The sequence below is a fragment of the Argentina silus genome, assembly GCF_951799395.1.
Source record: "Argentina silus genome assembly, chromosome: 7".
In the NCBI taxonomy this organism is placed as follows: domain Eukaryota; kingdom Metazoa; phylum Chordata; class Actinopteri; order Argentiniformes; family Argentinidae; genus Argentina; species Argentina silus.
Window position 1 is genome coordinate 6,397,276 of NC_139661.1, and position 249,500 is coordinate 6,646,775.

At 40.1% G+C, this 249,500-nt stretch overlaps 3 protein-coding genes across 3 annotated transcripts; 1 reads left to right on the plus strand and 2 right to left on the minus strand.

The window, feature by feature from the left end:
• The first annotated feature begins 5,721 nt into the window (after nucleotides 1-5,721).
• Nucleotides 5,722-88,588, plus strand: adamts3 (ADAM metallopeptidase with thrombospondin type 1 motif, 3). The gene is made up of 22 exons (XM_083673193.1): nucleotides 5,722-5,947; nucleotides 6,568-6,589; nucleotides 8,071-8,516; nucleotides 23,927-24,083; nucleotides 41,401-41,588; nucleotides 48,842-48,925; nucleotides 49,533-49,689; nucleotides 54,469-54,574; nucleotides 57,745-57,888; nucleotides 59,741-59,873; nucleotides 64,422-64,535; nucleotides 64,677-64,822; nucleotides 65,229-65,404; nucleotides 66,026-66,159; nucleotides 66,593-66,716; nucleotides 72,734-72,814; nucleotides 76,604-76,767; nucleotides 80,039-80,195; nucleotides 80,609-80,741; nucleotides 83,071-83,278; nucleotides 84,309-84,426; nucleotides 86,022-88,588. Exons 1-22 carry the CDS (start codon nucleotides 5,882-5,884, stop codon nucleotides 86,522-86,524), a joined length of 3,561 nt encoding a protein of 1,186 aa, XP_083529319.1. The 5' UTR covers nucleotides 5,722-5,881; the 3' UTR covers nucleotides 86,525-88,588.
• Nucleotides 88,589-110,914: 22,326 nt separating this feature from the next.
• On the minus strand, nucleotides 110,915-122,208 carry npffr2a (neuropeptide FF receptor 2a; the record flags this gene model as incomplete). Its single annotated transcript, XM_083672758.1, has 4 exons — nucleotides 110,915-110,932; nucleotides 117,250-118,057; nucleotides 119,785-119,884; nucleotides 121,878-122,208. The coding sequence occupies 4 exons, from the start codon at nucleotides 122,206-122,208 to the stop codon at nucleotides 110,915-110,917; spliced, it is 1,257 nt and encodes a 418-aa protein (XP_083528884.1).
• A 56,375-nt stretch (nucleotides 122,209-178,583) lies between these two features.
• On the minus strand, nucleotides 178,584-241,593 carry slc4a4a (solute carrier family 4 member 4a). Its single transcript, XM_083673665.1, has 27 exons — nucleotides 241,491-241,593; nucleotides 241,128-241,223; nucleotides 235,154-235,227; nucleotides 228,580-228,756; nucleotides 218,125-218,260; nucleotides 215,499-215,659; nucleotides 212,138-212,290; nucleotides 208,093-208,166; nucleotides 202,884-203,041; nucleotides 202,507-202,594; nucleotides 201,963-202,117; nucleotides 200,885-200,998; nucleotides 199,814-199,988; nucleotides 199,028-199,161; nucleotides 198,387-198,661; nucleotides 193,885-193,955; nucleotides 193,062-193,247; nucleotides 192,161-192,274; nucleotides 191,202-191,363; nucleotides 190,703-190,881; nucleotides 189,589-189,661; nucleotides 189,234-189,302; nucleotides 188,717-188,890; nucleotides 186,427-186,591; nucleotides 185,382-185,475; nucleotides 183,858-183,937; nucleotides 178,584-182,867 (listed from the first exon to the last, which is right to left on the minus strand). Exons 2-26 carry the CDS (start codon nucleotides 241,145-241,147, stop codon nucleotides 183,894-183,896), a joined length of 3,225 nt encoding a protein of 1,074 aa, XP_083529791.1. The 5' UTR covers nucleotides 241,148-241,223; nucleotides 241,491-241,593; the 3' UTR covers nucleotides 178,584-182,867; nucleotides 183,858-183,893.
• Nucleotides 241,594-249,500: the final 7,907 nt, after the last annotated feature.

Genomic DNA, 249,500 nt, shown 5'->3' on the forward strand with positions numbered 1-249,500 from the left:
CAATTCAAACCAGCAACATTCGGGTTGCAAGGTGGGCGGTATTGTTAAGGAAAAAACTCAAATACACTAGAAATACTTTTTTATTTTATTTATTGCATTTGCAGCAGAGGTCAAGAACGGACGCGATTCATTGTTCACCTTCTTCAGCGTTTCTGTGGATAGATATAGAACACCTTTATATTTTAGGTTTTACCACTACACCACAACTTCACATCATTCTTTCATTTCAAAGACACTATTACCACTGTTTCTACCAGGCTCCTGGTTAGGACCATGTTGGAAATAAATGCTTTCTTGCATTATCCTCTGGGACCAAACATTTTTGTAGTACTTTTTACCCCATAATATAATCCAATCCAATCCATCCAAGCGAAACTTAATAATAGACACATTATTTATCTCTCACATCATCAGACATTTCTAAAAAAAAATATTGATACATCCAATGAAAGGCTCTTCCCATTTAAATCCCCTCCTTTTCCAGCAATGACTTTGCAGTCATACTGTAACTCACAAAGCAGTAGTGTGTGCTGATGATCGGAAGTTCTGATGATGGGAAATAATGAGAGGTCAACGTCACAACTGAACACTTCACTTCTTCATTCAAGCCCCCTCTTGCCTTCAGAGGTTTTGTTTGACTAGGACCCTGGCTGGTGGAAACAGTGGTAACAGTGACCTATATTTCCTCAAAATGTCAGAATATAAAAATCACAGCCCCCATACAATGTTAGAAGTAGGTCACTTTCCTCTGACTAACCAACTTTGACTTTACGTGTCTCCATGTCTTCTAAATTAGAAGAAAGAAAACTACCACCCAAGCATCACTAATCTCTTTTAATCATTCTGCTGTGCTCTACTTTCACATATAACATTAACACATTTTTAAATTACGTTTTAGGTTGCGTGGCAACTAAAAATAGGACCCTCTTTCTGTAAGAACACTTGGGAAAAGGGAGGGTTGGGGGTTGGGGGGTAGTTCCTGTCCTGATACAGTGCCAGGGAAAGTGTTACTACAATGGTGTTTCTGCCGACTCTGCAGCCAGTGCACAGCCATACCTGACATGTACAAGCAAACTGTACATAAAGCGGCCGCACTTAAAATGAATAACTTATAAAGGTATAAAGCTATGTCTCGTTGGTACAGTTACACATACCTTCCTCTTTCTTAACTCTCTTCACAACCCCTCTAATTGCAGGACCAAAGAACCAAAAATAGAAATGTAGTGTAAAGTTTACAGAACTTCTTACTTTGAAATGAATCATACATCAAAAAGGCTTTAGAGGCCTTTATCAACCATATACTGTATTTAGTCTTACATACATGGTGATACATGATTAACCAAATATCATAAATGATGACATAACAGGTTGTTAAAATTGGATGCTTTTCTTTGAAAACTGTGACATAACAAAATATGTCAAATTCCAAAAATGCTGCGCTTTATACACAGTGACATAACACATGTTATTGTAACTATGATATGTAATGCTAACTGTTACATGTCTTTTCTTGCTCTGCCAATGCTAGGTAGCATATGTAACCGAGTTGAGAAGGTGATAAAACTGACTCCTTACAAGTTGAAATACCCCCACCCACGGCATTGAATGGTGGCGTAACTGGTTTACATCAGGTATTTAGGAGACGGTGGTCACGTGTGTTGGCAATTCAGAGGTTGCAGGTTTGAGACTCTTGTGGAACATCGTGTTATGAGTTGCAAGACCATTTGCAGCAACTTGACGTTGGTCATACATAGCTATGGCTGTTGTGCAAAACACCCTCTGGATATTAGAACCAAAAAATAGTCCAGCTACTTCTATGCTAACTACAGTATAATACATTGACACTCCTTTTGCCCCCTTCTTTATATTTTTTTTCTTTATTTCAAGAGTACCGTGGAGCGACATCACTTCTGGGTCCACTGAAACCAATTAGAGTAATTATTATAAATTCAGTTTTCAATGAATGCTTACAGTTTTCAATGAATGATCACAGATTGTTATTCTAGCCAGTATCTTCAAAATGTGCTGAAAAAAAATCATTAAATAGAACCCATTTCGAACATGGTCTCTTCACCATATTAAAATTCACAATGCTTGCTCTTCAAGAATACGAGTCATTACAAATTATTGATTAATCTCGGAAGTTGTTGAATGGATGGGCTCATGCTAAATTGCCACTCATACAATGCTTATGGAATTTTAAAGTGGACCCAGGAACTACGTCAGCTCCTCTGTACTCTATAAGGCTATTTATGGGCACTCATGCTTGCATAATAGCTGAGGGGAAAAAAATAAAATAAATTGCCACTGCTCAGAGGGAGGGAAAGGGGGCTCCCATTCAGAATATGACATGGATGTTTTAAATTATGTCAAATTGCGCCGTTCCCCCCTGCGCAGGAATGCCTCTCTTTGGACAGAAGAATTTTATTGCCATACCTTCCCCCTGTTTCGGTGACATTCAGGGACAAAACTGCCATTGACCCCAAATAGGGTCTCATCAACTCACCAGTTAGATGCCCATTGTGAATCTGGCATTACTTTAGAGGGACGTCACAGACTATTGTGTTGGAGATGTTTTGTTTCAGGACAAAGATGGACAGACAGAGAAACAAAACACCCAGATGTCTTTCTCAAATGCACAGTCTTGTCCTTTCTAATGCAAGTAGGGTCAGCTTTGTCAGAACTTGGTTGTTAGTTGGCCTTTTAGAAAACCACCTCTTTCAAGCCACATACCTCTGGCTTGTAATTAGGTTAAGGATCCTCCTTTTGGAGATGGTGCAATCCAGCCAGGGGGATCATATTTACAATACATCTAAAAATAAACATCTGTTGGTATTACACAATACAATGGTATTACAATTCTAAAAGCCAGTAGCACCAACTCACCACATAAAAAAGGCTAATGAAAAATTTGAGTTTCAAAGAAATAGACAAATAGTCCACTCAAGATAATTCAGCAAGGTTAACAAGCATCTCTCTTTACAGCCTCATTAGGCTCTTAATAGTTTGAACTTAAATGAAACTCCAAAAGGGGGGGAGGCTGCTTTACAGAATCCGGGCAAAACAGGAAACAAAGGAGGTGCTGACATTGGATTTTACTCCGTTGTAAAACATTTAGGGCACAAGGACCCGAGGAGAGACCTTTTCTCAGGACCTCAGAGTTCCTCCTTAATCAACGATAACAATGCAGCTGGAATTTCATCGTTCCATTTTGACAAGCAGAAGAGTATACACTTTGGAGGGGAGCCAAACTCAAAAGCAATGAGAGGAATAGGGGAACTTCTGCCACTCCTGTGCATATGCATTCCCTGACAAGACACACTAAGACACTTTTGCCAGTGCAAAAGCTACAAACAAAATAAATGAAATCCCCTCTAATCTTATGGATACAATTTCTCTTTTTTTATTATTTCCATGAAAATGCAATTGCACTGTACATGCTTTAGCTAATCTGCCCAAGAGATTCATTGCCAATTACAACAGTGACTTATTTGTCTAGATCCTTGTTAGTGAAACAAGCCAGATGGCTGTCTACTCAACACCAGATGATTGAAGTTTGCTGGACTGTTTTTCTCTGGGATGAGCAGGATGTTGTGTGGCCATAAACCAGCAAACCAACCAACCATAACCAAAGGTCTCTCTCTACTTCTCTCGCTATATATTTCCCTCACTCATTCTCTCTATCTTTCTATCACTCCCTCTCCCCTCCCACCCCCCCCCCCCGCCACCCCTGTATTCCAGCCTCTGATACATGATACTCTAAAATGGTGCTTATTTAAAGCAATCAACAACTTCCACAAAATACAGTAAAACTGTCAAATTTGAGGCATACAGCAGCTTGGTGTTAACACTTGGTGGTTTACCGTACACAGATTAAGACCTGACAAAAGACACAGATTAAGTCCTGGACAAAATCTTACTTTCATTGGAGACTCTCCACTAAGATTTGCAGGCGAACAGAATGTCTTGACTCTGTTATGCTCAATAAAAGTTCTGACGTGTGATCATGTGTCCCACATGTGTAAGGGAGGCCTTGGGCTCACAGAAGTCGTGTTATGTCATGGGAGTGGAGCCTACTGAATGAAGCAACACTATCACAACCATCTGACTCTAGGAGCTAAAATAATCACTTCTGTGTGGGGCAGTGTCTTGCCATTGACTGATTGTGAGCTTGTGCAGAAACACTTTAAAGAAATTTGGGCACAATAAAGTGAATATGATCATATCTGTTTGACTCTGTGTTTGGTGAGAATCTATGTATTTCATCTTGGAAGGCCATTATGATGAAAGTGTACTCTGCATTGAACTGGGTTAAATACCATACTGGGTTAAATACCATACTTTTTCAAAAATTCAAATTCATTTCATCACACATAATTCACTTTTGCTAGGTTAAAGATATATACTGTTGAATATTGAACCTCACTTAATGGGGGGATATAAATGGTTACTTGATTTGACATACTAAATACTACAAAATGAGTCACTAATGCAGTACATTGTCCTCATGCAACTCTTTTATCAAAGCTCATGGTACAGGCACTTTTAATTAAGATAACTATATGTCCAACATACTTGAAAGCCTCATTAATGAATATGATATTATAAAACAATTATACAAAAAACATAATCCGAAATGAAAAGAGAATGACAAAAGGCAGCAGAACATTGTAGAAGTCATAGCATACCCTTTCACTCTTCACTTGATAACCGTTTTTCAATTACAGGGTCATAAAACGAGTCCATTCTTAATATTAGGTACTCATGCGAAATTTACAATGTTATTATATGCGCTACAGTATATCAAGAAAGCCATATCGTTCGATAGATTAAGCCTACTGATCGTGTTTTCATCTCTGTGGGGCGTCTTTTCCACACCTCTTGCCTCGTCAATTCCAGTTAGAGCTCCTCAAAACACTTCTAATCTCCTTAAAAGATGTTTAAGTGTATTTAAATATATTCACGTTTCAATGATATTATTTTTCATCATTTTAGTCCTCCTGTTGCATTTCATACCATCCCTTTACTGATCATGCATTTACTGTTCAGTTAACCATGGTTCAAGGAAAAACAAGATATCATGATTATGTTCTAATGCAATATGAATCAATACTAAACATTTGCATTACAAGAGGTGGTTCCCCACCTTGTACCCAAGCCAAAGTCTCAGTTAACTCATCAGCTGAACTTCAACAACTATCCAATGACAGTAATATATTCGCTTATCTACCACAAACAAGTTAGCAATCAGTATACCTTTGATCCTAAGATACTAAAATAGCCTTTTATCAATTTCAATGTTCAGCTTTCTCATGAGCATCTCTTGATAACCTTGTAATGAGTAAGAATACCTGTTAACGTGCATTAACATCTCGGATAAGAGGCCCAGCATTTCACACCAGTTCACCAAGAGGGAAAGTACTACCATGTGTTTTCTTTCACTGCTGCTCTTTTTTTTCACCATGTGTTTCGATGGGAAAGAGGAGACGGTGACGTCACGGCAGGGTTGGTCTGCCGTTTATTAGCCAGAGCGAAGTGCCAGGTTGCAAGAGCTCAGATACCGCTCTGTCCGGTTAGCAAGGACTCACTCCCAAAAGGTCTGCTAGGGATGTTTTACTAACAAACTTTCTAAAACAGAGTAAACAGAAACATTGACTCAAGTGCTGAAACTCTCTTAACTTAATTACAATTTAATTACTTTAGAAGCAAGTTGCACATTCACTGAAGTTTATGACTTTTGATTTAGCGGGATACAAACCTTTTTTTCCCTTCTTTTTTTCTTTTTTTTTTTACTACATTTTTTCTTTTTGCTTCTTAAAACTCAAAGTTTGGATTAGTTGACATTCTCTTCGTTTTTGCAGTCAAGCAAATTAGACTCGTGATGGTTCTCCTGTCACTAACGTTACTTGTAGTAGGATTTGTAGTGAGTCTGACTTCAGCTGACAAGGTAAGTGTCTGTCTCGCGTTTTGCTATTGTCTAGATGGGAATAATTTGTGTTAGGAAATGGCCCATGTGATACAAAGTTGCTCCGAACTTTTAAGAGTTGTTAAAGAGTGTGCGCCTCTCAAAAACTCATCACAAGTTCATGCTCAGGGACATTCGTTCAAGCTTCGTGCTCCGCCTGAACTGAATACCGTAGATGAGATATTGAACAAATCTCTGCCTAATTAATGGATTGACAATGGTCAGGAAATTGTATACAAATGTTTTTCCACCTCAGAAGCGTTGAATGAGGAGGCAACGAAGTTGAACGTGCGAGTTGAACATTATATTGCCAATATTAGTAAACTATGCATGGTCTAGTCTATAGCCCGAGTACATAGTTTGACCATTTGTTCTGCACAATCATACCAAAGCCTTGTCTAAAAACCCTGTGTTGAGTTTATATACGTTTGGAATTAAACCTTTTTAGCTTATGAAATCGAAAGCAAGCAAGTGAAATCGAAAGTTCAGATGTTGCCATAACTTTATCCAATGGAATTGGACTCCATTCTCAATTCGCTTGTTTAAGGAGTTGATTGATTGATATTGATTGCATTTTAAACCCATTTTGACTTCCTTTACAGGCTGGTGAAGTAGATAAAGAAGGTAAGCCATATTTCCCTTGTAATATAATGCAAGGAACTTTGCCAATAAGCGTTTTTTTTATTCAGCTAAACTATATTATTATATGATCATGTTCTAGGGCTATTCTGTATGTACAACGTGTGTGCAATGAAAGTGGGAGTGTGTATGTGTGGGTATCCCAGTATACTTTCATTACACGACTGATTCACTTTAAAGATTTTATTATACAGGGAAAACTTCAGTACCTAGAATCCTGCACATCTGTTATCCATTCTGAGGTTTAGAGACGAGAGCTGCAACAATGTCCATGCAGGATCCCTTCCCTTCCTACATCCCCCATTATCTGCTCAGTGCCCTAAGCAGTGTTACACAGTGTAGGCCTACAGTATGACTTCTCCTCAGTACATTCTAATGCTAATTCAGACTTGTCAGTGACCCAGGACTTTTTGACTGCATATCCAGTTAAGTATTGGCCTATCTGTTAATTCTAGAGAAAAACAAACCATTATGTGAAGATAAGGCAACACTTTCAAATGTCAAAACTGCACCGATGACATATCTATTTCACACTTATTTAAACTTATTTTCTTATTCTCTCAGAATTCAATTTTAAACACATTGAACAATTTAATTCAATGAGACAACACATTGACCAACACTAGTCATTGACTGGCTTTTGAGAAAGAGTGCCACATTTTCTTGGGAATAGGCCTTGTATAGAACAAGCTTTACACATGTGTGGTATGTTTTGGTTAAACTAGTTATGGCAGGTGGCCAATACACATTTATTATCTGTCTTTGACCACACAGCTAGTTAATTGTGATTTAGCTCTCTGTACTTTGACTCTGTCTCAATATTTTGATGAGTCAACAAAGTTACTCTTAGTATCTAACATCTGTTCTAAAAGTATGCCCTTAGATATAGATTATATTGCGTTGAATGTGCCCAGAGACATACTGTAAATGTTTTCAAAGCATATTATTTCTTCAAATGATTTCTTCTTGTCATTTTTGCATGTGTCAAAGAATGACATCTGTTTTGATGTTTTCAAAATACCGTGTGCAAATTACAAGGTACAGACATTCTGGCTCCAGTATTATTATTTCTTTTCTCTATCTCAGTTTTTTTTTTTTTACCTGTATACCAGCCATCTTTTATGTGTCTAACAGGCAGGCCAAGCATGGGTGGAAATTTGACTTGAAATGAAAGACTGTTTGAGGGCCCATAAACTTCCTTTCACTGCTAAGCTGACCACAAATGAGCGACTGAATGAGGATCTCAGTATAAATCAAACAACATGTCGAGCTCGGAATAATTGCCGTCCAGAAGCTGATACCCTGATTTTTGGTCTGCCGGGAGCTAACTGCATATGTTCAGGGAAGCAACAGAATATTGACTGTATTAGTTCCTTTACCCTGTTCATTTACTAATTTCTCATGGCAACAAGGCGTATAGAGTTTTATCTGTGTTCTCTTTCCTGCCCCTATGTCCTCTTGTACAGACTTGTTGAAGAGCAGACTGAGGGAGTATGGCCTCATCACACCTATCAGCACAGACTCCCAGGGACACTACCTGTCGCATCTCCTCTCGGCTAATCACAAGCAGCGGGTGAAGAGGGAGGTGGTGTCCGACCAATCGGAGCAGGGCAGCGAGAGACTGTTCTTTAACATCACAGCTTTCGGGAAGGAGTTCCATCTGCGCCTGCGCCCCAACGACAGACTGGTGGCCCCTGGTGCCATGGTGGAGTGGCACGACGAGGTCCAGGGCTTTGGCAATGACAGCAGTAGTTTTGGTGGCAGTGTTGGCGGTGTGGACAACAGGAATGAGTCAAGCGTCGGGACAGAGAGGATACTGAAGAGGGAGCTTCTCAAAACCGACTGCACTTTTATCGGAGACATCACAGATGTGCCAGGGGCCTCGGTTGCCATTAACAACTGTGATGGACTGGTAAGTTCTCCGTTCTCACCCATAAACCTCTCCCTGCCCCCGCCCCCCTCCAAAACCCCCTCCCATTCCAAAGCTTCGGTGACCTTATCAACGGATGGTCAGTGATTTTAGGATGGTCATAACTCCTAGGGTTTGCCCCCTCTCACATCAACACCGGCACTTTTGTGCATCAGTTGCTCCTCATTTTGACGGCTGGAGTAGCTTTTGTCGTGACGTTTGTCATGGATGAGCAGTCATCCATTGCTCACTATGAACGTGACGTCTTTCCACCCCGACCACTTCCTCACATAAACCATGAGCGGCCATTGTACTCTGCATACTCAGGATCCTTATCCTCGCCATCACATCCTATAAAACACTTTAACAGTAATTGGCGGGATGACTTTCAGCCAACAGCTCTGGCCAGCTCAATGTCTCTGTGATTAGTAGATTACCATTCAGGAGGAACCCCTCACAACAGTAGTTGGCAGAAGTTGCTGCTGCTAAAGAATAGGAAATGCAATGGGTTGCAATTGGAGAAGTCCATGCTTTGAGTAATGTTATGTTTTTGAATATAGCTTGTTTACACTTTACATTAAAGGGATACTGTACATAACAAGGGGTTGATAAAGCATTTATGATTAGTGTGTACACAGTTATGTTCGTCCCCAGGCCATTGCACACAGCGCATATAAGCCTGGAATAACAACAACTCAAACATGGCCTTTGTGGGAGTGAACTTACTTTAAGTATTTGTCATTATTTGATTTGAGCAAGCGAGGCGTGGCAGAAATTCAGAAACGTGTGGTGTGCAAGCACTGGGGGTAAGCGCTTTGGGCAGGGCTCCAGACTAAACTTCTTCATTTGGTAGCACCAGCACATGATTTGGTCGCGCCAAAATGTTATAGGCTAATCATCTTAGAAATTAACTTGCCATTGCATTCAGAGACAACTTGTGCTTTTTGTGTGCTAACCATTCCTCTTCTCATTTCAATCGTCTTCCTCTTTACAAACGCATACAGAAACACATTACATGCAACATCGCCCATGCTTTGATAATAAAACAAAACAAAAAAACATGGTTGATCATCATTTATCATGACATTGCAATTGCATGCGGGAGAAGGCACTGTCAGGCAGAATGCATAACACAGTTTTGGCTGAGGTAATAATGTTTTGGCTGAGGTCTAGTAAAGAGTTGAATGTATAATTGTATGTGTAGCTTCACTCATATGCTATTAGGTTGCTATTAGAACTAAATGACAACGAGAGGGCGACCAAATGGTCACACTCAGGCCAAATTTGATGTGTTGGTCCACCAAACCGAGCACATTGGGCATATGTGTTTGAGAACAAGATTTATGTTTGATAATCACTTTTTTACCTTACACCATGGAGTGTATGTGTGTGTGTGCGTGAAGTGTTTCTTCCTGAGCGAAGGACCGGGGAGGCCGGGGGGCACTCTGTAGAGTAACTTTGTAGCCCCAGATTAAACCACATCATTGGAGTACTAAAAACTCATAGACGCAGGCCTAATGAAGGTGCTCTTTTGATACTGCAGTGGGGAATGGGAGAACTGTGAACCCGTCTCGATGTCATAGTCTGACAGTCGCCAACGTTGCTGCAGGTGGCAGTTTTACTAACCTGACCTTTGTTTAGCCTGTATAAGATACACACTAGCTGACTTTTCATTACTGCGCCATCTTCCCAGGCAAGCCAGAGAAGTTTGAAAACTGAGAGACTCAACAAGTGATCACTTCCTTTACAGTTTCTGTGGAATTCAACCCAGGTTAGGAGGAAACAACACAGAAAGTGGGATGTGCAGGAGCTCAAAAGAACTGTAGTGGACTATACACAAGGTTAAAAGCCATTAAGAGCTCACACAAGACATCAGGGTCTGTGCTTTGCAAAACCTCTTGAACTGGTGTATTGACCTTGACTGAAGGGTATGAGAAGGTGTATGATGGTACCCCTGGACACTGAGCTAAGGTCAGTTCACCTCTTAAAGTTTGAAGAGGGCAAGCTGATCCTGGACCTGTGCTCAGTGAGTCATTTCTACCCAGAGCGATTCTAGGATTAGCGTCCCTATTCTCTGTTCTCAGAATGTGGTAAACTCCAAAGGTTTCTCTCCAGGTCTGAAACGTCAATAAATTGAAAAGGTTGGTTTAATGAGTTAGACATGAAAATCAACTCAGTCCACACAGATTAATATGAACATGGAAGTAGTGTATCCCAACTATTGTATAGCTGCTTGCTTTGTGCATGTTTAGAACAAACAACCCAATATTATTATCTGTGCCAGACTTTTAGGAGAACTTTCTAGTTGCAGTTTGAGCCCAAGCCCAAGTGTTATCATCTGGTTGTGGTTAATAGAGTGACGAGTGTTGTAGCGGTTTTAAGGTTAGCCCTTGTACGTTACACTGCTTCAGTTGTGGTCGCTAATCGGTTGCAAACCAGCCTGAACATAAAAAGTGCTCCAGTTATGTTCCCTACTGTAACTACTTACTATCTGAGAAATTTGGTCACGGTTAAGTGTTAAGTGTCAAGTGTTATTTTTTCCCTCCAAACTCCGATACTAGAAATACTGAGAAACGTCCTTATGCCATGTATCAAACGTGGAGAAACACAGAGTTCAGAGATAATCGTCTTTGATCTAAAGTGGTGCCCGTAGTCCTCTCTTAGGTGTGTGTTTTACTGTTCTTAATTATAGCCATTCAGGGTCTGGAAGTCTTTACTCCAGCCTTGTTTCTAATGCTTATGAAGCAGATACTTCCTCTGTGCTGGAGAAGCTGTGAGGATGTGTGGTGTTCTGTGCTGCCCTGTGTAAGAGGCAACCTTCATATGACATGTTTTAGGCCTGTGGAAATTCTCTGAGAAACTGAGTAAAGGGGTACTTGATAAAGATGATGAAACATTTTAGCTCTTTTTTGTGTTTGTTTTCCTTTAGCTATGGGGCCCTTTCCGAGAACAAATATGGCTAGTTTGACTTTGGATGTGTTGGATGGGTTTTATGTAGACCTAGAGCTCATGCTTGCTCTTAGTTTATAGTTATTGAAGACTTCACATGGTTCAGTGCTTCAGAGATGAACTGCCCACACCATATGCATAGCCTGTGTAATAGGTTTTGTTTAATTTATGGACTAGTGCCCAGATCTCATCTGCACGTTCAGTGACAATTGACCGACCATGTTTGGACCAGCACTCTCTTGATGGTTCATCTCTTGTCATTGATCATCCGTGCAGATTTTTGTCTTTGCACTTTTCTGGCATGCCTTCACAGAATCCCCCTATTGGCAAACCACCAAAGACCTTATCCCATAGAACCTTTTGTCTGTGGATTTACACTAGTACTGATCACAGGAGTTCCTTCTCCACGGCTTGTGCTGCCAATAGCCCTCACCATGTTCACGTCTCTCAGTCTCTGGGATGCACTCAGACGCTGAAAGGTCTTTGAACTCATGCCGTTTCCCCCTCTAATTCATGCCGAGCATTCCAGTCAAAGTCGAACAAAGAGTATAGTGTTGAAATCAATGTCGCCTCTGAATCCTTGAGTGCAAGTTGGCGGCATTTTCTCTGTGCCTTTTCGACAGAATATGTATCTAGGCATTTTCTTCCGTTTAACTTAACTAATGACAGTGTTTGATCCCCGCACACACCTGGTCTGTATATGGCTCTCTGGAAAAGATGTGAGATTTACATGTACATCATAAAGGAAAGAAAGAGAACTGGGTTCAGGTAGACGTAGAGTATGGTCATCCTTTTTTTACGTAACGTAACTGCAGTAGGCCATAACAAACAGAAAAGAGCAAAGAGCGAAGGAATGCAATTGACCCAAGTTGTTAGAGGTAGCTGTATTATGTAACATAACGCTGTGTTCCTTTCCAGCTCTTTTGTACATGTACTGTATGTTTGAAAATAATTGCTCCCTCAGACCCCCTTCCTCCTTACCCTCCAGTTTCCACTGCACTGCATACTGTAGCAACTCCTGGTTTCTTCACTGTTATATAGCTACACATGATAGGCTTCAGATTCAGTAATTGTATGTACAGTAGTAAGAAATGAGAGAGTTCTCATTTGTAAATAAGATGTATGTATGGGGCTCCGTTGGCTTTGAGTTTTCTTAGACGGTCAGGTCTTGCAGACAGGAAAAAAACTGCCTCCATTTTTGTACTGTGCTGCTCTGTGTTACTCTTCTGCTCTAAACACACAGTAGTACAGTAGTAGTAGTAGTAGGAGTAGTAGTAGTAGTAGTAGTAGTAGTAGTAGTATGAGTACTGTAGTATAGCCAGCACATTTCACTCTCAACACAGCAGTCAGTGTGATTACATATGTATTTAACCTTTAGTTATCGAGGTTTGTCTCATTGAGATGGATGATAAACTTCGTAACTGTTCCTTGGACAGACTTGTTGCCAAGAGCTAACTTGATTACCTGATTGTACACAGATAGAAAGAATAATAGCAATGGTGTACCTGGTGTTTCATTTAATCCTAAATACAGATCAGTGGCAAGACCATAATACGCCTTAAGCCACCATGAAAATGCACTAGTTTCAGTCTTGCGTCGTGAAATATTCCCCAGCTGAAACAAAACTCCAAATCCTGTCTTTCTTGGAAGATTCACATTTTCACTGAACATTGGCAACACATTGAGTGGCTTTCTTTCTACACTTCTGACAGACAGAATGAAGGTGAAGCTTGGCTCACCAGCAACCCTCATGGCCCTGAGTCTAGAACAGAGTAACTGACCTAAATAAAAGGCCTACTGGACGCATGCCAGTGTTGATTTTAACCATCACCTTACCAAAGGCAGGAGAGAAAGGTTTAGCTACTCATTTAAACGTGAGTTATGTATTGTTGCATAATCTCAGCTGCCAACGGGTCACACGTTGCTGTAGAACTATTTACAAATGTAAATAGCCCAAAAAATGTGAAACATTAGATTTGACCCAACACTAGTTCCCGCTGTAAGCTGTGTGTACGTTTAACTTAAACTATTAAGCTCCAAGACATAAAGACACGTTTTCCAGACATCTACCGCTACTGACATATCTGGAACTACTGTGAAAAAGGATGAAAACATCCCCTTTGATGAAAAAATAAAAAAAACAGAGCCAGTTCCCTTTCCCAGTGAACTGTAGTGAGGCACAAGAGTTGTATTCACTAATAGTTATTGATGCTCCTTGTTGATTCAGCCAAGGACTTGCCTGTTGCAGAGGCTTGACCCCAGAGCTGTTTTGGTATATGGTTTGAGGTACAGGAGGGGAGGTGCACCAGGATATGCAGAGGCAGGCTATTTCTTCTTAATTTTCTCTTCAGCAGAGCCCACTGAGTGGTAGTTCAATGTGTGCTGCTGGCCACTTTTATTGATATATTTATATATTTATACATTTTTAATCATGACCTATATAAACTTAAGAGGAGCCCACATTTTCTATTGAGGCCTCTTCACCAGAGCTTGGTTTTATTTTAAGTCAAGCGTTCATTCCTTACCACGTTTGAAAGCAGTAGGTAAATGTTTGCTCTGTTTGGAGGGCAGCACAAAAAGAAATGATTGAGTCAGATTAAATGTTCATGTTATTTTCTCAAATGGAAATGAAAATGAGGTTGGACTCAGTCTGACCCCGCTACCTTCAGTTCAAGTTATACTCCCACACTAACAACGTACTCATTGCCTTTGGAGAGGAGTTCTCACATTTCATTAGGAGTAGTAGGTAGCAGAGTGGAGAGTGCTACCATTTGTTGGGATAATGTGCGGGGACACAGTTGCAAAAACCTTTTAATGTGCTCTCGTGTTCACGTTTAGCAACAGTACAAAAGTGTGACGTCTCTCGTAACACCTTATTCAAATAAATCAGCAAGTTTTATTTTTACATAAATATGTGAGAAAACTCAAAGGCAGTGAGTTTGTGTAGGCGGGGGTCTTTATTATGTTAATTTTCCTAAGTACGCTTGTGAAATATTTTCACTCTGCCTTGTTTATTATTATTTGCCCTCCCAGAAATACAGAGATTCTTCTTTTCCTCCCTGGGACGGATGATTTTCACTTCTCTCTCTCTCTTTTTTTTCCAAATCGAAAGAAATTAGCCGGTGTAATTTTTCCTTAAAGTTCTTTTTTAAAGGGAGGGATGAAAATGGCAGGTAATGATGACGAAGGTTTGCACACATTTCTAAACCAAACACACCTTTAAACAACACGGAGGGTGAAAGGTGGCAGTGTCTCGGGCTGAATCCAGGCCTTTTTGAAAGTGGCAGTACCCTTTTTGAAAAAAATAAAATAAAGCACGTTCATACCGGCTCCTTAAGAAGTTTAGACTGGAAGGGCTGTCTTCGAAAAACTGGACCCCTTCAGCTGAATCCCATATGTTTGTCTTGGCAGAGGAGCGATGTCTGCTTGGCTGGCGCTGATGCTGGGGATATTAACCTGATGGAACACAGAACTCTTGATCCCTTTTAGAGGGCTTTTATTTAGGTAATAGCAGGCTAGGCCTCTGTCAGACACCTGCAATTGTCCTTTCCACAACGCAGGCTCATTATTGGACAATATTGCATGCAGGGTGGCAAGATGTAACCACCAGCAACCATGGTTAGTTCTATCTTGGTAGATAATACACTTCTTACAGTGGCTTTTGCAGGGGTATTTTTGCATGGGTGAATTCATGTGGAATTGATTCCTGGTGGCTCTTAGTCATGGGAACACAAGTAATCTTGGCTTCTTATTAGATGGATATTGCCAGTAACTGTTGATAAACCTGTCAATGGTCAGAACATTTTCCTCACATCAAAGAATGGCCATACAGTATATTTTCCTACAATTTATTTAGTTTATTATGCAGAATTGTTTCGCAGGATTTTCATTTACATTTACATTTATGACATTTAGCAGACACCTTTATCCAAAGCGACTTACAACAATGAATCATCTATCCATCAGTCATCATAAGATAAAGTAATGAATGCTCAGACTAGGGGCCATAGGCAGTCACAATGCTAGAAGAAGGATTTAGTGGGGTTAGGGTAGTGGGGGTGAAGAGGTATTTAAGAGGGACCGTTAAGATGTAGCCTGAAGAGATGGGTCTTCAATCTACGGCGGAAGACTGGTAGTGACTCTGCAGTTATTACAGCAGTGGGAACCTCATTCCACCAGCGGGGCGCCAGGACAGTGAAAAACCGTGACCGAGTAGTGCGGCTGCTGCATCTACGTAGAGGCGGCGGTGCCAGGCGGCCAGCCGAGGTGGAAGAGCGGAGTGATCGGGCAGGGGTTTGGGGGCTAACCATTGCTTGCAAGTAGGGAGGGGCTGTTCCCTTTGCCGCCCGGTAGGCGAGCACCAGGGTCTTGAATCTGATGCGAGCTGCTACTGGGAGCCAGTGAAGGGTGTGGAGGAGGGGAGTGACATGGGAGAATTTGGAGAGATTGAACACCAGATTCTGTGTTCTGGATGAGCTGCAGAGGCCTGATGGTGGAGGCGGGGAGACCGGCCAATAGTGCGTTGCAGTAGTCAAGGCGAGAGAGAGAAGTGTTTGCACCAAAAGTTGTGCTGCTTCTCTGGTGAGGAATGGACGTATCCGTCTGATGTTGTAGAGGAAGAATCTACAGGAGCGTGCTGTCGCTGTGATGTTTGCCATACAGGATAAGTGGTTGTCAAGGATCACCCCAAGGTTCTTGGCTGTATGGGAGGTGTAGATCTCTCGCCTTGTCTACAATAGAGTTCTCTACTGTATGATACACAGCATAATGGAATTGGGCCATACCAAGCACCATGTTTGATATTGTTGCATTACATCCACCCTCTTGGCCTGTTGCTTGGTTTTGGACATACAACAACATCTCCAATGATTTCTCTTATGTCCCTATCTGAACCAAAGTTGTAAACCATCTGAACCAACATAATGTAAAGTCATTTTACCCTTCTTGTCTAAGCTAATTGAAGAATCTATTGCATTCAAATAATAGTTCACACTAGGTATCCAAGATTTGGACTTGTTTGTCAATTTAGCATCAGCATAGCACCCAGTCACCCCCAGCTTCCAATTGGCTTTTTCAATCACCTCACATTTCCACTGCCACAGTTTCCAGGTCATTGTTGCAAATAAATAATGTGTTCTCAATGTGTTCTCAGTCAACTAACTAACTAACTAACTAACTAACTTGTTACCTAAATGTATACAGATAAACAAACAAAATGAATAACCAGTGTGATGAATAGATGAAATTAAGATTCAAGATTCAAGAGATTCAAGATTCTTTTATTTGTCACGTGCATACAAGTATACAGTGAAATGCAAAAGTGACAGTGCCACAGAGTAGTGCAACAATACATCAGCAAGAGCTGGGATGTAGTTCATGTTACAGATCTCCTTGCATGTGTTAAATACTCACAATCAGATTTGTTCTTCAAACAATCTTGCTCTTTCAAAAAATGTATGAGCAAAGACTTTTGAGAGATAATCCACACACTTGGATATCTAAGAGAGCTCATCAATTCTCTATTCAGCACAAATCAATGAAACTGAAATGGAGACAAGCACAATCACTGTGGCTAAAAGAGAGAGGGTAATAAGTGTTGGTATTGTAGCCCTGTGTCCCAGTGGTCTAGCTCTGTCTATCTGTACTGGCTGATGTCAATTTAAGGCCCAATCCATCATTTCAACAGAGCTGCACAGCCACTTAATGTGGTAATTATAAGGACTGGACTTGGGGAATTGTAATGACACTCTCATTCGTAGTCAGAGCTATGGATGACAAGACTAACACATTCACATGATAGTTTTAAATAGCAAATGAATTGGGTGATTTGGCTCCTTTTCATAACCCCCCCCCCCCACCCCACCCCCCCATGCATCCCAGAAAAACAATAAGTGAGGCATGGTTTGTTGAGCAGCAAAAGAACATTAATATTCATTGCACTCGACAAATGAGGATGTCATTGCCTAGAGACTCATCACAAATTTTATTTTGCTGCACTATCATTCATTCCATAAAATCTGTCATCTTGGAGGTTGATTGTGACTTCATTACAGTTGAGGGGCGTTATGCAAAATAATCTGAGTATCAATCAGTCAGAGTATCAAAGCCTTTGACGTTATCTGAAATGCTCTCATACACAATCCACAAAGAATAATTATAATGGGCTGAGCGATTAACCAGGCAATATGTGTCATGGATGTGTCTTGAAAGTCAAACTGCATGTGAGCCAGGCATACAGTTCTTTGGCCCTTGTGGACCAATATTTAAAGGGATAGTTCAGTTGTTTACACCTTCCATGGGCCAGGAGAAACTGTAATCCATTGTTCAAAGTTGTTTAAATTGCCACCACTAACTTCAGCTAACTTTAGCCACTGCTCACAGCATTTTAATGGGTGTGAATTTGATCAAGAGTGAAAGTTCAACATTGCATGGCAAAATCAACTCAAATGAATTTTCTGACTTGGTTGGTTGATACTTTGAGGTGATTTGGCCACAAATGTTGAACTGTGTCCCTTGATCCCATTTACACCCATACATTTTCTGTTATTGGTGGCTGAAGTTGAAGCTGAACTAGTGGCTATTCAAACAACTCTGACTCCAGGTTGCTTGGGACTGTCATTACATGCAGGTGTCATGTGCAACACAGAATGATATAGCTGAATTTAGACTTTAGAAAAAAACATTCTATACTTAGTTTGCATTTAGGTAGTTCACATATTAGGAGCTGACTGTATGTGATTCCAACTCAAGAACACAAAGCAGTGAATGGCCCTGCAAGCTCAGGTATGCAGGATTGCCCTTCCTTATCTTTTAAGAGACACCAGTGCGGAGCCTTAACCTCTCAATACCCATACCACATCACAATCTCCTATGCCTCTGGAGTGTGGAATTGCAAACTGTTAGTCCTTAGCCTCCCCATGGGCCTATTTATGGTGATAAATGCATACGTGGTGTAGAACCAGGCATACTGTACGTTGTCACACAAAATACCTCAACACGCAACTCAAAAAAGTGTTGTCTATGAATTGTCTCTTGTCAAAGATATTCTATTATATCACCACCAACTGTGTAAATCCCTTCCCTCCAGGTTTATCGCTTCAGCGATAGGGCTCCTAAGCTCTGGCAAAGCATAGCAAATTGCTTTTGGGATATCAAACACTGCTTCAGACTCCTCAACTATCTTCTCCGCAGGAGTATTAAACTGAGATGGGCGAGTGTGTGTGGGGGAGAACCGCTGATGTTATGCTGCACAGACAGCAATTCCCTCTCCTCGCCTCTGCTATTTGCTCCTTTGCCCTTTTGTCAGACAGAACAGGATTGGAGAGTCTTTTAGTGCCGGACCCATGTCTGGATCTAATCACAGAGGTAGATCAGCCGGGAGAGTTGTGGAGAGAAGGCAACGTTCCGCCAATCTCTCAATGTGTAAAGGGGCCTTGTGGGGAAGTGTGATGTGACGATTCATTCAGGTTTGATAATCTACCAACCTTGTCGGAGACTTTATTTCATGAGTACATTCTATACGTGGTAGAGAGATGGTTTCTATGCCAACTGCCAAAACACTCCAGCTTTTGCAGAGTGGCAAGTGCAGAGAGTTATAGATAATTCCTAGCATTGTCAGGGACTCGCACATGAGAGTTCCAGTGGGCCAATGAAGCCAAAAATCCCTTTAGCAAATAAGCAGATAAAAATTGGATGGCTTTTAAAAAGATGTCTAGCCTTTTTTATTCCGTATTAGACTGATCTTGAATTAAATAAGGGACTATGTTCAACTTAATCACCAAGAGTTATGATAACTAGGTAGGCATGCAAATTAAATCAATCTCTAGTCATGTAACAGCTGTCCTGCACTTGACTCTCCACTTGAGTGGATAACCAGAATAACCAGAGAAGCAATTTTAGTGCAAAAAAACTGAAATTGAGAGACTTTCAAACTATCTCAAACATATGATTTTAAGGGGGCTAACATGTGTTTTATTGTTGCTAGGATAACTGAACATAGTGAAACTCGTATATCTTTTCTATGTCTTAAAAAAAATAACGTGTTTGAACTTCACAGTAGGTTGTTGTGGTTCTGCTTTTGTGCCATTGGAAGCTTTCCATCTGAATTCTCTGCCCCTATACCAGCATCCTGAATTGTGGAGAGAACTCTGAAGTGATTTGACTGTGAAGTGATGTCAAACTGTAGACTAATGGGTTCTGTGATTCTGCTAGCAGGCTGGTATTCAGTGACAACCAGGGGATGTGTGCAGTCTGTGCATTAATGCCCAATGTTGACATTAAAAGCAATTGCATAAGCAATGTTTGGCAGCCTTTTGGGTCCCTTTCAAAACTAAGAATTCACTGTATTTACACTTACACCATGTATTTGAAACTTACCTTTATACTGTGCCTCATTGCTAGGGTCAAGAAGTTTTCCTGACCACGTGACTTAGAGTTTTTCTTATTCAGGTCACATGTTAAAGAAAAAAACCCAACCCTACATATGGCTTGTAAAATGCAGCCAGATGCAGCCTGTAAATGAATGGCCGTGGCTAGAACTGTATACGTGACTGTATCCAAATTGTCATGGGCTGCTTGTCCAGTTCGACTGTAATGCTATCCCATTATTTCTAACCTTAACCCTTACCCTAAACTCACCCCTAACCTTAACCAATCGTAAACCTACCATAAACTTAACATAAATCAAAACCTTAAACCCTAAACATAACCAATTCCTTACTGCAAGCATGTGTTTTTGCCAACAAATATCTGGGTCGACGAATTCCTTTGACTAGCACTATATCTAACCTCACCCCTGACCCTAACCCTAACCTTAAAGGGATAGTTTGACATTTTGGCAATTCATTTCATTCCACTTACCAGTTGAACAGATCGATACAATGTGCAGTTTGAAGGTAGTTACACAAGTCTACAGGAACTAGCTAGCACCTCACAAAAGCAGAGAAATTCTAACTACTCCAAATGTGGGTGCTTAGCACTTTTAACTCTGACATTTTTTTGCATGTACAGTGCCCTCCATAATAATGGATTTGAAATGTACTCAAATCACAATGAGGTTAGAGAATTAGTAGAGATTCTGATTTAATGGTTTGTGTTTTCAGATTGATTTCACCATTTAGAAATTACAACCCTTTTTATATTGTCCCCTTTTTCAGGGCACCAAAAGTATTGGATAATTGGCTTGCCAGGTGTTTCTGATTAGTCAGGTGTGTCCCATCACATCATTTGTGCAGGCATAAAAGAGCTGTCAATATCTAGTATTGATTCTAAGCTTTACATCTGCCTGGTGGTATTTGCTATTGGTGTCTGTCAATATGAGGACCAAAGAGACGTCAATGAAAGTCAAGGAAGCCATTATGAGGCTGACATATCAGAAAAATCTACCAGAAATGGAGCCAAAACCTTAGACTTACCAAAATCAACAGTTTGTAACATCATTAAAAAAATAAAGAAAGCCCTTGAGAGCTTATCAATTGCAAACGGGCTGGTAGGCCAAGGAAGACTTCTACAGTGGATGACCAAAGAATGCACACCATAATTAAGAAAAACCCCAAAACAACTGGCCCACAGATCAGGAACACTCTCCAGGAGGTAGGCGTCAATATGTCAGAGACTACCATCCGCAGCTTCACTGCAAGGTGCAGTGATGATGATGATCACTAGTCATCATCAAAAATGATGGTAAAGGTTACAGTTAAGTATCTAAAAAGCCTGCAGAGGTCTGGGAAATGGTCGTGTGGACAGATAAGACAAATATTATCATGTACCATAGTGATTGCAAGAGTAAAGTTTGCAGGAAAAACGATTTGCCCAAGATTTACAGCATACCACCTAATCTGTGAAACATGGTGGACGGGGTGTTGTGGTTTGGGCATGTATGGCTGCCTCATGAACTGGCTAACTTGCCTTAATTGATTACTGTATGCAAAATGTATTCTGAACTGTACAGAAACATCTTGTCTGCTCGAGTACAAGCAAATGTGATGTATTCTATCGCATGTCACTGCCCCAAATTAGTATGTAATGACCATTTTTGTCAAAAACCCTTACATGGGCTATTTTGGGATTTTAACAGATTTCACTAGAACAACATGTTTATTATCCATTTCACTTTGTTTTAATGGTGAAATGATAATGTATATATACTTTTCATGCCTTAAATGATAAGGTGGATAGAGCTTTCAGTTCGAGTTGCTAGCTCCTTACAACTGTATCAACTGTAAACTCACTAGCTAGCTAACTGGCTGTCTTGCATTACAGTTCAGCTAAAGTCAAGCTGACAAACTCATTAGCTGAACTGTTACCACAGCCAGCCAGCTAGCTAGATAGCTATGTGATTTGTTTATTGTCAGACAAAAAGTCTGCACTTGAGCCACGGTGTGAGTGTCCATGGTGCCACGAGTGGAATGCAATAGCTGTTATCTCAAAAATAGAGTAAACATCAGGAGTGGATTTCTCCAAATCAGTGTAACTGGCTGTTGAGTGACACATGGTTAGAAAGCTGAGATTCTCAGCTTTTCAACAGTCATCAAACCTCAAAATATGTTTAGGGGCACAAGAGACTGAAAATGATGGAGCAAGTCACAAATGCCTCCACATTCATTGGATGGTGCCTCATCATACAGTAAGGCAGGTTTTCAGGGCCAAAAAGTGGAAAGGTCTTGACTGGCCAAGACAATCTTCAGATTTAAATCCAATTGAACATGCATTTCATTTCCTATCATCAGCAGTACAGGCCTGACAGAGCATCACCAGAAAACAGGGGTCACAGACTTCAGACAGTTATTGCATGCAAAGGATTGTTGACCAAATACTAAACATGAGTACAATATATATATAATTTCTTCCAATACCTTTGGAGCCCTGAAATAGGGGGAGTATGTTTAATGTTATACTTTCTAAATGGTAAACCCAATCTGAAAAAACTGTTGGAGCATAGAGCTAAAATAAGACAAAATTCTTCCTCTTTCCAATACCTATGGAGGATACTGCATATAAACAATTATAATATTTTGATTATAGTTGTTATAGAAGCAGTTATTTTCTCAGAGAAAAAAAGTTAATTGCCAAAATGATGAACTATCCCTTTAACCAACCAAAATCTTGTTGAATAAGCTGATTTGATCCGATGCTGGCCTGCTATAAATACTTAAGAGCAAGCGCTGACTTCAAAAATGTGTCGGTAATAAAGGATGGTCGAATAAGGAAATTGCAATATAGTAACAATCAGCTCGATTATGCTTGCATAGCCACTATGTTAATGCATTGGCTATGGGAGTGGGGAGCCATTATGCAAGCCTTGACTGGAGGCAGCAAATGTGCAGGATCTCTGGAGCACACAGGATGGCAGTGAGGAGGCCAGAGCCAGGTACAGCGATGAGAGCTGAAAAACCTGGGGCTTGAGCACATTCCAATGTGCCTCTGAGAGGCAAGTCTGTGTACATGAGGCCTGTACCAGGTCAGGAGAGGGGCTCAGTCAGGGACTGAGGGGCTTTTTCTATAGACCAGAAGGGAAGCAGGCAAAGCACTGCACACAAACACACAAACACACAAACACGCACGCACGCACGCACGCACGCACGCACGCACAAGCTCACCCCCTAATACACACATATTTTCACTCATACAAACAAACAAACACACACACACACACACACAGACACACACACATTTTCACTCATCTAAAGCTGCTTGCTAGTGGCAAACACACTAGTGGCATACACACTAGTTCCTGCAAAGACACAAACAACAGACTGTATCGCCATGTTGAAATGATGTCTCAGAAATAGGCTGACGCTGATTTATTTGATCATTAAGCAATTAGTTAGTTCTATTTACAGTCATATACACTGACATGGGAACTAAGTCTACCCTGGAAGCCATTTGAATAATAGGAATAATTGCGTTAGCATTAGCGGTTTGACAGCTAAGAAAGCTTCATGTTTCAAGATGTGATGTTGGGCTATCCTGACAGTTTGGGAACAGTGAACAGTAATAATCTTTGACAGGGAAGACAGTGCTGATGCTTGGGGACAAAGACAGAGGGGATTTCTCAAAGTGCAGGATCTGTAGGTGAACACTTGCCAGCATGAACATTTGGTAGTGCAACTGTTTGCAATGTACCCTTTTGAATATTTGATCTAACCCAGAACATGGAGAGAAATGTGGAAGTTGTAACAAAAGAACAGAAGAATCTACCTTGCTGTTTCATGGTTTTGGCTAAACTCCTTAAATAAACTGGAGCATGCAATGTATTACAGTTTCATGACTTTTAAAATGGGATAAGAGACAACACTTTACTCTTGATATCAGTTTTAATATCAATTTTAATATCCTAATGCTGATTCTCATTTACAGTCCCACAGACTTCTCGAACCATCACGCTGGAAGGCATCCATGCCTAGTTTCCTTAATCAGTCCTCTCCAATTGATAGCTGACTGTTGGCTTTGCTCTGTGTCCCCAGGCTGGTATGATTCGCACAAACTCTGATGAGTACTTCATCGAGCCACTGGAGAGGGGCACCCAGGAGCATGAGGACAAAGGGAGGGTCCATGTGGTCTACCGGAGGTCCGCCGTCCTGCAGGCCCCCTCAGACATATCCATGGACTACCAAGTGGAAGGTAGGCACAACACAGCTGGTTTGGGGGAACCACGCTCATGCGATTGGTAACCTTGTACGCTACCTGAACCATTACCTATTGGCCTTTAGGCTTTTGCTCAGCTGGTTAAAACAGCCTTGTGGAATGCAGAAGACCCGTGTTTGAACCCAGTTGGTCACATGCTGTAGGCTCTTACCTGTGATGCTTCTCTTTTTGCCAGGGAACAGCGCGGAAGTGGCTAGCTATTATAACTCACTGTGTATAGGCCCGGACCCTGGTTACCATGTCTCCAGGATATGTCAAAAGGAACTTGTTGGGTTTCATTTAAGGAGACCCCTGTGTGTGTGTGTGTGTGTGTGTGTGTGTGTGTGTGTGTGTGTGTGTGTGTGTGTGTGTGTGTGTGTGTGTAATCTCTCACACTACTTGTCTTGTGTCAGTGAAGGTTCATTAACATAATTATTGCTAATTGATGCCAAGTACATTTTGCTAATTAAATTCTAATGCTGAATATTTTAATTAGGCAATTCAGTTATTGGGCAAGATTTCTGATCTTTATTCCCAATTACACTGTGAGGCTTATGTCAAAACTCTAGAGCTAGAGCTGATTGTATTATGAAAAGTACCAAAATCCAAATGCCATCCAGGTACAACAATAATGATCTAACAGGAACACTCACCCTCAAGCCAACAGCTTCCTCGGTTTGAGCGTATCATATTCTAGTAAATATTAGGGACAGTACAAAATTTTTCGTGCAATAGCTGCCATTGGTTGATTCTAATCAAGTACACAGAAGTGAGCATAAACAAACATATTACTGTCAATCTCTAAAGGGGAACATCAAACACTAAATGGGCATTGTTTTAGAAAAGGGACTGCTGAAACGCCCCTAAGCTATGTGGTCAGTGAAGGTGGCTTACCACATTATAGCTAACTCACTGATCTCACTCAGTCCTTTGCCGATCACCATTAGAAACATCTGTGTGACCCAACTCCCCATTTAGCGACAAACACTCATTCAGACACAACTTTTTTGTTTAAGTAATTTTGTCATTACTTCGGAACAGTGGGAAACTTGGGGCAGCCGGGCTTTTGTCGAGTAGTAGCCGCCCTTTTCAAGATTTTCCCTGATTCACTTTTTTTCTCTAAAGAGACAAGTGCTTGTATGGTTGTTGCGGTTGCCATGACAATTCGGCAGCGTGCCATTGTCCCAGGTGGGAAACACTCTGTACCGGATGATTAGTGAGTTGTTCCTGGTTGCTAGGAAATCTGGGCGTTGAGAAGGGGTGGCCAAGGAAGGGTGACTAGTCCTGCTGGTGGATCCCATGCTCCTAGCCCTCTGCGGTCCTGTCAATGGCTTTGAGAATGCAATGACCATAGGCTGCAACTCCTGACCCCCACCCCCCTTCATGTCACATATTTTGCTCAAGCTAGACAAAACGGTCACTAAGGACATGGTAACACTTTACTTGATACACTTTCCTATGTTACTTTGTGTTACAAGAGTTGCGTTGCATTATAATCATATTCATAGCGCCATATAAATGTAGCATGACAAAACTGTCTCTTTTTCAGTCAAAATCCTTCATACATTACATTATACATCCAATATATTTGCTAATGGAGGGTACAGTCTCTTGCTAATGTCATTAAAACATTGATATCCCCCTGCCTTTGATGTCACTGATACGGATATACAGTATATGACAGTCTCTCTGAAGGTTTGCACTGAGGATGTCAGGGAAAGTGATGCATTGGCCCGTCTGCAGGCCCCTCCCGTTAGCTGTGGCAGGTTAGGTAAGTCAATAGGGCCTTGTGAATGGGCCTCTCAGAGAGAGGGGTGGCGCACATGTTACTGCCCGGCCGACCGCCTCACAGCCCTTCCTAACTCTGTGTTACTTGAAAGACTTCCACGGACCTCAGCACAGTCCTAAAGGGCTCTTGCTTGCCAAGCTGCTGCTTTTTTAATCAACACTTTTCATCTGGGAGAGAGTGGGCAGAGGGAAGAAAAGGGCTCTAGGGGCACTGGGCGAAAGGAGACCTCTGATTGGTCGATATGGCTTTTAACCTATCAGGAAGTTCTTGTGTATTTAGAGTTTTGGTGCGAAATATAAAATACTATGTTGCTCATTATGTTGTAGGTGTTCTATTCAGCAGAGATCATGGAAAATATCTATTATTATTATAATATCTATTTTATATCCATTCTCAGTTTATGTTTGTGGTAATATGCTCAAACTACATTTGGTAAGGTAACCACCCCAGCTGGTCTCTGTGGGAATAGTGCCCCTTGTGGACCACATGCATAATCCCACTGTTTGTGATGGGAAATTTAGAATAAATAATCCATACCGTTTCCCTTAATTTTTGGCTAGGCCTTTCCGCTCATACAAAGAGTGTGATTCTGCTGCCACTCCCACAACTTGGAACATTCCCTGTTATCCCATCAAACGTTCTCTGTGATATTGAACTCTTACTTAAACAAATATAGGCCAAGTGATTACACAAGGAAAAGTGGTAATAATCAGCAGAACATTGTTTCTTTTCACAGCCTAGGCGGATAAACATTTTGCTCGCTGTGAAAGGTTTTGATATTTCTTTAGCAACCTTCATAGTCAATAAAATAGACAGTGTTGTCCTTAAGCCTTGGGGTCGGATGACTGAATCATTCATTTGAATTCTTTTCATTAAAATGGTTGTTGATGTGGAACAACTACAATACTTACACAACATGTAGGCTCTTATTGCATTACATTGGATGGAATGACAATAAATCTCTAATCCTCTAATCAAATTGAACTTCAGATGCAATACAATGTGCTTTACAGAGAGATAAAATAAAAGGACAACAAGATAAAAACTAAATTACAAAGTAATACTTCTTTGGTAGTTCAAAGAGTAAAAACAATCAGGTGCAATGCTGTAAAGAATAGACATGTTTTGTCATTGCAATGACATTTATTCTACAGATAAGATCCCGATATTTTATAGAGTCAGTACACTGTGGACCACTATGGAAACAAGTGCTGCATCATACTTTCATCCTCATGGTCTGACTGCACCCTATCTCTACAAATATTTCCAACCCAAAATAAATAAATAGATCACATCCCAGCTGCTTTCCGTGCAGTAGATCTGAATTACAGCAGCTATCTTGGCTACATCACTCACCTAGAGCTTATTCAATTACTCATTTAATTACAGGCTGGGATGTTTTGGAAAAACCCATGGACCTGAGCCTAGCCAGTAGGCTCACAGGAGTGAAAAGCACTGAAATGTTTATGGACCGCGAGCTGCAGCAGAGCTCCACTGACAAACAAACTGAGAGTATGCCAAGAGTAACAATGAGCCATGGGTGTCCTAGTCCCGCTCTGATAACACATCTCCAAATTGCTAACTCTAACAATCTGGATGCTGACAAATCTCTCTCCCCTGCCCACCCAACTGCGGATAGCGCCTGGGTTATCTTAACATGGGAAGGGGCCCTGGAACACAGATAGCATCAGAGAAATGATGGACACCGTTTATTGTAAATCGCAAACTAGTACTTTGTACTTTGTCTTGCTCCAGCGCAGACCTGTTACAGCTGGGGAGTGACTGTGATTTGTCTTCGGTGGGGTCGCCTAGACCCCCTCCCCCATCCTTCTCCTCCTCCTTCCTATAGATGAGTGTGACTGATAGGAGGGGAAATTACAATTACGGGTTAGCCAGTCCCGGACTCCCTGCGGTGCCCCCGAAATTGGATCTCCTGCCAACTCTGCAACGTTGTGTAAGTGATAGATCTGTCCGCCGCAGCACTTGAATATTAGGTTTTATTTTCACATGACAGTGAAAATAGAGTGAAAACTAGTTAAAGGCCTCACATTGGAAGGAGAGATGACTTTCAGGAATGCCATTCTTTTAGGGGAGGAGGACTTAGGAAAACATGCAGATATACTGGCCTGTGTTTCCACACAGAGCTAGGAGAGGATAGAAGATCCCGAACTGGGGAGAGAAAATGGTGATTTATATTTGTCACACAGCTGTGTTAGGCTGAGCGGGGGCCTGCTGCATGAGGAGGAATTTGGTGAGCTGGCAAGAATGAAAAACATTCAGGGGTAAAAAAGAGGGGGGGAAATGGTCTCTTGTGCATAATCCTTTTAGAATGTGCAAGAAAATCCTGAAAGCCAGGAAAAAGTGTGGTGGTAAAATGAAGATAAAGCCTAATGCAATCAGAGGAAGTCAGTTAGTATGTTCATTGATGGTAAGCTGCTTATCAGTGAAATAATAAAACTCTAAATCGCACAAAATGCAAATGGTATCTTTTGCGGGTCCTGATAAGCCTTCACACTTAGGCTTTGATTTCCATCTTCTTAGCGCTCACACAAAGTATGCAAATAAACTGTATCATTTCAAATAGATGGGATGTGACAATTCATTCAAAACGTTGAGTTAAAGATCAGAATACCAGATGTTGCGACATAGTGCTGCGTGTAGCACATTTTCTCGCTTGTCACTTGAGAAGCGCATAAACAATTGCAAAATGTACAAGAATCCTGTTAATTGTGAGTTTCAAAATATCCTGGTGAAAGTTTATTGAGAACTAAGGTGTTATTGCACACTGGGTGCGCAGATAAATTGTTACCCTTAATGCTGAATGTGGATCATGTCATGTTTTCCATGGATACCTGCTATTTTGGAGACCATCAGAAAACATTTTGAAAAGGGTAAGCTAGGTGTGGGAAGGAAGATGCAGGCCTAATGAACCTTTTCCCCTCAGCTCCATGGTTTGGGTAGACATAGTACCATTACCCTTGGCCAGGCCCAGTGGCCGTACAGACACTCATTTGGGTTTCCAACACTGGCATTATCATTGTCTGGTTGTCTCTTCCTCCTCCCCACCCCCACGCCCCTAACCCTAACCCCCCACTATCTCCCTCTCTCCATATTTCTCACCCTTTCAGCTGTCAGTCTCAACTGTAATCAGTCTGTCTGCCTGCCTGACTGACTTTCTGTCTCTGTAAATGACAAGAGAGCCCCATCACATGTGAGCCCCAAACGATGAGTAATATTATCTAGGAAATGGGGGGGCGTACATTTGGATGATCCCCGCATTGTGTAGCCAGAGCCAGACCAATTTTGGATGAGGAGCTTTGAAAGCTCCTATTCTCATATCTCATATTTTTTCTTTGGAAAGAAAGGGGAGAAAGAGGAGAAAAAGATTAGTATAGGAGTAGGCGATCCCCCCACATGTATAGGCAATGTAGGTAACCAATGGACCAAGTGTCATATGAATTTAGCCTGAACATTTGCTGATCGATGCATGCGTATGTTGCTGTGACACTGGGATGCCCTGCCACCAGTGAATGCTGTCAGAAATATGTTGGAAGCTTGGAATTCTGAGAGTAAGAGTGGAATATCAAATCACTAGATTGTCCACCTAAGAGTACAACACTGTTTGCTGTGTCACTCCCTGAAACAGCACATATCACACATCCGATATAGAGTGAGCATCTCATTATATGATCTACAGTGCCCTCCATAAGAATTGGAAAGAGGAAGCATTCTGTCTGAAAATTGACAGGTGTTTCTGGTTAGTCAGGTGTGTTTTCTCACATAATTTGTGCAGGCATAAGAGAGCTAGGCTTTGGATTTGCCTTTGGAGTCTGCTATTGGTGTCTGTCAACATGAGGACCAAAGAGACGTCAAGGAAGCCATTATGAGGCTGAAATATCAGAAAAATCTATCAGAAACATAGCCAAAACCTTAGATTGACCTAAATCAACTGTTTGTAACATCATGAAAAAAGAAAGAAAGCACTTGTGAGCTCAGCAATCGCAAACAGGCTGGTAGGCCAAGGAAGACTTCTACAGTTGATGACCGAAGAAGGCCATAGTAGGCCGAGTATCAAGACTATTTTAATTGCAATGCTGAACTGAAGTAACGGGAGCGCGTGAAGTAGAGAGGTTAAAAGCATGGGGCATTCTCCCCTCCTTCTTGGCTGCACTGATTAACTGGTGTTGTGTTTGTGGAATACATTACTGTAGATATCTCCCTGGGTTTCAGTCATTAGAACAGGCTACAGTGCCTCCACAGAATACCAAACTCCTGTTTCGCTCCAAATCTCTGTTTCAAAGACTAATAAAACAAGTATTACAGCGTATTACAGTATGTTCTTTGTGTTAGCAGCTATATTGATATATATTGTGATTTGTGAGATCAAGCAGTCCTGTATCCTATGTATACAAAATCTGCAGTTAGTGGCTTTTCAAAAATCGACTATTAATTTACGATCTGCAATGATTAAGTACCTGTCTGTGTTTTTATGGGAGCTATACAAAGTGAGTATCTTGTTGATTTCTGTATTATGTGATGAAATACCAGAATAAGAAGGCATTTTCCACATTGCCTGGTGAAGAAAGGAACTGCAATAGCCATGGCGTGTGATGAATTCTTTCCATTTCTGAACCTGGTGATAATTATGTACTGCGGTCTTCGCCAAGTGACTGGAGTGTGGAAAAGACCTTGAAGTGTTTAATGATATTCTGTATCAAAAATGCTCCAGTGCATTTTGTCCTCACTACAATGAATCACCCCATCACTATGTCATCTGGGGCCCTCAAACAGGAAGTGCTTTATTACCATCCCACAATGCCTTTCTTCTTCCCCAGTCCGCACACGGTCTGCCAGCTTAACACACTGAGCGAAATGCCTTGAATTCTTGGCTCTGGCGATGATGTCACTGCCATGGCATATTTTCTCTTTCCCCAAAACTAGGTTGGGCTTTGAAGAAAAATATATGCAGAGGGTCCGATGAATGTGAGCTGGCCTTTGCAGGTATTACCCTTTTTTAAAGGATCCCCACAATTCACTTGCATTGTGGCCTTCACTACAGTATTAGCGCAGGAGTACCATGACAGCAGTAGTGAGTCTACTGGCCTTTTTCACATGCTTTATCTGAGGTACTGTATTTCACCTGGGCAAAACAGCCACCAGGAAGAATCGTTGAGCAAAATATCTGCATCTCCACTAGCCCCATTTGTGAGCTGATACTAATTTTATATTTGAATTTGTATTATTGTAATACATATTTATTTATTCTGAATTAACCATAATGGCAGCCTGGATGAATTATGTGATGAGTAGCCTATGAGTTGTTTCAATTTGAAAAAAGGACAAATGATGGTCTGGTTGGAGTAATATGAAATTATGTCCTTGGATATGCCTTCAGTTAGAACAAATCATGTCTTCATGGACACTTGATAAAATTATGTCAGACATTGAATATGTGCAGAACCTTTTCAGTGTCATGTAGGTTATAAGCATACCCATGGGAAGTAGGGGTGCTGGATGTGCTGCAGCCCCCTGGTTTAATGGGTGATGAATGGAGCTTGTAGAAATGTTTCTTTGAACATTTCCCATTGATAGTTTTAAATGACCGACAATGATTGTAACAAATACAATTAATTATCAGCAGCCTGTGCCAAATGGTTCAACCTTTGGTGCACTCCCACAATAAACACGTTGGACAGTGGTGACGCATTCCATGTGAGCTGAGACCCTTGAGAACCTTTTATACAGTGGACCAGTGGTTAATAAGTTCACACCTCCATCGCAGCTGTGGTCTGCCTCAATGCCTGAATAAAGAACAAACAGTACATTCTGTATTCATTGATGTTTTTCCCTTAATGGTCATCTCCCCAATGATTCTTGTTAATATTCATGAAGCCCTTATATATCAATATCCATTTCCAAGTCATCTGTAAGTCTAACCGTCATGGCCTTTTGTAGCCTTCTAACCTGTTATGGTGAGTCACTGTAGCTGTGTAGTTGATTGCTATCGAAATATAATTACAGCAGTTTATAAGGTGTTCATCAAAGTTCTCCCTATTGCCCACTGCCAGGATGTGCATTGTGAAATAGCCCTCAGGCTGTGCTTCCCACCTGACCTCCTCTTGATTTATATTTCTGTCATCCATGCAACCAGACCATATCTCTTAGATCCACAGTGATTGAATGTTAACATTTCCTTGTGTGTGGAATTGTTTGATAACACTTCATTTGAAACTACCACCATCAATTCTACACAGATCCTTCTCAGAAGTTGTGAATTGAGTAGAAGGCTCTGGGTCTACACAATATCACATGACAAAGTGTGTCATAATTAGTCTGACTGCTGTTGTCATCTTATGATAACTGACTTGACACTGTCATCATGAATCAAATTGGTCAGGCATAGTGCTGCTTACAGTCCAGCTTACCCACAGAATGGCTCATACTACTGTGTCGTTCCAGTTGTCAAAGACACTGACATAAACTGTTATGACTGTCTATTTGCTATACTCTCACCTAACACTTTATTAGGAACACCTGTACACCTTGTCTTGGTGGAGATGGTGTAATGGTGTGGGGAATGTTTTCTTGGTAGAACGGGAGATTCACAGCTTGAAAGTGCACTTGAAAATTCAGCAGGATTTTCGTGATGCAATCATGTCATCATGGACCAGAATCTCAAAGGAATGTTTCCAACACCTTGTGGAATCAGTGCCACAAAGAATTGAGGCTGTTTTGAGAGCAAAGGGAGGCCCTACCCAGTATTAGTATAGTGTTCCTAATAAAGTTTTCGTCATATGTCATATTTGAAGCAACATGTGACAGAGGGTTTTAGTGCAATGTCACCCTAAGGTGGTACCATCAATGGCACACCTCACTTCCTCTCATTAAAAGTCTCCTATTTTGTCCTTTTTGCCTCTCAGCCATTATCAGTCAGCAAAATTAAGAGGCTGTCCTTAATAGGTGATAGATACCAATGATAAAAAATGAGGTTACTGATTTTTGGATCTCTAAAATTGCCCACTAGTCACTTTTAAGAGGGAACCTCCAGTGGCTATTACCTAGATATTCTCATTAGTTGTAAGGGATAATCAACAACGAGGTGTGTGGTGATAGGAGAGATTAGAATGTTCGTAACGTTCTAGACTGCTGGGTAGAACAACTACTTCCTTTGTACACCGGAAGCCTGTGTGACACAGTAGATCAACATTACGGTGGTAATTTAACAACCATGCTGAAATCATGCTGTGTCTGAGGGTGCAAGGCCACATTCAGGAGAGAAGTGGGGCTAGTTTTTTTTCAGTTTTCTGATAAATGCAAACCACCTCAAAGACATGCATGGATACATTTACGTTTAGTGGAGTACATACAGTAAAAAAGCACATTGACCACCACGGATTAAGGCATGGTAATCTAAAAAAAATCCCAAATGCTGTAGCATCAATCTATTCTTGTTAAGCATCTATTGTTATAGAAACACATCTCTTTGCTTGTGTTGCTAGTTGTCTCCTATAGTGTGGGATTAGTTATTGATTTACCAGTGTTCATTGCCAACTAGACAGTATATTCTTAGGCAATTTATCTAGTGGTTAATATGTGCAATTTGAGATCTGTTTGACCGCTGGTGCAGTATCAGAGATCACCTATACATATAGCTAGATTTATGTCTGGTGGTTTTGGTTGTGCTGTAGCCTAGTTGGCAGATGTGACAGCGTTATCATCATATTTGGTCTACCAACATGCAAATGAAAAAACGATCAGACATCCGATCACGTTGTTTCAACCTAAAATTGACACTGATCTTAAACAAGAAATATTGTCTAGCCACTTTTGGCAATAGCTTATCAAACAGTGCAAGTCAAGGGAACAAGTTCCTCCTCCTCCACCATGGCCACCCTGAAGCTTGAGAACTTCAATGCTGCCACCTACGACATGGTTTGCAGAGCCGCTGCCTAGGCAACATGCTCCATCAGCTCCATAGCCCTCCTCTCTGTCTACTTGGCAGTGTTGTCAAAGGAGAGGTGTGATTCCTGTTCCTAGGGGCTACGGTCGAGCACGAGAAATTGATGGAGCTCCGCCTCCTTGCTGACCACTCGACTAGTACTGAGGCTCTGGCTCAGTACTCTGGCTTGACAAAAGTAAACCGTTGGAGAAGGAGAGGAAATGTATCCTTGATGACCCGTCAACCCCTCAGGACTGTTCAGGCAGGTCATGGTCAACATACAGACCAGGTCGAATCCAGGAAGAGGGGGGCGGAGGCCTTTCACCAACCTTGCATGCGTCGCACTGCACAGATAGTGACTATGTATCTCTGCCTGAGTACTAGTCCAAAACTAGTATATTATATATTCAGAGGAGAAATCTTGCTGACCAAAAGGGTGAACTGTCACTATATTTCTGCTTGAGGAGAGGGCAAGGAGCACCTATGGACATTAAAGGCGGCACATCGTTAATTCATGACAGCTTCAGGTCTTTTCTCGCTGATGCCAAGTTCAAACTTTTACGCCTGGTTTGCTCTGTTACTTTGACATGTGGATGCTGAGCTCCTCATCAATTGTTGGGCAAATTGATTTGCAACAGTGAAGAGGCTATTACTAGGTTATGGCTATATGGTATGTGGCTACCGTTGTAATCCCGCTATGAGAGATTGACTTTGCTTGCCTAACAGGCTGACCGAGTATTTAACAAAGATGTGGTATAATTTGAAATATGAAATAAATACATGTACAAATATATAAAATATTTTCATTATGCACCAAAGAAATAAGATAATTTTCTAATTCTTGATTGGTCTGTTGTCTTTTCTCTCTATTGTAATAAATACACTAACCCAATCCAATTCCATTCCAACGCCATTGTTGAGAGCTGACCAGAGGGTGTGAAAAGGGACTTGAGTGTGTAACCTGCTCAAACGTCTACACATGATGATAGTCTTGTCAGGAACACTCACACACTGTTTTGCCATTCAAAGCAAATTAGTCGCCTATTTGAATCTAATAAATGCATTGTCCCCTAAAGAATCGGAAGCTTGTGGTGTATTCTCTTTGAATGGAAAGCGAATGCTTTCATATATCACGTTGAGTGCTTTTGCTCTGTGTGTAATTAGTTAATTTACAGGAGGGATTTGGATGAGTATACTGTAGACACTGTAAATGAGTACAGCCCCCCAGAAAAGTCTTATAGAAGATTTATGCAGATTGCCATTTCAGTCAAATGTGCAAATTCTTGCCTATGGTTATCAAAGGCTACTCCCTCCAGCTTTCCACCGGCACTGACAGAGCTTATCAATATTGCAGGGTTAGTAATTGCCTGGCATGTGCAGGCCCACTTTATGTGCTCATATGCTGCCTGCTGAATCTTATTACCCTTAAATTGATCCCCACCAGCCTGTTTGTATGTTTTTTCAGCATGGTTGTCCCCCACGATTAAATCGGGGAGGGAACTGTGGATCGTATGTCTGTCTGTTCGTATGTCACATGCGACATCTTAGACACCACTGGGACAATTTTGACGAAACTTGGGTGAATGATGCGTCTTGCCATAGAGATCCTGCACTTACACAATTAAATACCCCCCTCGATTGGCCCAAGGGAGATAATTGTTCACGCAAGGAGGGGCACTACTGTACATCATTCGTGGGGGACAATATGTTTACTGTAGATTTGTTTTTTCAACAGTCATCAAAACGTGCAACTCATTAACATTTTTACAAGAAGCATTTGCTGCATGGTAGAAAAGTTAGCAGCAGAGAGTCGTTATGTACTGTATGACGATGTCATCTTGCTGACTCTACCTGTTTTGGTGTATATGCTTTGGCCAAATAAAGTACTAACAAACATTTCAAGTCAAGAACAGGCCATTTTGGCCCATCTGGGCACTTCATTAACCTATGAACCTACAATATTTTCCGACCATCTGCCATAAAGCCGACTTCATAGTCATTATAAGCTTGACTTGGCAGATGTGAGCAGCACAAGCAACAGATGTCACAGATAAGGGGATGTAGGCCACTCTACATAAATCTGCAAGTGAGCTGTCGCGGACAAGCCAGCCACAGTTAGCCTTCTCACCGCTGCATGCTGTATGACTCTCAATGACATCCATTACTCGATGTTCATGACAGCATGCCAATAACTTTGGCAGTGACTCATTTGATTTGTTGCCCCTCTGATCCTCGGAGCGTGAAATGATGATGATGCTTGACTTTAGAGGGACTCGCAAGTCGTTTGTCAAATCAACTGCTTTCAAGGCAACGTTTGCTAAAAGGGATTGGGGAGAGAACTATGGAATAGGCTTTTTGTTTGTGTACTTTTTTAGGAGGAAGAGAATCGTTTTTTTCTTTCAGTTACCCTGGACTTTATGTAGTGCAGATTCACAAAAGATGGTGTAATAGTCCAACTAACTACTTAAGGTAGACTCAAGGATATGACATTATGATACACAGCTGGGCAACTTTCTTCTTACAGACAGAAACAACAACACAGGCCTTGATTCACGGCCACAACTTGATTGCCCTTTTTAACCACTTTCCCTAATCATACAGTAACCTTCACCCTAACCCTAACCGCAACCAATTCTAATCATACAGTAATCTTCACCCTAACCCCAACCAATTCTAATCATACAGTAACCTTCAATCTAACCCTAACCCCAAGCAATTCTAATCATACAGTAACCTTCACCCTAACCCTAACCTTCACCCTAACCCTAACCCCAACCAATTCTAATCATACAGTAACCTTCAACCTAACCCTAACCTTCACCCTAACCCTAACCCCAACCAATTCTAATCATACAGTAACCTTCAACCTAACCCTAACCTTCACCCTAACCCTAACCCCAACCAATTCTAATCATACAGTAACCTTCAACCTAACCCTAACCTTCACCCTAACCCTAACCCCAACCAATTCTAATCATACAGTAACCTTCAACCTAACCCTAACCTTCACCCTAACCCTAACCCCAACCAATTCTAATCATACAGTAACCTTCAACCTAACCCTAACCTTCACCCTAACCCTAACCCCAACCAATTCTAATCATACAGTAACCTTCAACCTAACCCTAACCTTCACCCTAACCCTAACCCCAACCAATTCTAATCATACAGTAACCTTCAACCTAACCCTAACCTTCACCCTAACCCTAACCCCAACCAATTCTAATCATACAGTAACCTTCAACCTAACCCTAACCTTCACCCTAACCCTAACCCCAACCAATTCTAATCATACAGTAACCTTCAACCTAACCCTAACCTTCACCCTAACCCTAACCTTCAACCAATTCTAATCATACAGTAACCTTCAACCTAACCCTAACCTTCAACCTAACCCTAACCTTCACCCTAACCCTAACCCTAACCCTAACCTTCACCCTAACCCTAACCTTCAACCTAACCCTAACCTTCAACCTAACCCTAACCTTCACCCTAACCCTAACCCCAACCAATTCCTAAGGAGAAAGAGGCTGTTAGCCCACCAGAATCTTATTATGTTGTAGCATTCATTCTTGTCTTAACTCATGACTGCCCTGATTGGCTTTTGCAAACATACTGCTTTCCTTGAGTCATGGCTACTTGGAAGATAATAAGTGCCAATAATGGAAGCCTTGGCAAATACTGGATGAATGATGTTGTTGTTGTTGTTATAAGCAAGAAGTTGTTCTGTTATGCACGATAATGTTATTACTTATCTACCTTTAATAGGATTTCAAATCTCTCTGTCAAACACAATCAGAAGGGTTTGGTTCTTCAAAAGATACATGACAAATGAACATTAGGTTATATGATGAAAACATGGGAAGTTGCTTAATAATTCATAGTTTTGCGATTTGTTTTTACATTTTCCTTTTGATTTAGATCAGATCTATTAATGGTGTAATAACTTCAATGGACCCCCACTGACATGTCATAGGGATTTCTCTTGATGTACTGAGCGATTGTAATCATATTGTTATTAATCAGTTAGTGTTCCTTCCACAAAAAAACACTCCTTCTAGATGTTTGAGTTTGAGTTTGTAGTCAGTGGTTATACAACGTGGAAACAAAGCGCCAGGAGCATTGCAGTTATTAAGGAGATTTGTAGATAGGTCTTGAAAGTGATTATTCTTTCCAAAATCAAAGTTTGTCAGATGTTTTCAGATCTCAAGAATAGTTTTTGATAAGTCCAGATCCCATGTCTTTAGTTGTCAATCAATCAATCAATCAAATGTATTTGTATAGCACTTTTTACATGGACAAATGTTGCAATTTAAGGACCAGGATATAGGGCGGAGTAGACTCAGGCCCTTGGACAGATAAGCAGAAAGAGGACAGTACAAGATTAGAGGCTGTTGTCATGGCCCGGCCCGCCAAATTGTGACACAGTTAAATCTATCTGTAAATCTAACTACTATACCATATATGCCTCAAACCCACATGAATGGAAAATATACAGTAGGTGTCACAAAAAATCAGGAAACTTTTCCACTTGTCACTGACTGATGGCATGGAATGTGGAATCTTGATTCTGTATTCTGTTGTCATTTGCGTGTACGCATGACAAGATTTTGAAGTTTTGAGTCGTAATGCTCATGATATCAACATAAAGCTCATCCCAAAGTTACACAACCAATTTCCAAATCATGTGGTAGCCACTGTCACACCTTTTAAAGGGTGGCACACTAAGTCCACATTCTGTTGAGATGTAGTAGAAGTAGGTAATGTATGTTATGTCACATTTTCCAGTGTCTCCCATCACTATATGTTGTGTTACTCTCCACACAGTATGACAGTGAGTTGCAGAAGTCCTGCCAATGTTTACGCAGTGTCTTTGCTTACTAGCCAACTACCGGCCATGCACACACTCCCTTCTTACTGTGAAATCAAAACACTTTTACCTGTGAGGGGAGTCCATCTATGTAGTACTGGTAGGATTTTACTTTTACAGCAGTCAAAACCAGTCTACGATTTTATTTGAACATGGGGAAAAATGGCTACTGTGTGTAAAATACTGCAGTGCGGGTTTGATTAAATCGAGCCCGTCGACCTAGATTACAGGCCATAAACCCCCATCTGTGCCTGCCTGGCTGTCTGGTACCTACAGTACAGTCTCCCAGAAGCATCAGGTGGTCAGCGTCAGCATATAGCTCACACACTCCTTTACAAGACCAGCCGCCCGTCTACACAAAGCCCCCCCCCCCAACGTGGAAAGAATTTCCTGGGCAAAGCAATGTGAAGTGCCTGGTACAGCATCTTTTCTCCTCTCGGATTTTGCTGTTTGTGATTAGGTCGCTGCCGCTGTTGCTCATTTAACTCAGTCGGGGGGTGAGGGGGCACTCTCAGTCATCAAAGCCAATTTGATTAACCCGAATTCTTATGTGCCAAAGGGCTGAGAAAGCCCTTTGCACTACACAAAATAGATTGCAAAGTGCCAAATCAAATGCAGTTCACAGCACCTTGTTATGTCAAGCTGACACAATAAGAAAATAAGATTAATTTAAGGCTGGTGTGAAATGTTGTCAAACAGAAGGTGCATGTAGGTTATCACATATGCATTGAAACAATAGTCCATGTTGTTTAATGCCCCTTGCTACTAAGTAAGAAAGAAGGCCGTTTGCTGTGTGCAGTATCACTTTGAAAAAGTGAAAAATGTGTACAATGGCTCATTTAACAGTAATAGCAAACAATGTGATGTCTATGTGGTAATTTAGAGAGGTGTATGCACTTACAGTCATGGTAATGTATTGCATTCTACGGACAGGATAATAAAGGAGAAATCACATTTCTATTTAAATTGAGTATTCCTACCCTGCAGTGCACAGTTCCGACTCCTTAATGCAGTACTTGAGCAGAGCATGTTGGGAGAAAGCTTGTCTTCAGATTAATGCACAGTGTGGAAAAGAAGTATGATATTGACTAGAGAGGAACACACACACACCGACACCGACACCGACACCAACACACACACACACACACACACACACACACACACACACACACACACACACACACACACACACACACACACACACACACACACACACACACACAGTAACAGCTTATTTTTCATGAATGAATGTCTTTTTTTGGCACTCGCCTAAAATCATTACATTACATTCCAGCATGTTTATTTAGCACTTTGACCATACATCTGCTCTCATGGGGAATGGGTTAGGGTGGGGGGAAGGAGGTAGAGGAGGAGGAGATTAAAATCAGCATACTGGCACAGTAGATTTCCACTGGAGATGAATGTGAAGGTGCCTGTCGCCTACCCCATGTCATTTTTAGCCGTGGCGGCGGTGCTAAACCACCCCCACCACCACTACCGTGCCACGTGAGGGCTATACCTTCGCCACTGCCGCGCGGATGGCCCCAGGGGAGTGGGCTTGTGGAGCCGCAGCGGGCCGGGCTGGGCCTGGCCGCCCGCCCCGGGACACACTGGGAGTCTTAAGGAGTCTTGAGGGGAAGCCCTGTGCGTTTGAAGTAAGGGACCTCAGAGAGCCTGTTTACTCTTGGGGGAGCCGGGGCGCTGCACAAGAATGCCTGTGTCATGACGAGAGCGGAGGAGAGGAGGAATGCGCTCCACAATCCCCACACTGTAGGGCCCGGGGCACGGCTGAGGTGGTGGCCATTTCTCCCTATTTATTTTAGCCGTCCGCACAGTCAATCAGTGCCAGTGTCTGTAGGCGTTAGCGTCACTGGAACATGAAAAATGCGAAGGGAGTAGGTTCTGCTTTTGACACGGCCCAGGAGGGTCAGTTCCACTCAAATAAGATGTTAAATTGGGACGGTTTGGTGATTTCACAGCAGAGTTCATGAACATTTCACAGCAGGGTTCACTATCTTCATCAACATTTCACAGCAGAGTTCTCTATCTTAATGAACATTTTGTGGTGAATTGGATTATGCTATGTCAGATCTGTGAAATGTTATCTTGAACTCAGGGAGATATCTCTTTTGAAGACTCTCAGATCTCTTCCCTCAATGATGACAAACTCAGCATGACATTGCTACCAAAATAAGTAATTACTACTGTAGATTCCTGTATTTTCCAACACAGTTGGAAAACCTTTTTGAAGGGAATTATGATTATGTAATAATTATATCACAATGCGTTATGGCCATCAATATTATATTACAGACCTGTATTTTTGTTAAGCTTTAATGGCAATGTTATAGCAGTAAAACATTCTAGATTTATAGCTATTGACCTCTGCCTAGAGGTGTAGATCCTAATGGCACAGGTGGTAGTATTCAAGCTCAGATGTCAGCTAATCCCCTCATTCACCACAGCAGCATATTTAGCAGAGGTTGTCCAGTTAAATCCAACCCTCATCATCCGGGAAATTGAAATAACTGTTACCCCAAATCATAATAGCAGATTTGTTATATATACAATTAATGACAGCTACTTCTGTTTTCTGGTGGAAGCATGGTATCAACTCATGGTACAGCTTGGCACAAGCTACTCACTCATACCACTTTTAAAAGTTAGTTGGCCGCAAGCTTATTGTGTCACCCTTGTCCCATTGGTTTTCTCACAGAACCAGAGCTGGACATCCCTGGAGTATTGGAAAATGTGGCAAAGCAGGTCAACCAGACGGTCCGGAGGCGCCGCCACGCCGGGGATGACGACTACAACATAGAAGTGCTCTTGGGAGTGGACGACTCTGTAGTGCGCTTCCACGGCAAGGAGCATGTGCAGAACTACCTGCTAACCCTCATGAACATAGTAAGTCTGTTCCACACCTCTCCTCCCACCATTACTAGCACTCCTCAATCTCTGTCTATGCCTACAGTTAGGCCTCAACATTTCTGTTTGTGAACAGTCCCCACATCTTTTGGTTAGTTTTTTTTTTTTACCACAGAATTCATCTCAGCGACACATTACATTTGCCAGTACCACATATTGTTTTTCATTTTTCAATTTGATACTTTTTGCACTTCATTCGTATTTGATTGAATACTCATAAGCTTCTCATTGAGTTAAGAGATTACCCACAGATTGAAGTGTTGTAATTTGCCATATGCGCCACCATTTTGCCGGGTGCTGTATATTGTCTCTCAGAGCTTCTGTTGAGTCGTCTATTCAGAGCAGAGGATGTCAGAAGGCATTTTCCCAAGCAGCCATATTTGGCATTATGTGTACACTTGCATGGACAAACTTGCATGCTCACACTATAGCCCTTTACTGTGCATTTCAATTGCCTTTGTGTACACTGTTTTTGTACACTGTACACAGTCTGTTCAAATAATCAAAGACTACTGACTACTGGAACACAACACAGGGGAAGAGGGGAAGGGGAGGGGCACATTTAATCAGATGGTGTGGGCCGTAAATGGCCACTGGTCCACATGTTGGTCAGCCCTTGTTGCAAAGGAGAGAAAGAATCAGTAGTGGTCACAACACACCACCCATTTAGGACTGGAAGAGACATGCAACAGAAAAAAGGAAAGGAAAGGAACCTCTTAGAAATTAGGAAACCTGCTGCATGGCTTTTGAGTTCGATTTGGGGGATATACATTTTCGGAAATTGTAAGTTTTCACAGTTAATTGGTGTTCAGTATGCTTTTTTTAGTTAACGTGCATTTTATGATGACACAGATTTGGATGCTGTCGTTTTCATCCATTTATCAATGTAATTTTATGCGAATAATAAAAAATTCACCTACTGTATTCATATTTCCACTGGCAAGATATGTTTCCATCAATATGACTATGTTAGTGAGTGAATAATGATGTCACTTCCTCTGAAAGCACCCATTGCATAACTTTTCTTTTACTGAAACATGTTCTATTACCTTTCTTGTTCAGTTGAGGGAAAAATTGCATTCTGGAAAAATCTGCCTCTGCGAGTTATTCATTACTTCCAGTAGATGTCCCTGCTGGCCTTAGCTAGTGGAGTACATCAGATGCCTGCTCCTGTCAAAATATGCATGATGATTATTATCAGCCACACAACAGCTGCCTCCAACCATCAGCTGCCTCCATCTCTACCCTCTCTCTACCCTCTACCCTCTACCCTCTCCTCTCTCTCTCTCTCACACACACACACTATATATATATATATATATATATATATATATATATATATATATATATATATATATATATATATATATATATATATATATACGTCCCACTATTTCTAAGGTACTACAACCATTACATTCAGTACTGTTATTTCGTATGAGCATGTAATACTATTGATTGGGGCTTATAGGATGTAACATGTAGTCCCCCCCCCCCCCCCCCAAAGAATCCCCAACACACCCCAGAACTCCTCTGTATGTCTAATTAGCAGAACTTCAACTTCCGCACAACTAGCATGCCACGATAAGATAGCATAGCTTCTTTTTTTCTTTTTTAATCTCTCCCTAAAACCCCACCATCCGAGGTGGACAATTTTGTTGTGTAGAATGGACTTTTTCATTAATTGTCTCTCTCGGGCTGACTGCCTTCAGCTGACAGTGGACTGTTAAGGCAATCTATGCTCATATGCCAGTGAGCAATGTAATCATGCGCCTGGTGTCACTCTCTCTCTCTCTCTCTCTCTCTCTCTCTCTCTCTCTCTCTCTCTCTCATGGTGCCAGCTGCAGGAGTTGCTCTTTTCCCTCCTTTGATTGTGTCTTTTTCTCAAAGTTTGCATTGTGCCATTGGTGCTTTATGGAGTCATTCTGCACTTTCTCTAAATGCCATAAGCAATCTCGCCATTGATAATATGTAAAAAGCTGTGAATAGACAAAAATTACTCATTGTGCAGTGCCAAGAGCTCAACTTGTGATGCATTTGTCATGAGTTAAAAAAAAAATCTGTCTGACTCAGCAATAATGTAGTTAATGGACATCTTACAGCAAGCCCTTAGCCCCTATTTTCTATTACAGTGTTGAAAGCCATACAGTTAGCACCGGTCAGCACACCCATTCAGCCATATGACAAAGTTTGAAATTAGATTATTTGAATTGAGTCATGGGGAATTTTGTATCTATCCCATGATAATATTTATATTGGGCTTGTTTTGTCTGTTTCAGCACTTTTGAGAGAAGATATTATGTAAAACATGAATATATATTTTTTTTTTATCTCAATGTTCACATACAGTAGTCGTAGTAGTAGTAGTAGTCTGAAACTAAAAACTGTAGCCTAGATATTTTTTAATAACTGACTCATCTTTTATTTAAGGGTATTTTTGTACAATACTTTTTATATACAGTCCCCCTATTTCAGGGCACCAAAAGTAATGGGACAGATTCATATAATGTCCCAATTAAGCACTCATGTTTAGTATTTGATCGACAATAACTACCTGAAGTCTGTAACCCGTTGACCCCACCAGACGCTGGGTATCTTCTATGGTGATGCTCTGCCAGGCCTGTACTGCAGCCATCTTCAGTTGTTGTTTGTTTTGAAGTATGTTTCCCTAAAATCTTATCATCAGGAAATGAAATGCATGTTCAAATTGATCTAAATCTGAAGATTGACTTGGCCAGTCAAGAACATTCCATGTTTTGGCCCCTGAAAAACTCCCCAGTTGCTATGTTTTGGGTCATTTGGGTCACACTTACTGTGTGATTAATTAATTTGGAGGCATTTGCTTGTACTCGAGTGGACAAGATGTTTCTTCAGAATACATCATCAATTAAGACAAGTTAGCCAGTTTTAGTGGCAGCTATACATACCAAAACCATAACACCCCCTCCACCATGTTTTACAGATGAGGTGGTATGCTATACAGTAAATCTAGGGCAGATTCTTTTTTCTCCAACTTTCCACTTTTAATTACTCTAGTACATTAACATATTCATCTTATCTGTCCATAAGACCTTTTTCCAGTTTCTAATGTACTTTTTAACAAACTGTAACCTGACCGTCCTTTTTGAGTGGTTTACACCTTGCAGTGAAGCCTCTGTAGTTCCCGGATGATAGTCTCTGACACATTCATCCCTACCTCCTGGAGAGTGTCCCTAATTCAAATAAAAGCTGAGAAACTCTACTTTAACCTCATAGTAACTGTTTAATTTAAAATCCAAACTTTTGGAGTATAGAGCCAAAAGAAGAAAAAATGCTTAACTTTCCCATTATGTACGCAGGGCACTGTATATCACAAGAACTGTTTATAATAGTATCCTTTTGTTGATGTCAGAGAGAGAGAGAGAGAGAGAGAGACAGCATATGGTCTGATTTTACCATGCCTGGAAAGACGGACATGGTGGACTTGCAGACTAACTGTAGTATTTACAACAGAACGGAGCTGAACCTAAATCGAGTGCAGATCCGCTGTGTATGTCTATAGTCTCTCTCTTCCTCTCTAGCTCTGAGGTGTAGTACCCATCTGTGACCCATCAGGAGCCCAGTGGGCGCTGGAGCCACTCGCTCACAAGTAATTCAGTAACGATGCAACGGTTAAGGTTTGTTTCATGATTCCTCGTTCCTCTGCTCAGTGTGCATGTCCTGAATTCAACAGGCCAGTGTGTTCTCTGGACAATTAAGCATGAGGATTCACTCTCTTGCCTGAATTGTTTTGCATTTTACCTTCTGTTCCCATGTGTAGAAGACATTTGCGCACTGAGGCAGATGAAGCCTGCAAAAAAACCTTAATGATGGTATTCCAGTGAGCAGTCCCAGTGATTGTCACAGTCTAAATACTCCATGCATCACAAACAAGGTCTTTAATACAGTGTGTTCAACCAGTTGATCTGTTCACTGGTTTGGATACGAGTTAATTCTTTCAATTCTGCAAAAAGAATAATTATTAACATTATTATAGATATGACATCATCATATGCAACGGGGCAAGCTCCTGCGTACAGACATCAACAGTGTCCAAATTTAAATTAGCCAAGACTGCCCTCATTGAATCATCCTTATTTGTATTTTTTTGAGACCCAATCAGAAACTGCAATTTCTTGATCAATGAATTTTATTCTCAATAATAAACTGTTTATTGCCTCACTCCCATGAGTTATCACTCCTGTTTCAGTGCTCTCAATGTAACAAGCTGAATAAGACTTTGTGCACTGTCCACCTACTAACTGTATTTGAGACTTCAGAGAGCGTTGCCAAAATGGCTGACATGCTCCCTTTGAAAAACAATTTACTATATGGTATGCTTTCTACATTTTTACCGAAAACACAAAGGTGTGAGCATGCCTCTGTTAGATTAAAGAATTACCCCCTTGCCACGATATGCTGACTCATCTAAGAGACCAGGTTCAAAGCAATGGAACAAACCAGCATTATGGTCTTTGTGCACAGCTCTCTTTCCATTGGTCCATTAAGATCACAGAATTGTCTTGAGTAATGAAAAGGAGTTCTACTAAATTAGGTAGACTCCCTTCACAGGGCAAAGCTGCTTCCAGTGTTCATAATAAGAAGTGCAGGTGCGTGTGCAAAAGTCTGTTTACAAAGACACTGTGCAAACATTGCTTAAATGAGATAAGATGGTACTTTATTGATCCTGAATGGGGAAATGTGATTACATCAGCTAATACTCCAACACTCAACATCTAGTGCCTGAGGGTGGAGACCAGGCTACTGTATCCCTCTCTCTCCCTCTCTAACCCTAGTTCAGAACTGTCTAAATAGGATGTAATAATATGGAAAAGAGGGTGGATGTCCACAACCCTGTACAAAAGACAATGGACATATAGACAACAACAATAGACAACATAGTATAATTGTTGTGAATACTGTTATGTTATTGGTAAATTGCCTATATCTACTGTATGTACTGTATAGTACATCAAAAAGTTGTCATAGCTATGGCAGGTTCAGTTGAACTTTGGAGTGGAGCCCTCCTACTGTCTGTCAAATATGGGGCAGCGTAGAACCAGGGTCCCACTCGGCACTCATCCTAGTGCTTCTGGCCTCAGGTAGAGTAACAGACTGTAGCGTAGCCTGCTTCTGCCTGACTCACCGCGGCTCCCTGCTCCCTCCTAGGAGGGGAAGAAAAACAGCTGGGCCTTAAAAGGGCCTCACTGTTACTCTCCCAACAGTGGACCCTTTTCATAACTCACCCTGTACATCCATATACCATGCACACCGCCACCGCTACCAGTGGCCGTTATGTGAAAATACCTAGTAAAAGCCTTTTTTTCTCATTGTTACATGTAGAGCTTCTTTTCTCCAAAAGGTGGTGTGGTACTGTCGTAGATTTCTGCTAACATGAGTGGAGGTAGTTAAAGAACACCAGTTGGGTGTCTCATTATCTTCAGTGTGCACAGACATGAGCATGACTGCTGTGCAGTGTCCCACTTCTTGCGCTGTTAGTACCTCTTCTTTGACGCACAAGCATTCAGTGCCTTTGTACATCAGTGTACTTTTTGTTTGATGGTTGGAACAGGTGTGATTAAATAGTACAACACCTGCTCTCACCCATAGGATCGGAAAGAAGCAAATGGCAAAGTGGTTACTCAGTACAATGCTCTCATTCACTGACATTCAACTGTCCATTGAAATAGAGGTGGAAAGTAACTGCCCACAACCATGAAGAAATACTTCAGATCGAATACAAGTTGATAGAATAAGACTGCATAAGAAATATGTTTCTTTGAAAAAGGTTTTTTTATACACTTGCACATCTTCAGCAAAAAGTATAGGATATGTTCAGTCGCCTAGAGTAAATGGGAGGTTTCTGCATATTGAAACATATTGAGACATACCTGTATGTGTGACACCTTATGTATGTACGATGTAGTCTTTTGTATGAACATTGTTGTTTTGTTATGTCAGTACATTAATCTCACTGGTCATGAAATAAAAGTACATGTTGATAGTATTTTCTGAATTAAAAACATAGGCCTACTTATCCAAATGCATGTTCATCAATTAGAATGTGTAATATCAAATATATATTAGGTTTTCTGTTTTATTTTCATATCACAGGATTATCTCAAGCTCATCTTTAATTGGTCGCTATCCTGAAGGTCTGAACTAACTCACACACACCACATCTTTGCATTTCCTTAACTCCATATTCCATAATGGCTTCGTCAAGCTCTATTCCGTCAAATGCCAGTTCTTATGTTTAGGACGAAATGACGGCAATTAAGTCTTCCTTGGCCTACCAGCCCGTTTGCGATTGCTTAGCTCACCAGTACTTTTTTATTTTTAATGATGTTCCAAACTGTTGATTTTAACCAGAATGGCTTCTTTACTTTCATTGACACCTCTTTGGTCCTCATGTTGACAGACACCAATAGCAAACTCCAAAGGCAAATCCAAAGCCTAGAATCAATACTAGACATTGATGGCTCTCTTATGGCTGCACAAATGATGTGATGTAACACACCTGACTTACTAGAAACACCTGTCAAGCCAATTGTCCGATTTCTTTTGGGTACCCTAAAATAGGGGGTCTATGCATAAAGACTGTTGTAATTTCTGAAACCAATATGTACACAAATACCATTAAATAAAACCTGAGAATCTCTACTTTAACCCCATAGTAATGGTTTTAAATCCAAAATGTTGGAGTGTAGAACCAAAAGAAAAAAAAATGCTTCACTCTCCCATTACTTGCGCAGGCCACTGTATGTGTGATAAAGAGATCAAGACTCTGAAAGTAAGTTTTCATTCAGCTTTTGATTCACAAAAATACGCAGTGTATTCGGAAAGTATTCAGACCCCTTCACGTTTTCCACATTTTGTTATGTTACAGCCTTATTCTAAAATTGATTAAATCATTTTTTTCCCTCATCAATCTACACACAATACCCCATAATGACAAAGCCAAAACAGGTTTTTAGAAATGTTTGCTAATTTATTCATTTAACTAACTTATTTACATAAATATTCAGACCCTTTGCTATGACACTCAAAATTGAGCTCAGGTGACTCCTGTTTCCATTCTTGAAATGTTTCTACGACTTGATTGGAGTCCACCTGTGGTAAATTCAATTCAATGACTCATAGACTATGTGAGGAAGGCGTGCTTTATGCTCCATTGTCTGCAGTCATTCTCATGCCTTTAATGTTTCTTTCAGGTGAATGAGATCTACCATGATGACTCGCTGGGCGTCCACATCAACGTGGTCTTGGTGAGGATGATAATGCTCGGATATGCCAAGGTGAGATAAGAGGATCAAAGACAGGGTTGTTTAAGCAGCAGCTTCTGATGCACGATATAGTTTCATCATGACTGTATAAACATTATACATAGTAGAGCCTTATAGATTAGCATTACAGTATAACAGTCTATGATAAAGTGGGCTGGGTTATGTGTATTCACAAAATATCCCAGCTAATTATGCCTCATACATACTCATTCCTCATACAGTGAAGTTTCATAATGCTCTATGAATGCATATTATAAAGGAGATGTATATGTTAACAAGGATCTTATGCTTTATAAGGCAGTGAGTTGATTGTACTGTGAATACTATTAAGCGGTTATGTAGTATATAGTATGTAAGAGTTACGATCCATGTGATCTTATTTGTTTAACCATGTCCTAACATACAACTATGCTATCTGCACAGAGAATAATATTTATTGAAAAGTAACAATACATGCATATATGTCTTTAGACTAGTTGAGGGTACAGTCTCCCGTGTGGCTCTGTAGACATGTTTAGTTCACTTCCAGTTTTTGCCACACACTAATGAGCGTATAAGCAAGCAGGGCCCTAATTGGGTTTACTTGCTCTGCGCTCATGTTGGTATTTTTCCTCGCCAGTCCATCAGTCTCATCGAGCGAGGCAATCCATCACGGAGCCTGGAGAATGTTTGCCGCTGGGCGTTTGTGCAGCAGAAGGCCGACCCTGAACATTCTGAGCACCACGACCATGCCATCTTCCTCACCCGCCAGGACTTCGGCCCCACCGGCATGCAGGGTAAGCATGGCATTAAAGCAACACTCAGTAATCTCACACAGTGACCTCATAAACAACTGCACCCTCCCTTTAAGCATGAAGTCAAATTAAGCTTGAATCAGGTCAGTTCAGAGAGGCAAAAACATATGTCTTGATTGAGGGGGTAACGCCTCAATCACAATGTGGTCCAGTCATGACTTGGGGGCATCTCTACGTGGTGTCTCGTCTCCAGTGGTGTCCTCCCCTTGTCTCCTTTCCCTTATCTGTGAAGGTCCCACAGTTATGACAAGAGGACAGAGCCAATTCAGATTGAAATCCCCCCCAGGTCTGATTGGACCATGTTGTATCAATGTACATTTTTTGTGTTATCAGTGTTTTTGTCCCTCTAAATTGGCCTGATTCACAAACAGGCACACCATTTTTCTGTGGTGTTTGTCATGCTCAAGGGAAAGTGCAGTAGTCTGAAGTCCTTGTTTGAAAGTATTTGTTTGTGTGCTATTTGATGAAAAGCTAGAAAAGAACCCATTTATGTTATTTGAAGAAAGTATGCTTTTTGAGTTTGGAAATGTAATTTGAGAGGTCTCTTGAAGGTGCATGGACAGAAAAAAAGGAACAATATTGTCTAGGGCTGCAGAAGGCGTCCAACATTTCTCAGAAAATGGTTTAGAATTGTGCACAACATTGAAAAGGTCTTCCGCACATTTTCATTGTAATCATTCTTGTGCCAGAGTTGGTGCAATGTTCTAGGGAAATTGATTATCATCTCACATTCTCTTATTCTTCTCATACACAGAATTGATGTTCTGTGTATCATGTTTTGTGATTCTCATTAAGCTATTTTGATTAAAAGCCAGTGATTGTACATGTAATCAGAGGCAGTACACTCTCTCTCTCTCACACACACACACACACACACACACACACACACACACACACACACACACACACACACACGTCCTCTACATTTATAATTGCTGTCTTGTGTGTCAGGAACTCAACAAAGACAATTCCCTTAACACCCGTATTAGGTTTATGAGCTCCCTTTGAAGCTATTGTGATTACCAGGGATGATATGCTTCGTGGCTTCTTACAGCACTTGTACAATCAAAGCCCGAGTTGTTGTGATAGAGTCTTGGTAGAATGATTTTGCCATCACAATTCTGTTGCTGGACCCTAAATTATTGTTTCATTTTCTCCGGTACATTGACCTAACCATGGCAAAGTGACATTAAGTTCTCCTACCGTGGCATGACTTTAAATGTCCTTTTTTTCAGAAAGTAAACAAATGTGCCCTCAGAGAGTGTGGAACATTAACGATGAAAGGACAGGTAAAGTAAAGATTGAGAGGAGGATAAGATCTCCAGGGACAGTCAGTTAAAGGAGCAAATCCGCAATGATCCCTTCAGCAATGTGTGAAGTACAAACACAATCAGCATGAAATAAAACAGAAGAAAGGAAAAAAAAGGAACAGACATATCAAATCAGACTTTCTTTATATAGCGCGTTTCGTGCACAAGGTGCTTAACAATACAATGAAAATACAACAATACAATGAAAATACAACAATACAGTGAAAATAAACGGTAATATAAGAAAATTATAATATAGGAAATACGAGACATGGTAGAACAGAGAGCAGAGTGCAGCACAGTAGAAGAGGGTAGATTCAAATAAGATGGATTCTAATACAGTGTTTACAGATTGTGACGCCCTCAGCTCCTCTTGCAGGCTATTCCAGAGGCGAGGACCATAGACACTAAATGCCGCCTCCCCGTAGTTCTTTGTCCTCACCCAAGGAACAACTAAAAGGCCAGTGCCAGAGGACCTGAGTGATCTTGAGGGAGCATATATCAAAAGCATGTCTGACAAGTATTCAGGCGCTAGTCCATTGAGTGATTTGAACACCAATAAAAGGATCTTATAATCTATCCTAAAACTGACAGGCAACCAATGAAGGGACTTTAGGACAGGTGAGATGTGTGCTCTCCTTATGGTCTTGGTTAGTACATGTGCTGCTGCTTTTTTAGGTAGACCAGAAAGGAGAGCATTGCAGTAATCAAACCTGCGAGTGATAAAAACATGCATAAGTCTCTCAGTATCTGCCTGGGAGAGAAACGGTTGCACTTTAGCAATATTTCTATGATAAAAGGCGGTTTTAGTGAGATTACTGATTCAAAGTGAGATTCAAATCAGGGTCTAGAAGCACGGCAAGATTTTTTTGCTAGGGGTTTTTCGTTTTGTGTCATTTTAATTTTAAGTTAGTGCACAGTATCTCTCTCTGGACCTTTGCTCTGATAATTAAAACCTCTGTCTTATATTTGTTCAATTGCAAGAATTTATGTGGCATCCACAAATTGATATGATCAATGCATTGAACCAGTTTATCAATAGGGCTGATGTCATGAATTTTACTTAAGAAAGGTTTAAAATGGGCCTGAAATTGTTTAGCACTGAAGGATCCAGGTTACTTTTCTTTAGGAGAGGTTTCACAATAGCAGTTTTCATTGCCAGGGGGAAAATACCAGTCAGCAAGGAGTGATTCACAATCACTAGCACTTCATCCTCAAGATAATAAACACAGTCTTAAAAAAAGTGGTGGGGACAGGGTCAAGTGAGCAATTCTTTATCAACAGCAGCAAAATCATTAATAGCAGTCTTAGGCAAAGGGAAAGTGTCCAAAGACAGTGGCTCACGCACATTCAGTATAACATGGTTTAGATCCAACCTGATTTTTGTTATCTTGTCTCTGAAAAATGCTGCAAACTCTTCACATTTTGATGTTGAAGTGATGAAAGAGTGACTTTTTGGAGCTGGATTTATGAGGCTGTCAATAGTTGAGAAAAGCATTCTGGGATTATTATGATTTTAACAAGTCAGCTTGGAGAAATGAGCTTGTCTTGCATTTCTAATTGCTTTATTGAAGATAGTGAGGTGTTCTTTAAAATGTCATAATGGACTTGCAGCTTAGTTTTTCTCAGCTTTTCTACATTTTTTCTTTAAGTTAATAATATTCCCAGTTCTCCATGGTGGTTTCTGTTTAGATTGTGTGGCTGGTGCTATAGTGTCAATGGTAGTCTTCAGCTTATTATTAAAATTATTGACTAAATCATTACAAAAGGAAGGAAGGATCTGTGGGGGTATGTTATTAAGATGATTTATGAAATTTTCAGCCACTTCAGAGGTAAGATAACGTTTCCTAACAACCTGCTCAGTAACAAAGCTAGATGATGGTAAGAATGCAGGGAAAAACAATACAGTAGTGGTCTGAGATTGCCATGTCAATTACATCAGATACATCAATCCTTAGACCACGAGTGACAATTAGATCCAACGTATGGCCGCGGTTGTGAGTCGGCCCGTTAACATGTTGAATAAAATCCATAGAGCTCAACAAATTTAGGAACTCAGCGGCTTTACAGTGGGCCGCCTTATCCACATGTATATTAAAGTCACCTATGACCATAATGTTGTCATAATTGTTACTGACAATCTACAACATTTTGGTGAAGTCATCTAAAAAGATACGACACTGTTTGGGGGGTCTATATATTGTTATAACAAGCACAGGGGGTTGGGATTTTAACAGTGTAGCATGATGTTCAAAGGAGCAAAAATCACCAATAGGGATATTTTTACAGTTTAGGGCGTCAATCTTTTATTCTCTATCTGTAGATAGACACCTGAATCTTGCCTTAAGTGTGGCATTTGTTGCCTGCAAGGCAGATCCTCAATACCATGCAATTTTCCAAAATGTTAAACTTATTATATATACATTTTGACTACTGAGTTTTTAAAATGTCTTTCCCAACAAGTCAATAGACGTGATGCGCTGTGACTCTTTTTGAGGTGTTCGCTTTTTGAAATGTTAAATCATATCGATCTCACACTATCCGTAGAGAGGTTCTCCTTCGCAGCCTGAGGGCCAGTTTTAGGATGACTGAAGGGTACCGTACACCAGAAAGAATTAAAACAAACAACACTTCTTGTCAAATCAGAGTTCGACTCTCAGGGGGTGGAGGAATCAAATCGGACTTTATTTATATAGCGCCTTTAGTGCAAAATTGCAAAATACAAGTTGCAATAGTAAGTCAGTCACTAGTAAGTCGGTCACAAACTCTCTCCCAGCAAGCAAAAAGCCCCCCAAATGAGGTGTCTCAGTACAGTGTCAATCAACTGACTCTTAGAAAAGGTGACGGTCTGCATCCGTAATTCAGCATTTAATTGACTTGCCCAGATTCAATGCCAAGAATGTTTTGGGGGGAGATGAAACCTCCTGCTAACTTTTCCAATCCCTCGCTGTTCACCTCCCTCATTTGTCTGTCCTCCTGCATTACATTTGAATTCATTCCGAGAGGATACTGCTCTGTCAGATAAGTATTAAACGTTTTCGACAGCGGTAACTTTTGGGATTTCATCACCTTTGGAAATGCAGGGGGCCTCTACACGCGGGAGTATTGCTCTTTTCTTTTGTTCGCACCCCATGAACTAAGTGACTCATTAGTTATGATCAAAGAGAAGCATCTTCATGGCTAATTAGACAGGCTTGTTCTGGTACCTGGCGGCCGTCAACATGGCTTAGTGTGAGTTACTGAGCAGCAGAATTCTGGCTGTGGCTGATGGGATGGGATTTCTGGAGAGCACAACCCACTGTCAGAGGGGAGACTAGTGGGGAATGGCAGATACCGCTAGAAAAGGATGAGTAATCCTATGCATCTGTCTCTCTCTCTCTCTTTCTCAATTTCTCTCTCTTGTTTTCCTTCTCATTCACTATTCCTCTGTTGCCCCTCTCTCTCTTCACAGGATATGCTCCTGTGACAGGCATGTGCCATCCAGTACGGAGCTGCACCCTCAACCACGAAGACGGCTTCTCCTCTGCCTTCGTCGTGGCCCACGAGACAGGACACGTGTAGGTTCTTATATGAAAGTGTTTGCGCTTGTCTGTGCTTGTGGGTGTCGGTATGAATGAAAACATTTGGACCGAGAGGGTGTTTATGCGTTGATACTCCCAAGGTTATATGTGTGGGAATGAATGGCATGGCTTTGCCTTCACCTGCACACACAGTGATGCAGCGCCTCACACGTTCCATATTCAGTGTGTATGTCTTCAGGGGACTTTTGAATGATTCCAATGTTGAATAGCATCCACAACCTTTCTTTTCCAAGCAAATGCTCTCATCAACAGTGACGTAGCTTCAATTTGACATAATGTCCTTTTCCCTTTTGCTGATAATGGAAGACAATGATCTCATAGCCTAAGGGCTCAGAAGCAAATTACCATCCATCTACATACAGACACAGAGGCTCAAGGACGCAGGGAAAGGGTCCAAATCTAGATACTTTATTTTAACATTAAATCCTAAAGGTTCACAAATATAAGTCTTCAAACATAGAAATCTGACTTTGCATCAAAACCTAAGATCAATGTGCAAGCTGCTGCCTTCTCATCAGTCCTGCCTCCTACAAATATTGCCATTCCACTCCCTCCCTGAGGAGATAAAGAGGCAGATCAGAACAGGGTAAGAGGAAAGTAGATCGGGTTCACCTGGTCAGGTCGGCAGCAGGGAGGTGCACCATAGGCTTAGGAGTAACTTGTGGGTCTGTGGCCACTGGGGCTCTGGACACACTCTTCAATCATGGCCATTCTCCTCACAGCTCCCACAGTATGACGGGTTTTGGTCTTCACTGTCAACCTAATAGTGACTCCCACACCATTTACACCAGACAACCTAGCCTTCCAGCTTGGAGAGGTCAAGGCCAGGGGAATGATGCTGGCCCTGGGTAGCTGATGGTGTTGTAGGGCCTTATAGCATGGCAGTTACAATACGAAGGGTTGGCAAGGATATTTGTACTGTTAATAGCAAAACAGATCTTAATATTAATAATCTGACTCCCAAGTAATTTAATTAACACTGTGCAAAGAATTGTTTTTGTGTTTGTGTTGATTAGGGCAAGAATGTTATAATAAATCAAATGAGTCTTTAATAATACTGTAAATGTATACAATTATTAAAAGGCAAATACATCATAGAAAAATGTTACATTCTACCCTCATGGTAAAGGAGAAAGAGACAAAGACAGACCCACATTATCTGTTACTGTACTCATAAAACAACAACCGAGACCTCTGACCAGAACACAAAGAAGAGAAAGAATCTGTATTCTATTTATGTTCTTATACATGGCTTCAAACCATAGTATTTAATTTAAAAGCTGTTTGCAAGGAGAACCATCTCATCCTATCAATTATATTCAGATGACACCACAGCATTAACACATTCCAGAGGTCCTGTAAACATCACAGAGAGATCACAGTAATTTGGCCCATTTGAGGAAGAATTTATGAATTCTTCAAGAAGTCAAGAAAGGGGGGCAGAATTGATGTCTCCCTCTTCAGTGTCTTGATTTGGCTTATCTTATAGGGGCCACAGGCTGACCCCTGTCACAGCTTGGAAGAGTGCCTTGAGCAGATCCAGCTTCTTTGTTTCTTTAAGCTTCTTATCTTATTATTTCTGCTTCTTTCTTTGTCATCTTCAGAACTTTAAGCTAGCTTTCTCTAACCCAGCTTAGTCTGGACCAAGGTGGGCCCTGCCTCTTAGGAAGCAATATACCCAAAACCACCAAGCCTCAACCATTTTCAGCTGGGCAGAGTTGACCTGGTCAGGTCTTAAAGGTATAGGGATTACAGGGTATTGCCAGCCTTCCCCTTGTGATGCTACACAGGACAAAAGATAGTGTGTATCTTTTGTCCCCTTTTGCCAATGAGCAAAGCAATGAGGAAATGGAGGCATAAATAAAGCACACAAACATAGAAAAACGTAGTTCCTAATTGATGAGCCAATCAGTACAAAGACCCAACAGAAACAACAAACTACACCTTTAACATCTACCTCAAATTGGAGTCTGTAACGTTTAAAAAAAAAAAATATATGATATATACCCATTGATTCTTAAAGAATATTACTCATAGACACCTCAGGAACTTTATACAACAGTCTTACCCCATCATAACCCACATTATAAGGCTGTTTTAATCCATTGTTTAACAACAGGAATGTAAGCAAAAACTGCATAGCTTCAATTCAAGTTGAATGTTTAACTGCCATGTTGATGATAGACTGTCAGTCCTTGGATCCAGAATGATCTATGAATTTGAGAGTGGTATCATTGTATCAGCGATATATGATAGGCCTGACATTTGCATTAACACTTTTCTGTCTGGCATACAGAACAGAATGAGTGTGCTATTGAGGAGGCATACAGTATACTGAAGGTCAAATGCATATGTGAAATAATTACAGTAAATGCGCTTTATTTACTCACAGTACATACGTGGAACCACTGGAAATGTTCCTAAAAGTGTAAACTCCCAGCTGAATCAAGTTCACCTAAAGCTATTTACAAAGTAGATCAAAATTCAAAGTACTTGACCCAGGTCTAGACTTTTCTCTCCCTCCTTCCCCTTGAATTCACACGCCTAAAAAACCCCTAATTATTTATGGCTTACTGAGAGCAATATTACCTTGAACAGCAGCCTTTTTAGCTGTGAAGCACCTGAGGAGGGAGCAAATTATTTTCTCCAATCTCGCCCCAGTCTGCCCTCAATTTTGGTCTGAGCTCCAACTAAAACCATACCTTTTTCTTCCATTATGTTGCTAGAGAACACAAGGTGAGGCAGTCATTTAAGTGTCTCTTTAGGACAGGACACACTTCTATTCAAGGTAATAGTCAGTCATAGTAGTTTGTAGAGAAGGTAATGGTTATGTTTTGTTTTTTTAATATATTTTTAGGGCATTTCTGCTTTATTGGGATAGAGATAGTAGAGACTGACAGGAAGGATGGGTGAGAGAGAGGAGGGATGACATGCAGGGTATGTCGATGGCCGGAATCGAACCAGGGACCTTGCGATGATATGGTATGCGCCTTAGTGTGCTACGCCACTGAGCGCCCCGGTTATGGTAATGTTAATGTGTTATGTGGCATAGCTGTGTGTTGAGTGGGCTATATAAATAAGCAATGGTGTTTAGTCATTGAACCCCTAGTTGTTATCCAGCAATGACTTCCAACTCTCTCTGACAGACTTGGTATGGAGCACGACGGGCAGGGCAACCGCTGTGGGGACGAGACGGCCATGGGGAGCGTCATGGCGCCCCTGGTGCAGGCTGCCTTCCATCGCTACCACTGGTCTATGTGCAGCGGCCAGGAGCTGAAGCGATACATCAGGTTAGTCCTCTACTTTGGCATTCGCTTTTTGTTCCCTCGAATATGGAATATCCCGTGAGGAAAAGGAAATATTTTTAAATAAACGTGTATTCATAAAGTTTACAGTATATACATATAGAAATTCATACATACAGTATATGTGAACCAGAAGCAAGAAACTTTGGTAACTTTCAACTGGACCCTCTTATGAAGTGTTATACAGCCTTATAAACATTCATCAAACTCTTAGAAAATACACTAAAATGTATTCCGTTCTGACTTTACAGTATAAAACCCCTGTGCATTTTACAGAGGTGTCATAATGTATTAGAAGACTTGCCATAACATTTACAAAGCATGGCATTTTACAACTTACAGTATCTGTGGCGTGCCATATCAAGCTAGTACCCTGTGATCTGAAGAGGAGGGTTACTGAGCTCATAATCGCCCTGATTGGCGACATCTCTCACTGCCTAGTGAAGCATTAAATCATTTTCTGTCTAAAAAAAGAGTACTCTGACAGAATCTAACAGTATGTGGATTAATCTAGTTTCCATGACAATAACAATATACGCAAACATATAGCCTGTTTTTATCAGCCATTGGAAATAGGAAACATTTCTGCATGAGGGTCGGAAGTGCATTAACAGTAGACTCAGCATCCCACTCTCTGGATATTTTGTGTTAAAGGCACACACCAGCCAGTTTTGCTTCCTGGCTTTTTTTTTTTAAATACTCAAAGAACATATGCACCGAGTGGTGACGTTAGTCATTCACTATTTGAGAAAGTGTCGCCAGGTATAGCTAAGAGCAATTCTCAATAAAATGTGTTGAAAGGTTGTTTGACTAAGGATAGCGACGATATTGAATTTTCCACTGGCATGGAAAAAAATCGATCTGTGATTCAGGAGTAAGTGGAACATGCTCATCAATTTGATCGATTTTGTGCCATCATAGATGACAATTTACAATTGATTACATCGAAATGGCTCCAGCTTTGGGGATCCAATATAGAACCGATCTATAATTCTTTGGTTTGGTTAGCTTCACACAGCTGACCATAAAAGCACTTAACTTTCAGCTTCAGAGAGTGTGAGTGAAGCCGCTGAAGTGATAAACAGCTATATAAATCCAACCCTAACCCCTAATCATGAAGCATACAGTAGACTTGGTTATTAGAACTGTGTTCTCCAGTTAAAGGGGCAATCTGACATTCAAACAACAACAAAGTGATCTCCCTACCACCTATTATTGTAAACAGCCAAGGGATGGGACTGGAGAAATGTAACCACCCTCAAATTCATACACTGAGCTATGGATGCAAGGACTAACCATCCATGAGATTAAGATGATACCTTTAACCATGTTTTGAAGCTAAACAGTGTTTACAATTGCATTGTTTACAATCAATGGACCAAGCTTATATTTTGGGTTCTGATGGGTTAAGACAGTTGAACTAAGCTCACGAGTGATTTATAAGTTATATTCTTCAAGAATCAATGGCTGTATATCATTAACTTAAAAGTACAAAAATATTCCTCGTCCCCCAAAATCCCCAAATTGATGTCCCAATCCCAGATTTTTAAGCATTTTACTTTAAACACCTTCTCACAAATAAGATAACAGCTTGTCACTCAAACTTTCAATGAATCAGAGTCACAGAATCGCACTTACTTTCATATTGTTTGGAATCATCAATCGATGCTGATGATGATGATGATGATGATGATGATGACGATGCCGTCTAATATGGGCAGACAGATTGGGAAACAGTGTGCTACAAAACCATCCTACAGTATGCACTTCAATTATTGTTCTCTTCTGGTTGTTTTCTCCTGTCTCACCTGTATTTTCTCTCTTTTGTATCTCCCAGCTCCTATGACTGTCTCCTGGATGACCCTTTCAAACACGACTGGCCCCAGCTCCCCGAACTCCCTGGCATCAACTATTCCATGGATGAGCAATGTCGATTTGACTTTGGAGTAGGCTACAAAATCTGCACATCAGTGAGTGTAGCCATCACTTTCATAACTGACAGGCTAGATAAATGGATTTAGTCCCAGAAGGAAAGAAAAAAATTGTTGAAAGATGCTGAGAAGAGATTCCTAAAGAGATGCATTTTTCCAAAGAGCTGATACTTCAAATGCTTTTTAGGAGCAAAGACATAAGTCATTCTTAAACATGTATTTAGGCAAAAGTGGTATTTAGCTTTGTTTGGAAACGTACAGATTTCAAAGCAATAAATCTGACAACGACCTCATCTTTTGGAGAAAAGAGTTTGGGATAGTAAATATTGACAGATTCCAGCAGCAGAATTAGATGCAGACCCTGAATGTACTTCAAACGGACATCTGGTTGCTAGCAGGGCCACACCTGCTATCTGGCTTCACAGCACGGATGAGCAGATGGCAGAATGATGAACTTTCTGTCAGCGGAGTCATAAACACCCACAAACAAGAGAAGATCTCACTCTCAAACGCACCCACCTTGCACAGTGCCATGTTTGCAACTTGGCCTTTTCTTCAGCAATTTGGTTAATTAATATAATTTTTTTCCCATGATTATTAATCAATAGAGGTCATTTTTGACATGAGTTGTGGCTTAAGATACTGTACATTTCCACTTTTGAGTCCTTTGACACTTGTAAAAGCATTTTGCCTCTAAACAAACTTGGTAGTGGCTGCCGGTCCTCAGAGGAATAGGAACCGAATAATTATTTCCAGCATTCAATTGTTCACTAATGGGTCTGCATCTCAGGGACTATTGTGTTGCTAAAGAGGACTAGTCTTGAAAAACAATGATGTGCCTTAATCTGCCGATTATAGATTCCTGTTTCCTTTTATGATGCAATCCATAAAGCATCTAACAAGAGAGAGGATTACCCAAGGGGAATGAGATCCACCATCTGACAGACTAGACTAGACCTTCCTCCTGCTTACACAACAGATAGTCATCCCTGCCTCTGGCCAAGATGCAGAAGCCTTTAGATCCTCTTTAGTCAAGGGACTGGTGCAGAAGAGAGATTTTCTCTAGGACAGAACAGAACCCGCTTCAGTAAGCATGATACTGCTTTCACACTTTACAGTACCGTATGTGCTAGACCAGTGTCGGGACACCCAAGGCGTGCACATTGTTTGTTCCAGCCCAGCTCTAATACAGCTGATTCAGTTAATCTAAACTAATCATTTAAACCTGATGAGTAGAAAAATGAAAATTGTGCATACCCTGGGTGTCCCTCCACGAAAGGGTCGAGAAACACTGCCTTAAATCTGTGTATTTGGTTGACAATCCTTTGCATGCAATAACTGCCTGAAGTCTGCGACCCATTGACCCCACCAGACGCTGGGTATCTTCTCTGGTGATGCTCTGCCAGGTCTGTACTGCAGCCATATTCAGGCCACTGAAGAACACTGAACTCATTGTCATGTTCATGAAACCAGTTTGAGACGACTTTTGCTTTGTGACATGGTGCATTATCATGCTGGAAGTAGCATTTAGAAAATGGATCAATTGTGGCCATGAAGGGATGCACATGGTCAGCAACAATACTCAAATAGGCTGTGGCATTCAAGCGATGATTGGTTGGTATTAACGGGCCCAAAGTGTGCCAAGAAAACATTCCCCACACCATTACACCACCTCCACCATGAGAAGGTGTACAGGTGCTCCTAATAAAGTGCTCAGTGAGTGTATATAATCATTGGTAAAATCATTAATGAAAAAGGTTGCATAACGGTTTGATACCTTTCCATTTGCAAACATGAATATGACATTTAACCATTATGATAATGATATTCACCTCACCTGAAATATCTATCTGAAGATATTTCATATACTGTAATAACTAATGTGATTACTCAAAAAGAGAAATATTGAAAGGAATACTGCATTTCTAATGAAGGGCATTGTGTGACATGGAAGAAACATGACAGCACGGAGAGAAAAATAGCTTCTGTATACATAACATTATTGCAGCGTCTCTGTCTCGGTGTGGTAGTACCAGTAATCAAGTGGTAAATTAATCTTCATAAAAAAAGTGTCATTCTAGTCACAAGTTTCGACTCTGAGCTTGGCTGTCATCCCGTAATCACCAAAGAATATGCATTGCTGTCAAATGAAGACAGCCTCATTAAGAATTGCTTTTCCAGAGACTTTAGGCATCCACCAGAGGCGTACTCTGCTCAAGTCAAGGGGGAAAAGCAATCACATTTACTTGTGACTATTCCAGCTCAGCCCAATTACTTTGACACCCCCTGTGCAACTGTTCCCACACATCTACATAGCATTTACTCCTTCAACAGACATCGTAATAAGGAGTGACAAACTAGTCAAATGGAGTGCAGTTGCGAGGGATGTTTTCAAAGCATTTTCTGCTGTGCTTCCAATTTAATTTCACTATTTTAAAAAGTATCCAAGGCCAAAGTAGAGCTGCATGAAATTAGATTACTCCAACACTCTTATACCTGCATCGCAACACCAACATTACTGGTATCAATATTCATTCATTCGTTCTATGTCTAAAAGACTTTGTAGGCAAAGTCAAAACCAAATTATAATACGAAGATATCTAAAAATCTAAATAGCATTACTTCTTGGAATTGTCAATTCATTACTTTATAAACCAGTTTTAATTAGGGGAATTGATTTTGGTTTTTTTAATTAGGGGAACATGAGTGAAAGCTGATAATGAAGCGATGGGTATAGCTTAGTCTTATTGACCTGCTAATATCCAGATGGGCAGGCAACCTTTCATCTGGTGCTAGCAGTGAAGGTAATGCATTAGTACTTCAAAATCTGCTTTTGTTGCAAGTGGAGGATAATACATAAATAACTTTGACTGTTATTAAAGTAAAATAACCATAGAGTTGCCTCAACCATATTTTTTTAGCGATTAGGTGCTCTTGTCAATGTTTGATAGGATTCGGGACACAGTTTGAGGCTAGCTTGGTCTGACTGTATATTTAATTGGAGCAACACTTGAGTAAGGGTACAGACTTTGCTGTGCCTCGTTGGACTCCTTTCTCCTTTGTCTCTGTTAAAGCATTTGGTGGCACAGAGACATTGAGCGACGAGGTAGCCGTGAGAGCCAGCTCTGTAACTCAGGTGACTCTCTGAACGTCATGAGGAGATGAAAATTGCCTGGAAGAGATCTGACTGCCTCTGATAATTACTTAGTGGGGTGAAATGACATGCACTAGCATAATTCATATGATCTCACATCATCCTTTTATTCACTCTGAAAATGACAAAGAATCATGTCACAGTCGCTGTAATTGTTGTGGTTTCTCATGTTCAGGTGTGGAGTGCTGAATCAAGGCCATCATAATCAAGCATAATTCAAGGCTCAAGCTTTGCTTTGGCCACAGCCTGTAATAGTAACGTCATTGAATGCCATTGAACACTACAAATACATAATATAAATCAAGTTCTCTTTGCTCAAACATTCTTGTTGGTGGCTCATTTAAAGAGGTGGTTCGGGATTTTTTAACCATATCTACATTTTCTACTTACCAGCAGTGCTGTTGATCGATGGGTAATAATAAAGAGGTGGTAGTCCATCAAATCTAATTACATTTTTACCATCATCGCCATAGCACTATATGAATGACAGCACAGACAGGTTCCAAAACAGTAGCCATTGATCAACAGCACTGCTGGTAAGGAGAATGCGTAAAAATGGTTAAAAAAATCCTGAACCATCCCTTTAATGTAGTTCCAATCAAGTTGACAGAATTTCGCCTCTAGAATGATTCACTCTGGAGGTGTGCTAGCCCCAGCATGGACTTCAACAGGAATGAAAATGAATGTTATATGAAGTCCAATTACCCCAAATAGCTGACATGGTCGATTGCTCTTGTCTGCTCAACCTACGTTCTTCCAATCCCTCATTGCTATACCTTATGGTATAGCCAAATCCACTTTCACACCACTGTCACAGCCATACCTCAGATCTGGCTTGGATTGAACAGGACGGAGTGATGGGAGAATGTGCTTGCAATTTCATTGGATGTTACATTCCAAGAATACATTCCATAAAATGGTTGCTTGTTGTTGCTTGGTGTTATATAAATTATTTTCCAACCTAGGTAGCTATTTGGAGAGAGTTGTTGCCTATGCTAGCTTTGGTTAAATTGAAGATAACCTCCATTTTGAGTTTTTTGAGCTCTGCCCAAGCAAGGTATTTGATTGGTTTCATGTGTCGTGAGGTGTCACTCATTTCAAATGGGTTTCAACCCCTTTGTAACTACTTTCTGCAAAAGATTTGCCAGGCTTTCTGACCTCGGAACCCCTGGTCTCAACAAGGTTAACATTAGTGTAATGGTTTCACCATTCAGAAACACTTTTTAGACATTGTCCCCCTATTTTAGGCCACCAAAAGTGACTGATTTATCAAATGTCCAAATAATGCACTCATGTTTATGCCCAGAGGTGTGCTTGGCAGTAAGGGAGTTGACACTAGATTTGTAAATTGCTAGTGCTGCTGCTTGGGCTGGGTGACATCTCTACCAGCTTTTTGGAAATTACACCTTTTTTGTCTTTCATCCTCTATCTAGTTTCGCACGTTCGACCCGTGCAAGCAGCTGTGGTGCAGTCACCCCGACAACCCTTACTTCTGCAAGACCAAAAAAGGACCCCCCCTGGATGGGACTGAGTGTGCTCCTGGGAAGGTGAGTTTGACTTTGATCGGTCTTCGTGGTCTTTTCTCTATGGAATCCCTTAGTTTTTTCTGGTTTCTGCCTTGCGTCTTTAAGTATATTTTGGCTTGTTTGACTGACTGACTTTCTCTATCCTCCATCCCTCCCACACAGTGGTGCTACAAAGGTCACTGCATGTGGAAAAACGCCAATCAGGTGAAACAGGACGGTGCCTGGGGCACCTGGACCAAGTACGGCTCCTGCTCGCGCTCCTGTGGGACTGGGGTCCGATTCCGAACTCGCCAGTGCAACAACCCCGCGTAAGCCCCAGCCCAGAGCCACATTTCTTTCTTTTCTGATCAATGTTGTTTTATTGATGACAAAAACATGACAAGAATAACAACAGTGAACAAGATGGGAAGTGGTAGCAACAGACATACAGTGCCCTGCGTAAGTAATGGGACAGTCAAGCATTTTTTCTTCTTTTGGCTCTACAGTCCAAAAGTTTGGATTTTAAATCAAACAATGAGTATGAGGTTAAAGTAGAGATTCTCAGCTATTTGATGGTATTTGTGTACATATTGGTTTCACTATTCAGAAATTACACCACTTTTTATGATATTAGTTGGTGTCTTATGCTTTTATGTAAATAACTTTGAGATAATATGTTTGTATATATACGTATATCTGACAAATGAGGATTTTTTCCCGTCCTTTTCTCCATAGGCCTTCTAATGGAGGCCAGGACTGTCCGGGAGTGAACTATGAGTATCAGCTCTGCAACATGGACGACTGCCCCAAGCACTTTGAGGACTTCAGGGCCCAGCAGTGCCAGCTTCGCAACTCACACTTTGAGTTCCAGAACACCAAGCACCACTGGCTGCCCTACGAGCATCCAGACTGTAAGTGTGTGATATTCCACCAAGGGTATTATCTCTCTTCGTTCTCCAGAGGGCCTAGGCCCCCTCTGGTCTCTGAGCAGTGCTGGTGGGGTGGGTTTATGCAGGGGGTCAGGGGGTGCTGATGAAATTATCTGTTGGATGTGTTATTTGACATACCCTTGAGCAGTGCAACCATCGCTGCTGATCTGAATCCCCCCACACTCCACTTTCATTTTTCAGCATGTGTGATTACAGTTCCTTTCACTTATTTTGTTCTTCTTTCAATAGCTTTTGTTCTTTCTTTCCTATCATGGTCCCTGTAGTGGGTGGAGAGGGAGGCCTGTAGTGTGAAGCCATCCAAGCTTGAAACGTGCCGGATGGAGCACCACTGTGCACATGAAAACAGCTGTTTTCCCTCAATCTGTGTCCGTTGTTTACAATAGAGCTTTCGTGTGTACTGCAGGCCCTCCTTATGGATCCCCTAATGCGGGCGCTAGTCTTTGTCATGTTGGTCCGTGTCCAGGCTCAAAACAAATCAACAAAACAAACAAAATAACAAGAGTGTGTTGGAACCACATGCTATACAGCACCAGACCTGGGTTGAGACTGAGCAGTATATAACATGTTATGCTCTTTTTTCAGCAAATAAGAGATGTCACCTATACTGCCAGTCTAAGGAAACAGGAGATGTGGCCTACATGAAGCAGCTGGTGCATGATGGGACTCGGTGTTCATATAAAGATCCATACAGCATCTGTGTGCGCGGAGAATGCGTGGTAAGCCAGTATTGTTTAAGACTATATTCATTCTATGAACTATGAACTATGAATTTTATGAATCTGCAACCATCCTTTTAGCTTTTGACAACTCAAGTTATAACAGCTGAAAGCATGAGGCCGTCCCAAAAGCTCAAGTAAAGAAGTCTTGCAGTCTGAAATGAGGGGCAAAGAAAGCGCCTGTTTCTCTAACGAGAAAGTAATACCATTTCCAACAGAAAAGTGTGTCATGCGTCAACATCTTAAATGTGACCTTTCTTAGAACTCCAGAGGCAGCCTGTGCACTGAATTCTGGGAATTTTCAATTCAGTTGTTAATGGGGCATTTCTTATTCTGTAAATCGTCTGGAGTTGACTGGGGCTGAAAATCTGTCAGTTCTCACAGTCACTACTCAACAGACTTTTATCGTCTTTATCTCTGTTCTCATCTCCAGAAAGTGGGCTGCGACAAAGAAATTGGCTCAAACAAAGTGGAAGATAAGTGCGGAGTTTGCGGCGGCGACAACTCTCACTGCCGCACGGTCAAAGGGAGCTTCACTCGCACACCCAAGAAACCTGGTAGGGAACCAATACTCAGCCTTATCGACAATAGTGTTGTCAACCCATGTGCTGTTGGATCTCTGTCATTGACCTGGCAACAGTCCTCTCACTGTGTTACACATGCGTTTGATAGCCCCTTGCTCTAACACCTATTTATATCCTTTTTGACAACATATTTTTTTAAAGAGCAATCACACATACGGATCAATGCAGTTTGCTAACGCGTCACTCAGAATGCATTGGCAAAACTCGATGAGCATCCATTGTTCCATTCCAATTTGACCACATGCCAGTTGTTACATTACGTTGCACTGTTCATTTATTGTGGTAATAAAGGGCAGTACAAATGGTATGCTCAGTAGGATGCTGAGTATGATGCTGACACAGTCAAATACTCAAAATAATACCTCATAGGTACATTATAGAATTGCTTTCTTATTCTCTTTAAAATGTATTTAGACTGATGCATTTTGTAAAAAAGAACCTTGAGGGAAATACTCTTATCATTTCAATTGCATTGATAACTGATTGCTTCAACTTAAAGAGATGGTTAATTATTTCAACATTTACATTTGCTTTAAAGATACAGTATCTCACATTGTTGATCAATGCAGATGTTTTTTAACAAATCTTGTACTTATGTATTATTAAAATGTAGTTATGTCCAGCCGCCTGCCAGCTCAACTTATCAATATAGTAGGAGAAAACTGGGCAAGTAGCGTCCTACTCTAAAAGCGCAAAATCTCCTTTTGGAAATTCTAAAACTACTAGTGTAGCGACTATATGTCATCTGCAGCAGTTGCACTCAAAAACTCAGATGCTTTCAGACCTCAAAGGTCCCAATCCAAGTCCCATCCTAGAGATTCTGTAGACGCAGCGATTGTCCTCAATTCCCAAATGAGTAAAGAAGATGTACCCCAAATAAAATCTGTAAATTAAATGGTGCACATCCTTCACATTAAAGAATGTACAATTTGATATTATAATTGATATTATAATTGACGTTATAGTACAATATAATATACATAGTGGGGAGCCCATAACTTCTAACCCCACGCTTGAATAAACAATATTGAATTACGAATAAAATACAAAATGCAGGGAGAACCATGAAAACCAACCAAACAGGCAGCGTGAATGACTGCTCAAGCTATAGTGGAACTACATGAACTGTCTCTTATAGCGTGTCCCATGAACATGTGACATGATCAGCAAAGTGAGAACAGCTGTCCGTCCCTAATGGCCAGCTGCGTCCTTCTTGCCGTGCCTTACTGAACCTTACTGAACCTGCGTGATACTTAAATTTAGGCATTATACAGTTGGTCGATCTACGCAACATTTGTTATTGGACTTGGATTCCTGTTGTTTGTAACTTAGAGGTCTAAAAGCACATGACAGACGTTTGGTTATTGAGCCTTATAGGCTGCAACAATTAATCAATTAAGTTGAGTAACTTGAATATGAAAATGTGTTGATTAGTATTTTTGTCCTACGGTTTGTTACAATTTGAAAATGACTGAGACACGCAGCAGCAGTGCAGATCATGTTCTGGATCTCGCAAACAAACAAAGACATCCAAAGTATGGGAGTACTTCTAAAAGAAGCCTAATAATGTGACTACATGCACACTTTACTAGTTGCTGTTTCAAGGTAGCATAACATAAGTTTGTTTAAATTTAGGACATATATAACATACTACTCTCACAATGCAGAGTTGAAGATGCTAGCACTCCAATAAGCTCTTGATGTGACATAACTCTAGATGAGTCATGGCAGAATATTAGCTTGAGAGAGCACTTGATTTTTTTGGTGGCTCAATTGATAGATTGTTCCATGGCCTAGAGCATACGCAATTTTCCCTAGGGAATATCAGGTGTTATATATGCTGTGCAACCCGAAGCTTCCCCTTTGGGTTGCACAAAACGACACAGACAAAAACAGAAAAACACACTGCCACACTCTACTGCTGAGTAAAAACCTGCTTTTAGATATCCTACTTGTTTGTTGAGTTGTTCCTTCTTGCGGAAAGTTGAAATGGAGTCAAAATACTCACCAGAAGAGGTGTTTGATCATTTTTTTCCTGTGGCAGTGGTGTGTTCCGAGTGCGTTTTTTGGGTTTTTTTTTTACTACATTTTTTTTTGTCAATTACTTAATTAATTGAAGTAGAATAATCGATTACCAAAATAATAGTTAGTTGCCGCCCTAGAGTGTAATGTCCCTTTGAATAATAGTGTAGTCACACACGCAATTGTCTGCCTACTATTGGGAGTGATTACATCCGATCCACATTTCATTCTGCCTGAGAACACCACATTTAAGACAGGCAAAGAAAAATGGCAGCATCCAATACTGCACAGGACTACTGACTGACTATTTCCCCCTGCCTGTTGAGAGGGATGCTAGTCTTTATATCTCCTGTTGTTGTTCACTGTGTGTTTCTCCGTGCACCCCAGCTTATTGTTATCTATTCAATAACTTAACCCATAGGGTTTGTTTGACACAGCAACACATGGAGTTCATTTCCCCTTTGTTGTCGATGACGGATGCTATTTTCATATTTGCCATTTTGAAAATGAGATGCATGACAGCATTGAATGTGGAGTGGTCGTAATTACTTCTGGGTAGAGCAGGTAGCACCCTACTTTTACTGATTTGAGAGATCAGATGGATGACTGGATGACATTATCTAGTTGTGGGACCAAAGGATGAAAGGAATATATCAAAATTGTGAACAGTATTGAATTCTATGGTGCATTGTATCATATACAATGGATTTAATGAAATTTCATGCCCCTGAGAACAACCTTGAAATTGGATGTCTCAAAGATAAAGGACTAGGATTACGGTTAGGGTTATTGATGGATGAAAACATACAAATTGTGTTCTACAGTATAAATGGACGCCAATATTTGTTCCGAGTAGCCGGTCCCTATTGCAAGAGGCAAATCAAGGAACACTTTGCCACCAAATAATTTAGCAGGATCCTTTTCATGTCACTCATGAATGTTGCTGGACCTATCATCATAAAACATTTAGAGATCCCAACGATCCAACCTCTGGGAACCCTGAGGGAAAAGTCCTTTAGAGGAACAGCTGGACTGAAAGAGTCATTTGGACCACCTACCATCCGTGGTAATGAGAAATAACAGGAGATCTCTGTAAAAAGAGTCCTTATATCGTAATATCTTATATCTGTCAGAATAGTATACACGATGTACATGTGAATGCAGCGTAGTTACTTTCCTTGGACCCCGCGGTTGTTGACATTTACATCATGCAGTGGAGCAAGGCATTTTTTTGGGCCTTTCCATCACAAACAGGAAGACTTTCTCTCAACCTTTTCCATTTATTGCATTAGTCATGCTTCATGGCTAATTAAGGAGGTGATTGGTGTCAGGGATTCATAGAGGGTGGCACAGGAGGGGGTTAGTGGCTTCATAATAGCCTCCAATAGCTGTCACATTCTCTATACTCACCAGTTCATTTACATTCATACAAATTCTGAGAATCCTTTTTTGGATTGCTTTCCAAAAAATAAGCACATTGACATCTCTGATATCACATCTTTTTCCAGTGAATTATTTTCCTGGAGCAGTTATTTCTTGTATGTTACTTGTGTGGATATTCTAAGGCAAGTGTTTTGGAATTAGGTATTTCGCTATATCCATGGCACAATAAGTTGCCTGGGGGGGGATTAATAATGACACAGGGGCACACGGAAACACAGTTAGCAGGACTGTTGCTCCAATGACAATTGATTTTATGTTATTGCCCAGTGAAAAGCTTGCAAGCACACAGTGAGGTGTCTTACAGCATAATAATGTGAGGGGTGATTTCCTTTTTTGGCAAGTGTGTCTTAACGATAACTCCCAGAATGAATGAGTCAAAGAGAGGTTTGACTGATGGCATGAACGTGTATAAACTATAACGGCTGAGTGAAGTCATCATTAAAACATATTTGAGGCCTGCATAGACATTAATAAATCATCTACTGTATAAGCAGATGTCATTCTATATACAGGGTTATACTATACTGAAGAAAGGACCTGTTATATGCCCCTTGAAATCATATGACATTTGCTCTCACAAATGATTTGTGAAACATCCATGTAGGCCTTATAAACGATTTATGAAGGCTTCATTTAGCCTTTATAAGATATACTTGATTGAAAGTGTAACCCCCCCCCCCCAACAACAAAAAAAACACTACAGAAACCTCTTTCTCTAACTGTCTTTTATAACCTTTATCACTCACTTTTTTAACAGGAAAACAGTTAAGCAAGAGATGTCAAAAAGAAATCCCTTTGTTGGAAAACACAACCTGCAAGTATCCAGTGTTACCTGATCTTACCCCCTTCTCACTCCCTTTGTCATGCTTTCTGTTTCATTGACTTTCATTGATGAATGTTCTCTCTGACCGGGTGAAAATCATCATGATTTTCATAAAGCCAGGCAGACACATCTGCGGACCATTGGAGGGCAATGTTGGATAGTAAGGGTCCTGTCGCTGTGAGGTGACTGATGTGCACACGTACGTGTGTGCGCACAAAAGTAAACACTCTGACACCAGTGTCTAGTCTTACCCAGCTCTTGTTTTAAACATATTCATATCTTACATATTTCAAAACAAATCACATCACTCTTAATCTCTGAGGTCTTATAGAATTAAATAAATAAATGGCCTTGGGAGGAAATTGTCTCTCAACTTTTTGTATCATCCCTGCAAATACAAAATGTGTCATCATAGTTTGTCATCATACTCTGTCATTTTTCTGTCGGCAAGACAGCACCGCAGGTCCTGTGCCCGTGACTTATTTTAGGACAGATCCGCCAAGCGAACAGACAATATATTGGCCATTTTCAAGCTTTTCATTGCTTGCAGAATAGCTGTTGTCTTTGTGATGTACAGCAGCTCGGTATCCATCACACACCTGCGGCTGGTGTCACTCTCCCTCTTTGCTCTAACCTTAGCTGAACCCCGTGCCAACTGCATTAGTGAACCCCTCTCTAGCTTCCATGTCTCCATGGCATTTGTGTCTGCCTGTCATTCTTAATAGCCGGTAATGGTACCATGCTACACACACAGAATCTGAATCAGTGGCAAGTGACACTCAGCTCCACAGCTGCCAATCAGGCTCGCCAACACAATTTAGATGCAAACGATGTGAGACAGAAATCATCATAACCCTGGCGAATAGAGACACAGTTGTGTTTTCTGTCGTAAATACATCTGTTCCCTTCTTTGCAAAGAGAATGAATTATTTATCTAGTTTAGTGAAAAAAATGAGTCAATAAAAAGAAAGCATTGCAAAAATTACTAACTGATTAATTTTATTTCAAGGGAAGACCAGAGGAGCATTCTCCTTGCCTAAAGGAGCTCGAAATGTCTATCTGAACGAAACCGAGGATTCTAGAAATGTACTTGGTGAGTCTCGATGGGTTTGCAGAGGAGTGGACATCCTTGGATAGAAACGAAGGCAGCTTTGCAGCTTTTGTGTGAATATGTTGTGTACTGTACCTCATTGAAATCTGGCTCAAGGTTCTTTCATTCATTATTACTATTCAGTGCCTTTGTGTATCGTCAATATATTAATTGAATGAAGGTAAAACAGAATTGGCTGAATTTTTACCTTCAAGATTGGACTGGAACTGTCCAGTATAAAAAAATATATATACTTTTCTTGCTTTCACAAAGTCGCAGAATTGTACAAAGTAAGATTGTGCTGCTACCACAAGAGTCAGCTGTACTGCAATTACACTGTGATTGTTTGAAATGAATGAAGAACCTTTTTCACCACGTTTCGATATAACTTTCCCCTGAAGGCTTCTTGCAGCCGGGGTAAAAAGCAGCGGTAGAATTATAGACTTTTTTCCTGTATCTGCAGCTTCAGTAGTGCAAAGTCCAAGCCTCTGGAACATGAGGATGTCCACCTCTGCAAACAACTGAATTATTATTGTTCTCGCTCACTAACCTGCCTTTATTATCTTTCCCAACCCCAACTTCTGCTTCTGCTGCTGACAAACATGTGCAAAGGTTACCTTAAGATGTTTCTCATCCCACCTGGGGCTAGACACGTGATCATCCAAGAACATGAGGCTTCACCTCAAATTCTTGGTAAGTGTGATGCCATCATCCGTTGAATATTTCAGGCCCGGCACTGATGCATTGACATGAACGCTGAAATGATGTAAAAATGAGCGTGTGCAATATAGCGGAGTCAAGTGAGTCCAGCATGTCACAGCAGTGGAGGCTGTTGGAGGGAGAAATCTGACACTCTCAAATCTCAAATGTGTTTCATACCATTCCTCATTTTATTCAATGAGCCCGTCCACAGATTTCACCCTCCACCCACCTCTCCACACCACATACACGTCCTGCAATCTTTCAGCACTTTCCTTCATCTTCTTTTTCAGGAATTAAAGTAGGGCATACTCTACTTAGAATTTATTTAAAGCCCTGTCATTACATTGTTAAATTGAGCCGCCATGATCAAAAGGCACCCAGTCTGTGTCTATTGCCAAAGCGCTCGCTTTAGGGCCCCTAGAGCCCTGCATAACAGTAGCCTATGAGAGAGTGAGTCAGCATGGCCGAGACAGCTCTGTTTTTCAACTCGGGACCTTGGGAACCCACCACAGGGCTGCACATTTTTGTCACAGTCCAGCACTAACATTCAACGACTGAACAGTCATCAATAAGTTAATGAGATAATCAGCTGTGTTAGTGTTGGGCTGCAATAAAAATAGTCCAGGACCAGAGTTGAGAAACACTAGCTTGAGAGCACCTACCGAAATTCATTTGCACACTGCAGCCATGTGTGCATTGCATGCACTTTATATTTCATATAATATTTAATTTAATTCAGTTTAATTTCTCCGACATAATTCTATATCAATACTTAATGGCATCATGGAAATGGTTTCAGTCTTAGCAAGGGAAGAGTATTGTCTAAATCGCCATCCACCTGTTATGGGGGTAAAGCTAACTGTGTTTCGCTACTTACTGTGAAGTAGTTAATATGCCTCCAAGGAAGATTTTGTAAGAGTTCTTGATAGTATAGGGAACGGCGTGGTAGAGTAGCTTGCCCAAAGCAAATGCTAACAGGCCTTATATAGGGTCGTTACAGTATATCGTGGAGCGACTCCCTGTTTACAGGCATCAAACCAAAATTTACTATGGTTATCGGCTCTTACCAATGAGTCTGCCTTTAAATGTAATTTCTATTTCAATTAGTTTTATGTCACATAATTTCTCTCTACCGTAATTATATTTGTGAGATTGAATGGGACGCACACCGGTATTACAATTAAAATAGCTGTTCATTTTCCAAAGGTGATAGTAAGGAGTAATGTTTCCCCGAGCTAAGAATATATCTCTGTGCTATTTCTCTCATTTGTACTTTGAATTATGGTCTTGCATTATGCAGGGGGAACTGTATTCCACCTCCCGTAAAACTATTACTCGCCCTCATCACAATGTGTTGATGGAGAAATAACTCCTGATTCCACAGTCTTATCTGTTAGGATAAGGTTATCAGGGTATTTAGAGAAAGCAATTATCACCGGCTGGAGGCAAAATCCATCATGGGGTCTTTGATACCTATGAATTATATAATTAGAACCTGTGGTGGAAGTCTAGGATTTACCACTCTGTACTTTAGCTCTTCGAAGGTAAGAATCACGAAACAAGTCCTGAGTAGCCACAATATATGAGTCCGGTATTTATTGCTTGCAAACAAGAGACAAGAGCGTAACAGCAGCCCAGCGTAGAACTCTCTTCCTGATCAATCAGCGCTTTCGTACTAATTAATCGCCGTTCAACATTTCACACCTATCGGCAGGATGCGCCTGTCCCCCCATTATTGCTCTCTCCCACCACTCCCTCAGAGATCACCGCTGTTCATATGGTAAATCATACAGTGCTTCTCAGAACAATGGCCATAGAACCTTATAGGTGTGGCAAGAGAAAATGTAATCACAGTAGTTACACAAGTGGTATCAGTCATATGAAAGTGTATAACCTGAAAATAGTTCTATGAATGTATTTTCCATAACAAACCACTTTCATTTTCATTTTAAAAAATCAAATGAAAGCGATCCCTTGTCCTCCAATATGATACTGCGTAAAAAGCCCAATTATCAACTGGAAATTCATTGTGGTTGGTGTGAAAATTATGCAGTCTGAAATGCAACATTACAGGGGATGGAGTTGCTGATATTTTCAATACCCCCGACCCCACTTGTGTCTAATTACGATTTGTTAGACAGTAAAGAGATCCTCAAGCTTGACCCTCATGAATGTCAAGCTACTCCAGTGGGGGGAGGGGGGGGCACAGGTTTTATTAGATATGTCACACCACCAACTACTGTTCATTTCACATGTTTGTCACTACTCGTTCATAAACACATCTGTCAAATTATGATAAATAGAGTTTTCACACAGCTCAATGCATTCCACACTTCTCAGGACACACATTGTTTTACATTACCATGGTAAGTGAGCAGACACAGTGGAAAAGACTCCTTAACAAGAACAAATACAAAAGAAACAAAATAAGGTGGCCTTGTATATTGCAGATATTTTTTCTACTGAATTATAGATATTGTATATTTTTTCTACTGAACAGCAGAACTTGGTATGGCCTTATACATCACAGTTACACCTGGCGTCATGCGTTATTTAGTTGTATAAGCCATACTGAGTTCTGCTGCTGTAGATTCTCTGTACAGTGCTTATATACAGTATATAGTTTAGAAATGTATTGTTTCCAATATACAGGCCTCTTCTTTTGTCTCATTTGAGCCATTGCTTGTATTCATGATATATGGATCATTGACCAGTGTTGTGTCAATAGAATAGTACTCTACTTAACAGCTCAAAATGCTGGCATGCATGGCAATTCAACTGCTGTCAGCACCCATGTGGCAAAACCCATCTTTTTTGCCACGCTGTTGTCATAAAGTCTAAAGTCAACACAGCAGTCATATTTCAAAGTATAAATCAGCAAACTTAGCAACAACTAATCATTTGTTTTCAGACAGAATAATTGCATAGTAGGAAACATATAGTATGGACATTAATTGCAACCATTCTGTAGCACTCACATAGACATAAGTTACCCTACTATGGACCCTTGTGGTAAGCCAAAATAACCAGCAATCTTAATTAATATTTGCTTGACAAAGATGTTCTTGCACAGCTTAGAGAGAAATGGTTGCCTTAGTCCAAACGGTGCACATTTCTTTATGCATAGCGCAATAAAACACATTGCATCCATTATAGTGTCTGTCACCAAGTGGCATGTGATGATGGATGACAATGAGGATTTGTCAGACACACTTGCACATTTGCTTGGATAATTGGTTTCCAGTCAAACTGTCCAATCATGTGTCCATGCCGTCTCAATTCCCCACATTAATGTCTCAGTATGTCATGTTACTGTAGAGCTACCCCAGTCAGACTGTACTGTACGTCTATGCATGTATAATATGTGGTCTTCGCCAATAGCTGAAAATTGGTATCAAGTTTGGCAGATTTGTTCTAATTCTAATTTGTAGTGTTAACTGCAACCTGTCAACATAGACAACCTAAAGTATATACTATATATATATACTATATATATACACATGTAAAAGCCATATATACCATACACATGTAAAAGCCATATAGTGAACAAGCTTCTGATCCCTTAGGTACAGTAGTGTTGTGTGTGTGTCACATTTAAGGCCTATTTATTGGAAGAATTTGATCAATTCCCCCCAGTGTGACAAGAAAATATATGTATAATGATTTTAGAAAAGTGCTAGTCATCCAGCAATCCACAATTCCACACATTTAGATTCGTTTTTTACCACAGTAAATCCATACGAGAGTGTGAATGGCTCCCTAACAAATTATTGATTGCAGCTATCAAGAATCAAGCAACAGGGCATTACATCCTGAACGGGAAAGGAGAGGAAGCCAAGTCCAAGACTTTCATTGACCTGGGGGTGGAGTGGGATTACATCATCGAGGACGAAGTGGAGACTCTGCATACGGACGGACCTCTGCACGACGCCGTGGTCGTTCTGGTAAACTGTTATTCTACCCACTTTTAATTTAATGATATATTGATTCTTGTAGAATGTAACTTATAAATGCTTTGTGAGCTTAGACCAACTGTATTACCCCATCAGAACCCAAAATGTAATCTTGTTTTACGCCATTGTTTGTAAACCAACACTGTATAGCTTTAAAACATGGTCAGGACTTGCATCCATACAGTACCTCTTTTTATGTCATTGAGTGTGGTTACATTTCTTCAGCCCTATTTTGTTGTTGTTTGAATTAAAAATTGTACCTTTAATTCCCATAATGATACCTTAACAGGGCAATCTGGGATTCAAACAACAACAAAGTGTTAATTAGTTTTGGTAAACAGCTATATATATATATATATATATATATATATATATATATAATAGATCAAAGCAAACAGAAAAAGAATGATAATGCCTTCATCAATTATTGCTCTTCATAGACCCCCACCCCAATCTGGGTATCAAGTGTGTTTCACTTATAGAGGGGAGTCATCTAAATGTACAGTCCACAGTTTTTTTATTAATTTCATTAACCGTACATCTGAAATCACGCTGCATCCATTTCTGCAGCTGAAGGAACCCTCAACACCTTTGTTTTTGTCTTTCACTCAAGGGCTTTGAATTTGCCCATTTGGCAAAATGGATGTTGCCAAGCAACATCTTTGATTTCTTTGAGCTTCCTGCTACCAAGAGCACTCGGACTCACACACACTTAATTAATTGCATACTAATCGATTGCTTCAAACAGCTTTTCCAGAGACTATTTTGTTCTCTGTTTCAAAGAGAAGTAGTTACTTCTACTAATGGCAGTAACTTCTTCTACTAATGGCAGTAATGGCATGTTAACTTAAACTACTTCCTTACTGTAAGCTCAGTAATTATCTGAGCCAGTCCCAGTGCCTCTCATTTCAATAAAGTTAGAGGCAAGACGGTTAGATAGAATATACTGTACCTGTGCACTCCTTTTTTATCTATCAGACCTGTCCCAGACCATTTTTATTCATATATAGGTGAAGAGTACATTTTAAGTTAGAATGTATGTATGCATGTATATGTATATTCTGTGTGTTGTTGTTAATTGTTAAATCTGTTATTTACTTTGAAGAGTACTGTGTTCTGAAAATCGAGGAACTTGAAGGTGGTGGGGGTAGAGATATGTTAAGGAGATAAAGATGTAAAGTGTAATGGGTCCCCTCAGGATAAAGTATCATAGAAGACAGGGATACAGTAGTTGGACATTATTAGGGCTTGTAAAAATCAGAGTTATGTTTTTTCAAGTGCAGGAAACATTGAAGAGATATGTAATTCTGTTTGAAGGTTAAACCTTTGCTCAGAAGGAAGAATGTTTTCTCATAGCGGGAACAAGACGACAAAGAGAAACAGGAAAATAAATGGATACAGGGTTTGTATTAAAGGCCTATCTGGAGATTCTGGGTGGGCACTCCCATAACAAATCAGGCACCTCTTGTCTGGCTTCAGATCAGTATGTGCTTTAGCCAACTTTTGTGTGATCCCTCAAGAGTCATTTTAGGGCATCCCAATGGGACAACTTGTAATTTGAAACTTGATTGCGAAGAAACTCCATTGTTTCTCATTGTAAGGGGAGAGCGATATCTGTGGGTTGATGTCGGTCATGCTATCTCAGTGAATAGATTGGAATGTTTGCTTTTTCTTAAGGTTAACACTCCTATGAGAACACAGTTTGACACAGTTCACTGCTTGGGGTTGTGAAAGCGTTACCTTGGAAATATAGCATTTGTTTCTCACTAGGTTTCTCAACAAAGGTAAAGACATTTTGCTAAACTTTCTTGAAGTTTGAAATAGGAGAGATTTTAGCCCGGAATACATTGTGTAGTATAGCTTACTGAATGTGGGTTAGACAGTGGAGCTGCTGGTTCTTTGTTGTAAATGTATTTACCACAGAAAGCTTTTAGAAGTAGTGGCGAATAGAAGATTAAAGATTGATCCTAGATTTACTATTTATGGTAGGAGCATAGTTCTCAATTTGCTCAAAAGGTTACTCTTGTTTTCCGGGCTGAAATACAGTATTTCTTGGATGACATGCTATTTTAGTCCCACTTGTTACCCTGCCACCTTGAAATGCAAATACCTCTTCATCATTGGACGATTGGAAGACCATGCCTCTACAAGTCCATTGTAGAGGCATTGAGGCACACACATATAACTCATTATAGGCATATACTATATCTGTCTATAATAAATGATATAGCTCAGGATCATTAGGAGATGATATCAGGTATTATAATGCCAATGTCATTCATGCTTTTAGTCTTATAATGCGCTATCAAGGCATTATTACTTTAAGTGTTACCACATTGTTTTGTTGAGTAAAATAATTCAAACCTTCTTGACTTACTTCGGTGAACCGGTTCTCACATTAGTTTTACTTGGCCAATCTCAGTCATTCTATATCTGAATTATAAATTGAAGAGTTTCATTGCAAAACCATATTTTCACAATTTTCACTACTTTCAGTACTTTACCTTAAAATAATAATAATAAAATGATTGCTATCATGACATAAAAACATGTGTGATACATTTGAAAGGACAGCTATGTTATGTTACTTGCTTAGATTATCATATTCTTCATTATTTAGATTTTTGATGGTAAATGTAGCATGTCCATTGCTAATGGATATACTGTATAGCGTTTTCTAATTAAATTCTTCAGTTGCAGTAAATGTTAAGAATGATACATTTTAACCAGTAACTGACATGATGCTATGAATATGCATCTCACCACAATATTGGTTTGAAAAAGTCTCTCTACAGCTGAACAAAATTGGATTTGCTGTTTTTACATACAGAATTGACATTGCAAATCCTCTTACAAAGATACATAATCCACAGCCCATGAATTTCTATAAAAACCCATGCTTAGAGGTAATTGTATGATGTGTAACACAGTCTCGCTGTATTCTCTAGAAGGCAAGGCAATGTGACAATGAATACTATCATGCTGTACTGGATAATAGTCCTGCAACGCAAATTTGCCAAGATAAGTAGCATTAGTTTTATCATGAGCGATAAGTTGTCCTTGAATTTTTCTCATGGTGAGGTATGTATGACTCATGTGCTGCACCAGTTTTAAATGAGATTAAACAAGCTCTTTCCTAAAATTTCCTAAAAGAAATGCATACATCTGCATATATTTCCCATGCATATTTAAATAAAACCTTTTACCCAACTAAAAATAACACAACTTTCCTTGATTATTCTTTTCCTTCTATGTTTTAAAGATTATACCCCAGGACAATGAGACACGGTCTACACTGATGTACAGATACATCATCCATGAAGACTCTGTGCCGATTAACAACAACAATGTCATCCAGGAGGACACCTATGAATGGGCGCTGAAGAGCTGGTCTCAGTGCTCCAGACCTTGTGCTGGAGGTAATGCATACAGGCATCAGTATCGTACTGTATCTCCCCCTGACACCTCTCCAGTACTGAAAAATAAATATCTAATGCATGAAGCATACAGAGGATTTGGTCATAATGCATTCCAAATATGTTTAATATCTAAAATATATTCTGTTTCAAGTTGGATTGTAATTTGATTATCTCATAATAAAATACATTATATGTATATATAGGAATATGCGTAAGTAATGGGACAGTGAAGCATTTTTTATAGTAATTACTATGAGGTTAAAGTATAAGGTAGATTCCCAGCTCTTATTTGAGGGTATTTGTGTACATATTGGTTTCATCATTTAGAAATTATAACACTTTTTATACATAGTGCCCATATTTCAGTTGTTACTCTGCCTAATCATCTCCCCAACCTGCTATTTTGGATCTAGGGTACCAGTACACAAAGTATGGATGTCGAAAGAAGGGTGACAGCAAGATGGTCCACCGAAGCTACTGCGATGTCAGCAAGAAGCCGAAACCCATCCGCAGAATGTGTAACCTACAGGACTGTACGCAACCACAGTGAGTATCCATTGCTCCGTCAAATGATGCCTCCCCTTCAGAACATGCCACTGAATCTCCTTTACATTTTACACAATCTATTGCACATACAATGTGATTTCTGTTGACATACAATACAGACTTCTCACCACAAACCTGACTGCGAATTTCAAATCAAGTCAACAAACAACCTATCACACAGCCTATCCCTTTGGTGATACACTTAATTAAGCTGCAGGGAGGATGTGAGGCTCAAGTTGCATGATAACCCACACTCCTGAAATCATCACAGCACAAGGTTGTTTGCTCGGGTACATCTTGCCTCTTTCAACAATGTTTGCCTCTCACAGTAGAAAGGCATCAGAAGTAATTAAGTTCTGGCAAAGGTCCTCTCTCCAAATTAGATGAGAACATGTGGGCCTCTGACACGGGAACCCCAGAATAAAAGCCTTTTCTCTGGCTGACTGGTGGGATGAGGGAGAATAGGAGGGGGGCTGGATAGTGACAGAAATATTATTTTGGAACACATCCAGATGGTAGGGCTGGGCGATATGGCCATATTAACATATCTTTCTACATTTTTTACGGTATTATTTGGTGTTTCTTAATAATAAAAGTTATAAATATGTTTTATGAGTATTAATTTCATGACCTGATGCATAGCTCACTTCAAAATGTTACCACTAAAAATAATATATGGAATAAAATGATTTGGACCTCTTTTGAGCTGTCATTGTGATAGTTATACATTTGATATATGATTATATCATAATATGATTATTGCACAATGCAATAGGCCAGGCCTACCAGACATGTGTTCCCTTCAATGAAAAAGTGGAGAGAAATCACCCAGTATGTACTAGTGCATAAGTTCTCAACATTTTTGAGTATGAGTATTTACATTATTCAAGCCCCCATACAGTCTTATTTACCCACTTGTAAGTCGAAATGCCATATGAATGTCTTTAACTTGTTCATGGGAAAGACATTGATGTGTTCAGGGACTTGACAAATAGCTATAGCTATTTCCCGCAATCCTCGCTCAGCTCCACCAATGACTATCGAGAAAACTTGCTCTATTTCCTATGTAGTGTACACCTGTTGTTCCCTACAGTAATGCCCAGGTGGATTTCCTATAGATTAGAATCTCCCTTAAAATGTCTGAATACCCAGTGCAGGGAATAACTGCCTGATTGGAATGCACACACCTTATGACCTAGAATCACCAAATTTGTTTGCTTGCAGCTTTAATTTCTAATTGTAATAATTCCTGAGCATCTAATACAGCCTGCTATATTGGAAAATACCTGCATGTAGTACGTTCATACAAGCCCCCACAAACCTGCAAGTGGCAGGTAAAAAATGGTACCTGTAGCTGTGTAGGTTCAATAAGACCTGCCGACGGGCAGGTTTACAAATGATATCTGGCAGCAGCACATTCCTTCTTGAAGTTTTCAATTATACCGGCAAATAGAAAATGAAGAATGCCACTATGACATGTATCTTTGGCTTTATGAAACACATACAGGAAAGCGGCGAATGGCATAGCTGGCAGTCAGGTGTCAGGACAGCTGGTTCAGACGTATGCAAAACATCACATGTCCAAGGGACAAGGCTTAAAAGCAGCCGAGTTGTAACACTACACCATAGTTAAGCAGTGTGACATGATCACTGGCTATGAGAGTAATATTTGTTGGTCGTCCCACCCACCCTCCCCAGCCTCCACTCGCTCAGTCACTCTGTATTTAGCCTACCTACAGGGCTTTAATAAGTCATGGGCTCCCTGCCATAATGGTATTTGTTTTTATGGTCGTTTAAACTCCAGGCAGGGAGCTATACAGAGCAGGCCCATCCAATTAAGCCAATCTTAGTTATAAGGTTATAAGGTTAAAGTATAGATTCTCAGCTTTTATTTTAATGTACATATTGGTTTCACTATGTATAAAAAGTATTCTCATTTCTAAATGGTGAAACCAATATGTACAGAAAGACCATCAAATAAAAGCTGAGAATATCTACTTTAATCTCATAGTAATTGTTTTATTTTAAATCCAAACTTTTGGAGCAAAGAGCAAAAAGAAGAAAAATGCTTCACTGGCCCAGGGCACTGTATTTGAGAACAATCTAAGCCCTATTCTGATGGGATTGGTTTTACAAGAAGGGTTAGGGTTAATGTAATCATTACCACAGCATCCCAGTCATTTAAGTCCCAATCTTTGGACAATTCATAGGGCATGTCATGTAGGTTGCCGTCCTTTGGATGAGATGTTAAACCACTGTAAAGGCTGACAATATAGGCTTAGCCTGGTTCTCTCCTGGTGTAAATCTATTTTTGTTTGTATTGATCCAGGTGGATCTCTGAAGAATGGGAGCATTGCACTAAAACCTGCAGCAGCCTGGGATTTCAGATCCGAACAGTTCGTTGTGTGCAGTTCCTCCATGAGGGCACCAACCGCTCTGTCCACAGCAAGTACTGCAGTGGAGAGAAGCCAGAAAGCCGGAAGCCCTGCAACAGAGTACCCTGCCCGGCCCAATGGAGAACTGGGGCTTGGTCTGAGGTACACATTGACTCTTACCTCACACATGTTTGCTTGCTGCTCAATAGTTTTGTTGTTGTCCACCCCCCGTGTCATATGCTTATAGAACCTCTCCCACCTAGCTTGGTGCATAAATATACTGTTCGTGAACTGGTTGTGATTGTTACAGGTTTGGCAGTCTCTCAGTGTTAACGTGTAATGTTACCAAAGGTTTGTGAATCTGATCTTGTTGAGGGGAAAGAGAAAGAAAAGGAGTACATGACATCATTATTTTGAGCAGAGAAATTGTATTCAACAAATATCCCAGAGGCACGGATCAACATCTGATGGAATGATTTATGGTTGGGGCTCTCCTTTAAACAGTTGGGTAGCCATAGGAGATTAAAGTCCCACTGAAGTGACTTTGATTTCAATATGAAATCATTTCTGGGTAACATTAGGTTACCTACTTTTAAATGTTTACAATTAAAATGGTCAAAAAGAAACAAGAAGAAACTTTTGTACCGACCACTCAAAGCAGCAGACTGACAGGATTGACTGAGCATAATTACACTGAAATCTCTTCAATCACACCCATTAAAAAATGGAACGTTTGATGGAGACTAGACAGGAGACAGGGCTGGATGTATAGAGTACTGGGAAATGACAGAAAGCTAATTTTTCATATTTGGTTGATGCTTATTTGATCTGGTGAAGCCAAAATTCAAACCAAAATACTGGCAATTATGATTTGTGGGCCTTTAATGATTTGGAGTTTCAGCCCTCACCTCAGCAGAATGGAGTTGTGGTTGCCCTCTGTTCTCCTCTGTGAGCTGGTATTCCAGAGAAAACCTTAGAGTTTAGTCTGATTAGATTGAACCATGACTTGAGGTCGAAATTTCATCTTTTAAGCAGCATGTTTTGTCTGAGCCTGGATGTTTTTTATGAATAATCATTGAGGTTTTATCTGAGGTGTGATGTGTGTTCTGATTAAGGACAGACATTTTGTCTGACTTATGTTAGATGTTTTGCTGTATGTGACTGGTGATGTGTGTTTTGACTGTTCTCCCAGTGCTCCGTGACCTGTGGAGAGGGGGTGGAGAGACGATTGGTGACATGCCGTATAGGAGATCAGTGCAATGGGGATAGACCTGAGGCCCTCAGGCCGTGTAGATCTGGACCTTGCCACGGTAAGCCATTTATGTCTCAATGCCCTGGGAAGTTTGACCAAATAGAATCTAGATATATTCTAGTCTAATACAATACAGTCTAAATCAAAAACATAATTCATATTTAAAAGTTAATTCTGCATCACAAATGCAGGTAGACTTTTATTTAAAGGTCATCAACGAATATGCCTCTTTGAAAGACATTTAAATAGGTCATGTTGTGCTTTAAGCAGTGCACTACATAATTTAGCTTTTCTATTCATAATCTATTGGGTAATATTGTTTTCACGCCTTGTTTTCTCAAATTTGACGACTGAAAGATTGTTTATATTTCCCTTAGCATTTTGAGAGCTTCACCTTTTTAAAATGTAATCAACAGCAGAATACAGAGACTTGCCAAGAGAGTTACTGGTATATTAGAGTTGCCAGAACAATGAACTAATGTAGTGAGTTGCTTCTCTGTTTCAGTTTGGTCTTTTAGAACATTGTTATTCTTCAGAAACCGATCATCTGATCAAATCTCCCATGGGAAATGCCATCTTAACTGTGTGACATTTAAACACTGTCAAAGTATATTCTTATCAGTGTTTTAGTATCAGTGTCTATTTCTCACTCAAGATAATACAACCTTTTTTCGTTGATCTCCTTACATTTCTAGAGATCAGTTTGATTCAATAAATACAGTATGTATGATAACTCCTAACTTTCAAACTAAATGTTTTGGTTGACTTTGTAGACAGTTAGTGAGGAGGGCCAATGCAAACTGTTGTCAACATTCTCATGAGGGCCCTTAGTCTATATGCAGTCAAATAAGAGGATATAAGGAGAGCTTGGAGCTTTTTTCATAACTTTTTTGTTAGTAAAGGTCAAGCTCCCAAGCATGAAGGGAACAAATGGCACTTAAACCCACAAGGATATTGCCTCACTAAAGGATAGGGAGGGTGTATATCTGCGGCTATGTTGAGAAAAAAGATCATAGCTGTTCAGGGGTGAAGATGATGGGCTTTTCAATAACCGAGTCGACTGAAAAAGAACTTCAGGTTAAAGCATGTCTCTGAAGGAGATGAGGGAGACATTTCACCAGATTGCCCCTCTTTTATAGGCTGGACTGATAGGCTTCAAACCGAACCGATGCTATATATTTTGAAATATTGATTTTCCAAAACAATGTAGGCTGACTTCGCAGTCGGACAATGTTGGTGCAACACACCCACACCCATGGACTAAATAATTGAAATTCCTCTTCCATCCATTCTTGATGCCCTATTGCCCTATATGTATATATTGTTGTATATACTATATATAATGTACAAAATGTGTATGTCGTCCCACTGTCAATATGATGCATTTTGCTGATACTATACCGATGAGTGAAATAAACAAAATGTTGTCAATATGATGCTTTTTAGTGTACAATACAGAGCAAATATTGACACTTGAGTATTGTTATGGTTGATCTTCTCAGAGTAAATTATATAACTCATATAGTTCATATCGTACAATATTAAGTGGTTCTGTTTGCACAATAGATGCATGCATTCCTTTTCAAGGTTGTCTTATTTCCCTTTTATAAAGCCTCATGAAGTACAATGAACATGATGTTCTTTTACTTGCAGATGAGCCTTGTAATGGTGATAAATCCATATTTTGCCAAATGGAGGTTCTAGCCCGATACTGCTCCATACCGGGCTACAACAAACTCTGCTGTGAATCCTGCAGCAAGCGCAGCGGGACCCTCTCCCCTCTCCTCTCTGAAGCAGCCGAAATGGAGGAGGAAGTTCGATTTGGGTCAGCTTCACAGCTCCTTGAGACACTCACCGCCTCTGTAGATTCCAACGATACCCGCAGTTTCCCTCTACGAGGCCGGCAAAGCCTCAAAGGATCAGCAACATCAGGCAGCACTGCGAAGCACACCGCCACCGCCCCTCCAAAGAAAAGCTCCTCACAGACCAGTAACACACACAGGCGCATTCCTCCTCACACCAACCCGGGCACCAGGCACCTATCAGCCCACAGTGCCTGGCCTCAGGGACAGGCCAGCGATGCCACAGAGGCTCAAAGGTCGGACAGCTTCAGAGAGAGTAGGTGGCCCACAGCGTTATCTGAGGTGGAAAGATGAAGCTGAACCCCTCCTCCTCTGGACTCCAATGTAGATATATCCAGCTTCATTCCGCATCTTTTACCTCACAACACTGTAGTAAAAGAGAGGGAATGAGAGAGAAAGAGAGAGAGAGTGAGAGTGAGAGTGTAAAGTGCTGGTTCACTTTCGTTTTAGAGACCCCCTCAGCAGCTGTCTGAACTGACATTTGTGTCATTCTTACCGCTGCTTGAGGTAAACGCACCAAAGATCTCAACAAAAGCAGACGGACTGAAGCCGAGAGATGTTACAGCAGTACTCGATAGGAAAATGGTTCTAGTTGTATAGAATTTCAATAACCAGCTATTTTTGTTTACTGGCGCTCTCCTATTTCTTTGACAAATATAGATATTTATAAACGTTTCTGTAAAAACTGTATATGTAACATGTCAGTATTATTTTAAAGAAGGCAAACTGAGGATTTTGTTCAATTACCCTTTTGTTGCCTATAGCTCAACATGCAAATGTCTCCAGAACCATATCCAGACATTAAATTCTATTTGTTTTCTAATGAATAGATGGGGATGTGCATTATCTTATCCCCTATAGTTTTCAGCCACGAGGGCTACTGTTGTAGAACACATACAGTACATTGTATGATCACCCTGCCAGTACAGATTCAAGATAAAACATACTGTAGCTCTCAGTAGTTTGTGGCTAAACAGCCTTATGAATAAAAGCAGAGAGTAGGATTGTCATGAAAGCCTTCAAGACCTGAAGATAGTATTACCATATATTAGAGGGCTCTATTTAAGTTTAGGCCACATCTGCCTTGTTCATTTGATGTGCCTGTGTGAGGCCATTATGGTTATGACTGTCCTCCTTATCCTCTTCATCCTTTTGATACATTTTATACCACCTTGGTATACTGTACTGAATGTCCTTGTAATGAGGTTTAAATGGTGAGGTACATAAAATAGGGGAACTGAATGTTGGAACACATTGTCAAACTATCCTCAAACTATACTATTCTTTAAAAACATGTGAAGCTGGACTTACAAAAGGCCATTATGTGGAACATATTTTTCAAAATGTCTTTGGCTTTGTCTGAGAAAAGGTTTGAGAGAGAAAGCTATTTATTGTAAAAGGATTTTATCACAACCACGATGCATCTGACTGCAATAGCAAAGGAACTGTATATGATGTTTCAGCGGAGTTCAATGTGCAACCATTCATACTCACTCCTGTGTGTCAATGTATAGTACTTGTATATAGGATTGAGAAGGTAAATATTTATTGAGAATTAAAGGTCCTGCTCTGTTTTATGTGCAGCACTGCCTGGTACTTGAGGTGCAGTAGCGATAACAACCAAACTAAAATGAATATCCATTAAGTCCACCTCATTTCCAAGCCAATGCTTTAATTACAAATTAATTGGTACTGTACTTGAAGGACTAAGAAGTGGTAGAAACAGAAATGACATTACATTTTTGCAAACAATTAGATGTAAGTATACATGCTCAATTTTGAGATGTTTAAACTCTGAGAAAGCTGTGTTTTACAGCTGTTTTAGTAGAAAGCCTTAACAATGCTGTATCCATCCAAGCCAAATGTAGAGTGTGTAGATTATACTAGTTCAGTGCTTATTGTGTTTATCGACAGAACATAAATATGAATATGATGTCACCTCTCGTAAATCAAGTCTAGATACAAACTAAGAAAATAGATGGCGAGCATAGTTGTCAGTCTTGTCTAATGATTGTTACAATGATTTTTTTCATGTCATTTTATGTTGTTGACTTGCTGCCTATAAGACATTGCTGCTAATGTTATGCAAAGCTTTTAATGATCAAGAGCATTCTCGTATTTTTTAGATGTTACATTGACAATCCCTGAGCCTCAGACAGATATACTGCATAAGATGTATGATCTATGTATCCACAGTGCTACCCATACATTTAAGCATTGGTGACCTGATGCCTATAAGTCATTCTCATCTCCAATTGCTTGCCTTTTCTACTTATTTCTGTAGATTGAATTTAAGTGTACACTACTGATGCTGTTTGCTGTAATGGGGAGCACATAGTAATAAAAGATATACTAAACAACTTATTTATTTTTCCATGGTCTTACTTGTGACATGAGAATGACATTCAATTCATTGCATTATTGTTTGTGATTTGTGCTGTATGTACTGTATATAGTGTACATTCATTGTGCTAATTCTTTATCTCAAAATGTTGCTTGTATTGAGTGTATGGTTATAATACTCCTATTTAAGCAATAACACACAACAGGGTGTGCCTGTACAGTATCGTGGATATCAGAACGGCTGTGATGTGGTCATAGGCAAGAGGTGCAGCCGAGTGCTGTCGACCATCACAGCCGGTACGATATCCTAGATATCCTACATAGTGTGAGGCCCTTTTTCCCGAGACTGTCTGGAGAACACTGACGGTGAAGCAGTCCAGGAGAGGCCGACGGATCAAGTCTTGGGTATAATTTTACCCACAAGGACTGGGTGCGCATTGCGGAGTTTTAAATAACTTGCCATAGGCTTAGACAGACAGAGCTCACAGAGCTCACACTTAAATATTGGTATAGCTTAACATAGGCATATCAGAAATGGCCAAATCCTCACATAGGCAAAAACTCAAACCTCAGTCAGTCTAAACGCACTTATTTTCCCGGACCGCTTTCCTGTATTTTCCTTATGTTGTCACTCATACAGTAGGTCAGAGTTGAAAAGGTTCATGGTTGTGCAACGTTATTGCTGGGGTACTGCAGTAAACTAGCCTTCTCCAAATATTTTATTTTAGTTCACCTTGACAATACAACTACCAGAGGACATTGTTGAGCAAATCTAATGAGCACAGCATGCTCATAACACAAAGAGCACAGTTTGTGTCATTCATTTTTCACATCCATGTGCAATGACCAGAATAAATCTGACAAGGGTGTCAAGGGATAATGGGAGCAGGCTGGTGGGGCTAAAATGAAGGTCAGCAAGGAAGAGTATATTCTCAATATTTTACATTGAGTGGACAAGAGAAGCCTGAAATGCTGAAAATGTGGATGTTTGCACCCGATTCGCCCCTGTACATCATATCATGTATCATAGTGTCATATCATTGCTGTAGCCTTGGACAGTTCTTGATATGTGTGACAATCATGATCCTAGGCTACACATTTTGCTGCAGCTCCAGTGTGTCCTTGCTTGAGCTCCACTTAGCACAACCTCAAATTGTTTCCCATTAACAAACCAAAGCGGGACAATTTATCCTGCCACTAGACAGTGTTTTAGAGATAACATTAGAATTCCGATTGACATTCTGATTGAATTCCGAGTGACATGCAAACATAGATTTTACTGTAGCCAAAATGTTGCATATTTTAGAGAACTGTTATCACAGCAATTTTACATCACACAAATAATACAATGATTGTGTTTATGCAAATTAGGGGTTTTAGGTTACCCAGCTTGGAAGTGTGGGCTTTAGGAGTACTTTAACCAGTGTGATATCTAGGCAAGTTGCTATCGGTATATTAAGGAGTGAGCTAAGATAGAGGAATTACACTATAGTGGGGGAAGGTGTGAGGGAATGAGTGGGAAAAGGTGAGTGATGTAGGCTGATGTCACAGTCATCTTCTGCTGTCCTATATTGGTTGTTATCATTAAGCATCACAGTAGGCCCTTCGAACGTTGCCCTCCAACTGATAGAAACCCATTTAAAATGCTGTGGTTCTTTTTTGGTTTATATCAAATAAAACCACTGTTATCTGATGTAATATGGTCTAGGGCAGACAGAACCAAGCAAAGCAAACAAAAAAGCTTTCAGCATATAGTGGCTTCTGTAGTTACTGGCTAGTTCCACATAGCCTATAGCCTACACAGTAAATCCATGCACACTTTATTGGAAATCTGACTACTGACTATCTACAATGACATTACCGTATCTAATCAAAGACAAATTAGGCTAAATCAGCTGGAAGTTGTTGTTTTTTGGCTGAAATGTTTGCTAGCTATTGTGGATGACAACAAATCATGGTAAGAGTATAAGCAGAAACTTGTACTTGATAATTGGTTGAATCAAGTTAACAGTGATTCAATTGAGTACTTGAGTACTTGACCCGGTATTACCTGGGAATTACCTGGGTCGGTGGTCTGGTGTGAATGGGGCTTTATCTATCTGAGCTAATTGGGCATAGGAATCAGACACTGAAATTGACAGCATGAAATGCATATTCAGCATGAGATGCATTTGACTAGAGAGGAACATATACTCCAAATAACTTCTGCGCTTATGGTCATGAGACACAACTAGCAGTATGAATCATACCCTCATGCCTAATAAGGGAACTGATTGTAACCTCCTGTTTATATGAATCATTGATTGAATTAGTTGGTTTGTAATGCAGAACAGTTACCTCAGGCTGAAAGTATGACTGTAATGTAGATCAGTAACTAATAAGTGTAACCCTACCCCTAACCCAAAGTATAACTTACTTTTGGTAACTTCATTCATTGATTCATCTGGAGCTTATCTACAGTGTATTCGGAAAGTATTCAGACCCTTTCACTTTTTCCACATTTTGCTGTGTTATAGACTCAATTTAAAATGGATTAAATTAAAAAAAAAAATGCCATCAATCCACACACAATACCTCAGAATGACAAAGCAAAGCCGTTTTTTTAATTTCAGATTGAGTCCATCTTAATGCAAGGATAATAGTTAATGCAATTTTGGAATTAATATCTTTGTTTTTATAGGGTCTCTGATTTGCATAGGAACCAATTACACACTGTGTAGATTAGGATGTCACTACCAAAATTTCATATTTTTCTCTTGATCCTGACAAACTCCCCAGTCCCTACCAGTGACAAACATACCCATAACCTGATGCAGCTACCACTATTCTTCACATGAGAGATGGTGCAGAAACTGCATTGCATGTGCTGGATTTGCACTAAACATAATGCTTTGTAGTAAAACCAAATAAACACATTTCCAGCCACTTTCTTCGCTGTATCTTGAATTCAATGTTTCAAACACAATTATGGGTATGAGATAGATTATTTTCCATTAAGGGATTATTTTTGGTCACTTGGTTATAAACCAATTTTGTAGAGTGACTGAGATGATGTTGTCCCATCGACTGTGCTTTTTCCTCTCCGCCATTCAACTTTTAAGATTTTTGTAAGTCTCCCCAGGCCTCAGGGTAGTATTCCTGAGCAGTTTTGTTCTTCTCCATTTGCTCAGTTTGTAATGGCAACCTGATCCACACAGTGTGTAATTGATTCCTATGCAAATCAGAGACCCTATAAAAACAAAGATATTAATTCCAATATTACATGAACTATTGTCCTTGCATTAAGATGGACTCAATTCAACTTATTGAGTGATTTGTTGAAGACATTTTTGCATTTTAACCAATTTTAAGAGTGTCATACCAAAGAGTCTGAATACTTATGTATATGAGGTATTTCTGTATTTCAATTTTAATAAATGTACTGACATTTCCCAAAACATGTTTTTGCTTTGTCATTCTAGGGTATTGCGTGTGAATTGATGGCAAATTCTTTTAATTTAATCCATTTTAAATTGAGTCTATAACACAACAAATAATGTCTGAATACTTTAGCAACATAGCATGTTGGAAAAAAGATGACAGCCTCTTATCAAAGTAAGATCTTTCCCTCATCAGACAGTGTAGAACATAATGTATGAGACTTATGAGATCAGAATTGTGATACATCAACAGTTTTATGTTTGTCTCTCCTCTGATCAACTGCTCACCAAAACTGAGTTTATTTGACACTCTATACAGGATATTGAAGATTTCAGATAATTCTTGTCAAGGACTGCTTTTTTGCTCTCCAAAAACACCCTCGTAAGTAATAATAATCTGTTGCCAAAGTATTTGACAGGTTCAGAAATCATTTGTTACAGAAGCTGAAATTCAATCTAACTTTTAACTTTATTATTAATATGTGGACAGTCTTTTTTCTCTCTCTCAACCCACTGAGGTATGTATATACACACACTCACACCAAAAGATTAGAAACACAGGGGTAACCACAGTGCCCTGTAGGTAGGCCAAACATAAAGGCCAAACATAATGGCAGTCATCCGTGGTGTTGAATATAAAGGCAGAGGTGAAGGCCAAAAGAGTTCCTCTCAGCCCAAGAGTGTGTCTCAGCCCCTGGAACCCTCCCTCAGAGATTTACCTGGGTAAGAGCGGAGCATGAAGGTGGGATTATTTTAGAGCAGGAAATACACATTTTATCTCTAACAGCCTACAGCTTGTTTTTCAGCAGCTCCCTCTGCAACCTTTTCAGTCAGTGAACTACTGCAAATCATTAGATGCTAAAAGCAAATCAATGCAACAGTGGGGAGTCACTGAGACACATTGATATGCTTATGAATATGCGATTTCCTTCTCTTCAGTTTCCTCAAACTCTGTGTACAGAGCTTTTTGTCAGTGTCTAAAAGAAAGGCAGACGCCCCCCCCATCTGTACCTAGCAATGCCCAGCTAGCCTCCTACAGAGTTTCCCAATGCAAAAGGCCACACACTATAGCAGAGGAATTACTACTCCTTGCTGCTATAGACATGGTCTCTACCATGATAGACGAGGCAAGTGTCCAAAAGCTGAGATCTATCCCCCTGTCCAACAACACAATAGCGAGAGGCATTGGATGGGGCCACTGCAGGTTTAAAATGGGAGGACTGTGTGGGGATTAGCATGGACGGTGCTCAAGCCATGTCAGGGAGACGAGGAAGGCTGCGTGCTCTGATCAAGCGCGTCGCACCATGAGCTGAGTGGACGCACTGTGAGTGGCAATCTCAAAACAACAGCCCTGCTTTGAGAAAATTTGCAAAGGAAAACAAGCACACCTAAGCCACTGAATGTGTACAATAGTAATATGGTGCAGGGAAGACCAAGTTCTGTATAGGCTTTTTTCAATTCATGATTTCCACAAGGAGAATAGGAATGTGTAACATAGGAATATGGCTTTTTTCAATCCATGATTTCAACAAGGATAGGTATGTGTAAGATAGGAATATGGTGTTATTTGTTATGTTACTAGTTATGTTAATTTTCTCTCCACAATGTAACTATTTTTAACTATAAATACAATTCATTTTACCAAGAAAGATGGGGACGGTGTCGTGTAGGCGGGGCCTGAATTATTTTCAATTACCAAAGGGGGGCCTGACTGAAAAAGTTTGGGAACCACTGGCCTAACTTATGTTATGACATGCTAACAGTTTATGTAAGTTGAGAAATTATTTGTGATTAGTTGTGAATTGTCGTCCAACAGCTAAATGTCATATGCAGAGACATAGTGGAGGCTAAACGCACGTAAACACTGTTTACCCAACTATCAGAATGGTATCAGAGCATTTACCTACCTTTTAGGGCTATATTTTAACAGCGTAAAAATATACGCGGGGATTACAGTAGTCAAGGCAATATGGTAATAGTTTAAATTATGTATACAATTATGTATTTGAATTTTGTCTCATTCCTGTTTCTGATTCTATGGGTTGTGGTGACGCTGTTCATCACTGGCATTTAGGCTTTACCCACCTTTTTTTACCACTACATCACTGGTCATCTGTCATGACTGTAACGGTCAGGCTAGTGAACCCAAATGCAGAAAACAGAGAACAAAGGCAGATGATGGTTGAACCCAATAGATGGGTCTGTTTATTGTAGAGGCAAGGGTGTGCTAGGAGGGAGGATGAGGGAGTACAGAGTAGCAGGGTGGAATGGCAAGCAGGGAAGAGGTGGCTGGACAAGTAGGGCATGCAGGCAGAGCGGACAGGGCAGGCAGGGCAGGTAACAGGAGTCAGAGGCAGGAGTCGGGCTGCGGTACTGCAGGAACAGGGAAACAGGTATTAATAAATATATCAGAATACTGGCCGGACAGTATATAGAAAGGCTGGAAGCACGACTTAATAGATAAACTGAAGCTACAATCTGACAGCGTGATGAAGTCTGGACCGGGTCTTTATGGCAGGGCTAATGATGGGAAGATGACAGACAGCTGGTAACCTGACTCCTGCACACCTGACTCCACTTCTGACCATCAGGGAGAGGGTGACAGAGCGAGAGCAGGAGAGGAGGGGTACTGCAGGCTAGATGGAAGTGGAGGGAGTGACAATTCTTGCTCTAATCAACCCAAACTGAACAATTCTTTGCACACATTGTTAATTAAATGACTTGGAGTCAGAAATATATGTTTTATATGTGATATATGTTTTCCATTTCTCTATCCTAACTTCATAATAAATATGCTCCCACTGAAGTTATAATAGTTAGATAATGCAGGGGGAAGTGAGGAAACTGCATAGAGTCAATCTGTCTTCAAAACTGGAATTCACTGCACTTCCAGACAAAGCAAACCAACAGTACAAGAGCTTTTCCCATCCCTTCTTGGTAAAATGAAAATTGTATTCTTTTAGAAATACAAACGTTCTCCATTCATACAGTATACTTGAGCACAAACAACTATGTCTCATAGAATGTATTCAAAAACAAACACACAGTGAATAAAGAACAAACAGTCAGATACAATATTTACAAAGTGTATGCTGTATAAGTGTAACAATGTGACTCCCTCAATATTCTAATCTCAGCTCATTAGAGAAGTCCCCTTGACGACAATGAAGTGCTTGAAGAGAACAAGTCTAATTGGTTTTCAACCTGCAATTCTACTCTCAAAGAAAAAACAAGGAGACGTGGTAAACAATTACTTGATTTGAAATGTCATTCAACTTAGTACTCCCCAAACCTCCAGTCTATACTTCCCCACCTACATACTACCACCCAAGGCTTACAGGGCCACATATAAAGTGAATGAATCCCATGATGATACGCTACCTAAGATTACTTTTTTTTCTGGTTGAAAACTGCTAAATATTTGTACTTGAATGGATTGGCTAGACAGTGTGGATTCTTGACCCTCCTAGCTTAGAGTACTCTCATGATAAACAAACATTAAGCACTTATTATTCCAGACACCAAACTGGGCTCCATGGGGGAACTGCACTGCTCACCTTCCCCAAAACAGACACTGATTCCAACACCATCCAAATATATAATGTATATGATCTTCTGTGTCCAGTATTTTGCCACGTCTACTGAAGAAGTGCTCTCTTTCATCTATTTGAAAGAGTCACCCACATAGTTCTGTTACTTACCTTTTAAAGTTTTGCAGGTGCTGTGATGCTTCATTGTCCTATGCAAGATTGTAAAAACATCCTTAAAGTCTCTCATTCTTGTGTGTGGCACATGAGTATACGTCATGTATATTTGATATGACAGGATAATGCCCCACTTCACAAAAAAACAGTTTTTTGTGAGGCCATGACATGAGATGTACAGTAACTAATTAAACGTAGTAGGAGGTGGAAGGGATCAGTAGGAACGATTATAATTGTTAAATATTCAACAAATCCATAAATAGCTCATCAGTTATTTATTGCTGATGTGGAAATACAGAGGCTCTGTAGAGGGCCCACAGCTGTGGTCAACAATGGGTGGTCGCCACTCAAAGGTCCAGTAAGTTATTTTCACCTGAAAATCGACCCATATTATATATTTGACATGAATTAAATAGAACAACTTTGCTGCAGGAGAAACCGCTGCCGCTTTGCTGCCTGTTGCCCAACTTCCATCAAAAGTCAATAAGCCTTGGTGACTTCCAGGTATAAAGTGCAAGGCTTATGATCCTGTAAGAAGTGCCTTTTGAATTCCATTACTCACATGAAACACCAATGCATGTCCAGTGAAAGACATCAAATAATGTACTGTATGAGGGAAGGTGGATTGATCTTACAGTAAATGACTATGTCCTCCTTCAGTCACTAGTACTTATTGTGATTGATTTTTCTACTCTCACAAAGAAAGTCATTGTGGGAATTATGGGAAAACAAAGGAAGACACTGTAGTGTATATATGTGTATATGTGTATTCAGACCCCTTCACTGTTTCCACATTCCACAAGGGAAAGATGAACGGAGCAATATTGTGTATATTGTGTGCAGATAGATGAGGGGGAAAATCAATTTAATCAATTTTAGAATAAGGCTATAACATAACAAAATGTGGAAAAAGTGAAGGGGTCTGAATACTTTCCGAATGCACTGTGTATATATATATATCACACACAGTGCATTCGGAAAGTATATTGTTTGACAACATTCAAAATTCTGATCAGATCAAAAGGAAAACTTTGGCGATTTATCACAGATAATTGGTGCTCCTGGCGTTCTTTAGTAAAAGTTATAGAGCTTTAGTCTACTTCCCCCTCTTAGCTGTACGAGTTGATGAATGACCCTGAAGCATTGCCTATCATTAAAATAATTTGAAGATCTGAGGTCAGCAATGTGTGCTATAGTGCGGTAATTATCCCAATGACAACACACAAAAGCTCGCTCTCAAAAGTATTTTTAAAGATCTAATGAAACTGTCAGGCAGCCAGGAAGTGAATTTAATTCGGTGTAAAGAATGAAAATATTTTCTCTGACAGTTCATTAGCTAACAAGGACAACGACTGGAACAGAAAGTGACATCTCAGATCTGTGACCTTAAATATTTCGACCTCTGTAGAAGATTTTACATTTTTGCTGCCAAAATGTACATGCAAAGAAGACCCTTACCATTTCTAAGGAGAAACAGGTTCTGAGATGCTTTTATAACACCATAATTTTATAGCACATCATATTCTAAGATGAGTACAGTACAATACCAATGGAACCAATTGTTTGAGATAGACATACGCCTGTTTAAGCAGAATGGGTGATGCTTTGAAAATGTGACTTCTATTCAGCCCAAGTAATGTTTAGTGTTAGTGTCAGTGTCAGTACTGTAGTCTGGTAAGCAACACTTAAGACATCTGGGTCCGGCAGTCTGCCCTGTCATCTGTCTCCCTCTATGTTCCCACTGTCTAAATACAGTGCCTTGTTTAGGTATTGGGACAGTGCTGCATTTTGTATTATTTTTGCTATATACTCTATATACTATTTCATGGTATGTAAGTACATATTGGTTTCATCATTTAGTAATGACAACACTTTTTCTATATAGTCCACCTATTTCAGGGCACCAAAAGTAATGGGACAGATTCATATAATGTCCAAATTATTTGAAAGCTATTTTTCTCTTCAAAATAAGAATACTGCCCAATAAACGGTTTAAATGCTAATCATGCTGAACTGTAACCAGATAACCTGCTGTAACATACAGAGTGACCTGTACATTGTGTCCCAGTGCCAGCCATTAAACCCAAACCTACAGACCTTGACCATCATTGCTTCAGACTATGATTCTTAGCACAGCGTTACCTGTGCATTATGTCTCTTTCATTATACAATTGTACCATTTAGACAACATAGGGCACACATTGGACTATAGATACATTTTATAGAGACATATTATTACAGTATTAGACAATTACCATGAAATATCATTGTTATTGTTAATTAATCAATTTTCTAAATGTTTTCAATTATTATCAAAGTGTACCTAGAGCGGCTTGGAGAACCATTGCTGTTGTCCAATGAGGTCTTGCCATACCAGAAATTAATCAATAAGTGGAGGGTCTCAATTTTGAACATATTTGATGAGGGGAGTCATGGTGGTAATTGTAGAATAGAGGCACAGATAGAGTACATAACACACAATTACACAAATCAGGTGTAAAAACTAGCAAATACAATTTCCCAACTGTGCAACCACTATGCAACAATTGCAAGTAATGTTGCATTATTTCACATCAGGGTTGGTTTTTAAAGCACTTATAAGTGCATTTATAAAGCATTAATAACTGGCATTTATAACTACCAAGCGACTATTGATCATAACAATAATGAACTGGTTATAAGTGATTTATTAACTAATTAGAAACCATATATAAATAGTCTGTGCAGACTGCCTTGTGTCGAGGCACAGATCTGGAATGGTACAAAAACATTTCTGCAGTATTGAAGGTCCCCAAGAACACAGTAGCCTCCATCATTCTTAAATGGCAGACGTTTGGAACCAAGACTCTTCCTAGAGCTGGCCACCCGGCCAAACTGAGCAATAGGGGGAGAAGGGCCATCATCAGGGAGGTGACCCATATTTTACTCCAGAAATGCATGATTATGATAGGGCAATGTTATGCCTAAATTAATATTGAAAGTCACATGATAGGAGGCAGTGCCTTTACTTTCCTGTGATTGAACATCTACTCTGTCAAGAATGGCTAGACCCGGGGCGCTCAGTGACGTAGCACACTAAGGCGCATACCATATCATCACAAGGTCCATATCATCAAAAGGTCTCATCGACATATCCTGCATGTCATCCCCCTCTCTCTCACCCATCCTTCCTGTCAATCTCTACTATCTCTATCCCAATAAAGCAGAAATGCCCTAAAAATATATTTAAAAAACCTCCTCCTACACCCTCCTACTTTAACTTCTATTATAAAAGAAGCAGTGGAGAACCACACGTGTTTGATACAATCTTTCATTCCATTCCATGCATTACAATGACCCTGCCCTCCGAATTCTACCTCCACCAGCCTCCCCTGGAAGGTAGCCATGACCAGCTGTCAATAATGGTTCTCTGTGTGGAACAAATGGTGGCCTCCAGGAGAGATTTATTAGCTTTAAGAATGTTTGGAGAGGACCGTTTCTAACATGGCATATTCATGGATATTAGTAGTAGTAGTTTATTTAAAAGGGACCATGTGCAATTTAAAACATTTTGCACCAGAGTTAGCTAAACATAGCTAATTTGCATCCGCAGTACCTAACTAAACATAACTAAATACATAAACATAGCTCAATACACATACACATCACTCATACAGTAATATAGCAGGATATAACAAATACAGGAAACATACAATACAACAAATAATACAATAAATACAGGACACATCATAATACATAAAACACATTGAGACTTGCCAAAAAGGTATTTTTCTTTTAGGAATGACACAGTCTCCTCTTGTGGAGGACAGGTGACTGCTGTTTTGTTCAGAACTTAAAACACTAATACAGATGCAATTAATTCAAAATATTTTATTCTGATAATGTCTTTTGTATGAAGGAAGAGAGGTAGGTGGGTAGGTAGGTAGATACTGTGTGTGATAGGTAGGGGTGTGTGTGTGTGTCCATTTGTGTGTGTAGATCGGAAGAAAGCTACTGTAGGTAGGTGTACTGTATGTGAAAGGTAAGAGGTATGTATGGTAAGTAAGTGGCTGTGTGTCTGTCTGTCTGTCTGTGTCTGCGTGCGCATGAAGGTGGGTAGCTGGGTAGGAAGGGAGGTAGGTAGTTATGTGTGTGTAGGTTTGGTAATAATTGTGCTTATTTTTTTGGTAAGGCTTAAAAAAGGTAGGTAGGTGGGGTTGGGAAGGAGGTAGATAAGTGTCCATTACTCCAATTTACACAGTAGCCACCAGATAATCCTGTTGTCAGAAATAAACACAGTAGTTACCAACCGAATATAAAGACCTATTACTTCCTTGTTATGCTACCACCCCTATTTACCCTACTCTTTTTGCCTGGTTTCTGAACATCTGTCTCAGTCTCCTCATTGGTTGTTATCTCCTGCTGTTGTTCTCTTCCTTCACTTGTTTTTTCCCTGCCTTCTTTTTATTTTTTTTGAATGACAAGAGGAGAGACAATACAAGCTTTACATAACTGTAACTCTCTGGCTTATTGAGCTGAAAATTACTTGCTTTTCCCTTTACATAATTTCATTGTAAATGCTTTTGACGGGCTGATTCTGTCACCCGTTTGAAGTTGAGATTTCAAACCGTTAAGGTTAGGTAAGTTAAGTTTAGAGTAAGGATCCCACTTAGCATCTACCATAATTTCACTCACCTGTGGGGCCAGTGCCACACCCACGATGGCCCCTCCCGTGAGGAGCTTCCTGCTGCTCTCACTCAGGTTCATGATGAGTGCCAGATGGGGGCTGCTAAATGGAACTAGGTGGTTTGGGCATCATTGCAGCTGTGTCTAGGGCCCTGGGGACATAGGAGACTGGCTAGTCTTGGAGAGCCTGTTGCGAGGCTCATCCTGTCTCCAGCACGCTCGACTCTGTGGTGGTAAAAGACAAAAACAAGTCATACCAGTTTTAAGCTATTATATCTGTCTGTCCTGTCTTTACCCATTTGAAACATATTGTAGTAATTTTTTGTACATCATTTGCATGTCATGCATGTCAATGCCCTTATTAAAAACACACCATCCTTTACATTTATGTATTATCTATCCGCTCTATTCATAATAACTTTTAATTTATAGATTTTACTAAACTTACAAAGCACTGGGCAGCTTTCTCCCTCTCGGCAATCAGGAGTTTGTCCCTGGCCAGTCTAAATTAATTTACCAGCCGTCTCTGGACCCTTGTTTTTGGGCTGCCTCTCACAATCCGTAAGATTCCATGGGCCAGTATGAAGCTGTAAATAGAGCACTCAATGTAATGTGAGGAGATACTGTGTTATATGCATCGTAATATTAAACTATAAATAATCATTTTTAAAGAATATTGCATTTTCTGTAGCTTGTCCTTTTGATACATTTAACATAACCCAATTGCATTCTTCAAATATAAGTTAGTTGAGTAAACACAGAATGACAGAAACATGACAAGCAGATTTACAATGTAAGGGTGAGGTTTCAAAAAGCTTCTGCTTATTTCGGCACCATCAACACGGTCCATTTTTTATTTCTAGGGAGAAACAGCACAGTGGAGACAAATTCCTATGAATGTCTCCTACATTTCCACATCTGTAGATATAGATCTGCTGTATATCTACTATCTCTGTTTTTCATTTGAAGCCCGTCAAATAAAAATGATGTCCCGGTCACTGATTGTGATGTTGTTAATTATGACCCTCTCACCCTAAGAAGTTGTTGTGACCTAAATATTCAATACAATATAAAAACGTTATTTTCTTATTGTGGACAATTTTTATGAAATGTTGGGGAATGATGGGGCGCTTAGTGGCGTAGCTGCAAGGTTCAATTCCAACCCTCGACACGTCTTGCATGTCATCCCTCCTCTCTCTCTCTCATCCTTCCTGTCAATCTCTACTGTCTCTATTCCAATAAAGAAGAAATGCCCTAAAAACATATTTCGAGGTGACACCATAATCTCATAATGGAGGAGAGGGCACCTCAGACAGCACGCACCTTTTGGACAAAAAAAAATAAAATAATAATACTGTCAAATCCTTGCAAATTAATCAAAGAAGCACTAGAAGCATCCAGTAACTTTTCAGCCTACTTCAAATCCATGGACTGCCTTCAAATAAACACAAAGCTGTAAGAAATAAGACTGATAATGAATAAAAATAAGCACTACACCGTCTGGTAACTTTTCAGTCAGGCATCTTCATCATTCATGGGGGACAACATGTTTACTGTACACTTGTTTGACAAACACACAAATCCACACTACATGTCGCCATTACAGCGCCAAGAAAACAATTAACAAACAAGTAGGCCTACCAGAAAGTGGACCAATTGGACTAACTAAAGTATATATAAATTGGCTTTCTAAATAAGGTCTATACATTCACTAAAAGAGATGTCATTTAACGTGAACGAGGACAAGTTTATATTCTCTGCGAAAAGTTTTATTTTATATTAAAACAAATCATTGAAGTCTGCACCCAAATGCAACGTTTTTTTCTTTCTTTCTTTTATTTTTGTAACTTTAATTAGACTATATTTAAATCCTTGAAATTATTTGACGATAAGAATAACCAAATAGTAGGCTATTAGAGCACAATCTGCTGAAAACATGTATTTCATTTAAAATTATGGAACAAAAGGACCTATGGCGTGGTAGACCTATTTCTATTGAAAAGCTTACATTGATTTAGCCATATGTTTTTTTTTTTGTTATAATATATTTTTAGGGCATTTCTGCTTTATTGGGATAGAGATAGTAGAGACTGACAGGAAGGATGGGTGAGAGAGGAGGGATGACATGCAGGATATGTCGATGGCCGGAATTGAACCAGGGACCTTGCGATGATATGGTATGTGCCTTAGTGTGCTACGCCACTGAGCGCCCTGCCATATGGTTTTTAACAACCGCCTTACAAGTAGGCTGTACAATAGAGAGCAACAATACAATCACAATACGGTAGAAAGCAAACATTCACGACAGACAAACAAAAGGTATTTCAAACCAGTACTTTTAGGATAATAGCGGATAATGAATGACAACTTAATTGGACTTCAGTTTTCATAAAGCAGTGGCTGTATAACAATCACGAGGCCTAGATGTGCGGAGTAAAATGTCTTTACAGTCTAATACCCAAAATGCTGATGTTCAATAAACCTATTTGAGTAAGCTTAATTGACGACACCTACATTTCAATTTCTCAAATAAATCATTCAGCATTGGATATGGCAAGGATAATCTACAAAGGCCTATACTCACCGACAGATAAAGCCTACATAAGTTAGCAATATTCCACCATAATTGAGTCAAATAGGGTTTAGCTATTTTCTGAGCCTATGTCCACTCACATGTCCAGATTATAATAACCTCACTCAGCTATTTGGATAATGTTTGGTTATTATGATTATGACAATTGTGACCTGTCATTACGCAATCATGTTGGTCGACTACTCGTGGGACAAGAAAAGATAGGAGTGTAGTGCAGTAGGCTTGAAACTATGTTGTCCTCATCCTAGCCCAGACTCTGGGCACGGAGAGGTGCTCATGGTATGTTTGTTTGGTTCCAGTCAAGTCAAAATAAATAATTTACACCCAATCAACTTGATTAATCTAAATAAATCCTAACTCATGACTGGTGATGCCAACAAAAGCTTGTTTGTCCAGATAAAATGCATTCATTGGTTTCACAAAATTTGAAACTTTCACTCTTAAATACATTTCCTTTCCAAAAACAGGTCTCTGCTAACCTTTAAATATCTGCTTGTTTTTTAATAGCATTTCTTTTTATCTCACCAGAGTTAATTACAGACAAAAATCATTCGAGACTGACATTCAAAGGCCAAATGAAACAACCCTACCTTCCTAATGGCTTCATTTGTCGTGAACAGATTGTCTTGTAATTGAATTAAACACTGTCCTGCAAATTATCTGACTCAACCTAACCTGTAATTCAATTGAGTGACAATATTTATAGGAAGCAGCTGCCTCAATTAATAAAAAGCTAGCGTCCAAGGTTCTGGCTTTTCCCTTGATTTGAACTCTGAAGTCTTTTGATTAGGCTGCTCGCCTCTGAGCCAGGGTCCTTAATCTTGTTCAATTAATTTTTTTTTAGTGGGCTTTCTTATTTCTGCCAGTCAATGTTCCCAGACCTCCTGGGAGATCCCTTGTGCTCTCGCCTGCCTCCTCTCAATGTGTATTTGAGCTACTCTGTTAGTTTGATCTCCACATTTTTGGGGGATAGGAGGACCCCAGCATCACTCATTTGCATAATTGTATAGTCTGGCCTTTGGTTAAGTTGTCCGGTGTTATGCTGCCCAAATATCACCACCTTCCTTCACTTATTGCCAGCAATTTCCCATCAATGAAACTTATACTTGTGTTTTCTTTATACACAGTATAGTACCAATGGAAGAGGTTTAAGTTAACTATTTTTTTCAGAAAGAACTTTTTTTTTTAAAGAAAATTAGATATGATATCCTTAAAAGCACAGTCCCTGTAAGTATTCAGAATAATCCGAGAGTTGACATGGTCACTTGGACAGCTAGCAACAATGTTTATTTTCATGTTGGTACGTTCGATAGCTACAGTTATTTTGAAAATGTATCTCAGTGTTTATTACAAATCCTAAACGTTAGCTGGTTTAGGCGGCCCGCTAGCTGGTCCTTGACCAAGTAGAAATGCATACAGTGGTAAGTAATGGGACAGTGACGCTTTTTTATTTTTTATTTTTTGGCTCTATAATCCAAAAATTTGGATTTTAAATCTAGGCCAGTGAAACATGGTGCCAGCAAAGCCTCAAAGTGTTCATATTGTGCTTGTTTAATAATTTCTAGCTAAATGATAGGGGGAACGCTCCCAATCTTTGATTATTGCAGCAGTCAATGAGGGAGAAAGGCTTGCTCAATTTTGGTCTCTGGGTGTGTTGTCTGCCGGAGTAGCTGTGATATCCGGTGTAATCCATGTCTCTGTGAGAGCAAGGAAGTGGAGAGACATGAAGCAGGCATAGGCTGAGATAGCCTCTGCTTTCCGGACCACTGATTGGCAGTTCCAAAGTCCTCCCGTGACAGTGAGGTCATGGTCAGTTGAGCGTGGTGGGTAGATCAGATTGGAAGGGTTGCGGGTGGAGGTGTAGCGTCGATGTGTCCACCTGATGGATGAAATAACAGGAATGGGGAGAAAGCACATTGTGATTTTTTGCCGGTATAGAGGAAGAGGGTTAGTGGGAAATATAGGATGTAAGTAGGCTCGATACACTCAGGGTAATGAAAAATGATAAAAATAGAAGTATGGCCTTCCTCTCAGAGGTTGACAGCACTTCACAGCAATTGACTTCAAACAGATGGCTTCCAATAGAAACTACAATCAGAGCTTAAGGCAGGATAGCCACAGCAAAACAAACAACTAGAAACAAGATTAAACTAATTTACTCAGACTGGAGAACAGGCTTAAGGCAGGATAGCTACATCAAAACAAACAACTAGAAAAAACTCCAGAGTTTCTAAAGCAGTATGTTTGGGGTCATTGTCTTACTGTATGATGAAGCACCACCCAGTGAATTTAGCCAGTTCCTGTGGCAACTATACATGCCCAAATCATAGCACCCATCCACCATGTTTCACAGATGGGCAGATCGTTTTTTCTCCAAACTTTCCTCTTGCAATCACTCTGGCACATGATAGCATTTGTCTTATCTGTCCACAAGACCATTTTCCAGACCTCTGCAGGCTTTTTAGGTACTCTTTAGCAAACTGTAACCTGACCGTATGTTTCTTAGGATAACTAATGGTTTACACCTTGCAGTGACACCTCTGTAGTTTGGCTGGTGACGTATTCTGTGGATGGTAATCTCTGCCACATCCACACCTACCTCCTAGTGAGTGTCCCTGTTGTTTTGGGGGTTTTCTTAATGCATTCTTCGTTCATCCACTGGATGTCTTCATTGGCCTACCAGCCTGTTTGCGATTACAGAGTTCACCACTGCTTTTCTTTTTTAATGATGTTACAAACTGTTGATTTTGGTAAGTCTAAGGTAAGTCTAAGGTATATATATCATGATTGATTTTTCTGATATTTCAGCCTCATAATGGCTTCCTGGACTTTCATTGACGTCTCTTTGGTCCTCATCTTGACATATCAATAGCAGACTCCAGAGGCAAATGCAAAGCTTAGAGTCTATACTAGACATTGACAGCTCTCTTATGCTTGCACAAATGATGTGACGGAACACACCTGACTAACCAGAAACACCTGTCAAGCCAATTTTCCAATACTTTTGGTGCCCTGAAATAGTGGGAGTATGTATAAAAAGGGTTGTAATTTCAAAATGGTGAAAATAATCTGAAAAAGAAAACATTGAATTTTTGCTGAGAATCTCTACTTTAACCTCATAGTAATTGTTTGATTTCTGTTGGAGTATAGAGCTAAAAGAAGACAATGCCTCCATCAGCCGTGAAGGGAACTGCCGACGCATGACATGAAGTGGATGAAGTGCATCGAGTGTGCCAAATAAGGTGGTTGGCAGAGTGGTGGAGGTAGAAACTGCTCAATTTGCAACCCGAACGTTGCTGGTTCGAATCGCACTTGGGATACTACTTTTGTTAAACCTTTTTTTGGTGCTAATTCTTGTTGCTTATGCTAATATTTAACTTCCCCAGACAATTTACCCTAACCGTAACCACTCAAAGTTAATGCCTAATATTGTAATTCACATGGTCAAGCATACGTAAACATAGGTTGTATTCTGTGGCATGAACAATCGGAACATGCGTCCGTATCGGCATGAGATCAGGTTGGCCATTTATCTGGCACACCCTTTAACAAACATGGCGCCCTGCAGGAGAGACTACAGTTAAACATGTGGTAAAAGTAAGCATGTGACTTGTCAGCCAATATAGGTTTATTTGGCATATTTGAAATAAACACAATGTGTCTTGTCATTACTTGTAGGTTGTAGGTGTATGGTGCAAAGTGAATGTTAATGTGCATAAAGGGAAAAATTATATTTGAATGTGCAGCCCATAGCATGACCGTCAAAGTGATACTGCATTTTAAGACAAAATCCTTACAATCTGAGGGTTATGAGTGATTACATATTGGGGAATGTCCACAGTGTCAGTGTACTAAAAATGACTTATTACCCTTAGCCAACACAATAAAAAGATTACATCAGGACAGTTTCAGCAGGCTCAAACAAAATTGAAGGTTTCTATCTCAGACATCAAAATAAAAGCTTTGATTAAATTCAACTATGAGTTTATAAGCTTGTTCACCCATGTGTCAGTATCTTCCATCAACAAGACAAATGTGAAGAGATATGAGAAATCAATGTTTTCTAGCTGGCAGCCTGTGCTTGAGTATATATTGGCTAATATAAAGTGTGAATTTCAAAATACAGTATGAAACATCCCTACTGTAGTTACAATTTGAATAAAGTAAGTTGTAACCTTACTTGCTTCGGATAACATTTTAAATACTGAGACATTAAGTTGGTAGAATAGAAGCTTTTGCCACAAACAACAATTAATTGAGCAACACCTCCAATGATTCATCACCTGTATGTTGCAAAATAAATTGTTGCCAACAACATGTTAACAGAAGTTTTAGAACTCAATGCCTCAGCAAGCATTGTCGGGTAGGTTTTTGAAAGTAGAGGTAGACATGATTGATTGACATGAAGTTGGCTGGTAAAAATTCAAAACAGTAACACTTTCACTGTTATAATCATGTTTATTCTTTTGGCTGCCATTAAAGTTTAGTCACCTAAATGTAAGTGATAACCACATTAACTTATCAAAACATGCTCACGCACATGCACACTTACACACACTCTCTCTCACACACACTCACATTATGATTTACAGTCATAGCCACAAATATTGGCAGCTTTTTGGTAAAGAACATCATTGTACTGTTTACAGAAAACTAAATGAGGCCTTCAAAGAAAATAACACGGTCCCTATGGTCAAACATGGTGGAGGTTCACAGATGTTTTGGGGTTCCATCAGAGGTCATGGGTCTTCCAGCAGGACAATGAGCCAAAGCATATTTTAAAAAGCACCCAGAAACGTGTTGACAAAGCGCTGGAGAGTTCTGAAGTGACCAGCAATGAGTCCAGATCTAAATCCATAAAAACCTGTGGAGAGATCTCAAAACAGCAGTTGGGAGAAGGCACCCTTCAAAACTGAGAGACCTGGAGCAGTTGGCAAAAGAAGAGTGATCCAAAATTCCAGTAGAGAGGTGTAAGAAACTCATTCATGGTTACAGGAAGTGATTGATTTCAGTTATTTTTTCCAAAGGGTGTGCTACCAAATATTAAGTTTAAGGTATCAATTATTTTGTCCAGTCCATTTTTGGAGTTCTATGTGGAATGATATCAAATTTGGCTGTTTTTCTCTGCTTTTTTGTGTTGTTCTAATGCAAACAAAATAAATAAACATGTGAATACCAAAGCATTTGTAAGCATTTGAGAAGTGGTGCATTATCTGAAAGAAGTGCAGGGGTGCCAATATTTTTGGCCATGACTGTAGCTGTGAAACAAGCTAGCTGTAGCCCCCAAGGACATGGTGTTGGCACCTAGCAATTGGTTGCTAGAAAGGCAGTTTATTCACTCAAACTACATTGCTAATGACCTTACAATACCTTCAGCCTAGGCATCTTTTCAAAGTCCAGCCTGAGCCTAAGACAATCAAATTAGTGGTAGGAGCAACCCTGAGTTAACCCTTTGTGGAAGGGATACAATTACTTGACAATACAAAATTATTGGTAGAGACAATTCAGCGGCCCCCTAACATCTGCCTGGAGACGACCGATGGGCAACCTTGTCGTCATGGGGCTATTAAGAGAACTTATTTAACTTATGCTCTGGCCAAATGTAAAACACAAATGGAGCTGCATTCATATGAACCATCACCAAACCTGTGTTTGTAATTGAGTCATATGCATCAATCATCCACACTGACATGGGCAAAGTTGCCATTACAATATAGGATTCCAAACACAGTACTACTGGCCACCAGAGGCCACTATTGACTATTGTCATTTTCCTTGTTCCTTACCTCATATTGGAGTAATTGGTCATACCTGTGTCTTATTTTCTCCCCAGCATATAAGCCTGGCTCATTCATTACTTAGTGTTCATTCTTGAACTTATGTTATTGTGCTACCCAGTGAATCTAAGTAAAGTCTACGTTTTGATTATTGCAACTCGAGTCCTGGCACCTTCCTGCACCTTCCTTCCACTTGAAACCACTGTTACACATGGAGATGAGAACTGTAGCCTTTAGCTACCAAACCCTTTAGCCAGTAGGCCTACACAGATTACCTTCAAGCATATAACATAACACAACAGGCCATCTACATAATGTTGGTAAATGTTGCCCTTAGAGACTTGAAAATAGTTGCTTTTTTGGACCTGACTGTTCCATTCTTTTTGCTGTATGCTGATATTTTAAGCGAGATGATGATTGTCAGCTTTTTTAAAATTATTATATTGTATTGCTGATTTGTTGATTGTTGTTGTGGAGCGAGGAGCAAGATCCCAAAGCATTTCACTGTCAATTACGGCTGTATGCGATGTACGTGACAAATAAAATGTGATTTGATTTTGATTTGATGCACCCCTGCACCCCTTGTCTCAGTCAGCCCAATTAGTATCAGCTCAATTCAGGTGTGTGATTTGGCAATACAAGCTGTGATGATGTTGTGTTTTCACCAGGATGGCACCAACCTTTATGCCACCACAACGCTATGTTAACAGAGGGTAGTCATTAGGTTATGTTGGCACCAACTTCACCACAACCTCACCACAGCCTAACTTCAAAAAGTTAATGGGCCGGTTTCACAGACAAGGCTTAAGCCTAGTCCTGGACTAATTCACACCTTCAATGACAAATTTCCACTGAGGATGCTTTTTAGTCTAGGACTAGGCTTTGAAACTGGCCCAAAGTGTAAAAAGGCTGGCTTTAGATTAAGGTGGAGGTGTCGAGGGCTTGACCACCTTTTGACTTTTTCTTATACAAAAGCACTCTGTTCATCCTATCATATGCCGATGTAAATTGCCCAAATATTCTCTGTTACCCTGATTTATTACCAATGCTCACTTCCTACTAGTCCAGCTAATCTGCAAAAGCAGAAGTGTAATATTTGTGTATAAGATTTCAAAACAATGCACATTATTCTTTGTAAAATCATGGAAGTGAAGCATGCAGCCCATTTACCCACTCGTCATGTTTGGTCAAATTCACCCACACTTCAGTACCTAATGAAAGAAACATTGTGCTGAGACTCCAACAATTACATAAACTTTAATGAACACATTCCCACAAACATTGTCCTTGAGCAAATGAGCAGCACATTAACTAGCTAACATGGATTTACGAATCATAGTGATATACTCATGTGTTCTTAATGTCAACTATATCACAGAACTGTTCTGCAACATAAATATCACAAAGCTGTTCATTATCATATCACCCTTCCAAAACAATAAACTATTTATGTTTATTTCAAAGCAATGTTTTTTTTCCAATTTGTAGTTTATTTACAGAGAAATAATTGGCACACTAGTTTCACAAGAGAACTGGACAGAATCGACAACACTCTAATCAAGCCATTTTAAAAGAAGGATGGACAGAAATATTTTTTATGTGCACAAACAACACATTGTGAAATCAAATCATTTTGACAATGTTGATTACATTAGTAATAATCATGTATGTAGTCCCTGTCATAAAATAACACCAATGGCATGTAGGCCTATTGTTTGATGTGTTTGAATCGATACACTCAGAAACAGTTGACGCAATATACAGTACTTAATATGTGAAAGCTATTCCACTTGGATTGTTTGGACTTGCAGGCAATACCATGGAATCAAAAATTAAGAATATCTACAAAAGACACTCACACAAAAGAAATATTCATATTCATTCATGTTCTACATGACTCTAATAATTCATTGTTCTGTGGTTATAATCAAACCTCTTGTTATTTCCTACTTGTGTTATCCAAAATTACTGAGCCAGTTTATTTGGCACTATCATTTATTGACTTATTATCTATGAGTCATATAACTCGCCATGAAACAAAAAAAAAGCATCAGAAAAGGCTCTCTTGTTGTTGCTGACTCTCAAGCGTTTGTCTTGAAAAGAGGCACTGCAGTCTTTGACTGTCACCAACCGACCACTCTCAAGGCTTTTCTTCTAAACCCTGAAATCTTGTTTCGTTCTCCTCATAGGTCGTATATAACCTGCCGAGACAGATGGAAAAACAAATCACTCAAATTTGCCTTTTTTATTAGAAAAAGGATTTGTATGTAAATAAAGTACACTTCGTGCTGCTAGTTTCCTGCTGCTGCTGCGGCCTCTTGTCTTATGACTAATCATTACTTCTAATGCCAATTGAGGTTATTAAAATTAGGGCTGTGTAGATTAATAAATTCATTCTAGAGATTAATCAGCTAATGGTTTAGTTGACAACACATTGTTTTTTTAAATGTTTCTCGAATTATATCTGACCAGGGACAAGAAGTTAAATTAGTGACATGTAGCCAAGTAATTAAGATTGTTGTACCAAGGAAGCTTGGTGCAAGCAATTGGCACCATTTTATCCTCAACTATGTGAATGGTAATGGTAATGTTTAAAGTGGAACCTCCATTATCAACAGTAGGTCAGTTATTTGAAACAATCACTTCCTATCAGTCAGATAATTTAGCATGTTTCAGGCCTATAGAATGCTGTCTAATACAAATCAGAGTGGTCATTATTGAATAAATGAACCCTCAAAACTTAACTGTTGACATTTGTTTTTAACAACTGATTTAGTTTCAATTAATATGCTGCCAACCACACTAGGTAATTTTGCTTACTTGTTTTAATGGTTTTACAACAGGTAGATCAAAGCCAGCATTTTGATTGGCTGAGAAGCATTCCTGCCAATCCAATATTCAGGATATCACCACTGCTACCTCATCATATTCACTGCAAAATGTATACATATGGCATAAATACTTCAGGATATTGTAGCTTTTTTAAGTAATAAAAACGTTGCTTGACCAATGGAAAGAATTTGACAATAATGGATCATTCATGGTTATATCGGTCATCCCTATGCTGCTACATTCCTCAAAAACCAAACCATTGCTTGTAGAACTGTTGCTGTCGGTGTAAAACCATTGTATAAAAGCAATAACACACTCAAGGGTGTGCTATATCATGGATGTCGGAATGGCTGTGATGGTATATATTATTGATATTATTTTACTGAATTTATTTGTTCTCATGTTTAAATATGGGTGTTGCTTTGTGTATTGGCCTAAAAGAGCATATACAGTAGTATTATACTGTATATTTCTTAAACCGTATATTTTATTGAATAATAACTTGTGAAGCATGTTAACAAGATTCTCAAATTTGATTATCTGGTTCCTCCTTTCTTCCATTGCTTTGATACCAGTATCCTCTTGAGGCTGTTTTATGCTTTTCAATGTGTCGATCAACATATCGTTCCTCAACAAAAACAAAGTGTCACTTGCCTTGTCATAGACAATCTATGATGGAATCAGAGACATAAGAAAGTTCTGGAGGTGCGTGACACTAGAATGTGCAGACTAGACGTAATTTCTGTAGGTTGACAGTTGTCGGCAGTGTGGATCGACAAAGCATAAATTAACCTTTAAAACCGTATGGTGCTGTTGGGTAAAGTGGTTCTGTGCCTCTGCTCTCTATGTCTTTAAGAACCCCTTTAATGCTTATTAATCATTTCAGATGTTTGGGGTCTTTTGACAGAAAAATATAATCAGAAAACTGCTTTGCTTCACCATCCCAAGCAATAACCTTTCAGGGAGATTTTCTTAATAGTTAAATCAATAAATGAAATGCAAAAAATGTTGATGGACTTTTATCATCTGCCATTTAGAAAATGCATAATTGCATGAATACAATAAAATTGTCAAATGTATTGCATGAATACAATAACATTTATATGTTTGACAAGTAATACTGTATGAAGCTGATATTGTAGTCTACTCCTCTGTCCAGAGAAATGCCTTCCTGAAGTTCTGGGTTCTGTCCCCACCCTTCTCTAAATGGCTGCCTTACCCAGTTATCAACCCCTTTACTGCCTGATCAAAGAGTGGGGAGCGCTCACTTTGGTGATGAACAGCACCAGGCAGGCAGATCCCTCTGGTAGGCGACCACAGTGTTATATTGAACAGTAGTAATTTCCAGTCGAGCAAAAATGTGTTTGCCAGAGGCTTGAAGCTCTGTGCCAAAATCAGATGCCTAAAGCTGCATGTTTGCTGGCCAGGGCTGGTTGAGTCCAAATTCTATACCAGTTGATCAATGTTCACCCATGCTGTTTATTTTGAAATTGATTGCACAAGAATGTTCTGCACATGATCATGACTCAACAGGTCTCCAGTTGTGACCTATCAGAGAGTGTTAAATCTGACATTTAAATTTAAGTGGCGCATAAAATACATGTTTCAGAGATTCAGAGATACTCCCTATCGGTGCTAACCAGCTATGCACTAACACATTGTCTACATGTGAAAAAAGAAATGGTGCAGATATCTTTTACCAATCTTTTGTTAGAGGCTTTTTTCTAAAATGTCCTTGAGTGTCAATTATTAGCAACCCTTTTTTTTATTTCATTGAATAAGTAAAAGAACACTGAAAACACAAGCCATTGAAATATTGTTGAATCAGAATTGACTAAATTAAGGATGTTTATAATTTAAATGGCTAACTTGCCCCACTCCCCTTGAACATTCCCATTTACTGCTCCGCCTTTATTGGTATAAAGTTTATGTTGGTCCGTGACACCAAATTACCAAAATGGTCTTTGCACATGGCTTTGGCGCTGCCCGCCACTGTTTAGCGGAAGGAAATTGGAGCCCGTAATGTCTAATACACATGAGACATTAGAACAAAAGAGCCCTTTGTAATCTTAACACATGGGGGTCTATTTCATTTCCTTGCGTACAGTATGTGCGTGGATCTGTGCTTTATGCGCCAAATGTGCGTGCAGAGCTCCAGCGTGTATTCTAATGTCAGCTCAGTACGCGCCATTGTGCCAACTGCACGTTTGGGGTGGAGAAACTCATATTTGAGGGATGTGTCTCATGAATGTCATACTGTAGACACACGTTAAGTTAAGTCCATAACATTCCATTAAGTCCAGCAACACTATTGGCAGGGATATTTTTCTATCAGTATTTTATGGTTGACGGTTCAACAGTAGGCTAATCAGGTAATGTAACATTACTCATGTCATGGCCATTTGTTGAAGTGACACTGAAAATAATTGAAAAACATATGTAGCAGCATTGAAATAGCAAATAGCACTACAACCCTATTTGTGGTAGACATTTCACTTTTAGTGGTCTCAGCCATTTAGCCTTCCTTGATAGGGTCAGTTGCTATTAAATAGCCTAAATATATATAATTTAAAATATATCGTCATTATTGCCTACCAATTAGAAAGAATGGCCGTGCTGATGGGAGAGAATCCAGTCCAATAACAGAATACATAGAGTTTAAAGTTGTGTCATATTACTGGATTGGGATACAGGAGAGTTTATGACAGTACAATTACATTCTTACTGACTGAATACACCATGACAATTCTGGCAGACTTTGAAGTTGAAGGCTTACTTTGGCAATGTTTCCACCACTGAAGCAACATGGACAGCAGTCATGAATGACTGAAGGATAGCACTAAGGACGAAACATGTGATCCTATGGTTTATTGAAATGATAGAGAGGACACATGTTGCACTGCTTAGAAGATCCCCCTCAAGCACAATTTATCCCCACATTTCATGTTTCAAACTTGGCCATTATTCTCCACAATTTAATTCCACTCCAAATCAGGTGGGCAATGGCAAAAAAACAAACAGGCTATTTAGTTGTTATTTAAAGCCTAATGATAATGAGATTTCAGTTTTTATATTTTACTATGCAGAAGGACTGCCTTCAAAATAAAGGTTTTATAGCCATAGGACAGGAATTCAACTCATAGATGATTTCTCTTGGCCACCAGAAGGGTGTGAATTTCCAAGTGCGTAAAGTCTGGAACACCTATTTGGTGAGATACACTCGCACCTTTTCAAAATGCCAAATATACCAAATCTTGGAAATGCAGAGCCAGCAGTGGGTACAAGGCACAGAGCATAAGGAAATCAGAATAGACCCCATAAGGAAGTTGTGGCTTAGCGGTAAAGCTCTTGGCCATGTACAGTAGGCCAGTGTTTAAAATGTTCATACTGCCATCGCCTCAATGCCGCTGCTGCAGCAGACACTAATTGTGAAGACGTGTGAAGTGCTGCAAAGAGCCGCCACAAGGTGGTAACAAGAAAGATGTTTGAAAAGAACCATCCTTCTGTCATATAAATTACTGACAGTGCTGACATTATTGTGTTCTCTCCAAATAATCACAAAAAAAAAAGAGAGAGCATGGTTTGATTGTAGAGCTTTGCTTAACCCTTAGATACCCGGACCCAGTTTTCCTTGCATGAAAATTCAATTAAGCAGTGATTATGACTGCCCAAGGGGACCCCAAATAATACATTTCTGGAAAAAAAACTACTATATATTATAAATACAGGCAGTTAACATTTATATGTGTGATAACGAGATCCAGACTCTGAATGTAAGTTTTCATTCAGGTTTGAGCCACAAAAAGATTATTTTACATTATTTTACAAAGTTACAGTTGATGTATGTTGATGGGGAAGGGTAATCTTTTTCATTCCAATGAGTGTGAGAGAATGAGAGGTAGAGAGGGAGATACTGCAGAGCGTGTGTCCAAACCAGGGGGACATTTTCTTGTGTGTTGCAATATAAAAATGAATGAAAAAATGTTTGAAACACAAGTTGTTCCCCATTAAATTACCTTTATATTTTAACAATTTCTCTCCTCATCTCACCGTTCTTCATGAGCTGATCTGTTCTAGCCTACTCTCACTGTCCTTTACTCAAGCCCCACCTGCTCACTCTCATTATCCCTTGATGCCCTTCTCAGATGTATTCTTGTCATTGCACATGACATGTAAACTTTTTTGGATAGATTCATGAAAGCTCAATTTTAATCATGTGAATTACATTCAGCATGAAACTGCACTCTTTGAAAATTGTCACAAAGTGCTTAAAAGTTACCAGAACCTGTTGGGTAACCAGAGGCTATTTGACATGTATTGCTAGTGTCTTCATATACGTAGTTCGCTACCTTACAAAAACTGCAGAATGTAAACAAACTGCAGGTCATACTATGGCGCAAGACTAGAAAGCCCAGCTGTGGAAATTCAAACGGGCTTGTTCACTAGGCTTGAAGCACCGTGGCTTGCTTTATTACAAGTACATACTGTAATATGCCAAGCATAATTAAGTAAACGTTGAGTACTGTGGTCTGAAAAAAAGTAAACTGAACAACAAATGTGAATCTGAAACATTCATTACTCTTCATTTTGATTTACCTTTATCTTATAATTCCCTCTCTATGTTAATTCATTTTTTACTTTTTCATTTAATTGTTAACTTTTTGCTGTACATAATGAGGAAATAGAACTTGATGGCATTAAGTGATGTGATACAAAATTCAATAATTATCATAAGTTGTCTAGGTAACATAATGATTTTGTTTTGTGGAATGCAACCCTTGCTAGCCCTAGTCACTCCTTTTCCGTAAGTGGCACATGTCAATTTGAATTAGACAGGCTTTCAACATCTCTTAATGTGTTATTTCAAGTGAATCAGGAATCAATAACAATCATACATTTTTACCAAATGAGCATTTTTTTTTTTTTTTTTTTACAGATTCTTTAAGTAACACAAGCTTATGTTCACAAGTTGTGTAACTGATGCACTACTGACGAAATCAATACATCTGTTTAATAAATATTAAATACTACAACTCAGATAAGTACCTAATCCTCCATCTGAGTGATTTATCCCTCCACAAATCAAGGTAAAGCCAGATACAACAGCTCAGAGGAGACACTACCTTGCCCAGTTTTAAAATGTTGTGATAAAACACAGCGACACAGTTCTGATCACAACGGTAGAAAATAATGGTAACTTCAATTATCTTGATAGCTCGCCAAATTTCCCGCACAGAAAGAACAACAAACATTTGCTAAAATTAGCTAAGTGATCCACCTAGGTAGGTAGCTATTTAAAACAAGAGTCAACAGAATTGCTGTGACAGCTCCATCTTATCTTAAGACTTTTGCTATGATTTGACATGTTGAATCTTGGAGACGCCAATATCTGCCTGGAGACGTTCTAAAACTTGGTATTTCTGATCATGAAAAAACTGCATTCTAAAACCGTAGTCTTCTCAGCTGTTGTATCTGGACCCGGCTTTAGATTTAAGGATCCTATGACCCTATGCCTCATTGGTGAATGTCAAATGAACCACAGCATCTAGTGACCACATGCATTTGAACAAGAATAAGACCACACAACCATATCTGCACCAAACCATATACTACTTTGCCCCCAAGCAGACTTCTAAATCTCTGCTCAGAGAGACACTGCTGTCAGACCACCATCGCTTGGAGATACCTTTTCCAGGTCCTCCATGACCAAGTCTTGCTCGTTGACGTGGTTGGCCCTCCTGGAGCTGTTGTTCTCCAGGCTGTTGAGGGAGATGGGCTCCGTGGAGGCCTGGGGGTTGGCCGGGAGCACAGAGTTCCCTTGGACCCTGTGCGAGTAGGTCTTTCTGCGATGCCCATCGGCTGTGCACAGGCGGAACTTGAACACAGCCTGGAATCCTCGCCGGAAATTCTCGTTGAAGAAGCCGTAGATTATGGGGTTTACACTGCTGTTGAAGAAAGCCAGCCAATGTGCAAAGGGGTATATATAAATGTTAATGACCAAGTATTGGTGCTCAGTCAGGCTGGCGTAGTCACTCAGCATCATAAGGGTCCACAGAGGTAGCCAGGACAGTATGAACAGCAAAGCTACGATCAGCAGCATTTTGATTACCCTTTGTTTCTTCTTTGACACAGTGTGGCGGTTTTCGTGACCGGGCTTGCCCCCTGTTGGGACTGCTGTTTTGAATAGTGTGATGCCAATCCGGGCATACATGATCACAATGAGGGATAGCGGGGCAAGGTAGATATTGGCAAACAGAACAGTGGTGTATATCTTCCGCATCTCCTGATTGGGCCAGTTTTCCCTACACCAGTAAAAAGGACTTGTTTTGTTGCCATCTCCCAAAAATACCCGAATAGTTTGCTCCTTGGTAACTTGCAGCATTACCCCAGAGGGACACATGATTGATATAGCCAGAACCCAGATGATGACTATTATTAGGCTGGCTGTGGATATTGTCAGCTTTTGCTTGAATGGGTAAACGATGCATCTGAATCTGCAAAGGGAAAAAATAGGTATTGTGACAGATTTAATGCAATTCAAGGACAGAGTGTTGGTAAGACTATTTCATGTCAGAGGAAAATGTCCTAGAATCAGTCTTGAGCATAATTTTCTCAATGATCCTTTGAATTGTATAAGAACATACTGTATCTCCTGACAATACAATCAAATATAATTGAATAGTTAATCAGGGCATATGATGAAAGTATAAGACTTGCCAATTCCGTCCTCAGATTTCAGTGCAATTAAGCATACATTTCACTTCACAAAGAACTCAATCAAGAAAGTAAATCTGTCTATTTTATATGCAAATAAAAGTCTAACAAATTAAATCTAGAAACTGATAGTAATCAACCATGTATAATGGCTAATAATATAATAATGAAGTAAAAAGTGTATGGAGATGTGCAGAGAGTGAATAAGAAAACATAGTATTTTAGCCTCATTGAGGTCCGCAGGGGTGATGATGAAAATATGAAGGACAGATAAATAACGCAATAATGATGGTTACAAATGGTGCATTTTGTCAGAATTTAATATGTAGAGGGCAGGTTCACTGACATTAGGAGACAGTTTGACATCTGGGAATAGATTTTTGCTTAGTCTCTCACACACACAGACACATAGGGCTGTATTTTCAGCCGGTGCAAAACAGTTAGAGAGCTGTCTTGTCTGCACATTTAGGTTGGTGTAGTAGCGGTAAAAGAGGCATGTTCACAACAAAGAGCAGGTCAAGATCAGTTGCGCTGAAAAATTCTGGCCTTAAAAATAGCACTAATATTTCAATATTAATATTTTTTTTTAAATAGAGCCCATACTCTCAGACTTAACTTAGATGCACAAACACACACACACACACACACACACACACACACACACACACACACACACACACACACACACACACACACACACACACACACAGATTAACTCCCTCCCTCATTATTGGCCATGGTCCATGCTGGTGTCATCATTGGACTTGAAGCCCCAGAGTCCCTTAAGCAATGTCTTAAACTAACCAAAAGTGATAGGGTGGAGTAGGCTATGCCGGGTGCATGAAAACTGCAAGAACACAGCCCTGTTATATCTACAGGCCACAAGAAGAGATATTTGCTGTCACAACCCCCTTCACCCTCTACAGCTTCTACACAATTGGCCTGCAGGTGTGGACTCACTACCTATATAGCACTAGTGACGGCAACAGACTGGAAGATTACTGACATTTTCACACTGCTGGATTGGACAACCACCCCGATGATTTGTGATGTGAAAAAGCAGGATTATTGTCAAAATTTGGTCTGCATTAAGTCTAATGGCATCTGGGGCTAACTGCAATGAGCTCAATGATATATTTAGATTTATAGCATAAGACTTGGTAGGTTTTACAAGAGTGATTTATTTGTCGTTGGTGAGGCACAGCAAGTGAAATGTTCATCTTTCATTTAGCAATGTTTTGAATGTTTTACTTAAGTCAATGAATAAGAGGTGCATTCTCCCTTTTTTTATATAACTACACCACTAATGAAATCACATTATTCTTCTACATTTCTTATCACATATTGAGTAACAACAGTATCACCCAAATTAAGTCATTGAACCAGGGGTCCATGGAAGATGGGGAATTAGCATTAAATGATAAAGTGGAAAAGTCTAAATGTTGACAACCCATTACAAAGGACTGATACATATAACATACGGAGAACAAAGAAAACATTACTTTACCTGTCAACAGCAATGGCAACCAAAGTAAAGACAGAAGCTGAGACGGAGATACCTTGGACCATCCCGCTCATTTTGCATACCAAGCTTCCGAAAGGCCACCCTGTTGAAAACGTTCACATGCCAAGTTAACACAACACGTTATCTGTCTGAGACTGTCGTGGGATTTTGCCTAATGATGGATTTATTGTCTCGAATTGGAATTACTGCTTTTGTTCAGCTGTTTGTGTCAAATGGGCTGGAGAAGTATTTCAATGTAACAGAGTGTGTAAAGGATACTGCATAGAACCAAAATGGGTTCTTCAAAGGGTTATCCTACAGGCACAACCAAAGAACCCTTTTCTAAGGTCTCTCTTCTAAGAGTGTACAATGCAAATTATTTGGAGAAAATATAATATTGTATTGACTCTACTTGCTGTATTCAACTTTAGAAGTCCCTTAACATAATAACCAATGTTATTTTCTGCTTTAAACTATATCTTAATGATGTTCTTTGGCTAAACAATAATTCAAAATCATCTAATATGAGACTCAGTCTTGAAATACTACACTCACCGAACACTTTATTAGGAACACCTGTGCACCATGGTGGAGTTGGTGTAATTGTTTTGGGAATGTTTTCTTGGCACACTTTGGGCCTGTTAATACCAATCAATCATCGCTTGAATGCCACAGCCTATTTGAGTATTGTTGCTGACCATGTGCATCCCTTCATGGCCACAATTGAGCCATCTTCTAATGGCTACTTCCAGCATGATAAAGCAAAAGTCGTCTCAAACTGGTTTCATGAACATGACAGTGAGTTCAGTGTTCTTCAGTGGCCTTCTCAGTCACCGGATCTGAATCGAATAGAACACCTTTGGGATGTGGTAGAACGGGAGATTCACAGCTTGAAAGTGCACCTGAAAAATCTGCAGGAATTACGCGATGCAATCATGGACCAGAATCTCAAAGGAATATTTCCAACATCTTGTGTAATCAGTGCCACGAATAATTGAGGCTGTTTTGAGAACAAAGGGAGGCCCTACTCAGTATTTGTATAGTGTTCCTAATAAAGTGTTCGGTGAGTATATGTATGTATACCAAATGGCCAAACTTAAAAAGTTGATGACAATGGAAAGTAGGAACACTGAGTGCTGTCTCAACTCTCAAGAAGCACATACTGAAGAGTAACTTATTCATAATATGTGGCAATGGACCGAACTCTGGTACTTTGCAATCTCCGCTGAGGTGAAATATCAAAGAGCTATGTGGGGAGACTGTGGGTATATTCTGAGAATGATTCTTGGCAGCTTCCAGTGCATGTCTTCAGGGTCACCTTCAGGCCCAGTCCATCTGAATGTCTTTGATGTGGTAAGATAAATGGTCGCAAGAGGTGAATCGGGGAGAGCCTGTGGCAATATTGGAAGAGCTGAAGCAGCAGGATCCAGGATCCAAGTTATTACCTCTTAAAATCTTTCAGCCTCTTATGACCAACAGGTCATAACAGATATCTGTAGAGCAACCTTTGCTTTAATTTTGCAGTATAGAGAAGAATTGTTGGCTTCCTTATATTTTATCTCAGGGAGAAAGAGAGCTGCGTTTCCTTGGTTGCTCAAAACATGTTGTGTAGATTTTGAATAAGGGCTCATGTACTTATTGATTCTGATCTTGTTTCGTCTACTCTTGGTGTGGTACAATATTTATTGGCCATGAATGATGAACCTAATGACCCAATTTCTATTAAGACAGACTGACAAGTGAACAAAACACTTCTACACTTCTCACTACAGTATCACTTTACTACAGCCTCACCAACTAAAAAGTGCATTAATGGCATGGCATTCAAGAAGCACTTTGGGTTTAAGTTCAAGGTTTGTCCTGGTCAGGTCACGCAATCAGAAAAACTCTGGCCCTAATTCTGATCATAAACATACATTGCACACTGTAAATAAGAAATAGTTAATGGCTACTCAACTCTGTCATGCAGGTGTGACATCAATACCTTCTCATTTACTGACAGAGCTCACCATGATCTAAAAGGAGATGAATTCATATGATGACTCATGATAACATCATGGTTAAACAGTGTGGTCCAGAGTTCGGTGCTAACTCACCTGTAATTATGTTGTCAAGCAGCGTTGTTGGCATGCAGAAAATCCCAACAAGAAGGTCACTGACTGCAAGGTTGAGAATGAATAGGTTGGTAACTGTCCGCATATTCTTGCTTCTTAGCACGATGAAACACACCACACCGTTCCCCACCATGCATACCAGGAAAATCAATAGGTAGGACACGATGAAGATGGCAGCAATCGACGGCTGGTGAAGGTAAAATCCAACATAGGTGATATTGTGCTGAGGTATAAGGTATTCCTTTGAAGTGTTGGTAAAAGTCCAGTTATAATTGTCCACCAGAGTGAAATTTGTCTCCAGTCTTTCATCCATTTTAGATCTGGAAAAAGGAGGATCTAATTCAAAAAAAAAAAATCAGAGAACCTATAAAAACAAAGATATTAATTCCAAAATTACATGAACTATTATCCTATCCTAACTATTATGCATTAAGATGGAGTCAATTCAACTTATTGAGTGATTTGTCGATGACATTTTTGTGTTTCGTCATTCTGGGGTATTGTGTGTGGATTGATGGCAAATTCTTTTAATTTAATCCATTTTAAATTGAGTCTATAACACAACAAAACGTGGAAAAAGTGAAGGGGTCTCAATACTTTCCGAAGGCACTATATATGGTCATAGCCTACTTTTCGCTTTGCGTGATTGTCAGATACGCATGCACAATTAATCAAAGATGGAAAATGGTTGATCAGCACTCTAATTCTTAGCTCATTAGCACCACTGTGGCTTGTTTGAATGAGAGAGCGAGTTAAATCACAGACAGCTACACTTCTGTTTCAGCAAGAGAGGATAGGGCACGCATCATTGAAAAGAGTCACTTGCCACCGAATTGGCAAATTGATAACGTTTCAAATGTAACAACACGTTATATATCACTAAAAAGCAATAGCTCAACGTTACAGCTTTTAAAGTTTCCCTAGAATAACTTATCTTCTGGAAAAATCAATGCATTCCCTAAAAACGTTTTACTTAAATAACTACATGCACCTGACTCATGCAAAACAACGTACTGCCCATTAATATTCATCTCAGAACCTCCTACAGTGACCTCCTACATCTCAAAATCCAGCTATATGATGAGATGCTGAAAACTGATGCATGCTACCATTAATTTCAACAAGGGCTGTGAATATTTGTTGACACGACATCCTATCATTGACATCCTATCATTGATCTTCATGAACATAATGTTTGAAATTAACTCTGAGTTTAAGTGTTTAGGATTTTACTTCATTCATGTATGAATGCAATAACATTTGTTAAGGTTTCAGGTGAATTATTATAGCCTGTGCTCTAATTTTCATTTAACAACTAAATGTTATAAACAGTATGAAACAACTCTTAAACTAAAATACAGTCTTACCTTGTTTAACTCAAATATGGAAGAGTTGACGATACCTGCACTTAGGTGAAAAGAATAGTAAATCACATAGGAGTGGATAAGGCATGAAGAAGAAAAAAAAGCTGAGTATCAAAATGATGGCAGAAATGTTCCTAAAAATGAGCGTTGCAAAATAATTACTCCGTTGACAAAATCACATGTGCGCAGTTGGTAATCCTTTTTAGTGCTTTACAGGTCCAACCTGCCCAAATTCTGCTCATGGCAACGTTAAAGGCAGTCACTGTCCGCAACTGGGAAAAATTGAAGTATAACGGATGACGATGCTATACCGTCACGGTCAGGGGAGGCACAAAACATCAGTTTAAGTGATGTCCCGCTAAATGCAGGCTTTGCCTCCAGGAATTCTCACAATCACATAATTACATAAGATATGTAGCCGTGGGGAAGTCAAATTAGAAGAGACACCACATAATTCTAAACAGTCTATATGTAGAAAAACAATTTCTGAATGATTTTTTGAAGATATTGCAAATGTAAAACAAATGGCATTTGATGATACAATAGAACTCCACACACTTTAGAAATCGGCAAAAATGTTGGATGAAGCTGGATGTAGTCTGATGTCACTTCGTCTCAATTACAAATACCACTTCAACAGTAGAGGGCAATGTCAACCAAGTTATGAAATAACAACAGGCATCCCTTTTATAGCCACTGTCAGTAATATTTTCAGTATGCATCAAAAACCTAAAACATACCTTATGATGAATATCACTTATAATAAGGGTCCTATAAAGTCTTACTTTATCATTACTAAAACAATGTGAACATACTACATTGTATATGTTTTCGTTGTCATAGAAGACTTGGTGGCCCTGCATGCAGGCAGAAATCAATAACAGTGCTTTCAAGAGGGCAAGGATGATGGTGGTTGACTTTAGCTTAGTAGGCTAACACTTTCAGGCACACAGACATCCTGGAATCAAATACAATGGTGCCTGGATCACATAACCCTAATTTATTATAGCCTACAGAGCAAAGCCAAGCTAAGATTTACTGGGCTGGCCTGGTTACACATCCACTACAGTTGCTGAAACAGTGCTGGAAAGGACAATGTGAAAGGAACATTTCAGAGCCAGCAGAGTGTGGTTTGGGTCAGCCCTGTAGTGTGTAAAGCCACACAGTTTATGACGATCATCTGCTGGGCTTGCTGCGGAGAAGATTAGGTAATCAAGGTGTATTGGCGCTAGTTCAGTGGTTCTCTGTGGCTCAGTTGGTAGAATATGAAGATGTGTGGGTTCAATTCGCACTTATACTGAACAAGTATGCACTCATTGCAATGTAAGTTTCTAAATGGCGTATTATATACAGTATATTATATTTATTCTATGTTAAAGATGAAGCATGACCTTTGAAAGTTGCTGCCCTCTGTTGCGACACCGAGCATTTGAAAACGTGAATATGCTATGTTTTCTAATAGTACGAAATGATGTGCATATCCATGTAAACAAACAAAACGTATTGTAACTAACAGTTGTAAGACCTGTGCCTCGACCTCAACAACTGATTTTATAAAGTGCTTTCTTTTGACTAAATCAGCAATCTCCACGTTCTTTATCATGCCATCTCATTCCTTGATTGCTACCGAATTATCATGACCATTTAGCACTTTCAAGCTCAAATCCACATAGTGGACTGTTAAAAGTGTACTTGCCTGAAGAGACATGGGGTCCTACATGTTTTCTTACATGAGTTCACATGAAAAACACAATAACATACATGAGGACATGAAGAGTAACATTTTTAGCAAAACAGTTAGTCATCAACACAACTCTCCACGTAAGACATAAAAATCAAGTGTTGTACACGAGAAATACCTTGTACCTTGTAAATAAAATGTATATGTAAAAACTGTAAAAACGAATAAAACAAATAAAGTACTTGAGGGGGTTGGTGGCTGGGCTAACAAAAAGAAAGCGTCGCTATAGCCGACTTTCAGATACTTGGGAAGACCCCTTGGGAAGTAGATAGGATGATAACCTTGCAGATGGGGGGTGCCAGGGACTCTTTCCGAGATTTAAGCATAGAAGAGTCCATCCCATATACACTCACCGAGCACTTTATTTGGAACACTATACTAATACTCCCTTTGCTCTCAAAACAGCTTCAGTTCTTCGTGGCCATGATTCCATGATCTGGTCCATGATGACATGATTGCATCACTCACTTCCAGGTGCACTTTCAAGCTGTGAATCTCCCGTTCTACCACATCCCAAAGGTGTTCTATTGGATTCAGATCCGGTGACTGGAAGGCCGCTGAAGAACACATTGTCTTGTCATGTTCATGAAACCAGTTTGAGATGACCTTTGCTTTGTGACATGGTGCATTATGCTGCTGGAAGTAGCCATTAGAAGATGGGTAAATTGTGGCCATGAAGGGATGCACATGGTCAGCAACAATACTCAAATAGGCTGTGGCATTCAAGCGATGATTGATTGGTATTAACGGGCCCAAAGTGTGCCAAGAAAACATTCCTCACACCATTACACCACCTCCACCATGAGAAGGTATACAGGTGTTCCTAATAAAGTTTTCGGTGAGTGTACATCCTTAGCTCTAGAAATCTTGAGTGAGTTAATGATCTTAAGCAGCTTGGATTTCGGGACCTTGTTTATGCTGAAAGTCGTCTCCGTGGCATTCAGCGGTACAGGATCCAGTTGACTATCAGGGAAGATCTGTGCAAGCACAGCAACAGAGTCAATGAAATAGCTGTTAAAGGCCTCTGCTATTTTAGCTGGGTCCTGTGACAGATTTCCATCCAAGTTCACTAACTGCTTTCCTGACTTATGATATTTCCCTCTAAGCTTCTTAAGCTGTTCCCATATCATCTTATGAATGCCTCTAGCCTCACTAATGATATCAATGAAAAAGTTGGCCTAAGCCTTTCTCAGTTCCTTCACTACACTGTTCCTTAACATTAGTGAACTTGAGTATGCATAGTTAATCGGTATACCACTTGATGAGCCCTACTTAATTCTTATCAAATCAGCAAATTTAATTCAATTCACTTTTTGACTTTTGAAAGCATTTCACATTATGAAAAGAGCTACTATGTTCCCATAATTCATAATTCCCCCAAATGAATAATTCCTTCAGCCCAGGGGACAACAAATGCATTAATGACACTGGGGATTTGAAGATTAAACAAAATGTTTGTTATATTGTGGTGAAAAATATACTTTTACTCTTACAGTAATTACCATTAAAACGGTGTAGTATAATACTTTATTAAAATGAGTATACAATCTATACACACGTTTAGTTTATCCACTAAACCATTGTGTTGATCAAAGCACCAGCGGGATTATGAGTAGTCTTTTATGGGTCGAATCCTAACTCTAGATCCATACACGTAACTTGCAATTTGCATAAATCTTGTATTCAGCCAATGGGAAATGTGTGCAATGATTCAATTTAGGATTCTACCCTATGTGAATAATAGGGATAATTATGCTAATCATCCATAATCATTACCAAGATTGGTATTTTCTCTTTTAGATAAAAAAAAATCCTCATAGGACCTGTTAGGATTGGTGGTGAGGTGAACCCAAGTGTGGACGAATACTCAGACAGATAAATAAAGAATGTCTTTAATGAGAGGGTTGGCGCACAGCACAAAAGCATATACTGGAATAAAGGGTAAAATAAAGGTGGAGAAAACCAGGCTCCATCAACAAAGGTACACACTTAATAAGTGGACTAAGCTTTGAACTAAGAAATAATAATAACGGCATAGGGGTAAACAACTGGATGCAGACAGGGTACTCACAGACATACAGAGAGAATCTCTGACAAAGACATAGGGAACACACAGGCTATATATAACAAACACAGGACAGGACAAACAGGTGATAGGAATCCTGGTGATTGGGAGAGCACTGGCATCGGACCCCCAGAGGGGGGCACCAGAGAGCAATCTCAGGCGTGACAGGACCACCATGGGAGAATAATGGAAACATGCTTAAACCAAGTAATCTTGTGAAAGGTGCCACATCACAAACAGTGTGATCTACATATGTTGATAACATGCTACTTTACTGGAGGTGGCATAATAAAACAGCGATTGATAGAAAACCCATGGCTGAAAAATACAATGTTGACTTCTGACCTAGGTTTAAACCTCGCAAGCATGACTTTGGAATGGCTTACACAATAGAAAGCTGCTGATGGCCCAACAAATCATAGAGCACACCATCTCATGAAGGTTGGTGCTAGATCTTTAAAAGTCTTTAACGAATAAAATTACAACTGTAGTACCATAATCACAAAATTATCTGAGGTATTCTGTGTTTGACTAGCTATGCCATGCTATAATTGTTGTACAGTGCTGGAAAGTATAGTGTGAATAAGATAATCTACCACCACTGTAGCTGGGCTAATACACCACCGCTGTAGTTAATGAATGAGTGAATGAGCTAATATACCACTCAAAATATGTGGGATAAACAGTGCTTTATTCTTTGTAGTATGCATGTGTGGATTTGAAATGTTGCTCCTGATTGGAAGGAAAGAATAAACATCAGAAATGTTTTGGCCCTCAAGGAACATTGAATAGCCCTTCTCAAAAATATAACTATGATATTTACACTCAAATTATGGTTTATGATGTATCTATCTACAGTATCTACCATATATTGCACAAATAAAGATGAACATAATGAGAAAATGCATGATACATGTGAAATCTACGACTCTCTGCATCCTATTTTACAGACATATTCACTCAAAATGTCTGTCTTGGATGTCTAGACTGATTGTATTTCCGAAATCCTGGCCAAGCAGTGGGCCTACTGTATGTTGCTCTTTCCTTCCAATATCTGCAGATAAGTAACCTCTTATTTCTAAAATGAGGAGAACCGTTTCTGCTGGCTATTTCAATCTCACCAGGATCACTCTCAAATGTCTGCGTGCCATTTATCCCCAGAAGCCTATTTCTTTTTGACATAGCTTTTGAATTCTTCACTGCTTAGGTATCACTGCTTTTTATCAACACCATCATCAACACTTTTATCCCATTCAGTCTAAAGCTGCCTTTCATAGGAAAACCTCTGAGGAAAATTCAGTGTTCATCATATTTGTCACGATGTGTTATTGAAATAGTTGGCAGTTAAACACGTTTTGTGGTTTTGTATCAAGTTAATAAGCAAGTTAATCTTTCCTTTTGTTTTATCTACGCAGCCGGCAGTTCACATTGAATCCTATCTTTACTGTGCAACAACATTAATCCTAATTTCAAGAGCATGTAATCCATCATATAAATGGTTTGGAGAAAACAATATCAAACCTGTTATTTCATAAGCACAAACTGTTTAGAATTAAAAATGATCCCGCAGACAATAATGATAATCCGTACCACATGGCTTCTGTCAACATCATGACGGGGGAAACTGGGACACTGCAAGGAGGGATTTGGGAATATTGAGGAAGGATTTATGGTGACACTTTCACCTGTCAATGAGATATGATTCAGTATTAACAAACACAAGCCAGATTGCATGTTGCTCAAGTTTAGTGTTGCTCTAAACTCCAATCTTAATAGTTTGAATTCAATTTTGAGTTGCAAGTATTTATGTAACTCAATTTCAGCCTAATCACACAATTCTTATAGCTCAATTTAGAGCACAGAATAATATTTTGGGGACAAATATAGCTATGACAGTAATTTCAGTAAAATCACAGAACACCAGATAGAATCTTTTTACTTAATAGTGGCTGGGTGTGTGGGACAGCTTTGTCTACTAAGTCAGTCTGTTAGTTTTTCTGTCTGTCAGTGTTTATCCTGGGCAGCTTTCTCCCCATTCTATGACCCCTTTTGTAATAGCACTGTGGTTTGGATTATATGATGTAAATGTTGACTTGTATTTGAAACACTAGAGGTGTTTATAAAATGTTGATTTCCATTTCCATTTAAGTCATTTAGCAGATGCTTTTATTCAAAGTAACTTACAATAAGTACATTTGTGTTAAGAACCTGAATCAACTATTTATCCATCATTGTAAGTAAAACCTTTGATGGTCCAGGAGGAAATGATTAGAGAGGTAAGGAAAGGTATAGATGGATTGGGGAAGGGGATGGAATCGAGACTAGAGTCATCTTCAGAGAGGGAGGGAGGGAGGGAGGGGGAGGGGTTAAGTGCCTTGCTCAAGGGCACAATGGCAGTGGTAGGAACCTGGATATGATGCCAGCAACCCTCCAGTCACCAGCTCACATCCAGATCCCTCCTGGAGCGGGGATCGAACCAGCAACCTTCCGATTGCTGGCCGACCTCTTTAACCTCCAGGCTACCTGCCGAAAGGTGGAGGGATCTGTTTCTATATAAATCAACGCTGGTGCAACAACGTGAAAGTGATTTTGTAGACATGTTCTCCTGACATGGAATCATTTTTCATCACCTGCAGACCGTTTTACTCTCCACGTGAATTCACTTATTTTATATTGGCTGGAGTTTACATCCCTCCGCAAACCTGATGTGAAAGTGGCTCAACGTCAACTCGCCACCAAATATTAGGAGTGGAGAGAAGGAGAGAGAACATGTATTCCCTAGTTATTGTCCTTGGGGACTTTAACAAGGGCAACTGAACTCACAAACTCCCTAAATATAAACAGTTAATCAAATGCCCGACCAGGGAGGAGAAGATTTTGGATCATTGTTACAGCACATCAGCAGAGCTTATCACGCAATTCCCCGCGCGGCCCTGGGACTATCTGACCACGCTCTTATTCACGCTCTACCTGATCCCGGCATACAGGCAGAAACTAAAACTTTCTAAACCTGCTGTGCGGAGATCTAAGAACTGGAGCAGCAGAGAAGCAGTGGAGGAGCTGCGTGACTGCCTAGATACCACGACTGGGACATTTTTAAGACTGCTTCCAACAGCCTGGACAAATACACAGAGTCTGTGACATCATACATCAGCTTCTGTGCGGACAGATGTATTCCAACACGCACCAGGGTGAGTTACAACAATGACAAGGCCTGGTTCACAGCAAGACTCAAACAGCTTTGTTTGGAGAAGGAGAGGGCTTTCAGGAGTGGATACAAGGAAAGGTTTAGACTGGCTAAGTACACGTTTGGCAAGGAGATTATGGAGGCCAGGCGACAGTACTCAAAGAAGCTAGAACAACAGTTTGCAGCCAACAACCTGTTTTTTTTTTTTAATTATTTTAAAGCCTATTTTCATGTTTAGGTGAATTAATCTTACCCTGAATTGTCCTCATATACCAGTAGGGAAATGCTCTCCTGTAAGGCGTTTTCTACTTTTTCTACAGTCCTTGCATCCATAGGTCTGTCAATGAATGTGAGAGTGCCCGTGTGTGCACACTCATATCCTGTAAGTGATTGGCCAGACCCAAATCTATACCATCTTAAAGGAGTCTGTTTGATGATTGTTTCAATAAATTCCTAAAATGCTTTGAACTGCTACTTTTCCCCTTTTACCCAGTTTTCCTTGCATTAAAATCAGCTTGATTATGTTTGTCTTCACTGTCCAAGGAGACCCCAAATAACACATTTCCAAATAACACAAACAACTGTCAGCGCTCATATCAATAATTATGCAATGTTGTATTTATTATTTTTTTCTTTACAAATATAGGCAGTTAACACTCATATATAGTGTCTTCGGAAAGTATTTAGATCCCTTCACTTTTTCCACATTTTGTTGCCTTATGGACTCAATTTAAAATGGATTAAATTAAAAGAATTTGCCATCAAACCACGCACAATACCCTAGAATGACAAAGCAAAAACATTTTTTTTGAAATTTCAGTAAATTTATTAAAATTGAAATACAGAAATACCTCATGTACAAAAGTATTCAGAACCTTTGCTATGACACTCTTAAAATTAGCTAAAATGCAAAAATGTAATCAACAAATCACTCAATAAGTTGAATTGAGTCCATCTTAATGCAAGGATAATAGTTCATGTACTTTTGGAATTAATATCTTTGTTTTTATAGGGTCTCTGATTTGCATAGGAATCAATTACACACTGTGTGGATTAGGATGTCATTACAAACTGAGCAAATGGAGAGGAACAAAACTGCTCAGGAATGCGACACTGAGGTCTTGGGAGACTTACAAAAATCTACAAAGTTGAATGGTGGAAAGGAAAAAGCACAGTCGATGGGACATCTCAGTCAGTCTACAAAATTAGTCTATTACTAAGTGGCTAAAAAGAATCCCTTAATGGAAAATAATCTATCTCATATCCATAATTGTGTTTGCAACAATGAATTCAAGTGATACAGCAAAGAAAGTGGCTGGAAATGTGTTTATTTGGTTTTACTACAAAGCATTAGCTTGGTGCAAATCCAGCACATGCAGTTGGTCGTTACATCCTAATCCAAACAGTGAAACATCTCTAAAGTCATCCAAGTTCATCATACCTTTAATTTCCCATTTTCTCAACACCACAAAATAACTTGGTCCTTCATTTCAATTACAATAATACAGGTGTAGAATATTTGAAAGTCAACACAAGATTAAACCAAATGAATTGAATGGGAGTCTGGTTCACGTCAATGATAACTCTTCATTGTAATATAATACTTTGCAAATGGATTCTCTATATCTCACAAATGGTACAGGACAAAGTGAAACACTTATTTGTTACCTGCCAGGTGCCAGACTCTTTCAACAGTGTGCAGCCCTTTTCCCCCTCTGGCACTTTTGGTTCCCCATTTCCCCATTTAGTGAAGGTGAGAGGTTGGCCCTTCATGTCGACTTCAAATTTCCCCTCTTGTTTTCTGTTTTCAACATTGATCCATGCAGTATTGAAACCTTCATCCAGGAACTCGGTGAGAATGGCGTTTTCCACGTCGCTCTTGGGCAAAGCTAGTGCCAAGCCACGGTTGGCACAGAATCTGACAGCCTCATCAAAATCACGTTGCACCTTGTAGGACACATAGTACTTCTTGCCAACTCTTCTGACAAAGTCGTAGCTCATGGCTTGGGCGAAACAAGGTTTCAAATACAACAATGTTACATGAGAAGAAGAAGCTTTTTCTTTTCATATTTATCAAACTTGGTTATCTCACACATATGCCCACATGATAAGATTGACTATGCATTGTTTTGATCATCCAAATTGACCTTTGTCTTCAATGTTTTGGATTATCATGATAAAGATACTTTACTGATGGTGTATACACACAGCATCTTTCTGTATAGGATCCATTTAAAGGGATAGTCCACTGTAAAATCTGATTTCTGTGATTAACCACAGACGTTATCCTGGTTATTTAGCAACTTCCTCTAGTTAGAATAGAAGTGGATGGGGTCCAATTTTCAATACAATGTTGTTCAAACAAAACACTACTGTGCAATTTTATTAATGAATCTCCTTACCCAGATGTAGTTTATCTAAGCTCTCCGTCAGGGCCTGGAATTCTTCCTCCGTTGGCCCTATGAAACCAGTGTAAAACAACGTATCACAATGTTAAAAACGTATGTTTGTGTGCAGTGCAGCTGCCATACCAGGCAGTGATGCAGCTGGACAGGATGCTCTCAATGGTGCACCTGTAAAAGTTTGAATTTGAATATACAGTGCCTATAGAAAGTCATCATACCCCTTTGAAATAGTTACTATATTTGTCGTACAGCCTGAAATCAAAACCCATAAAAAAAAAACTTTTTCCAGCTTTATGTACAAATTTAGCCATACAACATCAAACTAATGAAAAAAAAGGCGACAGTTCTGAAAATGTATTAAAAAAATGAAAAACAAGAATAACAGGGTTAGAAAAGTCATCAGTCCCCTGATTTAATACTTTGTAGAGCCACCTTTTGCTGCAATTACAGCCATCAATCTGCTTGGATATGTCTCTACTAGCTTTGCACACCTAGATTGGAGAATATTTGCCCATTCTTCCTTGCAAAATTGTTCGAGTTTAGTCAAATTCCGTGGTGAGCAGCGATGGACTGCTCTCTTCAAGTCCATCCACAGATTTTCTATCGGATTTAAGTCAGGGCTCTGACTTGGCCACTCAAGGACATTCACCTTTCTATCCTTAAGCCACTGCGTTGTTCTTTTGGCGGTATGTTTAGGATCGTTGTCGTGTTGGAAGGTGAATGACCTGCCCATCTTCAGCTGTCTAGCAGAGGGACGCAGGTTGTCCTCAAGAATTTGTTGTCTGTGAGTATTGTATATAGGCCATGTGGTCTGTTTTCTCTCTCACTCTCTCTCTCACCATGAGTGTAAAATGTAATATTTCTCTATGATGTATTTGCCTTGTAATAGTTGCATATGTTTACGGTGTTTATTAAAGCCTCATTTGATTTATTCTCACTTGACCATTCTTGCTCTAATCAACCCAAACTCAACAATTCTCTGCACATAGGGTACAATTAAATTACTTTGGAAGATTATTAATATTATCTTAATATATTAAGATATGCTTTGTTATTAACAATACTGGACATAGTCAAATGTCCTTCCTAATCCTTCATATTGTAACTGCCAACCTATGAGGCTCGACAATAGCGTTGTTATGATTTCTAAATCACACATGAATGGCTTACCCATTTCAACCGTAATGGTTGTCAAAAACTTAGACAGAAAGACAAGAATAGTTATTTGCATTATCAATTGCGCAATTACATGTGAATAAGCCTGCGCAGAGCCTGACATGTTTTCGACTCAAGCCACAACATAGTTTTGCTCTCAGTCTATTTAAACCTTGTTTTCAATTAGCATTCTTTTGATATTGTTTATTGTACTGCTATAGAAGCAAGATAGTGTAGGTCTATTTATTTTTATTTTTCTCCTCCCGTTTATGTGTATGTCCGTAAAATTCAGTAAAATTATGCAATTGCTGTATTTTGATAAGGACACGAGACCCACGCGCATGGAGACATTCACCCTAATTTCACACATTCTAAATTGCTTGTTTTCAGCCAGGAGACAACATCACTGTTGAGCAATTGTTTTCAACAAAAGCTTTGTGCCGCATATCACAAAATGTGATATTCTAATGATTCTTATGTCCTGACACAACCAGTTCATTATTTGTTTGTGTTGTATTGATGTAATTCGATGATTACACTATTACACTAACGTCAACAAATGGATGTCTTGGGCACTTAGTGGCATAACACACTAACGCGCATACCACATAACCGCAAGGTTCCTGGTTTGATTCCAACCCTTGACATATCTTGTGTGGAAGGCAAATCATCTTGTATAACTATAATTGCATATATTAAAGAACAAAATGCAGAGTAATATGTATGTACAATCATGGTTAGTGTGGGAGACAGTCATGTGTGGTCGGGTGCTGGGGGGAGAGAAGAGAGAAGAAGTACCTTCCAGTTAAGTCATGGGATTGGAATGTTGGGAAACTGGGAGATTGGCCATACTATGGAATGGAATGTATAGGAAGCTTTCTCTCCTATAAGTACTGCGCCCTCTCTGTACCCCCAACTTACTCTGGTTATCTCTTAGAGAGAGACACTATTGGACTCCTGCAAGCTTGTATTAAAACGTATTATTAATCATTGTTATTAAGATTTGTACACGTCTTCATTCACTGAATTTTGGAATTTGATACCCATCCGAATTTATTAGGGAGAAAGGAGAATTTCCTCCACACTTGCATGTCATTCCCTCCTCTCTCTCACCCATCCTTCCTGTCAATCTCTACTGTCTCTATACCAATAAAGCAGAAATGGCCTAAAAACATATTTAAAAAACAAAACACATGGACGTCTCTAGATGTAACTCTGGGTAAGTTGGTTAGTAATGATGGCCCGGGGCTTTTAGTGTTAAGACAACCTAATATGGTTATTTCATAAGAACCATGTAAAATGGTTCTATAACACTTTTAGGGGTGCCTTATATGTATCAAAGAATGGAACCATTTTTGGTTCCATATAGAAGTGTTAGTAGCGCGTTGGGACCTTCTGCTGCTGTCGTGTGGGCATAAGCTCCTTTCCTTGAGGATCGAGAAACTTTATTATCTGTCATATAGTGTTTTGCGTTACTACAGTACCACTCTGAATTGCACGAAGATGCAACCATCCTTGCATTTGTCCATTACTGTTGATTTCACTTCACAAAGGCCTATACCTCATCCATGTCTGTGTGGTTCGTACTTCTGAAAAGACCCAATTTGCAGCACAACAGTAAATAACTTTTTTTTACCAAAAAACTCCCTAGTTGATGTGGCAGTACGTTTGGGGTCATTATTACTACTACGACTACTACTTCAGCAGACAAGATGTTACTTCAGAATTCATTATACAGCAGACACTGTACATCATCAATAAAGACAAGTTAGCCTGTTCCAGTGGCAGCTATACATGCCCAAGCCATATAAAACACCTACGTGTTCGATATAAGTATAGTTTTACCTTGCCCACTCAGGCATTTCAACACGCTGTAAGATTTAGACTGTTAGGAAACAGGCTAATCAGACCAACCATTTGGAACTGGTTTTCACATGCAACAACAGCATGCAACAACAGGGAGGAATGCAATTTACCAAATTCCCTACTTTAATCTTGAAATATAACTGCAACTTTATACTTAAAATGTAATTTTATAAACTTTATTTTCAAAATATTGAAAATATTATTATTATTGACATTTTATTTCAACTTTATTGTCAAAATAATGCAACGATTTTTAAGTATGATCCTGCAACAAAAAAACCTTACTCTAGGTACAACTGCCCCATCACCGTTTTTTCTTTCTTTTCACTTGGCCCTAATACTTTTCTGTAGGTATCATCTTTGTAAAACAACATTATAACCTCAGCAACATTGCCGGGCTGAATAGCGATCTGAGTCTCACAACACCAATGTAACTAAGCTCACCTCTTCCTACTCTTAGTTCAAGGTTTAACCGCAAAACTCATTAACTCTGTTGCTGTTGCTACCATTGCAACTGCTAGCAAACAAAAACCATGGCGGTGGTTTGGGGGGGGGGCAACACCATTCGAGATTCCTTTTGTGTAATGTAACTTGCCTCATGAACAGCCCACAGCAGCTTATTTATAGCTGCTACTGTACATATTGTTATTGGAGAACTAAATATGTAAAAACTACTGAGCATCCAAGGGAAAAAAACAAACACATCCCTGTCATAATGCCCCTACTACCTGAGTTTTATCAGAATGTCGGGTCTGTCTTTATAGTGTACCTGAGGTTCCTTTTGCGCCAGCAGGTCCAGCAGGTCCAGGATGTCCAGCAGGTCCAGAATATCCAGGAAAACCTGTGTAGACATGATTTGTCAAAGTGTCTTTGTAGTATCAAGTATTTGTAGTTTTTTTTGTTTTTACATTTTCTATTCATTTGAAACATGAAACATATGTAATTGATTTCCTTTATATCACTGATATATTAAAATAATGTGATTTCATAATTGCACATTAGTAGGACTGGGTATCGCTGGAAATATTTAGGTTACTGGTTCCGGCTCTTGAATTTGATACCGGTTCCTGAACAGTTATTTTTTCGGATCTTATTGAATAAGATTGCATCTGATCTACTATAACCTACGAAAAATGTATTTAGCTCTCCCTCACTGTGCCTCACTCTAGCCCGCTACCTGCTCTCATTATCCCTTGATGTGTGTGTGTGCATAAAACGTTACACTATTTGATTAATTCTGGTGCATGGCAATGCAAACAAAACTGAAATAAATACACCTTGCTTTTTTGTATAAAATAAACCGTTTCTATATGGATTTGGTCACAATTAGTTTGTGTGTTTGCCGTTTAGTTGTGCCTAATAAGGCACATGATTATTAGCTAGCATAGTCAGTTTGACAGCTTGCACATTTGGAGAGACAGGGCAGAGGCGGTGGACCTAGCCGCATATCCTCTCACTGCAACCAGTCAGCTAGCTACTACACCACTACATCACTGTTTCTCTGCAAGTAGGGCATGGTGCCTTATTACTGCCTTGTATCTGGGTAGTAATATCTCTTGCTCTGGTTAGTGCTATGTGAATCGATTTGTTTACAGTGGCCACAGAAGTATAGTTAGACTGTTGAAGTGTAAAGCATGATGCAGGTGCTGGCTAGTGGTGTGCAAAGAAGATAGTGCCAAGAGTGGAATAGTCAATGAAATGAATTATTCAGACTCTCCTCTGTCTTGTTTTTATTATACTAAAAACGATTTTACTGTGTTATTGTTGATAACGCCACTCTGTGCCGCCATGCAATTTCCTGTAGGTAAAGCGGTACTGGTGCGTTGGTTCACCTTTTCCTACTTATTTTAGTGACGTAGCCTATGGTGTTTGATTTTGGTGATAACCATGAAATAAAAAAATTGCTCTTTAAGGAACCGAACTTCGGTACCTTTTTGTTTTTATCAGTAACATGCACCAACTTTAACATGCTTTAAAAATATTTCTGTTAGACAACACTTTGCAGTCTCCACTTGGGTTACCTGGCGCTCCTCGTGATCCAGTCATACCAGGAATCCCTGTTTCACCCTTCGGCCCAGGGCATTCACAATTCTCTGTCTGTGTCTGACTAGGCAGAAAAACCAGGGAGAGGGCACAGAGCCCCAAGAAGGGAAGTCTGGATAGCTTCATAACACTGAAAGAGCAAAAACACTTGTACCAATTGTACTGACTAGACACAGCTGTCTAGTCAGATGTCTACTCTACTCTAACATTCCAAAATAAAATATTAAAATCACTGGTGTCTTGTATCTCAGATGAATTGTCTTATTTCTTTATTTTGTTAACAAAATCTGACAAGAAAATAATTCCCAGAAGATTTAACCAATGAAAAGGTGGATGAAATGTAATCCATTTCAATACAGCAAAAAACAGGCATTCTTTTTTCCGCTTTCATCTTTGTGTTCCATTTAAATATCTGAAAGTACTGATAAAATCATTTTGTGACAAAAATAGGAGATACAAATTCAAGATATAAGATCAGTTGTGGCATATACAATACCTGAATTTAATTGATCCACTGAGAAAGAAGGTGATGCCTCTGTTTTAGAATAGAGAAACAGTGGTAATGGTTTGAAGCCACAGAAACATTACTTTTATGGAAACATTTGTAAACAAATTACTCATCATTACTGGAAACACTTGGAATGATCCTGTTTGCGCAATTTACTGTAAAAAAGGGGAAGGAGAATAGTCACAGAGCTTGTTTTCTTTTCCAGTCCCTATTGTGTGTAGCTTCATCCCGTTTGAGTTGAAACACATGTCATGACCCAAGATTACACATATGATTGGGGCCTTACTAAACTAAAATGTCTATTAAGTGAAGGTAAAAAATACCTCCATGAAACCAACCGACAATGGCAGACATTATCTAAGAACTGAATAAACACCACAATCTGGGCACAGGGTCAGCCAAGTCAGTGCCCCTGGAGCAATTCGGGGTTAAGTGCCTTGCTCAAGGGCACAACGGCAGTGGTAGGAACCTGGATATGATGCCAGCAACCCTCCAGTCACCAGCTCACACCCAGATCCCTCCTGGAGCGGGGATCGAACCAGCAACCTTCCGATTGCTGGCCGACCTCTTTAACCTCCAGGCTACCTGCCGAAAGGTGGAGGGATCTGTTTCTATATAAATCAACGCTGGTGCAACAACGTGAAAGTGATTTTGTAGACATGTTCTCCTGACATGGAATCATTTTTCATCACCTGCAGACCGTTTTACTCTCCACGTGAATTCACTTATTTTATATTGGCTGGAGTTTACATCCCTCCGCAAACCTGATGTGAAAGTGGCTCAACGTCAACTCGCCGACCAAATATTAGGAGTGGAGAGAAGGAGAGAGAACATGTATTCCCTAGTTATTGTCCTTGGGGACTTTAACAAGGGCAACTGAACTCACAAACTCCCTACATATAAACAGTTAATCAAATGCCCGACCAGGGAGGAGAAGATTTTGGATCATTGTTACAGCACATCAGCAGAGCTTATCACGCAATTCCCCGCGCGGCCCTGGGACTATCTGACCACGCTCTTATTCACGCTCTACCTGATCCCGGCATACAGGCAGAAACTAAAACTTTCTAAACCTGCTGTGCGGAGATCTAAGAACTGGAGCAGCAGAGAAGCAGTGGAGGAGCTGCGTGACTGCCTAGATACCACGACTGGGACATTTTTAAGACTGCTTCCAACAGCCTGGACAAATACACAGAGTCTGTGACATCATACATCAGCTTCTGTGCGGACAGATGTATTCCAACACGCACCAGGGTGAGTTACAACAATGACAAGGCCTGGTTCACAGCAAGACTCAAACAGCTTTGTTTGGAGAAGGAGAGGGCTTTCAGGAGTGGATACAAGGAAAGGTTTAGACTGGCTAAGTACACGTTTGGCAAGGAGATTATGGAGGCCAGGCGACAGTACTCAAAGAAGCTAGAACAACAGTTTGCAGCCAACAACCTATTTTTTTTTAAATTATTTTTAAGCCTATTTTCATGTTTAGGTGAATTAATCTTACCCTGAATTGTCCTCATATACCAGTAGGGAAATGCTCTCCTGTAAGGCGTTTTCTACTTGCTACAGCACAGGAGCACTTACTTGCAGTAGAGGCTAACAGTTTGCAGCACCTTCTCCGATAGACAGGATTACAACAGACCTTAAGTTAGCATTGTTTAAATTATATGCCAAAATCTTCAAAGTTTAGTTGCGAGTTACACCATTGATTTTTGAACAATACTGTATAACTTACCCCAACCAAAAATATAAGCTTGTTTTACTACATTGTTTGTAAAAAATGTAATTGTAAACAAACACTGTATAGCTTCAAAACATGGTTAAAGCTATAATGTTGATGTTGTGGATGGTCAGTCCTTGCATCCATAGGTCTGTCAATGAATGTGAGAGTGCCCGTGTGTGCACACTCATATCCTGTAAGTGATTGGCCAGACCCAAATCTATACCATCTTAAAGGAGTCTGTTTGATGATTGTTTCAATAAATTCCTAAAATGCTTTGAACTGCTACTTTTCCCCTTTTACCCAGTTTTCCTTGCATTAAAATCAGCTTGATTATGTTTGTCTTCACTGCCCAAGGAGGCCTCAAATAACACATTTCCAAATAACACAAACAACTGTCAGCACTCATATCAATAATTATGCAATGTTGTATTTATTATTTTTTTTCTTTACAAATATAGGCAGTTAACACTCATATATAGTGCCTTCGGAAAGTATTTAGATCCCTTCACTTTTTCCACATTTTGTTGCCTTATGGACTCAATTTAAAATGGATTAAATTAAAAGAATTTGCCATCAAACCACGCACAATACCCCAGAATGACAAAGCAAAAACATTTTTTTTGAAATTTCAGTAAATTTATTAAAATTGAAATACAGAAATACCTCATGTACAAAAGTATTCAGAACCTTTGCTATGACACTCTTAAAATTAGCTAAAATGCAAAAATGTAATCAACAAATCACTCAATAAGTTGAATTGAGTCCATCTTAATGCAAGGATAATAGTTCATGTACTTTTGGAATTAATATCTTTGTTTTTATAGGGTCTCTGATTTGCATAGGAATCAATTACACACTGTGTGGATTAGGATGTCATTACAAACTGAGCAAATGGAGAGGAACAAAACTGCTCAGGAATGCGACCCTGAGGTCTTGGGAGACTTACAAAAATCTACAAAGTTGAATGGTGGAAAGGAAAAAGCACAGTCGATGGGACATCTCAGTCAGTCTACAAAATTAGTCTATAACTAAGTGGCTAAAAATAATCCCTTAATGGAAAATAATCTATCTCATATCCATAATTGTGTTTGCAACAATGAATTCAAGTGATACAGCAAAGAAAGTGGCTGGAAATGTGTTTATTTGGTTTTACTACAAAGCATTAGCTTGGTGCAAATCCAGCACATGCAGTTGGTCATTACATCCTAATCCAAACAGTGAAACATCTCTAAAGTCATCCAAGTTCATCATACCTTTAATTTCCCATTTTCTCAACACCACAAAATAACTTGGTCCTTCATTTCAATTACAATAATACAGGTGTAGAATATTTGAAAGTCAACACAAGATTAAACCAAATGAATTGAATGGGAGTCTGGTTCACGTCAATGATAACTCTTCATTGTAATATAATACTTTGCAAATGGATTCTCTATATCTCACAAATGGTACAGGACAAAGTGAAACACTTATTTGTTACCTGCCAGGTGCCAGACTCTTTCAACAGTGTGCAGCCCTTTTCCCCCTCTGGCACTTTTGGTTCCCCATTTCCCCATTTAGTGAAGGTGAGAGGTTGGCCCTTCATGTCGACTTCAAATTTCCCCTCTTGTTTTCTGTTTTCAACATTGATCCATGCAGTATTGAAACCTTCATCCAGGAACTCGGTGAGAATGGCGTTTTCCACGTCGCTCTTGGGCAAAGCTAGTGCCAAGCCACGGTTGGCACAGAATCTGACAGCCTCATCAAAATCACGTTGCACCTTGTAGGACACATAGTACTTCTTGCCAACTCTTCTGACAAAGTCGTAGCTCATGGCTTGGACGAAACAAGGTTTCAAATACAACAATGTTACATGAGAAGAAGAAGCTTTTTCTTATCATATTTATCAAACTTGGTTATCTCACACATATGCCCACATGATAAGATTGACTATGCATTGTTTTGATCATCCAAATTGACCTTTGTCTTCAATGTTTTGGATTATCATGATAAAGATACTTTACTGATGGTGTATACACACAGCATCTTTCTGTATAGGATCCATTTAAAGGGATAGTCCACTGTAAAATCTGATTTCTGTGATTAACCACAGACGTTATCCTGGTTATTTAGCAACTTCCTCTAGTTAGAATAGAAGTGGATGGGGTCCAATTTTCAATACAATGTTGTTCAAACAAAACACTACTGTGCAATTTTATTAATGAATCTCCTTACCCAGATGTAGTTTATCTAAGCTCTCCGTCAGGGCCTGGAATTCTTCCTCCGTTGGCCCTATGAAACCAGTGTAAAACAACGTATCACAATGTTAAAAACGTATGTTTGTGTGCAGTGCAGCTGCCATACCAGGCAGTGATGCAGCTGGACAGGATGCTCTCAATGGTGCACCTGTAAAAGTTTGAATTTGAATATACAGTGCCTATAGAAAGTCATCATACCCCTTTGAAATAGTTACTATATTTGTCGTACAGCCTGAAATCAAAACCCATTAAAAAAAAACTTTTTCCAGCTTTATGTACAAATTTAGCCATACAACATCAAACTAATGAAAAAAAAGGCGACAGTTCTGAAAATGTATTAAAAAAATGAAAAACAAGAATAACAGGGTTAGAAAAGTCATCAGTCCCCTGATTTAATACTTTGTAGAGCCACCTTTTGCTGCAATTACAGCCATCAATCTGCTTGGATATGTCTCTACTAGCTTTGCACACCTAGATTGGAGAATATTTGCCCATTCTTCCTTGCAAAATTGTTCGAGTTTAGTCAAATTCCGTGGTGAGCAGCGATGGACTGCTCTCTTCAAGTCCATCCACAGATTTTCTATCGGATTTAAGTCAGGGCTCTGACTTGGCCACTCAAGGACATTCACCTTTCTATCCTTAAGCCACTGCCTTGTTCTTTTGGCGGTATGTTTAGGATCGTTGTCGTGTTGGAAGGTGAATGACCTGCCCATCTTCAGCTGTCTAGCAGAGGGACGCAGGTTGTCCTCAAGAATTTGTTGTCTGTGAGTATTGTATATAGGCCATGTGGTCTGTTTTCTCTCTCACTCTCTCTCTCACCATGAGTGTAAAATGTAATATTTCTCTATGATGTATTTGCCTTGTAATAGTTGCATATGTTTACGGTGTTTATTAAAGCCTCATTTGATTTATTCTCACTTGACCATTCTTGCTCTAATCAACCCAAACTCAACAATTCTCTGCACATAGGGTACAATTAAATTACTTTGGAAGATTATTAATATTATCTTAATATATTAAGATATGCTTTGTTATTAACAATACTGGACATAGTCAAATGTCCTTCCTAATCCTTCATATTGTAACTGCCAACCTATAAGGCTCTACAATAGCGTTGTTACGATTTCTAAATCACACATGAATGGCTTACCCATTTCAACCGTAATGGTTGTCAAAAACTTAGACAGAAAGACAAGAATAGTTATTTGCATTATCAATTGCGCAATTACATGTGAATAAGCCTGCGCAGAGCCTGACATGTTTTCTACTCAAGCCACAACATAGTTTTGCTCTCAGTCTATTTAAACCTTGTTTTCAATTAGCATTCTTTTGATATTGTTTATTGTACTGCTATAGAAGCAAGATAGTGTAGGTCTATTTATTTTTATTTTTCTCCTCCCGTTTATGTGTATGTCCGTAAAATTCAGTAGAATTATGCAATTGCTGTATTTTGATAAGGACACGAGACCCACGCGCATGGAGACATTCACCCTAATTTCACACATTCTAAATTGCTTGTTATAAGCCAGGAGACAACATCACTGTTGAGCAATTGTTTTCAGCAAAAGCTTTGTGCCGCATATCACAAAATGTGATATTCTAATGATTCTTATGTCCTGACACAACCAGTTCATTATTTGTTTGTGTTGTATTGATGTAATTCGATGATTACACTATTACACTAACGTCAACAAATGGATGTCTTGGGCACTTAGTGGCGTAACACACTAACGCGCATACCACATAACCGCAAGGTTCCTGGTTTGATTCCAACCCTTGACATATCTTGTGTGGAAGGCAAATCATCTTGTATAACTATAATTGCATATATTAAAGAACAAAATGCAGAGTAATATGTATGTACAATCATGGTTAGTGTGGGAGACATTCATGTGTGTTTGGGTGCTGGGGGGAGAGAAGAGAGAAGAAGTACCTTCCAGTTAAGTCATGGGATTGGAATGTTGGGAAACTGGGAGATTGGCCATACTATGGAATGGAATGTATAGGAAGCTTTCTCTCCTATAAGTACTGCGCCCTCTCTGTACCCCCAACTTACTCTGGTTATCTCTTAGAGAGAGACACTATTGGACTCCTGCAAGCTTGTATTAAAACTTATTATTAATCATTGTTATTAAGATTTGTACACGTCTTCATTCACTGAATTTTGGAATTTGATACCCATCCGAATTTATTAGGGAGAAAGGAGAATTTCCTCCACACTTGCATGTCATTCCCTCCTCTCTCTCACCCATCCTTCCTGTCAATCTCTACTGTCTCTATACCAATAAAGCAGAAATGGCCTAAAAACATATTTAAAAAACAAAACACATGGACGTCTCTAGATGTAACTCTGGGTAAGTGTTAAGACAACCTAATATGGTTATTTCATAAGAACCATGTAAAATGGTTCTATTACACTTTTAGGGGTGCCTTATATGTATCAAAGAATGGAACCATTTTTGGTTCCATATAGAAGTGTTAGTAGCGCGTTGGGACCTTCTGCTGCTGTCATGTGGGCATAAGCTCCTTTCCTTGAGGATCGAGAAACTTTATTATCTGTCATATAGTGTTTTGCGTTACTACAGTACCACTCTGAATTGCACGAAGATGCAACCATCCTTGCATTTGTCCATTACTGTTGATTTCACTTCACAAAGGCCTATACCTCATCCATGTCTGTGTGGTTCGTACTTCTGAAAAGACCCAATTTGCAGCACAACAGTAAATAACTTTTTTTTTACCAAAAAACTCCCTAGTTGATGTGGCAGTACGTTTGGGGTCATTATTACTACTACGACTACTACTTCAGCAGACAAGATGTTACTTCAGAATTCATTATACAGCAGACACTGTACATCATCAATAAAGACAAGTTAGCCTGTTCCAGTGGCAGCTATACATGCCCAAGCCATATAAAACACCTACGTGTTTTATATAAGTACAGTTTTACCTTGCCAACTCAGGCATTTCAACACACTGTAAGATTTAGACTGTTAGTAAACAGGCTAATCAGACCAACCATTTGGAACTGGTTTTCACATGCAACAACAGCATGCAACAACAGGGAGGAATGCAATTTACCAAATTCCCTACTTTAATCTTGAAATATAACTGCATCTTTATACTGAAAATTTTTATTTTATAAACTTTATTTTCAAAATATTGAAAATATTATTATTATTGACATTTTATTTCAACTTTATTGTCAAAATAATGCAACGATTTTTAAGTATGATCCTGCAACAAAAAAACCTTACTCTAGGTACAACTGCCCCATCACCGTTTTTTCTTTCTTTTCACTTGGCCCTAATACTTTTTTGTAGGTATCATCTTTGTAAAACAACATTATAACCTCAGCAACATTGCCGGGCTGAATAGCGATCTGAGTCTCACAACACCAATGTAACTAAGCTCACCTCTTCCTACTCTTAGTTCAAGGTTTAACCGCAAAACTCATTAACTCTGTTGCTGTTGCTACCATTGCAACTGCTAGCAAACAAAAACCATGGCGGTGGTTTGGGGGGGGGGCAACACCATTCGAGATTCCTTTTGTGTAATGTAACTTGCCTCATGAACAGCCCACAGCAGCTTATTTATAGCTGCTACTGTACATATTGTTATTGGAGAACTAAATATGTAAAAACTACTGAGCATCCAAGGGAAAAAACCAAACACATCCCTGTCATAATGCCCCTACTACCTGAGTTTTATCAGAATGTCGGGTCTGTCTTTATAGTGTACCTGAGGTTCCTTTTGCGCCCATAGGGCCCCAAGGTCCAGGAGCTCCAGTAGGTCCAGGATATCCAGGAAAACCTGTGTAGACATGATTTGTCAAAGTGTCTTTGTAGTATCAAGTATTTGTAGTTTTTTTTGTTTTTACATTTTCTATTCATTTGAAACATGAAACATATGTAATTGATTTCCTTTATATCACTGATATATTAAAATAATGTGATTTCATAATTGCACATTAGTAGGACTGGGTATCGCTGGAAATATTTAGGTTACTGGTTCCGGCTCTTGAATTTGATACCGGTTCCTGAACAGTTATTTTTTCGGATCTTATTGAATAAGATTGCATCTGATCTACTATAACCTACGAAAAATGTATTTAGCTCTCCCTCACTGTGCCTCACTCTAGCCCGCTACCTGCTCTCATTATCCCTTGATGTGTGTGTGTGCATAAAACGTTACACTATTTGATTAATTCTGGTGCATGGCAATGCAAACAAAACTGAAATAAATACACCTTGCTTTTTTGTATAAAATAAACCGTTTCTATATGGATTTGGTCACAATTAGTTTGTGTGTTTGCCGTTTCGTTGTGCCTAATAAGTTTATGATTATTAGCTAGCATAGTCAGTTTGACAGCTTGCACATTTGGAGAGACAGGGCAGAGGCGGTGGACCTAGCCGCATATCCTCTCACTGCAACCAGTCAGCTAGCTACTACACCACTACATCACTGTTTCTCTGCAAGTAGGGCATGGTGCCTTATTACTGCCTTGTATCTGGGTAGTAATATCTCTTGCTCTGGTTAGTGCTATGTGAATCGATTTGTTTACAGTGGCCACAGAAGTATAGTTAGACTGTTGAAGTGTAAAGCATGATGCAGGTGCTGGCTAGTGGTGTGCAAAGAAGATAGTGCCAAGAGTGGAATAGTCAATGAAATTAATTATTCAGACTCTCCTCTGTCTTGTTTTTATTATACTAAAAACGATTTTACTGTGTTATTGTTGATAACGCCACTCTGTGCCGCCATGCAATTTCCTGTAGGTAAAGCAGTACTGGTGCGTTGGTTCACCTTTTCCTACTTATTTTAGTGACGTAGCCTATGGTGTTTGATTTTGGTGATAACCATGAAATAAAAAAATTGCTCTTTAAGGAACCGAACTTCGGTACCTTTTTGTTTTTATCAGTAACATGCACCAACTTTAACATGCTTTAAAAATATTTCTGTTAGACAACACTTTGCAGTCTCCACTTGGGTTACCTGGCGCTCCTCGTGATCCAGTCATACCAGGAATCCCTGTTTCACCCTTCGGCCCAGGGCATTCACAATTCTCTGTCTGTGTCTGACTAGGCATAAAAACCAGGGAGAGGGCACAGAGCCCCAAGAAGGGAAGTCTGGATAGCTTCATAACACTGAAAGAGCAAAAACACTTGTACCAATTGTACTGACTAGACACAGCTGTCTAGTCAGATGTCTACTCTACTCTAACATTCCAAAATAAAATATAAAAATCACTGGTGTCTTGTATCTCAGATGAATTGTCTTATTTCTTTATTTTGTTAACAAAATCTGACAAGAAAATAATTCCCAGAAGATTTAACCAATGAAAAGGTGGATGAAATGTAATCCATTTCAATACAGCAAAAAACAGGCATTCTTTTTTCCGCTTTCATCTTTGTGTTCCATTTAAATATCTGAAAGTACTGATAAAATCATTTTGTGACAAAAATAGGAGATACAAATTCAAGATATAAGATCAGTTGTGGCGTATACAATACCTGAATTTAATTGATCCACTGAGAAAGAAGGTGATGCCTCTGTTTTAGAATAGAGAAACAGTGGTAATGGTTTGAAGCCACAGAAACATTACTTTTATGGAAACATTTGTAAACAAATTACTCATCATTACTGGAAACACTTGGAATGATCCTGTTTGCGCAATTTACTGTAAAAAAGGGGAAGGGGAATAGTCACAGAGTTTGTTTTCTTTTCCAGTCCCTATTGTGTGTAGCTTCATCCCGTTTGAGTTGAAACACATGTCATGTCCCAAGATTACACATATGATTGGGGCCTTACTAAACTAAAATGTCTATTAAGTGAAGGTAAAAAATACCCCCATGAAACCAACCGACAATGGCAGACATTATCTAAGAACTGAATAAACACCACAATCTGGGCACAGGGTCAGCCAAGTCAGTGCCCCTGGAGCAATTCGGGGTTAAGTGCCTTGCTCAAGGGCACAACGGCAGTGGTAGGAACCTGGATATGATGCCAGCAACCCTCCAGTCACCAGCTCACATCCAGATCCCTCCTGGAGCGGGGATCGAACCAGCAACCTTCCGATTGCTGGCCGACCTCTTTAACCTCCAGGCTACCTGCCGAAAGGTGGAGGGATCTGTTTCTATATAAATCAACGCTGGTGCAACAACGTGAAAGTGATTTTGTAGACATGTTCTCCTGACATGGAATCATTTTTCATCACCTGCAGACCGTTTTACTCTCCACGTGAATTCACTTATTTTATATTGGCTGGAGTTTACATCCCTCCGCAAACCTGATGTGAAAGTGGCTCAACGTCAACTCGCCACCAAATATTAGGAGTGGAGAGAAGGAGAGAGAACATGTATTCCCTAGTTATTGTCCTTGGGGACTTTAACAAGGGCAACTGAACTCACAAACTCCCTAAATATAAACAGTTAATCAAATGCCCGACCAGGGAGGAGAAGATTTTGGATCATTGTTACAGCACATCAGCAGAGCTTATCACGTAATTCCCCGCGCGGCCCTGGGACTATCTGACCACGCTCTTATTCACGCTCTACCTGATCCCGGCATACAGGCAGAAACTAAAACTTTCTAAACCTGCTGTGCGGAGATCTAAGAACTGGAGCAGCAGAGAAGCAGTGGAGGAGCTGCGTGACTGCCTAGATACCACGACTGGGACATTTTTAAGACTGCTTCCAACAGCCTGGACAAATACACAGAGTCTGTGACATCATACATCAGCTTCTGTGCGGACAGATGTATTCCAACACGCACCAGGGTGAGTTACAACAATGACAAGGCCTGGTTCACAGCAAGACTCAAACAGCTTTGTTTGGAGAAGGAGAGGGCTTTCAGGAGTGGATACAAGGAAAGGTTTAGACTGGCTAAGTACACGTTTGGCAAGGAGATTATGGAGGCCAGGCGACAGTACTCAAAGAAGCTAGAACAACAGTTTGCAGCCAACAACCTGTTTTTTTTTTTTAATTATTTTAAAGCCTATTTTCATGTTTAGGTGAATTAATCTTACCCTGAATTGTCCTCATATACCAGTAGGGAAATGCTCTCCTGTAAGGCGTTTTCTACTTTTTCTACAGTCCTTGCATCCATAGGTCTGTCAATGAATGTGAGAGTGCCCGTGTGTGCACACTCATATCCTGTAAGTGATTGGCCAGACCCAAATCTATACCATCTTAAAGGAGTCTGTTTGATGATTGTTTCAATAAATTCCTAAAATGCTTTGAACTGCTACTTTTCCCCTTTTACCCAGTTTTCCTTGCATTAAAATCAGCTTGATTATGTTTGTCTTCACTGTCCAAGGAGACCCCAAATAACAAATTTCCAAATAACACAAACAACTGTCAGCGCTCATATCAATAATTATGCAATGTTGTATTTATTATTTTTTTCTTTACAAATATAGGCAGTTAACACTCATATATAGTGCCTTCGGAAAGTATTTAGATCCCTTCACTTTTTCCACATTTTGTTGCCTTATGGACTCAATTTAAAATGGATTAAATTAAAATAATTTGCCATCAAACCATGCACAATACCCCAGAATGACAAAGCAAAAACATTTTTTTTGAAATTTCAGTAAATTTATTAAAATTGAAATACAGAAATACCTCATGTACAAAAGTATTCAGAACCTTTGCTATGACACTCTTAAAATTAGCTAAAATGCAAAAATGTCATCAACAAATCACTCAATAAGTTGAATTGAGTCCATCTTAATGCAAGGATAATAGTTCATGTACTTTTGGAATTAATATCTTTGTTTTTATAGGGTCTCTGATTTGCATAGGAATCAATTACACACTGTGTGGATTAGGATGTCATTACAAACTGAGCAAATGGAGAGGAACAAAACTGCTCAGGAATGCGACCCTGAGGTCTTGGGAGACTTACAAAAATCTACAAAGTTGAATGGTGGAAAGGAAAAAGCACAGTCGATGGGACATCTCAGTCAGTCTTCAAAATTAGTCTATAACTAAGTGGCTAAAAAGAATCCCTTAATGGAAAATAATCTATCTCATATCCATAATTGTGTTTGCAACAATGAATTCAAGTGATACAGCAAAGAAAGTGGCTGGAAATGTGTTTATTTGGTTTTACTACAAAGCATTAGCTTGGTGCAAATCCAGCACATGCAGTTGGTCGTTACATCCTAAACAGTGAAACATCTCTAAAGTCATCCAAGTTCATCATACCTTTAATTTCCCATTTTCTCATCACCACAAAATAACTTGGTCCTTCATTTCAATTACAATAATACAGGTGTAGAATATTTGAAAGTCAACACAAGATTAAACCAAATGAATTGAATGGGAGTCTGGTTCACGTCAATGATAACTCTTCATTGTAATATAATACTTTGCAAATGGATTCTCTATATCTCACAAATGGTACAGGACAAAGTGAAACACTTATTTGTTACCTGCCAGGTGCCAGACTCTTTCAACAGTGTGCAGCCCTTTTCCCCCTCTGGCACTTTTGGTTCCCCATTTCCCCATTTAGTGAAGGTGAGAGGTTGGCCCTTCATGTCGACTTCAAATTTCCCCTCTTGTTTTCTGTTTTCAACATTGATCCATGCAGTATTGAAACCTTCATCCAGGAACTCGGTGAGAATGGCGTTTTCCACGTCACTCTTGGGCAAAGCTAGTGCCAAGCCACGGTTGGCACAGAATCTGACAGCCTCATCAAAATCACGTTGCACCTTGTAGGACACATAGTACTTCTTGCCAACTCTTCTGACAAAGTCGTAGCTCATGGCTTGGGCGAAACAAGGTTTCAAATACAACAATGTTACATGAGAAGAAGAAGCTTTTTCTTATCATATTTATCAAACTTGGTTATCTCACACATATGCCCACATGATAAGATTGACTATGCATTGTTTTGTTCATCCAAATTGACCTTTGTCTTCAATGTTTTGGATTATCATGATAAAGATACTTTACTTATGGTGTATACACACAGCATCTTTCTGTATAGGATCCATTTAAAGGGATAGTCCACTGTAAAATCTGATTTCTGTGATTAACCACAGATGTTATCCTGGTTATTTAGCAACTTCCTCTAGTTAGAATAGAAGTGGATGGGGTCCAATTTTCAATACAATGTTGTTCAAACAAAACACTACTGTGCAATTTTATTAATGAATCTCCTTACCCAGATGTAGTTTATCTAAGCTCTCCGTCAGGGCCTGAAATTCTTCCTCCGTTGGCCCTATGAAACCAGTGTAAAACAACGTATCACAATGTTAAAAACGTATGTTTGTGTGCAGTGCAGCTGCCATACCAGGCAGTGATGCAGCTGGACAGGATGCTCTCAATGGTGCACCTGTAAAAGTTTGAATTTGAATATACAGTGCCTATAGAAAGTCGTCATACCCCTTTGAAATAGTTACTATTGTAACGAACGGCGGGGTAGAGCAGCTTGCCTTAAGCGGGTATCGAACTCGCAACCTTCCGCTTACAAACCGGCCGCGCTAGCCACAACACCAAGAGAGTTAACTCACTTGGCGGAGCTGCTAACGGGCCTTACACAGGGTCGTTACACTATCCCCTCCGTTCGGGAGAGCGTGCCCTCACGCTTCACTATACAAGTCTCTCACGTGGACACGCCTCTCTGATGGCCTCACGGGCGCCATCCCACTTCTGACACCAATGTAACGAACGGCGGGGTAGAGCAGCTTGCCTTAAGCGGGTATCGAACTCGCAACCTTCCGCTTACAAACCGGCCGCGCTAGCCACAACACCAAGAGAGTTAACTCACTTGGCGGAGCTGCTAACGGGCCTTACACAGGGTCGTTACACTATATTTGTCGTACAGCCTGAAATCAAAACCCATTAAAAAAAAACTTTTTCCAGCTTTATGTACAAATTTAGCCATACAACATCAAACTAATGAGGCGACAAAAGAAAAAAGGCGACAGTTCAGAAAATTTATTAAAAAAATGAAAAACAAGAATAACAGGGTTAGAAAAGTCATCAGTCCCCTGATTTAATACTTTGTAGAGCCACCTTTTGCTGCAATTACAGCCATCAATCTGCTTGGATATGTCTCTACTAGCTTTGCACACCTAGATTGGAGAATATTTGCCCATTCTTCCTTGCAAAATTGTTCGAGTTTAGTCAAATTCCGTGGTGAGCAGCGATGGACTGCTCTCTTCAAGTCCATCCACAGATTTTCTATCGGATTTAAGTCAGGGCTCTGACTTGGCCACTCAAGGACATTCACCTTTCTATCCTTAAGCCACTGCGTTGTTCTTTTGGCGGTATGTTTAGGATCGTTGTCGTGTTGGAAGGTGAATGACCTGCCCATCTTCAGCTGTCTAGCAGAGGGACGCAGGTTGTCCTCAAGAATTTGTTGTCTGTGAGTATTGTATATAGGCCATGTGGTCTGTTTTCTCTCTCACTCTCTCTCTCACCATGAGTGTAAAATGTAATATTTCTCTATGATGTATTTGCCTTGTAATAGTTGCATATGTTTACGGTGTTTATTAAAGCCTCATTTGATTTATTCTCACTTGACCATTCTTGCTCTAATCAACCCAAACTCAACAATTCTCTGCACATAGGGTACAATTAAATTACTTTGGAAGATTATTAATATTATCTTAATATATTAAGATATGCTTTGTTATTAACAATACTGGACATAGTCAAATGTCCTTCCTAATCCTTCATATTGTAACTGCCAACCTATGAGGCTCGACAATAGCGTTGTTATGATTTCTAAATCACACATGAATGGCTTACCCATTTCAACCGTAATGGTTGTCAAAAACTTAGACAGAAAGACAAGAATAGTTATTTGCATTATCAATTGCGCAATTACATGTGAATAAGCCTGCGCAGAGCCTGACGTTTTCTACTCAAGCCACAACATAGTTTTGCTCTCAGTCTATTTAAACCTTGTTTTCAATTAGCATTCTTTTGATATTGTTTATTGTACTGCTATAGAAGCAAGATAGTGTACGTCTATTTATTTTTATTTTTATCCTCCCGTTTATGTGTATGTCCGTAAAATTCAGTAAAATTATGCAATTGCTGTATTTTGATAAGGACACGAGACCCACGCGCATGGAGACATTCACCCTAATTTCACACATTCTAAATTGCTTGTTTTCAGCCAGGAGACAACATCACTGTTGAGCAATTGTTTTCAGCAAAAGCTTTGTGCCGCATATCACAAAATGTGATATTCTAATGATTCTTATGTCCTGACACAACCAGTTCATTATTTGTTTGTGTTGTATTGATGTAATTCGATGATTACACTATTACACTAACGTCAACAAATGGATGTCTTGGGCACTTAGTGGCATAACACACTAACGCGCATACCACATAACCGCAAGGTTCCTGGTTTGATTCCAACCCTTTACATATCTTGTGTGGAAGGCAAATCATCTTGTATAACTATAATTGCATATATTAAAGAACAAAATGCAGAGTAATATGTATGTACAATCATGGTTAGTGTGGGAGACATTCATGTGTGTTTGGGTGCTGGGGGGAGAGAAGAGAGAAGAAGTACCTTCCAGTTAAGTCATGGGATTGGAATGTTGGGAAACTGGGAGATTGGCCATACTATGGAATGGAATGTATAGGAAGCTTTCTCTCCTATAAGTACTGCGCCCTCTCTGTACCCCCAACTTACTCTGGTTATCTCTTAGAGAGAGACACTATTGGACTCCTGCAAGCTTGTATTAAAATGTATTATTAATCATTGTTATTAAGATTTGTACACGTCTTCATTCACTGAATTTTGGAATTTGATACCCATCCGAATTTATTAGGGAGAAAGGAGAATTTCCTCCACACTTGCATGTCATTCCCTCCTCTCTCTCACCCATCCTTCCTGTCAATCTCTACTGTCTCTATACCAATAAAGCAGAAATGGCCTAAAAACATATTTAAAAAACAAAACACATGGACGTCTCTAGATGTAACTCTGGGTAAGTTGGTTAGTAATGATGGCCCGGGGCTTTTAGTGTTAAGACAACCTAATATGGTTATTTCATAAGAACCATGTAAAATGGTTCTATTACACTTTTAGGGGTGCCTTATATGTATCAAAGAATGGAACCATTTTTGGTTCCATATAGAAGTGTTAGTAGCGCGTTGGGACCTTCTGCTGCTGTCGTGTGGACATAAGCTCCTTTCCTTGAGGATCGAGAAACTTTATTATCTGTCATATAGTGTTTTGCGTTACTACAGTACCACTCTGAATTGCACAAAGATGCAACCATCCTTGCATTTGTCCATTACTGTTGATTTCACTTCACAAAGGCCTATACCTCATCCATGTCTGTGTGGTTCGTACTTCTGAAAAGACCCAATTTGCAGCACAACAGTAAATAACTTTTTTTTTACTAAAAAACTCCCTAGTTGATGTGGCAGTACGTTTGTGGTCATTATTACTACTATGACTACTACTTCAGCAAACAAGATATTACTTCAGAATTCATTATACAGCAGACACTGTACATCATCAATAAAGTTAGCCTGTTCCAGTGGCAGCTATACATGCCCAAGCCGTATAAAACACCTACGTGTTCTATATAAGTACAGTTTTACCTTGCCCACTCAGGCATTTCAACACGCTGTAAGATTTAGACTGTTAGTAAACAGGCTAATCAGGCCAACCATTTGGAACTGGTTTTCACATGCAACAACAGCATGCAACAACAGGGAGGAATGCAATTTACCAAATTCCCTACTTTAATCTTGAAATATAACTGCAACTTTATACTCAAAATGTAATTTTATAAACTTCATTTTCAAAATATTGAAAATATTATTATTATTGACATTTTATTTCAACTTTATTGTCAAAATAAAGCAACGATTTTTAAGTATGATCCTGCAACAAAAAAACCTTACTCTAGGTACAACTGCCCCATCACTGTTTTTTCTTTCTTTTCACTTGGCCCTAATACTTTTCTGTAGGTATCATCTTTGTAAAACAACATTATAACCTCAGCAACATTGCCGGGCTGAATAGCGATCTGAGTCTCACAACACCAATGTAACTAAGCTCACCTCTTCCTACTCTTAGTTCAAGGTTTAACCGCAAAACTCATTAACTCTGTTGCTGTTGCTACCATTGCAACTGCTAGCAAACAAAAACCATGGCGGTGGTTTGGGGGGGGGGCAACACCATTCGAGATTCCTTTTGTGTAATGTAACTTGCCTCATGAACAGCCCACAGCAGCTTATTTATAGCTGCTACTGTACATATTGTTATTGGAGAACTAAATATGTAAAAACTACTGAGCATCCAAGGGAAAAAAACAAACACATCCCTGTCATAATGCCCCTACTACCTGAGTTTTATCAGAATGTCGGGTCTGTCTTTATAGTGTACCTGAGGTTCCTTTTGCGCCCTTAGTGCCCCTAGCTCCAGCAGGTCCAGTAGGTCCAGGATATCCAGGAAAACCTGTGTAGACATGATTTGTCAAAGTGTCTTTGTAGTATCAAGTATTTGTAGTTTTTTTTGTTTTTACATTTTCTATTCATTTGAAACATGAAACATATGTAATTGATTTCCTTTATATCACTGATATATTAAAATAATGTGATTTCATAATTGCACATTAGTAGGACTGGGTATCGCTGGAAATATTTAGGTTACTGGTTCCGGCTCTTGAATTTGATACCGGTTCCTGAACAGTTATTTTTTCGGATCTTATTGAATAAGATTGCATCTGATCTACTATAACCTACGAAAAATGTATTTAGCTCTCCCTCACTGTGCCTCACTCTAGCCCGCTACCTGCTCTCATTATCCCTTGATGTGTGTGTGTGCATAAAACGTTACACTATTTGATTAATTCTGGTGCATGGCAATGCAAACAAAACTGAAATAAATACACCTTGCTTTTTTGTATAAAATAAACCGTTTCTATATGGATTTGGTCACAATTAGTTTGTGTGTTTGCCGTTTAGTTGTGCCTAATAAGGCACATGATTATTAGCTAGCATAGTCAGTTTGACAGCTTGCACATTTGGAGAGACAGGGCAGAGGCGGTGGACCTAGCCGCATATCCTCTCACTGCAACCAGTCAGCTAGCTACTACACCACTACATCACTGTTTCTCTGCAAGTAGGGCATGGTGCCTTATTACTGCCTTGTATCTGGGTAGTAATATCTCTTGCTCTGGTTAGTGCTATGTGAATCGATTTGTTTACAGTGGCCACAGAAGTATAGTTAGACTGTTGAAGTGTAAAGCATGATGCAGGTGCTGGCTAGTGGTGTGCAAAGAAGATAGTGCCAAGAGTGGAATAGTCAATGAAATTAATTATTCAGACTCTCCTCTGTCTTGTTTTTATTATACTAAAAACGATTTTACTGTGTTATTGTTGATAACGCCACTCTGTGCCGCCATGCAATTTCCTGTAGGTAAAGCAGTACTGGTGCGTTGGTTCACCTTTTCCTACTTATATTAGTGACGTAGCCTATGGTGTTTGATTTTGGTGATAACCATGAAATAAAAAAATTGCTCTTTAAGGAACCGAACTTCGGTACCTTTTTGTTTTTATCAGCAACATGCACCAACTTTAACATGCTTTAAAAATATTTTTGGTAGACAACGCTTTGCAGTCTCCACTTGGGTTACCTCTCGCTCCATCGAACCCTGGTGATCCAGTCATACCAGGAATCCCTCTTTCACCCATCGGCCCAGGGCATTCACAATTCTCTGTCTGTGTCTGACTAGGCAGAAAAACCAGGGAGAGGGCACAGAGCCCCAAGAAGGGAAGTCTGGATAGCTTCATAACACTGAAAGAGCAAAAACACTTGTACCAATTGTACTGACTAGACACAGCTGTCTAGTCAGATGTCTACTCTACTCTAACATTCCAAAATAAAATATAAAAATCACTGGTGTCTTGTATCTCAGATGAATTGTCTTATTTCTTTATTTTGTTAACAAAATCTGACAAGAAAATAATTCCCAGAAGATTTAACCAATGAAAAGGTGGATGAAATGTAATCCATTTCAATACAGCAAAAAACAGGCATTATTTTTTCCGCTTTCATCTTTGTGTTCCATTTAAATATCTGAAAGTACTGATAAAATCATTTTGTGACAAAAATAGGAGATACAAATTCAAGATATAAGATCAGTTGTGGCATATACAATACCTGAATTTAATTGATCCACTGGGAAAGAAGGTGATGCCTCTGTTTTAGAATAGAGAAACAGTGGTAATGGTTTGAAGCCACAGAAACATTACTTTTATGGAAACATTTGTAAACAAATTACTCATCATTACTGGAAACACTTGGAATGATCCTGTTTGCGCAATTTACTGTAAAAAAGGGGAAGGGGAATAGTCACAGAGTTTGTTTTCTTTTCCAGTCCCTATTGTGTGTAGCTTCATCCCGTTTGAGTTGAAACACTGAGTTGAAACACATGTCATGTCCCAAGATTACACATATGATTGGGGCCTTACTAAACTAAAATGTCTATTAAGTGAAGGTAAAAAATACCCCCATGAAACCAACCGACAATGGCAGACATTACTTAAGAACTGATTAAACACCACAATGCAATAACGGAAGACTTCAAGACTATGTTTACCGCCCTAAGTTCGAAATTTGACATTATCCAGTCTACAGTATTTTCCCAGGGCCAGCTCATCGTTTCACCCAACTGCCTTCTTCTTGCAGTTTTTTGTGGAGGTCCTTGGGGAGGATGTCCTCAAAAAAATCTAATTGAGAGCCAACTACTCACGAATATGTGAAATGAGAAATCTGGTAAAGTGCTAGTTAACCAGTTACGGTCGTCATGGGCAAACAACTAATTGCAGGAGTCCGCGCTATTGATGGGTTTATATCATGTGACCACAGACTTTTATTCTACATTGTATAGCTCTTAGTGAGACACCAGCCATATGGACAAATTATTTGACAGTATAGATATCCCGTCTATAACCCCTAAGTTAAGAGCTGACCTGGAGGAGCCCATATCTCTTGAGGTAGTAGTGGAGGCAATCTCATCCATGCAGTCAGGAAAATCTCCAGGACCCGACAGGTTCCCCTAAGTTCTCTGCTCAAATCTAAGTTTTCTTCAGGCGGAGTTGCTCCCTCTGTGTATAACCATACTTCTTAAATAATATAAAGACCCTGTTCCTCCATGAGCCAAAATCATAGCCAAGATCCTTGCCCGCAGACAAGAAACCATTCTCCCTACACTGTAAAAAAGTAAGTCCAGGGAATCAGTAGAACTGTGATGTATTGGGTTCATTTTGAATATATGTGTTGATATAACACAAATCACTTATTTACACTTTAGCTATTGGGCAGACCAAGAAAAACAGTACTACAGGGTATGGAACCATCTAACATCAAGTTGTAGAAATGTCCTTTAGACTTCCATCCTGCAAGGCAGCGCTGGCCCTAGCCTTTTTGGAGCCCAAGCGAGATCTGTAGCCACACCCCCCCTCAGCACGTGCTGAAGTTCCTTACAAGTTATACACTGCATACTAGAGGCCCCTCTCGCTTGCACCACAAAATTCCTTACGCATACATACCACCCTCCCAAGCACACTGCATACCTAACCACCCAAACTCTGATGCTGCCTCCTCACTATCTCATCAACCCCCCACCCCCTTCCCTCCCATGCACACACAAACATAAAGGGTTGGTTTCACAGACAAGGCTTAAGTCCAGTCCTAGACTAAAAAGCATCCTCAATTTGCCATTGAAAGTGTGAATTAATCCAGGACTAGGCTTAAGCCTTGTCTGTGAAACTGGCCCATTGTATTCTAATCTAATCTAAAAACTATAACAAAAACACAAACCACACTTGTTTTAGAACAACCATTTTCTTTTATTACTTAGTAAAAAATATTATATTTCGCAAATAACCTAATAATTTATTACAGTTTTTCTCAATTGCTTAAACACAAAAACTGATTCCTGTAGCACAAAAACCCATACCCTTACGTCATTCCCAAAAATACACACACATTTCCCATAACCGTAGACACTATTCACCTGTTTCCACACGTTACAATATTCAAAACTCTTTCTGCAAAACCTTACACAAAAGTGGCCAAATAAATCATTCATTGCACTATATGTTCATTCAGCAAACACATGCTCTCAATATAATTAACTCAAGTCATCACAACTTAAACTAAAAGAGCACACCTTGCTCCAGGTGCAAACACTAAGCCTCAAAATTGTTAACACACCAATTAGAATTGTAGGGTCAATAGAGGCATGTCCATGTGCTTTGGAACAATGGATCCTAACAATGCAGAAGTTGCAAGACAACAGAGAGGACGAGGACTACAACAACAATGACAAGTAATCTCAGATTAAATCTGTGCCACCCTAGTTCATCATGTGCTCATACATGGGTTGCATCCATTGTCTGTACTTTCAGAAGGGAAAACAGGTCATTTGCCTTGTTGTTACTGTGATGCATGTAATGTTGTAGTGCATATAGACTGAATCTCCACTTTGTTCTCAGTGTAGTTTTTATCACAATAATGGATGACCATAGGTCAGTAATGGTCAAATTACATTTTTGCAGAACTGAGAGGCGGCCATCTATTGGAGGTAGGTGGAGACTTCTCACAGCGGAGCAGGAGACTGCCCTGGTGAATATGGTGATTGCCAATAATGCCATCTGTTTGAGGGAAATTCAAACCCAAATAGTTGAAGACCAGGTAGTCTTCCAAGGAATTGACAGCATCAGCATTTCCACCATTGACCAGATCATTCAGAAGAACCACATAAGTACAAAGCAGCTGTACCGTGTGCCTTTTGAAAGGAATTTAAACTGTATGTTTTTACAGTATGTAGACCCATCTCCCCAGCATATCAATACAGTACTGTATAGTAATGTATTACAGTAACTGCAGTACACAATGTTGATTTTTGCTCAATAGATATTTATTTTGCTCAGTGTGTAACACACTGAAAGAGAGCATTGGTTATGTCCTTCATTGACAAAGTTGGGCAGAATGTGGTTAATGTTCTGGGTTCTGATTGCATTTATACAATAGTTGTCTGAGATCCATCCACAATGTTCATTTACTCCTGTCATACCACAATACTTGCTCACAGGTCAGCCAATACTTTCAGACCCTATTTCCGCCACTAAGTTGAAACTCCAAGCGCAAATCAAATCCAAAATCAGTGAACTAACCTTGTAAAATAAAGAGATTGTGAGATCTCTTTCTCAATGGAGACCTGGCATGTTACCATGCAACTTAGTAAGTCATGTAGCAGGTCAACTGTCAAGCCAGGAGGCCTCATAGGCTTCTGACTTGTATATAATCATTTAATAATAATAAAAAATCCAAATCAGAAGGTGTCTGTAGTCAATTTACTCCTGTCTTTTGACGAGGACAATGTGTAGATAGAGAACACAACATAATGCATGGTGTAAATGGTGTCATAGTTAGAATAACACTAGCTTGAAAAAGGACTAGAGCGAGACAATGTTCATTCCAACACGTTTTATTGTTGCAACTTAGGGGTTTGAGAAGCTGCACCAAAATAACAAACCTAGCCTGAATCTACTGTAGCATACACTTAAAACAAAAGGGGGCTTTGGTGTGTGTGTGGGGGGGGGGGGGGGGGGTTCCCACAGAGGGTAACTTCAAATGGTTTACTGTAGTAGAGGAAATGATTATGTTCATGTAGAGTGCATCCCGACACCAGTGTGTCTATTGGGAGGATACAGACCAGAGCCAAAGAAATGGACAATGTGTGTAATATAATTTGATTTATATAGTACCCCTACATCTAACTTGGTCCTTTTTTTGAATTACAATACCAAATGAATTGAATTAGAGTCAGGTTTCATGATAAACTCAGCGTCTTTAACATAATACTGAATTCGTTATATCTCACAAATTATATAAGATAAAGTGATACACTCATTTGTTACCTGCCAGGTGCCAGAATTGTTTAACAGTGTGCAGCCTTTTCCCCCCTCAGGCACTTTTGGTTCCCCATTTCCCCATTTAGTGAAGTTGAGAGGTTGGCCCTTCATGTCGACTTCAAATTTCCCCTCATGTTTTCTGTTGTTAACATTGATCCATGCAGTAGTGGAATCGTTATCCAGGAACTCAGTCAGAATGGTGTTTTCCTCCTCGTTCTTGGGCAAAGCTAGTGCCAAGCTACGGCTGTTACAGAATCTGACTGCCTCATCAAAATCATGTAGCACCTTGTAGGACACAAAGTACTTCTCACCAGCTCTTCTGTGAAAGTCATAGTCTATGGCTGAAGAGAAAGAAAATATCAATAGTGTTACTCATTCATGTTAATAATTGTTTTCAACAGTGGAGCTTCAGTGCTCTCTTGCAAAGAGAGAGGAAGCTGGCAGAGAGAAAAGTTGAACACAAAAAATCACTTGTATAAAGACGAATGGAGAGAAAATTATTTTGAAACCCAAATGCCAATTTACAAGGAATTCAGCATAATATCCTCATAATACAAAGATGAGATAAAAAGACAAAACAAAGTTCAGCATACAGATATGATCCCTGAAAGCATTATCATCAGTGCTCAAGTAGCTGAGTTTGGAATAATACAGTTTTTCAGGGCCAAAATGTGGAAAGTTGCTGACTGGCCAAGTCAATCTCCAGATGTGAAATAGTTTGGAATAATACAAACAGCCATTTCATAGGCCCAATGCAGACACTTTTAAAGAATGTACATTTTCTAAAGATCACACATCTCAGTGTGGATCTTCAAACGTTATATAGACATTTAATGGCTAGCAGCCTTTGGAAGTGTGCAATCCATGACTGAGTCATTTCATAAGTTTGGATGAATTACGTGAAGGCTAGTTTATGAGTTTTTGTTTCAATTTGGAAAAGGACAAATTAATGTCTGGTCGGAGAAATTCGAAATTATATCCTTGGATAAACCTTTATTTAGAAATGCAGGCTGATTGTGTCTTCATGGACATTTAATAAAATTATGTCAGACATGAAATATACGTGTCAGTGTGTCCCGGAAATTGGTTCCGCCATTTCAGCAGTAGTTTATATGGACACAGCGTGCGCTCACACAATGCAAAGAGCGTGTCATTCATTTCCCGTCTGGCACCGTATTTCACGTGTTTGAAATGAAAGCTTTCATGCAATCAAAACAAGTTTACATGCCATGCGCAATGACAAGAATAAATCTGAGAGGGGCGTTAAGGGATAATGGGAGCAAGCAGCTGGGCCTAGAATTAGGGACAGCGAGGGATAGTATAGAAGATTAGGCCTCCTCATCTACTGTGATCAGTGAAAGTAAGCTGCCATGTTAACATGCTTTTATTAATATTATTCTGTAGGCTATAGCCTAATATATAAAACTCACAACTGTCAATCTGTAAACAAATTCTATTTTCACTGTTTTACTGCCCATATCCAACTAATCATTTGTAGTTGCCTCACTGTCAGTTATTTTTCGCCCTTGTCCATCATATCATAGTTGGCTACAAATGAATAACTTTCATAGGTGTCATATCTTTGCTGTAGCCTTGGACAGTTCTTGATGTGAAATTCATAATCTGTAGGCTACACATTTTGCTTCAGCTCCTGTGTGTGCTTGCTTGAGCTCTGCTTATAACAAGCTCAAAACGTTTCCGATTAACAAACAAAAGCATAACAATCTGTCTAGCCACTATTGTCCGATGCAATATGATCTAGGGCAGTCAGAACAGATTTCCCACATAGGCTATGGGTAGATAAAAGTGGCATTGGCCTCTCTACACATGAATTCAACATGAAAAATGGCATGCCCCTAATTATGACACATTCAAAAAAATGTTGGACATGCTACAACGACATTGTGGCCAATTTAGCCACATGTTAAGCAAACAAAATGCTTTAGGCATAAAGTGGCCTCTGTAATTGATGGCTAGTTCCATATAGGCTATAGCTTACACAGTGAATTCATGCACACTTTATTAGAAAGCTGACATTAGGCTACCATATTTAATCAATGACAAATTAGGCTAAATCAACTAGAAGTTTACGCAGTTGATCTGTCGGAAAATTCATACAGTCACCATATGTTCGCAAATGATAGAGATCAAATTGAAGCACTTACCCACTTTGCATTCTAAAGGTTTAGTAGGTTTACAAGGTTTTTGTGGTTCAATGAGCTAAGAAAAAGACCTTCATAAACTGTCTGGGCAAAGGAAGTAGTAGACAATTTGCAACAAAGCAGTTCCAGACTGTATATTAAATTAAATTTACATTCCTCTTTCATTAAGATATATTTAACATTGAATGGAATGCTAAACACATCCTTTATAATGTACAAAGTAGTCAAAAATGCCATACAAGTCACTGAGGCTTCAAATATTACATTCTGATGATCTCATAAATTTAACATACCCAGCTCCGATTTAGCGAAGCTGTCCTTGAAGGCTTGGAATTCTGCCATCGTTGGTCCTACAAAAAAATGAATAAAAAAATAAGTATTTATTTGATTAACATGCAATGATCAAAAGACTGAATTGAAAAACAATAATTTCAACAGATTAACAACAAAATATTATACTGGCAAAGTGGAAAGTCACTGGGTTTTTTTATTAGTCGAAGAAGCCATTATGAGGCTGAAATATCAGAAAAAAGCAATCAGAAACATAGCCAAAACCTCAGCAATCGCAAATGGGCTGGTGGGCCAAGGAAGACTTCTACAGTGGATGACCGAAGAAAGCTCACCATAATTAAGAAAAAAAACAAAACAACTGTCCCACAGTTCAGGAACACTCTCCAGGGTTAGGGTTAGGTGTGAATGTATTAGAGACTACCATCCACAGAGTAAATCACCAGCCACTAGTTACCCTCCAAAAGGATTTTTCAGATTACATTTAGCTAAAAAGTGCCTAAAAATGTCTTGGACAGAAAAGACAAATATTATCATGTACCAGAGTGATTGCAAGAGACAAGTTTGAAGAAAAAAGTATCTTCCCAACATTTACAGCACACCTCATCTGTAAAACATGTGGGAGGGGTTACTATGGTTTGGGCATGTATAGCTGCCACAAGAACTGTTTAAGTTGTCTTAATTGATTATGTTACTGCCAACAGCAGCAGCATAAAATATTCTAAAGTGTAGAATAACAAGCAAATGCCTCCAAATTTATACAGTAAGACAATGACCCCTAACATACTGCCATAGCAGCTAGGGAGCTTTTCAGGGCCAAAAAGCAGAGAGTTGTTGACTAGCCAAGTCAGTCTCCCGATTTAAATCCTATTGAATATGCATTTCATTTGCTGAAGAGGAGACAAACAACTGAAGATGGCTGCAGTACAGGCATGACAGAGCATCACCAGAGAAGATACCCAGCATCTGGTGGGGTCAATGTGTCACAGACATCAGGCAGTTATTACATGCAAAGGATTGTTGACCAAATTCTAAACATGAGTACTTAATTTGGGCATTTGAAAGATATCCCATCACTATGTCCCTTTTACTGGCCTAGGTGGACTAGGTCTTTAACCTCATAGTAATGCACAAAAGCAGAAAAAATGCTTCACTGTCCCATTACTTAGGCAGGGCACTGTATTTCAATAACTATATTTTTTCCACATAGTCAAAATCTTTTTAAAGACAGCTACTAAATGTTCAATTCTAGTGACATTTGAGAAAGTAATACTTAACCCTAAACAGAGCCAGCAACCAATTTTCTACATCAACACTGGGGAGGGGTCTGGTGCCAAACTGCGTTCACAATCTCAGAATCCCGATCTACAAATAATCTGTTGTCAGAAATGGACAATGTGAAAGTTTCAACAAGTCTGCAGTGGCGCTGCCCCTCCCCCTGCTCAATCTCACCATCATGAGAAAAAATAGAAGATACTGATTAAAGTTTTGATATTCAGCTCGTATTCATTCATGATGTTAGGTTGTTTTTTTTTGCAATTATGCCTCTACAGTCTGGTATATCTCTAGTGTACCACTGGTATCTGGTGCTCCCTTGGGTCCCCTGGCCCCTGTCGGTCCGGCTGATCCAATCTTTCCACCAACGCCTGTGGAGACAGGATAAGAGATCCAAACCATGATGATGCACTTGAAGTATTCATCCCTGTTGTTGTAGTTTTCCAAAAATGTAATGTATTTACAGTGAAATGGGTTCCATCAATTTTAATTACATTATCTATAACTCAATGAATGAAGAAAACAACTTATTTGTATTGTATTTATCAGTTACATCAAGGAGTTAAAATGAGAAGGAGTGTGTGCTGCTACTTTTACTTCATCCCATATTCTTTGCAAGAGGACACCTTTTAAAAGTCTAGTTGAAAAACACCTTGACCCACATGACCATAATTTCCCCACTGTTGTCACTTTGACAGAGAAGCGATTTTACTAAAATGAATACATATCAGTTTCGAGGCACTTAAGAAGCACTGCTGCAATGTAAACAGCATATACAGTAGGGATGCATATCTGCACATTTTGGATTTGTTGAAAGGCTTGTCGAGCTGCAACGTAAATGTTGTAATTTATTTAATCTTGTTTGAGTAAATGATGGCTTTCATCAAGTTTTGTTTGTTATCCCCTAACTATTTGCCTTTGAAATACATCACTGGATACTGGACTGCAATCATTTTCACAGGTAAACCACAATATCAAATGTCATACTTCAGCCTCCACACTCCGTGTCAGTTAATTCCTTGGTTACATGCACGTCTTGAAAATTGTTTTGGTGCATCATGCTTTTCATACTACCTTGTTTCCCGTTGCGCCCATAGGCCCCAGTGGCACCTGGCACTCCCATAATCCCTTTCGGCCCACGACACCCACAGTTTTCCACATCGGTCTGGGTCTGAGTCTGAAAAACCAGGGAGACGACACAGAGCCCCAAGGAGAGAAATCTGGTCAACTTCATAACCCTGCAAGAGGAAAAGCACAGTTCCAATTGAGTAACTGGGATTTCAATTGTAGATATTCATGCCTTCCAAAACCAAACAGAAGACAGCTGGTCCTCTGTGGCTCAGTTGGTAGAGCATGGCGCTAACAATGCTTAGGTTGTGGGTTTGATTCCTGCTGGGACCATATACACTGAAATGTATGCACTCACTGCATGTAAGTCGCTTTGGATAAAAGCGTCAGCTAAATGGCATATTATTATTACTAACAATTTATTCATTTATTTCATTAACAAGAGAGCAAAACATTGTCCTATATACAAATGCGAATGAAATGTACACTATACCATTCCAGCACTAAGAACAGATGGTTTTTTTTTCTTACTGTATATTTAAATACTGTATCTGAGAATCAATATATACTGACTAAAACATATTTTACAAAAATAAAATGATACAGTATCAACTGTGGCATATAAAATGCATATAAATTACAGCTATCCACCTATGCTCTAACAACAAGTAAAATATTACTTACCTCCTGAATTCAGTAGGTCTGCTCAAAAAGGTGCTTCTGCTCTGATTTGGAACAGAGAGACCACAGTAACGGTTTGAAGTAACAATTTACAGAAATATTCATTTGTAAACAAAAACATGCTTATAATTACTGGAAACACTTGGAATTATCCTGTTTTCGCAAATTACTGGAAACGAACATACAATGGAATGTTGCATTGTGGATCAGCCAACCAATGGGAGTTTGCTTACAGTAGGGGTCAAGGGGAAAGGGTATTGGCATGGAGCTCATTTTACTTTTCAGATTGCTTGATCCCCATCAAAATGTCATACCGGCGACGGGAGTCGGCAGTGCGAACGACTTGTTCTAGTAGGCAGCAAGCCACACTCTCTCTCGGCTGCTCTTTGGTGGAAGTCGACAGTTACAGGTCAATCGTTCAGAGCATTGTGTTCCTGTGTCTGGCGTGCCAGGACTTGTAGCAGTCTGGTTTCCTCTCCTGGGGCCGGCGTGCTCCATGCTGCACAGTTCGCCTCTTTAAAACAGGTGACTCGCCAATAGGGAGCAGAAGTGGACATGACGTACTTTCTGCCTCAGTTTTCACTAATGTTAGATTGTAAATGTAGCCATTGTAAATAAACTGTGAAATGTGGAGTTCTGGTTTGTAAATATGTGTCTGACGGGATCATTTACTGTCAATAATCACGGTACAATCATCATTTAGCATAAAACTGTTTGATTAAACGTTGGAAAACGACTAGCATCATATGTAATACTTAATTTCCCAGGTACACTTGCAACCCCACTTCCTGCAGCTTGCTCTCACAATGTCGTTGTTGGTGACCATTTCGTTGAAAACGATAGAATGAACATTTCTGCTTTGATGGAAAATGTTTACAGTCTGGAACAAAGCATGCCAAAGCAGTGTTTTAAGTTGAGGCCATTCCTGATTGTAATGATTGATGACGACTTCTCTATGAACACTCCTATTTCCCAAGAGATATGTAGTTTGGTAGCTACGTTCAAGGTACACAGTCTTATACCCTAGTTGCTTTCTAGGTGTACAGTGGGTTAATAGGTTCACGCCAGAGTCAGGAACAGGGGAAGTGTGGTGTGGCCCAACTATGGTGTGGGGAAGGAGAAAGAAGTCTGATAGGTTAAAGGTGTTCCACCTACCAGGAGGAGTCCAGGTCCGGAGAATAGGTATAAAATCGGATGCCAAGAGCATCTCAACGGGCATTTCCATAAGACCCTACGGAGGACGGATCCCTAAGAGACCAGGAGGTCTCGCCCAATCGGGGCATCCACAACCAAAGTCCTCTCAGAAGAGAGTTTAGACTTGGGAGCCTTAGCTACCCTGAGACTTAGTCCTCGCTCTCCCAGTAGTTGCCATTGCCAATAATTGTCTGTGGTTGGGACTCTGTTAAAGGTTTGGAAGGGGATGAGTGACCATTTTACTTGGAAGCGTGGGTCATCGAAGTCCCTCGGCTGAGGGCATCGGTGCTGCTCTGGAGAAATCATCTTGGCTGATAGAGGAACCGAAGCCTAGATGTAGCAATTTACATGAACATACTTTTTACATAAACAATTTATTCACTTTCAAGGTTTGAAAGTGAATAATTACTGTACATTTCTGTTTGTAATTCATTACATTTTTCTCACTTTGGTGACAATAAAACCATTTTGTCATAACCCTTCAATCTGTGTTAATTAATTCACATAATGAATTGCAAATTTACCCACCCATCCTTTCCTTTGAAATCCTTTGAACCCGAAGCAACAGCCATTAGCCAGGAATGTGTTCTGTACATAACTGTACTGTACCAGCTGGTGGGAATCGCATTGGATATGCAAACAACAGTGATGACCCGGTCATGAACTCGATATGGTGAAAAAGCTATTGAGGGTGCTCACTTGTTAGACCCCTATTATACAGAGAGTCTCTTCAGAGGGAGTGAGTGGTATTAATTCTACAAGGTTCATTTGTGTGTGAATCCTATACATTTTCTGTATGGCAAAAGCAAGCTTTGAAGCATTAAAGTATTGTTGTATACTGTACCGGTGGAAAAGGTGACAGGATCTAGGATCTGAGTTGAGCAGAGGCAAATAAAAAAGGCTGTTTCAAATAATTTGTTCATATAAGGCATGGCTTTCCATTAATATTAGTTTACATTTTCCATTCACTTGATACTTTCCATTCAGTATACTTCTTTTGTTTTATAATTTCTTTTGTCATTAAAAACTATGCAGGTTAAAATCAACAAAACATATCAAACAAACGAAAAGGGGCACAGGAAGTGCTGCAGCCCAGGAGGCAGGCATCCATCTTCTGAAGATCAAACGTTGGAGCCATGTTCTCTCAACAAACAAGGGATCCTCCATGCCTATACTGCATCACTTCCTGTGTGCAGCCACCCTGAAACACAAGCCCAAGGGTGTTTATGGCCCCTTAATAAAAAATCCATAATACCCATTATTTTTTTAAAACATTGTTAACGCAGTTTCCCCAGTTTGACCCTTGCATTGTATCATAGTTATATGTTTGCTGAAGGCGCACATGGATTTTATTTACGACATACAAAAATGCAACAGACGCTGATAAGTGCCAAGGGCCGCTCTCCGTGTCTGAGAGGGTCAGCCTCAGCAAGGCACTGCGCAGATTCACTGATATTGATGAACAATCTGATGTAGGCTTAGTTCTTGTAATATGCTGAAGAGATTTGACAGTAGGTCAAGTTCCTATAGTACAGTAATTCAATCAGAAACATGGGGGACTTATCCTTATTACCCAATCACAGCCACATTGTTGCAATCTACTCCTTTTGATAGCGGCAACCTTGTCAGAAGGTAGCCATTACATAGCAATAAAATACGCAACAATGTAAGTGTGCAGCCTTTAGCCTACCTGGAGACGATGTGACACTTCACTGACTGGTGGTGGGTTGGAGCCCTTAGGCTGGATGTCATCCTCATGGTCTATGGACATCTTTGTGGACACATTGGACTGTGTGGTAGGGCTCCTGCCTCCATCCTCTTGTCTTGTCTTGTCTTTCTCTGTGGACATCTCGGTGGACACATCAGACTGTGGGGTTGGCCTCCTACCTCCATCCTCTTGGTCTGTGGGCTGCGCTTGAGACTTCAAGACTTTTTCCTGTACCTCTTTTCGGTTTTCCCTCCACATCGCCCATAACCAGCTTACATTTTTTGGAGAAACAGTCCCAAACATTTGAAAGAGTTGTCCAAACTTCAGACTTCCAAGACGCGGAGGAAGATACATTTCCAATCTTTAATAACTCGCTAATGAGCCCATCAGCTGTTAAATGGTCAATACTGGCAGCTGGAAATGAATGCTGGACCTGAATCAAGGACAATTTTCTTTGCATGAAGTTGGCTGGTATACACTCAAAACACAATGATAAGGTGGTCCTCCTGGAAGCTGGTTTTACATCCCTGCTGTAGAATAATAACCTGAATTATAATCTATCCTAGCTTTACTGCATACAAAAATAAATTAAAAAGTAGTCGCCTGGTCTATTCTTCCCAGCTAGTCGGTTTAAGACAACATTTTCCATTTTATTATCTATGTTGATCAGAATATCAATGCATCCATTCATATTCCAACCCTCATGCTCACTTCTGTCCCTTATTTGGCTAAGACTCAGACTGCTGTTCCTCTGCTACCTCTCTCTGGCTCTGTGCATCCTCCAGAGCCTTTGTGTTTTCCTGCTGCTTAGCCCTAACTTGCTGCTGACTACAGTGATTTAACGGTGGCGCATTCAAAATCACTTTAACATGTTAATCACAAAAATACATAAAACTGGTAAATGATTATTATTCAATTTGGTGGCTGTGTGTGCTGTGAAGGCTACTCTTCACCTTGCTTCATCAAGTCTGTCTCTTTTGCGTATTCCTTTAGTTCATAGAAGGTTGACATGCAAACATTGATGATTGTATATTTTAAAGAACTGCGGCCGCACCCCCCTTCCGACGTGCTGTGGGGCACAGCACTTCGAGAGGGCTAGGTTGACAGAAACTGAGCGCAACAGAACAGACAGAGTCCGCGGTACAGTAAATACAGGATTTTATTATGCTCGGTACTTGACAAGGTAGGGGAATGTGTAACTAAATAACTAATGCTCTTCCCGAATCCGGGTATCTCACTCGGGCTGGCCCGGTCTCGTGGTCTGTAGGAAATACAAAGACAGAGATCAGTCTCGCTCCCCCCTTGGGGTGTCTCACCCACCCTTTTTTCGCAGGGGCTCGTGACCACGCTGTCCGAGGTGCTGAAACCGGCCATGGAGCTGGGCAGGTATCGTCTCTCAATGACCCTGCCCCACTCCACCCCAGCCTGTGATGGCCACCCACCATGACGGAGCTGGTGCCTCTCCAGCTCAGCGGCGTCATGGTAGGTGACCGGGGCTCCACAGTGCCTGGTTGTTATCATTAAAAACGTGAAATGCATAACGACGGTATGAATGTTCCGACATCGACTGCATAAACTTCCAGCTGATTTAGCCTCATTTGTTATTGATTAGATATGATAATGTTATTGTAGATAGTCGGTAGTCAGCTTTTCAATAAAGTGTGCATGGAATTGGCAGAGCCTACTATGAGCTATCTATGACGCTTAATTATAACATGGCTGTGACATCGGCCCACATTTGCTGACAAATTCGCTCACCTTCCCTCATTCCACACCTTGCCACACTATGTTGTAATTCATTGCCCATCACCGACCCACTTATCGCAGCAGAGAAGTTCATCAGGGCTCTGTGATCTGTCTAATGTTAGCCTACTGGGTTACAGTTCCACAAGTTGTTTGAGTTGGTAAGAAACCAACTGTATTTTAGCATCATTACTTGTCTCAGTTTATGTAAATGGACTGATTTTATTCCATGTTGCGATGCAGTTGTCATAGAGAACATAAGTATTTACAAGGCTCTCTGTCTTAACTCAGTCCTTAATATACCGATAGCAAGTTGCGCTCTGGTATAATAGATATCACACTGGTTGGGTTACTCCTAAAGCCTATATGCGATCACTTTGTGTAGTGGTGCACGGGCTCCTGCTAGATTGTAGTGCAGGTTTGGGTGAGTTGGGATTGATATACTGTAAAATATATGCAATGCTCTTGCATAAAACCCCTCCAATGCTTATCTTACTCTGGGGACATATTTACACAAACTCCCCATTGAGCAGTACATCTGTGTGTGTGGAAACCCATCAGCTTCTCACCATAACACACTTCCCATTGTGCCTTACAATTATCAATCTGTTATTTCATCCCTATTGGCATGGATAAACTACAGTATTGTAGGCCTGTCATTACTAGGCACAGTTCATTGAAGGATATTAGCGGGGGTATCACTTGGGAATGGCTCAGCCCCTAAGGGTCCCATGTGTCACCATCAATCGGCAGACTAGGTCTGGAAACCCACCACTTAGATTTGCACACCCACATATGTTTAATTAATTTAGATGCAGAGAAACCATGTATAATCTCAGGAGCCAAATCACTGGCATGTGTGTTGTGGTGTGCAGACTGAAATGTCAGGCCACCCTATGCAATTGAACATGCATTTCATTTCTTAAATTTTAGACAAAAAGACGTTAAAACAAACAACAACTGAAGATGGCTGCAGTACAGGCCTGGCAGAACATCACCAGAGAAGATACCCAGCATCTGGTGGGGTCAGTGTGTCACAGACTTCAGGCAGTTATTGCATGGAAAGGATTGTCAATCAAATACTAAATATGAGTCCTTAACTCGACAACTGCCAAAGAATTCCAGAACAACTACAGTGGCAAGCGTTTCATGTGGAAATAAACATGAGGTTTATTTTATCTTATCTAGAATGTTGACAATTTGGCCGACTGTATTCATCCTTGGCACTACATGAGTTAATTTGGACATTATATTAATCTGTCCCATTACTTTTAGTGTCCTGTGATAAAACTACAATTCCTAGAAGATAAAAGTTAGCCTATTACTCAATAAAGAGTCCAAAACAACAGCAGAATACATTGTACTCCCACCAAAACTCCACCCCGCCCCAAAAGATTAGACTTGTAGAAGGAAAGGTACAATATAGTGAACGGAAAACAGTCTCTTTGTCTGCGAGTGCGAACTTAGATACCTGTGTCCACCAGTGAAGCTGTACTCCCCAATGTTATCTCATAGGAGAGTGTTCCCCAGAGCCTTGAGAAACTTGAGCTGCAATTGCATATTATACTTGAAACTAGGCTTATGGCCTTTCAATACGTTACATAGTTCACATACAATTTCTAAGCAATCTGTCACCCGAAACAGGGGACTATGTATAAAAGGTGTTCTAATTTTAATTTCTAAACAGTAAAACCAACATGTACACAAATACCATTAAATAAAAGCTGAAAATAATAATTACTAACCTCACAGTGATTGTTTGATTTCAAATCCAAACTTTTGGAGTAAAGAGCCAAAAGAAGAAACAAATGCTTCACTGTCCCATTACCCAAGCAGGGCACTGTATAGCACACACACTCTTAAGACTATGCACAGAGACATCATAGAGTAGGGAACACCATATAAACCAGCATCTGCTTAATAATGAACAAAATTAGATTAGATTAGATTAGATTCAACTTTATTGTCATTGTGCAGAGTACAAGTACAGAGACAACGAAATGCAGTTAGCGTCTAACCAGAAGTGCAAAATAGCAGAAAGTGCAATGAACAGTATTTACAGGTAGTGCAATATATGATCAGTAGTAGTGCAGTATAATATAGTATAGTATAAGCAGTATATATGGCAGTATGTGAGTAGCAGTAGCATTATAGCAGAATAAATAGTTACAGTATGAGCAGTGTAGCAGCATATGAGCATTCTATGCAGTCTAGCAGTATATATGTATTAACAGTAACATGAGGTAGATGCAGAATAAATATAAATATGGAATGCCGTATAAACAGTATAAACAAGTATCTACAGTATGTGCAGCAGTATTAAAGAAAATATAGGATATGTGCATTATGTGCATTATGAACAGTATGAACAGTATGGACAGGTATGTACAGAAGAGCAGTGGTATTGAGTAAGAGTAAGAGCAGGGGAGGGGAGTAATAGTGCAATAGTGCAATTGTCCGGGTGGGGGGGGGGGGGGGGGGGGCATGTGTTGTTTGAAAAATTATCTCTAAATCTGAAATCTAACAAAATCCTAAATGTGCATACATAAAAACCTAATGAATAGGTTGTAGTATACATATTCAGACAAGACGCATGCATGTCATTGTCATGGTTACATCTGACCGCCAGAGGGCGGCAGAGACAGCCCTCATTAGTACTCTCAGCTCATTAGTACTCTCCTTAAAGAGAGGTGTGTTTTCTGTTGTTCTGTGCAATAGCTTGGAATTTGCTATGCACTCTAGTCTCACTAGCAATTCTCTAGTTTATATCTTTGATTTATTTTTCTAGTGTTCCTGTGATGTAGACTTTATTATTTTCTAAATTGCTCCTCTGTACCATCCTATGGATTACTCACAAGTAAAGGGCCTGTTTTGATGATCATTCCCTCATCTGGTCTCCTCTCTGCTCCTGGGTCCTACCTTATAGTCATTACTCAAGCTCCCCTATCTTTCATCATGCTGTTTCATTTCCCCCCAGACTGAGGCTCATCACCTATTGTACGGACACATCTTGTCTGCTTGAGTATAAGCAAATACCTCCAAATTAATTGTATGGTGCTTCTTCATAAAGTAAGACAATGACCCAAAACATACTGCTATACATACATTACATACAATAATATACATACATAAACATACATTTAATTTCCTGATGATACGATTTTAGGCAAAAGACCTCAAAATAAAAAATATCTGAAGATGGCTGCAGGCCATCACCAGAGAATCACCAGAGAATATACCCAGCATCTGGTGGGATTAATGAGTTGCAGACTTCAGACAGTTATTGCATGCAAAGAATTGTTGACCAAATACTAAACACGACTATTTTATTTGGACATTATATGATTTTTTTCCAATACTTTTGGAGCCCTGAAATAGGGGGAGTATGTTTATGTTAGTACTTTGTAAAACCCAATCTGGGGGAAAAAGGCACTGAATTAAAGCTGAGAATGTCTGCTTTGACCCCATAGTAATTGTTTGATTTCAAACTCTTAGAGTATAGAGCTAAAAGAAGACAAAATGCTTCCTCTTTCCAATACTTACGGAGCACTTATGGGCACTGTAGATACGTACTGTAGACTCAAAGTCAAAAATCTGAGATATGTCCTTTTGATGACATGTAATCGATCTCACGTCATCCAGGTGAATTTTATGCTGACCTGTCCAACCTTTGGAAACAGGTAGCACTGGAGTTAATATGCTGTCCACACCATTTTTGTTTTCTTCCTGACCATACAGAGATGAGAATGAAATCCCTCTGTAGCAGAAGGGACACACACACACACACACACACACACACACACACACACACACACACACACACACACACACACACGCACACACACAGACCCACACACACACACACACACACACACACACGCCCGCGCATGCGCACACGCACACACACACACACACACACACACACACACACACACACACACACACACACACACACACACACACACACACACACACACACACACACAAAAACACACTCTGTCTCACTCACTGTCTCTTCTTCCGTCTCTCTGAGCTGCACTTTACTACCCTCTAGCGCCTAAATGTATAACCTCAACTACAGACTCAGGGTTTGAAGAATTATGCTCTTCTGTGGTCAGTACTAACCCTGTTAATTAAGTGTCATTATTGCGATAACTTTACTGTATGAATGTTTTAGTGTTTCACGCACACAACCAAGTATCAAAAAGAAAGAATGAGACAAGTTTAATAGAATATTGGACACTGTCTCCATTTCAGTAGTTCCATCCATTGTGGTTTGTTTTGATGCCAGGACAGCTTCCACAGCTCGCAACATGCAATGGAGTATATTAGGATGTGTGTTCAGTTCACATTATGGTGCTGTTTATCTGGCCACTGTCATTAACTGATAACTTATGCCATTTTTAACCGAAAAACATTAAATTACTCTCCTTCCATTAGCACTTGTGAAATGTGTTCATGCATCACCCATTGCAAAGGATCTGAGGAAAGCATAGTCGAGCTTTAAGACTCATTAGAAGTTACTTTATGATAAGATTATGTTATTAAAGGTGGCTCGCAGGTGTGAATAGACGGTTGCTGATTTCAAAGGTCGCGGAATTTAAACCCATAATTACATTCAGATCTATATAATGCTGAGATCCAATAAGCCCCTTCCAATATAGTATTTTTCAAAGGTAAAGACAGTTCTTTTGTAGCGTTTATTGTCTCTGTAACATACTATCCTTTCTATTGTATTTTGCCTTTGACAAAGCTTCAGTTGCTGAAACTACCAACATTTTGTAGCATACTGCTTTTTCAACCACTGGGAAGAGAAGTTGTTAGGTTGTTGAAACGGGACAGTCAATTATAGAAGCTCACTGGCTTTACAGACACTAGAGGGAGCTATTGAATTACTTCTGGGAAGAAACGAAAACCACAAATCTCTTTTGATGTTAGAATTTAGACATGAGCAAATACACAAAGTTACAATGATGTGTGCTTACAATGGGACAATACTGTCAGTCCTTCCAAAACTTTCTAATAAATATTAGGTGAACATAACACCGCAGTCATTTCCTTACATGTTTTGGTGATATAAACAACATATAAACAGTTATTTTTCATTTTGCCTTGTTAATGTCCTGAGTGTGATACATGCATCAATATACAGTCATAGAGGGTTAATTAATGCCATCTCCTTCTGTTTTTTGTTGGTGCACTCTTAGAAAAAAAGGTTATTTGAGGTTCTTTATGGCACCATTGTGTGACAAAGTCATTTATAGAACCATTTCATCAAAAAGGTGCCTTTTGGAAGCCTTTCATGAAAGAGGTGCTATTTGGAATTCATTCCACGCAAGGCAACTGTTTAAAGTTAGGATGTCATATGAACACGAGCACAGATGTTAGAATCAAATACAGTTAGAATCAAACAAGAACCAACATCACAGGTACATTGGTTAATGAGATATTACAATATAAACATCCATATTCACAAGCATCCACAATTCGCCAGCAAAATTGCTACAGATGGAGCCAAAAAGATGGCGTCGAAATTCACCGTATGCGGTGCTGCAGCACTACTCAAATAACCGGAAGGCTCCGGGAAACCCTGCAGAGCCTGAACATATTTGAGATGATTTAAAACTCCTCCTTGCTTGCCAAGGTGTACTCCTGTTTGCATCTACCAGTAAGCGCATGTATTGAAGCTTTTAGAGTACAACATTAAGCACTCATAGAGTCAGTTCGCACGCAAGAAAACAGGCGAAAAGATTGTATTATACAGTAGAATTATTATTTTCCTTGCATTTGTTGGTTCGCTCTTGGACAACATTCTATGGATGCATAGTCTCCCTATTTCAGGGCACCAAAAGTAATGGGGCAATTGGCTTGACAGTTGTTTCTGGTTAGCCAAGTGTGTTCCGTCACATCATTTATGCAGGTATAAGAGAGTTGTTAATGACTCCAGGCTTTGCGTTTGCCTTTGGAGTCTGCTATTGGTGTCTGTCAACATGAGGACCAAAGAGACTGCAATGAAAGTCAAGGAAGCCATTATGAGACTGAAATATTAGAAAATATCTATCAGAAATATAAGTAAAACCTTAAACTTACCAAAAACAACAGTTTGGAACATAATTAAAAACAACGAACGCACTGGTGAGCTCAGAAACAGCCTGGAAGGCCAAGGAAGACTTCTACAGTGGATTGCCGAAGAATGCTCACCATAATTAAGAAACACCACAAAAACAACTGTCCCATAGATCAGAAAGACTCTCCAGGAGGTAGGCGTGAATGTGTCAGAGACTACCATCCCAGAATATGTCATCAGCCATACTACAGAGGCTTCACTGCAAGGTGCAAACCACTAGTAATCCTCAAAGGACGGTCAAGTTACAGTTTGCTAAAAAGAACCTAAAAAAGCCTGCAGAGGTCTGGAAGAAGGTCTTGTGGACAGATAAGATGAATATTATCATGCAAGAGGAAAGTTTGGAAAACTTGGGTTTAAAATGTATCTGCCCAAGATTTACAGCATCTGTGAAACATGGTGGATGGGGTGTTATGGTTTGGGCATATATAGCTGCCACTAGGACCTGGCTAACTTGTTTTAATTGAGGATTTAACTGCTGACGGCAGCAGTTGAATGTATTCTGAAGTGTGCAGAAACGTTTTGTCTCAAGCTAATGCCTCGAAATGTATTTAATAGCGTTTCATCATACAGTAAGACAATGACCCAAAACATACTGCCAGGGAGTTTTTTAGGGCAAAAAAGTGGGAAGTTCTTGACTGGTCAAGTTAATCTTCAGATTTAAATCCACTTGAAAAGCTGAGAATCTCTATTTTAACCTATAGAGCAGGTTAAAGCAATTGTTTGATTTCAAATCCCAAATTTTGGAGCATAGAGCCGGAGGAAGAAAAATGCTTCACTGTCCCATTACATACTAGAAATACTCTTCAGATATTTTTCCATGCCAGAAAAAGGGAGAACAACATGTCAAACAAAATGTGTGGTTTATGTATTGAAATGTCTGTATGGGTTCTATTATGTTGGTAAAACCAAAGGAATTAAGAGGATCATAATTATATATGTGAATATTTTTATTATTATTATTATTATTGACATATGTAATGCTATGAATTAAGCTCTACTTATATATTATATATTACTTTATTGTGAAGCACTTGTGTACATCTATGGATGTGATTATAAATATGGATGACCTAGAAGAACAACAAACAAAGAATGACTCAACAGAAACAATGCTTTCTCCATTGATTTTATTTTGTAAAATGGTAAATGAAAGAACTACAGTATTAAATGCTTTCAGGCATGGGGGTGCCAATTTCAGTACCCCCCCCCATGCCCACTGGCGAAGAAACGTCTTTGGGTCAACACTCATCTCATTGGAATCAGATGTCTGACAATTCAGTGTCATTCACCAAAGCTTTGGGGATAAATAAAACACATCCCCTGATAACTATTAACATTATTTTCAAACAAAACCACCCACAATACTAATTGAATGAATATACAGTGCCTTCAGTAAGTATTCACCCCCCTGGACTCGCTTTTAATTTTTAATTAATTAGTAAAACATTTTAAAAATTAATAAAAAAAAAAAAAATGTATTTCCACTTTGACATTAAAATTATATTTGGTGTAGATCAGTGACAAAAACATCAATTAAATCTATACTTACTTAAGGCACTGTGATATATATAGATAAATTACTATAGGATTGATTAGTACAGAGTAAAAATTCAGATTTCAAATTAATTGCAGTAATTTTTAAACCAAAAACACACACAAAAAATGAAAGGTTCATCAGTTTTGCGACTCAATTCCCAACGCAACAAAAATAGCCAGTTCAAAGATCACTTGAGCCGGTGTTCTGAACGTCCTGGGTCGATGGCTACTGGCTGGTGAATTTCATGAATGGGTACCTATGACAACTCCCTCATTCCTTGACAGCCCAAATAATGGATCGATGCATATGCAAAACATTCTGTTTTGTTCTGTAAAGCGCTGTCATGCAGTTACAATACTGAATCAATCAAAGTTGTGTCTGGGGTCAAAAATATGTGAAAAACCCTAATCAAATGGTTGTTCCTTTTTATAGCCATTATGTTTAAATGTATAGCCCTGTGTTGCCAGAAACAATGTCAGAACTGTTCCAGAATAAGTGTAAAATTGAAGTGTTACTGCAGTATGTCTCAAAGGAAACAATGTCTATTTCACAAATCATGCTTCCGGCCTTGACAAGGCAAATAACACACGTAGAGTTTGATGCAATCTCATAATCTAATTTTTGCAAAGCTTATATAGATGACATTTGATTTATGATTATTATTATATCTTAATTTGTCAATAAACAACAAGAACAAGAACAAAATAATAATAATAATAATAATAATAATAATAATAATAATAATAATAATAGTAGCCTATACATTGCAAAGCCAATCCAATGGCATCTTCCCCTACAAATGATAGCCCAGACAGACAGAACGGTGTGAGCACAAATCACGATAAGCCAGAATATTACAGAAAAACAGACTGCCAAAATAGGAAATACAATGTCTTCTCTGTTATGTCCCAGGTTTCCGAAATAGGAACTGAATGTTCACATTTTAATTTCAAGTTTGTGGGATACAAACTCGATCATTGCATAGTTTTAGAAAACTGGCCCTGCGCACCTTACTACTGCCATCTAGCAACCAAGGTTCGTGTGTGCACAAGGTTAGTTTTACCTTCCCCAGTTCACTGCGTCACACGCAATATGTTAAGCAGTTGACGCAGCTTATTTAATTCGTCCTGATTAGTTTTAATCACTGATGTTGCAGTACCACAATGACAACCTCCCAAAAAGAAAATAACAGTAATGTGAAGTATGAAGATAACACCATGCACATTTGATAAATTCAGTTTATTTTTTAATACACATTTCATTTGAAAAATAGAAATTCTAAAATAAATCATTTAACCAGTTTTGTTCTAAAAAGTCACAAGTCAATTAAAAATGTATCAGTATTTAATACACTAAAATTAACCTTTAGTTACATGTTTAAGTCATCCAACATGCTTATACAATGTACTTTAATCTGTTTGAACAAGCTACCCCAAATATATGTCCCAGACATGTTACACTTATTTCCACACGTACTGTATATGGTTAAAACATTGATTTAAAAAAACAAAACAAAAAAAAAACAGTATACATTATACTGTTATTTGTGCTGATCTATTGATATCTGAAAAATATTTTTTAACACAATGACAATAATGATAAAAAGTTACCTCACGCATCTTGGTGTGCACCAACATGCCTTTATGTACATGATATACAAAGGAAGAACGAAAAGGCTCATGGATCACGCAGAGACATACACAGAGGGAGTTTGGCCATTGGTTTCTGTAAAAAATATGCTCATAGACACCATCACACAGCCAGACAGCCATACTACATTAGTACTTCTTGGAAATATTAATCAATGGATGGAGTCCACAGATGCAGAAACAGAAACCGTTCAGAAGATGGCCAAACTCTCTCTGTATATAATTCTAGGATTGTGGACAGGCCATCTTACGTAGGGCATGCAAGCTACACTGGGAAGACTGGAGTGAAAATGGAGGAACCTTTGCCTCTTCATCTGCTACACACACTGTATATTTGTGGTTGATAGATCATTCTAAACCTACAAATTCTGATTGATATTTCATTAAAAACAACAAAAAAAGAATAATCATTGTTCTTAAAAGGATTTTACACGCACTATGCAATCTGACTTAACATTTGAAAACCTGTTTAGAATTGATGCTTTATTTGCAGAGTGCGTTCTTTGTGCTACAGTACAGTAGCAATGTTCTCCATTCTCACGGCATGATGTTTGTAAGAGTTTCTTCCCAATCCCCTGTGAGTAATTTCATAATGATATCTGGATCACTCATATAAGCCACTTAGGTAAATCATTTTGTACAGGACTAGCAGTTTGATATGTGTCCTCTGAGTTTGGCTGAAGATAAATGGGTTGTGTACACGCTACACGATCAGGAGTGCTTCTCTACCTGCTGAATAGCATTAGAATACAAAATGAAAAGAATGGAACCAAAGTGTACACCATTGTCTGACAGTTATGTCATTCTAATGTGATGTGCGACGCAGAGAGGAGAAAGAAAAAAAAGGTACATTAAAGGTATACTCAGCAATATGAAGTTACCACCGGAAGTTCATCAGAGATGAAACATCAGAGATGTTTCAGCTTCATCCAAGCAAGATTCCATAGGCAGACAACACAAACACAGCAATGCAGCGTGATGGCGGTGTCACAAATATGCAGGCAGTTGTCGCAGCCGGTCATCGGCACACTATCTCGTGGCTACGCCATATCGCTGAGTCTACCTTTGAGTTGCCTCTTTACTTATGTAACTTCTGTAATTACTATAGTAGCAACATTACACAGTGCATAATGGTTTGTAATTCAAGAGTATTTGAGTTGAGAAGTTTGTGTTATTGTGGTATAAGGATTCCTTATGTTCCTCCACTTACGCTTAATAACACAAACTGCTTGACTTCATAAAGTATACCATGCATATACCATACACAGGTATAGGGATAACTTAATGCAAAGTCTCACTTAAATTGTATTGTAGATTAGGTATGCACAATTTAAGTTGAACGAGTAATCAGTTGAGTGTATGATCATGTGTATTGTGTTGTGTGTGTGATAGAATGATTAACATAACACATATGAGAAAGACAGAATGAACAATAATGTATTGCAATCAAAACTGTGGTGAAAAAAGTGATACAAAATCTACATATATACCAAGAAAGACCAAACATTGTTTAAATGTTAATTAACTTAAAATGTAATAATTATATTATATCTCTATATCGCATGTATTGCTCTCTCACGTTATAAGACATTAATCTCTTGAATAATTTGTGCTAGAGGTACCCTTAATGAACAGAACAGAACGAATATTGACTATCAAAATCCCATGCTGTGTGCTTTAAGAAAAATCAACACATTACATTTGCACATAATGCCTGGAATCTAAAATAAGAGGTAGAGCTACAAAGAAAATCAAAATATTATTTCCCTGCTACAGGAAAATGTAATTACAGTAAATTCCTTTTTATATTTTATAAAAATTCAGACGAGGAACGATATAAAAAGAGCAGACGGGGTGCTCCATGCGTGGTCAAAAATGGCTGCAGCATCTCTACCGATCAGCAGAAAAGTGGAAAGGAATTGCATAGAATAGTAGTAAGGAATTACAACAGACGCAGTGCTTAAGTAAGCGGAAGACAAAGAGCATCTATAGTAGGATCACAAGAAAAAAAGTGTTTGTTCCCTTGTGGAGGTGAAGCCAGACAGACTCCTCTTTCAACTCTTTCCTCTAAGACTTCCCTTTTTGTACCACTTTTTCCCAGTATATACATCACTGGGTTTGATTGTTTTTTTGGAAAACAGAAAGCAAATAAAAAACATTCAAGTGTGAGTTTTGAAGGTCTTAACGTTTGTGGGAGGATTGGCTGGGGTTGTAGGAGGCAGTGGGGTTCTAAAGAGAGGTCTCAGACCCGCTATGCTTCCAGTAGTATCCATTGTCTTCCGGGTCAAGGTCTATTCTAATCTGAGGCACGGATTTTAGTGGACTCATCTCAGGGCTGTAAAAAAACAGAGAAGGGGAGAAAGGCATTCAACATGATGACACCGTACTTTGATAATTGTGGCCCCAACACTATGAATTGAAGATAATGGAAATCCACCCTGCAGGTTCACTTGTCTACTCACGCTGCTCTACTGTATCTGATGTGTTTAAACAGACACGCGCCGACAGTGTCATTGGATGCTGGATTAAAATCACGCCTGCCCTTCAAGTGTAAACATTCATGTAAACCTGCAGTGTGGTTTGTCTTTATCTGTGATAAGTCAAGGTCTAAAAATAGCAAGATCATGTTTGATGTTTGATGAATGGTTTTAAACATGGGTTGTTTCTGTATTCGGGTATTTCAAAAGACATTTGCGTCATGTAGTGTTTGTGTGTGTAAGAAACTGCTCATTCAAATTGCATGCTTTAGACAAAACAAATGGATCTGAAACTCTAACAACTAACAAAGCAATCCTTTGACACTGAGGTGGTTGTCATGGCAAGGCCATGCCATACAATTAGTGCTTCATCATTTGACAATTTGATATTGTGTGTTGAAACAACAGAAAGTTTACAGTACGTCACCTTTAAGTCATATCCTTTGTGAAAAGCATAGCTACCAGATCTTATGTAGTGTGCTTCATGTTTTTATTTTATTTTTTAGATATGATGTTCTGAAAAACACTGTAGAGAATGTTGCTAGTTGTAATCCTAGTGGTGCCTTGCCTTTATAATTACTGAATTGATTTGAGCAGTAGCCAAATTTACCATAAGTAATTTGAATATTAATAATCCATAGATGATTAGATCTTATATTCTACAACATTGTGGCTAAGGTGAGTGCTCTCTGTGTCCGTCACATTTTTCACCAACCTCAGCCTCATCTCTTCAAGCCCAACCAACCTATACAGTACACACATGTACACGTGTATATACACACATACACACACACATGTGCGCAAAGACATACACATACATGCAACATCATCCTCATTCCAAGCCTCACCTTGACAAACAGTTGTCATTGTAGTACCGCAGCTGCTCAGCACGATGTATGTCGATCAAGGAATGATGCAGACTTCTCTCCTGGGGAGAAAACAGACATGTGGCCCAGGCCATTAGCCCACGCATGGCTAAGGCTAAGCTACACATCCTGCATGACACATACTTTAGAGGGGCTATTTCAGATGCTCCCATGCCCAGGTCAAGACAAGATTATACACACAGGCTACCTGTTTATAGAAACATGCTGCTGAGTGGAACGGAATTCCCTGCCGTTTCACACCTTGGGTCATACATGGGCCGGGTCCAGAAACAACCCCTAGCCCAGAGAGGGGCAATCTTACCCTGCCAAGACCAGAGTGGGAGCAGGACTCAGTTCCAGTCAAGGAGTAACAAACATTTCTTTCACGCCTTTATGCAGGAAGGTAATGTGGCAAATTGCAGGGTGACAATACAGCGCAGTGTAGTGCCAAGCACTAAGTTCATAGGCACTCTGAATCTTACCCCATGCAATGATACAATGATACAAAAATACATTTTGGAAATATTTTATGCCCCTGACTGTGGATTTATATCTATTCTGCAGCACATGTTTTGACAGCACTGCAGTGGAGCATAACTGTTTTTTTAGGGGCTGGGCTCATCAGCGCTCGCATGGTGAGATTGCCACCCTCTGCCCTCTCTCCTAACCGTTCAAATTGGCTGGGTGAAGCAAAAGGGTCAAGGTCCTTCATAGCCCTCCAATTGAGCTTAGGAGAGCTTATACTTGTTGCTTTTATCAATCCAATGCACAAATCCACATATCATTGATTAAACAGTAAATTATAACATGTTATTTTGTTTATCTATCATGCCCAAAAAGGACAACATTTTGTTCATGTGTAATGTTGTTAACATGTGTCATACACTTAATCATACACTGTGATTCAAAAGGGTAGAGAGGAAGATGTTTCAACAATGCCAAAACATTGTTTGCATGACACAGAATATTTAGGAATTGATAGGTACTCTATACTGATATGAACGTGGAACACAGTATCCAGACCTCCCCAGTGGATCAGCTTTTGACCAGTGTATCAAACACAAGCAATGCTTTTCTTCTCACCAAGGTCGAAATATTTCATATAAAGGTTTTGAAAACATCCATAATAGCTAGTATATGTCTGCACTTAGATAAACAAATTATGTTAAAAAGGAGTGAAAGAAGATTTGATTAAGGGAGAGAAAAATTAAAAGTCAAGCAATGATTTAAGGAGAATAAAGACTCAGCCGTGGCCTACAGTAGCATGAGGGAGAGAGAGAGACAGCAGTTAGCGCTCATGCTATGAGAGGGCGAGCAAGCAGTGAGAGAGAAGGCTGGCAGTGACGGACGGACGTATCCCCCCACGGAGAAACAGAAAACACCAGAGGCAAAGAGAGGCTGCAGAGCACAGGATAAGGAGTGAAAGAGGAGGAGGGTGGATCCTTTCATCCGTATATCCGATGAAGGTCAGTCAGAGCAGGGTGAGGGCGGGTGAGGGCTACTCACTGTCAGAGGCCTTATCACCTAAGAAGGGTTCCTGCTCCATCATGTCCATAGGGATTTTAATGCTGGGGACATTCTCATTGTAAGGGTAGTCAGACTGTTGGGGGAGATAGCAATGGAGAAACATCCTGAACCTGAAGCTTGGTAGGTATACATACTGTAGGTCATCACACATACAAATTGGCACACACACACTGAACACAGACACACACACTTATACCGAAAGACAGACAGACAGAGACAGACAGCATACTTACATTTATACACACACACACACACACACACACACACACACACACACACACACACACACAGACACACACACACACACACACACACACAATAACCACAGCGTCCAACCACCACGGCAGACTAAAAAACAACGCATCAAACTAAGTAAACTGTGTGCAGCCCTGCTGATCTGATGCTCAATACAAATGACAGGCTTGGTTGGACTGTTTCTCTGCCCTGTGATATTATCTAACTGACAGTGAGGCTTGCTTTGACTGTTTCTCTTGAACTGTGATATTATCTAACTAAGCTGACAACTGTAAAACTATAAAACATGACAGAAAAAAGGTTTAAAATTAGAAACAAAACATTTCTCCATCTTTAACTTCAGTAGAATCTAAATGTGCTTTAAAAAGTTAAAAGTTTAACATGTGATGTTTTGATCTTGTTTGATTCATAAAACTTTAGTTGGTCATCCTTTATACTGTATGTTCATTCCATATTAAACTTTGGGGTTAAATCAAATTGTAAAAAAATACATTCTGGTAACACTAACCTTATTTTCAAGGTATATGTACATGTATGCATGTTAAAACAGTTGGTTGATAACTCATCGTTTAAAATGTTTTCCCAAGATACAGGATATTTTTTCTTCAATTCATGACCTGAACTTTAACCCTAACCCTAAATTAAGTGAATTAATTAATTGAAACCATCCAACAACGCAATACTGTACCTGTCCAGTATCCATCATCTAAATCCTGAATAATATTTGTTCAATTAAAGCAAAGAAATAAAAAGAAATAAAAAAACTCACATCATCGATGTCACTGTCTATGCTCCCCCTCTTCTTCTTCTTCTTTCTTTTGTCATCCTCCTTCTTCTTTTTGTCTTTCTCTGGAATGACGTCGTCCAGGAAGCTGAGTTCGTGCTGGGAGAAGAGGTAGTCCATAAACTTCCTCACGGCTACCAGAGCCAGGATCTGAGATCAGAGAAGGAATGTCAAGCCGTATGAATCACAGTCATCTCCTAGTGCACAGAAGTGCACGATGGTCCACCAGTCACCAGTTCAAATTGCTCAGGATATCTTCATACACCTATTTGCTTATTTATTTTTCATGGCTGTCCCACACCATTGCATACAGTTCATCAAGAGTCGACTGTGTTATGATTATGGGCGATTCAGCATTTAAATGTCATGTTCTCCTCCTCACATTGTCCATCACATATATTGTGGCTGTTGAGCTCAGTACACTAAACCCCCCCCCCCCCCAGTCCAAGTGGAACCCTCTTTAAAGTAAATGTATGTATTACACCTTATTTCATGAACACAATTGACTCTGACAGTACATAACATAGCCTAAATAGAACATTACAGTGGTATTGTATTCACCCACACTCTTATTACTACCATTCCCGAGCAAAAACAATAATGGATGACTACAAGGGGACAATGCTGTGTAATCACATTGTACGAAGCACAGCCGTGTCAAGGCGACTAATAAGCACTGGCTTTATCTCTGGGACGAGAGCCAAAATGGGCACACAAAGCTCTTTTAAGCTTGATGGAATATAACAAAACCTTATGAAGAGAGGCTAGCACTCACTTTGTGCAATTGTGCATAAACAAAAATCGAAACTAAGACGAAAACTAACCATAACATTATCCAAAGGTAACTTCTACAGGATGCACTCAACAGCGTGAGAGAGAAACTTACATACACGCAACAGTGCAAGATAGATGCAAGACATGCAGGGTAAAATATTTTGTGGTATTTTACTAAATATTTTCTTAGTAAATACTGGGTAAATACCAGCTGAAACAGGGCTATCTCTCAACTTTAAACCAAAACAAGTGGCAGGCCAGCCATTTGGCTGATAAACGAACTAAGCAAACAAACTCTCACAAGTCTCTCACAAACAGCTCCTTATCCCGTTTCTCTGAAATCACCACTTCTGACCTTGCAAAGGTGGTTGCAGGCAGGAAGACCTCAACCTGTGCCCTGGACCCAATTCCATCCACCTTGGTACAGGCCTGCATCCCTACAATCAGTCCGCTCATCATCAAAGCTGTCAACTCCTCCCTCTCAACTGGTAATGTCCCCCCCGCTCTAAAGCTTGCTGCTGTCACCCCCATAAAAAACCTGGATTGGACCCAGACAGCCCCAACAACTATAGACCCATCTCGAACCTCCCTTTCCTGTCCAAAATATTGGAACGAGTTGTTGCCTCCCAGATGAAAATCTGCCTGGACTCCAACAACCTCTTCGAGCCATTTCAGTCCGGCTTCAGATCCAAACACATACTGAAATAGCGCTCGTAAAACTCATTAATGATCTACTGCTCTCCGCTGACACCGGATCCCTCAGCATCCTCATCCTCCTTGACCTCAATGCTGCTTTCAACCCTCCCTGTCCTTCAGTAATGCAGAGACCCCCATCCATGCGTTTGTTACCTCCAGGCTGGACTACTGCAACAGTGTTGGATTTGGGGCCACCAACAGGGCCCTCAACAGACTCCAACATGTTCATAACTCAGCTGCCCGCTTGCTCACTAGAACCCCCTCCAGAGACCACATCACTCCAGTCCTCCAAAACCTCCACTGGCTCCCAGTCCGATTTAGGATTCAGTTTAAGATTCTCCTCACCACCTACAAAGCGCTCAACAACATGGCACCCTCCTACCTCTTTGACCTCCAGCACACCCCTACCCACAGTCTCTGGTCAGCTGATGCCCACCTCCTTGTCCCCATCACCAGGACTAAACACTGGACCTGGGAGGACCGGGCTTTCTCCGCTGCAGCCCGACTCTTTGGAACACTCTCCCAAACCACATTAAGGAATGCAGCACACTCTCCTCCACCATAACCTATATTTTAAACTTGTTTTTAACCTATCTTTAACTATTTTTATTGTTGTTTTTACTGACTTTTTATTTATCTATCTATTATTGTTCTCTCCATGGAATGTATTGTCTTTGAGTAATGAGAAAAGCGCTATACAAAATAAATGTATTATTATTATTATTATTATTATTAGAAGGCGCCTTTAAGCACTGTTTATTGAGGAAACTATTCAACCCTCAACCGTATGACCAAGGAGCCGTACCATGATGGGGAAGACGATGGCAGCCACAGTGGACTTGAGGATCCAGAGGAGTGTCAAACAGAGCACTTGGATGAAAGTGAAGAGGTGGACTTTGCGCAGGGGAACGTGACGCAGGTACACCAGGTCAGGCTGGTGCTTGGCTGGCATCAGGAGCAGCTGGAGACGGTCCATGAACTAGAGAGAGAGGGACAGAGAGAGAGAATCCAATGGCCTTATTATGAGATTGGGAAAATAGGCTGAAGCCCCACAGAGGCAGTCAACTGGGCTAAACTCAGTAGTCGAGTAGAATGTCATCTGATAATGTAAGGTGATGGATTTCATGGAGGCTATGAGTACAGACTCCATACTGGCCCAGTTCTTTTGATAAATACAGTTAATCTGATAAAGATCAGCTTCGGATCAAAACATCTACAGGGAGATTTGAATGGTGTGTGTGTGTGTGTGTGTGTGTGTGTGTGTGTGTGTGTGTGTGTGTGTGTGTCGGGGAGAGGGGGGGGGGGAAAGCTGGCCAACTGACCTGTACACCGTTGAGGGAGGCCACCCCCATGTAGAGGAAGACTCCATACAGCACAGGCATGGGGATGAACTGGAGGGATAGAGAACAGTCAGGTTCAGCTTCAAAGAGGAGGGACCTGTTACTATACACGTTCACATGGTAGTGATATGATACACTAGACTTTGGAGACATATGACAACTGTGCACAATGTCTCACTTTAAATGTTGTGATATGCAAGACCTTTGAGTTTGGCGCAAATGTCTCAGGTCAGAATTCAACCCCATACGAACAGTTTAGGATCTGCATACTGTACACTACCACCGGTCAACATTCCCCAGAACTGATGTACAAAACAGACAATGAAAGCATCCTTGCCTTGAGAATAGGAGACATGAACACAGAGAGACCCGTCAGAATGAACACACACAAACCAGTGACCCGTTGTTCCCTGGGGAAAAGCACACACACACATACATTTTGGTCATATATCCTTCATGTTACCATGACTACCAATCCAAATGAATTTCACAAAATATTCAGGTCAACAAAAAACAACTGTTGCATTTCTTGGAAATGCACGTGGGCTGCACCGGAACTGTTTTGCTATGTAACAGAAAAACATAATTGGAGCTCTCTTGCAGGACTGAATGCTCTAAGTGTTTTATTTGCCCAGCTTACAGCTGCAATATCAGGAACCTCCCAGGGCTAGCTTGAACAAGCCACATGTTTTGAACATGAGCTCTCTGCTGTGAAAAGCTGCCCTGAGGAATTGTAAATAGACCACTACTTTGGAGCTTTTTAAGCAATCTCTTCAAACTAATCTCTTCAGCAATTTGATGAATGGGGAGAGGGGATAACAAGCTGTGATGTAAATAGCATCTTCCATAATTGATAAATGCCAGCAATAATGACTATATCCATAATTCCATGACTAGCTGATTTAAGTAAGCATTATTGCATGACAGGGTGTGCATTAACAGCCAATGTCTGCACACTTCCGGCGGTTGTGACAGTGCACACCACAGGTCAAGTGCGTTTACTGCAGGAAGCGTGCGGATATCGGCTGTTAATGTACACCTTGCGTTTCTAAAACGGATCCCATTTTGAATGGGATGGGATCCCATAAAACGGATCCCATCTCATTCAAAATACAAACTGTGTGCAGAGCCTAAAGAAGAAAAAATGCACTGTCCCACTATTTATGCAGGGCACTGTATGTCTGCTTTGCAAAACCCCACAGTTTCAACAGAACACGTTATAATGCGTTGCAATGAAGAACAAATGAAGAGTTTCATTCATCAAAGGGGTTGTTTTTCATAGGACCTTTTCTTCTTATCCGTTTTTTTGCTATTTTCACATATGTAAAAATGATTGAATGATTTCGGTGATAATGAACATGAGGTTAAAACGTGGTGAAGTGCCCCTTTAACCTTTCATCCAATGATGCCCTGACATATGTCTGTGTTGGATCTTAAGTGGCGTGCCTCACCTTACGCCTAAGAACTTGGGCTGCTCCCCCGGCGCTGAGGTCTCTGTCTCCATCTTCAAGCTGTCAATATGAGCGATGGAGATGACGGTAGCAGCAACGTACCAGGGCAGGCCCAGGAAGGAGCAGACCACAATGAGCACAGCCACCCAGAAGAGATCCAGGTGGTAGCCCGCACCTTTCTGTCACAACACACAGCAGAGTACAAGCAAAGTTAGCAAGCAGATTCAGGCATAAAATAAATGAACAGGATGACTCTCTGTTCATCAACTTCCCCAAGAAAAAAAAGATACACGTTTGATTGTACAGTCATTCTTCCCCCGTTGAGCTGTCAACCAAGGACTTATCTATTAGTAGAACTCCACTGGCATTTAGTGTGCGGCACCTCCCCTATGCCCAGCACGTCTCTTTCCTGTACCCCAGGGTGTCTAATTGGGTGCGTTAATGCTACCCGGCCCAGAAGGCCTTTCTACGTGCCAACGCCTGGTGTGGCGTTTCCTACCTTGAGCTTGTGCTCCTTCCTGTTGACGATGACGGCGGTGATCTGCTGGTCCATGAAGAGCAGGATGGTGACCAGCAGGGCGGGGAGCGCAGAGGCCACGTACACCCACCAGGGGTTGCCTCCGAAAGGGGGAATAAACCAACCACGTTTGGAGCTTGTTGGCTGGTAGGAGGGAGGGGAGACAGAGGGAGAGTTATGGAAAGATGACAGGACTATGCTCACAGTGACGAGAAGAGAAACTGTCTTTTCATGAGAACTTTTTTTAACGCATTTGGTTGAGGACTTCACAATAGATCTTAGTCAACAGTATACAATGGAATTTTGCCATTTTGCCAGACCCTTGCAGATAAAATATATGACACAATACCTGAATTACCTATCCTATGGTTTAGTGTAGAAATTGTATTCTCCATTTCAGTTTAATACATATCCTAGCCTACGGTCTCAGCAAACGTAGAGACCTAAATCGCTTGTCGAAGTAACTCATCCCAAAATACGTGTGTGTGTGTGTAGAACAACTCTATCACCACATCAACCACTACTGCTGCCTAAATCTCAGTTAATCACTGTTACTTGCTGCTGTGACCCTCTTTACCCCAGGACACAGAGACCCAGACAGATTAAAAAGCACACTTTTTTTAGATTCACTGACTCGAGCTCCTCTGTGTCATTTAGTACTAGGTAGCTACCAACTGAATTCATTGCGGTAAGTATCAGAAAGTACCCCTTGTTTTTAAGTAAATACTGGGTAAATAAATACCAGCTGAAACTGTAAGAGTAATAGTGTGCGAGTAGGTCACGGCCATTTACAGGATAATTTCTGCATGGTGACATGAAAATATTCTTGGCCGCAGTCTCTACATTATTGAAGAGTTCATGCAATATTGAGAGAGGTGTATCTTATGTGCATTGGTGGTGGTGAATTAATTATGTTAATTTGTCCATGAAATGAACCTTACCTTGAATTCAGTTGGCACAATGAGCTTGGGCGTGTCCACGCCTACCAGTACGTCGACACCACAGAAAATCAAAATGGCCAAGATGATGGCAAAGTCACTGATGAGTTTCCTCACCTATGTAAACAGAGGCAGATATTGTACATGTATTTTATTGAATGGCAACCTTTATGTCTCAATCTCCATGAAATCATGTCCTGTATCTACAGTGCCTTCGGCAATTCCAACATTACATGAACTATTATCCTTGCATTAAGATGGACCCAATTCAACTTATTGAGTGATTTGTTGACTACATTTTTGCATTTTAACTAATTTTAAGAGTGTCATAGCAAAGGATCTGAATACTTATGTACATGAGGTATTTCTGTATTTCAATTTTAATAAATTTACTGAAATTTCAAAAAATGTGTTTTTGCTTTGTCATTCTGGGGCATTGTGTGTGGGTTGAAGGCAAATTCTTTTAATTTAATCCATTTTAAATTGAGTCTATAACACAACAAAATGTGGAAAAAGTGAAGGGATACTCTCCGAAGGCACTGTATGTACGGTTTGATCCAGACCTGGATTCAAATAGTATTCATAATCATTTCAATAACTTGGCCATGCTTGATTGATTAGACTGTTACTCTCTACCTGCAATGAGGGTTGTCTAGAGAAATAAAGTACCCTATTAGCTTCATGATGTGGTCCAACCACAGACATGTATAACACATTATATAATATGCCATTTAGCAGACACTTTTATTGAAAGTGACTGACAGTAATGAGTGCAAAGATCTTTTTTATATATATTGTCCCAGCTGGGATTGAACCCAAAATCTAAGCGTTGCTAACACCATGTTCTACCAACAAGTCACACAGGACATCTAGACATCTGCCATTATTGGCTCCTCTTACTCACAGTGGTGGGGAAGAAGGGACTGAACTTGAACTTCTTTAGACACATGGAGCAGGTGTAGGTGCCCAGGAATAGGATGAAGGACATGAGGGTGATGTCGGGGACAAACTCACAGGCCTTGCCCACTAGCTCTCCCCCGTACTTCAGACACTCCTTCTTGGACAGGGACGACCATGTGGCATTCAAAGGCTGGAGAGAGAAAAAGATAGGCATGTTGGCATAATGTCTACTGGCCTGATACATCTTAATAATACCTCTTTTTTTGCATCATCAAAGCAGAACTCCTCCACCTCTGTTTCTGCCCACAGTGATTGCTGCTTTAATTGATGTTCATGTTCACTCAACTGTACAGTATGTGCATTATATTTCACTGCCTACATACTGAGGAAGGAGTCCAAAGGAAACACTGAAGTTGTACTACTTCTTTCAGACAAACATTTATTTATTTCCTTTGACAACACTAACTAAATTATACTGTAAGTCTAGATGTGCTGGACATTTATACAAGCAGATCAGATAAAGATACAAACTTCAGGCTTCGGGCCTTTAGGTTTGTTTAGATTTTTATTTATGAGCCCTTTTGCCCTTTTGCTTATCCTGCACACCTTAACACTACTAATTTAAATAATTACACTGTTATACTGTCGCAAAAAAATACAATACTGGCGTTGGTTAGAGCTGAGGTCATGGTGCTCGTAGTGTTATGGGAGTAGCTCAGTTAAATTTCAGGCAAATTATAAAGTTTACTGTACATTTCAAACCATCAGAGTAACATAATGACCCACAGCAGCTCTCACTGCAGAACGCCAGGAGGAAAAAGACTTACTAGATCAGTGTTGTTGAAGTACCAGATTGAAGCGCCATCCAAAGGATCAGCGAAGACCTCTGTACTGTTTTCTGTAAAACACAAGAGTCAGATTTCACAATGATCTAAAATATAAATCTATATGTACTGCAAATAGATAGGTATAGTACTGTACAGAGATACTTGATGGACAACCAAATTAAGATAAGATATACTTTATTGTCCACGGAGGGAAATTTGGACAGTTAAAGTGTTGCTGCTTCACACATCAAAAACAAAGTAAACAACAATGAATGTACATTATACATTGTACATTATACTATCTTCAACGACTGCCGAATGATGGCGTCCTCGAATATCTCCTGGGGAAAGGAGGGGGGTAGCATGCCTATGATTTTCCCAGCCATCTCAGTCAGTCGCAGAATTTGGGCTTTGAGTTGTACAGTCAGATTGCCGAACCAGGTTACAATGACATAGCATTGGATTGACTTAATGGTGGTCCTATAGAAAATGAGCATGGTGTCCTTGTTGACTCCATAGACCTTGAGTCTGCACAAGAAATGCAGGCATTGTTGAATGCGTGAGCACACCGTCACCACATGAGTGTGCACAGCACAAAGATCATTTCCTTCCTTTTTTTGCCATTTTCTTTTTCACATTCAGGTGGTACAGGCGCAAGTGGTTTTGTCACACCAGTCAATGAACCCCAGATCTCTGATCTGTAGCTGGTGGTGTCTGAGCCTTTGCTGAGCAAACCTAAAATAGCTGTACTGTCTGAGAATGTTACCAAATAGTTATTTGGATAGCTAGTAACACAGTCATTTGTGTATAGTGTAAAGTGAATCAGGGAGCTCACACAACCCTTGGGCACTCCCGTGCTGATGGTGTGCCCATGTTGGTTATCACTTTACTAGGCCCAATCTGTGATTTCCTGCTGCTGTGTGGATGGATACAGCATTCCTTTCAAATTTATTTTGATAAATAAAACATTTGAAATGTTATTTCCAGTTTGAGGAACCTTTTTATAAAAGCAATAATAAGGCACTTGAGGCCGTCATTTGGCGTTGTGCCTAACAACACCCCTTCGCTGTGGTATATTCATGATACGCTACGTCCTCATGTGCCTTATTGCTCAAGTATACCCACTGATTCTTGAAAAATATAACTCATAAATAAATGCCAGAATAGCTCAGTATTAGTGTCTTGCCCTATCATCACCCACATTTTATTACTCCATTATCTACGTATTTGTTGTCATTTGACTCAGTGTAAACAGATAATTAAACTTCAAAATAGGTTTATTATCTTCCATAGCTCCGTAATGATGACATTTCTCGAACTCCAGCACTCAGATTAGCAAACAAAGTGGCTGGCTAAGGCTGTTGAAATGACAGATTAAACAATGCTGTCAACAGTGGAGGGAAAGTGGATATGTGATAGAGACATGTGTGGCAACCCACCATGCCTAGAACAAGCGGCAACCAACAACTTCCACCGAATTCATCTTTAAAGAGTCTTAGCTCAGTGGCCCCCACCTTTGCAACTCTGTAACCTCTGAAACGGGGGACTAATTTCTTAACATCTGTTGTACTCGGTGTGGTCTGTGGCCTTTAAGTGGAGCTGGTGTAGGTGGGGGGCGGGGAATGGGGTTCAGTGGGGAGCCCAGCATGGTGCAGAGGGGAGCAGAAGGGAAGAAGCTGTCTTAGAGGAAGACAGCTTGTGGGCTGTGTGTGTGTGTGTGTGTGTGTGTGTGTGAGTGAGTGAGTGAGTGTGTGTGTGTGTGTGTGTGTGTGTGTGTGTGTGTGTGTGTGTGTGTGTGTGTGTGTGTGTGTGTGCACACGTGTGTGTGACTCCCCTGGAACCCCCTTTCTCTGATGCTTTAATTCTCAAATCAGCAGGAGATTAACACTGGTGCTGTGCTGGCCCCAGTCACCTCCGATCCCCTCTCCCCCAGCCCCTGTAGACAGACTCTAGAAATGGACTACTCAAATGGGGCCAGGAGGACACAAAAATGCTCAGTGGTTTTTCACATGATACTTGTGAAAGGTTGACATCTTTCTGTCTTGTATCTCCAGAAAGTACTACTACTACTCCATTGAGGATGTTTTTGCTAGTCTAGGATTTGGCCTAATATTAATCTTGGAACCCAGAATCTCGATTGAGATTGAGATTCTGGAGGCAAAGAAAGTAAAAAGTGGGGACGGCACCCCCCGAAACTTTTTGCTTGCGATGACCCTCCTCTTCCGCCTGTGGCCTTTTATTTACAACCCGATTTGCACCAAATAAAAACATGGATTATCTGAGAAGTTTTGGATTAAATAATTTTGCAGGTGAGCAGTGTGCAATTCTCTGTTTGAAAAAATAATCTGGTTGAAATCCCTGCCACCATTTGAAGTACCTCCTCAACCGGATGCAACCGCTTCCCAGCACCACTTAGCGATGGGTTCGCCATCAGACTCTCATATAAATGGAGAGTCTGATTTAGTGAGACTAGCCTAATCTAGGTCAAGGAATGCAGCTCATTGTTTCCTATCTAATTCTCTTGTTATGATTGCCAGCTCAGATTTGATGGAATGTGCCATGGACATGCTTTTGGAGAGTATGTCCTGTTAAACAACTGCATCAGGACACAGAAAAGTCCAGGTACTGTACAGTACCCTACAGAGCCCCTTAGAGCTTATGGTGGAGAAAAACACAGTCATGCTAATCCGTTCCCATGGTTTACTATTTCGTTCCCTAAATTTAGTAAATGAGTTCCCTCGATTTATTAATCTGTTCCCTTGATTTATTCATCTGTTCCCTCAAATTAACCAATCTGTTCCCACAATTTACCATCTCATTCCCACAGTTAAGTTAATTTTGTTGGGTATAAACAGCAGCCTGGGGGATACATGTAACCTACCAGCTTGTTATAAAACTTGATTGAATACCATAATGTGTTAATATCACAGAACCTATTCATCTTAACCGCAGCCAGTCTTCACTGTAGGCATGTTTTCGCCAGGGCGCCTGCCACAACAATAGCTCCGTCTTCTGCCACACACCGAACTTCAGCCGCAGATGCCACTAGCTGTCAACTGAGAGCTGACTGTACTGAAGTTGAGCTGTAGGTGGGTGTCCTAGTGCAATATCTGAGGAGGGTAATACCACCAGCACATCAGATTCTTGCTCTAGCCTATACTGAATTGTTATTATTGATCAGTGATGGCGATACTGAAGAGTGATCATTGTTCATTGATAGATATGATCATTGATATTTAGTATAAAGACGAGAGCTGGAGAGTATAGGTAGCTTAATCTCCTGTAGCGACACCACCCAGTATAACACAGCAACCTATTACAGTAGTTGACAATACGTGACCTGCACAGATCACAACTCAAAAGTTGACAGCAAGATAGCATAACGACATGTATAATTCTTCAAAAAACAGAAATGGAACCGAAGATAAAGGAGGTTAAACTTCATTGGTAGGGCCAGGAGTTTTTCCTGACCAAATTCTGGGCTCACTGGTAATAACAAGTGACTGTGATGGATAAACAAACAGATCACATTCTCTAACACAAACAGGGTATTTGCCGGCTGACGAGAAAGGGCATGATGATATTTTTAATGGTGATGAAACTGGGGTCTCCTGAAAAGGACTGATTGATCAGACTTCATATGTAAAACGTATCCAAAGTGGACAGTCATGATAGAAAATAATTGCTGTAATATCATATCTTAAATATGTTTTAAAAAAAACAGTAGATGCTCCTATTCAACAACACCCAGTAAGTAAAGAACCAAAGTGTTTTTGCTCATCTACAGTATAGTCAAATGTAATATATTTGATATCTTGAATATTCAAATAAGCGCCTCGTGGCTTTCTTAGGCAGCTCCACAGCAATTTGCTTCGCCTACATACATATAGCAACGTTGAAAAAAACACTGACACAATTTAGCTTCCTTCTGTGAGCATTTAACATGTGTCAAGTTTGCTAGAAAAATGCACTGCTTGTTTAAAATATTCTGCTCGGTCAGCATTTTCCACTGACCGTCTGGTGTGTGCTTGTTCTGTACAGTGCAAGGCTTAGGTCAACCATGCATGTCAGCTTGAGTATGAAAAACACACAAACACCTGCTGGTTCTCCAGATGTTGGTGGAGGTTGTTAATTGTTTACTTCTACATTTTTGCTTAAATTCAGACTGTATTCAAAAATGTATAATACCGGTTTATCATCCGATCTCATAAGGCCACAGAATACCAGGATAAAAGTGGAGGACAAAACATTCAATGGAAAAAATGTCAGTTGCCAGTCTGGTGACACATGCATTTAAAAAATAAAATAAAACAATTAACAAAACGGTTATAGGCACCCTTCACTAATGTTCAATGAGTTTGCAACTGTAAAGCATGTGGTACATCACAACCACAACCTGTTACTAATGCACTCTACACACTTCAGGGACCCTCATTTACTCACAAAAGCCTTCTAATGGACAAACCAGCGGACTGTAAGAGAAGGGGCCAGCCAGGACTTACCTAGGATGGTAGGGGCCATACACATGCAGTCGTACTGGGTGACGTAGTCAAGCCTGTACTCTGGGTTGATGGGGTAGTAGTGGGCCAGCTTGAGCATCTTCTTGAAGGCATCATAGATGAAGATGAAGCTGATGAGGCAGGAGAAGCCCTCCTCTGTGAAGCGGGTGAAGTACTGCACCAGGAAGCTGGCGTCGGTGGCCACCAGGACGAGGCATAAGAAGCCCGACCACAGGCCGATCCACAACCGGAACTCCATGTAGTCTAATGAGTTATCCCTTCAAGATAAGAAAGGCCATTTCAATTTTGATATTTACTCTTTATTTTATTTTTGCAGTGTGTCGAGAAAAGTGAATATGTTAACTGCCATTATGGGGCATTTGATAATATGTTACGGACTTGTATTTATTCAGTTCATGAACCCGTATTGTGGTTGTATAAACATTTATTACGTATGGAACTTCTCTGCCCCCTCAGTGAGCTGCATGTTGCATCTCTGCTGTAAGTAACTGTCTCTTGTTTGTTTGTTTGTAACATCCTTCTACATGCATGTGATGCTGTTAACAAAATGTCACCAAGGGAAAAGAGAAAAGTCATAAAGTACTTTAAGTAGACAGTTAGAGATAAGAAGAGGAATACAGTACTTGCTAAAGTTGAAGAGTAGCCTCTCAAAGACCAGCACGGGCCCAGTACTGCTGAGGATAGTGAGAGGCTGTCCAGCCAGCAAGCAGAAGATGCCACCGGATACCGCCGTGCCGAGGAAGCTCTCCAACACACCCTGGCCACAGAAAAATACCAATTCATAAAAGAGTGTTTCTTCCTTTCATAATAGGGGAGGGGGGGACATTTCCTGCCCAACAGGAAATATAACCGCCAGAGCATCTGTTATCCTTCTGGACAAGTCATTGTCATCCAACTCAGGACAGGGCTGGGGTGCTCTAGCACTCTCTCTGCTCTAGCCCTCTCTCTGCTCTAGCCCTCTCTAGCCCTCTCTCTGCTCTAGCCCTCTCTAGCCCTCTCTCTGCTCTAGCCCTCTCTCTGCTCTAGCCCTCTCTCTGCTCTAGCCCTCTCTAGCACTCTCTCTGCTCTAGCCCTCTCTAGCCCTCTCTCTGCTCTAGCCCTCTCTCTGCTCTAGCCCTCTCTAGCACTCTCTCTGCTCTAGCCCTCTCTCTGCTCTAGCCCTCTCTCTGCTCTAGCCCTCTCTAGCCCTCTCTCTGCTCTAGCCCTCTCTAGCCCTCTCTCGCTATTCACATTCTTTCACTGCTACCTTTACAACGAAACTTATTCCACTTGTGTAAACTATGCTTTTAATTTATTTTTGTCCATTACTTTGTTTGACTTCAATGACAGTGTTCCTACACATATCAGAGCTGCTTCATGTCAAATGTCATTACCAATGATTTTCCAACATGGTTCCATGGCTGACTCACCTGCATGTTGTCTGTGGCATCCCCCAGCAGACCACCGAAGGTGATGGCATTTGTCACAGTTCCCAGGTAAATGAACAAAATGGACGACAGGGCTTGAATGCTGAATGCGTCATAAAAATCACTGGCGAAAAATGGTGCTTTCCTTTTGATATCAAGTATGAGGCCCCCACAAAACCTGAACGTGGAGAGAAAAAAAACATTATTTCTGGTTATCATCCAATCACACTGTATTATATATATATCCCGCATTTGTTCTTCTCTCGTGGCGCTGTTTTCTTACTCTTTCTCTTCTGCAAGAAGTGAAACATAACATTTTAGAGAGTGAATTAGACAACTGTAGTTTATGGCCTAGGGTAGTGAAGTGGTTAGTGCCTCTGTCCTTAGAACACATACAGTGCCCTGCATAAGTAATGGGGCTTCACTGTCCCATTATTTACACAGGGCACAGTATATGTGCATCAGGGGAGGGCGGTGGAGGCCTCCACCAGCCTCCCCTGCTGTGCATGTTGGCAAGGGTTCTAATCCTACCTGCTGCACTTCTCACTCTCCTCCTAAAGTTCCTGTCACTCTTTCACTATATCTGTCCAATAAACATGAAAATAGAATTAACTCATCTGAGGTTATTTTACTGAGGTTACAAACTTAGGATGTCAGAAAAAACCCTGAATAGATATGCAGTATGAGTCATCATACTCCCTATGACACACAAAAACCAGGCGCTTTGTCATCATTTCTTTGTGAATGTTCTTATTTCAGCCTGTCCTTCTTAGACAGCTGGTACTCTCTGAAACCCTTCAAGAGCGAGGGCATTTCAGGGACGTGTGTCTTTTTGACGTGATGTAATGCACTCTGCCTTCATGTATATGGGGCATCAGTATCCACAATGAATCTATTCTCTGCTGTATGCCTTTTTTTCTATATTGTATATCTATGACTATGGTCCCAATTCAAAACAGGCTATTCAGGGTTTATTATGCAACCCGCCTTGTGTCTTGCTCGTGCCAATTTTAATTTCCCTTACTGGAATATATATTAATTCATTAATCTGATTCATTGGCCTGGGAGTCTCACCTTCCCGTCTTTTTGAGCTCGTCCCCCGCGGCGTGTCCCCCTCCTCCATGTCCCCCGTCGTGAGGTGTGTCTCCGTTCATCTGCGTATTATCTCCTCCGGCGTACATGTTCTTCCTGAGAGAGACACGGTTCATTCCCTCCAGCAGGTCCTTTCATAACAACCATCCCATTGGCCACCCTGACCACCCGTCCTCACAAGAGCCCAGGCTTTCATAAGATTCAGTCACAACTACCTTAGAATTAATACGTTTTATACTTTATACATAGTGTAGTGTTCTACTTTAGGAAACAATAATAAATAAATAATAAAATAATAATGTTATCAGGGGACAGGGTTTAGTATTTTTGATTATTATCAGCAGTATGAAATATCGGTCTCACACACATTAAAAACACAGCCTACTGTACATGTATTGCTTTGTCCCATAGGAACACTGAAAAAACTACTGATAGTCTTTTGCATAGGCCATAAGCCTTAGTCAGTTTACTGTGATATAAATCTACCGGGCCATATCGTGACAGTGAACTCAATAGAGTGTGGTGGCTGAGAGCACTACCACCTCCCTCCTACACTGAGTGACAGAAAGATGCCACAGCCCGGTGTCAGCCAAATGGACTTGATGCGCTTCATCTCATTAAATGCTAGCCTGCCCCCATGGCTTTTCAGAGCACGCATAGATCACCTTTGCTCTTAAAGGCCCTCGGTGCTAGATCTCCTGGGTGCTAAGACAGACTTTAAGCGACCCCTTCATATCATGCTCATTCATTCACCTGTGCTTGATTGAGCTTGGCTAGCGCAATGGAACCTACATGTACAGTGTGGAGAACAGTCCCAACGTTCAGCACCTGCCCATCTGGAACTTTCAAGCAAGCACTTGAAAAATGTCAAATACTATTTGAACCCATGTCTACATATACAGATTATGTATATGTAAGGTACAGTACAGTGTACATGCACATACAGTACATCATCTATTACAGATACAGTATACAGCAATAGCCTTCGGTCTCTGATATGGAGGAACATGTGATGTCAATACAATATGGAGGAGCATATGTGACCATCTGGATGGAGAACCTTTTGTCAGATGAGGGCAGGGACTTGGGAGGCTCAATCCTGATGGCAGGGTCCCATTCTCCGGGGGGCAGGACGATGACCTCATCTAAGAACTCGTCAATGCCGGCCAGCAGATCCTGTCTGTCCTTGGCCTTGTAGGCAATGTCATGGAAGACCTTCACAGACAAAACTAGATTAGCGCCAATGCTATCAGTTAGTGCCACAATGCAAGTTCGTGCCACAGCTATCAGTTAGTGTCTCAATTCAATCAATATCTAATGAAAATCCACACCAGCTTTGTTGACTGTAAGTGACAGTCTTCTACTACTGGTCAGCTTGCTAGCTAACTTGTTATTTAGTCTTATAAATGTAGTCGTATCTTTATTTCTGGACATCACACCTTTGGGTCGACAAGTGTGACAGTGGATAAAGTGAATAGCTGGACAACTCAGCTAAAGAGTCGGATAATTTAGCAATTCTAAGCCAGGTAGATAGGGACCCCTAGGGGGCCTCAGTGAGGTTGAGCACTGCTGGGATAGCTGTCATAAAATTGGTCTGCACCTACCTCATCTGACATGAGGGTGGCGATTGCTCTCCCGATTTCATGATATGACTTGGCTTTCCCTTTGGGTCCAAGAAGGATGAACAGAAACCTGAGAAGGAAAGAGTTTGTTTGAGAAGTCAAAGTAAAGTAACACATTGATGTCAGCCCCCTGTTCTGATCAGTGTATAGATTAACAATGATTACATGAGGTCGAGTGGGGTTGATTTCCCTACAGAATTACAGCATTAATGACACTTTGATATTCCAAATCAGGGTCATCTGCGCAACTAAATACCATATTAGCACATTAGCCCTAAGGTTCAGGACTAAGGTACGTTTACTCATCACATCAGTGTTCAGTGACTGGGTGAAGCAGCTCTCCGTTCCACCTACTGTACCTTGTAGGCACAGGGACCTCGGTCAGGGCTCCCAGCATCACGGCCTGCTGCAAACGCACAAACGCCACGAAGGGCGCGTCCAGGAAGTCCACCTCCCCCACCAGAACGTTAGAGGCCTCCGCATCTCTCGGCAACTTCTTCATGAACTTGTTCTTCAGCTGGAGAGACACAAAAGAGGGGGAAATGTCATATGCTACTTTCACACCAGCACTCAACCAGCAGGGACCCCTCTCACGATTAGACAGGCTCCATTAAACACCACATATTACTTCATTAAATCACATCCACACATTCAACTCAAATGCCAAGTAAAGAGGATCCAGGGTAAGATAGGCTAATAATTATAACAAGATAGTGGTGAAGACAGAAGATGTCACACTTAACAGGCGTGGGAAGATGTATGATCACACATGAGGTGAATGGGACTTTGTGTTCTGTGAGACCTCCACAGGTTCTGCATGTTTTATCCACAAGACATTCAAATCCTGGGACAACCTCTCTGAGGAACCTTGAGTTAAGGGCTTTCCAATAAAGTATTTCTTTATCTCCAATGACAGATTTAAGAGCAACTTCAAGTTTCCATTACCCGTAGTCTTAACATTGACTCTATCACTCACTTAAACACCATATAATTGTATCGGCCAATAATCATTTGTTTACACAAGTAGCTTACCTTTTAAATAACACTTTGAAAATGCCAATAATAAGTGATACAGAATTGGTGACAAAACATTTTTCAAGCTACAAGATAAGTTATACTGTAGGCTTGATTGAAACTCTCAATTACAAAATGTTGCTGTCAAGCCTGAAGAAAAATACAAATGTTTAATTGTGTAAGCGACTACCGTCTTAAGATACAGTGATTGCCACACCAGCTCTGTGGTTGATTATTAATCAAGTCAATCATAAAGCAATCATCAAAAGTGCTAGGAGGTCACAAACAGTGTCAGGACTATCTATAATATCATCACTAATAAAAATGTAAATCATCATTAATAACAAATACAGTATGCTTGGACAAAGATCTGTGTACAATTATTGATAAAGTAAGCCTCACAGTGTACCTACAATAAATGAAAGAACTCTTATCATAAACTGATTGACTGATATAGAGTACCACAGTGTTACTTATTAACTGCAGAGCACTCAAGGACGTCTTCCGAAAGGACAACCAATGAGAGTGCTTTCTGGTGAAGAGGTCAGGTTGTGCCGTGCTGTCTTTCCTGTCACATTGCATTACAGTACATCACATCACACACTACAAGAGATACTGTACATTTCATTCACCCTTTATCATGTAATACACTGTTAAACTTACTTAAGGGCAAATTAATGGTATATATTTATTTGATTGGGTTAAGTATTTAGTTTGGGTTAAGTATTACTGATTAGAATAAGTAAGGAACAAGCCCCCAAAGGGTTGTGACGTTTGAAACGTCCTGGTGATGGTTACACTTTATTGGTCCAAGCTGTGCTTTAACCTGAGGCCTCATCACAAACTATTGATCAATAACTACAGGAATCTTATTCTGTGTTCTGAAAATTGTTTGTAGATGGTTGGATGCTATTCTTATCTCTTCTAACAAGGGGGCACCAAGCAAGCCAAATTAACTCAATAAGAGCATTTGTCAAAGCAAGAAACACTCATACCACACTGGGGGTCTGGGAGAGGGGCGAGACTTGTCCTTTAAACCCTGCAGCATGCCTTAATAGTGCTCTTATGTCACACACTGACCCAACTTCATGGCACAGGTCTCTGCATCTTTCAGAGATTGTATGTCACAGTGAAAAAAAACCCTACTAAGATAAGGTAATTCAGTTGTTCCACACAGTAGGATAGTTCTATTCTCATTTGAGTGTTGGTATTCACATTCCCCCACAGTCGGCCTTGGAAGTGCATTGGAAGTGTTGCCAAGCGATCTCAAGAATCACATTTAATAAAATGTCATAGCCGGTCCCCAATTACCAGCAAAGCAATTTAGTTTGTAAATCTCATGTTAGAAATAGCCAGACTAGATAGGTATAGGGAGCAGTTTAGACAGTACATTATCACATTTCACACTCCACACCAGGGGAAGGGGGCAGTGAAGGCCAGGACCCGGGGCAGAGGTAGCGATGATGAAATGCTTAAGCCATCAGTGTGCTGCAGCACCAGGTGGAGGAGGGTCGTTGAGACCACTTGTATTTGGTGGATCCTTTGGGGAAATCTGAATTTCATTTCTTATCTTAAAGGTCCACTATAGTGAAAATCATCATTTCTAGTGTTTTGATTTGAATTGTGGCTTCACCAGATCAAATTAGCATCACCAGTACGCTTTATGTACAAAACCAGCCCTGCAACTCTCTCTCAAATGCTCCGTTTTTGATGGGTGTGATTTAAGAGGTTATGTGTCTGTCACCATGATCTGTTCATGTTATACTCCAATAGGGTGCGTGCTCTGGGTAGTATATCAAATAAACCAACGATATAATTTGGTTTAATTTGACATCCCTCCCATTTTAGCCAGCACTAGCAGTGCACACATTGCCAGCTCCCGGCAGCCAAAGATGACAACTAAAGATTAGTGTGCCTTTAAGTTATATATATATATTCTTTGGGATTCTTTTACGTGTTACTGCAGAGTCTCGTGGTAAGTAGCCCATTGCTTTCTCAGGTCCCATCACATCCAACATGTCCCACATACTCTTACAACTCAAGTCCAAACATTAAGTATTAATGTAGGCTAGTTTCAAAACACCAGGCAGCCATAACACTCACAACAACATTGTTACAACTAATGACAAAAACACTCTGACGTAATGAGGAGAGGCTCTTAATTACGTGAGATTACAAATCTAGGACGCGTTCTGCCTGCACCCTTTCAGGACAACGACACCTCTCCCTCTCCGGCAAGTGATCTCAAGGTGGCATCGACCCTCAGGATTAGAGTCATGAAAACCTTCCATTGGCCACACACACACACCCTTGAAGTGACAGCTTGTCCAATCAGTGACTCTCCTGTAGTCTTCTGACGTATACTTTTGGCAATGGGGTTGTCTGCCGCGATTGAGAAGTTAAAGTTCATTGAATTTGTACGCCCTAATCTGGAACCAACTAATCTGAATCACCCGCGTGTGTAAGATACATCTTGAATCTATGTCTTCCTACTCATTTCCTGTCCAATGAGGCTTGATTATAGAGGAAAGCTGCAGAGTTTCATCACTCCTTACTAAGAATCCAATGCCATTTCTTAAAATAATTAGCTCTTACAATAAACCCCATCTGTTGTCACTAATCATAATGATTACAACAATATTCTGGTTCTCTGTATGTAAATCGGATTAATATAAGGCATAGCGTGACATTCTGAATCACCATTGCCAATTTAGTTGATCAACAGAGGCAAATGTGAATAAGAATGTAGATTTGCTATCTAGCTCTTCATCTGAGTTCCAATTTAATTAATCTGACAAATCACAGTGATGTGGGACTCCTGCCTTCAAGCTGGCAGTCACGTTGGTGTGTTCACTGCCTGGTAATGTAGATGCACATTGCTGCCTGAGGGGGCAACCCACTGTTAAGAGAAGAGTGAGGGAGGGAGGGAGGGAGGGAGGGAGGGAAAATCTTACTCTGACAACCCCTCAATCTCACCATAACCTCTGGTGTGAAGTGTGGCCAAAGAGCAGGGAAAGGTCAGAAAGTTAATCAACTGTCAAACTTCACATGACCTACAGTTGACCTTTCATGGATTAAGACACGACTAAAATGTAAAAGCACACTAGCAGGGATTTAGCGGTGCTGTAGAAAGAAGGTGAGTAAATGTTGAATGCCAATTAACAATGCAGAAAAAGAGAAACATAAATGCTGATAATAATAAGTAATAAAAAAAAAGTAGGTACATGTAAATGCTATCGTAAAAAACGTGTGTGTGTGCCCCTTCCACTACATCCTGTCAGTTCCATAGTGTGACTTACGATATAACAAGATTGTGTTAAAGATTAATAGCAGCCAAAGCTTGAAGGCAAATCAGCTGTAAAACTGAGGGCCAAGTCACAGTCAACCCACTGGACATAGTACAGGTCAGACCAGATTCACGCCTAGTTAATTAGTTTGGATAAAACTTCTATTCAATCACTGTCTGCATAAATCCCATTGTCATAGTCTGGACTCCCTATTCTCTAGGGAGGTATATAGCCCTGGGCATTGGGCATGTGTGGTGCTGAATGAGGACCAGGTTTGAGAGAGTGACCATGTAGCAGACTACAGCGTGTGATCAGGGGGTAGGGGAAAAGCCCTGTGTGACGCACTCCTACCCCTTTCTCCAATCTGTCTCCCATGCCCAATCTGTTCCAGAGCAGAGCAGTTAGGGCCACCCCGACCCTAATCTGTTGTCCCAGGGGGCAAGGGCCGTTTCCTAAGACACTGGTGACAGCTGTGTTTGACTGCCCTACTATGGGGTAGGTTGGAGCTCTGTGCTCCTGCTGACATCAATGGGGCTCCCTTGTAAAATAAAGGTTAAATGAAAAAAGAAGATAAAACATAGACTGGAGATGCTGGTTGAGACTAATCTCGCAGAGGCAGACAGTGTGCCTCCGTTGTAAATTCTGGGGTGAGATGGGGTTGTGACATACAGCCATGTTTCTCCAGAGGGCCCACTTCCCCCTCTTCCCCCACCTTGCTCACTTGAAATGTTAGTGATCTACTGAGTGGAAAGGAGGGAAAAGACATTTTACAAGTAGGTAAAGTCCACAGAGGAACCATGAGAAAACTTGGCCCAACTTTATCAGTTTCTCAGACAAGATAATGATCCAAGACCAGAAATTAAGCCAATGGAATATTAGGTGGAGCGGAGAAGTGAGTTGGCCTTGATGTCAAGTGGAATGATATAACTAAAACTGGTTTGGACTGTTTCAAATTCAAGGCCACACTGGAAAAGGCTGGATGCACACGATGGGGACCGCGTGGTGTACTGTACTTTGAACAAAGGTTTTTAATAATACTCAACCTATATCAGACTAGTTTCAGAGGCTTCAAACTGGATCAACCCACTTTACACTAGGATTGGTGCGTCAGGTCCGCACATTGTTGCAGTCCCACTTTTAATAAGGAGCACAGTCATGCTAGAGGTAAGAGCAGTTCTTAAATCACACTGTGATTATGTCAGACACAATGTGCTGCCTGACACTCATCCACCACATTTGACTGAATGGTTAACCAACACACACTCACCTGATCTCTTTCCGGTTTGTCAGAGATGTCACTCATGCTGGATGCCAAGTTCCGGTGTGTGGTCGTTGGACTACCTATGAAAACAGCCTCAAATGGTTAACCTGGTCTAAAGTCCGCTAGAGCATGAGGACTGAATGGAAGGGAAGATGGCAGAAACCCCAGAAAAGACAGTGGCCCAGTTTACCCTCCATGCAGAGCCAAATAAAAAGAGCAAAGTAAAACAAGTAGTGTCTTTCATAAGATAGACAGAAATATTCCTACATACTGTACAGTATAAATATCTAAAGACCTGCAGATGTTGGCCTCTTATCTGTCACATGTAGAGTAACTCCTACAAAGTAGATGATGTAGTGCTACAGTGCTTGTGAAGGATGAAGTGCATTATTCATACAGATATGTTGTATTTTACATTTAGGCAGCCTAGCATTGAATTCTTTGATTCACCTCTTTATCTCAACACAATAACACTAAAGATAGGAATGTGACAGGTAAGGGGCAAATATAGCATGGATGTCTTATTTAGGTCCCTGAATAAGGCAGAGACAAGACAGAACATACCGTAGATACTGTAGAGAAGCAGTAAAGTCTGAAGCCACTGTAACTTTTCATATAGTTTGCTACCTCTTTCCACTCCACAAATAATGGTTTAGGGATAATGACTTGAAAGTCAGTTTGATGCAGCCAGTAGAAAAATTATTAATGGTCGGGATTCTAAATTGTCCTTGTGTATAAAAAAAAAAAACATTAAAAAAACATTAAAAAAAACTAAAAAGTAGGGGGTGGACAAAATTCCTACTGTGTTTATTTATTTGTGTGGCTAGGTACTGTAGTGAAGTTCATCTAGATCCATGACAGACAACTAAGATCTATCATGGTAGAGTATATTGAGTGAACTTGAGTGACTCTTCAAGAAAAGCTGTCTCACTGTACATGCTGAGGCCGACAAACAACACCAGCAGCTGTACAGAGATGCTCTCCAACGTGCCCGCTCCTCCTACTACTCTGATGTCATTCAGTCAGGCTGTGGTAATCCCAGAATACTGTTCAGCACTATTAACAAACTCCTCAAACCAATGGACAATCTCTCTCACTCATTCACCACTGACAAATGCAACTTGTTTTTGTCATTCTTTCAAACCAAGATCGAAAAAATCTACCAACTGGCCACCTCCTTGCCTCGTCTGAGCTAGACTCGGACATCTCTCCTACAAACAGCTCCTTCTCCAGTTTTCTAAGATCAACACTTCTGACCTTGCAAAGGTGGTTGCAGGCAAGAAGACCTCAACCTGTGCCCTGAACCCAATTCCATACATCTTGGTAAAGGCTTTGGTCCTTGGTCCTCTTCTCTTCATCCTGTATGTGCTCCCTCTCAGACAGATTATCTGTTGCCATGGTCTCCAGTTGCTATGCCAATGACACTCAGCTCTACTACACATCACCACCAAAACTGTCACTCCAGCCGCTCACTTCACCCTTGCTAACTGTCTTGCTGACATCAAGTCCTGAATGCAATGCAACTTCCTCAAACTGAACTGCAACAAATCAGAAATCATACTTGTTGGGCCAAAGTCCCTCTCCCACTCTACCCAGACTTAACCCTCAACATTGATGGCTTCACTGTATCCACATCAAGCCAGGTCCGTAACCCTCGGCGTCATCCTGGACTCCACCCTCTCATTTTAACCTCATGTCAAACATATGGCTAAAACTCAAGACAAGCCATCACTTCCAGAGCTGTGTCACAACAGTAGTCTAGTACAGTTCATGTGATGGTGGGTGGAGAGGGGGTTGGTTGGCTCTTTAGCCAGCTAGCTACTGGGAGTTCCGGATAACTTACTAAGCCAATCCATGCTGGGACTCCGCTGGGCCTGCAGCTCCTCCATGGAGTTGCGAACCGTAAGGCAAGGCACTGAGTTCTCAAGCGGACTACGGGCTTTTAGTGGCAGAGGCACAGAAGCGCAGAACCCAACCCGAGGAAGGCAGAAGAAAAGGGAAGGAAGGCAGAAGGGAGGGAAGCGAAGAAGGAAGGTAGGAAGGAGAGAGAGTGTTGATAGCGAGGACCATTAGTTAGGTCAAAGTAAGTTGTGGTTAGGCAGACAGAACCAGAGCTGTTATAGAAGCTGTAAAAACATGATTCTTTTTTTTGACAAGCTTCATAGTGTAATGAGGAAGTGATTGATTCATAACTTCACTGGCCAATCAGGGACAGGGGTCATTTGACAGCATTTGGATTTGTCCAATTGGAAATTTTGATTAATTTAGCTAAGTCAAATACGTTATCAGTACCGTATGACCTTAGTTTGACCATATTCAAACTAATTGGAGATTGACAGAGTACTGTAGTACCTACAGTGCCTTCAGTAAGTATTCACCCCCCCTGGACTTTTTCCAGACGTTGTTGTGTTACAACTTGACTTTAAAATAGATTGAATATATTTTTTTGTCACTGATCTACACTAAATACCCCTTAATGTCAAAGTGAAAATTATTTTTTTGAAATGTTTACTAATTCATGACAAATTAAAAGCTGAAATGTCTTGAGTTATAAGTATTCACCACCTTTGACGTGACAATGCAAAAAGGCCAACAACAAGTCACTCAACTAAGTTGTTTTTTAGTTTTTATAGGGTCTCTGATATGCTTAAGAATCATTTACAGACTGAATACTTAGTGGAGGCACTGTACGTTCAAAAATCAATATGGAAAATGCCAACACTTAATAAAAATGTCCCTTTGATCACCACTACAAAGTAAGAACATGGATATAGATAGCTTTGATGTGGTCTTTAACCGGACATTGTTATAAATTTGATAGCAGGTAATAAATATTTCTGAGACCCAAGGTTAGCCAATCAGTGACAGATTAACTTCCACATGTTAACACTTTGAAACTTCCAACTGTTTCCACATCTTGTGTACATGAAATCACACATGGATATTTCATAGATCAAAGAAATCAAATATATTCAATGTGTGAAGAACAGATTAATATTATCATATTATAACAATGTGTGTGTGTGTGGGGGGGGGGGGTAATTAATTCTTAACTGATGTAATAATTTAGACTCTAGTAGTCATTAAAAGATATAGGATATATGGTATATGTTTTTTTTATGACAAGACATACATTCCACTATATAGAGTGTGGTGAGACTGATTGACACTTTCTGACTGATCGGTTGAACTCAAAGATGATAAAATTAGTCAAATCATCAGCTGTCTAACCATTAAGGTGTATGTTGGGGACATGGAAGAGTGATGATTTGAGACAGATTGATAACACAATTCTTTAGTTTGCCATCATGTAAATTTTAACTTGCAAAAGAAATCATATAGACAATTTCTGTTGTATCAGAGTTTCATGATGAGCCAGATTTACCATCCATTTGCACCAAAGCAAAGTTTGCACCTGTTATTTATAAATTTCTATAGGAAATAAAGCATTGAAGGTCGGCTAGAATTATGAGTAAGAGATGGATAACATTCAATGGAAAATTGTCATAAAGACAATTTCTGATTTCCAGCCTTGTTTTTTATTCCTCTCTGATCACAACTGTTTTTCACAAGAAACTTTGCAAAGGTTCAAACACATCTGAATCTGGACCTGTGTGTTATCGATAATTCTCTAAAGAACCAATTACTCTCAAGATTGCATGTGTGACAACATTTTGTTTGTGGAGGTTTGTTAAGGCCATTGATGGGTAAGCATTACAGTTGCTAGCTATGATGTACTGTTACTACTCTAAATCTACACTACAGTGCCATTCTGGTCGGTTTGTGCACAGTGGAGCAGTAGTGCTATATATGTACCATGAAAGCGTGTATGTGTGTCTCTAAGCTTTCACAAACCAATTAAAAAGCTAAACTTAAGGTGAGAAGACTACAGGGACAAAAAAACAACTGAGGCATGTGCTTAGTCTTAAATGAGAAAGTAAAAATGGAAGATAAAAATGTCTGGGTAGTAAAAAGTAAAATTGCAACAGTAAAAAGGACTGCACCAAACTGGCACCTGTATTACCATTATCCGTGTTGGAAAACAGCCTACTTGCACTGGAGACCGTCTTGCCAATGTCAGCCAGTGAACGCAGGTTGGACTTCTTGGTTTGGTGGCGATGTCTCCGTAGCAACGTGTACATCACCTTGTCCTTCAACTCCGCTTTCAGCAGACCGCTCTCTATTTGACTGTCAGTGATCAACTCTGGAGGTGAGGACAAAAACAGAGAAAGAGAGAGAGATGGAGAAAAAGAGCAGCCCCACTTTTTTTTTTTTTTTGTGATTGGAAACAGTAAAAACTCTGGGACCTAATTGAGGCCTAGAGTTAATATGGGTCTATAATAAGGGCTCTGCATTTTTCCTGGTCAAAGCTCTAGTAATAACCACCGGCACAGAAACAGTAATGTACATCAAGAGTCACTGTCAAAATAAACTAGAACTGTACATAAAAAGGTCAATAAGTCTTAAATGAGTTATCAACATAATCAATTTAATATTATACTTAATATTATTATTACTTACACTGACATATTCTGATGCAAGTATTATGTAAAACTGAAATTATAGGTATTATAAATCATTTCAAGTTATAAAGTGCAGCAACTGAACTCAAAGTAATCAAGTAAATCATCACAAAGTGTCCTGTCCTATTTTAAGGGGGCAATTAAAGCCGAGATCCGATTACAGTTCTGGTGCTGCATGCGATGTGTCTGCCACAGCGTCGCAAGGCGGCTCAAACAAAGGTCTATTTTTGAAAAGAGGGTCAGCAGCCTGAATGCAAGGTTAGCAGCCCCCGAGGCCCTCCTCTGAATGGTACCGCCGTTAATGGCCATCCTTCAATTCACTTTTCCTCAGAGGGACCGGCTCTACTCAGCCCTGCACTGCAGATTACCGCAGATTACTAATCTGAAGTGATATGTCTTCCTCTCCTCCATGCAGAGAACCCAGCGGGCCAGGGTGATATGGCAGGGAAGAGAGGATCATGATTAAGTGAGCAAATTCTACGTGACATCCCCTCTACCTCCCTCATAACGAAAAGCTTCCTCGCATTGACCTCGACTACGGTCAGAGAAAACGTAGTCATCTTTTGAATGATCGATTTCCAATTAATTAGGATAGATTGAATGATGGATTTTCCTATTGATTAACATGGTCATCTTTTTCTACTGGATTTCCAATGCATGAGTTCAGGTGCCTGCACGTGGATGTATTTGTCTAAATAGGTTCTGGGCAGTAACTTGATCGGTTTGCATATATACAGTGCCCTGCGTAAGTAATGGGACAGTGAAGCATTTTTTATTCTTTTGGCTCTACACTTCAAAAGTTTGGATTTGAAACCAAAAAATTAATATGGGGTTAGTTGCATAGTCCCCTATTTCATTGTACCCAAAAGTGATGGGACAATTGGCTTGACAGGTGTTTCTGGTTCGTCATGTGTGTGCTCATTTGTACAGTCATAAGAGAGCTCTCAATGTCTAGTATTGATTCTAGGCTTTGTGTTTGCCTTTGGAGTCTGCTATTGGTGTCTGTCAACATGAGGAACAAAGAGACGTCAATAAAAGTCAGGGAAGCCATTATGAGGCTGAAATATAAAAAAATATCAATCAGAAACATAGCCAAAACCTTAAACCTACCAAAATCAACATCATTCAAAAGAAAAAAAAGTGAAAAAAAACATGTGTGCTCAGCAATCACAAATGAACTGGTAGGCCAAGGAAGACTTCTACAGTGGAACAATGCTCACCATAATTAAGAAAAAAAAATCCACAGATCAAGAACACTCTCCAGGAGGTAGGCATGAATGTGTCAGAGACTACCATCTGCAGAATACATCACCAGCCGAGGCTTCATTGCAAGGTGCAACCACTAGTTATCCTCAAAAAGGATGGTCAGGTTACAGTTTGCTAAAAAGTACCTAAAAAGCCTGCAGAGGTCTGGAAGATTGTCTTGTGGACAGATAAGATGTACCAGAGTGATTGCAAGTGTAAGGTTTGGAGAAAAAAGTATCTTCCCAAGATTTATAGCATACCACCTCATCTGTGAAACATGGCGGCGGGGGTGTTATGGTTTGGGCATGTACTGTATAGCTGGCACTTGAACTAGCTAACTTGTCTTAATTGATGATGTAACTGTTAACGCCAGCAGCAAAATGTATTTGGTGTACAGAAACATCTAGTCTGCTCAAGTGCAAGCAAGCAACTGGCTCCAAATTCATTGGATGGCACTTATAGTAAGACAATGACCCAAAACATACTGCCATAGCAACTAGGGTTTTTTTCAGGGCCAAAAAGTGAAAAGGTCTTGACTGGCCAAGTTAATCTTCAGATTTAAATCCAATTGAACATGTATTTCATTTCCTGATGATAAGATTTTAGGCAAAAAGACCTCAAAAGAAACAACAACTGAAGATGGCTGCAGTACAGGCCTGGCAAAGCATCACCAAAGAAGATACCCAGTGTCTGGTAGGCTCAATGGGTCACAGACTTCAGGCAGTTATTGTATACAAAGGGTTGTCGACCAATCACAAATCTCTACTTTAACCTCATAGTAATTGTTTGATTTCAAATCCAAACTTCTGGAATATAGAACCAAAAGAATACAAAATGCTTCACTGTCCCATTACTTATGCTAGGCACTGTATATGGAGGGGAGACATTTGTGATTTTGCAATTGTAACATACCATCATGTTAAAAAGAGACATTTAGGAAAAGTCAGGGAAAGAGGGGGACATGGGTTTCACAATGGCAGAGTTAGATTTGTATATTTGTATGTATTTGCAGAGTCGACTCCGATGTGCATTTGTATATGGGCCAAATGTACAATAAATGCAATAATAATGTCTTGTAGAACACATAAACAATACAGGTTTACAAAGCACAGTTTAAATATAATGGTAATGGTTTGAAAGCAAATTGGTAAGTCAAATTAAAATAGTGTATGGACTAGAGCCATAAGGCTGCATAGTGATCCTCCAGAACCAGATTTAGTCACTCCTGGACGAGAACGATATCCCTGCTACGTCATCTGTTTCTATATGGGCACGTTTCATTGCCAGTCTTCTTTGTGCATGACCACTGATCTTAAAAGGACTACTCAGATGAAAGGCATGGCAGACACACAACTTCCAGGTCAGTGCTGGTTGTGGCCATAGTTAGTGGTCAGCACTAGGCTAGGAGTCTTTTCCTGACCATGTGACCTGACCAGGAAAAACTCTCTGCCCAAGCCATAACCTGCATATAGCCTACAACTAGAGCCCATGTGTTTTGGGTCAGGTTAGGTGGTAAGGAAAAACTCTGGGCCCTACTGTACTCATGAAAGACGGCAGACAAGTACAGAGGTTATTTCACAGTATGTCAGAGGTTCAGAAGGCCCCAATCCCCACCAACCCCCCTACCCCGAGCTGTGCTCTTACCTACGACCTGGGGCAGAGTGGAGGCTTCCAGGTCCAGCATGATAGTGCCTTTCTCTATACAGGTCCGCAGCTCAAACAGGCTGTGTAAGGACAGTGTGGCCACATGAGGTTTACTCCAGCGCTCACCACCCTTCTCCACCTTCTCCTCAAACTTGATCCACCTGGGGGGTCACAGAAAGATAACTGAGTTACATCCAACTGGACAGAAAGGAAATGAAGCAATGAAACAAGCAGAACCTGCAGAAAAACCCCTTGGAGGTCGAAACTTAATCCATGTGTATGTCTCACAAATAGAAAGAAAAATAATCTCTTAATGGAAAATAATCTCTCTCATATCCATAATTGTTTGTTTGTGTTGTTTGCAACAATACATTCAAGTGATACAGCAAAGAAAGTGGCTAGAAATGTGATTATTTGGTTTTACTACAAAGCATTAAGTTTGGTGCAAATCCAGCACATGCAATGCAGTTTCTGCACCATCTCTCATGTGAAGAATAGTGGTAGCTGCATCATGTTATGGGTATGCTTGTCACTGGCAGGGACTGGGGAGTTTGTCAGGATCAAGAGAAAAATATGAAATTTGCTGAGTTGGTAGTGACATCCTAATCTACAGTGTGTAATTGATTCCTATGCAAAACATAGACCGTATAAAAACAAAGATATTAATTCCAAAATTACATGAACTATTATCCTTGCATTAAGATGGACTCAATTCAACTTATTGAGTGATTTGTTGATGACATTTTTGCATTTTAGCTCATTTTAAGAGTGTCATAGCAAAGGGTCTGAATACTTATGTCCATGAGGTATTTCTGTATTTCAATTTTAATAAATTTACAGCAATTTCAAAAAACTTGTTTTCACTTTGTCATTCTGGGTTATTGTGTGTGGATTTATGGCAAATTCTTTTAATTTAATCCATTTTAAATTGAGTCTATAACACAACAAAATGTGGAAAGTGAAGGGGTCTGAATACTTTCCGAAGGTATATTATCATTTGACTATCTCCCCCTTGCAATACATCCCTTTATTCTACTGTGGTATTTCACAAAGGCCACTACTAACCATCACTAACAAAAAGACAGTGGGAGTGTTTTTTTTGTTACCCCATCACTCCCATTGTTTTTTGTTTGTGGTAGCTAAAGTAAGCTAAAGTTAGTAGTGAGAATTTAAAGAACTCCTGGCCCATAGATTACTTTTAAGGTAAGGAACCATCGGGCAATAAAGTGTAAAATAGTGAACAATCCCTTTAATTGTAATGAGTCAATAGTTAATTTAGATTAGTCAGCTGCTAAATGATGTAGAATGCTAACCACAACAGTCCAACAGTGTAGCCATGACAGTACAAACGTCTTTTTCTAACTCACTTGGACTAACAATGTATGAACTCTCACCAAAATGTTGGTTATTCTTGATTAGATTAATCAATGTCAAATAACTGGGTAAGAAGAGAAAAACAAGAGGACTAACCATGGTATATACTGTATCTAAACAGGCAGCTCAAGAGGCACCATAATCAATATCTGTTTATAAAGGCTTATCATTAATCAGCGTAAACCAACCTCTGTCCCCTGATAAAGACAGAACTACCTGTGAATGAGTGGGTGGCCTACTCTATCAAAGAGATTTGACAGTGGGCTCAAGCCAAAGCAATAGACAGACTACATGGTAGCACTTGATTGCAGTACAAAAATGACATAATGAAAGATGTAATTACACAGTAATAACCTATGAATTAATTGCTTGTTTCTTCAGGATACATTATAATAAGAACCACTAGCCCATAGGCACCATTTAGTGACTAAATGTGTTGAAATCTTTTAAGTCAGTGCTGTAAAATGTGATCCTTGGTTGTTGATTAATCCAATCAACAAGCCCCTGGAATGTGTCTAGCTGAAACCCTCTTGCTTGTCAGAGGACAGAGGTAGAGAAAAGAATAGCCCCTAAGCACCCTTGTCAACTTCAGGCATCAGTTTAGACATGTTGGCACCAGTGTCTGGCCAAGAGCTAACACTACCAGAGCACTTGAGATCTTTTATTCATACACCTGTCCAGGAGTCCAGCCAGTGTATTGCATTTTACTTTTAAAAAGTTGAATATCTTAATATAAACTAAACTTGGAAAAAGGTTTGCTATAAAAAAGTGGACCATGACTAGCGGGAAGTCTATTAAAATCGAAAATGGTTTCTATTAGTGAAGTTTCATCAATAATCTCTCTCAAAATGACACATTTCCTTGACACCTTTCCTTATCAATCCCTTCCTCTCTGTTTCACTCACGAAAAAGTGAGCATCCGGCCGTCTTAACAGTAATATTTCTAATAGATGTGATAACATAATCCAATTGGAGTTTGAATACTGCAACTAGCGTTTGCATAATGTGCAATGTTATTATGAATGTTGTTAAAGACAAGGTACAATAAAAAATAATGCTGTAGAGTATTCTGAGATGTTTGGTATTTTTTGCTGAGTAAAGCACTATTTTCACAAGCAAATTCAAGCCCATAATCTGGTTTAACCTGCCTGAGAAATACATATAGATGATCTGGGATGTGCTGTAATTTCTTTATATTAGCTGAGTTGAGAGACAGTTTCATCTTAACTCTTCCCAAATGGAAGACTCTTACCTGGCTGTCTCCTTCCACTCCATTTCCTGGCCATCCACAGACAGCAGCTCGTCCAGCTCTGTGAAGAGTTGGGGGGGTGCGGGGCCATCATCGTCCTCCCCCAGCATAAACCGGATCCTCTCGGCCGCTGATGAGACTGGAGAAGGAGGGAAGATACTACAGCTCAGAGATTGATTCTGGTGCCCATCTGGCTTGGGTTTGGCCAGGGGTTTCCCCTCGTCACCCAAACCACCATTCATCTTGCCCTCCGGCTGTGGTGCTTTCACCACTGGAGGTGGAGGTGGTGGGATCTTCACCACCACTTCATCTCTCTCCTCTGAGCCCTCATCCACCTCCTTTTCCTCCTGGTTGTTGTTGTTGTTAGACATCCCAAAAACTTTCTTTTTGACCTCCTCACTCTCCAAACTATGTCCTCCGATGGGTAAAACAACAAAGTTGAGGGGTGGGTGTGTAGGTGGGAGGTGGTAAGCTACACGGGCCCCCCCACAACAGCCAAAAAAGCAGCTGCTAGAACTTCATTAAAAAAAGATCCCCTGGTGATGGTGAAAACTGACGGCTGTTCTCGGTCCCCCACTTTAGCGCACTGAGCCCCAGGTAGAGGGGGTTCCCCCAGTGACAATCATCCCACTGCTAGCCCCCTCCATCGTCCCCCCTTCACAGCTCAAACAGCACCCCTTGCCATTGGTCCTTCAGCTGGGCACCATGCCCTAAAGCCCCTCATTAACAATTAGGAAATGTTTCACAAACTGCCCATTCTTCACAAGAGGGCTTTGCTTTCCTTCCCCCTTGTCTTCTAATTTGAATATTTAGTCAAGCATCAGTGCCCATAGAAAAAAGAACCTGCAGGGTGGTTCAAAAGGATTGATATATAACTAATACTTTTCAACACTGGCCCCCTTTTAAAATATGGCTGACGTGATTATGGACAGTTGAACACAAGTGTGGACTCAGTCAATAGCAATTGTTGAAAGCTAGAGATATGCTACTACTCATTCTACTTTAGAGAAGAGCACACATTTCCATGAAAGCAATTATATCAATGTGGGAGGCGCACATATAACCATGTTGGTTGTTGCAAGTATGTAGAAGAGGGGCTATTTCAAGCCAAGATACTGTATATATAGCATCTGGTTAAAACATGACAAAACGTACTCTACTAACAATACATAATTGTGTCTGGTTGTGGATATAAGCCAACAGTAGTACATTTTAGATGGGAGAATACTTTGTTTGTCAACATACAGTCAAGCTTGGGTCAGGAAAGATCTAACACACAACATTGTTGTACTGACCAGTACAATGAAATTATTGTGCCAAGCATCCTCTGCTCTCTGTCACTTCCATCTCAGTCACTTGTGAATATCAATTAATCAGCTTCATTACAAAAGTCCCAGTCCCAGTCCACTGAATCAGATTCCTTCATGCCGCCGCCGTCCCTTTTCCCATCCCATCCATGCCCCCAGAACGCTGATGTCACCGGAAACACACGCAGTGTAGTGTCAGTCAGAGATATTGCATAACATGAGTAGGACATTGGATAGTTCAGTGAATCAATGGGTATGACACTTGCCAGTGTCTCAGTTCTTGCCTGTATCTATTTACCTTAAGTATTTATAAAAAAAAAAAAAACGTCTTCAAAGCCAGAGTGGATGTGGCCACTGGAATGCAGGTCACTGCAGTCACATTTGATAGTAGGTATTTCCTTTTTCAGACCCAGCACTCTCACTTTAACAAGACCGTAAAATCCAAGTGATGACTGTTACATAAACACTGCGAGGAGCAGTTTGGCTACACGGTAGGAATGGAGATGATAGTGTTGAGGACAATTCAGGTCCTTTGCACTGGCTTAGCTTCACAGTCATGGCTTTGTTATATGAGCTATATTTCCCTGATATTTCTTTGTGTTTGGGACAGCATTGGCTTAGGGTGACAGCACAGGTTCTCATCTCCTGTGTATCAGTGGAGACTCTGCCTTCCTCACCCTCACTGGTGCAGAAGCCAACTGGACTGGAAGTAAAATGAACCCTGAACCACCCATCCTCAAAGTGCTGCAGCGAATTTAGAACTCTGTGCAGGCTTCCTGTGAAACTGAACTACTTTCACTTTTGCTGTTAAGTGACAAAAATAATTGAGATGGTCATTTTTCTACACCAGTAGAATTGACTTGAGCATTTGAACTAAATGATAAACCTTTAATGTGTAATTAGTGTAAAAGGTATGCTTCTGATTGCAAGTGGCAAATGAGTCCAGTTCCACACTTTTGTTTAGGTCCAGGGTCCACTTTCCACACTTGCTGTAAACAGGCAGAACAGTGGTGTGGTTGCCACATTGGCCTCTCTGTCCCCCAGTTGCTAAGAGAGGAGGTGGGAGAGGGGATTCAGAGCGAGTGATGAAAAAGGGGAAAGCAAGCACGAAAAGAGAGATAGAAATGAAAATCCCATCGTTCAAACACGTTTCAAAGCTCTGTGCACTGTAGCCAAGAGCCAATGGCACACAAAGAGGACTTTGTCCCCGCAATGGAGGCTCATGGGAACGGAGAAGGGGGAAGAATGCCCGCTGCCCGAAGAGGGCTTAGTGGAGCTGCCACTCGTAGCTGATTTAGTCCCACTCTCACTTTCAGCATGACATGCATCCTACACACAAATACCAAAATCTCCCTCCTGCAGTCTCTACAAAAATTTCCTCCCAGATAGTATGGCATTAGATAGCAAATACACTGTATACCATTGTACATAGCAGTGCTATGTAATGGAATTCAATTCGAGAGAAGCATGGTGTAAAAACACTACCCAATCTCACAAAGTTTGACTTTCAGTGTGTATTGCTGTGTTAGAATGCTTAGGATTGTGTTTATGTGGTTAGAAGCAGAGATGACATCCAAAGGATGATTCGTTGAGTGCACAGCATTTATGCCTGTAGAGGCTTGGCTTTTGTTTGTTGTTTCAATCACCGAAGGTGGCAACTTTTCAGGAATTCTCAGTAGTGTCCACACACAAAAATAACTAACATGGGCCAACAACGTCACATATTATATGCTTATTCATTGCATAGCAGCATTCATTAATTTGCACTTGTAATAGACTTAATAATAATAATAATAATATTTATTATTATTATTATTATTATTATTATAAACTTTATTAGGTCATTCACTTTTTCACTAGCTTTTACAGGTATGGTTGAACTTTTTAAACCTGCTGTTGTTGTTTGCACTTTGTGTAGCATGGCATTCTACCAAGCTAACATTTTTTGACAGCCTTTCTCTTGTCCTGCAAGAACAAACTGTGTTCAACTAGGTCACGCAATGGGAACTGCTTATTGACGCAAGCTTGTGTTTTGACAACTCTGTGAGGCAACTAGGTGTGTGTATGCTACCATAGAAGGAATTGAACCATGACAAGTCTTCACAACTCACTGTCGATGTTCAGGTGGGATTCCACTGATGACCTTGTGGCCGTGTTCCAACATACCACTACCACCCCCAGCCTCCAACTGCTTTGGTTCTGCTCTGTCTCTATCGGGGGGTTGATAGATGTATGGTTTCCCTGCCATGTACACAACACATGTACAGTATTTGTTATAGTTGTTTATAACTGCCAGGGCACAGACCTCACACAAGAGCAGAGCCATCCAAATCCACCAAGCCTAATTGTACAAGATTGTATATTCAATAAATGGTTAAACTAAGACGTGCATGTTCCTAACTGAATGTATCAAAGTTGGAGAATGGAACAACGCTGAACTAACAAAAAAGTGACATAGGGAGCGACACAACTAAAACTGAAGACAGTGGCTTTTGTCCATTGTGTCCAGCACAATCGGTCAGCAGGTCAGCTGTTCATTCGTCAGGATTGTTGATTGTCTTGATCATCCCTCATCCACTCCCCCCACCAGCTACAATTCTTACATCTTAAACCTTTGTTACTATTAGATGGAGAAAATGTGAGCAAGTGAGTTGACATTGGGCTAACAGTGATCTACAATATCAGGTCTGCATAAGATTGACTTTCAATTATGTTTTTGTCTATGACATTATGTCTATAATGTGTATGACTTTGCCTTAAATTAGAATTCATATCATATGGTGTTTGCATTTTAGGTTGCTCATCTAAGCAAAAGAAAAACTGAATTGTGCCAATTTTTATTCAAATTGGATGCACCTACAGTAATCTCTTCATCATTTGTGTGGGGTTGTGTTGATATTATATCAGGGAACTATGACAAAAACGACAGAACAAAGTGTCTGAATGAACCTACAAGTGTCTAGATGAGCGTACAGTACAATGCTCCAAATAAGTGGGAAATAAGGTATAACATTAAAAAACTGAAAACTATCCCTTTAATGAGGATTTGGCCAATTCACAAGTTTGATATCAATGAATTTCCTTAATTTGAGATTAAATCAAATTCAATCCTGACCCTGATTCCCAAGAGCTGTTCCTGGAATATTAGATAATGGTTCTTTAAGGTTCTCAGAAGGTTATGACCCATTATGTAACATTTTCCAGATACATTCCAAGAGTGTTTTGCTTGTCTATCGGACAAATTCTTCAAAAGAAGAAACATTTTGAGAATGCAAACACTGTTTGCTGGTTATACAACCCCAACCTTGTTTGTCCATAGCAACGTGGCTCAGCTCTTCTTGTACATGGTGAAGATGAACTACCAATATTTTGGGACATAGGTCAACACAACCATTGAGAATATAGTTTACTTTTCAGGGGGGGACCCCACGTGTGTTGCTCAGAGTTACACATTACAATCCCTCAGAGCTTGAGTTTCATATAGCTCAGAACAAGACAGTTCCTAGTTTCAATGTTATTCAGCTGGCTGTAATGTTAACAATTTGTTAACAATGTTAACAATTTGCCTACTAGTGTCTCTTATGTGGATTTATGCAGCATTTCTGTTTACAGTTGGATGCTACTACATTTTTGGTGACTTACTTAGGAGCTAGCTTTGTAAAAATGTAAGTTAGCAAATAGGTTGTTGTTCTAGCTTGCAAAATACAACACTGTGCTAGCTCAAACAACAAGATAACTTATACTACATAATTTTCTTAACATTGTATCGTGAACAGTATTGCTGCATTTTACCACAACATTCTAAATAGCCAGTTTCATCTAATCTCCTGACAATGTGTGCACTATTAGTGCTGGCTAAAACAAGAGGGATGTCAAATGTAAACAAATGTTATAATTGGTTTATTTGATTGTGTTGTACTTAGTTGTCATTGATGTATAAAAATCTGATTCTTGGGTGAAGTAGTGCAAGGAGCCCAAGGAAAACAAGCTATTCAAGGCACACTTTTCAAACTGCTGTCATCCCAAGGGACAGTCATCATACTTTTCACAATTTCAGTGTTACTTTAACCTCATACTATGCAAATACCATATAAAACACTGGCAAATCTGGGTTTTGACTACACAGCTTCTTTAATTACTTGGTTTCTTGATAACTGGATGTACAGTATTTATGGTAGGTATGTTTTGATTTACATTTGTTGTACTCTATTGCTTTTTTTTGTTTGTTTTTTTAAATCTGTTTCTTGACTGCGGAACATCAGAGGTTTTATACTGCTATCTTGACCAAGTCTCCCTTGTAAAAGAGGTCATTGGACCTCAATGGGACTTGTTAATGGCCTATGCTTTGAAAGAAGTAAAGGCTTCAGTAAGTTGTAAGTATACAATATCAATCGACTGTAAATCTCAAACAGAGTTTGCCATACTCTGCATACAGTGTCTATGGAGCCAAGTGCTCTCTCCATGCTCCTCCCACGGACCATCCTCCATGTAATCCTGCCCATGACGTACTTGGCTATATCATTGCATTGAGTATAGCTCACAGGTGTCTCATTCAAACAGTGCAGGGAATACAATGTGCTACCGATACCCACTACTGTGGCTAGTACATAAATACCTCATGTTTACAAACCCCGCCTTTATCTCCCCACCCACAAACAAGGGACTAAGGGCCTTAGAGGGGATTACCAATGTCTGACCCACTAGGCTGGACGTAGAGAGATCCTATCTCAGGGTCCAAGTGATTCCCTCTTGGATCCAACCAGGAAGTGGAGGAATTTGATCTTACTGGTTATAGAGACTGAACAGCCTTTTTATAAATTAAAAGTAGCACTCTTAAATCTGTATTTTTGCCCACTTTGAAGAGACAGTTCTCTATTTTGAGACTAGATTTTATACATATCTATTATTTATCATAAAGGGGCAATCTAGGATTGGGACCGTTTTGTTGTTGTTTGAATCCCAGATTGCCCCTTTAAGTGTGGCATAAATGCAACAAGGATGTTGATGTTCAGATCTCAACCTAGCTTGTGTTGAAAAAGGAAATGTGAGGTGAGGACGACGAGCACAATACAAAATTATAATTCCATTATTACTGTATTATGAACAGTTCAAATCATTTGAACTAATAACTAAGCCTTCTCTTTTTTTTGGGACATGATGATCCATCATTCATTATTTTGAGGCATTAACCCCTGATACACATGAATAGATGAATAATCGTTATAATCTACTTAGGGGAATTCAGTATGAAAATAAATCATATACTTTTGCACGGGTCAATCTCTTTTCGTGGCTCAAAATATATTATTCTGAACTGGATTAAATATAAACCACCATAAATATGTTTTACTGTGAGTTTTTTTAAAATACTACCATTGGAGAAATTGAGTGCCACTATGAAGGACAGTAAGGAAATTTATATGAAATATGGGATCCTTTTTTTTAAATTAAAAAACCCTTAAACATTGCAGATACTCTTAGAAGTGTGCAAATAAGAATGCAGTAATCAGGTATTTGCTTATCTCCTTTCTTCTGTGGTGGTATTTCCTATTGTCCCCCATGATGAAATTGATGAGGGGGACTATGATTCAGTCTCTGTACCTTCATATCTCACAGAATTCTGTCAGTTCCGACGTTTGATCTCTGACACCACTGGGACAATTATGACGAAATTATGGTGAAAGATGTCTTGCCATAGAGATTGTTTAGGAGTTTCAAGTTGACATCCATTCATCGTGAAAAACATCATAATAGGGTGCACAGTAGGGTACTTTTCAGTCTGGCTACGAATGCAGCTGTAAGAGTGTAGCCTAATGCAGTAGGCCTACTGTATAACCGAATTTGGGGATAATATTTTGTGAGTGAAGTGCTTGAAGTAAAGGCGTAATGTCAATACAGAGTTAGTAGGATAGTAGCCTAATGGTGCCCAAATTATTTTTCTCTTTGGCCACAGAAGGTGTATTCTTTTTGCTTTGTCTGTTTTATCTATTCGAGGGTTGGGGGTCGTTGTAATAGTTTTGTTGGTTGTCTTGGTTGTTGCTGGGGGGGGTTTTGTTTGTTTTTTCACACAAACTTTAATAGCTTACACATACTATAGTACTGATACCCCACTATGTTAAGTCTGGGTGTGGGAGCTGAACCACGCAGCGACCTGGATCCTCCACTGTTGAAGGTAACACATACTAATACAGGGAGGGAAGGGGTGATTTGTGTGGTTCTGTTTATGTCTGATGCATTGTTCGAATTGGTAAAATAAATAATAAACAAAAAGAAATCAAAGGGACCTGGTGGTCAAACGGTCCTGTACCAGACAGTCCCCACAGTGTCCATCTGACCAACCAGGGAGATTTCAGGCCAAAAAGCTAAACAGTGAGTTCCCCTAATAAGGGGAGCAATGTTTTCCATGCACATGGAGGGAGGGAGGGTGGGGTAGGTTGTCTGTGGTCCACAATGCAGTTGGGCTCAGATTCTCCTCCAGCGCTTGCTCTCCTTTTATTTATTTTGCTTGAGACATAGTGTTATTTATTGACCAGGGGGTGAGGAAGCTTTTTAGAGGGTTAAGAGTTTTTTTTTTCAACAGCAGTAATCTTTATTCAAAGACTACTACTGTATGAGCAAATAAAGTACGATGTGGCCTATGACATCCACATACGTAGCCGGATATGAACAGCTTACCATGTTATCATCAATGTTCATACTGTACATTACATGGTTTGTATTGTATAGTCATTTTGTACTACACTCCATTAACAAATCAATGACTGATAAGCCAGCTAATGTCAGGCAGTCAGATACAGTCTGCATTTTTAAATCTAGAGTTCCCTACATGAACTTAATAGTAGACCTGATTAAAACACTGTTTTGCAATGAAGGTCTATGAGTAGTCTCAACAGCACCATGATGTAGCAGGAGGACAGCTATTTTCTGTCCTACTCTGGGTACACTGACAACACAAAACCTAGGAGCAAAAAGTGTTTGAAGAAGAAGTCTGCCAGATTTGTTGCCAGAGATTTACCAGAGGTTTGCTAGAAGTCTGCCGGAACTTATCTTGCAGTTTACCTTTAAAGTCCACACTTTTCCCCTTTACACTATAGGAGAAAGGGGGATGGGGCATATTTGGCCCCCTGGAATTTGTTCCTTCCGAGGTAGTGGACAACATGGCTACCTACTCACTTGGCCTGACTTCAGTATGTAAATAGTTATGACATTATATTGCGAGGGGTGCTGGACAATGAGGCTCTCATTGATTGGGGCTTTTTCATGCGCTAATGGGGCCATTACCGTACTGGGGGGAATGACCTGAGGGAGGCAGACAAACACAGATGAAAAAACAGGGTTCTAAGGGAAACCTGGGGTCCTCAGCTTGTGAGAGTGCAAGATGTCTTGCTGAGTGCCTGAGAAATCAATATATGGGTGTATCAACACCAAAGCCTGCATCTTTTAGTACATTGTGTCCACACCCAAATAAACTCTCAAGCACATCTGAAGAGCTGAAACATACTACTAAACATAACGTAGGGGGCAAGAAAACCTGTTTGTTGAGTGGAGAATCACCAACAAAAGAAGTTGAAGAATGGATGGGGGGCTGTTAGGTCTTATTGGATCAGATCAGTGTTTCTCAGCTCGCAAGGGGTGTGCATTTGTGTTCTATACCAGAAATAACACACCTGACTCTAAAGTGCAACTACCCAGCAAAGCCATTGATTAGCTAGCTGGATCAGATGTATAAGTGCTAGGCTAGAACAACAATGTGCAACCAGGGATTGGTTACCATGAAGACACTGCACAGACAAGATACAGAAAAAAAGTCACATCTCTGTATCATAAAAATGCATTGGCCTAAACATATCCCTTTGTATGATTGGATCAAAGACAGGCCAGGGTGAGTTTCAAGGCATCCCCCTAAACAGCAAAACAATGAAAGGAGTACGTACTGCAGTAGTAAAGGCAGCCGCAGCAGTACAACAAAAAAAGAAACATTCATAATCGCTTCTTAAACCACTATCTGCAAGCCGATTGCAGACCAATATATACCCTTGAGTTGATTAATACTTCTACCGGCTTTGGATTGGGATCAAGGCTCAAAACCAGGAAGCGGTCAATAAGAAAGGCGACAGCCTTTACTCTTCTCTGCATGCATTCTCAACTGTGGCAACAGGCCAGGACATTGTCCTAGTTTATCCTATAGTAATCTTCTGTCTGACAATACAGTATTAACCTCTGTAAGAAATCTCTTACGTAGGAAGATGGATGCACGTTGTTGTGATAGATAGGCAGTTACAGGAAACCTGCACCCCTCATTCCTCTTGATCATGTCACTTTTATCATTGACAAATCTCAGATTACATCTTCAAGAATATGATTATTATGTAAAGAAATAATATAAAATGGCTACTGTCCTTTCAAACATATCGTAAAGGGTTTTATTTCATGACAGCAATCATTTTATTGAGGAAAAATAATGGTTTGAAAATGGAGGACATAGTGTTTGGCAATGACTTTTCAAATACTCTTCAAAATCTCTTTTCAAATACTCTTCAAATAGAGTATAATATGTGTCTTTGATGAGACTGTCATGTCAATGAATTCAGACCTGCTAATTATTTGTACATTAAAAAGAAGAAACCAAACGATACTGGCTAATCAAAAAAACCTGGTATTTGATTTTATAGCCAGCCTCAGGGCAGTAGAAGTAGCCAGTAGAAGTAGCCAGCCCCAGCCCCCCCCCCCCCCGCCCCGATCTCCATGCATACCCAGACACCCACACAATCACACTCACACATACACACACACATACAGACAGATACACCTACGCAAGCACAAGCATGCACGCACGCACATGCACGCACACACACACACACACACAATACATTCTCTCTCCTCCATGACTCATATTATGAACCAATCCAGTCCTATTTCAGTGGCTATTACTTACACATTGAGCCCTCGCTCTTGTCTGTCCAAACACACTCGTTACCCTCTGGGGCAATAAAGCTATTCGTTCTGACTAAGTGGAGTCAGCAAGTCCCCGAGGTCGCAGAGGACCACAGGGGCTTTTTCTGTGAAACAGTGTCCCCGGCCCCCGCTCGCCCGCCACTGAAGATGGTTGCGGCCAGTAATCGGGCCTGACGTGTATTTTAACAGCACTTACTGAGCGGTTTGAGGATGCTGTTGCTGGCCTCATCGTTGTTTTCCGTGTCCGACTTGTCAGAAGCGTTCTCCGTCAACTTCTCCTTCCTGTCCTTGTGGCTGCCTCGCTGCCGGCGGTGACGTCTCCGGCGCCTGTAGCTCTTGGGCACGTGCACGCCAATGTAGACGGTGTGGTGACCTGTGGTGGAGGAGAGGACACATGACAGAATGGGGATCAGATGATTGTTTCAATGCCATGCAACAGGAAACTCACTCGCTGAAGGAAACTTTCGCTTCTAAAAATGTGTCCTTGCGAGGACAAACATCCTCAGAGAATGTTTTTTTCTGTATTTAAAAAAATATATATATATACCCCTTAATATGAATATGACCTACACACAGAAAACTTAACGTAAAAATCTTGATGCATTTTGGAAATATGGACTTTTAGACACAAACATACAATAAGCGGAAATATTACAAAAAAGAAGGTCTATGATGAATGTAATAATTTTACTTCACAAAAGCTCAGAGATGGATTGTCATAGAAACACAATCAAGGATTTGCCGGAAAGGTGAGGTTGTGCGGAAGCAGACAACATCACATGTACAGTACAGTACTGTTTCTCAGTTGATTCCACACATTTTAGCAGTAGGCTATATGAACACAGCTTGCTCACAGAGAAAAGAGCGCAGTTCGTGTCAATCATGGCACGCTCTGGCACTGCAAATTCACGTTGAACGTATTTGACATGATTGAAATGAGAGCTTTCATGGATCAATCAAATATGTTTACATGCCATGTGCAATGACGAGAATAAAACAAATGATATTTTCACTGTTTTATGACTTATTTGTAGTTGCCTACTGTCCAGAGACGTAGTAAGTATATTTCACCAGTGGGTGCTGCCTAAAATATTGTGAGGGGGGTGAAGGGTGGGCTGTGTTGCATATCACCTGTTAAACAAGCAATTCTGTTGACTTTTGATGGGAGAATAACATAGTGGTTAGTGTGAGTGAAAAGCGCAGAATCCAACAGCAATCACACAATTTAACCAGTAGCCTAGATGACGCACATATACTTCCACATACTGTCACACACACCATCACAAGAACACGAGATCTGTATAAATAAAAATAAAAAAATGACATCCACTGACGTGCCTGGTTGTCATCATGAAAGAAGTTGGACATATAGTGACTGTATGAATTGTCCAACAGTTCAACAGCATAAACTTCCAGCTGATTTAACCTCATTTGTCAGTGATCAGATATCAGCTTTCCAATTAAGTGTGCATGGATTCATTATTGTGATTATTGTGATATTATTATTAGTGGGGATGTTGTTGTTTGGAACTTCGACCTGAATTTCGCTGCGGTGACCAGAGGTGGCAGGTTTACACTCCTGCTCCTTTAAGTGTTACCAAACAATCTGCATCAGTAATTCTTATTAGCATTTTCTCAGCCAATGACAGTTCAGCTTGCGTGCGTGTCCTTCTCCATTGTTGCATGTCATTCGGGGCACAGTGAAAATAAAACAGTTACATTGCAAGAGTCAAACTGGGCAACCTGCGTAAACGGCATAAAAAAGCTAGCACCAATTTAGTTTAATCGCAGGAATTAATGCGCTAACTTTGACAGCCCTAAAACATACTGATTAAATCTCCTGCCCCACAGGATCGAAGGGCACAGATTGGCATATAGGGCTGAAGAAGATCAGCCAAATAGGTTAGAGCCAACCCATGAAGTGCTTTAAAAGTAATAAGGAGCACTTTGAAATCAACCCTGACCTAAATAGGAAGCCAGCGTAGTGACTTAAGGACAGGGGGTAATGTGTTCAGTCCATCTGATCCTGGTCAGGATTCTTGCAGCTAAGAATATGACTGGGATCCGGAGTTTTGTGACCTGGAAAACATTCAGGGTAATACAAACTAATAGAAATAAATGTCAACCAATTCCTTAATGTCATTTATATAGGAAATGGTTTCAATGTTCTGTTGAAAAAAGATGCTGAAAAAGTCAAAGTACTACTCAGAGCCAGATGTAGAGGTTTGCAGCAGACGGTGAAACCAAATACTTTGGCTGAGAGAAGTAGCAGGTAACAGTGAACTTTCAATGTTTTGGTCCATCTGTAGTAAGATCTCCAGATCTTAGGGCGTAAAACACATTATGGCAGTTCACGTTTCCTAAGATTATGCTGTGTTCCAATATTACATACTGTGGCTTTCAAATGATAAACAAAATGTTTGTTCAGACAATTAGTCTCAGCATGTTGGAAAAAAAGTGTACTCAGTATACTACTACTCTTGTGCTGTAAGAATGCATTTTGGATTATCTTAAAGGTGCAGGCCCACCACTTGTTTTGAATATAAAGTTGAGCGATGGGGCTGGGGAAATGTGGTCGTACACACCCACTGCATTCAGTGTTTGTCTCAATTCTTTAAATATAGAAAATGACGGATATCTAGAATTGCACAAAGGTTTTGTCTGAGACCAAGAAAAATATCCTGGGGACCTACAAACCACCTTAACGGTTTTAACTAGTTCAACATGGCCCATAGTTTCAAAATAATGAGTGTTTGGCTAGCCTGAGTACTGGGCAGTCAGGTTCAGCATGGTAAACATCCTGCACCTTCTAATAGCTCCAAGCCCATCTGAGGGAGAGTCATGGAACTGCACTATGTCCACTCTTGGCAGTCTAGGGATAGAGCTCAGGGCTAGCCTCATGCTAATGTCTAGGTTCAAGAGTGCGAGGCCCAAGGGCATTTCCTTGTAACAGCCCAGTGTCCTTTAACAAAGGCATCTATGAGATCCATGTCAAACAACGTCCTGGGGGCACACTTAGTGCCATTCATCGCCGGCTCTCAGCCACTCAAGCGCACATGACACGACCAGGAAGTACCAGAGCTGTGAAAACAAAAGACAATACCCAGAGCCACACCACACAACAGCACTGCCTTGTGATTTGTGATTTATTCAAATGACATCACTGATAATCCAGCATTCTGAATATAGAGACCTGACATAAGGGCCTCAACTTTGTTTTTGGAAAAGGGGAGTGGACATCAACTCCGCCTTCTTAATATTTTTCATTTTATTGATTTGGGAAACATAGACAAAGGGGTAGAAAGACTGGAAAGTGATTTTGATAGGATTTGATCTCACGCTACTGCAGGAGACACGTGCTTATGAGACAGGAGCATTAAAGCTACACTAAGACTCCAGCACACCACAGCATTGTTTTTGAGTAAGATGAGAAGGACGGTGAGGAAAGCTGACAGTGAGGAATTCCTCTGTCTCTCTGTGTAGAGTGATGGTTTTGTCTGAAGGTGTGAATCCCAGGGCAAACCTTTAGGAGCTGCCTGAGTCATCCCCTGCCCATCAGCAGACGCCTTTATCCAAAGCAACTTACAACAAATACATTTGTCTAAGTAAGTGAATCATCTATCCATTAGTTATCATAAGAAAAATAAATCTATGCTAGGACCAGGGGCCATTGGCAGTCACAATGCTAGAAGAAGTAAGATTATTATTTATTTTTAAAATGTATTTACAGTAGAGAAACTGTACAGAGGGGTAGTGGGGTGAAGAGGTCTTTAGGAGGGACAGTTAAGATGTAGCCTGAAGAGATGGGTCTTTAATCTACGGCGGAAGATAGATAGTGACTCTGCAGTCCTGACAGCAGTGGGAAGCTCGTTCCACCAGCGGGGCGCCAGAACAGTGAAAAGCCGTGCAGCTGCTGCATCCACGTAGAGGCGGCTGTGCCAGGCGGCCAGCCAAGGTGGAAGAGCGGAGTGGTCAGGCAGGGATTTGGGGATGACCATTGCTTGCAAGTAGGGAGGGGCTGTTCCCTTTGCCACCCGGTAGGCGAGCACCAGGGTTTTGAATCTGATGCGAGCTGCTACCGGGAGCCAGTGAAGGGTGCAACGGAGGGGGGTGACATGGGAGAACTTGGGGAGATTGAACACCAGACGGGCGGCAGCATTTTGGACACATCACAGTGTTGACGACACATGGCGTGTCCTCATGTACAGTACGTCTATTGCAATTGGGATCATGTCTGAAGTGATCTATCCTGAAAGCCTCTATTCCTCCTTTGAGATGCTCCCTATAATTCTACCTGCTCAATGAGAGAGAGAGTGTGTGTGTGCGAAACCATCCCAATCCAATATTTATTACACAATTTAAAAAAACTAGATCAATCGTGCATGAGATGCACTGGAAACAGTGACCACAAACATGACTTATCTACACGATCTATTTGTAGCAATTTAAGGGGTAGATGGTCCACATGAGAATTGAGCCCTTGATCTTCCTGGCACATCACACCACATAAGGTGACCAGTGTTTTTCTTGTCCATTAATTCATGGGTCCGATTCTCTAATGTGTCCCCACTTTGACTGCTAATTACCCACAAATCCACTGGAGAGGAGGGGTGGGGGGGGGGGGCAGTGGAGGTGGCAGTAAGACACTCTAATGAGCTTAGCCCACGCACACTCTGCAAATGAACCAAACAACCACATAGCCACACCACACAGTGGGCATGGCAACTTAACTTAACAGCAGCTGAAGGTGGGAAAGATATTGGAGATGAGAGAGAGAGAGAGAGAGAGAGAGAGAGGCATAGAATGAGATAGAGTGATCGATGAGAGCGAGAAAGAAGAGAGTGAAAGAGAGAGAGGGGAAAGGAGAGATAGAATGAGGGAGAGAGGGAGGGTGACAGATGAGGAAAGGGAAGAAAGAACAAGAGAACGTGCTGGAAGGAGAGATTTGCACACTGCCAGTGCAGCTTTGTGGTCGACTTCCTGTTATTTTTTTTTGAGAGAGAGAGTTTTCTTTTTGAGCCGCCCCAAGAAGGGGACTGAATGGAGTGAATTCTCTGTGTTTGCTAGCCCAGTTTGGCTCAATAAATTGCCGGAGAGGCACACCACTTCCACCAGTTTCCCCAGTAACGGAACTACTGGGACAGCAGGGACCAACGTGGAGGGTGGCAACGCGCCACGTCACACCCACAGCATGCTAATACAACTGTGTTGCATTAGCTACTGGATTAGAACAAAACAAAACAAGAGAGACCTATCAATGAGCTATCAAGGACATTTATCCACTTCTTGGTCGCTGGGGTTTTGTTTTTTTGTTATGTTTAGTATATTTATATTAAATTCAATCCTATACAACTTTATTTATTCCCTAAGGGCCATTTCAAATTGCATTATTACTATGAAATAACAGTTAAGAGAGCCAGTATAAAAAAAAATACACATAATAGGGAAAAGGGTGTTTTCACTACTCAACTTTTAAACGTCAAGGAAATAATTGAGAAATTATATTGTTGTTAATGGAGGGGAGGGTTAAGTTTGTTGACTGGAATCTACTTGAGTGTCTTCCGGGGACAGAAACTTAGAGAGGACTTAACATATCACTGGATTATAGCTGTGCAATATGTCACTGTTGGTAGGGGACTAATAGGCTACTACAACATATGGTTGTGATCTGACGCAACAAGAGTATGGCAAGGTGTTCTTTCCCTTTACCTGAAATGGTTCCTAGCACTGAGAGGAAATTCAACTAGGTGGTGGCAATTAAAAGCACTAAACAGAAGAAAATATCAGAAAATCACATTCTACCACTGAATGTAATGCTGAAATAATGCCTGAAAACAGTTATTTTACATTAAATGTGAGATATTTTTGCCTTGCTGCTGTTATTTTCTCTTTGGCAGTTTTTGCCTGGTTTTCTGGGGACCCCCTGAAAGCTCTCTGAGGACCCCTGGGGTTCTAAGACCCCTGGTTAAGAATCAAAACCTGCGAAAAGCTACTGGGTGTGTGTTCTCTTCTGAACTCTTCTGAACTACAGCACAAAAACATGACAAGTTTGTGGGAACAGAGAAGGGCTGTAGGTTTGTGAGTTAGCTTATATATAGGGACAGGATGTTTTACTGAGCACGGTGTCCGACCAGAAGAAAATCCAGATTATTCTCCAGTGTTTCCTAGTCACATGGTCAGGGAAAACGCCTGGCTCTATACGTTTGTTATCTCTAGTGAGCAGGCAGCAGGGAGTCACTGGAAAATGCAGGGGGAAGTGTTCAGCGGGATTTAACGCCCTGGCTCCAACCTGGTACAGGACACCCACTCAGGCTCTCTGAGGAAGCTAGCTGGGTTGTGCCAGGGTTCAGGCCGACGTGAGAGAGAGAAAAAACGCCTGACAAACGCCTCTGGATTGAGGGAAACTAAAGAAATAAAAGTTTGACCCGGTTCGCCGAATCAAAGCCAATCTTACTTCATCTGGTAACATTATGCATTTCAAAATGTTTGTTGTTGGAAAACAATCCTGCCTGTGACGCCAAATACAAAATGTTTTAAGGTGGTTTGTTTAGCAGCAGGTTGAATGGCTTCCTTGTCGAACACTATCCTCATTCATCATTACAGAAGAAGAAGACGTTTTTTGAGGGTTAAAATTATTGTTGAGCACCTACAGTATTTCCCTTTTGGGCTGGACGCGTGTTTGGTTACACATACAGTACGTAGCTTCTGCGATTATTACTGAACAGAGAGGACTGATAAAAGTGGGAGTGAGACAATGAGGAGGGTCTTACCTTCTACCTCCTCTTCGTCGCAGACGTGCTTGACGAAGGACGCCCCCCGGTCCAGCACCGCTTCATCCTCCATCCTGTAGTAGTAAAAGAGGAAGAAAGACTGCTCACATTTCTCCTCCAGTGACAACGTGGAGCCATAGCGCTTAGGCTCGTTCACCTGGAGCAAGTTGGGAGTGCTGGTTGTCAGTCTGGTGCTGCTGGTAGCGCTCATTTTGTGCCCCTTAAAGACTCATTTACTAGTTATCCTCTCCCAGCTCCCAGGCTAGAAAGTGTGGGACTACAGGGGGGACACGCTAACTCAAGTGCCCAACCTCTAAGGAATCTCTAAGGAAGCACCTGCCCTTGTGGAGGAAAGCCTGGGCTAGCAGGTACACACTGATGTAGGTAATCCGGTCAAAGAAGGGACGGGAAGGCTAGAGTGGCCTGAATCAGGTCTAATTGAGTGTGACAGCCACAGTGGTCATGCGCAAATCCCAGATCGTCCAAAGAGCTGCCTGGGCTACAGACCGTGTCTGCGCAGACAGAACACACACACTCTGTTTGATCCACACATGGATACACATACGCACATGATAAACACAGGCTTACATTGACACTGTCTCAGACACACAAACTCAGCCACCACCCCCAACACACACACACACACACACACACACACACACACACACACACACACACACACACACACACACACACACACACACACACACACACACACACACACGCTGAAGAGGCCCACTCCAGCTGGTCTGCAACACTTGAGCCCCGCTACTCTGCCTCACTTCAGAAACAAGCCGGGCATTACATGATTGCCTTTTACTCATCCGCCCTTAAAGGATTAGAACAGCTTTACTTAAGTGACAACATACAAGCACATAACGGGTCTCTGTGCATAAGACTCCTCTCCTCTCTTACTGGGGGGACTAAGTGGTCATTAACACAATAAATAAGTGTTGTATTTTTGTATTAAACCCATCCTCAGCTTCACAAAAATAGATTTTAAGATATCCATCTTTGCTACCATAATGTGTGTTAAAAACCCTCTGCTGACCCTCTGACAGACTCTCTAGCAGGGCTGTATAGGCCCCTCAGCCAAGTGTTCTTTGCCTGCTCTGAAGGAGCTCCTTTGTGGTTTACAGTTAGCTGGGCTGACCTGGCCGCTACTGGTCACTCACCCGGTCCTACCAACCAATCAGAGGAAAATAACCGGGGGACCCCAAGACCCTTTCTGCCTCTGCTTCCTCAGTCTCTCTCCAGCAGTTGCACAGTGGGGACATACACCTCTGGGCTGCTCACAGCTGAACCAACTCTGGACTCTCTTTCTCCTCTTCCGTTCAACCAGTATCAACACTGTGTGTATAGGAAAAAACACTTCCACTGTACTTTATCACCATTAGGTATCTTAGGTGTGTCTGTGTGTGTGTGTGTGTGTGTGTGTGTGTGTGTGTGTGTGTGTGTGTGTGTGTGTGTGTGTGTGTGTGTGTGTGTGTGTGTGTGTTTGTGTGTGCGCGCGTGTGTGTGTTTTCATCTGCAGTCTTTTGTCCCTCAGTAATATCTGGCTTGTAGTTGTTTAATTCCTACAATAAGTCTGATGTACTACCTTTTTGTTGCGACTCCTCTACAGCCCCTAGACGTAGACGAGTTTTCATCTGGAGTCGTAACACAGACCCTTAGGTTACTACGTCCTTGAGAGCGGGGAGGTGGGCGGGTAGTGTGGGGTGGGGCTTGGGTAGCATGTGTGACAGCTCTCACACTAGACACCAAATAATGACAAAGATACTAGAAGGACATGCAGCAATCTGTGTGTGATGAAACCAGCCATCTAGAGATGATTATCCACGCTAGATATCCACCAAACTGCCAAACTTCTTTGGACTGTTTTCTCAAGCGGACAACCAAATCTCAGGGAGATGACAGAAAAACATTCTTGTTGCACAGCATAAAGGCTGAACAAGCTTATTAGGAAAGCTGGTTCTGTCCTCGGTGTCACCCTGGACACTGCGGAGGAGGTGGCCAAGAGGAGGATGATGACCAAACTCCTGGCCATCATGGACAATCCCTCCCATCCCCTCCATGACACTGTGGCAGAGCAGAGAAGCTCCTTTAGCAACAGATTACTACAACCACGTTGCACTAAGGAGCGCAATAGGAGATCTTTTCTGCCTGCCGCAATAAGACTACAACAACTCCTCCTCCGGCTGGTCCGATCGGGGTGATCAGAGTCAGGCTGGGGGATGTTAAATCATAATCGGACTGTTCTTACTGTATATAATGTTTTAGATGTCTATTTTATTCTATTATTCTATTGTCACTTTATTTTGTTGTTGTTGTTTGTGATGTGAGCTGCTGTTACGCCTTAATTTCCCCTCTGGGATCAATAAAGTACCTATCTATCTATCTATCTATCTATCTATCTATCTATCTATCTATCTATTTTGATTCACAGCACCTCAACAAAACAATATTTAGGCGGGGTGAAACTAAGATTTGATAGGTGGTGGCATTTTCCCAAAATTGCTAACCTCGTCCCCAGGCAATTGCGCACAGTGCATACAGTGCCCTGCTTAAGTAATGGGACAATGAAGCATTTTTTCTTCTTTTGGCTCTATACTCCAAAATGTTGGATTTGAAATCAAATTACTATGAGGTTAAAGTATAGATTGTCAGCTTTTATTTACGGGTATTAGTCCCCCTATTTCAGGGCACCAAAACAGATTCATATAATGTCCAAATTAAGCTCTCATGTTTAGTATCCTTTGCATGCAATAACTACCTGAAGCCAAAAGAAGAAACAATGTTTCACTGTCCCATTACTTACGCAGGGAACTGTATAAGTCTGTAATAACAACAACTCAAACCTGGCCTTGTACTTGTCATTATTTGGTCTCAGTGAATCACACGACTGCAGGGCTTAGCTCCGATCACAAACATGTGGTGTGCAAGCACTGGGGGGGTGTGCTGTGGGGGATGATTGATGGGAGGTAAAACTAATGGTAAGGTAATAGTAAAGCTAAGTTTTTCTCAATCTTTGTATTGGGTAAACGAAGGCCAAGTTTGACGCGTTGGTCCACCAGACCAACTACAAAATTGCTAACATTTTAGCAATTGATTGGACATGATTTTGACTAGAAAAAGTCTCTTATTTGAGTTAAAAATGTAGATAAGTTACTACAACAAATATGTTCTATGTATATTTGCTATGTATTTACATGTCAAATACATTGTATGATATACACGTGTGAGGAGTTTGTTTTTCCAGAAAACCTGGTGTCAACTGATGTAGGTTTACAGAAACCCAAAATCCACTAAAACAGAAAGTATGGACCACCATGAGCCATAGATAGTGTGTGTGTGTGTGTGTGTGTGTGTGTGTGTGTGTGTGTGTGTGTGTGTGTGTGTGTCTGTGTGTGTGTGTTTGTGTGTGTGTGTTGTTCAATGTTCAATATCTCTTATTACATCTTGCTCTTTAAAAGTGAACCCTGCTTTTACTATTTAATCCTAACAGACCTCAAAGACCTCAAATTAGGAGATCAAACATACCAACATAAGGAGATCAAATCCATTCTTTCCTTGTCTTGACACACTCACAAAGGCAAGACATGAGACTGATCTCATGGAGATTTGCCGTTGATTTGATACTTAATCCAGATGTAGGGGGTGACTCCTGGTGTTAGCAAACACACTCTGAGCCAGCGGTTTGACAAAGGGGAATTGACAATGCTACAATGTGAGGCACACTAACAAAACTCACTCTGAAGCTCTGAAGAATAGAAACAAACCACAGATGTCCCACATCCCACATCAGAATCTCCACAAAGAACAACCAAATAATACCCATGTTTCTACATAACGTTGTAATGACATCACTATAACACAAGACTAAAGCAAGCCTGAAATTAGATATGTGACCTAATCTCTCCTAAATCTCCATAGTATTAGCAGGTTAGCATGACTGACAGATAACAATACCTGGGATTAATTTATTTGAATAACTCATTAATAACTCATTGGAGTCGAGCTAATCATATTGCATGATTTCTTGTACATGGGAGTGTAGATGTAGTGTCCCATATTATCTTACAACTAATGGCAGCTTGCATGGATTGTGATAATAGGTATATTTATAGGTAAACTATAGTGAATGGGGCTAAAAACAGTGCTGTGAAAATGGAGTCCCACCTCCACTGATTCTCATAGACTCAGAATCACCAGAATCACATTGAAACTTATCTCAAACATGACGTTTACACAACCTGACACAAACAGAGAGCATTCCTGAGGGTGTCATTCCTGCCATTACTATTGAGGATTCTTAAGATAGGTAGAGGATAGGTAAGATAAGATAGGTAGAAACCACACAGTCACTGCATGTTTGGGTTAGGGTTAGGGTTAGGGTTAGGGTTTTGAAGCTGTGCCTCAGTAGTGTTGCATTAGTTTGACTGGCTGAAAACAAAGACATAGCGGCAACTAGAGAGCATCAGTCCAATTTGGTGTAGTAAAAGTCATCAGTGGATGTGGTATCATTCTGTTCTCAGTTGACTGTTTTGTGCTCTGTTTCAACATTCTTCACTTGATTCTATCACAATAAAAGAGTTAGACAAATTGTCCCTGGTTTTCTCCTCCAGCTTCCCAAACAAGCATGGGTAGCTTCTCATTAACTCCATTGCCACCTATAGAACAACCACTGGCATAACAGGCTAAATTTCCTCAACAAAAACTCAATTTAAACTTAATTTCAAATTCTCTAACACTGAAATTATATATGAATTCAAATGTTGAATCAAAGTTTGGCAGTACAGTATGTGGAGGGAACCACTATTATTTTGTTATGAGGTTTGAAATTAATCTGTGATGAGTAGCCAGTCGCTCATAGGGTTAATCAAAGAAAATGTCAGTCAGATTCATAACATCCATATACAAAAGACAACCAAAATGTATTGACTCTCAAGAACATATATCGCTCACAGTATAGAGAACTCACATACAGTCACTGACTTTCATGAGTTTACAGCTGATAGCTTATCAACTCCCTATTGCTATCTAATGTAATGCCGGAGGAAAAATTCAAAAGTTTGTTCACAATATGTACTGTTTTCTGAAACTGGAAACACTAACAGAACTCTAACCAGTTCAAAAACAATAACTGAAATGGATGTTCATCCATTTTTACTGCTACCCAGATGATGTTGACTATAATTATATCCCATTTGAAATGCTCTCTTCCTGCAACATTTAGGAGTTGACACATTAAATATGGATGTATAAAATGGTAATGTCTAGCTAATTTACTCAAAGCATCTGCTAACCTCATTAAATGGTATTTTATTTGATCAGCTTGGACAGTATTTGAACGAGGGTATTTCAAAAAAGCATGCATTTTGTTCTTATTTGTTTAACTAGTTAAAACACTTCTCTTGTTTGAGAGGATCATTTTTTTTTATTGAATTTTGATTTATGTTAAAACCTCATCATTAAAACTTATTTGAAAAATATGATATGCGGGTTAGTTCTAGTAGACTGTACAAAATCGCAATTCAATCCCTACCTGTCTTGTCAGTTAGCATTCCACTAACAGATATTGGTTGTCAAAAACCCTCAAACAGGATATTCCTCAAGAATAACCAGACTGTTGTTTAAAGCTCTCGCCATTCATCTAAAAAATACTGCTGTCCCACAGGAAAGGCATTTCTTTGGAGTTTTAGATATGTTTACACTTGGAGCACAGCAATTTTTTTTATTTCTTCTTCAGGCTGGCTGTCCACACGGCCACTGATCATGGGTTTGCCAATAACAATGAAAATATTCGACTATTTGTAACGTGACCAGCTCTTGATAGCCTCCTCCCAAAATATTCTCCCAAAAATATTTAGCCTAATATTGCGACATGGGTTACATGCAATGTATGTATCTATGGGACAGGAAGACATTGGTTAAAGTGTCCAAAAGGTTACAAAAACAAATCTAAATCACTTACTTGTTCTTGCCGCCACTCATTTCTATATATTGCCAGATAACTTCTTATAGATCTCCAAGGCAAAACGGAGTCGCCCCGCGCGTGCTGATGTTTGACCTGTATGGGACAAAATTGGATTTACAGTGTCTATAAAGGGCGCATGGTTGTTCAAATAACGTCCTTAAAGGACTACACATTCTGTTGTTGAGACATTTTCAGTTCCTACAAACGTTAAGCAATACTGATTAATATAACTATGAAAGTCGACCCATACAATTCTCCAAACACGGTTCTTTTGAATGGACAATCCTGAAACATACCCAACTAAAGTCGCGCAGCGCGCAACAGCGCGGGTCAAGGCTATAATGAACGAATGATACATACCTTAAACTTTTTCGTCTGCTATTCGCACCCCTTGACAGTGTGTTACTTTGTGGTTGTATTCATGCAACTCGATGCCTCCCAACGTGTCTTTTACATATCTAAAGTACCAACCCTCAGTCAACGTCACGCCTTCAATGGAAGGTCAAAGTGTTAAGAGACTCCGCCAGATGCGGTCAAATGTTCACCTGAGTTAAAAGACCAGTCTCCGCTTATGCGGTTTTCCTATTCATTTTGACTACTTTAGACTACTGCATTGTCTATCTTCTATTCTGTTGGCCCTATTTTTAACATTTGAATGCATAGTGAAAATAAGAATCAACGCTTTTGTGCAAGGTTTCCCTGTTATCTATTGGGTTTAAGACAGTTTCAAGTAGACAAATGTAAAGTCTATTTGTTTAGATAAATACATGAAAATCAAAAAGTGATTTGATTATATAGCGACACCTAAAGGATAAATGTTCACATGACACCCACTCCCCCACTACAGAAACCCCACAGCTCTCCAAAGAGACCAGTCCTCTTCTTACCTTGGTACATGAGGTTGTCTTGTAATGTTATCGACTGAGGGGTCTTCCATATTATAAGAGTTAATGAATTTGGCACTGAAACAATATGTTCATTTATGTCTAGTGAGGATAACTTAATATCCTCTTACAAAAACGGTAGGCAGAATCCCACATCAAAAGCTTGCTATTAAAGTTAAATACAGCAACAATGATGCCAGCATTAATATGGAGTTAGACAAGAGTTTATGTGAGGACAAAGGAAGTCAAATAAAGGCTGGTCTAGACTTGAGGATGGATTTGACCTCTGTACAGTATCTTCCAACTTTTACTGGACTCATAAGTAATGGAGGAGATTCACATGTAGCTTCGTCATAAACAGTATCTTCCTGATGTTACTGTGTGTAACTGTACACTTAGTGGTCATAATGGAACAAGACAGTTCCATTATGCTGCTGAAAATAAAGCTTTCAGAGGTTTTCTCGAGATTTGTGTTGAGGAAATCTTGCATAACTAAGCTTCATGTCTTTTTCTAATTGTTTGTGCATCATGTATTAATCCACCTTTTCATGTTTTTTTGTCATCATAATTCCTGTTATTTTAGTAGTTGCAGGTATATGGGGTTAGGGTTAGGGTTAGGGTTAGGGTTAGGTGAGTTTTGTTCATATCTGGGATATCAAACTGTTCGACTGACTCTTGATGGCTGATGACTCACCAATTACCTTTACAAGTCTTTTCAGCTTCTTCTTGAGAACAGTTGAAAAAAGGGTGAAAACAATTACTTTACTCATTCATAGACAGTGTAAGATTTAGAAACAGGCTTATCAGGCCAACCATTTGGAACTGGGTTTTACCACACCCAGTGATGGTGAGTAATCAAGTTAAGTGTGACAAGAACTATCAAATCAATGAACATACAGGTTGGTATGACATGAACATATTAATGCTTTGTATACCTTTTCAGACCACACAACTGGACCTAGAGTATGTACTTGCTCTGCTGCCTGATTACACCAAGTAAAAGATTCATAAAACACAGAAGTTGTTACTGTCCTTTATTTTCTTACAAAAGCATACACTCACCGAACACTTTATTAGGAACATCTATACACCTTCTCATGGTGGAGGTGGTGTAATGGTGTGAGGAATGTTTTCTTGACACTTTTTGGGCCCGTTAATACCAATCAATCATCGCTTGAATGCCACAGCCTATTTGAGTATTGTTGCTGACCATGTGCATCCCTTCATGGCCACAATTTACCCATCTTCTAATGGCTACTTCCAGCATGATAATGCACCATGTCGCAAAGCAAAAGTTGTCTCAAACTGATTTCATGAACATGACAATGAGTTCAGTTCTTCAGTGGCCTTCCTAGTCACCAGATCTGAATCCAATAGAACACCTTTGGGATGTGGTAGAATGGGAGATTCACATCTTGAAAGTGCACCTGAAAAATCTGCAGGAATTGCGTGATGCAATCATGTCATCATGGACCAGAATCTCAAAGGAATGTTTCCAACATCTTGTGGAATCAATGCCACGAAGAATTGAGGCTGTTTTGAGAGCAAAGGGAGGCCCTAACCAGTATTAGTATAGTGTTCCTAATAAAGTGTTATGTGAGTGTATAGCATTTTGATAACTATCTCAACTGTCTCCTGAGTAAAGACAGCCCTTAAGAGCCCTGTGTTTTTCCAGGCCACATGGCATATCTAGGGCTCAGAGTATTTCCTGGTCATACCAAGTGGTCAGAGGAAGAGCTCTGGGCCCTAATTCTAAGTAATGCATCACTATGCTCCACATGGCAGATGCCGATGGAAATGAGAGAAACATTTTGCTTGTTTGGATATGAAGTAATCTTCCCTACTTGTGGCAACATCATATTGCTGAGTCTCTGTTTAACAGTTCTATAAAAAATCACATAGTATAACACAGTATTATTAGCTTTTGTGAAACCTCTTAGGAATGTTTTACAACCACATGTGTAGCATTCACTCTTGATGTATACATATGTAACTGTACTTCAAAACTTTGGAAATATGTTCATTTTGACTCTGTTGACTCTGTTAAGAGTTGGTTTGTTTTGGCTGTACAAAAGAGAGAAAAGAGATTTGGCTGTACAATTAGCTAATTAATGAAGACTGAACTCTGATGTTCAATTGACTGTTTTCTTATAAATCAGTAAATCAATTTTGGCTCTCAGAGAGACACCATATGTTCCACAGTGTTCAGAGAAGTCACAAGCAGACATTTGAATGATATGACATCTGGTATTTTCCTCAGAGAGAACATTTGAGGACTAGCTATCGTTGGCAACAGTTGGTATCATCTAGGTAAGTTAATGGAAATATATTAATAATAGAAGCTCTTTAACTCATTAGTTAGTTTCATTAATGTACTCTCATTGTTTTTCAGGTTGATACATGCCTCAGCATGTTGTGGCTTGTGATCCTCCATCAAAAGATGTCCACTCACATAAGAAAGCGAGTGGAATTCCTTTTAAATTCAATCAATTACAGAAGTGAATTGAATTCCAATTACTGTAGGTAACTGAAAAAAGGGCATTCATTTTCAATAAATGTGTCAAATCAGAGTATCTGGGTATATATATATATATATTTGGACACAATTTTTGTTATTTCAGCTGTTTATGGTTGCAATTCCTAAATGTTTCATACAATATTTCTGTTCAAATTAACATTAAATTAACCAGTAAGAGAGAGTTAAGAGTCAAGAGTAATTTATAAGTCACAAGAAACATGAAAAGACAGGAAGACTATTGTTAACCACTCCCACTTTCTAAAGTAATACAGTAGTATATTCATGGTACAAGAGAGAGAAAACATGTAATATAACAAAAAGCAAAACTAGACATGACAAATCATATCTTTCAGCAAACTTTACATTAATAAGTGATAACAGACAGAGGAGCTCATGTTGGCTTATGTTTTCCCCTTAAGCTTGTTTATCCTTAATATATGTAAGCCACATCCACCATTCTTACAGGCTCATTCCCCACAAAGAACCAAAGAATCAGAGACAGCTACTTTAGTTTTGTGTTTCTGTGTGTGTGTGTGTGTGTGTGTGTGTGTGTGTGTGTGTGTGTGTGTGTGTGTGTGTGTGTGTGTGTGTGTGTGTGTGTGTGCATGCATGCGTGCAGGTGTGCGTTTTTCATACAGTACATCACAAAGTCCAAAATATGTTACGAATGCCCGGACCAAAGCACGAGTATGCAGTTGATCCAAAGCACGAGTATGCAGTTATTGCAAGATTTATCCAGCTTTCAACTACAGTCATACCTGAATATACAGGGAATGTTGTGAAAGTCATGCTGCACTGGTGTCTAAAGTACAATGTACGTAGTATTTTCCACAACTTGAAACTTGTTCTCAAAACAAGTTTCATGTTTTTATTCAAAACACAAAATATTGTGAGGCTAACACTACAATCACATTTTCTCTGAATGTAATAGCGTAGAATAAAGACAATGTCCCCCATACCTCAATGTATAATGCAAAACATTTGCAGATTACTGAACTACCAAGCATGTCAGCAAATTCACATTGTCCCATTTAAAATATTTGAAAAGACCAGCGGTAATTATGTTTATTACAGTACAATGATCGATCCATGACGATTGAATGTTAAACAGTTCAAATACAGTGGCCGTCCAAAGTAATGGGATAGTAAAGAATTTTTTCTTCTTTTGGCTCTACACTCAAAAACTTTGGATTTGAATCAAACAATTATGAAGTAGAGATTCTCACCTTTTATTTTATGATATTTGAGTACATATTGGTTTCACCATTCATAAATTACAACACTTTTTATGCATAGTATCCAAAAGTGATGGGACAATTGGCTTGGCAGGTGTTTCTGGTTCATCAGGTGTGTTCTGTCACATAATTTTTGTAGTCATAAGAGAGCTCTCAATGTCTAGTATTGATTCTAGGCTTTGTGTTTGCCTTTGGAGTTTGCTATTGGTGTCTACCAACATGAGGACCAAAGAGACATCAATGAAAGTCAGAGGAGCCATTGTGAGGCTGAAATATCTATCAGAAACATAGCCAAAACCTTAAACCTAACAAAATGAACAGTTTGATACATCATTAAAAGGAAAGAAAGCACTGGTGAGCTCAGAAATCGCAAACTGCCTGGTAGGCCAAGGATCACCATAGAAAACCCCCAAAACAACTGTCCCACAGATCAGGAACACTCTCCAGGAGGTAGGCGTGAATGTGTCCGAGACTACACCAGCAGAACTACAGAAGCTACACTGCGAGGTTTTTGACTAGCCAAAAACAGGATGGCCAGGTTATGGTTTGCTAAAAAGTACCTAAAAGAGCCTGCAGAGTTCTGTTAAAAGGTCTTGGAGAGATGAGACAAAGATTAACATGTACCAGAGTGATGGCAAGAATAAAGTGTAGAGAAAAAAGGTATGTATCATGACAGTATTTCTATCCAAAGTTAATGTAATCTCATATGCTGTACATGTGATGTAATGTGTGGCTTAGAGTTGTATTAGTCCAGTCCAATCTAACAGAGCTACGAAATCAAAATTGTCAAACTATTACCAGCGTAGACACAACAACTAGCCAGACAAAAACACCAATTACATGTGTAGTCAATATTTACGTCTGGTGGGAACCCACATAATGGTGTAGTTGCAGGTGTAGGGTACAACGTTTAATTTTCAACAGAGTAATAGTGGGCTGCTTATATGCGCCTCCAGCTACTACATGTATAAGGCAGTAATGCATGACTGTGTCTGAATTCCAAGAGTCAAAGGGGCTTTGGGGGCATTTGTGATGGCACGCTGCTTTTTTGAAGATCAAAATGAATTCTTGATGTGAGTGTCTGGTGGGTTGATCCTTGTTGTCTAACCACATGGTTTTATGTTGGAGCCAGCTCTAGTGTTTGAAGTAGAATTGTTCAAGGGAAATGCCCACCATTACTTCCTCCTACTACTACTCCACTCTTCCTTCTCCTCTGTAACCTCTTTAGACATGGAATTGTGTATTTGGGGGAAATTCCCACCTCCTCCTCCTCCTCTCCCCCCCTCCTCCTTTTCCTCTGCAACCTCTCTAGAAATGGAATTGTGTCTTTGGAACCATATATTTCATATATTTGCATAGATAGTTAGTAATGTTTCTTTTTGGTATGGGTATAATCATTGGACTATACTTTTAGTTGTCGTAGCTGGTGAACTACACAAGTCTACAATCAACCCAATCTGCCACGTGAAGAGCCTGTCAATCATTGTTTTTGCACAGAAGTGGAAAAGTACTACAGTATGAGAGACATGCTGTGGAAAAAAAAGCTGTGATGAGTGAAAACCTACTGTGCCTTTTGGCCAAAATGCTAGTACAGCCGTGCGATTTCTCTGTAAAGCCCTCTCTCATAGCTCTGTGAAGACAAACAGACAAGTCCTTTCTATGTTTCCACTGTGACCTTTAAAAGCTAGTCTCCACCACTGGTTCTCCACAGTTAACAGTGCATGTGGCATACTGTAGCCTGATCTCAGATATGTGTGTGCAACACCACTGTATTTTTCATGTCAAACATGCATTGATCAAAGGAGTCGGTGTAAAGCACATACAGATCTGGTACCACATCCATACAGTATGAAATGCTGATCCATTACATAGAATTAGAATAGAGTAGTATAAAATAGAGCATAGACGCATACAATCAAACTGAATTGAATTGAAAACTTTCTTGCCAATGAACAGTTGATAGGAATTTGTTTTAGCACCAACAATGTTACAGACAAGGCAGTCAGTGCAAGATAATACAGTACAGCAGGAGTACAACATCCACCTATTGGATGCAGGACAGTGAAATAAAGTGCATCATGTTGTGTGTGATAAATTCAGTGGTCTGTTTAAAGTGCATGATGGAGAGAGAGTGTGTTAGTTATCTATCTAACTCATAATCAGATAATGCAAGCCATTTAGCAGGCACCTTTATCCAAACAACTTACAGTACAGTGAGTGCATACATTTTGTGTATGCACCCACAAAGCCATGGTTGTGGGTTTAGATCCTGCTGGGACCATATACTGTATTTCTACTACTCGTACAACCTTAGCATTGCTAGCTCTATGCTCTACCAATTGAGCCACACAGGAGTCACATAGGACCAGATCATAGGACTTTTCCCCCGTGATGCGGGTCAGATAAAGATGCTTAGCCAAAAGTTCTGCGTATACTTTATGTATGGAGAGGCAAAGATCATCAAGATAAAGAGCACTGGCATTCCTCCAAACCAGTGGAGCAACTAACCTTCATGAGCTCACAGTGCTTTGCATATTACTGTTAATTTGTGACAAAAACAAGCCATACACTAAAAAACCTTACTAGCAAATTCCCCTGTGTGTGCTTTGTATTGGAAAATCCAGAAAACCATGTCGGCACATGCACCTTTAATATAATTGCTGAAAGTGGTTGGGTGTTAGAGAGCAGTTACTGTATGTAATAGTCTAAACTTTGTCATATTTAAAGGCATACATTACATATGAACAACATCAAAATCATTTATTCATCTGTACTGACATCTGTTAAAAAAAAATAAAAGTTCCTGGATGGCCAGTGTGTATGCTCATTATTGTTTTTTGTTCCAGCTCAACTAATCTGGGTTAGACATTCACACAGATTAGACTAGAATAGACTATCCCTCCAGGAATTGATTTACAGAAACATGAGAGGGCAACAGGGTGTCTCCCTTAGATAGATTTATCAGTGAGGTATGAACAAGCGTGAACACTATGTCTGGCTGTAAGACATTTTTTTACTTTACCAGCTCTCTGGTCAATGATCTTTGACTATCATTGATGATAGCTTATCTCTAATAAAGCAATCTTGAAAATGTAGTGTCAGCCAGCCTCTCACCATGAACACGTTAGCACCACCCTGATATATCTTCTTTAGACTAGCAAAGCAAATCACTGGAAAGCTTTCCTTAACCATTTTATGACCGCCTGACTACTGAGAAGCATTAGGATGTTAAGTGATTGATATTGAGTATACCAAAGACGACAGCACTTTATGATATGCAATGGTGACCTTTGTATCTGAATCTCAAGTGTGATTCATAATCAGATTTAAAGGGGCTCAACATTTTTTTGGGGAAATCAATTTACCTTTGTGTACTAAAAATATCACACTGAATATCACTGTGTATTCAATGCATACCTCTGAATCCCTTATCAGTGTCCTCTTAGGAGGTGGGGTAAACTGCAATTGATCTAATATGTGACTAATTGATCTAATATGTGACTAATATGTCACACCAGCCTATTGTGAAGCTAATTGTGCATTACTTGATAGTCCTTTAATAATCTTTGATTGGTAAATTTGATTGGTAATTTGGTGCAAAATGTCATGTAAAAACATTTATTTAAAAAGGTTGTTCAAGCTTGGCAGAATAAGTGTCTGGAAAGAGTATGATAATATGTGCAGATTTTTTACATTTATGGCATTTAGCAGACGCCTTTATCCAAAGCGACTT

Coding starts and splice junctions, on each gene's coding strand:
- adamts3 (XM_083673193.1), top strand. CDS start 5,882: ATGGTTCTCCTGTCACTAACGTTACTTGTAGTAGGATTTGTAGTGAGT. Junction 66,160..66,592: donor GTGTGCGCGGAGAATGCGTG/GTAAGCCAGTAT, acceptor TCTCATCTCCAG/AAAGTGGGCTGCGACAAAGA. Junction 83,279..84,308: donor GAACTGGGGCTTGGTCTGAG/GTACACATTGAC, acceptor CTGTTCTCCCAG/TGCTCCGTGACCTGTGGAGA.
- slc4a4a (XM_083673665.1), bottom strand. CDS start 241,147: ATGAGTGGCGGCAAGAACAA. Junction 218,261..228,579: donor CAGCATCCTCAAACCGCTCA/GTAAGTGCTGTT, acceptor CTCCTTCTCCAG/TCTCATCAGCGGCCGAGAGG. Junction 202,118..202,506: donor CCACCCTCATGTCAGATGAG/GTAGGTGCAGAC, acceptor TTGTCTGTGAAG/GTCTTCCATGACATTGCCTA.